A 245,036-nucleotide genomic window follows, 5' to 3' on the forward strand; every position below is an offset into this window, starting at 1 on the left:
CACCCCCACCCCAGCCCTAATCCCGCCCTTCCAACCCCACCCCCAATCTACCTTCCACCCCCACCCCAACCCCAATCCCCCCCTTCCAACCCCACCCCCAATCCCCCAATCTACCTTCCACCCCCTCCCCATCCCTAATCCCGCCCTTCCAACCCCACCCCAATCCCCCAATCTACCTTCCACCCCCACCCGAGCCCTAATCCCGCCCTTCCAACCCCACCCCAGTCCCCCCAATCTACCTTCCACCCCCACCCCATCCCTAATCCCGCCCTTCCAACCCCACCCCAATCCCCCCAACTGCCCAATCTACCTTCCACCCCCACCGAGACCTAATCACCCCCACCCAAAACCTAATCACTCCCACCAGACTTTCCACCCCCTCCCCAGCCCTAATCCCGCCCCAATCACCCCAATCTACTTTCCTCCCCCTCCCCAGCCCTAATCTCACCCTCACCGATCTTCCATGCCCGCCCCAGACCTAATCCTACCCGGCCCGGCCCAACTGACCTTCCAACCCCACTCCAGACCTAACCCAACCTTCCATCCTCCTCCCCATCACCCAGGCCCCAATCCCGTTCCCCATCCATCAAACCCCACCACCCCAATCCCCATAGCCAGCCCATAATCCCACTCACTAACACCCCCCCCCGGCTGTAGTCCCCCTCCCCAGGCCCTAATCTCATCTGCTACCTCCCACCCCAAATACCAACTTCCAACCCCCCAACTACCCAGTTCCCCTCTCCATATCCTACTCTTGCCCTCCAACCCCTCACTGCCTCATCCCACAGACCCTAATTCCCACCCCAGACAATAATCCCACACCACAGCCACCATACTGTGCCAAATCCCCGAGCCCCTCATGTCCTTCTCCAGCCCCCTGCAACCCCAACATTAGTCCCACCCTCAAAACCCCCACTGCTTCTAATCCCCTTTCCCAACCCTAATCTCACTAATCCATCCCCCTCACCAATCCTAATCCAGCCTTCCTACCCCCCCCCGAACACCCAGCATCCAATCCTGCTCCCCAGACCCCATATCCCACCCACTAAACTCCCCACCGTGACGGGTTGGATCACAGAAACTCCTTTGGGGCTGCCAACTGATAGAATCATAGAATCTCAGGGTTGGAAGGGACCTCAGGAGGTATCTAGTCCAACCCCCTGCTCAAAGCAGGACCAAACCCAACTAAATCATCCCAACCAGGACCTTAAAAACCTCTAAGGAAGGAGATTCCACCACCTCCCTAAGTAACCCATTCCAGTGCTTCACCACCCTACTAGTGAAAATATTTTTCCTAATATCCAACCTAAACCTCCCCCACTGCAACTTGAGACCATTACTCCTTGTTCTGTCATCTTCTACCACTGAGAACAGTCTAGATCCATCCTCTTTGGAACCCTCTTTCAGATAGCTGAAAGCAGCTATCAAATCCCCCCTCATTCTTCTCTTCTGCAGACTAAACAATCCCAGTTCCCTCAGCCTCTCCTCATAAGTCATGTGCTCCAGCCCCCTAATCATTTTTGTTGCCCTCCACTGGACTTTCCAATTTTTCCACATCCTTCTTGTAGTGTGGGGCCCAAAACAGGACACAGTACTCCAAATGAGGCCTCACCAGTGCCGAATAGAGGGGAATGATCACATCCCTCGATCTGCTGGCAATGCCCCTACTTATACAACCCAAAATGCCATTAGCCTTCTTGGCAACAAGGGCACACTGTTGACTCATATCCAGCTTCTCATCCACTGTAACCCCTAGGTCCTTTTCTGATGTGCTGAGACGACTTCTGTCCCTGCTTTCCCAGCCAGCTCAGGACTCCAGCACCCTGTCTTGTTGAGTCAGACACGCCCGTCTGCTCCAACACAGACCCAGGGTCTGAACCATGTGACCCAAAGCTGAAGACTTAACTGAAAGCAACTTAAGAAGTGTTCCTGTCCTTAACACTCAGATGCCCAACTCCCAATGGGGTCTAAACCCCAAATAAATCCATTTTACCCTGTATAAAGTTTATGCACCCATTTTTCATGTCCTCTGTGTATATATATCTTCCTACTGTATTTTCCAAATCCGGAGAGAGCCATCTTTCTTCACTATTGGAACGATAGGAGTGGCCCATGAGCTATGGGTAACTGGTATTAGGACTCCATTGGTGACCAGGCGCTCCAGGTCTGCTTCAACTTTTGGCCTGATGGCATATGGCACAGTTCGGGCTTTCAGATATTTTGGTGGACTGTCAGGTTTAATGTTCAATGTCACAGTGATTCCCTTCATACTTCCCAGATCCTCTCCAAAAACAGCAAGTCTGCAGGGCTATTAATCGCATCCTGCTCCAAAAGACCGTGACTCTGGGCAACGTGCGTGACGTTGTGGATGGCTTTGCACAAATGGGCGTCCCTAACTGCGGAGGGGCGATGGCACACACATTCCAATTCTGGCACCAGCCCACCTAGCCACCCAGTACATTAATTGCAAGGGGTATTTCTCAATGGTTCTCTAGGCGCTTGTGGATCATCGTGAGCATTTCACAGACATTAACGCAGGCTGGTCCAGAAAGGTGCATGACGCACACATCTGTCAGAACACTGGCCTGTTCAAGAAGCTGCAAGCAGGGACTTTTTTCCCAGATGAGAAGATCACTGTGTGGGAAATCGAAATGCCCATTGTGATCCTGGGAAGCCCTGCCTACCCCTTAATGCTGTGGCTCATGAACTCATACACAGGACAACTTGACAGCAGCAAGGAGAGGTTCAACAACAGGCTGAGCAAGTGCAGAATGACTGTGGAGTGTGCTTTTGGCTGTTTAAAAGCCTGCTGGCGATGCCTCTGTGGGAAGCTGGATATGGCCAATGACAATATTCCTATGCGGCCGCGTGCTGTACACTCCATAATATTTGTGAAGGGAAGGGTGAAAGCTTCACTCAGGGCTGGACCGCAGATGCTCAGCATCTGGAGGCTGAGTTTGAACAGCCGGAGACCAGGGCTATTAGAGGGGCACAGCACAGGGCCATAGGGATCAAGGATGCTTTGAGGCAGCAATTTGAAGCTGAAAGCCACTAATATTTGTTGCTATGCTCGGGATTGCAGTGCTTGTCATGCTAGGTGCATGCTAGGCGATTGGTGCATATGATGGAAGAAGGGGACTTAACATAAATGTATGTTGCTTTGCTGTGCTCTTTTTGCTTTCACTTAATAGAATTAAGATTGCTTTCAAACCAACACAATTCTGTTATTGAAAGACAACAACCAGAGGAGAGAGTCAAACACAAAAATTCGTCATCAGGGAGGGGGATGGGGGAAGGGAAGGTCTCAAGAGGAGGAGGGGTCCCAGGATGGCTACAGATTTGTGTATGTCCAGGGTCATACCCAACTTTCTCCTTTGGAGTACGATGCAGCAGGTGCTGTACTTCAGCAGGGCCAAACTGCAGATGGATGGGTGTTGAGTGCAGTGGGTAGTGGGAGTCCACACTGCTGGACCGTGAGGAGTGGAATGCTGTGGGTAGAGAGTGAAGCCAGGAAGTTGATAACAGTGTGTGTGTGTGTGTGTGTGTGTGTGTGTGTGTGTGTGTGTGTGTGTGTGTGTGTGTGTGTGTGTGTGTGTGTGTGTGTGTGTGTGTGTGTGTGTGCGTGCGTGAGAGAGAGAGAGAAGTGCATGGGAAAGAGTTTTGCGACAGCGGCTGCAGGGGAGGGCGGGTGTGGAGCTGCTCGGTTTGGAGAGCTAGTATCACCTGGAGCGTGTCCACTTGGTGCTCCATAACTCTTAAGAGCCGCTCTGTGGCTTCTTTCTGGTGTGCCGAATTCTCCTTTCGGTCCCTCTTCTCACTGTCCCGCCACTCCTTCAATTCCTGTTTCTCAGCGGCTGAGTGCATCATAACCTCATGGAGAAAAGCCTCCTTAGATCTTTGTGACCGCTTTCTAATTCATTTATCAATAATGATATTTCCATTTAAATCTTTCAGCGGAGCTGTTTTCTTCTTGCTTGAAGAGCATTCTGAAATACTTCTACCACTGGTTGAGAACAAAAGGACAGTGTGAACCATCTACAAAATATCTCCCAACACCATAACACTGAAAAATGAGAAAGGCTTGAAGAGTAATGCAAAAGGAGGCCAGGAGGTGTGCTCAAGATTTTTGGCTGAAACTCTGTGATGATATTCAGAAAGCAGCTGACACAGGTGATAGCTGTGGAATGTACAAAAGCATCAAACGAGCAATTGGTCCAAGCAAGAAAACAGCTCCGCTGAATGATTTAAATGGAAATATCATTATTGAGAAACGAAAACAACTTATAGAATTCTATACGCCAGTGAGACTGAAATCAAACATGAGGAGCTCGAAGGATTAGCACACTTCGAAGTTATGATCAATTTGGACAACAAGGCTCCATTAGAAGATTTGCAGAAAGCCATTAAATTGATCCCTGTTGAACATCGTTGGAAAAGTTATCACTCGCATTATGTGCCCTACGCTGCAATCTCTAGGTGAAAGAATCTATCTTGAGAGTCAATGTGGTTTTTACTCCGGATTCTCCACCACTGAGATGATATTTTCAGTCAAAGCAACTACAAGAGAAGTGTAGAGAAAAACGAATGCCACTGTACATAGCCTTCATCAGTCTGACGGAGGCCTTCAATGTGCTCAATGTGTTCTGAAGAAACTGGGTCCCCTCCAACCCAAAAATTGTTGAACATCATTCGTTCATTACATCAAGAAATTAGGGCAACTGTACCATATGGAAACACAGAATCAAATGCCTTTGACATCAATAACAGAGTGAAACGGGTGTGTCTTTGCCCCCATAATCTTTAACATCTACTTTTCAGTCTTGCTTTTTCATGCATTTAAGGACAGCAATGATGGTGTTTATCTTCGAACCAGACTAGATGGAGTCTTGCGCAACATCACAAGGTTTAGAGCAGAGAGCCAGGTGAAAGAGCCGGTTCTGAGAGATTTCCTGTTTGTGGATGACGCAGCCTTAGTTGCCCACAGTGAATCTTCCCTGTAAAATCTCTTGGGTAGATATTCTGTGTCATGCAAGAGCTTCGGGTTGACAATTAGTTTCATGAAGACTGTGATCATGTACCAAAAGGTGGAAGAGCCAATGCCTGACATCACCCTGGTTTCATCAACAGGTTTTGCTACTTGGGTTCTACAACGTTCAGACTGAACTGACTAACAGAATCGGAATTTCAGGCTATTACAGAAATGTGCATGGAATAACCGCAAACTGTCAATTAAGGTGAAGATGCAAATCTATGAGACTTGTGTGTTGTCATCCCTGCTTTACAGTTGAGAAACGTGACTACATATGCCAGGCAAGTCAGGAGGCTGAACAGCTTCCACATGAGATGCCTGGACAAGATCCTGAAAATCAAGTGGGAAGACAAAATACCAAACACGGAGGTGTTGTAGTGCGCAGGACTGACACACTTAGGAACCACTCTGAAGAGGAGGTTGCGATGGCTCAGTCATGTCAGGAGAATGGGAGGAGACTGTATCCCCAAGAATATTTTGTACAGCGAGATTCGAGACGGCCCTAGAAAGCAGGGTTGCCCTTTATGGCAGTACCACAATGAGTGCAAAAATGATATGAAGTCGTTCAACATCAATGTAGAAAGCTGGGAGGAGCACGCCGAGTCCTGTCCAATCTGGAAGGAGTACTGGGTTCAGCTCAGCATGATCCAGGGGATGGAAGCAAAGCAAGAAAGAAAAAAGCAGTGTGCTGTAATCTTGGATTTTAACTCAGATAACACATGGATCTGTGAAATTTGTAACAAGCTGTGTGGCTCCTGAATTGGGCTTGTCAGCCACAAGCGGATTCATCAGGCACCTGACTAGACCTTATACCTGATGATCCGTGGATCGACTGTTATCTCTGTATATTGTGGCAGAGCTCTGACCTTGCTCCCGTGGGTCCTGCACTTCTAGGCGGTTTACGCTAGCCTCGGTGGCTCACTGTGACCCTCCACGTAGCCCTTCTCTCTCTGTAGGGCCAGGGTTACAGTCTACTGAGCCCTTCTCATCACAGGCCAGCAAGGAGGTTGGTGAGAGAACTCCCACAGTCTCTGTTGCTCCTACAACCTGGTACCAAAACAGTTTAGCCTCCTGTCCTGACAGGAGCCTGACTTCCCCTCCCAGGAGATGTTCCTGTAGTGGTGGGTTGGGGGGAACCCGGGCCCGCCCTCTACTCCGGGTTCCGGCCCAGGGACCCTAATGGTAGCAGCTGTTGGCAGCCAACCTTCCACTGCCAGAGTTGCTACATTTCCCTGGGCCACTTCCCCACAGCTCTCCTGCTTCTCCCTTCTTCACCCTTACCTTAGGGCTCCTTTAACGATGGTCTGAGGGTGTCGTCATTAACCAGCCCTTCAGCTGCACTTCCTCTCCTCTGGCTCCCTGGCTCTTCCCTGCCTGACTGGAGTGAGCCCTTTTTATAGCATCAGTGGGGCCTTAATTAGAGTCAGGTGGTGACATTAGCTTAATGGCCTCACCTGACTCTTTGCAGGTTAATTGGAGTCAGGTGTTCTCATTAGCCTGGAGCAGCCCCTGCTCTGGTCAGTCAGGGAACAGAAAACTGTTAATCCAGTGGCCAGTATATCTGCCTTCTGCTATTCTGCTGTACCCAACTGGCCTGGGTGTGTCACAATATACAAACAGACATCAGACAAGACATTGTGGACAAAAGACTTTGCTGGTTGCTTCCCTCACACCTTGGAAGAGGGTATGTGCACAAGTCCTCTTCCCATTGTAGCTTGAATGCAGGAGGAAGGGAAGAAAATGCCTGTTAAGGAGAAATTGGGATCTTTCTGCTCTCTGAACTCTGAGGGGCAAAGATTTCTAAACATAAGCAAGAGATCCCAAGCTGCTTGGCATGGGTTAGCCCCAAAGGACATGAACGCTTGCTTGTTATGGCAACTTCTATTACCTTTTAAATGAAAGATTGTACCTCATCGTGTGAGCATGTTACCTGCTTTAACCTTGTCAATAACGAGTTCTTTTTCCTAGTTAAAAAACCTTGAGTTAGTTTGTTACAGGATTGGCTACAAGCGTTGTCTTTGGTCGGAGATCTGAGTACAAATGACCTCGGGTAAGTGACCGCTCCTTTGGGACTGGGAGCAACCTTAATATTGTGATTTTTGGTGCAGGGGACCATCACAGAGGCAGGCTTGCTGGGCGGCACAATAGATTGGCCTACCCACGGGGACTGTCTGTTCCCTGTTGAGGTTGTCATAATGCCTGAGGAGGTCACACTTGTTACTTGGTTGGTGAAATTGCAGCAGCAGTTTTGAGACAATATTTACCATTTGTAACTCTAGATACACTGTATTCACACTCTACACACCGCTGCAATAATATGTGTACAAAGTATGACTTGTGAGGTATCACAGGGAAACTAATAACATGCTGGTTATTAACAACATTGTAAAATGCATGTGTTAACCTTACACGTGAATTCCCCCACAAGACAATGAGAGCTTAGCTATATAAAGGTGATAAACAGGTTGTCGTAGACAAGGGACTGTGGGTTACCTCAATTTACATATTAGCCATAAAAAAGCACTCAAGCTAAACCAGTAGGGACCTCAAGAGACAGAGAATTAGCATGACTCCTGCACCCCAGAGACACAGGAGACTGGAACACCAGGAGGCCTTCCTGACTTGAAAGACAGAAACAATCCCTTTGGGAATATAAGGAATACAGAGAAACTCCTTCTGCATCCTTCACCTTATGGCAAAAAATAAACCAAGAGATTTGATCTCTTTGATGATCTTGGCCAGGGTGGGAAGGAGACTGGGTGAGAGAAAAGCCATCCTGAACAAAGACTGTCCTGCTAGATTAAGTTTTAGACTTTTAGATGTTTTCATGTTTATTTGTTTGTAACCAGATTTTATCCCTTATACTTGAACTCACTTCAAACCTCTCTTTTTGTTAATAAACGTGTTTTAGTTTTACTCTAAACCGACCCAGTGCTGTGATTGACATGGAATGATTGTTAACTCCAGCTAAAGTAACAAAACGCAGTGCTTTTGTCTCTAAAGGCACAACAGACCTTACTGCTCCTCTGAGCGCTCCAGGAGAGGGCTGGACGTTTCACGGAAGATGTTTTTTGGGAAATTCGGGCTGTGTTGGAGTCACTTGGCTAGTAGCAACCGAGGCTGCAGGAGATCAGAGTGTGGCTGTGGTGTAACAAACAAGCCCCTGGAGTCAGAATCCCAGAATCAGGGATGTCAGCCCCCAACCCGCGCAGGGAGGCTGCGGCTCCAGCTGTGACCCACCTACCCCCATATACATGTGGAGAGGCTGCTGCTCCAGCTGTCACCCTCCAAGTAGACAGGCTGATTTTCCTCCTGATGAAGACACAGATCCTACAGATAGGTAGTTTTCCTTTCGATCAGTGGTCTCTAACCTTTTTAACCACAAGATCATCTTTTGAATTTAGGTACAACCCAGGATTTACCTCAAAGAAAATGTAGAAAGAACAGTTTATTATGTTATGTAAAGCTGAGATCAACTGCTTAATATACATAATGATACATTTTCCCTGCTTACCGAGTCTCAGTGCAACACTTGTGACTGCACATTATCTACCATTGTCTTGAAATTCGGGTTGTAATTTGAAATAGCTAGTCGGATGCAGTCCTGCAAATAAGAACATAAGAACAGAAGAATGGCCGTACCGGGTCAGACCAAAGGTCCATCTAGCCCAGTATCTGTCTACCGACAGTGGCCAATGCCAGGTGCCCCAGAGGGAGTGAACCTAACAGGCAATGATCAAGTGATCTCTCTCCTGCCATCCATCTCCATCCTCTGCCGAACACAGGCTAGGGACACCATTCTTTACCCATCCTGGCTAATAGCCATTTATGGACTTAGCCACCATGAATTTATCCAGTCCCCTTTTAAACATTGTTATAGTCCTAGCCTTCACAACCTCCTCAGGGAAGGAGTTCCACAAGTTGACTGTGCGCTGCGTGAAGAAGAACTTCCTTTTATTTGTTTTAAACCTGCTGCCTATTAATTTCAATTGGTGACCCCTAGTTCTTGTATTATGGGAATAAGTAAATAACTTTTCCTTATCCACTTTCTCAACATCACTCATGATTTTATATACCTCTATCATATCCCCCCTTAGTCTCCTCTTTTCCAAGCTGAAGAGTCCTAGCCTCTTTAATCTCTCCTTATATGGGACCCTCTCCAAACCCCTAATCATTTTAGTTGCCCTTTTCTGAACCTTTGATAGTGCTAGAATATCTTTTTTGAGGTGAGGAGACCACATCTGTACACAGTATTCGAGATGTGGGCGTACCATGGATTTATATAAGGGCAATAATATACTCTCAGTCTTATTCTCTATCCCCTTTTTAATGATTCCTAACATCCTGTTTGCTTTTTTGACCGCCTCTGCACACTGCGTGGACATCTTCAGAGAACTATCCACGATGACTCCAAGATCTTTTTCCTGACTCGTTGTAGCTAAATTAGCCCCCATCATGTTGTATGTATAGTTGGGGTTATTTTTTCCAATGTGCATTACTTTACATTTATCCACATTAAATTTCATTTGCCATTTTGTTGCCCAGTCACTTAGTTTTGTGAGATCTTTTTGAAGTTCTTCACAATCTGCTTTGGTCTTAACTATCTTGAGTAGTTTAGTATCATCTGCAAACTTTGCCACCTCACTGTTTACCCCTTTCTCCAGATCATTTATGAATAAATTGAATAGGATTGGTCCTAGGACTGACCCTTGGGGAACACCACTAGTTACCCCTCTCCATTCTGAGAATTTACCATTAATTCCTACCCTTTGTTCCCTGTCCTTTAACCAGTTCTCAATCCATGAAAGGACCTTCCCTTTTATCCCATGACAGCTTAATTTACGTAAGAGCCTTTGGTGAGGGACCTTGTCAAAGGCTTTCTGAAAATCTAAGTACACTATGTCCACCGGATCCCCCTTGTCCACATGTTTGTTGACCCCTTCAAAGAACTCTAATAGATTAGTAAGACATGATTTCCCTTTACAGAAACCATATTGACTATTGCTCAACAGTTTATGTTTTTCTATGTGTCTGACAATTTTATTTAATTTTATTATCTGTGAGGCGGGTGCGATACTTGGACTTGATACTCTTCATTTGTGAGAACACCATCTCACACAGATAGCTTACTTTGGTTCCACCTTTCACTTTTAAAGCACAGGACAATAGAAGGGGCTACTTTTCTTGATTTACAAGTCCCCAAAAATCACTGTCCCTTGATCTGGCTTTCAGCTCAATGTCACTTTGCATGGTCTTTATTAATTCCACTACTTTGTAAATCAAATACCTGATTGAATGTTGCAGCCCACCCACCAAAGTCTGCTAGAAGGAACGGATTTGAGATAGACATGATGATTGGCTCCATCATGTCTAATTCCTGAAATTGCCCATTGAACTCCTCTGCTAATTTGGTCAGCTGTGCACAGAACTTTTCTGGGTGGAACCATTATTTTGTGTCTTCAATTTTTTCTAGTATTTTCTCCAGACTCAGGAAGTGCTTTAACTGGGAGGACCACAGACCCAGTTTCAATTTGAATGCATTCACCACAAGAATCATTGTTGTAAGTCTCTGGCCTTTCCCTGCAGTTCGCAATTTGGATATTCTGTCAGTAAGGAACCTGAAGTATAGCAGCCATGAACTTTCTGACAGCTCATTGCAGTTTGTTCCTTGATTTTAGAAAAGTGAGGATTTCGGGCATTAAATCCAAAAATCTGTGCAGGACTTTCCCCCTCACATCTGCACGGACGAGCAGCTCACCATAAGCAGCATCCACTTCGCCAAGTAAAGATTTAACCTGGTGGTGCTGGAGGGCTCTTGCTCAAATCGAGTCTTCCCGAACAAGACCACCAGGTAGTCAGGAGGGGAGGAGGCAACGGCCAGGGGTAGCAGCAGCAGCAGCAGGAGAATCGATGGCAGGGGCAGTAAAGAGTGGGAGGAAGTAACAGCAAAAGGTAAAAGGGCTGGGTGGGGTGGATAAAAGAGATGGGAAAACCGAACTGGGATTGAGGCTGCAGCAGGAAGGATGAAAAGTAGAGAGGTGGCGAGAAGGAGTAGCAAAAACTGGGGGATAAGTGGATGAGAAGCAGCAGGAGACAGAGGAGCCAACAGCAGGGGAAGGGGCAGCCGTAACCCCAAGGTAATGGGGCAGGAGGAGAAGCCACTTCCTAGCAGATGAAAGTTGCCTATATCAATGCATCTTGTAGTCCCCAAAGGAGCTCAGCTGAGACCTGGCTGTCGAGCCCCTCGCTCGCTCTGCCTGGTCATTGCAATTGGCCCTTCTCTCTGCTGGTGACGTGTAAAACCAAAAAAGTGTGAACAGCTACGACACCACGTCATGATCACTAGAGTCCCAGTGCAGTTCTCACCTGGGGCTCCGTGAAAGGAGAAAGGAGGGTGTCCTGGTTTGTCGTGCAGGGGGAGGTTCAGGGGACATTGTGTCCACATCCTATCCGCCCCATTGCAGGAAGAAAAAACTCCAGCTCACGCCACACTTTAAAGAAGCCCCAATCAACTCCACAGGGAAACCGGCTCTGCGGAAGCTTTGAACAGGGGGAGGTTAGACAGAGAGTAGGGTCAGAGACCGGAAGGTGGATTGTGGGGGGCGGGGGGGATGGGGAGCCAGGCTCCCCGGGAAGAGGAAGGGGATGATGAAGAGCAGGTGAGGTGACTTCTCCTCTGGGAATGGAAGGCGAGCGGTGATCCTGTGAAGCAGAGGGATAGGAGTGGGGCTGGGAGCGGAAGGGAGGGAAATGTGGGGTTTGCCAGTATAGCTTATTTGGCATGGAGGCGCTGGATAAGATACTGATCAGTGCACGACTTGGCTGGGATGAGCTAGTTTGGCTAAGGACGCTCTGCCGCACAGTAGAGCAGCGCTCTAGCTTCGAGCTAAGTGCTCCTCTTGTAGCCTGGCCGGGGCGGCGAGTTGTATGGGCCCATGGTGCCCGTGCTCCACCGATATGAGAGCACAGCGGCCTGGCTCCACCAAAGTTTGGGGCCGGGTCTCTGCCCCGGACAACACGTCCCTGCAGCCTGGGGATGTGTCTCCTCATGCTGCCCCTGCCCCGAGTGCCAATGGGAGCTGCAGGGGCAGTGCCTGTGGGCAGCGGTGCCAAGACTCCTCTGGCCCCCCGTCTAGGAGCTGCTGCCAGAGAGGGGGTGCGGGTCGCTTTTGGGAACCGCCCAGGGTAAGCGCTGCACCCCTCACCCTCTCCTGCACCCCAACCCCCTGCCCAGCCCAGTGCCTGCCCCCAAACTCCCTCCCACAGCCTGCCCCTGCCCCACTTTCTGCTCCCAACGCCCTGCCCAGCCCAGCGCCTGCCCCCAAACTCCCTCCCAGAGCCTGCCCCTGCCCCACTTTCTGCTCCCCAACCCCCTGCCCAGCCCAGCGCCTGCCCCCAAACTCCCTCCCACAGCCTGCCCCTGCCCCACTTTCTGCTCCCAACGCCCTGCCCAGTCCAGCGCCTGCCCCCAAACTCCCTCCCAGAGCCTGCCCCAGCCCCACTTTCTGCTCCCAACGCCCTGCCCAGTCCAGCGCCTGCCCCCAAACTCCCTCCCAGAGCCTGCCCCTGCCCCACTTTCTGCTCCCAACCCCCTGCTCCAGCCCAGCGCCTGCCCCCAAACTCCCTCCCAGAGCCTGCCCCTGCCCCACTTTCTGCACCCAACACCTGCCCAGTCCAGCGCCTGCCCCCAAACTCCCTCCCAGAGCCTGCCCCTGCCCCACTTTCTGCACCCAACGCCCTGCCCAGTCCAGCGCCTGCCCCCAAACTCCCTCCCACAGCCTACCCTTGCTCCACTTTCTGCTCCCAACGCCCTGCCCAGTCCAGCGCCTGCCCCCAAACTCCCTCCCAGAGCCTGCCCCTGCCCCACTTTCTGCACCCCAACCCCCTGCTCCAGCCCAGCGCCTGCCCCCAAACTCCCTCCCAGAGCCTGCCCCTGCCCCACTTTCTGCACCCCAACCCCCTGCTCCAGCCTCAAGCCTGCACCCAAACTCCCTCCCAGAGCCTGCCCCTGCCCCACTTTCTGCACCCCAACCCCCTGCTCCAGCCTCAAGCCTGCCCCCAAACTCCCTCCCAGAGCCTGCCCCTGCCCCACTTTCTGCACCCCAACCCCCTGCTCCAGCCTCAAGCCTGCCCCCAAACTCCCTCCCAGAGCCTTAGGCAGGTGGGGGGGGGTGGAGGGGGGAGGACTTGAACCTGTTCTGGGCACCACCAAAAATGATACAACCCTGCCCCCCCTGGGCCTGGCCTCTGTTCCTTACACACCCACCTCTCCTGGCCAGTCATGCGCCCTGCATATGTGCATGGTGTGCAAACCCTGTCCATTAGCACCAACAGGTATCCCAGGTACACTATTGCTGACACGCTGGTTGTGACGGTCCCACACGGACAGCTCACCATGGTACAAACACACGCACACAGCTGTCCACGTAATAACCATCCCGGCCACACCCGCTCCTTGCTGAGCACCCCAGGAAGTGACTGGATTTTCTGCGGGAAGGCAGAGGCACTATCCCTCCCCTGCCTGAGGTTAGTGTAGCCTCTTCCCTGCCAGTCCCTTCTCCTTATTCAGCATTAATGTCACCCCGAACGGCTCAGTCAACATCCCAAATTCACCCAATGAATTGTGTTATTCCAGGTATGAAAATGAATGACCCAACATCAAAACCAGTTGGAATTCGCAGTGAGAAGGCATCAGTGATTCCCTTCCCCTGCCTGGCTGGGAGCTCCAGGATTTGCCCTGGAAACAGGCTCTGCTCCATTAATGGTATTTCAAGGCCCAGTCAGGAGCCTGGAGTATTTCATTTCAAGGTGACTGTTGTTGTGAACCCCCTGCAGCCTCTGCTAGGCTAACTTGCTCTTTTGTGTGGGATGCGGCGGGATGCGTCCTGCATGGGTGCGGGGCGGCTCCTTTACTCAGAGCTGTTCTCAAGCTGGGGCTTCCTTTGACTGGCAACGTTGGTTCCCCCCCTCCCCCAGCGCCTGTTGAGCTGCTGTGGATTCCCTCCCTGCCGGACGCGGCTGGGGAACTGAGGGGGATTCCCACCCCGAACCGCAGCAGCTGGTGAGCCCGGGGGGTTTCGCCCCAGCTGTAGTGTGGCAAGGGAGCACCCATCGGCCCTGGCTGGAACTGTTCTGTGCAGAAGCAGCAGCGCCGCGTTCCTGCCCAGGTTAGGGAGTGGGTGATGGGCAGTTTTCTGCTGACTCCTTTTCAGGACCAGAGGACCGGCAGCAATTTAAGGCAGTGAGCCCAGCCCAGCCTAGGTCCTCAACACCTCCCTGTTCCTTTAAGCACGTTTCAAGTGTAAGGAGGCGGCGACAACACCCACTGAGAAGGGATCCATCAAATCAGCGCCATGTCTACCACAGCAGCATTGCAGCCTGTGGTTCGGACAGAGCCGCATCGCAGCTGTACTAAGCCCTGGTCTACACTACGAGTTTAGGTCGAATTTAGCAGCATTAGATCGATTTAACCCTGCACCTGTCCACACGACTAAGCCATTTTTGGCAACTTAAAGGGCTCTTAAAATCGATTTCTGTACTCCTCCCCGACGAGGGGATTAGCGCTGAAATCGACCCTGATGGGTTGAATTTGTGGTAGTGTGGACACAATTTGATGGTATTGGCCTCCGGGAGCTATCCCAGAGTGCTCCATTGTGACTGCTCTGGACAGTACTCTCAACTCAGATGCACTGGCCAGGTAGACAGGAAAAGCCCCACAAACTTTTGAATTTCATTTCCTGTTTGGCCGGCATAGTGAGCTGATCAGCACAGGCGACCATGGAGTCCCAGAATCACAAAAGAGCTCCAGCATGGACCCAACGGGAGGTACGGGCTCTGATCGCTGTATGGGGAGACGAATCCGTGCTATCCGAACTCCATTCCAGAAGATAAATTGCTGGAATATTTGAAAAAATCTCCAAGAACATGAAGGACAGAGGTTATAACAGGGACCCACAGCAGTGCCGCATGAAGCTTACTAAAGAACCAGAGAGGCAAACAGCCGCTCTGGGTCAGAGCCACAGACATGCCACTTCTATGATGAGCTGCATGCCATTCTAGGGGGTGCCCCTACAACTATGCCACCCCTGTGCTTCCCTCCTCCCTCACCCCTCCCGGGCTACCTTGGCAGTTATCTCCCCATTTGTGTGACAAATTAATAAAGAATGCATGAATTTGAAATGACTTTATTGCCTCTGCAAGCAGAGATCAAAGGCGGGAGGGGAGGGCGGTTGGCTTACAGGGAAGTAGAGTGAACCAAGGGGGCGGGTTTTCATCAAGGAGAAACAAACAGAACTGTCACACCACAGCCTGGCCAGTCATGAAACTGGTTTTCAAAGCTTCTCTGATGCACAGCACGCCCTGCTGTGCTCTTCTAACCGCCCTGGTGTCTGGCTGTGCATAATCAGCAGCAAGGCGATTTGCCTCAATCTCCCACCCCACCATAAACGTCTCCCCCCTTACTCTCACAGAGATTGTGGAGCGCACAGCGAGCTGTAATAACAATGGGAATATTGGTTTCGCTGAGGTCTATCTGAGTCAGTAAACAGCTCCAGCGCGCTTTTAAACGTCCAAATGCACATTCTACCACCATTCTGCACTTGCTCAGCCTATAGTTGAACAGCTCCTGACTATGGTCCAGGCTTCATGAGCCATGGGAGAAAGAGATAGGCTGGAGTAGATCTGACCGCGCGGTGCTGCCAATTGGGAGAGCAGCCTGAGGCAGAAGCCTCCAGCTGGCATGATATTCCAGGCAGGACTGAATCTCCATTAGATAAAAACTTAAAGAAGAGAATGATCTGGATTCATTCCCATTTTTGTCCAGATTCCCCCAACCGACCTCACTAAGCCCGTCCAGGAGCACCCAAGTCTGCCCAGGTGCCCCCAACCAACCTAACCGAGGTTGGCTAGGAGCACCCAAGGGACGACGATGGTTAGCAGTTGTATTGTACCGTCTGCCATCCGCAAGGCAAGGCAAGGGGATGGTGCTGTGTAGCACTGCAGTACCGTGTCTACCAGCAGCACCCAGGAGACATATGGTGATGGTGAGCTGAGCGGGCTCCATGCTTGCCGTAGTATGTCGTCTGCACGGGTAACCCAGGAAAAAAAGTGAGAAACTATTTTTTGCCCTTGCTTTCATGGGGGTTGGGGGGGAGGGGACTGACGACATGTACCCAGAACCACCCACAACACTGTTTTTGCCCCATCAGGCATTGGGAGCTCAACCCAGAATTCCAATGGGCAGCAGAGACTGCGGGAACTGTGGGATAGCTACCCACAGCACAACACTCTGGAAATCGACGCTCGCCTCGCTACTGTGGACGCACACCACCGACTTAATGCGCTTAGTGGGGACACACACAATCGACTGTATCAAAGCGATTTCTGCTGCTGGAAAATAACCACCTCTGGCTGAAAGTGCGGCAGGGTAGATAGGATGTACTCCCCTACCTGACTGCAATCCTGAAGGGGGTAGCAGGATGAGATGGGAGACTGAGACTAGGATCGACTAGTCAATCGCTGCTTTAGATATTAAGGACAGCCAAGTTAAAGCTATAATATCACAAGGTTTGTGTAAACCTTACAGACCATTCCCACATGACAAAAATCTAGGGGTATGTCTACACTACAAGAGTAGTTTGAATCAACTTAAGTCGAATTTGTAGAATCGACCTTACAAAGTCGAATGTGTGTGTCCACTGTAAGGACACTAATTCGACTTTGTGAGTCCACACTAACGGGGCAAGCGTCGACATTGGAAGCGGTGCACTGTGGGAAGCTATCCCACAGTTCCCGCACTCCCCGCTGCCCATTGGAATTCTGGGATTTCCCCCAATGCATGCTGGGGGGAATACTGTGTCGAGGGTGGTCTTGGGTAACTATCAGCATTCCACCGTCACTCCCGCCGGCGGGAAATCAGTTCGCGCACTTTTCCTGTTAGTGACAGCGCGGACGCCACAGCACTCCACTGCGATCATGGAGCCCGCTGCGATCATCGCTGCACTTATGGCCGTTGTCAACTCCTCGCACCTTATCGTACACCTCTTCAACAGTCAGATGCTGAGAAATCGGGCGAGGAGGCTCCGGCAGCACGGTGAGGACATGAAGTGTGAGAGTGGCACAGACCTCTCAGAAAGCACGGTACACTGCGCCGTGGAGATCATGGTGGCAATGGGTCATGTTCATGCTATGGGACGGCGATTCTGGGCCCGGGAAACAAGCACGGACTGGTGGGACCGCATAGTGCTGCAGGTCTGGGATGAATCACAGTGGCTGCGAAACTTCAGGATGCGTAAGGGCACTTTCCTTGAACTGTGTGACTTGCTGTCCCCTGCCCTGAAGTGCAAGGACACCCGCATGCGAGCAGCCCTGAGTGTGCAGAAGCGAGTGGCCATAGCCCTCTGGAAACTTGCAATGCCAGACAGCTACCGGTCAGTAGCGAACCACTTTGGCGTGGGCAAATCTACCGTGGGGGTTGCTGTGATGCAAGTAGCCAACACAATCGTTGAGCTACTGCTCTTGAAGGTAGTGACCCTGGGAAACGTCCAGGTCGTCATAGATGGCTTCGCCGCGATGGGATTCCCAAACTGCGGTGGGGCTATAGATGGGACTCACATCCCTATCCTGGGACCAGCCCCCCAGGCCAGCCAGTATATTAACCGAAAGGGCTACTTTTCAATGGTGCTGCAAGCACTGGTGGACCATAGGAGACGCTTTACCAACATCAACGCCGGGTGGCCAGGCAAGGTTCATGACGCGCGTGTTTTCAGGAATTCTGGTCTGTTTAGACGCCTGCAGGAACGTAGTTTCTTCCTGGACCACAAAATAACTGTTGGGGATGTGGAGATGCCTATAGTGATCCTCGGGGACCCAGCCTACCCGCTAATGCCCTGGCTCATGAAGCCCTATACAGGCGCCTTGAACAGCGACAAGGAACTCTTCAACTACCAGCTGAACAAGTGCAGAATGGTGGTGGAGTGTGCTTTCGGACATCTCAAGGGGAGATGGCGAAGCTTACTGACTCGCTCAGATCTCAGCGAAACCAATATCCCCATTGTTATTGCTGCTTGCTGTGTGCTCCACAATCTCTGTGAGAGCAAGGGGGAGACCTTTATGGCGGGATGGGAGGTTGAGGCAAATCGCCTGGCTGCTGATTACGCTCAGCCAGACACCCGTGCAATTAGAAGAGCCCAGCGGGAAGCGCTGTGCATCTGGGAGGCTTTGAAAGCTAGGTTCCTCAGCGAGCAGTGTAACCTGTGACTGTTCAGGTTCTTTACAGAGAAGCTGAACCTGCCCCTCTTTCAGTTACTGTTGACTTTCTTTTGCGGTTACATAGCCTGTTCACCACGTTTCCCCCCTTCCAACACACGTTTAAAAATAAAGTTAATGGAATATTGTTAATTAACAACATTTTCTTTACTAATGAATTTGCGTTAAAGGGTTGAAACAGGGACGCAGACTGTGGTGGGTAGGGTGTGCAGTGATGTTAACACCGCTTCTAAACTCGAGGAATGACAGGCTCCTGCCCCTAGAGCGGTCTGCACTGCCGGACTGGTTGTTTCAACGAAGCCTGCCATCCCTCCTTTTCGGGACTCTGTGTGCGGGGGCTATGTGGCCTTGTGGCGGGGGAGGACTGGGGGCAGGACGTTTACAGGTGGGTGTGAAGGAAGGGGTGAGGGGTGCATGCTCTGGGCTGGGGGTGGGGGCATAGGAAGGGGTGAGGGGTGTGTGGGAAGGGGGAGGAGGTGTAGGGGGATGAGGGCTCTGGCTGGGGCTGAGGGTTTGGGGCATTGGAGAGGCTCAGGGCTATGGTGGAAGGGCAGGGTAAGGGCAGCCTGCCTTGCCATTTGTGTATGGCAGACGCTAGGACCCTGGGGCACCAGACAGCATTTCTGTGGGGAGCCGCTCTACTGCCAGGCAGGTACGCAGCACGGCGGGGCGGGGGGAGACCCGTGGGGGCCAGGGCCCGATCCAGGCAGGGCCGGGGGAGAGACCCAGCTCCAAATATAGCTGGAGCAGGGCACCTGCCGCCTATGCACAGAACATGAAAAACACCTCCCAGACTGACCAGGGTGCCTAGTGACTGCACTGTGTGTGTGACCTGCTGTAGATCCTGCCCCCGTGTCTGTACCCAGGTAATGGTGACCGTCCTATGCAATTACCAAACCCCTCCCCCCGCTTCACATGAACATGACGGAAACAGTAATGAACAGCAAACTATTTTTAATAATCAACTACACAGTGAGGGGACAAAACTGGGATTTGGGCTTGGGTGATCCAGGAAGGGAAGGACTTCTCAAAATTTAGCGAATGAGACTTTTTGGTACTTGAGCACTCTGCTGGGGTGGAGTGACAGTTTTCACGGCCCCGGCACACCTCCTTCTTGTTATTTTGGGTGAGGGGGGTATGGGACTTTGTGGCGGGGGAGGGCGGTTGCAGATACAGTGCAGGGGGGCTCTGTCCTCCTGCCTGCGGTCCTGCAGAACATCCACAAGGCGCCTGAGCATGTCTGTTTGCTCCCTCATTAGTCCAAGCAGCGTTTGAGTCGCCTGCTGGTCCTCCAGACACCATCTGTCCTCCCGTTCGCTGTGTGAGCGCTGCTGCTGAGAGAGGTTCTCCCTCCACTGGCTCTGCTGGGCCGCCTCGGCTCGGGAGCAGCCCATAAGTTCTGTGAACATCTCGTCCCGTGTCTTTTTCTTGCGCCGCCTAATCTGCGCCAGCCTCTGTGAGAGGCATGCTGGAGCAGGTCGGGATCCAGTTGCAGCTGTGTGATGGGAAAAAGGGATTGACTTCCTTATAAAGATACAGTTTTGCAAAGAAGAAACATAGTCTAGTCAGTCTCTGTGAACAAGACCATGCACAGCACTCACTCAGGGAAAGTTCGAATTTTCAGAATTCGCTTTCATTGCCTGGGGGATTGCACTGCAGAGCAGACAAGCGGGGCAGGACAGCAGAATCCGTGGAGCAGCCAGGCATGGTAAGCCAAAAACTTTTGGCTGCTTAAAAGTCAATGTATACCACTGTCCTCTTGCTGCAGGCAATCCTGAAAGCATAAACTCTGCCCCTGTTGCACCCCCTCGCATCTGTTCCCTGGGAAAGATCCCTGTATGCTGCCACTCTGCAGCCTCCACCATATGGCTGTAAAGTGACGCTCATTGTTATGCAAAGGAACAGCGAAGCACTCCCAATACTAATAGTACACAAATTACTGTAATTAAATGCAGGAGTCTCCGAGCGAGATCCCCCAGAGGAAGGTCACTGAGGCAGATAGAGAGCGCATGCTGCGTGAAAGCCAGCACAAACCAGGGGCCTATGCTGCCAGGCTCACGGAGGCAATGTTCCCGGAGTACCTGATGATAGCCTGGCACGGAAAAGTGTGCTACTTTGGAGCACCCAATAAGGCAGCTCTCCCCAGGAACCTCATGTGGAGGCTTTTCGATTACCTCCAGGAGAGCTTCTCGGAGATCTCCCAAGAGGATTTCTGTTCCATCCCCATATATATTGACCTTCTTTTCAACTAGTAACTATTCCTGCTCCATTAAAAATAAATGTTAACATGTTTAAAGCACTTACAGACTGATCCTTCCCCTGATTCAGGGTCCGGGTTAACGGCTGTGGAGGGTTGGTAGGGGATCTCAGTGAGGGTGATGAATAGATCCTGGCTGTTGGGGAAATCAGCGTTGTAAGCGCTGTCGACTGCCTCGTCCTCCTCATCTTCCCCATCTGCGAACATCTCCGAGGAACAGTCCGTCGACAGTATCCCATCCTCAGAGTCCACGGACACTGGTGGGGCAGTGGTGGCAGACCCACCGAGAATGGCATGCAGTGCCTCGTAGAACTGGCATGTCTGGGGCTGGGTTCCGGAGCGTCCATTTGCCGTTCTGATTTTTTGGTAGCCTTGTCTCAGTTCCTTGACTTTCACGCGGTACTGCATTGTATCCCGGCTGTATCCTCTGAGTGCCATGGCTTTGGAGACCTTCTCGTAGGTCTTTGCATTCCGTTTGTTGAAGCGCAGCTCCGAAAGCACAGACTCATCGCCCCACACAGAAATGAGATCCAAGACTTCCTGGTCAGTCCATGCTGGGGCCCTCTTTCTAGTCTGAGATTCCCTGGACTCCTCTGCTGGAGAGCTCTGCATCGTTGCCAGTGCTGCTGAGCTCGCCACGACGTCCACACAGGAAATGAGATTCAAAGTGGCCAGACAGGAAAAGGAATTCAAATTTTCCCGGGGCATTTCCTGTGTGGCTGGTCAGAGCATCCAAGCTCGGACTGCTGTCCAGAGCGTCAACAGAGTGGTGCTCTGTGGGATAGCTCCCGGAGCTACTAAGGTCGATTTGCATCCACACCTAGCCTAATTCAACATAGCCATGTCGAATTTAGCGCTACTCCCCTCGTCGGGGAGGAGTACAGAAGTCGAACTAAAGAGCCCTCTATGTCGAATTAAATAGCTTCATGGTGTGGACGGGTGCACGGTTAATTCGAATTAACGCTGCTAAATTCGAATTAAAGTCCTAGTGTGGACCAGGCCTAGATGGGCACTGTTTTTCCACAACCTATTATGATATTACAATAAAGACAAGAGTTAAATTAATACATCCTCAACTTTATTATTCTCCTGAACCCAGATAGTGCATATTGTGAGGCATGGCAGTTGGTTTCTGATTATAGTGCAACCTGCATATAATGTATCATAGGTCAGAGGAGTTCAAGACTTGTGTCACCTAAGCACATCAGAATGGCCAGACTGGGTCAGACCAAAGGTCCATCTAGCCCAGTATCCTGTCTTCTGACAGTGACCAAGGCCATGTGCCCCTGGGGAATGACTAGAACAGGCAATCAAGTGATCCAGCCCATTGCCCATTCCCAGCTTCTGGCAAACAGAGGCCAGGGACACCATCCCTGCCCATCCTGGCTAGTAGCCATTGATGGACCTGTCCTCCATGAACTTATCTAGTTCTTTTTTGAACCCTGTTATAGTCTTGGCCTTCACAACATCCTCTGGCAAGGAGTTCCACGGGTTGACTGTGTTGTGTGAAGAAATACTTCCTATTGTTTGTTTTAAACCTGCTGCCTATTAACTTCATTTAGTGATCTCTAGTTCTTGTGTTATGGGTTTCTTGTACTATGTCCTCAGCACTAGTGATGGCGAACAGCGCCGAGGAAAGCACGGTGGTCGAGGGCACTCCCTATGAGGCTGAAGTGCTCGGTGCCCAATCGGAGTGGGATGGCTCCAAGGCTGGTCTAAGCGCCGCATCCATTAATAGAGCCTTTGAACAAATGTCCCTGTCCTTTCTGTGTGCGTGGCCTGAAGCCCCTGCAGATTTTACACCTCCCTTTAATGTGGGCTTCCCCGAGGCACTGTAAGCAGCTCCCATACAGGTCATTCACTGGCATGGGCGTATGGCAGGTGGCACATGTTTGAAACCTGGGGACTGGGGCATGCGCTGTCGCTGGGACAACATCCCATGCTGGGACCACTATCTATTGCAACTTAATGAATTCCTAATACAAGAATAACAGAATTAAAAAACTACTAGGAACACTTGCGAGCATAAGAGAGAAGTCATTCCAGAAACTGTCCCAGGCACTGGAAAGGAACTGAGGGCATAGGGCCGATGGCACCCCTTATACTGGCACATGAGCACAGGGCTCCAGGGGGCACTGGGGTGAGCTCAATGGATACCACTAAGGGAAAAATATCCAGCAGCCATACACGTGGGCACGCACACACCTAACATGGAATTGACCTGAGCAAGCACTCAATCTGTAGGCCTGCTTGGCAGACATGCTTTGATAACAGAATTCCCAACATTTGTAATTTTGAATTTGTCTTCCGTACATACACCACACAAGCATGACACCTTGTAGGTACAGGTTAGGACAGTGAGTTGGGATACACTGAACTGATCAGGCCAGCAGAGAGAGACTACCAGATACAAGTCCCTTGCCCTCCTGTTTTGGGATGCTGTTAGTTGCACCACCATCTACCAACAAATCCCACTCTCACCCCCATGCTAACCTGACCCAACTCCCAACAGCAAAGTTCTAGTACATTTGCTCTTTGAGCTTAGAAAAAGAGACGGCTAAGGGGAGATCTGATCGAGGTCTATAAAATCATGACTGGTGTAGAGAAAGCAGATAAGGAAATGTTGTTTACTCCTTCTCATAAACACAAGAACTGGGGGGGGGGGGTGTCACCAAATGAAATTAATAGGCAGCAGGTTTAAAATAAATAAAAGGAAGTATTTCTTCACACAACACCCAGTCAACCTGTAGAACTCCTTGCCAGAGGATGTTGTGAAGGCCAAGACTATAACAGGGTTCAAAAAAGAACTAGATACATTCATGGAGGACAGGTTCATCAATGGCTACTAGCCAGGATGGACAGGGATGGTGGCCCTAGCCTCTGATTGCCAGAAGCTGGGAATGGGCAACAGGGGATGGATCACTTGACAATGACCTGTTCTGTTCATTCCCTCTGGGGCACCTGGCATTGGCCACTGTCAGAAGGGCCTTTCTTATGTGCTTAAGAGCAAGTCTGCCAAGAAATCTGCCCCTAGCTAATGCTCTCACTTTCACAATAATATCAATAATAAAACAAACACACACTGCTTACCTTGAAACACCAGTGACCCCATCTACAGCAGAAGTGGCCTCATGGGAAGGTCCAAGGCTTGTTACAAAAGATGTTCTCGGAGAAGTAGGACGTACCACCCTCCACACCCCGTTGACACATTTTGGCTCACCCACATGCATGTAGGGTCTGGAATAATGGGTTCTACTTTGGCACTGTCTGATCAAGCCATAATTGCATTTTTCATCCAAGCTCCAGGAGACTGATATGAAGCTCACCAATTTTAGCCATTTTCCTTGGACAACTCCAACTTCACCTGGTGCTCCAGCAGAGTAGGCAGGATCAGTGCACCTTTGAAATAACTCTGTGGTTTTATCTCCCTGCAACCCCTCCCCCCACAAGAGTCCTGATTTTGTTGTTCGAGAGCTCTCTTCGCAATGCATAGGGCCCAACCCATTTCACAGTCATAGGATTTTTAAAATAGTAAATTTCATGATTTCAGCTATTTAAATCTGAATTTTCCCAGTGGTTCAACTGTAGGGTCCTGACCCAAAGAGGGGTTGTGGGAGGGTCACAAGGTTATTTTGTGTGTGTGCGCGGAGGGGGGGGGGGAAATGGGGTGGTAGTGCTACTAATTTCTGCGCTGCTCCTGGTGGCGGCTCTGCCTTCAGAGCTGGGCAGCTGGAGAGTGGCAGCTGCTGGCTGGGAGCCCAGCTCTGAAGGCAGAACCACCCTTACTTCTGCACTGCTCCCTGCAGAGCTGGGGTCCCAGCCAGCAGCTGTACAGATGGAAGGATGGCACGGCCTGGCATTACCAGCCTTACTTCTGCGCTGCTGGTGCAGCGCTGCCTTCACAGCTGGCCACACGGCCAACAGCTCTGAAGGCAGCACAGAAGCGTGACAACATCATACCATGGCACTGCCTTCCAGTAACTTTGTGAGCCCCCTGCAACTCCCTTTTGGGTCAGGACCCCAATTTGAGAAATGCTGGTCTCCCCTGTGAAATCTGTATAGCATAGGGTAAAAGCACACACAAGACCAGATTTCATGGTCTCCAACACATTTTTCATGGCCCTGAATATAGTAGGGCCCTAGCACTGTGTAAGGTAGGGATGGGTGGGGAGGGTGAATGAGGAAAAGTAATGGCTGACTGCTTTTTTTTGATCTGGGGCAGATTAAGCAGCATAATTGCGAAGTTTAGTGTGTAAACTGGAACAGAACAAGCCAGACAGGTGAATAGCAGATAGGATAGTGTCACTAATAGATGGGTGCAGATTATGTATTTACCAAACATCTATTAGTGACACTATCCCATCTGCTGGAATGTGAAAGGACAGAACATGCATTTTGAGGCAAAGGCTCTTTTGCTGGTTCTCTAACCTGCCTACGGCAAAGGGAGATTTGGAAGATCCATGGCACAGCTCAGATGACAATGCTAAGGCACCCATCCACCTCGCACTGGGGAAGGAAGGCCACAAGCACTAGGAGGATACCTCTGAATATCTGGCCATGGCAAGGGCACTGCCACACAATGAAAGCCCAAGCTACCACTGTTGAACTGTTAAAGAGAGATGAAGGTCCAGTGGTCGGCGCAGGGGATTGGGCACAAGGACCAATGAGCTCTGCTGCTGACTAGCTAGGTAACCCATGGACAAGCTGCTGTCTCAGAGCTTACAGTGAGGCTCAATTAATGTTTGCTGTGAGTGAGTCTCTAGGCTGGTGAAGTGATGACCGACCAGATTTCTTTCTACTTGGAAAGATTAGACCAGAGGTTGGCAACCTGTGGCACGCGTGCTGATTTTTCATGGCACACAGGGTGGGCCGAGCTGCTCAGCCTGCCGCCGCTCTGGGGTTCCCGCTGCTGGACCCTTACCAACCGGGGTCCCCCCGCTGCAGCCCCACTCAGCACCCGCTGCTGCTGCCCTGGCGGCAGGAACCCCAGGCTGGCGGCAGGTTGAGACCCCAGCTGGCAGGAGCCGGTGGTGGAAACCCCAGAACGGTGGTGGTCAGCCCACAGCTGCTCTGGGGTTCCGACTGCTGGCCCCTTGCCAGCCAGGGTCCCCGCCGCAGCCCCACTCACCTTGCTTCCAGCGCAGGCCCCTGCCAGACAGGGTCCAGGCCTCCGGCCCTGCTCAGCCCTACCAGCCGCCAGCTCCACTCACCTCAGCTGCCGATCTGGGGTTCCAGCCGCTGACCTCCTGCCAACCGGTTATCAACTGATCACTCAGAAGCCCGTGTGCAGCTTAAAGTATCTAAATAGGTGCCACCAGACATTGGAAAACTCAGCAAGGAAAAGCCAGGGCAAGGATCACACTAAACTGATAAGATCTGCATTTAAATTTAATTTTAAATAAAGCTTCTGAAAGATTCTGAAAACCTTGTTTACTTTACATATAACAGTAGTTTGGTTCTATATTATAGACTTGTAGAGCGACCTTCTAAAAAACATTCAAATGCATTACCGGCCCACGAAGCCTTAAATTAGTGTCTCTACATGAAGACTCGGCTCATTTCCCTTCAGCATATCAGATACCACAAGCAGATGAAGTACATATCTCTGAATCCTTTCAGGTCTCTAGAGCTGGATGGGCTTCTGCTACACCTTCCCTTGCATGCATAGGGGGTGTGAGGTGTCTGATGTACCTGTAGCAGGAGGTGAAGGACTGAGGCTTTGAGAAAATCTCTTAAATATCCTCTAGGGTCAAGAAAGGACATATCCATTTACAGTGATCTGAACCCAGGCTGTATTTATTGTTCCCTAAGAGGGATGGTAAATTCTCCCCCACAGCAAATGTCAGAAGGATCAGCCCAAGCTAGTCAGTGGTACACATGAAAACTGGAGACTCAGCTGGGAACACACCAAAACCACAGATCTAACTTGAGACTAAGGTGCACTTAATGGAAATCATTCTCATGAGAATTTGAGTGTCCTAAATCCAAAGAAGGCAGCAAGAATAGAGTGAAAAAAGCAGGCTGGGGAGAGGGGTCCTACCCATAAAGAACAGACAGACCATCTGAGCAGACTGCAAAAGCTGCTGGTTTTTTGGGGTTTTGTTTTTAAGTAAGAAGAAAAAAAATTAGATTGTTGAAATGCATTTTCTTCACCCAAATGCAAAAGCAAGGTGTTTGCAGCATTCACAATGGCCAGTATTTTCAGCTGTCAGGACAAATGTAGGTTGTTGTACTTGTTTTTGCACAGAGGTGTCAGAAGCATAATTCTTATATTCTGCATTCAGGGATATGATATTTCTGAAACTATCAAGTGAGGAATCAGTTCAGATGTGATGTTTGTGTTCGTTAAGGAGGGGTAATAGCTGTGAAGCAGAAATTAACAGCTTGTAAATAAACTCAAATTTTGACCAGCCTCAAACTCCATTAAGTTTAAGAATGAAAAAAAAGAGTCCAGCAAGAAAATAAAACAAGTCACCAATAATTTTTATTGATAAATAACATTTTACTTAATATGTATTTTCACCCTAACATTCTAACACTACACTAGTAAAAGTGCAAGTTCTCTGAAAGTCAATTCAAAGAAAACAAACTTCTGTTAAATCTTTTCACAGAACACAGGCATCAGATTTTTCAAACCTATCGCATTCATATATTCAAGGCCATGTAAGATCAGTTCAATCTCTTTAAAAGCCTGCTACATTTTTTATTGCTAAAGAATCTGAATTAGTTGCTATACTTTCAGAAGCAGTGATTAATTAACCTTTGAAAGCGCCACAAAATATCGAGACATGAAGTCATGAATCCATATATCAGTATCGGGTAGTGCAGTGTCCACTAAGTAGGTCACTATTTTTCGATCCCAAGAGCTTGTGCTTTCATTAACTGCTTGTATCAGTGCCACCAGAGGTTTCTTCTCTACATGGTTTCGAAACACTATTGATGCCTCTTCTGACCACTGCTCACATTTCACTCCTAGAAAAAATATAAAGCAAATAAGGTCATTTAAAGAAAAGACTGATTTAAGTGACACACACACACACACACACACTCACACTCCCAAACCCGAGATGCTTAGTAATTCTACATGGGAGGAAGTAGAAGACACTCCAAGTAGTGCTATGAAAGAAAATGAAGCTAACAGAGCTCTGTAAAAACATTTAAATCCTTACTCTTGTTTCAGTGGCTATTGTAGCCTCCCAAGTAAGGATTATCAATTGTGTTGCATTGTGAAAGAGAAACAGTTACTAACCTTTCTGTAACTGTTGTTCTTCGAGATGTGTTGCACACATCCATTCCAATGTAGGTGTGTGCATGCCCCGAGCACAGTTGCTGGAATTTTTTTTTTCCCCCTTAGTGGTATCTGTCAGGTTTACTCCAGTGCCAGTGGTGCTGGATGCTGATAGTGCCAGTATAAGGGTCACACCCAGCCCATACCCCTTCAGTTCTTCTTATCGACAACTCCAACAGAGGGGGTGGCGGGCAGGACTCAGAAGGGACATGTGCAACACATCTCAAAGAACAACAATTACAGAAAGTTTAGTAAGTGTTTTTGGTTCTTCGAGTGCTTGCACATGCCCATTCCAATGTAGGTGACTCAAGCAGTTGCACAGGAAGTGGGCGCAGAGTTCAAATACAAGCTGACTGCAACACTGCGCGGCTGACGTTGGCATCGTCTCTGGCCTGTTGGGTAATGGTATAGTGCACTGAGAACGTGTGCATCAAGAATCAGGTTGCTGCTCTGCAGGTATCTTGAATAGGGGCTTGAGCTAGGAAAGCAGCCGAAAAAGGGCTGAAATCTTGTGGAGTGAGCAGTCAGGTTAGGTGGAAGAGGGACTCCCGTGAGTTCGTAACATACCCAGATACATGAGGTAATGCGAGATGAAATCCTCTGGATGGAGATGGGGTGCCCCTTCATCCTCTCAGCTATCGTTACCAACAGCTGAGTCAATCTGCAGAATAGTTTGGACCTCTGAATATAAAACGCCAGGGCCCGTCTGACATCCAAGGAGTGTAGGCACTGTTCTTCTCTATATGCATGTGGCTTAGGGTAGAAAAATTGCTTGACTGCAGTGGAATTGTGAGACCACATTTGGGAGGAACTTTGGATGTGGGCACAGCTGTACCTTATCTCTGAAGAAGATTGTATACAGAGGTTTCAATGTGAGGGCTCGGCTCTCCGAAACCCTCCTGGCCTAAGTGATGGCCACTAAAAAGACCACTTTCCAGGGGAAGTGCAACAGTCAGCATGTTGCCAGTGGATATAATGGGAGCCACATTGGAGGCTCTACTGAAAGGCGTAAGAGGGTGGTGAACCAGTGCTGTCTAGGTCGTGTCGGGGCTACAAGGATGACACGTGCTCAGTCCTGCTTGATCTTTGACAGAAACTTGTGAATTAGTGGAATGGGGGTGGGGGGGGAGGCACAATACAGGTGAGTCATCCATGCCAACAGGAAGGCATGTGTAAGGGACACTGGGCTACGGCCCTGAACGGAGGAAAAGTGATGGCATTTCCTATTGTTATGAGTAGAGAACAGGTCTGTAAGGGGAGGGAAGGCACTACTCGTGGAGAATGGAAAAGGACCTGCTGAGGCGATCCACAAATTGGCTCTGTGTACCCAGCAGGTAAGATGCTACTAGGTAGATTGAGTGTGTAATGCAGAACTCCCACTGTCGGATTGCCTCCTGGTATGGGGGGGACGGGGGGGGGAGAGAATGATTGCCCTCTATAAATATATCAGAGGGATAAACATCAGGGAGGAAGAGGAATTATTTAAGCTCACTACCAGTGTGGACAAATGGATATAAACTGATCAGGAAGTTTAGACTTGAAATTAGATGAAGGTTTCTAATCAGAGGAGTGAAGTTCTGGAACAGCCTTCCAAGGGGAGTAATGGGGGCAAGAGATGTATCTGGCTTCAAGACTAAGCAGTAAAGATGCCCAATGGTCTGTGATGGGATGTTAGATGCGGGGGGATCTGAGTTACTACAGAGAATTCTTTCCTGGGTGCTGGCTGGTGAATCTTGCCCACATGCTCAGGGTTTAGCTGATCATCATATTTGGGGTCGGGAAGGAATTTTCCTCCAGGGCAGATTGGCAGAGGCCCTGGGGGTTTTTCCACCTTCCTCTGCAGCGTGGGGGCACAGTCACTTGCTGGAGGATTCTCTGCACCTTGAAGTCTTTAAACCACGATTTGAGGACTTCAATAGCTCAGACATAGGTTAGGGATTTGACACAGGAGTGGGTGGGTGAGATTCTGTGGCCTGCGTTGTGCAGGAGGTCAGACTAGATGATCATAATGGTCCCTTCTGACCGTAAAGTCTATGATTCTATAATGCATCTGCTCTGCCTGTTGATGTAGTACATTGTGGTTGTATTTTCCGTGAGAACTGAAACTGCCTTGTCTGCAGTGTGAGTTACGAATGCCTGATAGACCAAGGGGACTGCCTGGAGTGCTCTGTTATTGATACGGAAAGATCGCTCTTCTTGAGACCACAGGCCTTGAATCCTGAGATGCTCTAGGGGGGCTCCCCAACCCAGCACCAAGGTGTCGGAGACCAGATATATGGATGGTTGGGGTCTCAAAAAAGGTACTCCTACACAGGTTCAACCACCAAGTCAGTGAGTCAAGAACTTCAGGTGGAATGGTAAGTACCATGTCCAGATGATGTCATAAGGGTGAATATGCCGTGGCCAGCCAGGCCTGGAGAGATCTGAGATGTAGGTGCCGGGCGCAGGGTCGGCTCGATGCTCTGGTGCCGGGGCCAATGCGACTCCATGAGGAGAGCTCAGAGTCGGATCTCACGCTCCTCCTTTGTTCACAGCTTGAAGGAGCGGCAAATTTTACACTTCTCACTAATGTGAGCCTCGCCCAGACAGCGAAGACTCTGACTGTGTAGATCGCTTCTGGGCATAGAGTTGCGACAGGAGCTGCACGACTTGAAGCCTGGGCCATGGGGCATGCCCCGAGCCAGGCATTCGCGAGAGAAAGTTCAGCAAAGAACTTTTCAGGGAAACTGGATACCAGTAAGGCTATAATGCTGCAGCCAAGGCTGGAGCAAGTTCCGACTACCTTCACTGGCGGCAAGAAGGAACTGAGGGTAGGTGGAGCGCGCAGCCCCCTTTAAAGCGCGATATGTCGGTGCCAGTCCAGGGGTTGCAGAGGGGCTCCCCCACTGCAGATACTGCTAAGGGAAAAACTTCCGGCACTGGTGCACGTGGCGAGCACGCACACCTATAGTGGAATACACCTGAGCAATCACTCAGCGAAGAACTCCTTTTCTCCTGAGGAAGGCCATTACTACTGCCATACATTTGGTGAAGACCAATGAGGCGTCCAACAGCCTGAATGACAGAACTACATATTGTTAATGAGTCTGGTTCACAAATCTTAGGGACCTTCTGTGGCTTTGGAAAAATCAATATGTGGAAGTACGTGTCTTTTAGGTCAAGGGCAGCATGCCAATGCTCTAGACCCAGCGAAGGAATAATGGAAGCCCAGGAAACCAAGCATAACTTTAATCTCTTGAGATAGCATTTGAGCTGCCACATGTCTAGGATTGGTCTGAGCCCCCATCCTGCCTTTAAGCTTCTGAGATTAGGAAGTAATGGGAATAAAACCCCTTTCCTCATAGATGGTACAGAACCTCTTCCACGGCTCCCACACAAAGGAGAGATTGGACTTCTTGTTCCGATAGTTGCTCATGAGAAGGGTCCCTGAAGAGAGACAAGGGAGGATGGGTGGAAAGGTGCAGTGGACAAAAATTGGTAGGTGTAACCTAATTCTATTGTGTTTAGAACCCAACGGTCTGAGGTAATATGTTTCCAGGCGCTGAGGAAGAGGGAAAGTTGGCTGGAAAACAAAGGGAAACTGGATCCAGAATTGAGGGGATTGAAATGTCATCCTTGAGTGTCTTGTCAAAACGAGTGCTTCAAGGTGCCTGTATGTCTAGGGGAAGAATGCATAGGGCCCTGAGGAGGAGGATCTAAACCCAAACCCCTTGTTTTTCATCCTCCACTGGTCCTGTCTGGGAGGCCGTGCAAAATAGCATCCAGTCTGCTGAGGCCTGTAGGATCTTCTGGATGATGGTTTATACAGACCCAGAAATTTCAGGGTTGCCTCAAGAGTCCTTAAGTCTGTGCAATTTGGCATCTGTTTGCTCTGAAACGAACAAGGACCCTTTGAATGGGAGGTCCTGGAGGGTTTGCTGCACCTCTTGTGGCAACCCCAAGGAGTATACCCACGAGCTCCTGCACATGGTAACAGCAGTGGCCATTGATCTGGCCGCAGAATTGCCCGAGTCTAAGCCTGCCTGCAGGGAGACCCAGCCTACTGTCTTCCCTCCTTCAACAAGTGAAGACAACTCCTATTGGCATCTTGGGGAAGCATGTCCTTAAATTTTTGCATCACCTCCCACATATTAAAATCATAGCAACCTAGCAAAGCTAGGTTTGCTATACAAAGCTATAGCCCACCCACTGAATAGACTTTTCCTGCCAAACAAGTCCAGCTTTTGGGGTCATTTGCCTTGGGCATTTGACCCTGATGGTGGCTGCCACCACTAGGGATCCTGGAGGACAGTGAGAACACAGAAATTCATATCCTTTAGCTGGCACAAGTATTTTCACTCTGTGTTTAGCTGTAGGCAGAGAGAAGCAGGGGTCTGCCATAGCACCTTAACTGGATCCATGATTGCCTTGTTAAGGGGCAGAGTCACTCGAGGGACCCACCCTTGACAAGATGTCTAACAGGCTGTGTGTCACTTCTTTGAGCACCTTGGCTTGAATATCAAGTTCCAGGCCATCTGCTTTAATAAGTCCTGGTGAGCATTGTGGTCACCTTGGGGTGGTGATGCACCGATACACACCAGCGCCTCATCTGGGGAAGAGGAGGAGGCTAAATCTGGTTGAGGGGCCTCTGCCCCTTCCTCTGTCTCGAATGAGACCTGTGAACCTGTTCTGAGGTTTGGCACTGGAGTCTGGGTCTGGTGTCTCTTAGCGCAGTACCAGAGACACCCTCCTTTCCAAGGCCACAGAGTACGAGTGCCTCGAGACAGGTTCCAGAAAGCCCACTGAATGGGTGTTGGTCCCCACAGTTCCATAGGCCAGCGGTTCTCAACTAGGGGGTTGTGAGCCCTTTCAAGGGGTCTGCGGGGTCCCCAGGCTGAAGTCTCGTGCCCGAATGTCCCCTCTAGGCAACAGCCAGAGGGCTAAAGCCCCGAGCCCTGGCGGGGCAGCCGCCAGGAGCTGCGGGGCTGCAATCCTGAGCCCTGTACTATATCCCCGAGCCCCGGTGCCGCTGTGGGTCTGAAGCCTCAAGCCCCTGTGCTGCAGGGGAGAGGAGGGGGAGCATGCTGCCATGGGCTGAAGCTGGGATGTGTGTCAGAGCCCGCCTGCCCCTGCAGGGCTAAAGCTGGGAGCCAGGGCTGAATCTAGGCGTCCCAGTGACAGTGACAGGTGCTGCGGAGAAGTCCGAGGCGATCAGAGAGGGTTTTCCCCACAGATTGCTCATGGTGCCATGTGAAGTCTGGGGGAGGGCTCTCTGCTGCTCATTGGAACTGGCAGTGCCGAGTCCTGGACCTCTGGGGACCCTGGCACAGGCAATGTGAGCAAGTCTCTAGCAGCTGCAAATGCCTCCAGGATGAGGCCATGTACCATGAACTGCTCGGTACACTGCCTGCTGGAGATGGTACTTCCCATGCCAGAGTATGCAGAGCTGCCATGGGTGCCGGGGCTGACACAGGTAGCTGCTGTGGTGCTGGAGAGAGAGTGCGAGACCCGCATCGGGCCGCTCTATCCCGATCCTCTTGCCTGCTTTCTTTTGGCACCAGGGAATGACTCTTCTCCTCACCAGTGCCTAAGAGGCGGCACCGTAAGCACCAGGAGGACCTGTGCTGGGATTCTTGACTGGCAGAAATCCACCCTGAAGCTGAGGTGCTTGGTGGGGAGTCCGAGAGTGGCTCCAATGCTGGTCTCAGGGCTGCCTTCATGAGAAGGACCCTCAATCTCACTGCCTAGTCTTTTGGGGTGCGGGGTTTTAAGTCCCTGCAGATCTGGCAATGGTCCTTCCTGTGAGCTTCCCCAAAGCACTTAACACAGCTCAAGTGCGGGTTGCCCAATGGCATCGATCTGCTGCAGGAAGCACAGGGCTTGAAGCCTGGTGACCGAGGCATGCCCCAGCACAGGGGAGTGGACAAGCCTTGCCAGCTAAGTGTGGAGGCATCCAAAACAGAATAACTACTAGTGCTACTATCAAACTAACAAAAACTACAATAACTATATACACAAAAAAAAGGAGAAGAAAACCACTAGGTGAGATTGCCTGAACAATGAGGTAAGTTCCAGCAGCCATCATGGGCAGCAAAAACTGAAGGGAGGTGGGTAGGCTTGGTGGGGCCCCTTATACCATTGATCCTCCTCCAGCTCGTGCTATGTCCTACAGCAGCCTTGTATTTTAGTATTTGCAAAATTGTAAACATATTCTGAATGTAAGTTTATTTCCATCCCTAAAACCACACCATCTAATAAGATGTCTGCCACTTGTCTGAACCCCAAGGTGGCTCCACAGTGCAGAGGAGATGAGCAGTAGTATTCAGCAATGATGCATTCAGTGGCATTCAGCACAATGAACCTAGCTTTCAGGTGATGAGATGGGGAAGAAGCCACCCTAAAAGTATTAGTGTAGACTGGTTACCTGCTGACTGTCCCAACCCCTTTCACCGCCGTTGATGAGTTCAGCACATTAGCAGCTTATTTTTTATGAAATCTCTGCAGGTCACCAGAGCTACACTTTGTGGCCCATGAAGCCTAGTACGACATTCCTCATACTCAATAAGTTTGGAGACCTCCAACTACTTAAGCTCATCTCAGCTTGCATTTTGAAAGTTTGTAGCTTAACAGTGACTTCAAAATTTAAATGAGCTACTATTAGTAGAAGTTTGTCGTGACTGACCTGTAAGTCTCAAGTAATTCATATACTATGCCACAACCTGGACCTGCCACGGGCTGCAAAGATCAAGATCTGCCCACTTTTTGAGGCATGGATGTGGTCCCTCACCCCAAACTAGGCAGATGCCCAGCAAACAACAAGGCTACTGTGAGCTCCCTCCAGGCCAACAGTTGTCTCCCTGCAGCTGAGCTGGCTCCTGTGCTGAGCTGCCAGTACAATCTCTGGTTGTAAGGAAAGCCAGCTCAGCATATAATTGATCAAAAAGAGCCAGTAAGAAGAAGCGTGCTGCACTGCCCATATTAACAGACATAATCACCTCTCTCTGAGGGACAGGAGGAGCAATATAGAGGACAAAGGAAAGGGAACCCATCTCCCACTCTTATAGTGAATGCCTTGTTCCACTAACAGAAGATACATGAAAGGTTTGGGGTAGAAAACAGTAGAAGACGGGAACAGAGGAGAGTTATGGTGCATGGAAACAAGAGGGTAATGTGGGATGCAAAAGGGACAGAACAGAACACAGAGCAAAGAGACAGTATTGCATGAGAGAGCACAACAGAGAAAAGAGTAACTGTTGAAGAATGAGAGGAAAGGAAATATTGACCTAGATAGTCAGCTCCTGCTTTGGCCGCACAGAGCAGGCGTACTATCTACCGAGTAAATTCCTCAATGCCAGAAGAATTCTTGGATACCGTAGGGACATGTTCAACTGGATCATACACAATCCCAAAACTAGGGAATGGCCAGAGTGCTGCTGCATTCCAACAATAACCCTATGGGCACTTCAGCCCCTTAGCAGCATAGCCAGCTGGAGTAAAGTTTAGAGCAGGCCTGCACAACTCTTAAAAGCGGCGAAGGCCATATTACTCCAAAGAAAAACAGCTCAGGGCTGAACCCCCTCCCCCGGCCCCCCCCAGCGCTGCCAAGCCCCCCCCCGAAACACAACACTCCTCCAGTGCTGCCCAGCCCCCCTGAAATACTCCACCCAGCACCGCCTGCCCCGCAGAAACAAACTCTCCTTTCCCAGAGCTGCCCCACCAAAACAGTGGTATTGAACCATGGTAATATGTTATAGTGGGCCCCTAAGGTAAAAGAAAAACGTCTTTTTGCTAGAAGTAGAATAAGATCTTCCCCCAACTTTGTAATCAATTGCCCTGTTGAATGAAGGAGGTGTGACTGAGGAAGGTATGGAAGGCAGGCACCTCCAGACAGCTGCAGCCCTTGGAGAGGGGATGAGAGCCAGACCAGATCAGTAGAACAGGTCAGCCACCAACTTGCAGCTTGTCTCCTCAGACCCCCTTCCCCGCCGCCGGCTCACCTGCCCCCCGCCACTGCCCGCCCACTCGCCTACTCACCCCCTGTGGGCCACACAGTGAGCACCCGTGGGCCGCATGTTGTGCAGGCCTGGTTTAGAGCAGTCTCAAGGCCACCCTAGGCTACGTGAGAGAACAGACCAGTGGAGAACCAGCTCTATGACTGGGCACCCAAAAACTGCACCTTTGTGCCTGATTGCACCCAATCCATACTAGGCACAGCTGAAAGTCTGGGCCACTACGGTTCAAACACAGTGGAGGAGAAAGAAGCAACTGTAATGAAGCAAATAGTGAGAAAGTGGTGAGGGTTATCGGATGAGTTGGAAATGGAAAGGAAAAGGTGGAAAGGAAAAAGTAACACATTCCACTTTTAGGGAAGCAAATGTTATTTATTTCCACTCATGCATTAGTTGTGCTTCCCTGAAGAAGTTCTGTACTTCTAAATTGGTGGAGAAGAATGGGTTGGACAGTTACTGAGAAAATAGCAATATTACTGAATACTCTAGATGCCAGAGATCAACAACCAGAGGGGAAAAAAAGAAAATTAAAATTCACCTAAATAAACTACATTTAGGCAGGGCACAAAAATCATTGTTGGACCTCCACAAATCCAGAGTCTGCCCTTCTCCCCTGCTCAGATTTTAAAAAGATGTTTATGAGAGTATAATGGACAATGAGAGCACAAACTTTGCAGTATATAAACATGGCTCTCTCACTACATCAAATGACCTGAAAACAAACTTTATTTCCCTTCTCCCACTCGCCCTTCTAGAAGTCACTTACAGGACTACTATTTCATCCGCCTCACATTTCATATTGCTTGGAATGTGGCTGCTGAGAAAGTTAAATTAAGGTGCCTTTCAGTTTTGTAATATGTGGTTAATACAAATTCTCTCCCATTCGAGTTTTTTTTTTTTTAAACAGTGGTAATAAAATTGAATTACTAACCTCTCTTGTACAAAGATGAAGGGTGGAATAAAAACAATGAAAACAATTCTATTCACTATTTTGTAAATTTGCAAAATGCTTACTATAAAATGTTAAGTGTAGATTATGCCACTATCCTCATAGCTTTACATGCCAATATTCTTCCCTCCTTATGCCCTTCTATTGTTTAGAAAATTTTATCCAACAAAATTACAAATACTTGTGACCTACCTGCAAGCTGAGCTGTTATAGCTTGAAATGGTAGTTTTCTGAACATGTCCACTAGAGGCTGTACTTTTCTGATGCTGACAAGCTCATGTTTACCATAGTCCAACTCATATACTGATACCAACCCATTTGTCAGAATTCCTTTTATTAACACCCTGTGCCACCTACATGGTATTTAAAAAAAAAGTGAAAAAAGAAAACAAAGGGTGGATTGAGAGTATGAGTCACATAAACTGAATGCAAACAAAATAGCTGTGTGTGGTTCAAAAAGTCTTGTCTCTTTCACCAACAGAAGTTGATCCAGTAAAAGATATTACCTCACCCACCCTGCCTCTCTAATATTCTGGGACTAACAGCTACAAACAAAATGGCAAACATGAAATAAGAATTATTTTATAATTTCTGGAGTCCCCCTCCTCCCTCCCCTCACTGGAAAAAGAGGGAAGAGAGAATAGAAAAACATGGTAAAGCGAGTGTTTGGGGAGGAAAGAAATGAACACCATCTACCCCTTTCTTTTTTGGTTTGGAATTTAAAAGAAAAAATATGGAGGAGGAATAGAAAAGATCCAAATCCAAAAACTGAAAAATAAATTTGAAAAATAGTTTTACAATTTTCTATCGAAAAATGTAGTAGAAAACCCCATTTTTCCAGGCAGGAAAATCTGAAAAATGTTGATTGGTTCTAAGAAACAAGTACACACATTACCTAGCTAGTATCAAAATGTTATAGTGATATCACGGCAGAAGTGAATTTTAAGGAGTGATTTGAATGACAAAGCAGAGGCTTTGCAGACATTTACAAGGAGCTCCCTGGGCAGGAGTGTCAGGCTGTTTTGCTGGCCAGAGTGGAGCATGTTTTTGGTGACCCCCACTGAGTGGCAGAGCAAACCCCCCCCCCGTTAGCCAATCAGCACTCCCAGGGTGCCCAGGGTCACTGCCCTGCCCTCTCCCTGGGGCAGCACAGGAATGCAAAGGAGACAGCATGGAAGAACCCTCATGTACAACAACAGTTAAACTGTTCGAGCAGCATGGATGGGCACTGACTGCTTTATGTCATACAGGAAATGATGGGTAAAATTTTTAGAAGTACTTAAATGTTTAAGTCACATTTTTTCAAAAAGTGACTGGGTAAGTTTCAATGAACATCAATGGGACTTACGTAAAAAGCTTTAACGTGCCTAATAGCTAGGATACAGGCAAGTCACAAAGGGCCCTAAAAGGGAAAAACAAGTATGAGGTTGAAAAGGGGGAGCCAGTAGAAGGGGAATGACCTGGATGAAACAACAAGGCAGAAAGATTTCTGACTGATGAATGAAAATGAACCCATCACGAGAGCTCTAGGCACATGTACAAGATGGCTTTTGAAGGCTCTCCAACATGTATTTTGGAACAATAGTAGAATCTGTATGAATTGTTCTTCCACTCTTACCTGCCTTTTAAATGCTCAGATGGTAATTGTGTGCAACGCTACTACTTTAAACAGAGTTTTGTATGGTATAGCTAAATTAAAATAGCCATTTGATGGAAACAGTTATGATGAAAAAATCTTATACTCACAATGATAAATAACTAGCAACCAAAGGGCAAATAATTTGCATGTAAATTTACTGCTGGCAAAAAAGTGCTTGATTGACAGACCTGTGGCTAAACAGAGTGTCACATCAGGTACAGCAGGAAGAGAAGCAGGGTTTCAATCATTGTGTTCTAATTGTGACCTGGAGACAAGTAGAGTCTATAACCTCGTTCGCCTCCCTTGGTCTCAGATTACTGACAATCTGAAACGTGGACACTTTCCCTTGTCAACTGAAATGAGACCAATTACCTAGAAATGCATAATTTGCATTAATCTAACTCTGAGAACATTGAGCACCAATTAAGATTTCTCTGTGCATATCTCTAGTGCTAGTGGTGGGCATTTGGACCCTGCAAGAATCACCGCAGACAACAGCCTGCCTCAAGATAATACACATCTTTTATGAAAGCATCTGCTTACTTATTTTCCACTTTAGCAGCATACAGATTGTTCTTCTTAACGGCAATGGGTCTCTCCTCTGCCACGCTGTAGTACAGAATCATTTCTTCCATGAGGACTTCTAGGTTGTGGATCTCTTGCCAAGGCTGGACGACAAAGTGACCAGGGTGGCAGGCCACTGAAATGTAGACATCCATGTGCTCACCAGGTTTCGGTAAGGGTAGAGGAGGTGGCATGTCAAGAGTAGGCACCACACTGCTGGGTTCTGGAGCAGGCTTGATTGACCCCATGAGGCTTTTCTTGAGGCCTAAGCCAATTAATTCTGGAGCAAGGATAGTATCACTTTTCCCTTTTATAGGACTAGCGCCACTGGGTGCAACACTCAAGAAGACATCTTTCTGATGCTTCCACAAGTCTGCATTAGTGATCTGCCGATTGATGCTCCGATCAGGGTCTGGAAAGTTCTTGGGAGTAAACAAGTAAATATATGCAATTCCCTTTGAGTCATCCAGTTTAGCAACCTTTAAAGGGAAGAAATAAAGTAAACTATTATTAAACGCATCTGCATCTTTAATTTTGTATGACCCAAGATTAAAGCCTTTTACAGGAGGAAAAACTGGAATGGTTATATTAATCTATTTTGAAATAAAAATATTTTCAAAGACTTGGCACAAATAGTTTATTGCTAAGGTAAAGCTAACAAAATATGTGGACAAAGGTATTCACAATGGCTGAAAATGGCAAGTACAGCGAACTGCTCAATATGGAAGAGTAGTAGCAACACCATGGTTGAGGTTGGGCTAGGGTGACCAGCCAGCAAATGTGAAAAATCGGGACGGGGGTGGAGGGGGTAATAGGAGCCTATATAAGAAAAAGACCCAAAAATCAGGACTGTCCCTATAAAATCAGGACATCTGGTCACCCTAGGTTGGACTCCATTTTGCACTTACTGCAAGAGTTCAACCTCTGAGTTTTGTATGGAAAATGTTTGTCTGACCCAAATTTACAATACAATCTCAGAGTTAAGCATTTTCAAGTAAATCTGTTAGTTTGAGTTCTAAACAAATAAAAATTGATCTTAAAGGTCTCATTTTGAGTCTCAGTTTTTCAGACCCCCTGCCTAAAAGCCAGACTGCAGAAAGTTAGAAGTTTGTATTTAGTGCTAGCTCAACATGTTAATTAAAAAAAATTATATTTGTATTCATTATAAGTGAATCCTTACATGCAACAGCTAAACAGAGAACATGGTATGGGTTGGCTGCAATCATTCTCTGATAAGGTATGTGGGAGCCTTTCTGAACAGTTATGGGGAGGCACCGTACTGTATTTTGTCATGTGCCCCCACTTATGTCGCCAGTAATGTTCCCTATAGCCAAATGGGCGGTTGCCAGTGCATAGGGAACCACTTTTGCTACTCTTAAGGCATTTCTATTGAGATCTTCGACAAAGGAAATAGGGAGAGAAATACTGTGCTTGTGGTGGTGCTGGAATGCTGGCATCCCCCTTAGGGAAGAATTAAAGCTATGATGTTCCCTGACATATGGTGGTTGTGCATCTGTGTAGCAGAGTAGAAGGCCCACACTGTTGTCTGAACTTTTCAATTCCTTACTTTTTAGGTTGTGTGTTAGTTAGGATTTTGTGTATGCTTAACATACACTGTTTGGTGTGTTAGGTATGTTTGTGTTTTAACATAAATACTATTGACCATAACACTATACATACACCAATACATGGTGCAGCTTCATATCAAGACCTTCAGGGAAATTAGCAAATTTTTATGATCACTAGAAGTCTCAAGAATGCTGTAAAACTGAATTATTAAAAGCTACTTTTACCATTAACTCAGATTTAGTCAGTGCAGAAAAACAAATTATCATCGACAGATTTAGACTGTGAATCTATGCATCTTTCCAGCTTTTTAAAACAGGTGGAATAAACGATAAGGTCCACAGGAAGTGAGCATCTTAGGAGGTCTGCAGGAAGGGCTTGGACAGAAGTCAGGAGAACAGAGGGGAAATTTCCCCACGGTTAGACAGTGGAAGCCTATTAAATATAGGCCTAGATTTTCCAAAATGGATGCCTTCAGTCAGCTTCCAAGTTCATACTTTAGCCCCTAAATAAAACTGCCTAATTTTCAAATGCTCTGAGAAGATAGCAGCTCCCACCAACTTAGAATACCACCTTTGGGCACCCATTTTTAAAGCATTGGTCTAATGATTTTTGCTATGTTAAATTAGTAACAATAGTATTACGGGTACAAATGCTATGAAGAGTGAATTTGGCAGTGTAGATAACATTTCTTACATGTTAATTCGATTTTTCAGAGACCACATATTCCAGGCCAGAAGAGAGGATATTAACACTTGATACTAGCAGATGGGAGACAAGAAAATAGCAACCGATTATGGATTCAGTATTTATCTTCTGGCCTACTTGATGCATTTCTTCAGCCCTCATGGCATATTTGGAATCTCTAGATCCTAAGATTTCATTTACAAGGCCAAGTAGATTCTAGCCTTCATGATAACAATTTCAAAGGTATCTTTGCAAGCTGAGTAATCCAAAGTAATGTTACCTTCATGAATCTGCAGAGACTGAAGCAATAGATTTTGATTCTTCTCTGTCATATGCTGGTGTAAATCAGGAGACAGAACAATGGAAAACCACATACTCATGGACTGACAAACGTGAACAGCCCTGCCCCAATTACTCTCACTGGGATGTTAATGTTAATGCTTCAAGCATCAGCATTAAATATTTCATTGCTAGATCATCTTAGCAGATGAAATGGGGAAGGGAGTAGGAATTGAGAGTTGCTGCAGGGAGGAAAATGCAGATGGAAGAAAAGGGTGGGGGGGGCAGGGGGGAGACACAGAAAGGAGGATATGGAAAGAAAAGAAAGATAAAAAATGCACAGTCCTAAGGTTGAGCATATTTTGCCAGTGAGTGATGCTGAACGCGAATTTGTTCAGAGCAAAGAAATACTAACAGCTTAGACTGAGATTTTTAAAGAGTATAAAGGGGTTAGGTAAACAAATCCACTGATTTCTGTGGGAGTTAAGTATCTAATCTCCTTTGAAAATTCCAACCTTAGTCATTACATGAAGGCCATTGCTTCCCCTCATCTTTGTGAAAACCTCTTGATATCGCTGGGACCACATCTGGAGAAGCAGGTGTGGGGTAGGTGGTCCTACCCTGGCCAGTGGCCCTTAAATGAGAATTTGTCCCTCTGCAGAATGAGTAATACACAAATATTATGGTTCACTTCTATTGTGAGGGGAAAATGAGAAAGGCTTGCTGGTCCTGCTCAAATTCTCCACTGAGCAGTAAAAATTCTAATAAAATTACACTTAAAAGAAAAAAGTTAATACTAACTCCAAACTATAATAGTGTGAGTGTGTAAGTAAATAAATAATTGGCTTGGTGGTCTAGGTTTGGACAAGTCTAACAAATAAATAACATCTGTAGTAGAAAAAGAGCCTGAGACATAAGCCCTTGCATCAGAGGCCTGGTTTGAGACCCGACGCCTAAACTAAAGTAGTGGTCAAAGCTTTGCTAATATAAAGCAAAGTCAGCAAGAGACCGGCTGTAAGCAGGAGTCAGACTCTGCCTCCGTACATGCACACAGAGCCTGACAAGAACAAAGGCACACATTCCTAAGAAAGGCTAGGCGCAGGACACACATTCCAGAAGGATGGTACCAGAACGCATTCCAGAAGGATGGTACCACAACACCCTGATACCAAGTATGGTACAAACACACCCCAAAAAGATACTGAGAACACGCTGAACCCTCCTAAAGATAAGGTCGGGATGACAGTATAATGGATAGAGATGTTTTGATCGAATCAACATGTACAAGGTAATGGATGGTAACAACCCACGTCAGGGGGCAGTAACTAACTGTGGTCAGAGGGGTAACACATAACTTGTTTATATTGGTGTATAAAATAGAGTCTCAGAGGGAGTGTCTTTGGCCAGCCTAGAGGGGAACAGAAAGTCACGCCATTCACTGAGTTGTGTCCATTGTCACGGGCATGCATGTCTTAGTATCCCCACAGAGTCTGCTGGATGCTATTACTGTGCTTTGTTGACAATAAACCTGGCCGGGTGCCTTCAGACCTTAACAGATCTTGTGGTTATTGGGCAGTTTGATCGAGGTCTGCTGTGCCAGCTGTCTGCACAGAGCTGGGATAGCACACAGAGGGAACACGCTGCCACACATTTCATGACATTTTACAATATCTACATATGCCAGACTAGACCAGCAGTATTTTAAATGTGCAGTATTCAACACTAAAGCTGACCAGAAAAGGAAAAGCTACAAAGTGTGCCTCTCAAAAGGTGCACTCATGGTGGTACTCTAATGAAATTAGGGGCAAGATTTTTCAGACAATCCCCTGTAATGTACTAATTATATCAGACTCTCTGAAGAGTTGCTTCCCTTTGAAGGGTGCTCCTAGACTATTAGGTAAGTAGGTCACACTGCAAAAGGTTGACGTCTACTCAGCATATTAAAAAAAAGTGAGTTGAGTCTGCAAATGGACTGTACTAAATTAAACTACATGGTGTCAAAGATTATCTACTTGGCTAGTTACTACAGTGCAAGCCAAGGTGCGAATCTATAGCACACCAGTTTGCTGTGCAGTAACATCTGGTGTGGACACTGCTACAGCACAGTGAAAATTCCAGAGTACAGCTTAGTGGAACTTTCACTGCGCTGTAGCAGCGTCCACATTGGACATTACTGAGCAGCAAGCTGGTGCACAGTAGAGTCACAGCCTGGCTTGTGGATAATGACTTGTCACGTAGAAATAAAAGCAAAGAAGAACAGAAAACTAAAAAATTCCTCTCCCAGCCAGCTGGAAGAGTTACCTCTCCACCTGCTGGAGACATGAAAATAACTGAGCAGAGTCATCCACCCACTTCCTTTTTTATGAGGAGGCATGACAAGTGTTTTGCTTTTTTCTTGCCCTCTTTTGCTGGTAAAAAGGAATTATATCGAGCTAGCACAGGAGAATTTGGAAAGAGGAAAATTCTTTGTCTTCTTTAGATACAGATTCCAAGTACTGCATGAAACATATTTGCTGGGAAATGCAAGCAAATATACTTTGTATCAAACATGTCAAAAATGATGAATTCATACAGAATACAAATGTTACGGGAGGCTACAAAGCTGCAAATTGTCTAGTATAATAGCTTTTCAAACAAAAATAATTTAGGCAAACATTTTTAAGCCTGAAAGAATTTTATTTTTTGTATCAAAACCTGAATGTCTAATGGAGGGTGAAGGTGCCAAGTTCCTGTAACTTTCTGACGACATATTATTATAACAACTCTTCATTCACGTTTCAATCTGGTATTCCAGAGTTTACTGAATTTCAAGTGTTTGAGATATTTACATTTACCTTAATGCTGCAATCAGGACAATTTAATACTGTATCTCTCAGCCACAATACAGCATCTGGAGTCCACATGCCAATGTTACGGGGAAGATCTGCTAAACAGCACTTCATAGCCTAAAAGACATGGAATATGTTAATGGCACAACTTAATTACATGATGATGTTGTACTATTGAAGTTTACCTGCACAGAAACCAGGTAGTTTATTACAAGCTTTAACTCCGATAGATTAAAAGATTTATGGTATTAAAAGAGTGAAAGAAGGAGTCTATTATGCTGTAAGTTACTTCAACCACTACGAATGCGGTGGTCTGCAGAATGGAGTCCCTTTACCCATACAGTGGGGTATGTCTACACTACAGGATTATTCCGATTTTACATAAACTGGTTTTGTAAAACAGATTGTATAAAGTCGAGTGCATGCGGCCACACTAAGCACATTAATTCGGCGGTGTGCGTCCATGTACCGAGGCTAGCATCGATTTCCGGAGCGTTGCACTGTGGGTAGCTATCCCGTAGCTATCCCATAGTTCCCGCAGTCTCCCCCGCCAATTGGAATTCTGGGTTGAGATCCCAATGCAAAAACAGTGTCGCGGGTGATTCTGGGTAAATGTCGTCACTCAATCCTTCCTCCGTGAAAGCAACGGCAGACAATCATTTCACGCCCTTTTTCCCTGGATTGCCCTGGCAGACGCCATAGCATGGCAACCATGGAGCCCATTTTGTCTTGTCACTGTCACCGTATGTGTACTGCATGCTGCTGACAGACGCGGTACTGCAGTGCTACACAGCAGCATTCATTTGCCTTTGCAAGGTAGCAGAGACGGTTACCATCCCTATTTCACCGTCTGCCATGCCATTGTAAATTGGCAATGAGATGACGGTTATCAGTCGTTCTGTACCGTCTGCTGCTGTCATGGGTGCTCCTGGCTGGCCTCGCTGAGGTCGGCCGGGGGCGCATGGACAAAAATGGGAATGACTCCCCGGGTCATTCCCTTCTGTATGTTTTGTCTAAAAATAGAGTCACTCCTGCCTAGAATATGTGGCAAGTGTACTAGAGAACCAGAGAGCACAGCCGCTCCGTGTCAGAGCCCCAGAGATCCCACAGAAATGATGAGCTGCATGTCATTCTAGGGGGTGCCCCTGCAACAACCCCACCCATTGCTTCCCTCCTCCCCCAACCCTCCTGGGCTACCGTGGCAGTGTCCCCCCATTTGTGTGATGAAGTAATAAAGAATGCAGGAATAAGAAACACTGACTTTTTAGTGAGATAAAATGAGGGGGAGGAAGCCTCCAGCTGCTATGATAGTCCAGGCAGGACAGAATCTTTTCTTTAGACATGAGGGGGGGGGGGGGTCTGATGGAGCTCAGCGTCCAGTTGCTATGATGAAGACGGTTACCAGCTGCTCTGTACCATCTGCCAGGAATGACCGGGAGTCATTCCCATTTTTACCCAGGCGTCCCCGGCCGACCTCACCGAGGCCAGCCAGGAGCACTCACGGACTGATGACGACGATGGATAGCAGTCATATTGTGCCATCTGCCACCGGGAAGGGGATGCTGGTGTTCAGCGCTGCAGCACCCCGTCTACCAGCAGCATGCAGTAGACACAGGGTGACATTGAAAAAAGGCGAGAAACTTTTTTTCCCTTTTCTTTTGGGGGGGGGAGGGGGGGGAGAAGAGGGGCGTGTAAATTGACGACATATAACCTGAAACACCCAGTAAAATGTTTTTGACCCTTCAGGCATTGGGAGCTCAGCCAAGAATGCAAATGCTTTTCGGAGACTGCGGGGACTCTGGGATAGCTGGAGTCCTCAGTACCCCCTCCCTCCCTCCATGAGCATCCATTTGATTCTTTGGCTTTCCGTTACGCTTGTCACACAGCACTGTGCTGCGGCCTCTGTCTATCATAACCTGGAGATTTTTTCAAATGCTTTGGCATTTCGTCTTCTGTAACGGAGCTCTGATAGAACAGATTTGTCTCCCCATACAGCGATCAGATCCAGTATCTCCCGTACGGTCCATGATGGAGCTCTTTTTGGATTTGGGACTGCATCGCCACCCGTGCTGATCACAGCTCCACGCTGGGCAAACAGGAAATGAAATTCAAAAGTTTGCGGGGCTTTTCCTGTCAACCTGGCCAGTGCATCCGAGTTCAGATTGCTTTCCAGAGCGATCACAATGATGCACTGTGGGATACTGCCCGGAAGCCAATACCGTCGATTTGCGGCCACACTAACCTTAATCCGACATGGCAATACCGATTTCAGCGCTACTCCTCTCGTTGGGGAGGAGTACAGAAATCGGTTTAAAGAGCCCTTTATATCGATATAAAGGGCCTCGTTGTGTGGACGGGTGCAGGGTTAAATCGGTTTAACGCTGCTAAATTCGGTTTAAACGCATAGTGTAGAGCAGGCCTAAGACTACTACCATTAGCACACAAGAACAATCTGTATTCATTTAAAACTGTACACTATAAAACGTTAGAATTAATGTTACGTTGTGCATGCTAACGGTCCATGTACACTGCGCTGAAGTGTGGTCCAAAAGGTGTGTGAGAGAAGAGCTGCAAAGGGCACCCAAGTGTTTTGTGTTAACTGCCGTTTGCATGCTGCTGGCGCAAATTAAAAGGTACATACATTGGTGTTAATGTAGTCCTGTTTGAAAGAGGATTATGTTAACATGAACTTTGGTTCCTTTTAGATTGCACTAGCAATGTCCACAGGAGGCAGTTAGCAATTCACACCCCTGTAGTCCATAGTGCAGAACAGGCAATCTTAAAATGTTTTAAAACCACAAATCATTGCAGAGCACACAGCTAAAATTATCAAGACTAAGACGTGGCCAAGAGAGGTATAGAGGCAATCAGCTTTACTTAAAAATGATGTTTGTACCTGGGGTGGTACTGCAATTATTTCTCTCAGGAACTGTGATGGAATATCTCGAACCTCTGAAACTTTTACAGATGCAACTGTTCCAGTATCCATGAACTGCACATCTAGTGCACGACTACTGTGAACGCTTGTTATCTGAAATGAGAATGCGAGTTGTAAGGATACCTCGATACTAGCAAGAGATCAACGTAGTACCTTTAAAAAGCAAATTAATATTTTAAGTAAATGGAAGAAAATATATTGTCAGTGCATTTTATTTTCCATTTCATGATGCCATGCTTGGTGAAATGAAATATGTTAAATGACAACACAAAAACAGTAGGTTAGGCCTACAGGGATCTATTCCACATTCCATCACCTGAAGTAAAAGGTTACTTATGTGTGTTTACTATTTGAGTAAGTAGCCAGTGTAAAATGATACACATGCCATAATCAGTGTCAAAGAATTCAATGATCCAGATTTTAGACAAGCCCCAGACCTGCAAAAATAGCAGATGCTATGGGAAATGAAAGAACAGCAGCAATTTTCAGTTGACACATGAAAGTTAGTTTAGTGGTTTAAAAACAAAAACAAACCAAAAAACCAAACAAACCCAACAACCTGTTTCTTACCTCCACACGTGCCCATTTTCCTTTACAATGGGACAAGCAGATTTTGCCACAGAAAGGTAATGAGATTAAATATTCAGGTGCCTGCTGCGATAAAGAAACAAGGGTAAATAAGTCAGTTTTTGATTGTTTTGGTTGAAGAATGGCTACTCTTAAATCTGTTATTGAGTGTCCCTGAAACAGACTTCAAAGAGAAACCACTGAGCTACAATTCATTTACAAACTTAACACCATCAATTTGGGTTTGAATAGGGACTGGGAGTGGCTGGCTCACTACAAAAGCAATTTTCCCTCTCTTGGTATTGACATCTCATCAATTACTGGGAGTGGACCACATCCACCCTGACTAAATTGGCCTTCAACACTGGTTCTCCACTTGTAAGGTAATTCCCTTCTCTTCATGTGCCAATATATACTTATGCCTGTATCTGTAATTTTCACTCCGTGCATCTGAAGAAGTGGGTTGTAATCCATGAAAGCTTATGCCCAAATAAATCGGCTAGTCTTTAAGGTGCCACCGGACTCCTTGTTGTTTTTGTGGATACAAAACTAGCACGGCTACCCCTCTGATACTTAAACAGAAACTTCTTATCACTTTGGATCTAACCTAAGGGATTTAAAAAAAATTCAAGGTTTTATTTCCAGGGAGAGAATGAGCACCAAAGCTGCCCTAAACCTTGATCGGCAGAGCTGGAGAAAGTTTAAAAACTGGTCTCGTCCTTAACTGCACTGCTTGTCACATCAAAGTAAAATGTGGGTCTTGCAAGTGCTACGGTGGGCTTGCACCTCACCTCTACAAAAGCCTTGCCGATGAGAAAAGTCAGGCAAGAATGAGAGTCACAAGGGATTCTCTTGGGGGGTTTGGGGAGAGCATCTTGATTGCTTCTATGAGCAAAAAACCTATTGGGTTGGTTGTGAACAGTTCTTGTCCAGAGAAGCATAAAAGTGACAGACCAAGAGCAGAGACTACTACAAGAGATGGCTAGCAAAAGCTTCAGCAAGGAGACAAACTGAAACATTCATCAACCTTTGTATTAGAATGTCAAATATCTTCAATATCCTGGAGCCAAAAGGGATGACAATGAAAGCTCTCCTCATTTCCAACTCAGCCCATTACATATTTGGGAACAGATGTAACCCACACACTTTATAGTGTATTTGACTATTTGGCGTAAAGAAAGGAATCACAGATTTCTGTTTGAATACTCTGCCTGCACATCTGCAAAGACTAGAGCAGAGCACAGGGACTCACTAAGAGGGACAGAAACATCCAGAAATAGGGTGTGGCAGCTGCTACACATGCTCAGTAACTTTTTTAAGAAGCTGTATGAGATGTTTTCATTTAGGGCAAACATTTGAGAATACAGCCAGATTCTGAGAGGAAAGGTTATAAATATAGGAGGTAAAGATAGCCCTGTGGACTTAATGGCTGCTCCATACAGGACCAAGACATGTCTGGTTCAAGGGCTGTGTCCCTATCCCTGTACCATTTAGGACACAGGTGAGTGTTATTCCAGCTTTCCTTATTAAGGAAGCCGTCTATTAAATAATGTTTGACTCCACTGTAGTGTTTTACAGACCTAGAGGGAGGATCTGGGACGGGAGAATGCGTCACCCCTAGTGGCTACACAGTGGTCCCCAACCTTTTTCGTCCGGTGGAGGACCATGGCGGTGGACGAGCATCTGCCGAAATGCTGCTGACAAGCGACGTCAATAGGCGTCGCCGCCTAAATACCAACAAGCAGCGTCATCCAGAGGCATCGCTGCCGAAAAGCCGCAGAAAATTGCTGGCATTTCGGCGGCAACGCCTCTGGATGACACTGCTTGTCGGTGGCAATTTGGTGGATGCTTGTCCGCTGGCCAGTTCGCGGGCGCACTTAGATGCGCTGGTGGGTGCCATGGCACCTGCGGGCACTGCGTTGGGGACCCCTGGGCTACAGAGACTATGGAACCTACATTTAGCTATTAGCTAATTGAGTTGAACTGCAATCTTGCTCCAGTTAAAAAGAGAACAGGGCAGAGCTCAGTGAGGTGATGGTTTATATACTTTTACCTGACTTGGCTCGTGGGGAAAAGCTAGTGCTCTACAGAATGAGCATCTTAGAGATCCAGGGACTGGATATACTGATCCCAATATCTGTATCACTGTATCAATACAGACAACAGATTTCTGTCTCACCAACAAGGGAGCCAGTCAATTGTTAACTCAAGGGTTGGAATGCTGCTAGCTAGTAGGATCCCCAGACTTTTGTTTGCTGACAAGGCTCCAAAGCGTTTGGCTGCAACTCAGCTTTTTCCATTTTTAAGCTCAGAAGAGTGCAGATGACACACACATTATAAATAAATAAATAAAATGGTCACTCTATAAAGACCAAAAAAATCACCTGAGAGAATTAGAGTGTTTGTGTGCACTAATGTACAGAAGTGTAACCGTCATGTTGAAACCTTGCATTTAAAATATATAATAGCTACAAAGTGGGGAAGTCTGTATGAGAGATGAGGAAATTTACTACATCCAGTTTACTAGCTTTTGTTAAGAAGTTATTCATAAGTATATTCCAAAAAAACTGTTTACAATAGCTTTTCTGTTTATTAAATGTTTTACTAAGAAATTGTATGGGTACTCTGAAGCAGGCTGGGAACAGTTATTAACAGCTACAGTCAGGCTTTTAGATAGCAGCCCTGTTTAATACTAATGCTTTCTGAAAAGTCCTGAAAGACAGAATTCCTGCTCTGTGCCTCAGTAAAGAGTTAAGCTGAGATGCAGGGAGTGTAAGACAATCAAAAACATTACCTCAGCACCTTCCTGCTCATTACACACCTTGTAATGGAAGTAGTCTTCCAACATTTGCAATATCTCACAGAGTTTGGCTAGACCCTTCGATGGCACCTGGCAATATAGGGTTCCATCAGAGCAAACGTTGGTTACGCTAACATTTGTATATAAAGCATCTGCCTGCAACAAAATATTTGAAGGAAGAAATTTAACAAGTTTCTGGTATTGTACTCCTTCCCCATGATTTAACACTTCAGAATTTTAAATGAACAAGTATTATATCATACATAAAATAGTACCTGAAGGTGTAGTTCAAGCGATTTGTCACACAAGGCCTTCAGACAGGTGACGTTGATATTTATATCATCCTCTCCTGATGTGTCATACAGAACAACAAGCGGAATATCACTCTTTTCCAGTATTTCCACAGCAAATATCTTGCCACAGGTTTGTGATTCAACAACTTTCACTAAAACAGGATCATCAAAAAAGGCTTCCAGCCCTGTGAAATAAGCAGTTCAGAATTTCCACCCATCATTTTCCCACAGGGAAGTGTAGTATCTCTGCCTGCATTTGGGAGCTCAGCTCCAAGAATCAGAACACAACAGGAGATGTACTGTATTTGTAAAGAGACCTCCCCCTAGTTTTCTGTAACATTTCTTCTTTAGTGTAATTTCCCCCCCAAAATGCTTTTGTATCATACACTTTCAAGACTAATACAGGGGAGTTGTAAAGGAAAGCAATATGCCAAAGTAAAAATATTCTCCATGGTCACTCATGGCCATTTTCTTACACAAAAATCACAAATGCAAGTTACAGTAGGTTCTAAGTTTTAATTGCTGTATAAAAAAGGGAACACAGACCTGGAGCTCTCACTGTGGGAGACAAGTTTGGCTAAGACCAGGAACCAGTGCGGGCTGCTGTCTATCACAGCATCCCTGAGGAAGGGAAGAGTTTACATTCTGTGCATTTACTCGGGACTTTAGGTATCCTAGAAGGGGTGGAACTCTTACATGACCTAGCTGGAAGGCTAAGCCCCCTCAACCTGGAAGGCAAGGCGTTGGAGGCTGGGTGGAGCAGTGGTAGACCAGAAATGAAGCACAGGCAGAGCCACTGCCACACCACAGGTCACTGTTGTGAAAAGTTTACAATGTAATTTAAGATATGGTGAGAGGCATGATGATTTTGTGGTGAAGGCAACTGGACTGGGATTCATGCCTGGATGAAATTCCGAGGTCTGCCACAGGCATGCATGACCTGGGTCAAGTCACTTCAGGTCACATTTACAGACGTAAATAAGTGACTAAAGATGCAGACCGTCACCTAGTAGAGCTGATCAGGAATTTTTCCAACAAAAGATTTTTTTTCTTTTGGTTGAAACTGAAATTTTTCAGAGATACATATTGTTTCAACAAAACAGTCATTAGAAAGGTTTCTCAGGTCCAGGATGGAATTTCTGGAAAAAAGAAAGAGATCCCCTATCCCAAAACAGCAAATAGCCAGACAGTTGGGGCACTCATTTGGATGTGGAAAACCCAGGTTCCAGTCCCTAGTCTGCCTAAACCATGCTATCAGTCATTTTGGAGGATAGAGGCTACTCCAACTCTATCTTTGCCTCCCTATCCCCCATCCCTTAAATGTAAGGAGTCTTGTCCGCCCCACCCCATCCCCCACCCCACTGGAAGAAGAACAAGTGTCAAAACCTCCAAACTTTTCATGAAACTGAGAAAATGGTTACTTACCTTCTCAAATACTGTTCTAGATACACTGCAGGCATATGCGCCACCTGAGCACTGGTGCTGGAATTTTCTCCCCAGCGGTATGCATAAGGGTGACCATACCCCCCACACGAACGGCTCATGCTCTGGAGTGACGGTACACAGTGCAGAGCCACCTCTCCCCTAGTTCCTTTGCACGGGAAGTCAATGGTCGACTGATGTGTCAGAGAAGGGTAGGTCATGAATGGACATATCCAACACGTCTCAAAGAACAGTTACGAGAAGGTAAAGTAACTGTTCTTTCTTCGAGGACTTGCACGTGTCCATTACATTGTTGGGGGTCTCCCAAGCTGTTACACCAGGCAGTGGGGCCTGGAATCTCATCGAAAGACGGACTGAAGGACCGCTTTCCCTACATTTGTGTCCTCCTTTGATGCAGCAGACAGTGCATACTATCTGGTGAATGTATGAATGGAAAACCATGTTGCTGCCCTGCAGTTGCCCATAATCGAGACACAAACCACCAAGCTTCTGACGTCAAATGTGCTCTAGTTGAGTGTGCTACAAGCTTGTCAGGAGGCACTACCACTTTTGCAGCATTACCAGCAGCACCATAATGCATTATCCATTTCAAAAGTCTATGAGTTGTGATTGGTTGTCCCTCTCACAGTCTGTGAGAAACAAAGACCGAGAAAGAAGCTTGAAAGGGCTTTCTCCTATCCAGCTACAAAGCTAACGATCAAGGAATGTCAAAGATGTGGAGTCTTTGCTCGTCCTAGTTCATATGCAGCTTTGGGAAGGACAATGGCAGGTAGATAGATTTCCATCTGAATCAGTCTAAGACCACATTCAAAAGGAACTTACAGCGTGGCCTAAGCTGAATCCTGCATTGTAGAAAACCGTGAATGGGGAATCAGTGACCAGCGTATTCAGTTCTCTCACCCTACTAGCAGAGGTGATGGCCATTAAGGCGGCTACTTCTGCCAACAGATATAGAAACAAGCAAGATGCTAAGGCATGAAAGGTGGTCAATAAAAGCAGACAACAAATTTAGATCCAACAAAGGTGCTGGGTCTCACAGGCAGAAACTCTCTAAAGCAGAGGTTTTCCTACTTTTTTTTTCCTGGCGAACCAATTGAAGAAAATTGTTGATGCCCGTGACCCAACGGAGCTGGGGATGAGGAATTTGTGGTGTGGGAGGGGCTCAGGGATGTGGTGTGGGGGAGTGAGGGCTGCATGGTGGGGCCAGGAATGAGGGGTTCAGGGTGTGGGAGGGGACTCTGGGCTGGGGCAGGGAGCTGGGGTGTGAGAGGGGGATCAGGGCTCTGGGGTGGGGCCAGGGATGAGGGGCTCTGGGTTTGGGAGGGCTTAGGGCTGGGGCATGGGCTTACCGTGGGCGGCTCCCAGTCAGCGGTGCAGTGGGGGTGCTAAGGCAGGCTTCCTGCCTGACCTGGCACTGTGGACCACACTGCGCCCTGGAAGTGGCCAGCAGCAGGTCCAGCTTCTAGGCGGAGGTGCACAAGCGTCTCAGTGCAGCTCTCGCCTGCAGGCACCACCCTCCTGCAGCTCCCATTGGCCGGTTCCCAGCCAATAGGAGTGCAGACCTGGTTCTCGGGGGGGGGCAATGCATGGAGCCCTGTCCCCCCCGCTTACAAGCTGGACCTGCTGCTGGCTGCTTCTGGGGCGTAGCGCCGTGTCAGAAAAGGTAGGGACTAGCCTGCCTTAGCCAGGCAGCATCGCCGACAGGACTTTTAACGGCTATAATCATCATCATCATCGAATCATAGAATCTCAGGGTTGGAAGGGACCTCAGGAGGTATCTAGTCCAACGCCCTGCTCAAAGCAGGACGAAACCCAACTAAATAATCCCAGCCAAGGCTTCATAGAATCATAGAATTCAAGATCAGAAGGGACCATTATGATAATCTAGTCTGACCTCCTGCAAGATGCAGGCCACATAAGCCGATCCACCCACTCCTTTAGCAAGCGACCCCTGCCCCATGCTTCGGAGGAAGGCGAAAAACCTCCAGGGCCACTCCCAAACTACCCTGGAGGAAAATTCCTTCCCGACCCCAAATATGGTGGTCAGCTGAACCCCGAGCCTGACCTTAAAACGTCTAAGGAAGGAGATTCCACCACCTCCCTAGGTAACCCATTCCAGTTCTTCACCACCCTACTAGTGAAAAAGTTTTTCCTAATATCCAACCTAAACCTCCCCCTCTGCAACTTGAGACCATTACTCCTTGTTCTGTCATCTTCTACCACTGAGAACAGTCTAGATCCATCCTCTTTGGAAGCCCCTTCCAGGTAGTTGAAAGCAACTATCAAATCCCCCCTCATTCTTCTCTTCTGCAGACTAAACAATCCCAGTTCCCTCAGCTTCTCCTCGTAAGTCATGTGCTCCAGCCCCCTAATCATTTTTGTTGCCCTCCGCTGGACTCTCTCCAATTTATCCACATCCTTCTTGTAGTGTGGGGCCCAAAACTGGACACAGTACTCCAAATGAGGCCTCACCAGTGCTGAATAGAGGGGAATGATCACATCCCTCGATCTGCTGGAAATGCCCCTACTTATACAACCCAAAATGCCATTAGCCTTCTTGGCAACAAGGGCACACTGTTGACTCATATTCAGCTTTTCGTCCACCGTAACCCCTATGTCCTTTTCTGCAGAACTGCTGCCCAGCCATTCGGTCCCTAGTCTGTAGCAGTGCATGGGATTCTTCCGTCCTAAGTGCAGGACTCTGCACTTGTCCTTGTTGAACCTCATCATATTTCTTTTGGCCCAATCCTCTAATTTGTCTAGGTCCCTCTGTATCCTATCCCTACCCTCCAGCGTATCAACCACTCCTCCCAGTTTAGTGTCATCTGCAAACTTGCTACGGGTGCAGTCCACACCATCCTCCAGATCGTTAATGAAGATATTGAACAAAATCGGCCCCAGCACCGACCCTTGGGGCACTCCACTTGATACCGGCTGCCAACTAGACATGGAACCATTGATCACTACCCGTTGAGCCCGACCATCTAGCCAGTTTTCTATCCACCTTACCGTCCATTCATCCAGCCCAGACTTCTTTAACTTGCTGGCAAGAATACTGTGGGAAACTGTATCAAAAGCTTTGCTAAAGTCCAGAAATAGCACATCCACTGCTTTCCCCTCATCCACAGAGCCGGTTATCTCATCATAGAAGGCAATTAGGTTAGTCAGGCATGACTTGCCCTTGGTGAATCCATGCTGACTGTTCCTGATCATTTTCCCCTCCTTTAAGTGGTTCAGAATTGATTCCTTGAGGACCTGTTCCATGATTTTTCCAGGGACTGAGGTGAGACTGACTGGCCTGTAGTTCCCTGGATCTTCCTTCTTCCCTTTTTTAAAGATGGGCACTACATTAGCCTTTTTCCAGTCATCCGGGACCTCCCGCGATCGCCATGATTTTTCAAAGATAATGGCCAATGGCTCTGCAATCTCATCGGCCAACTCCTTTAGCACCCTCGGATGCAGCGCATCCGGCCCCATGGACTTGTGCTCGTCCAGCTTTTCTAAATAGTCCCGAACTAATTCTTTCCCCACAGAGAGCTGGTCACCTCCTCCCCATACCGTGCTGCAGAGTGCAGCTGTCTGGGAGCTGACCTTGTCTGTGAAGACAGAGGCAAAAAAAACATTGAGTACACTAGCTTTCTCCACATCCTCTGTCACTAGGTTCCCTCCCTCATTCAGCAAGGGGCCCACACTTTCCTTGACTTTCTTCTTGTTGCTAACATACCTGAAGAAACCCTTCTTGTTACTCCTAACATCTCTGGCTAGCTGCAACTCCAAGTGTGATTTGGCCTTCCTAATTTCACTCCTGCATGCCTGAGCAATACTTTTACACTCCTCCCTGGTTATTTGTCCAATCTTCCACTTCTTATAAGCTGTTTTTTTGTGTTTAAGACGAGCAAGGATTTCACTGTTGAGCCAAGCCTGCCATATTTACTTTTCTTCCTACACATCGGGATGGTTTGTTCCTGCAACCTCAATAAGGTTTCTTTAAAATACAGCCAGCTTTCCTCGACTCCTTTCCCCGTCATGTTATTCTCCCAGGGGACCTTGCCCATCCGTTCCCTGAGGGAATCGAAGCCTGCTTTTCTGAAGTCCAAGGTCTCTGTTCTACTGCTCATGGGTCGTGGGCATCAACAATTTTCTTCAACTGGGTCGCCAGGAAAAAAAAAAGTAGGAAAACTACTGCTTTAGGGCACTGAAAACCAGGTGGAGATCCCATTTGCGGCCAGTTATTGAACCAGAAGAAACCGATTTATTTAGGCCCTTAAGAAAGCTGGCTGCTATAGGGCGACCAAAGACTAAGAAGCCCTGGATGGGTGAGTGAAAGACTGTCTTAATGACCAGATGTACTCTGATACTGTGCATATCGTCAAAGAAACAAGTCTCTCTAACTGGCAAGCCAGGATCTTGGAAAGCATACCTTCTGGTGCTTGAGAAGATAGGAGGGAGCACCAGGACAGGAAGAGCATCCACTTTTGGAGGTAAATCTTGTGAGTACAGACTGGGCTTTCTACTGGATAAGAGAAATGAATGAACACTATTCTAATAGGTTAACTCCATGCTTGAGTGTCACTGAGGAGCCATGCTCTCATATTCAAGAAGGAAGGGTTGTAATGAACAAGGGTCCCTGAGGTATGTGTTAACAGATCCTTTGTGAGCAGATGTTTCAGGGGTGTTAACTCAGAGGTGGATGAGGTTTGAGTACGACTCAGCCAAGCGAGTGCTAGGATAACTCTTGCTCCTTTTTTGATGCAATTGGAGAAAGGTCTTGAGAATTAATGAAATAGGAAGCTAGGCATAAAGAAGAGACCTGTGCCATGGTGTTACTAGGGTATCCCCTACAGAGTCATGACCATGGCCTCCCTGGGAGAAGAACAGGTGACATTTTTGTACGGTTCAGGGTAGAAAAGAGGTTTACCCCAGTACTGTCAGATGCTGCATAAGATGGTCCTTGAGCTCCCATTCATGATCCTGCCAGAACTGTCTGTTCAGGGAGTCTGCAGTTGTATTCTGGAGGCCTCGTAGATAGACTGATGATATTTCTACCTGATGGGTGATGAGCCTGTTCCACAGCCTTAGTGACTTTGCATAAGGACTAGGACCTTGCTCCACGTTGTATGCTGATATAGCACACTGCTGTCCTGTTATCTAGCATTACCCTGACTGACAGACCTCATGACAAAAAGGAAGTGTTGGCAAGCCTACCATACTGCTTATAGCTCCAAGATATAGCTATGGAGCAGATTCCTATGCTGACCATGTGATCGTGCTGCCCCCCATTAGATGAGTTCTCCATCCGAACAGACACCAATCCATTGCAAGGGTTTTCCAAGGCACTAAATGCAAGAATGGGGTTCAAACACAGGCCGCCTCTGGATCTTTCCACTATGTAAGAGTCCAACACACCTTCTGAGGCACTGTGATGCTTTTGGAGAAGCTGTGTTTGTTTGGGGTATACACTGTTCTTATCTGTCTCTGGAGGCACCTGAGGTGCCTTCTCACATGAGGAGTCACGTGGCCCAAGACTTTTAGGCAGTTCCTCACCTGTTTGCAGGCTGCAATGTTATGCTGAGATTAGGTTGTACAGGGTGGAGTCTCTCTGTTTGGGTAGGTAGGCTCTTGCTGTTGTGGAGTCGAGTAGCTCCTATAAATAAAGTCTGTTCTCTGAACCTGAGACAGTATGGATTTTCATGGCTGATGTGAGTCCCAAATATTGAAATAACATTAATGCCCTTTTTGCTTCTTGCCTCTTGAGGTGACTGGCCCTGGAGAACCCAGTCATCCAGATATGGGAACACTAATACTTCCCACTGATGTGGACAAGGGGCTACCACTGCAAGAGTCTTTGCAAACACCCTCAGGGACATGGAGAGTCTGAAGGGGAGAAATCAATATTGACAGTGATCTGCCCCAATCACAAATCTTAGGAAATGCTTGTGTGAAGGGTCGAGGACAAGAGAAATAGGCATCCTGAAGGTTGAGCACAATGAACCAGACTTCTGGATCTAAGAATTGAAACATGGTGACTAGTGTCACCACTCTGAAGTGCTGTGCTAGGACATAGTTCAAAATCCTGAGGTCGAGGATTGGTCTCCACCCTGCACTTTTCTTGGGAACACAGGAAGTAATTGGAATAGAACCCTCCTTTGGTGAACGCTGATGGAGGGACTGGTTCTACAGCTTCCCGAAGAAGGAAAAGTGGATCTCTTGCTTTAAAAGAGTTACTTGTGAGAGGGATCCCTGAAGAGGGACAGGTGTAGGATGGGAAGGAGGAATAGAATGGAATTGTACAGAATAATCACTTTGACTACTTCCATTATCCACTTGTCTGAGGTAAGGTATCCCCAAGCACGTAGGCAACACGATAGTTTCCAGAGGGAGGATAGTTGCACAACCATTAATCCAGTGAAAAGGCATACTGAACTCTATGCCCATGACTAAGGTGTCAAAAGTGTCTCAGAGGAAGAAGCTGATTGGATAGAAGTAGGACTTGGAGGCCCATTGGTCCTTCTCCTGAAAGGGTCCGAGTCTTAGGCCTAGTCTACACTGGGGTGGGAGGAAGAAGGGGAGGAAAATTGATCTAAGTTACACAACTACAGCTATGTGAATGACGTAGCTGAAGTCGACATACTTAGATCTACTTACCGTGGTGTCTTCACTGTGGTAGGTCCAGCCCTGATGCTCCCCCATTGACTCTGCCTATGCTTTTCTCCCCAGTGGAGTATTGGAGTAGACGGGAGAGCGCTCGGCAGTCAATTTATTGCATCTTCACCAGACGTGATAAACTGACCCCCGCTGGATCGATTGGTCAGGAGATAAGTGTAGACATGCCCTTAGGAAAAGTATGCTGATGGTAAAGGAATAGTCTCAACCTCTGAGCGGTTTGAGATCTACTGAATCGTTTTTTTGTTCCAGGCACATCAATCCCCAGTAACTGCAATGTTGCCCTGGGCGTGAGGGTAAGTCCTTGAGTGTGTAGAGAAAGAATCCTGTTTTCTCACTGAAGAGCTTAGGCCCTTCGATGGGAAGTCTTCCATCATGTTTTGAACTTCTCCTGGAAGTCCAGAGGATTGGTACCAGGATGCTCTTCTCATGACCACTGCCACAGCCGTGCATCTGGAAGCATCTAAAGTGGCTTGCAGAGAAGATTTCACAATCAACTGTCCTTTAGTAATAAATTATGACAGACAGAAATTGATCTTTTTGGTTTTGTGGCAAATGCTCAATAAAATGTGTAAACGTGGAGTATGTATTGAAATCCTATTTCGCCATCAAGGCCTGGTAGCTGGCAATGCAAACTTGGAAAGTGGCTGATCAATAGTTCTTCCCTCCCATCAAGTCCCACCTTTTAAATTCCTTATCTGATGGCGAGGACCTATATTGAGTTCCAGTTACTCTCATAGGTAGCCTCCACCATAAGTTCCTTGAAGGTCTTGAAATCATTTGCACAGGAGGGAGCGGGTGGTGGCATTACTGCCTCATCCAGAGGTTAAGATGGACTTTCCAGATGGAGAGGAGATCTCCTCTGGCCGAGACTCCTGTTCTTCTTGTACATTTTCTGGTACCAGAGAGATGTGCAGAACCAAGGTGTGCTGTACTAGAGGATGTTCTGTAGAAGCAGGTGGGTATTGGTGCTTTCTCCTAGGCATCCAATGAAGTTGGTCACTGTAATGGCCCCACTGGGGAGGTGGATAAGGAAAGGGACCCCAATGATATTCATAATCTCTGGGCCTACAACGTCTGGTAGGTTCCTCATGCTTGTCTTCATGCCAGGGGCTGATAGGCGTAGGGTACTAGAGTACCAGGAAAGATCCTTGTACAGAGATCTGAGTCTGAGGAGTCCTCCCCTGAATTAAGTGAGGGTGAAAGCATGATGATATGCTAAATAGGTACCAAAAAGAGTGGAGGTGTAAACCAGTCCCAACATGTTACATTTGTGGCAGTACCATGGAGATGATGCTTTTAGATCCTTCTACAATTGACAATTCAGGCTCATCAGAGAAAAGCTCCTCTGAAGAATGGACCTGGAAAGAGGCGGAGGGCTCTGATATCCTTCACCTAAAGCTAGAGTTGGTACTGGGTAGTGAGATAGGGGGCTGCTGCAGTACCAGGATGGTTGTAGTGTCCTATCCCCTTTCAGAGGTACTGCAAGATACCAGTGTTGGGATGTGATGCGTGTCTCGCTATTTCCCAAGGGAGTGGATGGTGCTGCCTCAGTAGTTGCTCTTGTGGTAGACACATTCAAGAGGTGCTTCTTCCCTGGTGCTGGAAGCAGCAGGAGACTCTGCTGTACCCTTAGAGGGAGAAGAGGTCTCATGTGGTGATCTGCCCCTATTCTTAGTTTCCCTGCTGGGAGAAGTATGCCTCCTCTCTTTTGAGGTGTTATTGTTCAGGGCTGCAGACAAATCTGCAACAGTCTCTGATGTAGAGGCCGATGTATAGGGGAGGGAAGTGAACCCTTCAGGAGCCAAGGCATGCTCCATTAGTATGAGCTTCATTTTACTCTCCGTCTTCCTTGAATCTGACCTTAAAACCCAGTCAAATGTTGGCAGGATTGTGCGAGTCCCCCCAAACACCACAGGCAGCTAGAGTGTCCGTTGCTGTGGGGAAAGGACCAGTGGCATGTTTCATAGCTCTTAAACTCTGGGGTTTTGGATTTAATCTTGTGTTGGAGTAGAACTGTTAACACAACAAGAAGGAGAAGAGCCCCACTCTTCTTCTTGACCAACACAAAATAAGATGTAACAAAACAGAATTAAAAGAAAAGCTACAAAAACAGTCAACACAAAATACACAAGTTAAGGCAGGAAGCCAAACACAGCAATAAGTAAAACTCTGTCTTGAGTTGCAGGCTGTACAGAAGGAACTGAGTGGCAGCAGGCTCATGCCTCCCTATATGTCCTCATTCAGAGCAAGATGAACTGTTTTGCACAGGCGTGGGCCCACGAATACTACTTTGCAGTCTCTGGTTGAGAACTCACTTAGTGCAGTGACGCATGCATGGGGACATATGCTCAAAAGAAGAACCAGGCTGTTTATTCACAGGGAACACAAAAGGTTTCAACTAGCAACCACAGATGGTAAGAAGGAACTGAGGGAACCACTAGAGAAAACTTCCCAACACTGGGTGTATGGGATGCACACATCCCTACGGTGTAACAGGCATATATAAGCACTCTAAGACCTTGTTTTCTGGCCAGACCTAATGCCTAGTAAGATTTACAAGAGGTCTAAACTCCCATTTAAGTCAATGGGATTGTGACCCTAACAGCTGCTCAGTGCCCACTGGCAATGGGTTCACTGCCATGTAACAGCAATTCCTATGAAGCCTGAAACTCACTACACCTTACACGCTGCTGTCATAACTATCTCTAAATAATGTTCTGTGAGATATCAAATGAAAGCCCGTGACACACTGGTCATTAATATCACTGTAAAATGTATTATTAACACTGACCCAAACAAAGGGAAAAACAGGATTTCTTCCAGACAAGAGGCAGTATAGTTATCAATATGTCTCTAATATAAATTAAGTATGGTGATGCCAGAGACAACGGGCAGTTCATTTGCCTCGGAGGTAAACACCAATTACCAGAAGGATAAGGAAACAGCATGGTATCAGCACACCAGAGTCTCACCCCAGGGGGTCACCCTGACTCTTGAAATAAAGACAATGGAACTTTGGGGAATATATGCAGAAGCAAAATGGAATCTTGTTATCCATCACTTAGGGGATAAAGGGGCGAGTGCTCTTTGCATCTCTAAACAGTGGAAACCCTGCCACATAGGTGGGTGATGCTGAAAGGCTGCTTGAGGTAAGAAGCTTACTTTAGTCAAGGCTATAACCCGTCAAGTTTTAGAGAGAGAGGTTGGGTGAGGTAATATATTTTATTGTACCAATTTCTATTGATGAAATAAACAAGCTTTTGACCTTATACAGAGCTCTTCAAAGTAAGCTCAAAAGTTTGTCTTTCATCAAAAGAAGTTGGTACAATAAAAGATACTACCTCACCCATCCTGTCTAATATTCTGGGACCAAAATGGCTACCACAAAACTGCAAACAAGTTAAATTTAAACACTTAGAAGCATGTTAGCCTTTTGTTTTATTTGTAACCATTTCTGTCTACTATTCTTGCATGGTATCACTTAAATCAAGTTTTTGGTTAATAAATGTCTGTTATTATAAGCATACATCAGTGCTGTTACGTTAAACAGAGTGTGAATTCCCAGTTAAATCAAACAAGTGGTGTGTGTACATGCTGTGGCAGAGCTCTGACTGTGGTCCCGTGGGCCCTGCACTTCTAGGCGGTTTACGCTAGCCTCGGTGGCTCACTGTGACCCTCCACGTAGCTCTTCTCTCTCTAGGGCCAGGGTTACAGTCTACTGAGCCCTTTTCATCACAGGCCAGCAAGGAGGTTGGTGAGAGAACTCCCACCATTCTCTGTTGTCCCTGGGGGCTTATTTCAGATCAGTTTAGCCTCCTGTCCTGACAGGAGCCTGACCTCCCCTTCCAGGAGATGTTCCTGTAGTGGTGGGTTGGGGGGAACCCGGGCCCGCCCTCTACTCTGTGTTCCGGTCCAAGGACCCTAATCGTAGCAGCTGTTGGCAGCCAACCTTTCACTGCCAGAATTGCTATATTTCCCTGGGCCACTTCCTCACAGCTCTCCTGCTTCTCCCTTCTTCACCCTTACCTTAGGGCTCCCTTAATGATGGTTTGAGGGTGTCTTCATTAACCAGCCCTTCAGCCGCACTTCCTCTCCTCTGGCGCCCTGGCTCTCCCCTGCCTGACTGGAGTGAGCCCTTTTTATAGTACCAGCAGGGCCTTAATTAGAGTCAGGTGGTCACATTAGCTTAATGGCCTCACCTGACTTTTTGCAGGCTAATTAGAGTCAGGTGTTCTCATTAGCCTGGAGCAGCCCCTGCTCTGGTCAATCAGGGAACAGAAAACTGTTAATCCACTGGCCAGTATATCTGCCTTCTGCTATACCCAACTGGCCTGGGTCTATCACCACACACACAGACAGACACTCTCCTTCACCCTCCGCCCGCCCCCGCACACACTCTTGGTAATTTCTGTGAGTGTCCAGTAACGGGATGGATACTGTAGGGTGACACTTCTGGAGAGTTCAGGAACTGAACACCACAAAGGGTTAACCTACAAGGCAAAGTTAAAACAGAAATCTGTGGGTCTGGCTACCAAAACTGGAGTGGGAAGGAGTTGCCATAACTCAGTTCAGCACCAGCAGATTCCTTTTATGCTTAGGCAGAAGGGTAACGGTGATTTACAATGTTGGATACACCAAAAAAAGTGTTACAGGAATATAGGTATTTAACCTGCTTATTAGGGGTTTTTGTAAGTCCTATCAGGTGTCTATCTGCATCTTTAGGAGATTAAATACCTTTGTAGGTCTGACCCTTAGTCTCTCTGGGCCTCCGTTTCCCCCATATGTAAAAAGGAGCAATTATACCTTCCTTTCTCTCCTGTTTTTGTCTGTGTTGTCTACTTAGGCTGCAAGCTCTTTGGGACACGGACTTAACCATGTGTCTATACAGTGCCTTGTATAATGGGGCTCCAAACTTGGAGGATCTGGAAGACCTGCCCAGCAACATAAATAAGATGCAACAAGCAAGTGTAATAAAAAGAATGAAGCAGGGAGGGAGGATGAGTGTAGCTAGCTTTCTACATCAAAAAATAAAACAGACACTAAGAAAACCAGAGAAACTTCAGCTGATCTCTTTCTAGTCTTAAATCAAGCTTCGACCATGAAATATACAATCAAGATCCCTCTAGACTCAATAAAATAATTTATTTTCTTCTGGTAAAACAAAAGCCTTTTGAAAACAGACTCAGCTTTAATAATCTAGCCAAAATAAAAACATTAATTTGATTTAACTCCATTTCTCACCTTCATTTCCCAGGTTTCTCTGAAGTAGGCAGTAAGGTTTTTGGGGTAAGGGCTCTTTTCCTGCCCCAACCTCTTAAGTTGCATGCAAAATTATGGTACTAGATATTTAATAATTCTCTCAAAAGAGTTCCTCTTACCTGCTAGTTTACATTTTGCAGCTTGGAATGGAAGCAAATAGAAGCGTCTATCTAGTTTGTACACTTTGTTGTTTTCAATAAACTCACTGAAGCCATAATCAACATAGCATACCTAATAATTGAAAGAAAAAGAGAAACATTTATTTTTCATATTACAAGTATGTTAGTACTATTTTAATGATTTATCCAGAAAACACAAACTTGGTGGACTTATTATTTAGTAACACATCTTTATACAGCCAGCTGTTAACAAAAATCTGCTTCTCATTAACATGGTATATAATTTGCAATACCATTATATGAAAATTCTTCAAACTAACTTAATGTCAATTAAAAAAAGGTTTAGAAAAAGTGCTCCACACCCTTTTTCTCTTTCCTGAAATCACTGCAAGATCAGTGTTAGCTGTTCCTTGGAACATCAGCACTTCAAAGGGTACAAAATGATAGTGCTTTCTAGTACATATTGCCTCAGAACGGTACAGAAGATGGCAGTAAAGTGGTAATTCTGAATTTTTTGGCTTTTGTGGGTTTAGGCCAGACCCTTTAATAGTATTTCAATGCAGTTCTAGGTATTTCCCTTTTGTTTTTATAATGAGAATGGAACCTTTTTGAGTTAATTACATGGTTTGAGAATACAGCAGACTTCATATCATCTCGATAGGTATATTGCTCAGTCAGTGGGAGAAAATGGCTGATGGTGGTTGGAACAGAAGAAGCTATAGTGATGCTTTGTAGCAGCTTATACAGATGGTCTCTTGTTTTTCTGAACTACACACTGCACCATGCTAACTTCTTGAAGATCACCAGGCTCAGGGATAGCAATTTAGAAGCCTTTCTGAAAATCTGATGTGCAAACCAGACACTCCAGAAAGACAGACTTCAACAAGAAATCTGGAAGTGATACTTCAGAAAGCAGGCTGTTCTTGCAATGCACCATTGGCCCCCCTACTGTGCAAGCCATTGCAGTTAGCTATAATCTGGAGAGAAATCAGAGGTACATTAGCTACTATTGTCCTTGCAGTTTTTCTGCAGCTAATACTAAAGCCTTTGAATACTGGACAGATTCTCTCACCTCATGATTTCCCAGCTGAATGAGAACTCACACAGTTTTGGAACAGATACTTAAAACTGCATGTCTCCACTAGACTAATTTGCGAAGTGGACTAGTATTAGAAGTGTGTTTAGCAGATCTTAGTGGAAGTATGTCATGCTGACTAGGGAAGTAGAGACTGCAAAAAATAAAAACCTAACATTTAAGGTTAGTTAGTATAACTACATAGTGACACTAGACACAAAGGTTTGAAATTTTTCTTAAAAAAACTTTCAGTTCAGTCATGTTCTAATTCTCTAAAAGTAGAGCCACCAAAAATACAGTGACTCTAAAGAACAAGAAGAGAAACTGCAGCAGTGTAAAGAGTTCAATAATTTTGTTCAAGGTATTCCATTAACCAGCATACTGAGTACAATAGCAGGACTACCGAGTCAGCGTAAGTGAGCCTAAGCTCTAGTAGTGCAAAGCTGCAAAAAACACAGTAAGGATAGACTTGTGGTAACTGCACTAGGACTGGGCTCAGGAGATCAGCATTCTAGTTATCTATTGACATTTACATTCTATATCTGGAAGATGGAGATACTACTTCCAGGTTTCATAATGATGCACAGGATACATCAGTGTATTAGAGATACCAATGAACACAGAAAAGCCTAAAATAAAATAATAAAAGGAAAAATGCCACAGACCATTTACTGTAGCTGCAATGCTGTAATTATTTTTAAAACCATAGTTTTTTCATATAATGAAGAGCAAAAGCAATTTGTTGCTGAGTACTGCAGAGTGATTCTGCTGTGATAAATGCACAGCTATTACCTGTGTTATTATTTATACTAATTCTTTTTCACAAAGTGTCGGAATGGAAGAGTTGCTTGCCTTTATTCTATTGTCTTCCACTGAAATTATCTGAGCACGCAACCAGGCATCTTCCTCAGCATGTACAGCGACAAGTTGTCCAATGCTTACAGACTGCATTAGCAATACTGTGGGATTCTGACTATAATATTCTTTCATCTCATCTTCCATTAGTTCTTGAGCAGCAGAATAGTCTTTGCCCACGTACCTACAGTATGTCAGGGGAAACAAATCCACCAAAGAGGTAAGTACAGTAACAGAAAAGTTGAGCAGATGCAAAAGCTGAAACAGAAAAAGCATACATGTAGATATTTAGTCACATCGGTATCTGAACTTTCCTTCTCAAAAAATGAGGATACAGAAACAGAGTTATAGTTCTTAGAGAAGCAAAGAATTTAGTAGTACTATCTGAAGCTAGGTAAGGGTCTAATGACAGACCCAATATAACTGTTTGCGACACAAATTGGATTCAATTGTAAGTATCCAAAAAGAAAATTGCTAGTGGATCAGTCCAATACCGTAAGGGATCTTATAGTACTCTTTAGAACCTGAACTTTTCCAGTGAAAGTCCCTAGCACTTCTGGTAGTGAAGGTATATTTCATTTTATAAGCTGAGTGGTGTCTGAAGTCAGATATGATGTAACTAGGAAATTGGAACTTATCTTTGAAATTTTAAGGGATTGTGACCCTCCACATTCATGGAAACATTGGTTACATCAGTGATTTCACCAAGTTAAACTTTGTGCAAAAGGAAATTTCCCCACACGAACCTCAGGGAAACTAGAGCAGCTTTAGGCATCAAACTTGTCAGACCATCTGCTGCAGTCTCTCTCCTGAATCTCCAGACTTGATCCCTAATACTAGGCTGCTGTCCTCGTTCATCCCTAGACAATTTGTTTCCCAGAACAATCCATTCTTCAGCTGGGTCAGATTCTGATCTCCCTGATTGCCCCTCCATCCATTTCCCTTGGCTGTGACTTGGGAAAAAAGTGAAGTTATTTTCTTTAACTGTGGTTAACTCTAATCCTTTACTCATTACCATTCATGTGCTAGCCCAGCTGTTATCGTGCCATCAGCTGTCACACTGCTTCCTTTCACTTGTCAGTGGCAAAATGCAGAGCTGCAGTCTAGTAGATAGACAGACTACTGCAACAGCCCAGCTATAAAGGCAAAGGTTATATAAACCCAAACCAAGGGCAGAAGAGCACCAAATTTCATTTAAAAATGTAAAAAAATTATGCCATATGATCACTCAGGACATTCTTGCTTAACTAGTTTCTGGCAATATTCAAACATCCGATTAACAGGGTATTAAATGACTGTTTTCTCAAAGCCAATGAAGTATAAAATCAAGTTTATACAAGAAGAGAGATTTCCTTTTCCTGATTCTTTTAAAGTTATCTTTACATAACATTTACTTAGATTGTAAAATCACAACACTCCATCATATGCTAAGGTATCCAGCTACATGTTATATATTACTATATTTTGCGAACAGGAGCTGCTAACAGGGAGTTTCACAAGGGCGTTTAGAAGGGGAGTGGGAGTCCCTCACCAGCCGTAACCCCTTCCCTGTGGCCCCCCCCTAAAACCTGTAAACCGAACCACATTCCAAAACTCCTTTCTGTAAACCACCCTTCCACTAACTAGGAGACAATGCAGGCAGAAGCCCAGCAGCAGAGTGGGGGCTATCCAGTTTATTGCGCTGAGTGTTGCATGTATGATTACCTGCCCTGTGGGCGTGTGGCGTGTGTGTGCAGTCGGTGCAAGGAGCTCCTGGCCCTCAGAGACCATGTACGGACTTTGGAGGCCAGGGTGGCGGAACTGGAGGAGCTAAGAGAGGCAGAGAGGTATGTTGATGAGGCTTTCCGGGACACTGTAGAATTGTCCCACCTCCAGTCAGACAGCTCCTGCGCTGTTGAGGAGGAAGAAAGGCCCAGGGAAGTAGAGCAGTCAATGGGAGCAGAGGGAAACCTTCCCATAGTTGGGACCCTCCTTCCAGATGGTGCTGGAGTTGCCTCTCGCACTGAGGTTGCCTCTCCGGGGGAGGGAACTCCAGTTTCTAGGAAAAGGCAGGTGTTAGTAATGGGAGATTCGATTATTAGAAACGTAGATAGCTGGGTCTGTGATGACCGGGAGAACCGTATGGTGACTTGCCTGACTGGTGCGAAGGTTGCGGATCTCTCAAGGCATCTAGACAGACTTATGTGTAGTGCTGGGGAGGAGCCGGTGGTTGTGATACATGTAGGTACCAATGACAGAGGGAAGGGTAGGAGAGATGTCCTGGAAGCCAAATTTAGGCTGCTAGGGAAGAGACTGAAATCCAGGACCTCTATGGTGGCATTCTCAGAAATGCTCCCAGTTCCACGCGCAGGGCCAGGTAGGCAGGCAGAACTTCAGCGCCTCAATGCGTGGATGAGACGATGGTGTAGAGAGGAGGGGTTCACGTTCATTAGGAACTGGGGAAACTTCTGGGATGGGAGGAGCCTATACAGGAGAGATGGGCTCCACCTAAACCAAAGTGGAACCAGACTGCTGGCACTAAACATTAAAAAGGTTGTAGAGCAGTTTTTAAACTAGGAGATGGGGGAAAGCCGACTGCTGCAGAGGAGCGTGTGGATCGGACACAGACTTCTCTTAGGGGAGAGTCTGATGATAGAGAATCTCCAGGTTAGTCAGGAGCAGAGGACTGAAAAGTATAATGTAAGGGCCGGATCAGATGATAAACAGTCTCACAAAAAAGAATCTGGCACATCAGAAAAAGGCAGGCTAATAAACAAGGACAAGTTTTTAAAGTGCTTGTACACAAATGCCAGAAGTCTAAATAATAAGATGGGTGAACTAGAGTGCCTTGTGATAAAAGAGGATATAGATATAATAGGCATCACAGAAACCTGGTGGACTGAGAGCAATCAATGGGACACAATCATTCCGGGGTACAAAATATATCGGAAGGACAGAACAGGTCGTGCAGGGGGAGGAGTGGCACTATATGTGAAAGAAAGTGTAGATTCAAATGAAGTAAAAATCTTAAGCGAATCCACATGTTCCATAGAGTCTCTATGGATAGAAATTTCATGCTCTAGTAAAAATATAACATTAGGGATCTATTATCGACCACCTGACCAGGACAGTAATAGTGATGATGAAATGCTAAGGGAAATTAGAGAGGCTATCAAAATTAAGAACCCAATAATAGTGGGGGATTTCAATTATCCCCATATTGACTGGGAACATTTCACTTCAGGACGAAATGCAGAGATAAAATTTCTCGATACTTTAAATGACTGCTTCATGGAGCAGCTGGTACGGGAACCCACAAGGGAAGAAGCAACTCTAGATTTAATCCTGAGGGGAGCGCAGGAGCTGGTTCAAGAGGTAACTATAGCAGGACCACTTGGAAATAGTGACCATAATACAATAGCATTCAACATCCCTGTGGTGGGAAGAACACCTCAACTGCCCAACACTGTGGCATTTAATTTCAAAAGGGGGAACTATACAAAAATGAGGGGGTTAGACAGACAAAAGTTAAAAGGTACAGTGACTAAAGTGAAATCCCTGCAAGTTGCATGGGCCCTTTTTAAAGACACCATAATAGAGGCCCAACTTCAATGTATACCCCAAATTAAGAAAAACAGTAAAAGAACTAAAAAAGAGCCACCGTGGCTTAACAACCATGTAAAAGAAGCAGTGAAAGATAAAAAGACTTCCTTTAAAAAGTGGAAGTCAAATCCTAGTGAGGCAAATAGAAAGGAGCACAAACACTGCCAATTTAAATGCAAGAGTGTTATAAGAAAAGCCAAAGAGGAGTTTGAAGAACGGCTAGCCAAAAACTCCAAAGGTAATAACAAAATGTTTTTTAAGTACATCAGAAGCAGGAAGCCTGCTAAACAACCAGTGGGGCCCCTTGACGATCAAAATACAAAAGGAGCGCTTAAAGACGATAAAGTCATTGCGGAGAAACTAAATGGATTCTTTGCTTCAGTCCTAACATCCTCAGCCGTGAAGAAGAATCCCAAACCTGAGCTGGCTTTTGTAGGTGACAAATCTGAGGAACTGTCACAGATTGAAGTGTCACTAGAAGAGGTTTTGGAATTAATTGATAAATTCAACATTAACAAGTCACCAGGACCAGATGGCATTCACCCAAGAGTTCTGAAAGAACTCAAATGTGAAGTTGCGGAACTATTAACTAAGGTTTGTAACCTGGCCTTTAAATCGGCTTCGGTACCCAATGACTGGAAGTTAGCTAATGTAACGCCAATATTTAAAAAGGGCTCTAGGGGTGATCCCGGCAATTACAGACCGGTAAGTCTAACGTCGGTACCGGGCAAATTAGTCAAAACAATAGTAAAGAATAAAATTGTCAGACACATAGAAAAACAAACTCTTGAGCAATAGTCAACATGGTTTCTGTAAAGGGAAATCATGTCTTACTAATCAATTAGAGTTCTTTGAAGGGGTCAACAAACATGTGGACAAGGGGGATCCGGTGGACATAGTGTACTTAGATTTCCAGAAAGCCTTTGACAAGGTCCCTCACCAAAGGCTCTTACGTAAATTAAGCTGTCATGGGATAAAAGGGAAGGTCCTTTCATGGATTGAGAACTGGTTAAAGGACAAGGAACAAAGGGTAGGAATTAATGGTAAATTCTCAGAATGGAGAGGGGTAACTAGTGGTGTTCCCCAAGGGTCAGTCCTCGGACCAATCCTATTCAATTTATTCATAAATGATCTGGAGAAAGGGGTAAAACAGTGAGGTGGCAAAGTTTGCAGATGATACTAAACTACTCAAGATAGTTAAGAGCAAAGCAGATTGTGAAGAGCTTCAAAAAGATCTCACAAAACTAAGTAATTGGGCAACAAAATGGCAAATGAAATTTAATGTGGATAAATGTAAAGTAATGCACGTTGGAAAAAATAACCCCAACTATACATACAATATGATGGGGGCTAATTTAGCTACAACGAGTCAGGAAAAAGATCTTGGAGTCATCGTGGATAGTTCTCTGAAGATGTCCACGCAGTGTGCAGAGGCGGTCAAAAAAGCAAACAGGATGTTAGGAATCATTAAGAAGGGGATAGAGAATAAGACTGAGAATATATTATTGCCCTTATATAAATCCATGGTACGCCCACATCTCGAATACTGGATACAGATGTGGTCTCCTCACCTCAAAAAAGATATACTGGCACTAGAAAAGGTTCAGAAAAGGGCAACTAAAATTATTAGGGGTTTAGAGAGGGTCCCATACGAGGAAAGATTAAAGAGGCTAGGACTCTTCAGCTTGGAAAAGAGAAGACTAAGGGGGGACATGATAGAGGTATATAAAATCATGAGTGATGTTGAGAAAGTGGATAAGGAAAAGTTATTTACTTATTCCCATAATACAAGAACTAGGGGTCACCAAATGAAATTAATAGGCAGCAGGTTTAAAACAAATAAAAGGAAGTTCTTCTTCACGCAGCGCACAGTCAACTTGTGGAACTCCTTACCTGAGGAGGTTGTGAAGGCTAGGACTATAACAATATTTAGAAGGGGACTGGATAAATTCATGGTGGCTAAGTCCATAAATGGCTATTAGCCAGGATGGGTAAGAATGGTGTCCCTAGCCTGTGTTCGTCAGAGGATGGAGATGGATGGCAGGAGAGAGATCACTTGATCATTGCCTGTTAGGTTCACTCCCTCTGGGGCACCTGGCATTGGCCACTGTCGGTAGACAGATACTGGGCTAGATGGACCTTTGGTCTGACCCGGTACGGCCTTTATTATGTTAAGTATTTGCTTTGTATTCAATGTAATTCACCTTTGTAAAGAGAATCCATTACATATCAAGCCATGAATACAGGAATTATTGCATTTTTAGCTACAGTTCATTTCAAACATGAAATTCACTTCATTTTTAAACTGAAAATGCAACTCAATTTTTAAAATGTTCACTATGGCAGTGCACTCTACTGTGTTCCTTCCAAAATAGTAAACTAATAGAATCTCTATCTCTATCTATAAAGAGAATCAACTTGAATGATCAGGAGGCTTTAGCTTCAATGAGTGAGTTTATTCCTAAGGGAAAACAACAAAAATTACTATCGTGCTAGAAAGAGTTAAATCACATCCATGTATCTATATTGTAGGATCTAAACCTGTAAATATATGCATATACCAACCTACCTATGGCGGCAATATCCCTATTATGAAGTTTAGAGTGCAAGTGAGGTGGCTAAAGTGCTTGATAACCACAAAATCATGCTCACTAGGACTACTTCTAACAATGCAAATTGAATATCTTAAAATCCCCATCCAACTGCTTCAACTTCTATTCTACCCTGGTTAAATCTCAGACAGCAGGGTATCATCCAAGCACCAATCTAAACTAAACAAAGGAACAGCCGAGACAGTGTCATGGTCCAAACAAATAAGAGAGGAATCTGATCACACTGATAGCATTGCATCCAACACCGTCTCACTAGCTTCCCTAGTCATAGAATATCAGGGTTGGAAGGAACTTCAGGAGGTCATCTAGTCCAACCCCCTGCTCAGAGCAGGATCAACCCCAACTAAATCATCCCAGCCAGGACTTTGTCAAGCCTGACTTTAAAAACCTCAAAGGAAGGAGATTCCACCACCTCCCTAGGTAAGCCATTCCAGTGCTTCACCTAGTAAAAAAGTTTTGCCTAACAACCAACCTAAACCTCCCCAACTGCAACTTGAGGTCTTTACTTCTTGTTCTGTCATCTGCTACCACTGAGAATAGTCTAGATCCATCCTCTTTGGAATCCCCTTTCAGGTAGTTGAAAGCAGCTATCAAATCCCCCCTTATTCTTCTCTTCTGCAGACTAAACAATCTCAGTTCCCTCGGCCTTGCCTCATAAGTCTCGTGCTCCAGCTCCCTAATTATTTTTGTTGCTCTCTTTCTAATTTTTCCACATCCTTCTTGTAGTGTGAGGCCCAAAACTGGACACAGTACTCCAGATGAGGCCTCACAAATGCCGAATAGAGGGGAATGATCACATCTCTCGATCTGCTGGTAATGTCCCTACTTATACAGCCCAAAATGCCGTTAGCCTTCTTGGCAACAAGAGCACACTGTCAACTCATATCCAGCTTCTCGTTCACTGTAACCTCTAGGTCCTTTTCTGCAGAATTGCTGCCTAGCCATTTGGTCCCTAGTCTGTAACAGTGAATGGGATTCTTCCATCCTAAGTGCAGGACTCTGCACTTGTCCTTGTTGAACCTCATCAGATTTCTTTTGGTCCAATCCTCTAATTTGTCTAGGACTCTCTGTATCCTATTCCTACCCTCCAGCATATCTACCACTCCTCCCAGTTTAGTGTCATCTGCCATACTCCTTCAGTAGGACAGATGACATGGAATGGGGAGTATCCCATTGGGGCAGATGTACAATTGCATCATTTCTCCCTCTCAGAGAGTGAACTATCCAAAGCACTTCTTCCCACAGCAAAGACCTGAAATCAAGGAGCAAGTCTATCTAGCTTTGAAAAGTGAATTAATTTGACCACAAAGAGAAATATTTCACATCATTTCCAAGGACAGGCAGCTTGGACTCACCAGGATGTCTACCTCCTGAAACCACTGCATTCATTTACCTCCCATATATAGTAGAATGAAACCTCTCTCTCTCTCTCTCTCATGATCAGCAGTGTGCGATTCCATTAACCCTTCATGACAGGATGGATTAATTTAAGAGGGCAACTTCCACCACTGCATTCTAGCTTCTATGCTTCAACTTTTGAAGGGTAGAGAAATGGAGGAGATTAATAGTCTAGGACAAGACTGTTGCAATATTCATTAAAAGGCCTGGTGTTCTCCCTCAGAATTCAAAGCCAGCTTTTCACCTTACTTCATCCCAGTAAAACAGATCTCATGCATCGCCAGGAGTTCTGTTTGTCCTAAGCAACAGTCCTACCAGCACAAGGATGTAATCGCTCCCTACGCACACATCTCTAGTGGAAAATACAGTAGGAAGATTTTTTTTTTATACATTACACATATACACATACACACACACACAAATAGGTGTTGCCATACCAACTATAATGAGACTAATTAAGGAGGGCTATTATCAGCAGGAGAAAAACTTTTGTAGTGATGATCAGGATGACGAGATAACCGGCTCTGTGGATGAGGGGAAAGCAGTGGATGTACTATTTCTGGACTTTAGCAAAGCTTTTGATACAGTCTCCCACAGTATTCTTGCCAGCAAGTTAAAGAAGTATAGGCTGGATGAATGGACAGTAAGGTGGATAGAAAACTGGCTAGATGGTCGGGCTCAACGGGTAGTGATCAATGGTTCCATGTCTAGTTGGCAGCCGGTATCAAGTGGAGTGCCCCAAGGGTCGGTGCTGGGGCCGGTTTTATTCAATATCTTCATTAACGATCTGGAGGATGGTGTGGACTGCACCCTTAGCAAGTTTGCAGATGACACTAAACTGGGAGGAGTGGTTGATACGCTGGAGGGTAGGGATAGGATACAGAGGGACCTAGACAAATTAGAGGATTGGGCCAAAAGAAATCTGATGAGGTTCAACAAGGACAAGTGCAGAGTCCTGCACTTAGGACGGAAGAATCCCATGCACTGCTACAGACTAGGGACCGAATGGCTGGGCAGCAGTTCTGCAGAAAAGGACATAGGGGTTATGGTGGACGAAAAGCTGAATATGAGTCAACAGTGTGCCCTTGTTGCCAAGAAGGCTAATGGCATTTTGGGTTGTATAAGTAGGGGCATTTCCAGCAGATCGAGGGATGTGATCATTCCCCTCTACTCAGCACTGGTGAGGCCTCATTTGGAGTACTGTGTCCAGTTTTGGGCCCCACACTACAAGAAGGATGTGGATAAATTGGAGAGAGTCCAGCGGAGGGCAACAAAAATGATTAGGGGGCTGGAGCACATGACTTACGCGGAGAGGCTGAGGGAACTGGGATTGTTTAGTCTGCAGAAGAGAAGAATGAGGGGGGATTTGATAGCTGCTTTCAACTACCTGAAAGGGGGTTCCAAAGAGGATGGATCTAGACTGTTCTCAGTGGTAGAAGATGACAGAACAAGGAGTAATGGTCTCAAGTTGCAGAGGGGGAGGTTTAGGCTGGATATTAGGAAAAACTTTTTCACTAGTAGGGTGGTGAAGCACTGGAATGGGTTACCTAGGGAGGTAGTGGAATCTCCTTCCTTAGAGGTTTTTAAGGTCAGGCTTGACAAAGCCCTGGCTGGGATGATTTAGTTGGGTTTGGTCCTGCTTTGAGCAGGGGGTTGGACTAGATGACCTCCTGAGGTCCCTTCCAACCCTGAGATTCTATGATTCTATGACAAGAAGGTGTGAGTAACAGTTTGGGAAAAATGCTAAGCCATAAAAATGTTGGCATACTGTGGGGCCATGGGGGTACCCACAGCAGTGCCACTGATTTGAAGGTATACATTGTCCTCACCCACAAAAATTTCACATTTGAGGACAAAGTCACAAAGTTCAGCCACCAGGTTAGCCATGACGTTATCGGGGATACTGTTCCTGACGGCTTGTAGTCCAACTTTGTGTAGAATGACATCCATTGAACAGTATGTAATAAGTGTACAGTAAATTAATGTCAAAATTAAAGACTGAAAAATAAAATGTTGAGCATGGTTCCAGATCTGACAGAACACAAAGCTGTGGGGAGAAAGACAGGCTCTATGCACCTCCCTTATTGATGTGAAGCATGTAATCTGCATTGGTTGATTAATATTATAGCATACAAGACCAAGTCCTTGCTTACACTGGCCATTTTTCCCTCAAAAAATCATCCCACAGTTGCTGCCACCAGTTCAGATTTACCATTATCTTTGTTTTTTTTAAATTAATTTACCTGAATATAACTGAACTCTTCCAGGGGCTCCCTATATTTTCAATTCCCCCTTGTGTAGTAAGTGTATCACCATTTTTTAATAACCTAGGCTCAGTCACAAACTCAAGTGGCCTTTCCTTTATTTTGATCAGTGATTTTTCCATTCAGAGAGAGTCTGGTATACCATCTTGGTTAAAAGTTTTGGCACAGACTAGTTTACTGGTTTTAGACACAAGATCAAGATAAAATTACAACCAGCCCCCTGCAATTGTAGCACTTAAAAACAAAAGAGTAAGAACTTGTTTGAGGTAAAGGACAACTATGTGAACGTTGTTAAGGCTCAGACTGAGAAAGAAAAGTGTCTAGTCACATTTTGCCCATAAACCCAAAGTAGATGGCTGTTTCTGATACAATTATCAGCATAATGGTTTAATTATCAGTATGCTTCAGAGTTAACACTCCATTTAGAACAGTTTCCATCTTTCTACAGCCCAACACCACTGTTTTGAGGCTCTTAATTTTCTCTAACTAAAACAAGGGTGGGCAAACTTTTTGGCCTGAGGGTCACATCGGGTTTTGGAAATTGTATGAAGGACCAGCCTCCACCTCCTATCTGCCCTCCCCCTTCCCGGACTCCTGCCCCATCCAACCACCCCTGTTCTCTGATGCCCTCCCGCCCCCTCCCCCGGACCCCATCCAATCCCTCCTCTCATTCCTGATGGCCCCTCTCGGGACCCCTGCCCCATCCAGCCACCCCTTATCCCTGTCCCCTGACTGCCCCCTGCTGCCCCATCCAAACCCCCCTCCTTCCTGACTGCCCCCTTGGGACCTCTACCCCCATTCAACCCCCTATTCCCTCCCCCCCACTGCCCTGACCCCTATCCACACCCCTGCCCCCTGAACTCCCCAGGCCTCTATCCAACCCCCCCGCTCCATGCCCCCTTACTGTGCTGCCTGAAGCACCAGTGGCTGGCACCACAGCCACGCCACCTGGCTGGAGCCAGGCCACGCTGTCGCCACCACCACACAGCATAGAGCACTGGGTCAGGCCAGGCTCTGCAGCTGTGCTGCCCCACGGGTTGGGCAGGACAGTCCCACGGGCCGGATGTGGCCCGCGGCCCGTAGTTTGCCCACCCCTGATAAAAGGATTAGAAATTTAGTTTTGAAATTTAGTAGAAATTTGTATAATTGATCAGATTTATATATTTTTATTAAATGTATGCATAATTTGGTTCCAAATCCCTTATAACAGTAGTTCATAGACTCAAAGACTTTAAGGTCAGAAGGAACCATCATGATCATCTAGTCTGACCTCCTGTTATTTAAATGTATGTTCTTATTACCATTACCTTTGGTCTCCCCCACCCTTCTTTCCTCCTATTGCTCACCATACCTTGTATAATTAGGTTAGTAAGCTCTTGAGAGACAGTCCTTCCCCCACCCAAAGTATCCGTAGAGTGCTTAGCACAATAGGGCCCAGATCCTGACTGGGAAAATTTTTTATTAAATGTAAGCTTAAACTCTGCAGAAACTGACTTAGCCACGAGAGGAGTGTTGATACACCACTCTACCTAGTATCTGCTCAGTTCATCCTGAGGTGCTATGTAAAGTAATTTTCAAGGGTTTGTAACTAAACTTTTTTGGACGAAAAGTCAGCACAGTGGCTACTATATATGTACTTCATAGAGATTACATTTTCTACGTTCTATCACAACGTAAAGAAGACTAGTAAACCTAACATGGGATTTCCTGACACAAAGTAGCCACTTTGTATATGTAAACATAGCAACAACAATCCTTTCTAGAACAGTGGAGCTATTTTAATGTTGGTCCTCAGTGGACTAAGCCACAAATTAACATGCAATCAATTCAAAGCACTATTAAATTATTATTATATTTAAGTGCAAATTTTAGTGCATAGTCATTGTCCTTATGTTTATATTACATTGTAGTTTTCCTTTATAGCTGAACAAATACACCTAGGCTAAAGGGTAAATCATAGTTTTAAAAGGGGTCAGATATAATAGGAAGGTGACATCTGAACAATATGATGATGAAGAGGAGGACAATTTAAAAACCCCCACTATCCAATGGCAGCTGAACAGCCTCAGCCCTTCTCTGCTTCTTACTCCAAAACTTATGCTGAGATTAGTTTAATGAATCTTCACTGACTCACTCCTGTTCAATTTTGCAATAGCAAACTAAATATTTATATAGTATTTTAAATGTGTTAGTATTGTTAGTAACTATTACAGTTTGTTAGTGCAGTTTTCTATTGTTCTATTTTCTTTTGTAAAATAACTTTTTGTGAGCAAAGTAGTGAGGAAGTTGATTGTGCAGAATGATCTCTGGATTTTAGAAAAAAAATGAAGAAAGTATGAAATAAAGACTTGCCTAATAACAACTTCGTTAGTGTTGTTCAGTTCTACTACCAATGCAGATGGAGATGCTTCTGCTGGAATGATTAAAGGAGGGACCATTATATTTTCTGCACGCTGCTCTTTGGTCTTTTCCATTAACTGAGAGCACTCTTGCTCAATCATTATCTTCAGATCTTCATGGATATGGACATTATCAGTGGCATTCAGATTCTCATCAATGTACTTTTGTGGTTTAGCATAGAGGATTGCCTTTTTAGGGCTGTCACTTATCTGGTTGACAGTACATACATCAGATAATAAGTCAAGATTATTCAGAGCATCCTCAGGAAATTTTACTTTGTATGTGTCTTCATACACCTTGGGAAGTGCATTAGCCCATAGACCATTGGAATAGTTAAACAAAATTTCTGCAACTTTCTGTTTGAAGTCAGTAGTCAGAAAAGCTGATTTGGTCTCCACAACTGGCTTTAACAAAGGATTTGCTTTTGAAGATGTTCTTTCATGGTCTATGCCACTCTTCACTAATTGTTGCATTTTCTTAGCAGGATAAAGGAGTACATCTGTATGCCCACCAGTGCACACTTTTTCCACCTTGAAAGAAGGAAAGCACAGTGAGATATTGACCATTTGTAAGTAATCTAACCTAAATATTTTAAGAATGAACTATTCATTTTATATAGTCTTCAGAAAATATCGACAGGAATTTAAGCATGAGCTATTTTATTTTGTGCATGCAATGATTTCCCTTAACATCTCCTTTTCCCTTTACAGGGGACACTGACCAGGAAAGCAGGACACATAGCCTTCCCAAAGTGAACACTGGATCTACTTACTGCATTAGGAGGTGCTTAAAGGCAAGTTTCCTCTTCTGCCCCTGTGATGGGCAGAACACAATCCAATCTACTCCAAAACTGATTTTCCCAGCCTTGGACCCTAGAGCTCGTTATTTTGCATGACAACAAAATCAGCACTGATCTGACCTCCTCATTGGCAGTTTTAGCAGAGATAAGGACCAACTCAAGTATGAGAGATGCTCCTCTGCTCAAGAGTAGCTCTGTTCTTGGACTGACTTTTACTAAATCAACAAGGGCACTTTGGAGGCCTATCAAATCTACAGAGTAGGGGCCTCAAAACCTCCTCAAAGCACTTCCAGGCAGCTCCAGGGCCTCTGAAACTTGTCCATTAATGACCTCTCCACTTTGTATGAGGCCCCAGGCCCCTCCCCAGGGAAAGAATATTAAAATATACCAAGCCCCCATTGATGAGGGATTTGGCGGTGCATTTTTAGAGAGACTGGAGACTGACTGCTGCCACATGGAGGGGAGGCCCTACCCGTGGGACTGTGGAATGGCTCATTTTCAGAAGCCCAGAGATGTCCTATGCGTCTGACAAAGTGGGTATTCACCCACGGAAGCTTATGCTCCAATGTGTCTGTTAGTCGTGCCACAGAAAACTGTCGCTTTTATAGATCCAGACTAACACGGCTACCCCTCTGATACTTGGGGGGGAGGGGAGACTGTCTAGCCCAGAGAGCAACCCTATTAATATGCACACTGGCATTTAGGGAAAGGAAAACCAGGAATATAGGGAAAAGAAGCGCCAGAGAAGAGATGGAAATGTGAACTAGGATACAGAAGAAGCACAGAAAGAAAACAGACTAAGATCAAATGTAGATAGATTAACCTGAAGGATTTAATGAGCTATTAAAAACTCCCATTTGACTGAAGCAGAACCAAATTAGAAAAAAAAAAGATTAAAACAGAACTGGTAACCACTGCTATACTTGGGACTTTGTACAGCCCAGGAGAAAGCAGTGATTCCCTCGTGGAACATGCTAGGTCTCCAAAAGTGGCTTGGCCATTTTCTGTGAACACATTTTAAGGGTAACGGTCTTAGAGGCTGTTTTCTTTACACTTGAAGTGCCCGGAAGATTTGTACTTCTATTGGAAGAATGAGGAGAATTCACACTTTTTGGAGCTCCTCTCTCATTCTGGAAGGAAGGGAAGGTGGATGGAGTAAGTCACAATGGAATTTGGTGCTAACTTTCAAAATGAATGTGGTGCAGAGCTTTGGGACCTTATACATGCTTTTCTGAGGAAGTGGCTGTGGTGGCATCTTTAACTACCAGGAGCTGGAGAAAATTTAAGGGGCCACCTGTAATCTGAATAAGGTAGTGCAGATGCAACACTTCGGTGTTTACATGAAAAATTCAGCATTCTTTATTTGGCTTTGTTTGAATGACAGAGCCCAAAAATCTTGTTGGCTATGGGCAACTATAGCTCTTAGATTCATTAGTACAGCACTTTGACCTCATGGACTGCATTTTTGGGCTGTGTAGCCTGGGAATGAGAGACAGATACAGACATATACTTACATCAATGCTTCTCCAAAGGTGCTTACCTAGCAGTGCTACAGGTAGGGCAGAACCCTTAGTGTGGATGTGCCAAGGCAATATACTAGAAAACCCTTCAAAGATACTAGCAAATAGCTTCTCTCTAGCGTTCAAGAGCCCTGATTATACACATATAATTGAGACAGTGTGCAGGTGCGTAACTGTGGTTCTTTGAATACACTGCCTCTGTAGATCCATGCTGTAGTGGAAGGCTTTGCCAGCCTTCTAAAAAGACCTTATTTAATAATGGGCTCTTCGTTCTAGCAAAGAAAAGTATAACACAATCCAACGGCTGGAAGTTGGAAGCTAGACAAATTCAGAAGGGAACTAAGGTGTACATTTTTAACAGTTAGTAACCAGTGGAACAATTTACCAACAGTGTATCCTCTTCATTGACAATTTTTAAATCAAGATAGGAAGTTTTTCTAAAAGATCTACTCTAGGAATTATTGTAGGAAAGTTCTCTGGCCTGTGTTATACAGGAGGTCAGACTAGATGAACATAACAGCCCCTTTGGGCCTCAGAATCTATAAAAGCAATAGCAACTGTAGTCGCTTGAGCACCCCTTTGCAGAACACCGTTTTCAGGCCTGCAGGTATAAGACTCAACACATCCTAAGCGGTCACTGGTTTCTGCCAACTCATTCAAATATCTATTACAAAGTCCCAGCTGGGAAAGAAGGCATGGGGATCTGCACAAGTATGTATTTAAACTAATCTTGCTCATTTGAGAATGATTTCTCCAGATCCACATTCAACTTAACAGTACAAGGAAAAGAGGACAGAGAAGTACTAATTGAAGTGTTCACGAACTTCTCCCAAAGGAGATGCTAAATCAAGAACAACACGGCATGAAAGGAACTGCAAATTCCATTGTACATCACACAAAGGGCAACACTCCATTAAGTATGCCCTGGAATGGAGGCTTTAGGGCATCTCCAAGAGCAACTCCAGCTCTAGCGTAAAACAAGGTCCAAGCCACTTGAATCAGAGTTAATCTTCATCCAAAAAACATTATCTCCAAAAACTACAGAGAGCCTAGAAAAAGCTTTACAGGACACCTTTCCTCCATTAATGATCTAGAGGATGGCATGGATTGCATACTCAGCAAGTAGGGATAGGATACAGAGGGACCTAGACAAATTAGAGGATTGGGCCAAAAGAAATCTGATGAGGTTCAACAAAGTGACAGAGGATGTGGAGAAAGCTAGTGTACTCAATGCTTTTTTTGCCTCTGTCTTCACAGACAAGGTCAGCTCCCAGACAGCTGCACTCTGCAGCACAGTATGGGGAGGAGGTGACCAGCTCTCTGTGGGGAAAGAAGTAGTTCGGGAATATTTAGAAAAGCTGGACGAGCACAAGTTCATGGGGCTGGATGCGCTGCATCCGAGGGTGTTAAAGGAGTTGGCTGATGAGATTGCAGAGCCATTGGCCATTATCTTTGAAAAATCATGGCGATCGGGGGAAGTCCCGGATGACTGCAAAAAGGCTAATGTAGTGCCCATCTTTAAAAAAGGGAAGAAGGAAGATCCAGGGAACTACAGGCCAGTCAGTCTCATCTCAGTCCCTGGAAAAATCATGGAACAGGTCATCAAGGAATCAATCCTGAACCACTTAAAGGAGGGGAAAGTGATCAGGAACAGTCAGCATGGATTCACCAAGGGCAAGTCATGCCTGACTAACCTAATTGCCTTCTATGATGAAATAACCGGCTCTGTGGATGAGGGGAAAGCAGTGGATGTGCTATTTCTGGACTTTAGCAAAGCTTTTGATACAGTCTCCCACAGTATTCTTGCCAGCAAGTTAAAGAAGTATGGGCTGGATGAATGGACGGTAAGGTGGATAGAAAACTGGCTAGATGGTCGGGCTCAACGGGTAGTGATCAATGGTTCCATGTCTAGTTGGCAGCCGGTATCAAGTGGAGCGCCCCAAGGGTCGGTGCTGGGGCCGGTTTTGTTCAATATCTTCATTAACGATCTGGAGGATGGTGTGGACTGCACCCTTAGCAAGTTTGCAGATGACACTAAACTGGGAGGAGTGGTTGATACGCTGGAGGGTAGGGATAGGATACAGAGGGACCTAGACAAATTAGAGGATTGGGCCAAAAGAAATCTGATGAGGTTCAACAAGGACAAGTGCAGAGTCCTGCACTTAGGATGGAAGAATCCCATGCACTGCTACAGACTAGGGACCGAATGGCTGGGCAGCAGTTCTGCAGAAAAGGACCTAGGGGTTATGGTGGACGAAAAGCTGAATATGAGTCAACAGTGTGCCCTTGTTGCCAAGAAGGCTAATGGCATTTTGGGTTGTATAAGTAGGGGCATTTCCAGCAGATCGAGGGATGTGATCATTCCCCTCTACTCAGCACTGGTGAGGCCTCATTTGGAGTACTGTGTCCAGTTTTGGGCCCCACACTACAAGAAGGATGTGGATAAATTGGAGAGAGTCCAGCGGAGGGCAACAAAAATGATTAGGGGGCTGGAGCACATGACTTATGAGGAGAGGCTGAGGGAACTGGGATTGTTTAGTCTGCAGAAGAGAAGAATGAGGGGGGATTTGATAGCTGCTTTCAACTACCTAAAAGGGGGTTCCAAAGAGGATGGATCTAGACTGTTCTCAGGGGTGGCAGATGATAGAACAAGGATCAATGGTCTCAAGTTGCAGAGGGGGAGGTTTAGGTTGGACATTAGGAAAAACTCTCTCACTAGTAGGGTGAAGAACTGGAATGGGTTACACCTAGGGAGGTGGTGGAATCTCCTTCCTTAGAGGTTTTTAAGGTCAGGCTTGACAAAGCCCTGGCTGGGATGATTTAGTTGGGTTTGGTCCTGCTTTGAGCAGGGGGTTGGACTAGATGACCTCCTGAGGTCCCTTCCAACCCTGATATTCTATGATTCTATGGAAGTGTTTGGAGCAACACTCCTGATGAGCCACAGTTACTATGGTGAGGGGGGAGGGATAGCTCAGTGGTTTGAGCACTAGCCTGCTACATCCAGGGTTGTGAGTTCAATCCTTGAGGGGGCCACTTAGGGATCTGGGACAAAAATCAGTACTTGGTCCTGCTAGTGAAGGCAGGGGGCTGGACTCGATGACCTTTTGGTGTCCCTTCCAGTTCTATGAAATAGGTATCTCTCCATATATAGCCATTTACATCTCTTCTTTGAGATGGCATCAGCATAATCTCATTTCTGGGTTTCTAGTGAGTTATTCGACCATCAGACCAGGAAGGTGGGCTGGGAAGTACTTTAGAGTTTAAGAAATGCCTTACAGATGGGTAAGCATTTAAAATGCTCAGTCAAGAAACCAGTGATGTGTAAATGCATATACACGAATCCAGGCTGAGCAGCTTTGCAGATTTCTATAAACCAACAGGCTCTGGGACAATAAGCTTAAGAGCCTGAAGTACTGACACCCCAGTGAACTAATATTTTCAGTAAGCAACGCTTGCCTAGTGGAAAGAGTTCCTTTTATATCAATTCCCAAAGGCTACAAAAATTCCAATTGATATGCAAATGCCTTGCGTCATCTCTCCAACTCAGAGCCTTACTGACATGTAAGGTATTAAGCCTAGCTTCCCTGGGACATAAACTAGATTTTGGGAAGAGCATTAAAAGATTGTTAGTTTCATTACGGTACAGACTTGAGGCTCCAACCGACATCAGGTCTACACACTGTACTAGGTACTACATAAAATGAAAGACATTCCCTGTCTAAAATGTTTTCCACTGCCCTGCTTCCTCCGATGTTGCCAAGGCTGCCTCTGAAACTAAAACTAGAAATCAGAAGATGACGGGCAAGTACAAGACCATTTTCTAGGCTGTTTAGCACAGTCCCAGAGACACAGACATGATAGATGAAATGTTGGAGAAAATGAAGAACCTTGCGTTTTTATCTCAAGATTGATGAAACCCCTTCTCCTGTTTGAGGGGGTCTTTCACCTGCAACTCACGGTCATGTGGAAGGTTGAAGGTTTTCAGTCAGCAGTACTGTCAGAAACAGATGATGCCACCTTACAAGGTGAAGTGTCAAACTAGGTATAGGATATGCACTACACACTCCTCAGTCACCCGGTCCTTTTACTGAGCAGCAGCAAAACTATAGGCAGGCATAAGGAGCAGCTTTTCCTACAGATGAAGCTATACCTGGCCATGACAGCTTGACTTTGGGCCATATGACCATTTAGCTGGATAGAGCACATTATAAAAAGGGATAGAGCATGTTTCCCTCTCTCCTTGGACTCCAGGATATCAAACAAAGTAGTGTGTATTTTCCTGCACAGCTGAAGTTTCCAGTTCCAGACTGTTATACTTTATCAACACCTGGACTTGTCTGAAAACATCAGGTGGTGAGATAGAAGAAAACTATTTCCTCATGAGAGGCCAAAGAGGAAATAACCCTCCTCTTACCAGCAAAAAGGGAGGTGTCACACATTTGCTACCCCTTCTTCCTCCTCTGAAGAAGGGCATTAGGAATACTGGTCAGAGGGGGATGATGTCACAGATGATGGAGCCATCTTGGTCCACTCTGACACATCCACAGAGTGCATGGCAAAGACAATGTCTTAACTTTCTTGATAGAGAAAGATAGGTAAATAAGAAAGAATGAGGAATACTTGTGGCACCTTAGGGTATGTCTACACTACCGGATTATTCCGATTTTACAGAAACAGATATTTGGAAACAGATTGTATAAAGTTGAGTGCACGTGGCCACACTAAGCACATTAATTCGGTGGTGTGCGTCCATGTACCGAGGCTAGCGTCTACTTCCGGAGTGTTGCACTGTGGGTAGCTATCCCATAGTTCCTGCAGTCTCCCCTGCTTATTGGAATTCTGAGTTGAGATCCCAACGCCTGATGAGGCCAAAAATTTGTCGTGAGTGGTTATGGATAAATGTCGTCAGTCAATCCTCCCTCCGTGAAAGCAACGGCAGACAATCATTTCGCACCCCTTTTCCCTGGATTGTCCGGGCAGACGCCATAGCATGGCAACTATGGAGCCCATTCAGCCTTTTTCACTGTCACCATGTGTCTACTGGATGTTGTTAACAGACACGGTACTGCAATGCTACACAGCGCCATCCCCTTGCCTTTGCAAGTTAGCAGAGACGGTTACCAGCCCTACTGCACCGTCTGCTGCCTTGCAAGTTGATAATGACAGTTACCAGTCACACTGTACTGTCTGCTGCTGTCATGGGTGCTCCTGGCTGGCCTCGGTGAGGTTGGTCGGGGGCGCATGAACAAAAATTGGAATGACTCCCCAGGTCATTCCCTTCTTTAAGTTTTGTGTAATGGAGAGTCAGTCCTGCCTAGAATATCAGGCAAGCCTACTAAAGAACCAGAGAGACAAACAGCCGCTCTGGGTCAGAGCCCCAGACATCCTGCTGAAATGATGAGCTGCATGCCATTTTAGGGGGTGTCCCTGCAACAATGCCACCCATTGTTTCCTTCCTTCCCCCATTTGTGTAAAGTAATAAAGAATGCAGGAACAACAACACTGACTTTATTGCCTCTGCAAGCAGAGATCAAAGGGGGGAGAAGATGGCAGCCTCCAGTTGCTATGATATTCCAGGCAGGAGTGAATCTCCATTAGACAAAGCTTAAAGAAGAGAATGACCGGGAGTCATTCCCATTTTTGCCCAGGCGCCCCCGGCCGACCTCATCGAGGCCAGCCAGGAGCACTCACAGGATGAGGATGACGGATACCAGTCCTACTGTATCATCTGCCATCCGCAAGGCAAGGGAAGGGGATTCGCCGCGTCTGCCAGCAGCATCCAGTAGACATACGGTGACATTGAAAAAAGGCGAGAAAGGAATTTTTTCCCTTTGCTTTCATGGGGGTGGTGGGGGGAAGCGGAGGGGGAGAAGACACATACCCTGAACCACCCGCAACAATGTTTTTGACCCTTCAAGCTTTGGGAGCTCAACCAAGAATTCAAATGGTTTTCAGAGAGTGCGGGAACTGTGGGATAGCTACAGTCATCAATCTCCCCTCCCTCTGTGAGCGTCCATTTCATTCTTTGGCTTTCTGGTACACTTGGCTCAGCTCCTTAAGTTTCACGCAGCACTGTGTCGAGTCCCTGTTGTGGCCTCTGTCTCTCACAGCCTTGGAGATTTTTCAAATGTTTTGGCATTTTGTCTATTGGAACGGAGTTCTGATAGAATAGATTCATCTCCCCATACAGAGATCAGATTCAGTATCTCCCGTACGGTCCATGCTTGTGCTCTTTTTTTGATTCTGGGAGTGCATGGTCACCTGTGCTGATCAGTGCTCCACACTGGGCAAACAGGAAATGAAACTCAAAAGTTCGCGGGGCTTTTCCTGTCTACCTGGCCAATGCATCCGAGTTCAGATTGCTGTCCAGAGCGGTCACAATGGTACACTGTGGGATAGCTCCCGAGGGCCAATACCGTTGAATTGCAGCCACACGAACCCTAATTCGAAATGGCAATACCGATTCAGCTCTACTCCCCTCACCAGGGTGGAGTACAGATATTGATATTTAAGAGCCCTTTATATCAAAGTAAAGGGCTTTGATGTGTGGACAGGTGCAGGGTTAATTCGGTTTAACGCTGCTAAATTAGAAAAACTCTTAGTGTAGACCAGGCCTTAGAGACTAACAAATTTATTTGGCCATAAGCTTTCGTGGGCTAAAACCCACTTCATTGGATGCATCCAGTGCAAAATACAGTAGGAAGATATATACGCAGAGAACATGAAAAAAAAATAGGTGTTGCCATACCAACTATAACAAAACTAATCAATTAAGGTGGGCTATTATCAGCAGAAGGAAAAAAAAAAACTTTTGTAGTGATAATCAGGATGGCCCATTTCCAACAGTTGACAAGAAGGTGTGAGTAACAGTAGGGGAAAAATTAGCACGAGGAAAGAGTTTTACTTTGTGTAATGAACCATCCACTCCCAGGGTTTATTCAAGCTAATTTAATGGTGTCCAGTTTGCAAATTAATTCCAATTCTGCAGTTTCTCACTGGAGTCTGATTTTGAAGGTTTTTTTTGTTGGAGTATTGTGACTTTTAGGTCTGTAATTGAGTGACCAGGGAGGTTGTACTGTTCTCCAACTGGTTTTTGAATATTATAGTTTTTGAGGTCTGATTTGCGTTCATCTGTGTCCATTTATTATTTGGCCAATGTCCATGGCAGAAGGGCATTGCTGGCAAATGATGGCATATCACATTGGTAGATGTACAGGTGAATGAGCCTCTGATGTTGTGACTGATGTGATTCGGTCCTATGATGGTGTCCCTTGAATAGATATGTGGACAGAACTGGCAATGGGCTTTGTTGCAAGGATAGTTCCTGGGTTAGTGGTTTTGCTGTGCGGTTGCTGGTGAGTATTTGCCTCAGGTTGCGGGGCTGTTTGTAACTGAGGACTGGCCTGTCTCCCAAGATTTATGAGAGTGACGGACTGTCCTTCAGGATAGGTTGCAGATCCTTCATGATGTGCTGGATAGGTTTTAGTTGGGGGCTGTAGGTGATGGCTAGTGGCATTCTGTTACTTTCTTTGTTGGGCCTGTCCTGCAGTAGGTGACTTCTGGGTATTCTGGCTCTGTCAATCTGTTTCTTCGCTTCAGCAGGTGGGTATTGTAGTTTTAAGAATGGTTGAAAGAAATCTTGTAGGTGTTTGTCTCTGTCTGAGGGATTGGAGCAAATGCGGTTGTATCTTAGAGCTTGGCTGTAGACAATGGATCATGTGATGTGGTCTGGATGAAAGCTGGAGGCATGTAGGAAAGTATAGCAGTCAGTAGGTTTCCGGTATAGGCTACCGCTCTGAAACCTGTCACTATGCAAGGTAAAGGAGTGTCTCCTGTTTGTTTTAAAGCTGTTATTTCATGATGTCCTATACACCCCACATAGGAAAGAGGACCCCATCAGAAAGGCCAAAGCAAAGCGGCCCTAGAAGAGGTGCCCCAAATGCCACAGAAACAGAGCGCTCGGAGTCCACAGGATAACAAGAGCCCTGGAATGTCAAAGCACCTCTACTCTGAAAGCTGTCCTGACGAGTCTTACATCCTGTGCGAGAGCACAGAGACTGCACAGAACCTAGGCATAATATCCACAGGCTGCATTAGCATCTTCCCAGAAGGCTGGAAGTAATTTTTATATTATATATATATAAATATATATAAAAAACATTTACTTGAATTTTGCCAGCTGATATATCCCAGATCCTCATGATAAGGAAAATAAGAATATTTCCCCTTAATTTATATTCTCTTGCTTTTTCTATCATTTATTCTGTTCTCGTATCAGATAGAAGAGAAGGTAGGAGACCTAAATACCTCAAGGGGAGGAAGGAACAAGCCCAAGAAAAACATCTGACATCAAGGGTAAAACTAAAACTCTTGCTGTTCAACCAGTGAGGCAGATCATAATTGGAGAGTGTAAAGGAAGCCACCAGACAAGCTATGTTCATATTAACAAGTCTGTTATCCCTTTGATTACTCATTACTCTAGTTACAATGACTTTCACCATTTCAAGTATCATCATTTGCTAATTCACCCCCACCTACAATTTTCATCTCTTCACACTGCTTCACTGCCCTGATGCAAGTTGACTGTTTTTAACTTGGTTCATGAAATAAGATGTACATTTATCAGAACTATAATGTTCTAATATTATAAAGATAATCAGGAGGATTAGTTGTCATGTTTATGTCCAGTGGGACTTGTCACTTCAGACAAAGCAGAGGAAAATGCTCTCTCAAAAGTTGCACTTTTCCCAAACAGAGCTAAATATTCATTCACAAATCTCCTAGTGATCAATAGCCAGAAAAGTTTGAGTATAAGAAAACATTTCCTTGAAAAAAATCTGTATCACTGCCTTTATGTTAAAGGAAAAAGCTAAATGTAAGAACTATTAGAAAAGACATTTGTCACATAGATGCTATAAAAAAGATTGAATATTTCTATTAAAAATATTAGCAGCTTCTGTGGCAAGACCACCAAAAACTTACTGTGCAAATATGAGGCCAGTATTCAAACTGTTGGAGTAAGGCTGTATTAAGTTCCTCTTCATATATTTCTCTGTAAAACTGTGGCATCTTCGATAACCAGATACCATTGCTGTACTTATTCAAAACTTCTTTAACACGATTCTGAACTTCATTTATGTTAGAATTAGAAGGGCCAGTGGGGATGCTGTGTGTTTCTGACACTGGCTTGTTCAAATTATCTGTAAAGATGGAAAAATTACAATTTTCAAGTGGCAGTTTGTTCTACAATTTCCTTTTAAAGAACAGTAGCATTTAACTTCAGAAAGGGGAACTACATAAAAATGAGGAAACTAGTTAAAACAGAAATTAAAAGGTATAGTTCCAAAAGTGAAATGCCTGCAAGCTGCATGGAAACTTTTTAAAAACACTATAACAGAGGCTCAAGTTAAATGTTTACCCCAAATTAAAAAAAAATACAGTAAGAGGACCAAAGTGCCACAGTGGCTAAAAGTACAAAGTAAAAAGCCATTAGAGGCAAAATGGCTGACCCAGAGCGGCTGTTTGTCTCTCTGGTTCTTTAGTAGGCTTGCCTGATATTCTAGGCAGGACTGACTCTCCATTACACAAAACTTTAAAAATTGGAAGTTAAATCCTATCGAGGAAAATAGGAAGGGGCATATACTTGACAGAGTTTAATTAGGCAGGCCAAGAAGGAATTTGAAGAGCAACAGCAAAAAAAATTTAAATACATCAGAATCAGGGAGCCTGCTAACAATTGGTGGGGCCACAGGATGACTGAGGTGTTAAAGGAGCACTCAAGGAAGACAAGGCCATTACAGAGAACCAAAATGAATTCTTTGCATTAATCTTCACAGCAAGGGATGTGAGGGAGATTCCCACACCTGAGCCACTCTTTTTAGGTGACAAATCTGAGGAACTGTCCCAGACTGAGGTGTCTGAGGTGGTTTTGGAAAAAACTGATAAACTAAATGGTAATAAGTCACCAGGACCAGATGGTACTCACCCAAGAGTTCTGAAGGAACACAAATATGAAACTGCAGAACAACCAACCGTGGTATGTAACCTATCATTTAAATCATCTTCTGTACCAGGTGACTGGAGGATAGTTAATGTAATGCTAATTTTTAAAAAAGGCTCTAGAGGTGATCCCAGCAATTACAGGCCAATAAGCCTAACTTTAGCACCGGGCAAACTCGTTGAAACTACAATAAAGAATAGAAGTATCAGACAGATAAACAAGATTTGTTGGGGGAAGAGTCAACATGGCTTTAGTAAAGGGAAATCATGCCTCACCAATCTATTAGAATTCTTTGAGAGGGTTAACAAACATGTGGACAAGGGTGATCCAGTACATATAGTGCACATAGATTTTCAGAAAGCCTTTGACAAGGTCCCTCACCAAAGGCTCTTAAACAAAGTAAACAGTCTTGGTATAAGACAGAAGGTCCTCTCATGGATCAGTAACTGGTTAAAAGACAGAACACAAAGGGTAGCAATAAATGGTCAGTTTTCAGAATGGAGAGAGATAAATAGTGCTGTCCCCCCAAACAATCTATATTGAGACCAGTCTGTTCAACATATTCATAAATGTTCTGGGAAAAGGGATAGGCAGTGAGGAGGCAAAATTAAAGACAATAAAAAAATTACTCAAGATAGTTGAGTCCAAAGCAGACTGAAGAGTTACAAAGGGATCTCACAAAACTGGGTGACTGGGCAACAAAATAGCAGATGAAATTCAGTGTTGACAAATGCAAAGTAATGCATATTGGAAAACATAATCCCAACTATACATGAAAATGATGGGTTCTAAAGTAGCTGTTACCACTCAGGAATGATCTTGGAGTCATTGTGGATAGTTCTCTGAAAACATCCACTTAACATGCAGTGGCAGTCAAAAAGCTAACCGAATGTTAGGAAGCATTAGAAAAAGGGATAGATAAGATAGGAAATATCATAATGCCTCTATATAAACTCATGGTACAACCTCATCTTGAATACTGCATGCAGTTCTGGTCACCCCATCTCAAAAAAAGATGTATTAAAATTAGAGAAAGTACAAAGTCAACAAAAATGATCTGTTGTATAGAATAGCTTCCCTATGTGAAGGGAATAAAAAGAATGGGACTTTTCAGCTTGGAAAAGAGATGAATAAAGGATAGGATAGAGGTCCATAAAATCATGAATCGTGTGGAGAAAAAGTGTTATTTACTCCTTCATATAACACAAGAACTGGGGTCACCCAATTAAATCAATAGGCAGCAGGTTTAAAACAAACAAAAGGAAGAGGGGGTTACTTACCTGTAACCAGAGGTTCTTAGAGATGTGTGGTCCCTATCTATATTTCACAGGTGGCTGACTTGTGGGAAGTGATCAGTGGCTGTGGGATGGCAAAGGAACCAAGCAGCATCTGTCATTGCTGCGTGTAATGGTGTAGTGTGCTATGAATATGTGGACAGAATACCACATCGCTGCTTGACAGATGTCCTGCCAGAACAGATCTGCACGTGAGACTGAGGCGGCGGCTCGCACTGTTACCCTGCCGGGGAGGCGGTAGATTGGAGCATTTGTAGCATTCAAGGATGCACCCTGAGACCTATCTGGAGATTCAGTGGGGCAAGGGGGCTTATCCCTTTGCAATGGCTACAAAAAGATTAATCTATTTCCAAAATGGGCAAGTCCTGTGGATGTAGAAGGCTAGTGAGCATCAAACATTGAGGAAGTGCGGGACTCTTAGCAGAGAGGCGTGCGTCTTTGGATAGAATACTGCCAAGTGGATCAAGTGACTGAGGTGGAACTCAAGACACCACTTTAAGAAGGAATTTGGGGTGCAGCCATAAGAACACCTAGTTCTTGTGGAATATGGGTGGGGGAGCAAGATCTGCGATCATGACCACATGCTCACTGACCTACCTGGCCAAGATAATGGATACTAAGAATGCCACTTTCATTGAGAGGTGGGAGAGGGAGCCTGTTGGTTCAAAGGGAGGTCTTGTGAGGGCCGAGAGAATGAGATTAAGGTCCCATGGGGGTGTGCACCAGTGGAAAGGGTTTGAGTAAACCTTTTATGAAGGTTTGTAAAATATAGATGTGCTGTCCACGCGGCTAGAAAGGTGCTAAGTGCTGCTAAATGCACATGAAGAGAACAGAGACAGACCCAAGGTCTTGAGGACGCAGTTGAGAATGATGGGAATGGTCATCATGCTCAGTGAATGGTGGTGGCAGTGGGCCCACTCTACGAATCATCTCCATTTAGCTTGGTAGCTGGTCCTAGTGGAGTCCCTCCTACTTTGGGTGAGGATTTGCGAAACTGGGAAAGAGCATGTATTGTCTACGCTTAATGCCCATCCAAATACCAGGCTGTGAGGGGAAGAGTCTGGATTGGGATGACTGAATCTCCCTTGATCTTGTGAGGAGATTTAGGAGTGTGCAGAGTGCTGTCTGGATGGAGAGTCTGAGGAGATATGTGAACCAGAATTGCTGGAGCCAGAGCGATACTATGAGGACAGTGGCACTGTCCTGGTGAATCTTGTGTAGCACTTGCAGTAGGAGGGGAAGGAGGCGGGAGGGGGAAGACATAGCAAAGGTCGCCCATCCAGGGAAGGAGGAGAGTGTTGCCTTGAGAGATCTCTTCTAGAAGTCCTTTGGAGTAATAGAGGGGGAGCTTTTGACTTCCAGAGTGGCAAAAGGTCCATCAGGAGTTCCTCACTTTATGACACTTTGTGGCATTGCATAGCTCCCACTCGTGGTTGAGGTAGAGGTCGAGAGTTCTGCGGAGCGTGTCAGCCAGGGAATTCTGGGCACCCGGTAAGTATGCCGCCTGAAATGTCACCTCATTGCAGATGCACCAGTTCCATAGCCAGACCACCTTGGAGCACAGGGACCTGGCATTGTCCTACTTGTTGATATATAACACCGCCGTGATCTTGTCAGAGAGGAGCTGAATGTGTAGGGAGCATATGAGCAGGAGGAAGGCCTTGCACATGAAGAGGACTGACCCAAGTTCTAGAATGTTTTGTCACACAGTGTCGATGCCCCTTGAGCTGTGAGGTGGTTATGTGGGCTCCCCATCCGGCGAGGGAGGTGTCTGTCATGATGGTGGCTTGTGGTGGGATGGGGTGAAGGGAGTGGACCACCATGTGAGGGAGGACAGCATGGTCTCTGGGATGGTGACCCTGGAGTCAATATGGTCTCTGTTGGGTTTGCAAATGGAGAGAAGCCAAGCTCGTAGACAGCACACGTAGAGCCATGCATGCAGCATCATGTAAGTGAAGGCCGCCATATGGCCAAGGAGGGAAAGAGAGTGGCAGACCATGGTGTGCGGTCTGCGACACAGGCGCACAATGAGGACTGTCTGTGCTGCAAAGCAGTCAGGTGAGATGAAGGCCCGGACCACAATAAGAGCCTAGTTGCACCCCAATTAAATTTATTGTCTGTGTGGGTGTCAACACCGACTTGTCCTCATTGACACGGATACCTAGAGATGCTAGAAGACCTGAGACAGTGGATTGAGGAGAGTGCCTCCAATCAAGATGGCACCACTAGGAGCCAATCATTGAGGTAAGGGAATACTTAGTAGCCAAGGCATAGCATCTGGGCCATTAACACAAAGACTTTTTTGAACAATCTTGGCACTGTCGCTATGCCAAACAGGAGGACCCGAAATTGGTAATGGTGGTGCCCTACCCAGAAATGGAAGAACTTGCAGTGAGATGGGTGGATACCCACATGAAAGTAAGTGTCTTTCATATCGAGAGCTGCGAACCAAGCTCCCTGGTGCAGGGAGGACATAAACAATGCCAATGTCACCATGCAGAATTTGGACTTTCTGATAAACATATTCAGTAACTAATGATCTAGAATGGGGCGGCATCCTCTACCCTTTTTCGCAATGAGGAAGTATGGTAAGTAGAACCCTCTCTCTCTGTATTGAGGCAGGATGGGCTCCACTTCCCCCTTCCCCTAGAGCAGGGGTCCCCAACCTTTTTGGGTCCAGGGACCAGTTTCGTTTGCCGGACCCTCCGCAGGCGTGCCTGCGGGAGGTCCAGCTGAGCCGCGGGACGAGCGGTCCCTCCGCAGTCATGCCTGCGGGAGGTCCGCTGCTCCCGGGGCTCAGCTGGAGCTTCCGCAGGCACGCCTGCGGAAGCTCCACTGGAGCCGGTGGACCTCCCGCAGGCATGCCTGCGGAAGCTCCAGCTGAGCCCCGGGAGCAGCGGACCTCCCGCAGGCACGACTGCGGAGGGACCGCTCGTCCCGCGGCTCAGCTGGACCTCCCGCAGGCATGCCTGCGGAAGCTCCACTGGGTCGGTTCGCGGCCCGGTTTCTAAGAGGCCGCGGACCGGTACCGGGCCGCGGATTGGGGACCCCTGCCCTAGAGGAGCAGAGGGCCCGCTTCTTGTTGGAGGAGCAAATGATGGAAGGGGTACTGGGGGGAGGGTTAGGTGTGGGAGTGATGAAGTGGGAAGGAAAGGAACACTATGGAGTATCTGTGGTGGATGACCTCCAGTACCCAACTGTCTGAGGGCAAATAGGGAACGACAGCCTCCAAAGATTACATAGGGTGCTGTGGGTGGTATCGAGGGAGGCTTGCGGGTCTGTCTGTGCATCAAAATTGAACTTTGGCTGGCGGTTCGGAAAAGGTTGAGGAGGTGGTTGTGGGAGACCATAGCTGTCAGCATGGTGGCTCTTGGCGCAGATAGCAGGCATGATAGGGTGTGCACAGTGGTGGACAGATTGTATCTGCTGTCTGTGTCTAGGGGTCAGAGTATATCTGCCCAGGGACCAAAGTGTTGATCTGGAACCCTTGAGAGTGTAGGAATTTGCCAGTCTTGTCAGTGAAGAGTTTATGTTCATCCAAAGGGAGATCCTGTTTCGTATTTTGGTCCCTTTGCATAACTACTCTGGTGGCTAGAGACAGAGGATATTGGCCTGGAGGGCCACCTTGCTGACCAGTCTCCCTTAATCTACCAGCGCCTGGAATTGCTCCTGGTGTTCGAGCGGGAGCTTGTTCTTGAACTCTGCTAGCATATTGTAGTTAAAGTCATACTTAGCTAGCAGAGACTGATAATTAGCAATGCAGAATTGAAGTTCTACAGAGGAACAGACCTTCCTACCCAGCAGGTTTAGCCTCTTAGCAGTCTTGTCTGGAGTGGTGGATTTTTGTGGATGCTGTCTCACTCATTCTGCAGATGTTTGGACGCCCAGGGAGCTAAGGGGTGGATGGATGAACAAGAAAGCTGCCCCCTTAACTAGTAAGAAGTAGCATCTCTCCACCTGCTTAGATGTGGGTTCACATGAGGCTGGTGTGTGCCACACTGCATGCACCAGTACCAGGATAGCCTCATTGATAGGGAGGGCCACACTGGATGGGCCACACTGGATGGCCTTTTGGGTTGGAGGATGTCCAACAGCAGATGATGTTAGTCCTGAACTTCCTCCAACAGGATTTCCAGGACCGCAGCCACCCTCTGTAGCCAATCCTGATATTGACTGTGATCATCCGGCAGAGAGAGCTGGGAGAGGAATGACCATCTCATCCTGTGACAAGGATGTGCTGGTCGGGACCAGGGGAGCTGGCGGTACTGGTTCGATGTTCTCCTCTTCTTCATACACCGATGGAGCTGGCAGGTGTACAGAGGAACCTGAGATGGTGTGTGGTATCTGTGGTAGGGATCCCAGGGTCCCCAGTATGGCCAGAAGGTGGGGTCCATCAGTGGCAGCGGGCCCCACAGGAAGTGGTAACAGGTCTCCTCTGTTGGCTCATATTCCAAAGAGTAATGTGGTCTGGGTTGCACATCTGGACTCCAGTGTGGAACTGAAGACAATGATGGTTCCGCATCATAGAATTCTTAGGAGATGGAGGACTGGTCTAGCAATGGTGGAACTGTTGGTATGGGAGGACTGTGGTGTGGTGGCAGCAGGACAGGCTTCTCTGGCAGCAGCAGCAGAGGTTTATCCTCCCCTGTAGGGATGTCATGGGTAAGCGGAGAGCCCAAGAGAAGAGGCAACTGCAAGTAAGGGAAGATTAACTCCGCCACTATCAGGTATGTCTCTGTGCAGCCAGGGGTCTGTGGCGCACCAAGGGAAACACTCAAGGGGCCTGTCTGTATCTGTATACCCAGCCTGTCTGGCACATGTGGGGTACCAGCAGAGTAGGTGGTGTTGCATGTGCCAGCGAGTGTTCCAGAGGCTTGGATGTTGAGATAACCGTTGATACTGGCAGATCCTGAGCGTGTTTGGCCTTACCCTCCATCTGTGGGATCTTGAGTGCTCGTTTAGTCAGATACACGTGCAATGTCTCACCCAACCTGCTTGGCTCATGCAGGAAATGCTACACTTGTAAGCAGTCCTCGGCAGGGACCTGCTCTTGTGCCTAAGAGAATGTTTTCTGCTCTCACGCCAGGACTTGTCCTTGGGCACTGTCGGTTCCGAGCCATGCACAGTGCGGCGCTCTCTGCTGGTGGTGGCTGCTGTATGTGGCAGGTTGGAGCTGTGTCTTAGACCCTGGCCCAGCTGTGCCCGGGACCACATACCTTATGGTGGAGGCTATTTGTGGAGGCAGAGCTCACGGGCTTCCCTCATCCTGGCCAGGAAGGACTTACAGATGGAGCAGAGTGCCACGATTTGTTCCTGACCCAGACAGAGGCACTGCTGGTGCTCACTCGCAGAACGCAAGAATGGCAATACTGGGTCAGACTAAAGGTCCATCTAGCCCAGTATCCTGTCTTTCAACAGTGGCCAATGCCAGGTGCTCCAGAGAGAAGGAAAAGGAGCATGGGGCAGGAGACAGTTTTTGAAGCCCAGAATCCTGGGCATAGTCCCTGGGGGAGGAAACAGGGTGTCTGTCCCTGAACGGGGAAAAAGAACTACTACATTAAGTACATTGCACAAGCTTACCTGTAAATCTACCTACAAATCTATGTACAAAAAAGAATAACTGTCAGCAGACTAAGAATGCAAAGGAAAAAGGGGGTTCCAACTCAGGCCATGCAGCAGTAAAAGGGAACTGGAGGGGTGATGACCCATACTACCTTCTTATGCCCTTGGCTGGGAGCATGAGGAGATGTACTATGCACGTGCAGGTCAATGGACACTGCTAAGAAACACTTCCAGACTCAGGCGCATGGTGCACATGCGCATGCACACCTGCAGGTGAGAAGACACATAGGGACCATCACTTGAAAAAAATAGTACTTCTTCACACAATGCACAGACCACCAGTGGAACTTGTTGCCAGGGGATGTTGTGAAGGCCAAAACTATAACACAGTGTTAAAAAAAAGAATTAGATAAGTTAATGGAGAATAGATACATCAATGGCTATTAGCCAAGATAGCAATGTTCTGAGTGGCCCTAGCCTCTGTCCCCCAGAAGCAGGGAGTGGACAAAAGGGAATGGACCATTCAATAACTGCTTGTTCTGTTAACTCCCTCTGAATCACCTGGCACTGGCATCACCAGGATACTGGGTAGATGGACCCATTGGTCTGACCCAATAACACGTTTATGTTCTTAGATGGTAAAATTATCTTGAGAAGGGTAGAAAGAACACAAGCCAACTATTAATATTTGAGTATTATCAAGTATACAAATCTAAGCAGTGTGTCACTTAAGGTAACAATGATTAAAAACATTGCTATTACACACAGAAGAAAACAGTCTTGTTTGCTTCACACTGAATGGGATGTCGAAGTCTTTCCAAGAAATTATGCATCTTAAACAATTAAGATTGAGAAGTGGAGATTAGTTACTGTAACTGGAGGCTCTCTGAGATGTATGGTCCCTATCTGTATTCCACTACTCCCCCCCACCATCACATCTTCCTTGAATCCTGTTGGGTTTGCAGTAAGAGGTGGAATTGCAGAGGCATCGACAAGCACTGTCTCATATGCCCTCCGTCACTGCACAAGGAGAGCTACGACACATGTGCAGGCCAACAGACACTGCTTTGAAAAATTTCCAGGCTTGGGCACATGGAACACATGCATACCCATTTGTAGAATACAGATTGGGACCATACATCTCAGAGCCTCCAGTTACAGTAACTAACCTCCACTTCAAGTGATGGTCCCTATGTGTAATTCATACATGGGTGATTGGCAAGCAGTGTTCAGACTGAAGGCAGGTGCAAGGAAGACACAACCAAAGATGCTTGCAATATTGCTGAACCCATGGCTGCATCTGCAGCCAAGGCATGAGCTAGAACATAGCACATAATGAATGTGCTGACAGAACTCCAGGTAGTCACCCTGCAGACAGGGACGCTGTGGAGGCAACTTCTGCTTGCTTGGGGTGAGCTGTTACACCTGCAGGGGAATTTTTGCTATTTAGGAGCACTCTTAAGATGCATCCCAAAACCCCCTTAGAAATCCTCTAGGAGGATATGGCTTCTCCACATGATCTCTCTGCTATGATTATTTGCAGGCAGAACACAAGAGCATGCCAGACATCAAGGGAGTGAAGTCTCTTGTATTCATAGTAAGCATGGGGTTTGGGGAAAAAAATATAGTATCATTTGATTTATGTGACAAAATCTTGGGGAGAAATCTGGAGTGTAGTCAAAGAGAAACCTGTTCTTTGTGAAACACTGTACAATGACAGTCCACCATGATGGCTCCGAGCTCACTGATCCTACTGGCCAAAGCAACAGTCACTAAGAATGCCAAGTGCATGGACAAGTAGGTCATGACGTGTCACCCTGAGTTTGAAAGATGGACTTGTCAGTGTTGACAGGATGAAGTTAAGGTCCCATTGAGGTGTAGATTTAAGCAGTGATGGGAAGGTCCTGATCAGGCCTTCATTTGCAGTGTCTGATTTATGGAGTCTGGCAAATGGCATCATGTAGGTACAGGTGCCTATCAGTGAATGACACCTGTGCACTGTATTTCACAGTCTGTGGGTAATGCATGAAATTAGGTTGCTCATTGTATGAAATCTGTCCAATGGGAGGAATGCTCTGGCAAAAACTGAGTCCAGTGTCGCCCCTATAAAGTTCATTGTCCTTGTGGGTAACAAAACAGACTTATGTTTATGCAAATACGTAGTACTGCTAAAAGTCCTAAGAAATCCTGTCACTGAGCCCAAAGGGGAGTACTTGAAACTGGAAGTGAACCTGGCAAATCATAAAACCAGGAACTTCCTTTATGATGGGTGAACATCCACCTGGAAATAGGTCTAATGCCGGAAACCACATTCCTGCCTGAAGGCAGAGGATTATCAATGCTAGCGTAATCAACTGGAATTTCAGCTTTCAGATAAAGAAGTTGAGTTGTCAAAAGTCCAGGATGGGTCTCCATCCTTTTAGGGAGGGAATTAAGATAGACAGGGAGAACTCCCTCCTGTGGTAATGAGGTGAGACATATGAAAAGTGATTCTGCCTCCTGTGGAAGAATCACCTTGAGAGAATGTAAAAAGCAACAGAGTTCTGTGATGCCTTATAGACTAACAGACGTACTGGAGCATAAGCTTTCGTGGGTGAATACTCACTTCGTCAGATGCATGTAGTGGAAATTTCCAGAGGCAGATAAATATGAAGGCAAGAATCAGTCTAGAGATAATGAGGTTAGTTCAATCAGGGAGGATGAGGCCCTCTTCTAGCAGTTGAAGTGTGAAAACTAAGGGAGAAGAAACTGCTTTTGTAGTTGGCAAGCCATTCACAGTCTCTCTTTAATCCTGAGCTGATAGTGTCAAATTTGCAAATGGACTGAAGCTCAGCAGTTTCTCTGAAGTCTAGTCCTGAAGTTTTTTTGCTGCAGGATGGCTACCTTTAAATCTGCTATCGTGCGTCCAGGGAGATTGAAGTGTTCTCCTACAGGCAAGTCAAGCCCAAGAAAGAAACCAAAAGAACTCCACTGGCCATCACCTACAGTCCTCAGCTAAAACCTCTCCAACGCATCATCAGTGATCTACAACCCATCCTGGACAACGATCCCTCACTTTCACAGGCCTTGGGTTGTCTCTGGGCGAGGACTGGCCTGCCTCCCAAGGCCTGTGAAAATGAGGGATCATTGTCCAGGATGGGTTGTAGATCACTGATGATGCGTTGGAGAGGTTTTAGCTGAGGACTGTAGGTGATGGCTAGTGGAGTTCTTTTGGTTTCTTTCTTGGGCTTGTCTTGCCTGTAGGAGAACACTTCAATCTCCCTGGACGCACGATAGCAGATTTAAAGGTAGCCATCCTGCAGCCAAACCAAAAAAAAAAAAAAACTTTATAGGGGCAACACTGGACTCGGTTTTTGTCAGAGCAGGTTTGCGAGGCGGGAAGGAGAGAAACTCTGTGGAGTATCTCTGATGGACAATCTCCAGAACCCAATGGCCATAGTGATCTTGTTCCAGTTGTGAGCAAAGAGTGTGAGATGGCCCCCAAAAGTAACAGGGAATGTTGTGAAGGCCAAAACTATAACGATGTTTAAAAAAGAATTAGATAAGTTAATGAAGGATAGATACATCAATGGCTATTAACCAAGATGGCCACATTCTGAGTGTCCCTAGTCTCTGTTCCCCAGAAGCAGGGGGTGGACGAAAGGGGATGGACCATTCAAGGGAATCTGAACCAGTGGTGCTGGTGGAGAGGTCATACCCAAAGGAATGAAGAGTGTAACCCCCCTCAACGGTCTGTTGGGGCTTGACTGTCTCCATGGGGAAACTGGTGAAGTTATCTCCCTGACTTATCCGTGTCTGAGAACTGTTCCATTGGTAGTGCAAGTGTCATCAGTACTGGGGCACTCATACCAGATGGTTGGAAATGGAACAGCTCATGGGATGCTGATGTAGACTCCTCCAGACTAAGGACATCCCTCAGAGGGCATGGCTGGAAAGAAGTGAAGACAGTAGATAAGGAAGGAACACAACTTCCAGATGTTATGTAAATTTCTGTATGCCCTGGTGTCAGAGGGGTTCCAGCAGTCAAGTCTGAAGGGTCAAGTACATCTGCAGCTGTCATACGGTCTTTAGATGAATCAGGCAGTACCGACAACAGGTCCCAACTAGCACTCTTAGACGGAACCAGTGAATGTCTTTTCTTACACTTCGTTACTGAGGTGACCGATTAAATTGGCAGATCTTTCTTTAAGCCTTGCCCTCCAACTGGGGGTCTTCAGTGGAGACAGTTCTTTAAGTTGTGTACGTGACTTGGCACCCAACCAGGACAAGCCTGGAGAGGAACCCTGTTTCTTATGGACAGTCCTAGAATGCTGATATCAGAGGGGTCTCATAGCCTTCTCCATCAGATGCTTTCACAGGCAAAGCTCCCTGGCTCCTTGAGTTCTGGGTGGAAAGGAGCAGCAGATACTCCACTTCACAGAGATATGTACCTCGCCCAGATAGTACAGGCAATGTTGATGGTCATCACTGATGGAGTGAAAGCAGGAGATGCAATTCTTGAATCCTGGACTCCAGGCATAGTCCTGGAGCCAGGGAGAGGTTCCCAACAGTGGAAAAAGAAATCCTCTATACTACAAGGAGTACTTGTAGCACCTTAGAGACTAAAATTTATTTCAGCATAAGCTTTCGTGGGCTACAGCTCACTTCTTCGGATGCATGGAAGTTCCATTCTATGCATCCGAAGAAGTGAGCTGTAGTCCACGAAAGCTTGTGTTGAAATAAATTTGTTAGTCTCTAAGGTGCCACAAGTACTCCTGTTTTTCTTGCGGATACAGACTAACATAGCTGCTACTCTGAAACCTCTATACTATAAAAACTTTAACTAAGCTAAGCAATATAAAGTATAAAACCAAGAAAAGGACAATTCTAACTCAGGCCATATGGCAGGAAGAAGGAACTGGAGAGTCGTCGACCCACACTACCTCTTATATTCTCGGTCAGGACCATGAGGAGAGCTATTGTGCATCTCTGGGTCAATGGACGCTGCTCTGAAGAATTTTCAGACTCAGAAGCATGGCGTGCATGCGTACCAACGTGTGGACTATATAGAGGGATCATCACTCAAAGAAGAATTTTTTGTTTCCACCACTGTACTTCTTGGTCATGTACCAAGTACATCACATCTCTTAAAAAGGTGTATTACTAGCAAGATGTAGAGATGATTTGGAAATCTTCAGCCATGCTACCTTGAGCAATAATCTCAGGCACTGTTAAACAGGGCTGGGACAAGTCAGGAAGGGAAATCTCCAGGACAGGGAGGTGGGAATTGGTGATTTAGTAGGTGGCTCTCTTCACTCTTCTATTAGCACTGAAGCAGTGCCCCCAGGAGGAGATATGGGGTACTGCTCTGTAACAGGGAAGTCTTTTGTATTAGGTATGAAAGTGAGACTTTGGCAACAGGTAAACATTAAAGGTACAATGTACTTGTCAACACAAAGATGTGAATAACTGTATTTGAATTTTGACATTTCTCTTTGCATTGAGCAAGATTTGTACACAAGCCCACAAGTGCTACTGTTACCATATCCACTCCCTCCACTTTCCTCATTTCCTCCTTTTGTTCTGAAGGAATTTTATAACCATGCACCTAATAACAAAACCTACAACCATAGGGTGGCAGTCCTCAGAGCAAAGAGACAGATGGTTTAGAAGTTTCTGCCAGTTATGTAGCAGTTATACAATTGGTAGGCACATGCTACCTGCTGAAGGGATAACTTAGTGACTCTGGATCCATACTACTGAATACTCATTTAACTGTGGTTCTAAAACTAAGTCCTAACATTGATTATAATTGTACTAAAAAAACAAAAACAAAAAACAAAAAAAACAACTTTGCTTACAAACCAAAGTGTCTTGCTAAAGTTTTTAAATCACACCATCCTCAGTACTGGTCAAAGTAAATTACAGTAAGAGACAACTACACATCCAAAATGATGGGGTCTAAATTAGCTGTTACCACTCAAGAGAGATCTTGGAGTCATTGTGGATAGTTCCCTGAAAATAAATCTGTTCAACATGCAGGAAAAAACCCCTAAATGTCAGGAACCATCAAGAAAGGGATAGAATAAATCCCTGATATGCCCACACCTTGCATACTGTGCACAGTTCTGGTCACCTCATCTCAAAAATGATATCAGAATTGGAAAAGGAGCAGAGAAGGGCAACAAAAGTGATTAGAAGTATGAAAACTTCCATAGGAGGAGAAATTAAAAGACTGGGACTGGTTTTTTTTTGTTTTTTTTTAAACTGAAGGGGGGACATGATAGAGGTCTATAAAATCATGAATGGTATAAAGAAAAAGTGTTATTTACTTCTTCCCATAACACAAGAACTAAGGAGGCACCCAGTGAAATTAATAGACAAGAAGTTTAAAACCAACAAAAGGAAGTACTTCACATAGTGCATAGTCAACCTGTGGAACTTGTTCCTATGGGAACGTTGAAGGTCAAAACTGTAACAGGATTCAAACAAGTTCATGGAGGATAAGTCCATAGATGGCTAGTAGCCAAGATGGTCAGGCATGCAACCCCATGTTCTGGGTTCCTTAAACATCCAATTGCCATAAGCTGGGAATGGGCAACGGAGGATGGATCTCTCAAAATTGTACCCTTCTGTTAATTCCCTCTGCATCTGGCACTGGCCACCGTCAGAGATAGGAAATTGGGCTAGACAGACCATTGGTTTGATTCAGAATATCTGTTTTTATGTTTAATCAGTTTATAATTACATTACCAATTAAGCAAGCTCCCCCAGAAAATAGACTGGGGTTGGTATATTGGCTTTACCAGTCTTTCACTGTTAAAAGTATTGTCCTATGAACAAAATAAAAGGCTATAAACATGGTTCATGTTATGAATACATGCCTAACCCAAAGTGGAAAACCCACATACCTTTTGAATCCACTGAAGAGCTTCTGGACAGATGCACTTGAATTTCTTTCTGAAACCGAGGTGGAAGAGTTATTCTTTTTTCAGGCCTAAAAAAAAATCAAAGGAAACTTCTTTAATTCATTTCCAGTCTAATCAATACTACATCTGCTCATGAAAACAATATCAAAATAGTCATTTATAGTTATCTTTTTGTTCAAAATTAAGATTAAAGCAGTAGCCTCATTTAGAAGATGGATTAGGAGTTCTGTTTGGAGGTAGAACCACTTGTGGTTGTCAAGTTCATAGAGCAGGAGATAAGGGAATTCACTATTTTTAGAAATAAAATGTATGTGTTGGAAGGAAAAAAAATGAAGAGGCGTGGGAGTTACTCAGAAAATTGTGGTTCTTTGAAGAACCACGTTGCGAAAGCTCACTAAACTCAGTTGACTGAGACCAATGTAGGAGCTCCGCAAGATTCATCTGTTAATTATAGCAGGGAGTTTCATGTCACTCTGAAGCTGACTGGGCCAAGACAAAACTGCAGTCTTCACCTCTCCTAAAGCATTCCCTTACGTTCTCAAGCTTCTGCTAAATCACACCTCCCTAGGGAGGATCAACAGACTGCCAATATCAAGGCCAGGGGTTGATACTCTCAGACCTGGTCTACACTATGATTTTAGGTTGAATTTAGCAGCGTTACCTCGATTTAACCCTGCACCTGTCCACACGACAAAGCCCTTGTTCCCCCCGACTTGAAGGGCTCTTTAAAATAGATTTCTTTACTCCACCCTCGACAAGGGGATTAGTGCTGAAATCGGCCCGGCCGGGTCGAATTTGGGGTAGTGTGGACGCAATTCGACAGTACTGGCCTCCAGGAGTTATCCCAGAGTGTTCCATTGTGACTGCTCTGGACTGTGCTCTCAACTCAGCTGCACTGGCCAGGTAGACAGAAAAAGTCCTGCGAACTTTTGAATTTCGTTTCCTGTTTGGCCAGCGTGGCGAGCTCATCAGCAGAGATGACCATGGAGTCCCAGAATCGCAAAAGAGCTCCAGCATGGACCAAATGGGAGGTACGGGATCTGATTGCTGTGTGGGGAGACAAATCCGTGCTAGCTGAACTCTGTTCCAGTAAACGAAATGCCAAAAACATTTTTAAAAAAGTCTCCAAGGGCATGAAAGACAGAGGCTATAACAGGGACTCGCAGTAGTGCTACGTGAAAATTAAAGAGCTCAGGTAAGCCTACCAAAAAAACCCAGAGGCAAATGGCCGCTCCGGGTCACAGCCCCAAATATGCCGCTTCAATGATGAGCTGCATGCCATTCTAGGGGGTGCAGCCACCAGTACCCCAACCCTCTGCTTTGACTCAGTCAATGGAGTAGAACGTAATACGGAAGCGGGTTTTGGGGACGAGGAAGATGATGATGAGGAGGTTGAAGATAGCTCATAGCAAGGAAGGGGAGAAACCAGTTTCCCCAACAGCCAGGATCTGTTTCTCACCCTGGACCGAACCCATCCAAGGCAGGCTCCCGGACACTGAAGGCGGAGAAGGAACCTCTGGTGAGTGTACCTTTGTAAATATTAGACATGGTTTAAAAGCAAGTGTGTTTAATGATTAATTTGCCCTGGCATTCACAGCCAGTACAGCTACTGGAAAAGTCTGTTAACATGTCTGGGAAATCCTCCAGGGACATCTCCATAAAGCTCTCCTGGATGTACTCCCAAAGACTTTGCAAAAGGTTTCTGGGGAGGGCAGCTTATTCCGTTCTCCATTGTAGGACACTTTACCATGCCAGGCCAGTAGCATGTAGTCGGGAATCATTGCAGAACAAAGCATTGCAGCGTATGGTCCCAGTATTTGCTGGCATTCAAACAACATCTGTTCTTTATGTGTTATCCTCAGGAGAGGGATATCATTCATGGTCACCTGGTTGAAATAGGGTGGTTTTATTAAGTGGACATTCAGAGGTGCCTGTTCCTGCTTGGCTGTTTGCCTGTGGCTGAACAGAAATGTTCCCCGCTGATAGCCACGTGGTGGTGGGGAGGGGTGAAGCCCCTCCTTTTAAACTGCCAACCCATGTTTAACAACCAACCCAACAGCTGCTTGGTATGGGAAATGAGGGCGCTGCTCTTTGAAACCATTCCCACATGTTATGAAGGCTAAAGAAGCCAAAAGACTGTGGCTTACCATGGCTGCCTGCAAGCCGAATTCTGTTGCCTGGCCCTGCGTGAGTGATCTCTCGCATCAAACAGGCATACCCCTCAATAAGAGGCAAAATGCGATCTTGTAACGAAAGCACACGTGCTATGTAATGTTAACAGCAAGGTTTACCGTGACAGAGTGTACCCATTGTTCTATAAAATGTATCTTTTTAACTACCACTCTCCCTTTTTTCCCCCTCCACCAGCTGCATATATTTCTCCTTCACAGAGGATAGCAAAAATTAGAAAGTGAAAAAAACCCACACTTGGGATTAAATGTTCTCTGAGCTCAAGCTGTCCTCCCACACTGACAGAGCACAGCAGAATGCATGGAGGCAGACAATGTCAGAGTGCAGGAAAGCACAATATGAATGCGAGGAGAAGTGGCGGGCTGAAGAGAGTAAGTGGCAGGCTGAAGATGATCGGTGGTGTCAGCTTGCTGACAGAAGGCAGGAGTCAATGCTCAGGCTGCAGCAGGATCAAACTTTCATGCTCCAGCGTATGGTTGAGCTGCAGGAAAGGCAGCAGGAGCACAGACTGCCGCTGCAGCCCTTGTGTAACCAACCACCCTCCTCCCCAAGTTCCATAGCCTCCTCACCCAGATGCCCAAGAACGTGGTGCCTCCAGCCACTCCACCCCAGAGGATTGCCCAAACAACAGAAGGCTGGCATTCAATAAGTTTTAAAGTTTTTAAGTTTTAAAGTGCAGTGTGGACTTGTCCCTACCTCCTCCCCCGCCCCTCCTGGCCTCCTTGGCAGTTATCGCCCTATTTGTGTGATGAATTAATAAAGAATGCATGAATGTGAAGCAACAATGAGTTTATTGCCTCTTCAAGCAGTGATTGAAGAGGGAGGGGAGGGTGGTTAGCTTACAGGGAAATAGAGTGAACCAAGGGGTGGGGAGGGGGTTCATCAAGGAGAAACAAACAGAACTTTCACACCGTAGCCTGGCCAGTTATGAAACTGGTTTTCAAAGCTTCTCTAATGCACAGCATGCACTCCTGTACTCTAACAGCCCTGGTGTCTGGCTGCACACAATCAGCAGCCAGGCAATTTGCCTCAACCTCCCACCCCACCATAAACGTCTCCCCCTTACTCTCTCAGATATTGTGGAGCGCACAGCAAGCAGTAACAACAATAGGAATATTGGTTTCGCTGAGGTCTATCTGTGTCAGTAAACTGCGCCAGCACGCTTTTAAATGTCCAAATGCACATTCTACCACCATTCTGCACTTGCTCAGCCTATAGTTGAACAGCTCCTGACTACTGTCCAGGCTGCCTGTGTATGGCTTCATGAGGCATAGCATTAAGGGATAGGCTGGGTCCCCAAGGATAACTATAGGCAATTTAACATCCCCAAAGGTTATTTTCTGGTCTGGGAAGAAAGTCCCTTCATGCAGCTTTTGAAACAGACCAGAGTTCCTCAAGATGCGAGCGTCATGTATCTTTCCTGGCCATCCCACGCTGATGTTGGTGAAACGTCCCTTGTGATCCACCAGTGCCTGCAGCACTACTGAAAAGTACTCTTTTTAGTTTATGTACTCGCTGGCTTGGTGCTCCGGTGCCAAGATAGGGATATGGGTTCCGTCTATCACCCCACCACAGTAAGGGAATCCCATTGCAGCAAAGCTATCCACTATGACCTGCGCATTTCCCAGAGTCATTACCCTTGATATCAGCAGCTCTTTGATTGCGCTGGCTACTTGGATCACAGCAGCCCCCCACAGTAGATTTGCCCACTCCAAATTGATGCCCGACTGACCGGTAGCTGTCTGGCGTTGCAAGCTTCCACAGGGCTACTGCCACTCACTTCTCAACTGTGAGGGCTGCTCTCATCTTGGTATCCTGGCGCTTCAAGGCAGGGGAAAGCAAGTCAAAGTTCCATGGAAGTGCCCTTACGCATGCAAAAGTTTCGCAGCCACTGGGAATCGTCCCAGACCTGAAACACTATGTGGTCCCACCAGTCTGTGCTTGTTTCCTGGGCCCAGAATCAGCGTTGCATGCCATGAACCTGCCCAATTAACACCATGATGTGCACATTGCCGGGGCCTATACTTTGTGAGAAGTCTATGTCCATGTCCACATCACTCTCGTCACTGCGCTGCCGTCGCCTCCATTCCTGGTTTCGCTTTTGCAGGTTCTGGTTCTGCATATCCTACTGGATAATGCACGTGGTGTTCACAGTACTTATAATTGCTGAGGTGACCTGAGCGGCCTCCATGTTCCAAATGGTGTCTGCGCTGAAAAAAGGCGTGAAACAATTGTCTGTCGTTGCTCTGACGGAGGGAGGGGCGACTGATGACATGGTTTACAGGGTTGGCTTACAGGGAATTAAAAAAAAAAAAAACCAACAAAAGGGGTGGCTTTGCATTAAGGAGAAACACAAACAACTGTCACACAGAATGGCCCCCTCAAGGATTGAACTCAAAACCCTGGGTTTGGCAGGCCATTGATTTCACGGAGGGAGGAAGCAAAGGAATACAAAACAAATCGGGTCTATTTCTTGTTTTGATCCACTCTATCTTTTAGATCTTTAGGGTGGCAGCAGACAGTGCAGTTCAACTGCTAGCCATTGCCAGCTCCTGGGTGCTCAGCAGAAGATGATGCATTACGACTGCTAGACATCGTCAGCTCCTGGATGTTTGGCAGAAGATGGGAATGACCTGGCTGACTCACTCTCATGTCTGCCCAGGCGCCTCTGACCGACCTCACCGAGGTCGGCTAAAAGCACACCCAGGAGTACAACGATGATGGCTACCAATCGTAATGCACCGTCTACTGCCAAAAGGCAATGAGCTGCTGCTGTGTAGCAATGCAGTACCACATTTGCCAGCACCCAGGAGACATATGGTGATGGTGAGCTGAGCGGGCTCCATGCTTGCCATGGTATGGCATCTGCACAGGTAACCCAGGAAAAAGGTGTGAAACAATTGTCTGCCATAGCTTTCATGGAGGGAGGGCGGGCCTGACTACATGTACCCAGAACCACCCACGACACGGTTTTTGCCCCATCAGGCATTGGGATCTCAACCCAGAATTCCAATGGGCGGAGAGTGCAGGAACTATGGGATAGCTACCCGCAGTGCAACGCTCTGGAAGTCGATGCTAGTCTCGGTACTGTGGACACAGTTCACCAACTTAATGCACTTAGAGCATTTTATGTGGGGGGACACAATCGACTGTATAAAAAGTATTTCTAAAAAACCGACTTCTATACATTCGACCTAATCTCGTAGTGTAGACATGCCCTCACTGTGACATCTCCATATACAAGTAAAGAATGCACACCAACTGCATGACAAAAATATGGCTGGTTTATCCAAAGTATTAGAAACTAGTTGCCTAACTTTTTTAAAGTTTTGATATTCCTTCCAAACTTAAAAACAATAAGGTTGCACACTTGTGTAATTTGAGTACCTAAGTGACTTTAGTCTTTAGCTCTTCATTTTAACTGTCCTATATACCATATGGATTGTAATCTCATTATCACATACTATAATACATTAGGGCTGTCAATCTCAATTAACGCCTGCGATTAACTGAAAGCAAAGTTAACATGTTATTTTTTTAATGTGTTAATCAGATACCTGTGGGCAGGGCATGAGGTATCAGTTGCAAGGGGGCTGAAGCCCCAGCCCGCAGCTTCCCATGCCTGTGCCCAGAGCCCCCAGTCTTAACCCTATATTTGAAAATACAGAAAATCCAAACAATATTTAAATAAATGATATTCTAATATTGTTTAACACTGTGATTAAAACTGACTAATTGCAATTTGTGTTAATCTCAATTTTTCTAAAACAGTTGACAGCCCTAATATACATAGGCATATCATGTTATATTTTTCAGATGTCTTACTGATTTAGGGGCAAATCCCGACTTCCAAGCAAGCTCCAGGTGCTCAACACATCTGAGGATTTGTCCCTTCATCTGGTACTCTGCATTCTCACAAACATGTAATGTTCTTACAAAGATGTACATTTTACTATTTTTCTTCCACTACTTGTAATGTATCTCTAGTCCCCGTGTTGGGCTAAGTGTTTCACAGTTCTTGAATTCCCATCAAAAATAATGTCACATCAGAACCTAAGATTGAGATGCAGAGCCTGTTGGAGAGGGTGTGGGGAAGCAGGTCTTTCGCACCCTCTACCTCTTGCATGGGGTTTCCTGGGGCCTCTATAGAAAAACTGAGCCAAGTCTAGGTCTAAAACAATGGGTGGTGAAACTTCCTGTTACGGGCAGGGGTGCATCTCCCTTTTAGCTGAATTGCAAATTCTTGTTCAAAGGAATCACAGAGCAATATCCAAATTAGACTATAAACAGTAAAAGCAATACAATGCAATTAATAAACACCAATCGAGCTAATATTTAAATTGATTCTTAATGCTTCAGCCCCCCCTTACCACTTATACTTTAATTAAGGTTTATAAATGCAGAGAATAGGCCCTGGCATGTTCAGAGCATCTTCTTTCCATATTTCAAAGGAGAGTTCCTGCTCTATATTTGGAGCAGTTCACCACTAGGTGTCACTAGTGCTCCATACTGACAGCCTATTACCCCATTTTATCTTTAACTTTATCCTGCTATTGTTGTGGGGAGGGGGGGCGGGGGAGTTTGGCTGACAAATTATGTTATAATGCTGACAGCATTATAATGCTCAGAGTGAAATCTGCTGGAAAGCAAGCAGGAAGTTTTAAATTGGCGTGTATTGGGCTTTGCTATAGTATAAAAGGTAATATTGATTGAATTGAAGTAGGCCTGAGGGTTTGATCCAACATCATATAACTGTGCACTCATGTTGTGACACATACAAGTTAACCACAGAAAAACAGGTACATGAATAATTAAGTTTTAAAATAGTGAAGTTTTAGGTGTTTTTGCAACTAATTAAAGAGAACTGCATTGATTTATATGATGTATTACAAATTTAATTGGTGCAAAGAATTTGTATTAGTATGGGTAACCCGGAATACCACACATGGATTAAGGGCAAGGCCCAAGCTGTTTTACATTCACGGAAATGGTCAAGTATGGCTATGAATTTGAATGAATTATAAATTGGGTGTGTCCCCAGCATGGCATCAACTGGGTCTGTACTCTCTCTCTCCTGAGGGGCTTCACTAACTAAAGTCTTCCATCTTTGTTTCCATGACTCTTAAGAGTGAGTAAATATGATCAGAATTTTAAAAGCTATTTCTCTGCTTGTGGCTTTATGCTGTTTGGTTATATTAATGAGTGGACTTATTTGGATGTTAATTAAAGCATTTATCTACTGCTCTGGGTCTCAATCGCCTACTCAATCACAATCTCCTGCATAGCTGCATGGGAAGAACCTGTGTTCACACAAAACACAGTGTACTTTTCCATTTTTATGAAGATATGCTACAGTATGAGGCGATATTCTTGTTATTTGCTAACACTTAATATTCTTTGGTGAGACAATTCCTAATTCAGTGTTCTCACAATTCCAATAAAGTTAACAATCCATCATATCTGCTTACACCATTCATCAACGATTTTGGGTTCCCATTTTATATATTTATGACTTTTTTTTTAAAAAAGGTAATCAAACTACATGAATTGCTCTGTAATACTCATAGGAAACTCAGACTGCCTTTGACATCGTATAAATCAGCAGCGTGCCCTCGTTGACAAGAAGGCCAACAGCATATTGGGCTGTATTAGTAGGAGCATTGCCAGCAGATCGAGGGAAGTGATTATTCCCCTCTATTTGGCGCTGGTGAGGCTACACCTGGAGTATTGTATCCAGTTTTGGTTCCTTCACTACAGAAGGGATGTGGACAAACTGAAGAGAGTTCAGCAGAGGGCAATAAAAATTATTAGGGGGCTGCGGCACATGACTTACAAGGAGAGGCTGAGGGAACTGGGGTTATTTAGTCTGCAGAAGAGAAGAGTGAGGGGGGATTTGATAGCAGCCTTCAATTACCTGAAGGGGGGTTCCAAAGAGGATGGAGCTCAGCTATTCTCAGTGGAGGCAGATGGTCTCAAGTTGCAGTGGGGGAGGTTTAGGTTGGATATTAGGAAACACTATTTCACTAGGAGGGTGGTGAAGCACTGGAATGGGTTATCTAAGGACGTGTGGAATCTCCATCCTTAGAGGTTTTTAAGGCCTAGCTCGACAAAGCCCTGGCTGGGATGATTTAGTTGGCGCTGGTCCTGCTTTGAGCAGGGGATTGGACTGGATGACTTGTGGAGGTCTCTTCCAACCCTAATATTCTATGATTCTATGAATCAGATTTTATCTACTAACCTCTAAGAAGTCTGAGCCTGCACAGACAGATTTTTTTTTCAATGGCTTATAACTTGGGCAGATTTTTATAGGAACAACAAATGGCACATCCTAGACACAAAAAGAAGCCTCTGCCAAATTTCAAGTTCCTCCTCTAGAACATGAAGGTGTAGAACTTCTAAAGAAATAGTCTTTACTTATTTAAAACACTGACAAGACAATTTATTTTTCCCTAACATTCTTGGAAACAACTCGACTGTTTGGGTTGAAATTAAAAAACAAAAAAAATCAACACCAAAAAAACTCAAACGAACCCCTGCCTCAGCAAGACACCCAGCATAGGAAATTTAAATTTTAATGGTTCAAGTTTGACAAAAATTATAAGCTGCTGAAAACAGGGTCTTATGTGATCTACCAGGCAACTTTAACAGATGGTGCTAGTAGACTTGCCTACAAAAGTGCTACAGCTGACATGGAAATCTCTGGGTGTGCTTTACAACAGCAGAGCCTACATATGTTCACCAGGCTATCTGCATTGCCCTTAAAGCAAGAGTCAAGACTAGATAGGACCCCATTCTCTGGGGAGTGAAATTAACTGCTGTCAGTTTCTCTGCTCCTCCACATCCCCTGATACACACGACTTGCATACGAAATCTGAATGGATAACATTCTTGTGGGTTTTAGGTCTTTTGCAAAAATATTTGTAGTGAATACATTTAAACTGTCACATTGATATGCATTGTTAATGTTTATGTCTTTGCGGAAAGTAGCATATAACTCATTTTGCTTCAAGTCAATGCTTAATTATAAATAATCCTCCATGTATTATTATGGTTATCAAAGTAATCAAAGCTATTTTGAGACTTAGCCCAAACACAATGATAGTATGAGGACATTCTCTGTATCATCATTTGATGACCTAGTTCAGCAATAAACATTACATAAAGAGAAATGATGGTGCAGCAGTTGTTTTAGCCAAGCTGGATTTTAGATAGTCAAAGAATAGCTGAAAACCAATGGGTAATGCTAATCCAGCAAAAACAGCAAAGAACCCTCCTGTGCATTCATCCAGATCTGGCCATGCAGTTGCTGGATTCAAGTGCACAAAAAACCAACCTCACCCCCACCCTCCAAAAAAGACACTGTACTGTATTAAAAATATACCAGCTTTTAATAGTTAACTTTTCCTTTTAAAAGGGTTCATTTGAATTCTCAGCTTTCAGAGCCAGTTTAAGCCAAAATGCAAGCAGAAACACCACTAGCCTCTAGTGTTCTGACAGTTACCCCAAAAGATGAGTTGTAAGTCAATCTTCATGCTAGTTTAGTGAAAGACTCTCAAAATTGTAGTGGATACATGTAAATTACATGTGGTGGTTTTGTAACAGCAGAATGAAAACTCAAAAGGTTGACTTTTTCAGTTATATACTCAATTTAAAATTATTTAAAAATCCATATTTCTATGCTGACACTGCAATGCCAAGGGAAACACTTCCATAGAGTATCAGTATAGACTGACAGTATCATGGAGCATATAGCAGTGTAATACTGTAATTTCTGCTTGACACACACACTCCCGTATTTATTTGCAATCCTCCCAGATGCACTTCTAGGTACTGAAGAGAAATTGATATGTTTATTGTGCAACTTTTGTTCATTCATGCATTCTGCAAATACAGCTATCAGTTATACAATTACAATTCAATCTCTGTATGGGATGATCTCTCTAAACACTAATTTATGGTCTGATTTCCAGAGGTGCCAACTTCAACAGGAGATGTGGGTCCTCAATACTTCTGAAAATCTGTCAAATTTTCACTAATTAAAAATATGTACATGTCCATAAATAAAGTTACCAACATTACCTGTCTTCATCTTCGTACTATATTTCTATGTTTGTCCTTAAGATGTCAAAATACAAGCAATCTGCTCTTTATTCTTGTGTGTATTAAAAAAGCCACCTTCAGTAAGCATAACATTTGAAGTCTAAATGTTTTCACAGCAGCATGCACAGATTAAAGCATAGCTACAGTTCAGGTCAGAAAAGACACCTGGCAAGGGGAAGAGGAGCACAGGACCACTCACTAAGTAACCTTGGACAAGTCAGACATTGTGCGTCAGGTTCCCCACTATAAAATGGGGATAAACAATACCCCCTCTTCCCTTTTTTGCAGTGCATTGTGAGATCTACATGTGAAATCACTAAATATTATTCTTAAACAAATCTGTACCCTGTATTCAATCCTGGCAGTATCGACTTACTTTTTGACAATTAAACTTTATTCTTCATAGTACTTCAAGGCCAAAGTGAGCAGGAGTCCTTTCTGGCTCACACATCAACAAAATTGTTAACTATGTTCCTACTGCAGAATCTTTTACATCCAATTATGCTTAATCAGAACACCTGTCAAGCCAGGTTCTCATTCCAGACTCTCTTTGCAAGGCTGGAAGATAGCAAGATGGAATCCTCTCTTGTAAAGAGATGAAAGTTTTAACTGCAAGTCATTGAGATCTTAAACAAAGAACTGCATGTCATTTTCTTTTTACAGTCACTTTCAGTCTCTCACCGGCACTGAAGAGATTTCTGCTCTATGCAATGCCCCTTTATGAGACTGAAAGCAGTCACCACATTCAATTCAAGCATATGTGCTACCTGTAAAAGATATTTAAATTATATCCATGGATTTCCCTGCAATACCATTACAAATGCCATCGCTGAAACAGGCTTTTTCTGATATTTACTTTTGCGCTTTTTTGGTAAGTGATTAAAAAAAAAGTAAGACTTTCAAACTAACATTTTTTTAATAATCTTTTCAGGAATTGAGTTGTACCCAAGATTTTGCTGTATCCTGTCATAAATTTAGAAGTGTCTGGGGGCTATTTGGCAATTTCAAGCAACACTGCCTCAAGCGATAATTCATCTCTGTAACACAATACATGGTATATTAAGATAGTGGCATAGTGAAAGAGAGGAGGCGAAAAGCAAAGTGCTCTCATCACCCCACATGCCAGAAGAGTATTCTGGTATAATCCCACTTCTTGATAAAAAATGTAAATGCAACAATTCTTATTTTTCTTTAAAAAAAAAAAAAAAGTTTTGGAAATGTGGACAGTTCAGACAATTCTGCTGTTCCCTGAATGTCCACAATTGAGGACTTTCAGCTTATCAAAATTGTTTTTTTGTCCAGCACATTTTATAACTATTATACTATACACACTGACCTGTTAACCATTGTGACATGTCTCTGCAGTAGAGTCTCTTTGGATAGGCCACTTCCAGGTGCCGGGGGCAAAGCATATTGAGCAGTTTCTATGCTGGGTTTCACAATTCCATAAGAACTTCCTTTGCTTTTTGGCCAGGGGGTTGTAGGCCTTCTGCTGCCTTCTGGTGTAGCCCTTAATCCTGGCTGTCTCAAAGTTGCTTTTGGCTTTCCTATAAAATGGACAGATATATAAAAACCAGGAAAGACTAGTATAATCTCAATCTGAAAGATTCCATCACCCAAGCATATACTTTAATAGTAAAAATATATCCCTAGAGAAATTAAGCTTTCAATGCTTATTTTTTAATAAAACTTAAGTCTCATACCTAAAATGTTCATTCCTAGGCACAGTCTTTGAGCAATCAAAATCCAGCCAAAACACCATAACTGATATTCCTCATCCAAAAGCAGAGCAAGATTAGTTAGGTAGGTTTATAGTCAAGCCAATTCCAGGCTAAATTTTTTGTGAAAAAGGTTCTCAAATGTGGGCTACTGTATATCATTACAACCAGCACGGCTGTGGATTTAATAATACCAGGTTTTAGCAAACCATTCTCTCAGATGATATGTAACTGCTGGCTTCAAGAAAATGGTCTTGAACCTGTGTGTCCTTGTTAAAAAGGGTTCTCTCCTCTAAAAGACATTTAGCAACATTACATGCTACCCAGATAGGATGCAATTTTTGCTGAATGAAAGTTCTCATTTAACTATTTTGAGACCATGTCAGCTTTTGGGGGGTAATATTCCCAAGACCTTTCAAAGTGTCATTTTACTTCAAAACAGTCTAACTGTTTGAACAAGTATGGGAGAAAGGTAACATTAATTCCAGCATCAGTTAATATATATAGTAACTTACATACAAGTTAGAATCTCAAGAAAGTATACACCTTAAACTGATATGCTTAAAGCCATTTGTACATTGTACAGGAGCAAAAAAGCTCAACCTATATAGACTACAACATTGATTTTACTATAATGTATAAACAAGACCTTTATACAGTTAAGGCTTTGTGCACCAATTTAAATAACTGAGAGCAAACTTTTAATGCTGAAATGCATTTAGATTTTATGTTGCTAGATACAATCCTACGAAGTCAATTATACTGATAAGCTACTATTTTGCTAGCAGGAAAGCCAAAGAATGTTTGAGCTGGCTTGCTGCACTATATTTTAAAGTCATACCTTCATATTTATTTTTATTAAATTGCTGCTGTCACACGTACAGCTAAGGGCAGCACAAAATCCCTCCTTTACCTGTAAGGGGTTAAGAAGCTCAAATGACCTGGTTGGCACCTGACCAAAAGGACCAATAAGAAAAGAAGATACTTTCAAATGTTGTTTCGGCTCTCTGTGCTCTCTCTCTGGACAGAGAGAGCAAACAGGCAGGAATAAAACCTCTCATAAAACCCTACCTGAAATAAGCATCTAAGATTATAAAAACTGTAAGTAAAGCAAGGAAATGCATTAGGTTCTCTTATTTTAGCTTGTGAATTTTCCCTATATTAAGAGGTAATTTTATTCCTGTTTTTGGAACTTTGAAGTTGAGCCTAGAGGGGAAAGAGGGACTCCAAGTGGCCCTTTTCCCTGGATGTTTGTCTAAATCACTTGGTGGTGGCAGCAATACCATCCAAGGACAAAGAAAGGATTTGTGCCTTGGGGAAGTCTTAATCTAAGCTGGTAGAAAGTTCAGAGTGTGGAGGGAACCCTGACAGCTGTTAACAAAATTTTGGTACAAATAACTATTCAAAATCCAATTACTGCATTATCTCTCAGATCTCTCATCTTGATGAGAGATTATACATACACTAGGTGCCACCAGTCTACAGACCATGAAAGCTCTGCAGACTGAATACCTGTACAGCATGAACCTATCGGATTTATGCAGCTAGAGAAAAGCAAATACTAGATTCACAAGCCTTGCTTTTATCAAATGAATCATTAGCAGATGTCTCCCCCATACCTACCATCTTTATCTCACTCTCAAAGACTTTTGGGAAAGGTGAATACTAGTAACCTCAGAGACAGTAAAAGGTTAATTTGGTTCAGCTGACAGATACCAGTACACAAAAATTTATTTAAGCTAGTGGATTTTCCCCGAAAGATCATTTAATATCACAACAACAACTTCCTTCCTGTAAAATGGCTTCTGTGTATTTCCATGTTACGAATCAAGAACTAAAGCATTTTCCCTGCTGGCAAAAGAACGACAAAAAGTTTTTTCCATATGGAGCACCTCTAATCACTGGCACTCCTGCATCAATTTAAACATTTCTCCTTCCTTCTACAAGTCCCAGGGACAAAGTAAATCAACTACTAATTTAGGTTGTCTCCTACACTGGTAAAAAGTATCAAAGCAACATATTACAGGTACGAAACAATCCTTTAATACTCCCCTTAGAAAGGCTGGAATTCACAAGTGTAAGGCTACCCAGAAAAGATGAGACTGAAGCTACTAAATAATTATATGCAAAGCCCCACAATGTAAGTAAATACAGTAACTCCTCACTTAACGTTGTAGTTATGTTCTTGAAAAATGCAACTTTACAACGTTAAACTAATCCAATTTTCCCATACGATTTAATGTAAATGCAGGGGGTTAGATTCCAAGGAAATTTTTTTGGGGGGGACAAAAGGCATTATTACTGTACAGTACTGTTCTGTGGTGGGGAGGTGACCCTAGCTTACCCCTGGGGCTCAGGGTGCAGGGTCTGGGAGGGTGCTCAGGGTGGAGTGCGGGATCTGGGAGGGGGCTCAGGGGCTGGGGCAGGCAGGAGGTGCAGAGCACTTACCTGAGGCAGCTCCTGTTTGGTGCAGGGGGTGTGCAGGTGGCCCTGTGCAGCACGGCACTGCACCCATGGCTGCAATTCTGGGAGCTCCCCACCCCCGGCAGGCAGGGCCACCCAGAATGCAGGGACCCCTAGGGCCCTGGCCTAAGGGGGCCCCAGGGCCCTGGCCTGCAGCTCTAAAGCCCCTATCGGAATGAGGCCCTGCGAGCACGGGCCAGAGGACTCCGGAGGAGCAGGGGTAACTGCGCAGCCAATGGCTGAAAAGAAGCGGTGCTTTCCCCTTCAAAGCCCCACTTCTCTCTGGCCAGCTTTGAAGGGGAAAGTCGGCCAAACAATGTTATAAGTAAGCATTGCACAACTTTAAATGAGCATGTTCCCTAATGGAGCAGTGACATAACTTCGAAACGACATTAAGCGGGAGGATGTTAAGTGAGGAATTACTGTACTAGTAAACAGTAAGACAGTCTCAGTAATAATCAGACATCCAGCTTGAAGCAGCACGTGTGTACAGTCACCAGAGCCTTGAAAACTCTCTCATCCTACAGTTCCCTATTTAAAAGGTTTACAGAGAGAGTGCGTGCGCGCGGCCAAGCAGTAGACTCTGCCAATCAAACCAAGGACCTTAAGTCCACATATGCAGGGAACAGTCACTTTTGCAAGGAGATCTCCTCATGTCTGAAGATCCTTCCAACCCCCATTAATAAGTCTGATGTATACTCTCCTGATCTTTGCAGATCTAGATGATGCTCACAAAAGCATCAGCACAAAAATATCTTGTCCCTTTTCATTTAAAAAAACTGACCAGTAACAACAAAGATACCCCAGAAGGAGGAAGAGGAAAAAAACAAGGGAATCGCTGAGGACACTGGGCGGTGCTTCAAACTCACTGCATGGTCCGGTCAGTGGTGGAAAGAAACCGCAGCGTTGGGGCCTCTCCCGCCTTTGTACCTTCAGAACCCTGCATGGCTGGGGGGAGCGAAGAAGAACATGTGGCCCAACGGACGCGGCTCTAGAATGTTCTGATCTCGCCAGGCCACAGAGCACCTATCCCAGAAGCAGGTGTGCGCTGAAGCCACCTCAAAGAACATCATTTATCTGGCAATTCTACTTCCCTAGACCTATCATCTTGCAGGAGTGACAGCTCCTTGGCATAAGACTGGCAGAATTCCCCCAACTCTTAAGGTGTTTTGCCCACACAATGCCTCTAACAGCGGCTGCATGACACCATCTAAACATCCCAATGAGTTTCTTCAATTGACTAGAAGGAAAGCTCCCAAAAAACAAACAACTCAAGTTCATCAATGCTAGACCAAAAGTTGTGCTTCAGATACAAGAAAAACCTCAAAAAAGGTAGCCCCAAACGGTTGGAATATGTACAGGCAAGAGAGCATCCTGCAAGGTGGTAGCTTCAGAGAAGCAGAGTTACAAGGCAAACAATTTTCCTGTCTCTAAAGATACCTCTATAAAGGATTCGCATCCTTGGAGAATACAAAGCTTGAGAGATGTACCGAGAGGAAAAGTGAAAAAAGCTGCTATCCTTTTCTTGGCACCTAAACTCAGACTTCAAGGTCAGAGGGGACTACCTTGATCATCTAGCCTGACTTCCTGCACATTACAGGCCACTGTACCTCACCCACCCATTCCTGTAACAGACCCCTGACCTCTGGTCAAGTTACTGAAGTCCTCCAGTCATGATTTAAAGACTTCAAGTTCCCGGGAATCCACCATTTACTCTTTCAAATCAGCAAGTGACCTGCACCCCATGCTGCAGAGTAGAGCAAAAAAACAAAACCCAGGGTCTCTGTACATCTGACCTGGGGGGAAATTCCATCCTGTCCCCATATCAGTTAGATCACTTAGAGCTTGCACATATCAGTGAGACCCACTAGCCAGACATCTGGGAAAGAATTCACTGTAGTATAACTCAGACCCCTTTGACACACCCTGGCATGCCCTTATCCTAATTATCTGACAGTGGTAGATATGTTTTGCACAAAGTACGCCTCGTGAGGTATCATTCTAAAAGTCTTGACCTGCTAGATATTAGTATCTCATTGGATTGTATGTGCTATCATCATATGTGAAGTTTGGCTACATGTGTTACTGAAATGTTGTGAGGCTGAAAACACCCACAAGCAGCCTTTCAGGTGCCACAGTAAAAAGGCCAAGCCATGTCAATGGCTTATTGAGGAAATGCACACAAGCGCAAGGATTACCCCAGGAACTGTGTACAACAAACTGCTCAGAGAGAGCACTATACAATGGGAGCTGTTTGATTCAGGTCACTGCAAAAGAGCTTTCCAGCAAGTGGGAAGAAGATATAAAAGGGGGATAATGGGGGACCCTCACTCTTCCTACAACACCACACCTGGAAACACCTAAGGAACAAAGACTGGACTGGGGGAAGTGATGGTCCCAGGCTAAAGAGATTTCTAGCCTGTGTATGAAAACCTGGGAAACCCACGCTGCAAAACAAAGGCAGCTTGTGCCTTAAGAATCTGCCAACCCATTTATCACTCAGGGTGAGAATTTGCTAATTCTTATCTAATCTATCTAGTATATTAAGCTTAGTTTGCATTTTGTTTATTTACTAGGTCATCTGCTTTGAACAGTTTACTATCACTTAAAATCTATGATTTTGTAGTTAAACTTATTTCATGTTTTAATCCAAGCCAGTGTGCGTTTGATTAAGGTGTCTGGGGAAAATCTCAGCTTGGTTACCACAAGTGTGCATGGTCCTCTTTACACTGAGGGAGAGGCAGACCAGGTATTAAACCCATATACTGGTCAGATCTGACCAGGGAAGGACGGTACTGCTCTGGGGGCCTAGGCTGGGAGGCTGGTGGTTAGAGAGCCTGCATATGACTGTGTCCCTACCTGTGTGAATGCTGGTGAAAGTGCAAGCTGGAGGGCTTTGCAGCTTATCACAGCAGCACAGTGCGAGAGGAAAACCAGGCTGGTGGGTCAGAGTGCTCAGTGGTACCCCAGTTCCAGGTGGCACCCCTGCAGGGAACCCATCACACCCTCCCCATATAGTGTCCCATCTCCAGCCTTTGGAGATATTTGCTACTAGCAGTAGCAAATGAGCCACATGCCATTGTAGGCAATCATACCATCCCCTCCATAAACTTTTCAAGCTGAGTCTTGAAACTAGTCAGGTTTTTTGTTCTCACTGCTCCCACTGGGCAACTGTTCCAGAACATCACTCCTCTGATGGTTAGAAATCTGTGTCTAATTTTAAGCCTAAATGTCTTGATGGTCAGTTTATATCCATACGTTCTTGTGCCAACACTGGCACTTAACTCCTCTCCCTCCTTCCCACCGCCTTGTCCACTTGTGTAGAGACTCTGCCTCATTTGAGGAGTTGGAGCTTGGTATCACCAGCTTTGAGCACAGAGACAGTGACTACATTAAGAAACCAATGCTTGGTGGAATCCAAAGCTTTACTAGTACAGGCCACTCTGGCGGTGAAACCTGCCTGGGATTGGGGGTAGGGGGATGAAGAGGGGGCGCTGCACCAAGAAAGAAAATATTGGCACCAAGTTCTAGCACTCAGCTGTCCTGGCCAACTCAAACTTGAGATTTAAGCCAATCTCATGCTGAATTTACAGGTTTCTGTGGAATGCTTCAAATAAAGTTCTTGTTTCTTCACTGCTCAGTGTGGCATCTGCAAGCTCACCTGGTACCTCTAGATGTTGTGGTCTCCTCTGACTCAGACAATGCACCTAATGTGGTTTTCAAGTCTTCAGTGCTGTTCTACTTCATGGACAAGATTTGAATCTGCTGAGCAGACTTCCTTTCTCCTAAAATGTCATACCCAAATTAAAAAGAAAATGGGTACCATGTGTGCTGTAGGAGTCACCAGACCAATATACAGAGAACTAGTGCTGAGCTTAGCAACACTGAAGTGCCTACCAAACTCTGGCCCTGATGGAGGTTGTTTTTTAAAAAGAGAGAAGATGATGGCGAAGACAGGCCTGAGAACTGAAGCAGTGTCAAACAGCTAGAGGAAAAAGCCTCAAATTTCAACAGCCATAATGGAACTCACTGCAAGGTAGGATATAGCAATAAGGAGGTAAAGAGCTGAAGCAAAGGAAGACCAAAGAGCAGTCTCCAGCTAGTTGCTTGTCATGACTGTGGTCAAGAAACAGCCAACAGTAACAATGACACAATATTTCTACTTGGTCAAGTGAAGGCTAGTAGGAAGCCTGATTCATAGTCTAACTTTTTACTGCCATTGTGAAGGACCAAAAACCTTCAGAAGTAGCACAGTTTTGACAGTAAGAAGCAAGAATCCTGCAGAGATGTCTCTTCAGAGACTCTCATGTTACAAACTAACATGACACTGGATCACTCATGTAGCTTCTCATTTTTTGTCAGTGTCTTGCAGCTTCCCTTCCTTCCTTCCTGTTTGCTTCTTTGTCTTCCTGTTTTTGTTTAGTAGAATCAAACTAGCAACAATCATGCTAATTACACTGTCTGTGATGCTGCTGAGGTAGGAGTATTCGGGAAGAATAATAGGCAGGGTAAAAGTTTCTACATTAATGCTACACTGAGGTTGGACAATACACTTGAGTTACCACTTTAGTCTACTCCCATAAAAATGCACAACAGTCCCCTGAAAGAGATGAGTATTCTTATGATAATTCTCAACTGAAGTGCAGATTATTCCAAGCAATTCTATGATGTTCACTGTAGTCTTAGTACCTCGTGCATTCATTAAATTAAGCCTCAAAACTTTTGAGCTAAAAATATAGTACCCCCCTTTTTACAGATGGGAAATGGAGGCAGACTTTGCAAAGGTCATATACAAAGTCTACGGTAGATGGAACGCAATCTTCTCCCAGTTCTCTACCTTAACCACAAGAGGATTCCTTGCTCCCTATTGTTTTACTCTGCAAAGTGTGTTCTCCGTGGCTAAAACTTTCAAAAGTGGGTGCCTAAAGAAGGATTTAAGAGTCTAAATGTTTAAAAATTCTGATTTTCAGAAATGCCAAGTACCCAGGCAGCTTCCACTGAAGTGGTCATGGGAGCTGTTGGGTCTTCAGCAGCTCAAAAAAAAAAAATATCAAGCTCCTTGTTTAGGAGCCTAATTTTTGGATTTTTTTTTTTTTTTTTTAAGTCTCAGCCCACATGCATTCTGTCATATCTGCCATTTTACTTTTTAAAAAATTCCTGTTAGACCTGCTGCTAAAAGACAGACAAATTCTATACCCTTTTGTGCAAGGCTTGTTTCTAAATTCTAATGTTATATCTGTAAACCCACAAGGCAATGAGGTTGCCCAGATGCCTAATTTGGCCTACCCAGGGGATATCTGAGAAAAGAATCCAGAATGACTTCTGATCCAGGGTTAGTCTGTGGGGCTGGCATTTGGGATGGGTTGGAAGAAAAGAAATGTTTTTACTTGTAAATGACCAGTTTTAATATGAAAATCATTGAGACAAACATGAAACACCACTGCACTTAAAAGGGATAATGCAATTACCGGGTCTGTCAGAAGCAAACCTGAATTTTTTTTAGTGAAATTCTCTTTAAGGATTACTATTAAAAACAAAAAAAAACCCCAGGCGCTATAGATTCTTCTAATTTGAAAGTTTTCTGAAGCAGCCTGGTCTCAATCAACGCACCAGGTGTGAACTTAGTGAAATAGGGCTCCTCCTTGTGCCATTACCTCGCTGAAAATGTAATTTGTGCAAAAGAGCTTGAATGAGGCAGGAGTCCCAAGGGGGACAAAAAACCTAAATGTGATTATATAATTAAGGACTATCATAATGTATTCGTCCAAGGGAAGAGTTAACTTTCATAGGCCATGCTCGCTCTGGCATTTTGACTACTTCACTTTGGATAGTGTTCTTCTAATAGATTTTTTTTTTTAAAATTAGAAACATGACAGCCACAGCACACAGAAAATGACCCTTTCCTCCAATGGGTTATATTGGAATTCTGATGTGAATTTATAGTTATGTAATTATTTATGGACTTGCTTTATTGTGTCACTTCAGATGGTTTTATCATTAATTTTTGGAGGGCGGTTTAAATCAAATATCGTTAATTTTATTAGCTTAATGCACCTAGAGCATTAGATCACTTATACATTAGACAAAATAAGATATACATGGTGGTCTCAGGAGACAGCGCTGAACATCAACAACCAGGGAAAATTTAGACGCATGCAACAGCACTTCATTCCTTATGAGATTAGGTTCTGGTAAATGCACTCCAACATCCATATCATTACCCTCTTCTACCAAGCAGGCTGGTGTGCCACAAAAATTGTGGGCCTCTGAAGAAAATCACCACATTCCAGGAATTTGAGTGTGGCAGTTAAGTAGGAGGGTTTTTTGTTTTTAATAAAAACCAGGATAAGAGCTTTTTATATCAAGTTGCATTCCAGAGTATTTTTAAAGCATCCTAATAAACCTTGTAAAAACTCTGTGCTACTTGTAGATGGATCAACTACAATGGATCTCTGGTTTGAATCCTACTACATAAGCAATAGTGCTCCATTTTGACACTTTGGGAAAACATGATCAGAGGGCTACTACATTACTGTACTAATTGGTTTTACAGTTTAAGTTTAGTATGACCCTTTCATCACTTGCTCTTGCAGGCAGTGCCACCACCAGTTTCTTGTCTGCCTGCTGGGTAGCCCTTTGATCTGCCACTAGAAGGAGAAAGGAAGTGAGAGCTCTGTCCAGTTTACCCTTCACCTATCTTACAGTGAAGGACCAGCTCAAAGGACCGAGGAAGATGAGAGGAGCCTGTTTCCTCTCCCTTCCCAACTGGAAATCAAAGACTCACTCTTACAGAGGGCACACCCCAGTGGCAGCTCTGCAGTACAGAGATCAGAGACAATCTATGTCCAGAAGCAATGAATAGCTGCTGCTCTCCTCAAGGGTGGGGCTTACTCCTGTGTCCAGGAATAATTAAATAATTCTTCTCACCCCTGACTCCAATATCTTTTAATAACTAGTGGACCCACACAGGCTAAAAAACTGACCTGATTCTAAAGTCAAACACAAAAAATATGTCTACACTGCAATTAAAAACCTGTGGCCAGCTTACTAAGGCACATGGGGTTCAAGCTGTGGGGCAGTTTCATTGCGGTGTAGACTTATGGGCTGCAGCCCCGGTTCTGGCACACTCCTATCTCACAGGGTCCTAGAGCCCAGGCTCCAGCCTGAGTCCAGAAATCTACACTGTAATTAAACAGCCCCACAGCCAGAGTCAGCTGGCATAGGCCAGCTGCAGGTTTTTAATTGCCTTTTAGACATACCCAAAGACAGCTACCCTTCAAGACTGCTCCAGTAACATCACTGCACATTTGTCAGCAAGAGCATTGTTTTCCTATTAACTTCCTCATGTATGTTTATTCAAAGTACTGCCAAGCACAAATCTATATTTCAGCACTGTTTTCTTCTAGTGTGAATTGATTAACATCATGCACAATTCATTGTAATCAGAAGGTTTATAAGGGAAAGGCTCTGCCACAAGAGACTACAGTTTTAATTAACAGTATTTATCATGAAGCTGTTTTCCAGCTTATGAATTCTTACCAACTAATGTGAATGGAGCAGTGTTCTTTAATCTCATCTGGCAGTTCACCTGTCGTCCCATTTTCCTTTTTGAACTTCTCTGGCAAGCTACCAGTTGAGCAATTCGCATAGTCTCAGCGCAAGCAACACCATGGCAAGTGATCTGCTCAAGGGGGGAGAAAATGGGCATAGGGAAATAATCAGGTCCAAACTTCTCTGTACTCCATGAAAGAAGTTACACAATATTTCTTATATTTACTTAAATTCTATTATCTTTAAATCATAGAAGATCAACATTTATAGAAAGACAACAGTGAGCTGTTCGTACTTTTGATGCCTAAGATATTTACTAGATCTCACACCCTCCCAGGAACTGCCTCTCCTTCCATGACCTGGATTAGGAACTCTGACAAACCAGCAAACCACTGCTGGGAGACCCCAGGGTCAGGTTGCTGCAGACAGGACATAGAGCCTTTCCAGTACAGGGTCCTACACTATAGAATATCCTACCAAAGGAGACTAGGATAAGTCCAACTAAATGTTGCCAAGTTTATGAAATGCAGCAAAGTTCTCTGTTTGCAAACAGAAACTAATGACTAGAACATGGAAAAGTTCTGAAATGGTATGTTTCTCCATGCAGACACATTATCCTACTAGTCTGTAAAACATCTACCCCAATTCAGGTATGTGAAAAAAGTAAGTAAGTAGAACCAAAAACTACCATGAAGACAGAAATTGCTGTACATGTTTTTTTAGAAGTCAGTCTGTGTCTGTCTCTCTCACACACACAGAGTTTGAGAAATAATGAGAGACAGACTCAGTCAATAAGGCTGCTGTCTTCCAACTGAGGCTGTCATTTCAGGAATACTTAACTTTAAAAGGCCCAGTTTTGCACCTTTATTTCCGCTTCTGGGGTTCACCAAAAGCACCTACTCTTGGCTTCTGGATCCTCAGCTGTCACTTCTCTTGGGCAGAGACCCATCTCTCTCCCCATCTTGACGGGGGCTTTTCCAGGCTTCACAGTTCCCTCCCTACACTGTGATATCCCAGCAAGCCAGACTGCCTAAACAGGCGAGTAGCTGCACTTTGCCTCCTCTCCAAAGGCTTATGAATGGTGTAACTGCCAGCAGTTACCACATAGCTCTTTCTAAGTGAGCACATTGATTCTTAAGGTGAAAACATTCCAAAGAAAACATTAAAAACAATCAGTGTTTCTATATGGATGCTAAAAGCTTACTCAAGTCTTATGGAGCCCCAGTAGGTCAAAGTCCTTCCAGAAAGGATCGACTCCCCTGTCCCCCTGGACAGAAGGTCCTGTCCATTTGCTGCATCAGAAAGAAGGCCCTAAATCAGTTTAAACTCAGGCTATTTACCCAAAAGTTCTCTTTGTCTGCTAGTCTCTGGAAAATCCAGTCAGAACCAGTATGTGAACTTCTCCAGGTTGTGGCACGCCACTGAAAGTGTTAGAACCTAAGTGAATTTGCCCAATCACATCACATCACACTGTTCTTAGTTTCTGGACAGCTGTGGTCTTCCTACCCCATACAGTCCCTGACCCACAATACCTAAGCTTAATAAAGTAAGATATTCTAAAGATATTGCAGGAAATTGCCATATTTGTCACAACCACCATATTATCTAAACACACTCAGTACAAGACTAAGCCATAAAGGTAAAAGATTACAACACTGGTGCTCCCACTATTGTTAGCACTTGTGGGAAACATTGTTGCTAGACCAAAAGCATGAGATCTCCCTAAAATCTTCAGCACAAAGCTAGAGACCCGCAAGCCTAACAATGAATTTCAAAGCCAGTTTAACAAGCAACTTAAGAAAAGCCACCAACTGTATAATTTGAACCTTTTCTTACCTCACCCATTTTATTAATTTCTATTCTGACAACTCCTGGAACAGTCTTCAAGTATTCTTCCAGTGTAGAGTGTCCTAGCTGTTTGAAAGGGATCCAATCCCCAGTCAAGGATTTGTACTCCCCCTGCAGTCGTGGCAAGGGTATTCCATTTTTATTGGATTGGAGAACAGCTCGAAGCATCTTTGCAACTAGGTCAGATTCCGGCATCTTTATCTGTAACCAAAAATAAGCATTTATATAATGAATATTTCACGGATTCTTGCTCTCCTTGCCCACTGATTCACATATGTCGTATGCTAACATGAGTGAAGAAAAAAAGACCACCAAATAATGGAAACCTTGACTTTGGAGACCAAAACATTTGTTAAACGACTAAACAGAAGCAAAACCAAATACTAGCATGTTCTGGCTTCCACATAACAGACTGGTGAAAGAACAGCAATGCAAAATAACCAAAGAAACAAAATGGATATGTTTAGACTATAGAACAAGAACGTATGAACACCATTGGTGGATCAGCTCAGGGGTTATACCAAAAGCGAGTTATGCAGGTCATTCCAAACAAATACCAATAAAACCTTACATCATCATGGCTTTTATTTATGCCATACACTTTAGAAAAATAATATTTTTGGAGGACAAAATGTTTTAAAAGCATATTGTAATATTTTGTATGATTCCCAGACAAAATTACATTAAAATTGAGTTATGTTTGAAAGTAGATATCAGTAATTTAAGGTAAAATACATTACGGGGTGAAATAATCCAAATCCAAGCATTTATTAACACAGGAAATTCAGAATTAAGGGTAAATGTAAAAAATTCAAACATGTTAGGAGACGGAAATGCACAGTTAGGGCACCCAGGGCAGCCTTATCTTTGTATTGACCCCATAATCATAATCCTATGGTTATTGTAAGGCATTATAATGTTTGTGATCCCAATTTGGATTAATCTAATGTTTCTTTAAAAATAAATCTATTTCTCCCCCCCCAATCCCCATAGTGTCACTACAGTGCAGTGTTAGGTGCGGAAAGGCACAGTTAAGGCTGTTCCAATGCCCTATCAACATAAGTCTGCCCCATTCATGTGATTTGAAGCTGCATTCGAGATGTGGGCATACCATTGATTTAATATAAGGGCAATAATATATTCTCCGTCTTATTCTCTATCCCCTTTTTAATGATTCCTAACATCCTGTTTGCTTTTTTGACCGCCTCTGCACACTGCATGGACATCTTCAGAGAACTATCCACGATGACTCCAAGATCTTTTTCCTGATTTGTTGTAGCTAAATTAGCCCCCATCATATTGTATGTATAGTTGAGGTTATTTTTTCCAATGTGCATTACTTTACATGTATCCACATTAAATTTCATTTGCCATTTTGTTGCCCAATAACTTAGTTTTGTGAGATCTTTTTGAAGTTCTTCACAATCTGCTTTGGTCTTAACTATCTTGAGCAGTTTAGTATCATCTGCAAACTTTGCCACCTCACTTTTTACCCCTTTCTCCAGGTCATTTATGAATAAGTTGACTAGGATTGGTCCTAGAACAGACCCTTGGGGAACACCACTAGTTACCTCTCTCCATTCTGAGAATTTACCATTAATTCTTACCCTTTGCTCCCTGTCTTTTAACCAGTTCTCAATCAATGAAAGGACCTTCCCTTTTATCCCATGACAACTTAATTTACGTAAGAACCTTTGGTGAAGGACCTTGTCAAAGGCCTTCTGGAAATCTAAGTACACTATGTCCACTGGATCCCCCTTGTCCACATGCTTGTTGACCCCTTCAAAGAACTCTAATAGATTAGTAAGACAAGATTTCCCTTTATAGAAACCATGTTGACTTCTGCCCAACAATTTATGTTCTTCTAGGTGTCTGACGATTTTATTCTTTACTATTGTTTCAACTAATGTGCCTGGTACTGACGTTAGATTTTGTAGTTGACCTGTCTGCAATTCTACTAAGAGTAGTTAGTGGTGTCATTGAAGCCAAGAACACACTAGAATTGAAAAAAAAAAATTAGACATATATGGATAAGACCTCTTCTAATCGCTGCTTGGGAAGCATAAGATGCTGCAACAGGTAAAAGATGCAAAGGATCTTTTTAGGGAGGCCTCAGTGTTGCCATCAAGAGAGTTCTTCAAGGTTTAATCTTCATAAATGTATCTTCTGGTTATCCTGGAGACGTATACTCTTGAATTCTCTATGATCACCTCAGAGTCTGATGATCAGCAGAGATGGAGCATCCATATGGACCTACTTGGGGCTGTATTTTGGCCAATCACTGTCAATCATTTCTTGCACACGAGGATGTCCAGGCCTCACGTGAGATGTGCTATGAGACGTACTAGAAGGAGTCCTAGGTAATAGTGGGCTCTCTTCTTGCACTTTCAGCATCTGTGCTGTTCTGGAGTTGAACATTATTGGGGCTTCCCTTCAGAATAAGAGGCAGGGGTAAAAAGAAGGGAAGAGTGAAAGTGGCTGTTAGAAAGTAGGAACATTTCTAAAATTTTCACAGAGAGGGGGCTCAAGGCAAAGGATTGGGGTGCGTGGTGCAGGAGGGTCTGGCCCCACACTGCTCCCAGAAGTGGCTCCTGGGGGTGGGTGGGGCAAGCGGCTCTGCCCTGCACTGCCCTCGCCTGTGGGTACCAGCTCTGAAGCTCCCATTGGCCACGGTTCCCCATTCCTGGCCAATGGGATCTGCAGGGGGCAGCGCACAGAACCCCCCAAGGGGCAGCAGGGACATGGTGCTGGCCACTTCCAGGAGCAGCGCAGGGCCAGGGCAGGAAGGGAGCCTGCCTTAGCCCTGCTGCACCATGGGGCTGGCAATCCCACAGGCCGGACTGAAAGCCCTGACAGGCTGGATCTGTCTCAAGGGCCATAGTTTGTCCTCCCTGGAGTTAGAGGCTAATATGAAAGCTGAAGTACCATCCCAGGCCCCATCCAACAACCTAAGAAAAATAATCTTAAGGATCCCTGCATCCTCCTCTCCTGCAGTTATTTGAGAGGTTTTACTGGGGGAAGAGAGAATAGAGTTCTTGCCAGGGTGTTACCCCTGGGCAGTATCCTTAACATCTTTTTAGTAGCCATCAACTAGTAAATACCTGTAAAAGCAGCAAAGAGTCTTGTGGCACCTTATAGACTAACAGATGTTTGGGAGCATGAGCTTTCGTGGGTGAATACCCACTTCGTCAGATGCATGTAGTGGAAATTTCCAGGGGCAGGTATATATAAGCAAGCAAGAAGCAAGCTAGAGATAACGAGGTTAGATCAATCAGGGAGGATGAGGCCCTCTTCTAGCAGTTGAGGTGTGAAAACCAAGAGAGGAGAAACTGGTTTTGTAGTTGGCAAGCCATTCACAGTCTTTGTTTAATCCTGAGCTGATGGTGTCAAATTTGCAGATGAACTGAAGCTCAGCAGTTTCTCTCTTAAGTCTGGTCCTGAAGTAAATACCTGGTAAATTAAGTTAGGCTCTTCTGAATTATAGGCTTCGAGATCTTTTATATAGCTTACTGAGCTCCATTAGATACCAAGCAGGGGCATATATTAGTCTTTGTTTTAGTGTGGAGGGGTGGGGGAGAGGAAAGGAGGAAACAGAATTTCAGCTTGTCTATTAAAGTTCACCTACACTTCTTTTTTTAAAATACAAGCCATCTATGTAGTTATTACTTAACCAATGTCACAAGGATTCCACCGCATTAAGTTCTTCACGTTAAAGAAATAATGAGTTTAAACTATTATATATGAAATAACCGGCTCTGTGGATGAGGGGAAAGCAGTGGATGTGCTATTTCTGGACTTTAGCAAAGTATTCTTGCCAGCAAGTTAAAGAAGTATGGGCTGGATGAATGGACGGTAAGGTGGATAGAAAACTGGCTAGATGGTCGGGCTCAACGGGTAGTGATCAATGGTTCCATGTCTAGTCGACAGCCGGTATCAAGTGGAGTGCCCCAAGGGTCGGTGCTGGGGCCGGTTTTGTTCAATATCTTCATTAACGATCTGGAGGATGGTGTGGACTGCACCCTTAGCAAGTTTGCAGATGACACTAAACTGGGAGGAGTGGTTGATACGCTGGAGGGTAGGGATAGGATACAGAGGGACCTAAACAAATTAGAGGATTGGGCCAAAAGAAATATGATGAGGTTCAACAAGGACAAGTGCAGAGTCCTGCACTTAGGATGGAAGAATCCCATACACTGCTACAGACTAGGGACCGAATGGCTGGGCAGCAGTTCTGCAGAAAAGGACATAGGGGTTACGGTGGACGAAAAGCTGAATATGAGTCAACAGTGTGCCTTTGTTGCCAAGAAGGCTAATGGCATTTTGGGTTGTATTAATAGGGGCATTTCCAGCAGATCGAGGGATGTGATCATTCCCCTCTACTCAGCACTGGTGAGGCCTCATTTGGAGTACTGTGTCCAGTTTTGGGCCCCACACTACAAGAAGGATGTGGATAAATTGGAGCGTCCAGCGGAGGGCAACAAAAATGATTAGGGGGCTGGAGCACATGACTTATGAGGAGAGGCTGAGGGAACTGGGATTGTTTAGTCTGCAGAAGAGAAGAATGAGGGGGGATTTGATAGCTGCTTTCAACTACCTGAAAGGGGGTTCCAAAGAGGATGGATCTAGACTGTTCTCAGTGGTAGAAGATGACAGAACAAGGAGTAATGGTCTCAAGTTGCAGAAGGGGAGGTTTAGGTTGGACATTAGGAAAAAATTTTCACTAGTAGGGTGGTGAAGCACTGGAATGGGTTACCTAGGGAGGTGGTGGAATCTCCTTCCTTAGAGGTTTTTAAGGTCAGGCTTGACAAAGCCCTGGCTGGGATGATTTAGTTGGGGATTGGTCCTGCTTTGAGCAGGGGGTTGGACTAGATGACCTCCTGAGGTCCCTTCCAACCCTGAGATTCTAGGATTCTATGATATGCCTTTGCCAGAAAAGGATCTTAGATTTTACTATTCAGACCACATGATTCCTTTTCTAAATGATACAAAAGGGAAATATAATCTTAGGAAGAGATTTAATGTTTACAGTTGCTATGAAGATCTAGATTCTTCTTGTCCCGAGAGCCATTTAATATTTTGTGTAATTAACATCACTGACAGTCTTTCAGTGTTATAGTCGTTAAAGAGAAAAAACACACAGGAGGATTAGCTGACTATTGTCTGGACTACCTGACTTCACTGGGGATTTTCCATGTCACACACTTATGTGGTGTGATAGGACAGACACACACACACTCACCAGGAGGGGATGGACAGGTTAGAGCTGTAACAGGGGATAAAGGGAAGATGCAACAATTATGTGGTGTGCATACCACACACACACAGGTACCAGGAGGGGATGGGCAGGTCAGAACTAGAACAGGGGAGCAGAGGAAGATGTAACACAGTTATGCGGTGTTCATACCACACCCCCCACCACAGGGCAGGGCGGGGCAGGTCAGGGCTGTAACAGGGAGGATGTCACACAGTTATGCGGCATGCATAGGGGACACACACACACACCCCAGAAGGGGCAGGTCACGGCTGTAACAAAGAAGATGTAACACAAGTATGAGATGTGCATAGGGGACGGACACACACACACACGAGGGGCGGGGCAGGTCAGAGCTGTAAGAGGGAAGATGTCACACAGGTGTGAGGTGTGCACGGGGGACGGGGACACACACCCCCCGGGAGGGGCGGGGCAGTAGGAGGGAAGCTGTCACACAGGTGTGAGCTGTGCACGGGGGCCGGACACACACACACACCCCGGGAGGGGCGGGGCTATAGGAGGGAAGCTGTCACACAGGTGTGAGGTGTGCACGGGACATACACACACACACACACACAGGGAGGGGCGGGGCAGGGCTGTAGGAGGGAAGGTGTCACACAGGTGGGAGCTGTGCACGGGACACACACACACACACACACACACCGTGAGGGGCGGGACTGTAGGAGGGAAGGTGTCACACGGGTGTGAGCTGTGCACGGGACACACACACACACACACACTTGGCGGGGCTGTAGGAGGGAAGGTGTCACAGGTGTGAGGTGTGCACGGGACACACACACACACCCCGGGCGGGGTGGGGCTGTAGGAGGGAAGGTGTCACACGGGTGTGAGCTGTGCACGGGACACACACACACACACACACCCCGGGCGGGGCAGGGCTGTAGGAGGGAAGGTGTCACACAGGTGTGAGGTGCGCACGGGACACACACCCACACCCCGGGAGGGGCGGGGCAGGGCTGTAAGAGGTAAAATGTCTCACAGGTGTGAGCTGTGCACGGGGGACACACACACACACACACCCCGGGAGGGGCGAAGCTGTAGGAGGGAAGGTGTCACACGGGTGTGAGCTGTGCACGGGGGCCGGACACACACCCCGGGCGGGGTGGGGCTTTAGGAGGGAAGGTGTCACACAGGTGTGAGCTGTGCACGGGATACACACACACACACACCGGGCGGGACGGGGCTGTAGGAGGGAAGGTGTCACACGGGTGTGAGCTGTGCACGGAACACACACACACACACACACCGGGCGGGGCTGTAGGAAGGAAGGTGTCACAGCTGTGAGGTGTGCATGGGACACACACACACACACCCCGGGCGGGGTGGGGCTGTAGGAGGGAAGGTGTCACACGGGTGTGAGCTGTGCATGGGACACACACACACACACACACACACCAGGCGGGGCTGTAGGAGGGAAGGTGTCACACGGGTGTGAGCTGTGCACGGGACACACACACACACACCCCGGGCGGGGCAGGGCTGTAGGAGGGAAGGTGTCACACAGGTGTGAGGTGCGCACGGGACACACACCCACACCCCGGGAGGGGCGGGGCTGTAGGAGGGAAGGTGTCCCACAGGTGTGAGGTGTGCACGGGACACACACACACACACCCCCCGGGCGGGGCGGGGTTGTAAGAGGGAAGGTGTCACACGGGTGTGAGGTGCGCACGGGACACACACACACACCCCGGGCGGGGCGGAGCTGTAACAGGGAAGGTGTCCCACAGGTGTGAGGTGCGCACGGGACACACACACACACACCCCCCGGGAGGGGCGGGTCAGGGCTGTAACAGGGAAGGTGTCACACGGGTGAGGTGCGCACGGGACACACACACACACCCCGGGCGGGGCGGAGCTGTAAGAGGGAAGGTGTCACACGGGTGAGGTGCGCACGGGACACACACACACACACCCCGGGAGGGGCGGGGCAGGGCTGTAAGAGGGAACGTGTCACACGGGTGTGAGGTGCGCACGGGGGCCGGACACACATCCCGGGAGGGGCGGGTCGGGGCTGTAAGAGGGAAGGTGTCACACGGGTGTGAGGTGCGCACGGGACACACACACACACCCCGGGAGGGGCAGGGCGGTAGGAGGGAAGGTGTCACACGGGTGTGGTGCGCACGGGACACACACACACACACACACACAGGGAGGGGCGGGGCTGTAAGAGGGAAGGTGTCACACGGGTGTGAGCTGTGCACGGGGGCCGGACACACACCGGGCGGGGCGGGGCTGTAAGAGGGAAGGTGTCACACAGGTGTGAGGTGCGCACGACACACACACACACACCCCGGGAGGGGCGGGGCTGTAACAGGGAAGGTGTCACACGGGTGAGGTGCGCACGGGACACACACACCCACCCCGGGAGGGGCGGGGCGGGGCTGTAACAGGGAAGGTGTCACACGGGTGTGGTGCGCACGGGACACACACACACACACACACCCCGGGAGGGGCGGGTCAGGGCTGTAACAGGGAAGGTGTCACACGGGTGAGGTGCGCACGGGACACACACACACACACCCCGGGAGGGGCGGGTCAGGGCTGTAACAGGGAAGGTGTCACACGGGTGTGAGGTGCGCACGGGACACACACACACACCCCGGGAGGGGCGGGTCAGGGCTGTAAGAGGGAAGGTGTCACACTGATGTGAGGTGCGCACGGGACACACACACACACACCCCCCGGGAGGGGCGGGGTGGGGCTGTAACAGGGAAGGTGTCACACAGGTGTGAGGTGTGCATGGGACACACACACACCCCGGGAGGGGCAGGGCTGTAAGAGGGAAGGTGTCACACAGGTGTGAGGTGCGCACGGGACACACACACACACACACACCCCGGGAGGGGCGGGGCTGTAAGAGGGAAGGTGTCACACAGGTGTGAGGTGGGAACGGAACACACACACACACACAAAGGGAGGGGCAGGGCTGTAAGAGGGAAGGTGTCTCACAGGTGTGAGGTGCGCACGGGACACACACACACACACACACACACAGGGAGGGGCAGGGCTCTAGGAGGGAAGGTGTCACACAGGTGTGAGGTGCGCACGGGACACACACACACACACACACCCCGGGAGGGGCGGGGCGGTAGGAGGGAAGGTGTCTCACAGGTGTGAGGTGCGCACGGGACACACACACACACACCCCGGGAGGGGCGGGGCTGTAAGAGGGAAGGTGTCACACAGGTGTGAGGTGCGCACGGGACACACACACACACACACACCCCGGGCGGGGCGGGGTGGTAGGAGGGAAGGTGTCACACGGGTGAGGTGCGCACGGGGGCCGGACACACACCGGGAGGGGCGGGTCGGGGCTGTAAGAGGGAAGGTGTCACACGGGTGTGAGGTGCGCACGGGACACACACACACACCCCGGGAGGGGCAGGGCGGTAGGAGGGAAGGTGTCACACGGGTGTGGTGCGCACGGGACACACACACACACACACAGGGAGGGGCGGGGCTGTAAGAGGGAAGGTGTCACACGGGTGTGAGCTGTGCACGGGGGCCGGACACACACCGGGCGGGGCGGGGCTGTAAGAGGGAAGGTGTCACACAGGTGTGAGGTGCGCACGACACACACACACACACCCCGGGAGGGGCGGGGCTGTAACAGGGAAGGTGTCACACGGGTGAGGTGCGCACGGGACACACACACACACACACACACACACCCCGGGAGGGGCGGGTCAGGGCTGTAACAGGGAAGGTGTCACACGGGACACACACACACACCCCGGGAGGGGAGGGGCGGGGCTGTAACAGGGAAGGTGTCACACGGGTGAGGTGCGCACGGGACACACACACACACACACCCCGGGAGGGGCGGGTCAGGGCTGTAACAGGGAAGGTGTCACACGGGTGTGAGGTGCGCACGGGACACACACACACACCCCGGGAGGGGCGGGTCAGGGCTGTAAGAGGGAAGGTGTCACACTGGTGTGAGGTGCGCACGGGACACACACACACACACACACACCCCGGGAGGGGCGGGGTGGGGCTGTAACAGGGAAGGTGTCACACAGGTGTGAGGTGTGCATGGGACACACACACACACAAACACCCCGGGAGGGGCGGGGCTGTAAGAGGGAAGGTGTCACACAGGTGTGAGGTGGGAACGGGACACACACACACACACACACACAGGGAGGGGCAGGGCTGTAAGAGGGAAGGTGTCTCACAGGTGTGAGGTGCGCACGGGACACACACACACACACACACACAGGGAGGGGCAGGGCTGTAAGAGGGAAGGTGTCTCACAGGTGTGAGGTGCGCACGGGACACACACACACACACACCCCGGGAGGGGCGGGGCGGTAGGAGGGAAGGTGTCTCACAGGTGTGAGGTGCGCACGGGACACACACACACACACCCCGGGAGGGGCGGGGCGGTAGGAGGGAAGGTGTCTCACAGGTGTGAGGTGCGCACGGGACACACACACACACACACACCCCGGGAGGGGCGGGGCGGTAGGAGGGAAGGTGTCACACAGGTGTGAGGTGCGCACGGAACACACACACACACACACACACCCCGGGAGGGGCGGGGCGGTAGGAGGGAAGGTGTCTCACAGGTGTGAGGTGCGCACGGGACACACACACACACACACCCCGGGAGGGGCGGGGCGGTAGGAGGGAAGGTGTCTCACAGGTGTGAGGTGCGCACGGGACACACACACACACACCCCGCGAGGGGCGGGGCGGTAGGAGGGAAGGTGTCTCACAGGTGTGAGGTGCGCACGGGACACACACACACACACACACACCCCGGGAGGGGCGGGGCGGTAGGAGGGAAGGTGTCACACGGGTGTGAGGTGCGCACGGGACACACACACACACACACACCCCGGGAGGGGCGGGGCTGTAAGAGGGAAGGTGTCACACGGGTGTGAGGTGCGCACGGGACACACACACACACCCCGGGCGGGGCGGGGCGGTAGGAGGGAAGGTGTCACACGGGTGAGGTGCGCACGGGGGCCAGACACACACCGGGAGGGGCGGGTCGGGGCTGTAAGAGGGAAGGTGTCACACGGGTGTGAGGTGCGCACGGGACACACACACACAGACACACCCCGGGAGGGGCGGGTCAGGGCTGTAACAGGGAAGGTGTCACACGGGACACACACACACACCCCGGGAGGGGAGGGGCGGGGCTGTAACAGGGAAGGTGTCACACGGGTGTGAGGTGCGCACGGGACACACACACACACCCCGGGAGGGGCAGGGCGGTAGGAGGGAAGGTGTCACACGGGTGTGGTGCGCACGGGACACACACACACACACACACAGGGAGGGGCGGGACTGTAAGAGGGAAGGTGTGACACGGGTGTGAGCTGTGCACGGGGGCCGGACACACACCGGGCGGGGCGGGGCTGTAAGAGGGAAGGTGTCACACAGGTGTGAGGTGCGCACGACACACACACACACACACACCCCGGGAGGGGCGGGGCTGTAACAGGGAAGGTGTCACACGGGTGAGGTGCGCACGGGACACACACACACACCCCGGGAGGGGCGGGGCGGGGCTGTAACAGGGAAGGTGTCACACGGGTGTGGTGCGCACAGGACACACACACACACACACACACCCCCCGGGAGGGGCGGGTCAGGGCTGTAACAGGGAAGGTGTCACACGGGACACACACACACACCCCGGGAGGGGAGGGGCGGGGCTGTAACAGGGAAGGTGTCACACGGGTGAGGTGCGCACGGGACACACACACACACCCCCCCCGGGAGGGGCGGGTCAGGGCTGTAACAGGGAAGGTGTCACACGGGTGTGAGGTGCGCACGGGACACACACACACACACACCCCGGGAGGGGCGGGGTGGGGCTGTAACAGGGAAGGTGTCACACAGGTGTGAGGTGGGAACGGGACACACACACACACACCCCGGGAGGGGCAGGGCTGTAAGAGGGAAGGTGTCTCACAGGTGTGAGGTGCGCACGGGACACACACACACACACACAGGGAGGGGCAGGGCTCTAGGAGGGAAGGTGTCACACAGGTGTGAGGTGCGCACGGGACACACACACACACCCCCCGGGAGGGGCGGGGCGGTAGGAGGGAAGGTGTCTCACAGGTGTGAGGTGCGCACGGGACACACACACACACACCCCGGGAGGGGCGGGGCGGTGGGAGGGAAGGTGTCCCACGCGTGTGAGGTGCGCACGGGACACACACACACACACACCCCGGGAGGGGCGGGGCGGTAGGAGGGAAGGTGTCTCACAGGTGTGAGGTGCGCACGGGACACACACACACACACCCCGGGAGGGGCGGGGCGGTAGGAGGGAAGGTGTCTCACAGGTGTGAGGTGCGCACGGGACACACACACACACACCCCGGGAGGGGCGGGGCGGTAGGAGGGAAGGTGTCTCACAGGTGTGAGGTGCGCACAGGACACACACACACACACACACCCCGGGCGGGGCGGGGCGGTAGGAGGGAAGGTGTCACACGGGTGTGAGGTGCGCACGGGACACACACACACACACCCCGGGCGGGGCGGGGCGGTAGGAGGGAAGGTGTCACACGGGTGAGGTGCGCACGGGGGCCGGACACACACCGGGAGGGGCGGGTCGGGGCTGTAAGAGGGAAGGTGTCACACGGGTGTGAGGTGCGCACGCGACACACACACACCCCGGGAGGGGCAGGGCGGTAGGAGGGAAGGTGTCACACGGGTGTGGTGCGCACGGGACACACACACACACACACACAGGGAGGGGCGGGGCTGTAAGAGGGAAGGTGTCACACGGGTGTGAGCTGTGCACGGGGGCCGGACACACACCGGGCGGGGCGGGGCTGTAAGAGGGAAGGTGTCACACAGGTGTGAGGTGCGCACGACACACACACACACACACCCCGGGAGGGGCGGGGCTGTAACAGGGAAGGTGTCACACGGGTGAGGTGCGCACGGGACACACACACCCACCCCGGGAGGGGCGGGGCGGGGCTGTAACAGGGAAGGTGTCACACGGGTGTGGTGCGCACGGGACACACACACACACACACACACCCCGGGAGGGGCGGGTCAGGGCTGTAACAGGGAAGGTGTCACACGGGTGAGGTGCGCACGGGACACACACACACACACACCCCCCGGGAGGGGCGGGTCAGGGCTGTAACAGGGAAGATGTCACACGGGTGTGAGGTGCGCACGGGACACACACACACACACACACACCCCGGGAGGGGCGGGGTGGGGCTGTAACAGGGAAGGTGTCACACAGGTGTGAGGTGGGAACGGGACACACACACACACACCCCGGGAGGGGCGGGGCGGTAGGAGGGAAGGTGTCTCACAGGTGTGAGGTGCGCACGGGACACACACACACACACACAGGGAGGGGCAGGGCTCTAGGAGGGAAGGTGTCACACAGGTGTGAGGTGCGCACAGGACACACACACACACACACACACAGGGAGGGGCAGGGCTCTAGGAGGGAAGGTGTCACACGGGTGTGAGGTGCGCACGGGACACACACACACACACACACACACCGGGAGGGGCGGGGCGGTAGGAGGGAAGGTGTCACACGGGTGTGAGGTGCGCACGGGACACACACACACACACACACACACCCCGGGCGGGGCGGTAGGAGGGAAGGTGTCACACAGGTGTGAGGTGCGCACGGGACACACACACACACCCCGGGCGGGGCGGGGCGGTAGGAGGGAAGGTGTCACACGGGTGTGAGGTGCGCACGGGACACACACACACACACACACACCCCGGGAGGGGCGGGGCGGTAGGAGGGAAGGTGTCACACGGGTGTGAGGTGCGCACGGGACACACACACACACCCCGGGCGGGGCGGTAGGAGGGAAGGTGTCACACGGGTGTGAGGTGCGCACGGGACACACACACACACCCCGGGCGGGGCGGGGCGGTAGGAGGGAAGGTGTCACACGGGTGTGAGGTGCGCACAGGGGCCGGACACACACACACACCCCGGGCGGGGCGGGGCGGTAGGAGGGAAGGTGTCACACGGGTGTGAGGTGCGCACGGGACACACACACACACCCCGGGCGGGGCGGGGCGGTAGGAGGGAAGGTGTCACACGGGTGTGAGGTGCGCACGGGGGCCGGACACACACACACACCCCGGGCGGGGCGGGGCGGTAGGAGGGAAGGTGTCACACGGGTGCGAGGTGCGCACGCGACACACACACACACCCCGGGCGGGGCGGGGCGGTAGGAGGGAAGGTGTCACACGGGTGTGAGGTGCGCACGGGACACACACACACACACACACACCGGGCGGGGCGGTAGGAGGGAAGGTGTCACACGGGTGTGAGGTGCGCACGGGGGCCGGACACACCCCGGGCGGGGCGGGGCTGTAAGAGGGAAGGTGTCACACAGGTGTGAGGTGCGCACGGGACACACACACACACACACACCCCGGGCGGGGCGGTAGGAGGGAAGGTGTCACACAGGTGTGAGGTGCGCACGGGACACACACACACACACACCCACACCCCGGGCGGGGCGGGGCGGTAGGAGGGAAGGTGTCACACGGGTGTGAGGTGCGCACGGGACACACACACACACACACCCCGGGCGGGGCGGGGCGGTAGGAGGGAAGGTGTCACACGGGTGTGAGGTGCGCACGGGACACACACACACACACCCCGGGCGGGGCGGGGCGGTAGGAGGGAAGGTGTCACACAGGTGTGAGGTGCGCACGGGACACACACACACACACACCCCGGGAGGGGCGGGGCGGTAGGAGGGAAGGTGTCACACGGGTGTGAGGTGCGCACGGGACACACACACACACACCCCCCGGGCGGGGCGGTAGGAGGGAAGGTGTCACACAGGTGTGAGGTGCGCACGGGACACACACACACACACACACCCCGGGAGGGGCGGGGCGGTAGGAGGGAAGGTGTCACACGGGTGTGAGGTGCGCACGGGACACACACACACACACACCCCGGGCGGGGCGGGGCGGTAGGAGGGAAGGTGTCACACGGGTGTGAGGTGCGCACGGGACACACACACACACACACCCCGGGCGGGGCGGGGCGGTAGGAGGGAACGTGTCACACGGGTGTGAGGTGCGCACGGGACACACACACACACCGGGAGGGGTGGGGCTGTAACAGGGAAGGTGTCACACGGGTGTGAGGTGCGCACGGGACACACACACACACACACACACCCCGGGCGGGGCGGGAGGAGGGAACGTGTCACACAGGTGTGAGGTGCGCACGGGACACACACACACACACACCCCGGGCGGGGCGGGGCGGTAGGAGGGAAGGTGTCACACGGGTGTGAGGTGCGCACGGGACACACACACACACACACACCGGGAGGGGCGGGGCGGTAGGAGGGAAGGTGTCACACGGGTGTGAGGTGCGCACGGGACACACACACACACACACCCCGGGCGGGGCAGGGCTGTAAGAGGGAAGGTGTCACACGGGTGTGAGGTGCGCACGGGACACACACACACACACACCCCGGGCGGGGCGGGGCTGTAAGAGGGAAGGTGTCACACGGGTGTGAGGTGCGCACGGGACACACACACACACACACACACACCCCGGGCGGGGCGGGGCGGTAGGAGGGAAGGTGTCACACGGGTGTGAGGTGCGCACGGGACACACACACACACACCCCGGGCGGGGCAGGGCTGTAAGAGGGAAGGTGTCACACGGGTGTGAGGTGCACACGGGACACACACACACACACACACCCCGGGCGGGGCGGGGCGGTAGGAGGGAACGTGTCACACGGGTGTGAGGTGCGCACGGGACACACACACACACACCCCGGGCGGGGCGGGGCGGGAGGAGGGAAGGTGTCACACGGGTGTGAGGTGCGCACGGGACACACACACACACACACACACCCCGGGCGGGGCGGGGCGGGAGGAGGGAAGGTGTCACACGGGTGTGAGGTGCGCACGGGGGCCGGACACACCCCGGGCGGGGCGGGGCGGGGCTGTAACGCTCGTTTAGAGAACGGAGACGCCCCTCCCCCCCGGCACGAGCTGAGCTGAGCTCGCGGCCCCGCCCCCCTGACAGACCCGCGGTCCCCGCCCGCCGGGGGGCCCCGGACACTGCGCTGCGCCGCGCCCCGCCCCTGCCAGGGGCCCCGAGTCCGCCCCAGAGCCGGCTCCCGCCGCCCGAGACTCACCCCGGGCCCGCCGCGGGGCTCCTCGCGCCTCAGGCGCGGCGCTGCGCTCCCGGCCTTTTAACACCGCCCCCGCCCAGCGCTGCGCCGCGCGCATGCGTGGCCTGGCCTCGCCCCACAGCCTCCTCCCCGGGCCCCGCCCCCACGTGACTGGCACGAGCCCGTGCTGCGGCCCTCGCGCCAGTCAGGAGTGTCAGCGCGTGCGCGCGGGAGAGCCCGCCGGCCCCGCCCTTCGCAGGAACGGAAAGCGAAAGGGCTCCGTGCGCGTAGCCCAGCGGGCGGGTTCAGGGCCCGCTCGAGCGCCGAGCAGTTCGGAGCGAGTCCGGCCCGTGCGGCTGCGGGTGCAAGAGCTGAGCGGACCCCTCCCCCCGACACCGAGCAGGAGAAGCGTCCTGCGCCGAACACCCAGCGCCGCGGGAGCCGAACGGCTCAGGACGCGGCTGTCGGGGGATCCCGCCTGCACCGCACCGGAGTCACACCTGATTTGCAGGAGACACGTCCTGCGCCGAGCACCCAGCGCCACGGGAGCCGAACGGCTCAGGACGCGGCTGTCGGGGGACCCCGCCTGCACCGCGCTGGAGTCACACCTGAGTTACAGGAGAAACGTCCTGCGCCGAGCACCCAGCGCCACGGGAGCCGAACGGCTCAGGACGCGGCTGTCGGGGGATCCCGCCTGCACCGCACCGGAGTCACACCTGATTTGCAGGAGACACGTCCTGCGCCGAGCGCCGATAACCCCGCGCTCGGCCCCGGGAGCTGCACTTGGAGTCCGCTAACCTCACCCCGCTCCGGACGCGTCTGTCGGGGGATCCGGCCTGCACCGCGCTGGAGTCACACCTGCTTTGCAGGCGAACGGCTCATTAGCAACACCCGAGGCTGCTCTCGGTGTAAATGTGTTAACTCTAGTTCTGACCTTTGCGGCGATCACACAAACCGGTTCTTCCACTCTGAAAACAGGCAAAATCTCCTGCCCCTTCCTTCTCCGGGTTTTCTTCAGACAAGCCCTGTAAGTGTCGCACCCTGTTCTTAAAGGCACAGCTCCCACTAACTAACCAAAGTGCAAACACTAGAAGTGCAAACACTAGAAGTAAAACCTTCTCACTTTTCAACATCGTTTTTTGAAGTGTAAACACTCAGACTGGACATAGCTCTGCTCTTACCAATGCTGTGCGCCTTCCCAATCCTATTCAGCAATCTCCTGCCTCTACAGAAGGCTGCTCAACCACTGCAAAACATAAGGAACTCATGTTCAATTGGTTAACCTTAATGCCCCTAACCTCCTTTGCAGAGTCACTGCTTTCTAGGAGCCAGCCAGTCCCCCTCGTCTGTTGCATCCTATGCTCTTTGTTCTTTGCATTTCACAAGGGACAAACTTTCAATGTTTTGATGTGGTGAACGTTGTGTCATCGGGATTATTGTTGCAATGCAACGTCATGACACGAGTTATTGTATAACTTCAGCAGGTTGCAAGCAGGAAGTATAAAAGATGTTTATTTTAAAGGGACTTCTCGCTTCCTGCAACACCTTGCTGTAGAATGCAGAACCGGTTAGACTATTATGAGATGAGACTAGACTATTATGGATTTTCAGGGTGGGTAGTGTACACATAGGGTTTTTAAGTATTGTGCATTTTCATTGTTAAAAATAACAACTTTAAGAAATATGGTAAATAGAAAAACAAAACAGGAAGTTCCCCTTGTTAAACATACCTGATTGATACGGGCAGGGGGCTAAGGGTGGAAGCAAAGAAAGTTTGATAAAGGATAACGTCGGTACCGGGCAAATTAGTCAAAACAATAGTTAAGAATAAAATTGTCAGACACATAGAAAAACATAAACTGTTGAGCAGTAATCAACATGGTTTCTGTAAAGGGAAATCATGTCTTACTAATGAATTAGAGTTCTTTGAAGGGGTCAACAAACATGGGGACAAGGGGGATCCGGTGGACATAGTGTACTTAGATTTCCAGAAAGCCTTTGACAAGGTCCCTCAACAAAGGCTCTTAGGTAAATTAATCTGTCATGGGATAAAAGGAAAGGTCCTTTCATGGATTGAGAAATGGTTAAAAGACAGGGAACAAAGGTAGGAATTAATGGTAAATTCTCAGAATGGAGAGGGGTAACTAGTGGTGTTCCCAAGGGTCAGTCCTAGGACCAATCCTATTCAATTTATTCATAAATGATCTGGAGAAAGGGGGGTAAACAGTGAGGTGGCAAAGTTTGCAGATGATACTACACTACTCAAGATAGTTAAGACCAAAGCAGATTGTGAAGAACTTCAAAAAGATCTCTCAAAACTAAGTGATTGGGCAACAAAATGGCAAATGAAATTTAATGTGGATAAATGTAAAGTAATGCACATTGGAAAGAATAACCCCAACCATACATACAATATGATGGGGGCTAATTTAGCTACGAGTCAGGAAAAAGATCTTGGAGTCATCGTGGATAGTTCTCTGAAGATGTCCACGCAGTGTGCAGAGGCGGTCAAAAAAGCAAACAGGATGTTAGGAATCATTAAAAAGGGGATAGAGAATAAGACTGAGAATATATTATTGCCCTTATATAAATCCATGGTACGCCCACATCTCGAATACTGAGTACAGATGTGGTCTCCTCACCTCAAAAAAGATATTCTAGCACTGGAAAAGGTTCAGAGAAGGGCAACTAAAATGATTAGGGGTTTGGAGAGGGTCCCATATGAGGAAAGATTAAAGAGGCTAGGACTCTTCAGCTTGGAAAAGAGGAGACTAAGGGGGGATATGATAGAGGTCTATAAAATCATGAGTGATGTGGAGGAAGTGGATAAGGAAAAGTTATTTACTTATTCCCATAATACAAGAACTGGGGGTCACCAAATGAAATTAATAGGCAGCAGATTTAAAACAAATAAAAAGAAGTTCTTCTTCACGCAGCGCACAGTCAACTGGTGGAACTCCTTACCTGAGGAGGTTGTGAAGGCTCGGACTATAACAGCATTTAAAAGAGAACTGGATAAATTCATGGTGGTTAAGTCCATAAATGGCTATTAGCCAGGATGGGTAAGGAATGGTGTCCCTAGCCTCAGTTTGTCAGAGGGTGGAGATGGATGGCAGGAGAGAGATCACTTGATCATTGCCTGTTAGGTTCACTCCCTCTGGGGCACCTGGCATTGGCCACTGTCGGTGGACAGATACTGGGCTAGATGGACCTTTGGTCTGACCCGGTACGGCCATTCTTATGTTCTTATGATAGCAAACTGATATACCATGTTAATATTTAAACTTATAATTGTATGCTTTTGCATTTATTTTCTAGCAATCTAAACTGAATATTTCTAACATGCCTCTCACCAAAGGATCATTTGGAGTCCTGTTCTCTAATCTTTGGTCTAAGTGTCAAATGTGAGAAATAACTATTAGAAAAGACTAAAACATTGAAGAGTTTTTTTTAAAGGAAAGTAACTCACCTCTACTATGTCCTGGATTTGGCTAATTGAAGCATGGCTTCTCACCTCAGAGTCTTACAGAAGTTCCACTTCCAAACCATCAGTGTGTGATGATTTGTTGTAACAAACTGAATACATGTCATATAACACTGTCCTCTAGTGGCAAAATGAATTCATGACACTCTCTCTTTTAAAACCTTTAAACTTTTTTCTATCCTATATTTACCATCACCATCCGGTCACTATTTTGTTTTGTATGCATCTAGCTACAAACATCACTGTCCCTACTTCATAGTACATTTGTTAGCAGTTTTACTTTTTCTCATAGCAATACAGTACAACATTGTTTTTATATAACATTTTTATACAAAGCATTATATTTAAGTGAGAGGATTAATAAAAAGAGAACAATTTACAGAGTTGGGTACAATGCTTTCAGAGAGGAAGAAAGAGAAAATGACAGATTGGAACTGATAACTTGACGATGTTTGTTGCAGGTTTTAAGGCAAGTTTTTACTTTATAAATTACTTTTTGTTAAGTAAGTGCAGTACTAATGCCACTAGAGTGACCACATGTCCCAATTTTATAGGGACAGTCCCAATATTCAGGACTTTTTCTTATATACGTGCCTATTACATCCCTATCCCGATTTTTCACACTTGCTATCTGGTCACTCTAAATGCTACTGTAATCTAGCCTGGGCTGTATTTCTCTCTCTGTATCTGCCACTGGTTTCTGTCTCTCGGTCTTGTCTATGCTCCAACTTCAGTTAGTCTTTGTCTGGGAAGAGACAGGTTTGTTTTATAATTGCGTGGAATGCTGCAGACTGATCATACTTTAGATACTGCCTTTTTTCTGCAACACTGACCTGCCCACCTTGAATAAATGTTTTGGCACCAACAGTTCAAAGAGAATTAAAAGCATTGATACATCATGCGTTATTTAAGAGTGTTGATGGTGATCTCTTCTTCAGCGCCTAAAGAATCTGTTTGTGGACTGCAGGGGTGAGGTCCCCTTGTGGCTTATAAAATATTGTTTTATACTTTTCCATCCCCATATACGCCCTCTAACTTATCTATCTATCTGTGTATTCCCATCCACGCACTCTATGTATCTGTCCCCATACATCCCCTCTATATATCCCCTTACCTCCCACCCACTTATCTATCCCCAACACCCGCTCTGTCTTTCTATTTGTCCCCTTATGCCCCTTCTACCTATCTATCGCCATCTGCCCCTTCTACCTATCTATCGCCATCCACCCGTTCTATTTATCTATCCCCAAACACCCCCTCTATCCATCTAGCTGCCTATCCTAATCCACCCACTTTATCTATCTATTCCCATCCAACAACTATCTGACTATCTATCTCTCTATCCCCATCCACCCACTCTATCTGTCTAGCTATCCCCATACACCCCTTCTGTCTGTCTAGCTATCCATCTATCTATATACATCCCCTTGGTCTATCTATCCCCATACACCCTCTAATGATGTTGCCAGTGGGAGCCAGCTGAGGTCACTCAATTAGGGTAAACTGCAAACAAAACAGGGCAGACAAACCCCAAACGCTGATGAATAGTTCAATATTTAGATTTACCAACCAGCACAAAACCGCCTTTGTATTACCTCACTGGTTACTCAGAAGTCCAAACACTGTTCCCTTAAAGTACCCAGCCTCAGGCCTCCATCCAGACACACATCATAGACTCATAGACTTTAAGGTCAGAAGGGACCATTATGATCATCTAGTCTGACCTCCTGCACAATGCAGGCCACAGAATCCCACCCATCCACTTCTATAACAAATCCCTAGCCTATGTCTGAGTTATCGAAGTCCCCAAATTGCGGTTTGAAGACCTCAAGCTGCAGAGAATCCTCCAGCAAGTGACCCGTGCCCCATGCTGCAGAGGAAGGCGAAAAACCTCCAGGGCCTCTGCCAATCTGCCCTGGAGGAAAATTCCTTCCTGACCCCAAATATGGCTATCTGTTAAACCCTGAGCATGTGGGCAAGACTCACCAGCCAGCACCCAGGAAAGAATTCTCTGTAGTAACTCAGATCCCAACCCATCTAACATCCCATCACAGACCACTGGGCATACTTACCTGCTGATAATCAAAGATCAATTGCCAAATTAATTGCCAAAATTAGGCTATCCCATCATACCATCCCCTCCATACATTTATCAAGCTTAGTCTTAAAGCCAGATATGTCTTTTGCCCCCACTACTCCCCTTGGAAGGCTGTTCCAGAACTTCACTCCTCTAATGGTTAGAAACCTTCGTCTAATTTCAAGTCTAAACTTCCTAGTGTCCAGTTTATATCCATTTGTTCTTGTGTCCACATTGGTACTAAGCTTAAATAATTCCTCTCCCTCCCTAATATTAATCCCTCTGATATATTTATAAAGAGCAATCATATCCCCCCTCAACTTTCTTTTGGTTAGGCTAAACAAGCCAAGCTCTTTCAGTCTCCTTTCATAAGACAGGTTTTCCATTCCTCGGATCATCCTAGTAGCCCATCTCTGAACCTGTTCCATTTTGAATTCATCCTTCTTAAACATGGGAGACCAGAACTGCACACAGTATTCCAGATGAGGTCTCACCAGTGCTTTATATAACGGTACTAACACCTCCTTATCTTTGCTGGAAATATCTCGCCTGATGCATCCTAAAACCGCATTAGCTTTTTTTACGGCCATATCACATTGGCAGCTCATAGTCATCCTGTGATCAACCAATACTCCAAGGTCCTTCTCCTCTGTTACTTCCAACTGATGCGTCCCCAATTTATAACTAAAATTCTTGTTATTAATCCCTAAATGCATGACCTTGCACTTTTCGCTATTAAATTTCATTCTATTACTATTACTCCAGTTTACAAGGACATCCAGATCTTCCTGTATGATATCCCGGTCCTTCTCTGTGTTAGCAATACCTCCCAGCTTTGTGTCATCCACAAACTTTATTAGCACATTCCTGCTTTTTGTGCCAAGGTCAGTAATAAAAAGGTTAAATAAAATTGGCCCCAAAACTGATCCCTGAGGAACTCCACTAGTAACCTCCTTCCAGCCTGACAGTTCACCTTTCAGTACGACCCATTGTAGTCTCCCCTTTAACCAGTTCCTTATCCACCTTTCAATTTTCATATTTATCCCCATCTTTTCCAATTTAACTAATAATTCCCCATGTGGAACCGTGTCAAATGCCTTACTGAAATCGAGGTAAATTAGATCCACTGCATTTCCTTTGTCTAAAAAATCTGTTACTTTCTCAAAGAAGGAGATCAGGTTGGTTTGGCACGATCTACCTTTTGTGAAACCATGTTGTATTTTGTCCCAATTATCATTGACCTCAATGTCCTTAACTACCCTCTCCTTCAGAATTTTTTCCAAGACCTTACATACTACAGATGTCAAACTAACAGGCCTATAGTTACTCGGATCACTTTTTTTTTCCTTTCTTAAAAATAGGAACTATGTTAGCAATTCTCCAGTCGTACGGTACAACCCCTGAGTTTACCGATTCATTAAAAATTCTTGCTAATGGGCTTGCAATTTCATGTGCCAGTTCCTTTAATATTCTTGGATGAAGATTATCTGGGCCCTCCGATTTAGTCCCATTAAGCTGTTCGAGTTTGGCTTCTACGTCGGATGTGGTAATATCTACCTTCATATCCTCATTCCCAATTGTCATCCTTCCATTATCCCTAAGATCCTCATTAGCATTATTAAAGACCAAGGCAAAGAATTTATTTAGATATTGGGCCATGCCTAGATTATCTTTAACCTCCACTCCATCCTCAGCGTTTAGCGGTCCCACTTCTTCTTTCTTTGTTTTCTTCTTATTTATATGGCTATAGAACCTTTTACTATTGGTTTTAATTCCCTTTGCAAGGACCAACTCTACATGGCTTTTAGCCTTTCTCACTTCATCCCTACATGTTCTGACCTCAATAAGGTAGCTTTCCTTGCTAATCCCACCCATCTTCCACTCCCTGTAGGCTTTCTGCATTTTCTTAATCACCTCTCTGAGATGCTTGCTCATCCAGCTTGGTCTACAACTCCTGCCTATGATTTTTTTCCTCTTTCTTGGGATGCAGGCTTCTGATAGTTTCTGCAACTTTGACTTGAAGTAATTCCAGGCCTCCTCTGCCTTTAGATCCACAAGTTCTTCAGTCCAATTCACTTGCCTAACTAATTTCCTTAATTCTTTAAAGTTAGCCCTTTTGAAATAAAAAACCCTAGTCCCGGATGTATTTTTGTTTATCCTTCCATCTAGTTTGAACTGAATTAACTCATGATCACTCGAACCAAGGTTGTCCCCTACAATCATTTCTTCTATGAGGTCCTCACTACTCACCAAAACCAAATCTAAAATGGCATCCCCCCTTGTTGGCTCTTCAACTACTTGATGAAGAAATGCATCAGCTATCACATCCATAAAAATCTGAGCCCTATTACTACTACTAGCACTTGTCCTCCAGTCTATATCTGGGAAGTTAAAGTCTCCCATGATCACACAATTCCCATTAGTGTTTACTTCATTAAAAACATTAAAGAGGTCTCTATCCGTATCCAAATCAGATCCCGGCGGTCTGTAGCACACCCCAAGCACTATCTCAGGGGAGGCTCTAGTAGCTTTCTTTCCCAATGTGATTTTTGCCCAGACAGACTCTGTCTTATCCATTCCATCCCTTCTTATTTCTTTACAGTTAACCTCATCATTGACATACAATGCTACTCCACCACCTTTGCCTTTATTTCTGTCTTTCCTAAACAGCACATAGCCTTCAATACCTGTACTCCAGTCATGACTACTATTCCACCATGTTTCTGCTATCCCTATAATATCCGGTTTCACTTCCTGCACCAGTAGCTCTAGTTCCTCCATTTTGTTACCTAGGCTCCTCACATTAGTGTACAGACAGCTTAATTTTTGCCGTTTGGCTTCACTGACATTCTTTACCCGGTTAGGCCCAGACATTCTACCACCAGTATCACCTATTAGACTGGTATCTACACTACCCTTCCTCCTTATGTCCATTCTTCTGCTCATGGCTGTATCCTCTTACTTTGTTTTCTTCCCTCTCGGTGTTAAACAGAACCAGTTTCTCCTCCCTTGGTTTTCACACCTCAACTGCTAGAACAGGGCCTCATCCTCCCTGATTGATCTAACCTCGTTATCTCAAGCTTGCTTCTTGCTTGCTTATATATACCTGCCCCTGGAAATTTCCACTATTTGCATCTGAAGAAGTGGGTATTCACCCACGAAAGCTCATGCTGCAAAACGTCTGTTAGTCTATAAGGTATAACTAAACTAAAATTTATTAAAAAAGAAAAAAGAGACATACATACAGACTTGAGTTTAATTTCTTGAGGTCCAGTTACAAAGCAGAGATGGTGAGTTTGTACTTGCCAAAAGTTCTTTTAGAAATAGTCCATTTGTTATAGTCCAATGTCCATATTCAGGGTGACTCCAGTCAGTGACTGGGGATCTCCATTCTTATGGCTTAGGGTTTCCCCTTCTTGAAAGCCAAAGCAGATCTGAGATGAAGAAGGATCGTGTCCCAGGGTTTTTATACATTTCCAGCAGCGCCTTGGCCTGAGAAAACAATAGGCTTAACTTTCCATCTCCCAAACGTCATGGCAATTAGCATAGGGTAATTTATCCATTAAACAGCTCAGATCCAGGGTACCACAACTTTCAAAGAGACATATAGACAATAATACTATTTCACTCAAGTGTCATCCTAAATGTTAATACTTCTTTTTTATCTTTGAATCAAAGCCATACTAATAGACAAGAATTGTTTGTTACATTGCACAGCTCTTCTGCCGAGACTACACCCGGGGCACCAGATGGCAGAGGGATGCGGTGATAGGGCAGTGGAGCGGGAGGTCTTCGAGCTAGAGAGGCATCTGGCCTCTGGCCCTGAGGATCCACCCCCTGCGCAGCGTACCGGGAGAAGCGTGAGGAGCTCCGGGCCCTGGAGGACCATCGGGCCTGGGGTGCCTTCGTTCCATCCCACATCCGTCTCCTGCGGGAGATGGATCGCAGCTCCTGCTTCTTCTATGCCCTGGAGAAAAAGAAGGGGGCAAAAAAGCATGTCACTTGCCTCCTGGCAGAGGACAGCACCCCCCTCACAGATCCGGAGGAGATGTGCGGAAGGGCCAGGGCCTTCTACGCCAGCCTTTTCTCCCCAGATCTGACCAACACCAAAGCCTGAAGGGTGCTCTGGACTGAACTCCCCATAGGTCAGCATGGGTGACCGAGACCAGCTGGAGTCGCCTCTCTCTCTGGCCAAGCTCTCGGAAGCCCTCTGCCTCACGGCCACCAACAAATCCCCGGGCATGGACAGGCTGACCGTGGAGTTCTATTGCGTGTTCTGGGACATCCTCGGCCCGGACCTCATCACTGTTTAGGCCGAGTCCTTGAAAAGCGGGGTCCTCCCTCTCTTGTGCAGGCAAGCCGTGCTCGCCTTATTGCCAAAGAAGGGGGACCTCTGCGACCTATGGAACCGGCATCCCATCTCACTCCTCAGCATGGACTATTAGGTTATAGATAAGGCCATCTCGCTGTGGCTGGGGTCCGTGCAGGCGGAAGTGGTCCATCCTGACTAGACCTACACCATCCCAGGCTGGACCATCTTCGATAACCTGTACATAGTCCGGGACCTTTTGGAGCTGGGACGTAGGGGTGGTCTGTCATTCACCCTCCTGTCCCTGGGGTTCGACAGGATGGACCATGGGTATCTCCTGGGCACTCTGTGAGCCTTCAGCTTCAGGCTCCAGTTCGTGGGTTTCCTCCAGGTGCTGTACACTGACACAGAGCGCCTGGTCAGGCTCAACTGGACCCTGACCGAGCTGGTCAGCTTCAGGCGGGGAGTACGGCAGGGGTGCCCCCTCTCGGGCCAGCTGTATGCTCTGGCGATTGAGCCCTTCCTTTGTCTCCTCCTCTGGAGGTTGATGGGTTTGGTGCTTTGGGAGCCAGAGCTGCGGCTGGCCCTGTTGGCGTATGCTGACGATGTGCTCCTCGTGGTCCAGGACCCAGGCAACTTGGCGCGGGTGGAGACTTGCCAGACCATTTACTCCACAGCCTCCTCCACCCGGGTCAATGGGGTCAAGAGCTCTGGCCTGGTGGTCGGGGACGGGTGGCAGGCGAGCTCCCTCCCACCTGCACTTCAAGCCATCCAGTGGAGTGCGAGTCCGCTGCTCTATCTCAGCATTTACCTTTCCACCACACATCCTTCTCTGCCGGAGAACTGGCAGGATTTGGAGGCCAGGGTGGGCGAGCGGCCGCAGAGATGGACAGGAGGTTGTGAAGGCTAGGACTATAACAGCGTTTAAAAGAGAACTGGATAAATTCATAGAGGTTAAGTCCATTAATGGCTATTAGCCAGGATGGGTAAGAATGGTGTCCCTAGCCTCTGTTCGTCAGAGGATGGAGATAGATGGCAGGAGAGAGATCACTTGATCATTGCCTGTTGGGTTCGCTCCCTCTGGGAGCGCCTGGCATTGGCCACTGTCGGTAGACAGATACTGGGCTGGATGGACCTTTGGTCTGACCCGGTACGGCCGTTCTTGTGTTCTTATGACTGCTCCGGTATCTCTCCCTGCAAGGGAGGGTGCTGGTGCTGAACCAGCTCGTCCTATCCATGCTCTGGCACCAGCTCAACACCCTGATCCCGGCCTGGGGGATCCTGGCCAGGCTCCAGAGGACAGCCCTGGAGTGTTTCTGGCCAGGACTGCACGGGGTCTCTGCAGGGGTCCTGAGTCTTCTGCTGGAGGAGGGAGGACAGGGCCTGGCCTGCGTTCATAGCCAGGTCCATGTCGGGCACCTCCAGGCCCTGAAGAAACTCCTTTATGGTGCAGGTTGGATCCGAGGCTCTGATACGACCGGCAGCTCCTTTATCTCGATCCGAGGGGTCTTCCGCGAGACCTCTCCGGGCTGCCGGTCTTCTACCAGGACCTCCTCCGGACCAGGTCCGTTGTGGCCACCGAGGGGGCGGACCTCCTCGCGTAGCCCCTGCTACACAAGCCCGACTTACGTGTGCAGGTGGCGGAGTCTCTCTTGGTGCACCGGAGTTTGGTCTTGGCAGAAGCCACCAGGGTCAGAGACCTTCTGGACTACGAGAGGGGGGACCAGGTGGATCCCCGTGTGCTCGGTCGGCGCATGGGGCTCTCCACCCTTCCGACCCCCCTGCGCGTACTCCAGGAGGTGGGGGCGGCCTAATCGCCCATTTCTCTTGTCTTCTTGTGGTGGGCCCTGCGGGAAGGAGCTCCCCGACCACCCCTCACCCCGGGCCCTCCGGACCTTTCTATCAGGCCCCTGTTCCGTGAGCCTCCCTTGGACTTACCCTCCCCCGCCAGCTGCGTTTGGCTGGTGGGGCCCCGGGGCCGTCTTTAGGCATATGCAGCATACCTGGCTGCATAGGGCACCCAAAAATTTGGGGCACCCCCGGGTCTCAGGGCATGGCTACACTTACAAATTTGCAGCGCTGCAGCAGGGTGTGCAACCCTCTCCAGCGCTGCAAATTGCGGCGCTGCAAAGCGCCAGTGTGGTCAAAGCCCCAGCGCTGGGAGCACGGTGCCCAGAGCTGTACGTTATTCCCCACAGGGAGGTGGAGTACGGACAGCGCTGGGAGAGCTTTCTCCCAGCGCTGCGCTTTGACTACATTTAGCGCTTCAAAGCGCTGCCGCGGCAGCGCTTTGAAGTGCAAGTGTAGCCAAAGCCTAAGATAGAAGATTTTGGAGGGTAACATTCTGCTGCCAACATGGAAGGACATCGGTACATGCCCAACAGAGACCCAGCTCGTCCTTGTGCCCGGTTTTCCTGGCCAGTTAGCCGCCACAAGCTACGAACCCAAGCTGCAAAATCAAGCCATGAACTCAAGCTATCTTCAGAACTGGTAACTATCCAGCAGCTGCAGCACATCTAATGGATGTGTGTGTGTGTGTGTGTGTGTGTGTATAGGTATAATGTGTGTGTATAAGGATTAAGATATTAGTTATTGGTCATGAATCAGATTATCATCATAATAAATGTGGCATCTTTGTCTTGCCCCCTGGAAAGATCCTGTGTAGTTTTGTCTGTACAACATTATTAGTGGAGAATGCAAAGGGGGAGCAAGCATAGAATCCACAGTTCTTATAAAAACTGGTGTGCACACCGCCAGCTTTAGTGAGCCTGGCACTATAGGGAAAAGATTGTAAACTTTCAGTTAATTAACCAGAAACTCTGAAGGAAAAAGGAGTTTGGGTTTAAATCTTATTCAAATAGTAAAATACTATGCATTGAGAAGAGGTATACACACCCTCAGTCATAGCAGGGCTGAGAAAAAGGGGAGAGGTTTAGCATTCCACTCTCCACCCTGGACTGCTGGGGGGAAATAATTGGAGGCGGGTATATCCCTGGTCATAGTAAGGTTGGGCAACCGGAGGAGGACTTAGAGATCCTTGCTCCACACTGAAAAATCCTAGGTGCAGACACCCTCAGCCGTAGCAAGACTGAGCTAAAGAGGAGAACTTTGTGTTTCTCGCTCTGAGCCTGGAAAGGATTTTTATAGTTGGTATATGAACCCTCGGTGGTAGTAGGCTGAGTGATACAGAGGCCATGGCTACACTTGCAAATTTGCAGCGCTGCAGCAGGGTGTGAAAACACACCCTCTCCAGCACTGCAAATTGCGGCACTGCAAAGCGCCAGTGTGGTCAAAGCTCCCAGCGCTGTACGTTATTCCCCACAGGGAGGTGGAGTACGGACAGCGCTGGGAGAGCTCTCTCCCAGTGCTGGCGCTTTGACTACACTTAGCGCTTCAAAGTGCGAGTATAGCCATAGCCAAAAGGAGGCTTAGTGTCTCTCCCTCTGGCCCAGAGAGGGTTAAGTTGCTCTTTCAGGAGTTAAAAAGGTAAAATTGCTCTTTCAGGAGTTGTAAGTTGTGTTAGTTAATGGGCCATCAACTTGAATGGTCCATTCACAATGTGCTGGCTAGGCTGGATGTAAACTTCCTGGTGGGTGTTACCCAGGAGAAACCACATTTCTCAACTCCTTGTTGTTTTTATTTGAGATACTGGCACATAGTCAATATTCATAACTTCAGAGATAAAGAGGATACATGCATACAAACAGAATAATCATGTTTGATAGGTTGTACTTTTCCATTGATACTTTACATGGCATACTTTGTATAAGATTTCTTGCAATGACATAACAATGTTAGCAACAATGATATACATGGTCATATTTTAATCATACAGCAGCACAACTTCTTACAATAATACCGCTGGTTTATCTGCAGCTGCTGGCGTTGCGGCCTGGAGGGGACCTCACCTCTTCGCCAGTGGAATGCCTGACCCAGACAACAAGGAGGAAGACAAGGACTCGGAATGACACGTTCAGTGAGATCCTGAAAGCCAGTGCTGCAGCAGCTTGTGAACAGTGAGCATGGAGAGTGAATATGGCCAACAAGCTGGTGAGGGAAAAGGCGCAGACAGGAAAAAGATCTATGTGACATAGCGTGACCCAAATAGCAGCCTGAAACTCCCACGATCAATGACTTTTCAAATCTTCCCCTGCCGCTGGAAAAAGGAGCAGGAACTGCACTAGGACATGAGGGGGCTTCTCCAGCAACAAACACAGATGCTGCCGACTCTTGTTGCTCCACAGGTTCAATAATCACAGGCCCACCGCCTTTTGCATTCAGTGGAGAACTCCATTGTAGCACCTCCTTCTGCCCCATCCCTCAACGTTCCAGGTGGTATCAGGGGCCAGCCTACTCCAGCCTCAATCCTGGGGGACGATAAGGACAACCACAGCTTGACATACTCTGACTGACCTGTGAGAGCCACGTTTGCCGTATGTGTAGTCAAAATGGACTGGAACGTTCTTTCGCCTTGCTTAGTTTGTTCCTTTAGTTTATTTCAGAAGTTGTTATTGCATTTGTTTTTTAATTTCACATAGTTTCCATGTGCTGGTTTTAGTAGGCAATAAAAATCTATCTTTGGGAACATAATGTATTTTTATTATTTCACAACATCTGATTAGAATGCCTCATGCTACTGAAAGCACCCACTACTAGTTCTTGCACAGGGCAACAAACCTTATGGGATCTGTGCAACCACCTTATGGAATCTGTGCAACCATGGTGTAATAATTAAAGAGGTACAGCAAACGCCGCAAAATTCATAGGTACAGTATCAAACAGTGTTATTGTCATAAATATACACCAAGCACCACACAATTCCTAGCAGCCCCCAAAACCTTAGGGCCAGGTGGAGCACAGCCCATCTAAGAGACGCTCCTCTCCAGGTGCTCCCCTTACAGGCTTCCCATCTTGGCAGGGTCCTCAGGAAAGCTCATCTTCTAGGCTCCCAGCTTAGCCTTCTCATGGGAGAGCCCCATCACTGGAGATTCCTGTCTCTTAGGAGTTCCTGCTAACTGAGCTTGGGTAGCCTTTGTTAGGTCCAAGTGCTCTTTTACTAATCAGCCACCTGGGGCAGCTCTATTCCTCTATAGCTGGACCAAACCTATATAAAAAGACTTTCCTCTAGACAAGCCCTAAGCCTTTTGGTGCACGGTGTGGTGTGATGCCAGTCTGCTGAACTGCCCAGAGCAATAGAGCAGGACTGTGAACACTGGTACAGATGTGGGGTTCTGGGCACTGGGAATATGCAAGTGTGTATTAGAAAGAGACAAAGCTCTTTCATATTCTCTTATCATCTTGCTCTAACTCAGGGGTTGGCAACCTGTGGCACACATGCCAAAGGCGGCATGCAAGCTGCTTTTTAGTGGCACTCTGCTGCCAGCTGGGGTCCTGGCCGCTGGCCCCGCTCAGCCTGCTGCCAGCCTGGATGGACAGAACCCCAGACCAGCAGTGGACTGAGCGGGGCTTGCGGCCGGGACCCTGGCTGGCAGGAGCTGCCAGTCTGGGGTGCCATCTGCCCCCCGCACTGCCAGTCTGGGGTTCTGTCCACTGGCCCCTGTAAATGTAAAATATATTACTGGCACGTGAAACCTTATATTAATGAAGCTGTGGCACACCACTTCTCAAAGGTTGCTGACCCCTGCTCTAACTAGTGCAATGTCAGCTTCTGAAAGGGGCAGCAGCAGCCATCCTATGGCCCTAGAACACTGCAGATGTTTTTAAAACTCTTTCTTGCACTATTAGATTGTAAAACTAAAAGGAGGCATTGTGACCCTCCTCCTGGATGTTTGGCATAGCGCAGCCCAGAAAAAAAGCATCCCTGATTTCGCTAGCTGCAGATGCCCTGCATCTCACATGGCAGATACAGAAAATATCTTGCCAATGCTAATGGGACGGGGGTAGGTTTAGAAGAGAAAATAAAAAAAGAACAAGTTAAAAATCACTTAGAAAAGTTAGATGCCTGCAAGTCACCAGGGCCTGATGAAATGCATCCTAGAATACTCAAGGAGCTAATAGAGGAGGTATCTGAGCCTCTAGCTATTATCTTTGGAAAATCATGGGAGGCGGGAGAGATTCCAGAAGACTGGAAAAGGGCAAATCTAGTGCCCATCTATAAAAAGGGAAATAAAAACAACCCAGGAAACTACAGACCAGTTAGTTTAACTTCTGTGCCAGGGAGGATAATGGAGCAAGTAATCAAGGAAATCATCTGCAAACACTTGGAAGCTGGTAAGGTGATAGGGAATAGCCAGCATGGATTTGTAAAGAACAAATCATGTCAAACCAATCTGATAACTTTCTTTGATAGGATAACGAGTCTTGTGGATAAGGGAGAAGCGGTGGATGTGGTATACCTAGACTTTAGTAAGGCATTTGATATGGTCTCGCATGATATTCTTATTAATAATCTAGGCAAATACAACTTAGATGGGGCTACTATAAGGTGGGTGCATAACTGGCTGGATAACCGTACTCAGAGAGTAGTTATTAATGGTTCCCAATCCTGCCGGAAAGGTATAACAAGTGGGGTTCCGCAGGGGTCTGTTCTGGGACCAGCTCTGTTCAATAATTCCTCAATGACTTAGATATTGGCATAGAAAGTACGCTTATTAAGTTTGCAGATAATACCAAACTGGGAGGGATAGCAACTGCTTTGGAGGATAGGGTCATAATTCATAATGATCTGGACAAATTGTCTGAGGTAAACAGGATGAAGTTTAACAAAGACAAATTTGAAGTGCTCCAGTTAGGAAGGAATAATCAGTTTCATATGTACAGAATGGGAAGAGACTGTCTAGGAAGGAGTATGGCAGTAAAAGGATCTAGGGGTTATAGTATCAACAGTGTGATCATAGAATATCAGGGTTGGAAGGGACCATAGGAGGTCATCTAGTCCAACCCCCAGGCAGATTTTTGCCTAAATGGCCCCCTCAAGGATTGAGCCCACAACCCTGAAGTTTAGCAGACCAATGCTCAAACCACTGAGCTATCCCTCCCTCACCTTGATACTGTTGCAAAAAAAGCAAATGTGATTCTGGGATGCATTAACAGGTGTGTTGTGAGTAAGACACAAGAAGTCATTCTTCCACTATACTCTGTGCTGCTTAGGCCTCAACTGTATTGTGTCCAGTTCTGGGCACCATACTTCAAGAAAGATGTGGAGAAATTGGAGAGGGTCCAGAGAAGAGCAACAAGAATGATTAAAGATCTAGAGAACATGACCTACGAAGGAAGGCTGAAAGAATTGGGTTTGTTTAGTTTGGAAAAGAGATGACTGACAGGAGACATGATAGCAGTTTTCAGGTACACCTCTACCTTGATATAACGCTGTCCTCGGGAGCCAAAAAAAAAAAAAAAATCTTACCGCGTTATAGGTGAAACGGCGTTATATTGAACTTGCTTTGATCCGCCGGAGAGCGCAGCCCCACCCGGAGCGCTGCTTTAGCGCATTATATCCAAATTCATGTTATATCGGGTTGCATTATATCGGAGTAGAGGTGTATCTAAAAGGGTGTCATAAGGAGGAGGGAGAAAACTTGTTCATCTTAGCCCCTAAGAATAGAACAAGAAGCAATGGGCTTAAACTGCAGCCAGGGGGGTTTAGGCTGAACATTAGGAAAAAAGTTCCTGTCAGGCTGGTTAAACACTGGAATAAATTGCCTAGGGAGGTTGTGGAATCTCCATCTCTGGAGATATTTAAGAGTAGATTAGATAAATGTCTATCAGGGATGGTCTAGACTCTAAACAGTATTTGGACCTGCCATGAGGGCAGGAGACTGGACTTGATGACCTCTCGAGGTCCCTTCCAGTCCTAGAGTCTATGAATCTATGAATATAAATCCATGGTTCGCCCACACCTTGAATACTGTGTGCAGATGTGGTCGCCCCATCTCAAAAAAGATATATTGGCAGGGCTGTCCCTATCATTTCTGGTGCCCTACACAGCCTGTGTGGGTGGCAGGGCTGCGCTCAAGGGCTGAGAGGCCACAGGGGCAGGAGCAAGGCAGGGAGGGTGGGAGGCTCACTTGAGAAAGGGGGGGCAAGTGGGATGCTGCAAGCAGTGTGGTTCGGGGCAACCGCCACCACCCCAGGGCTTTGTCAAGCTGGGCCCTACAAACCTCTAAGGATGGAGATTCCACCATCTCCCTAGGTAACCCATTCCAGTGCTTCACCACGTCCCTAGTGAACAGCAGGATTGTCTGGCTATGTGGACTCTCTCCTCAGGCCCTACACTCCCAGCTATCTTCGACACACCACTGACTTCCTGAGGAAGCTACAATCCATCGGTGATCTTCCAGAAAACACCGTCCTAGCCACTATGGATGTGGAAGCCCTCTACAGCAACATTCCACACAAAGATGGACTAAAGCCATCAGGAACACTACCCCCGATAATGTCACGGCAAGCCTGGTGGCTGAACTTTGTGACTTTGTCCTCACCCACAACTAGTTCACATTTGGGGACAATGTGTACCTTCAGGTCAGCAGCACTGCTATGGGTACCCGCATGGCCCCACAATATGCCAAAATCTTTATGGCTGACTTAGAACAACACTTCCTTAGCTCTCGTCCCCTAACGCCCCTACTCTACTTGTGCTACATTGATGACATCTTCATCATCTGGACCCATGGAAAAGAAGCCCTTGAGGAATTCCACCGTGATTTTAACAATTTCCATCCAACCATCAACCTCAGCCTAGACCAATCCACACAAGAGATCCATTTCCTAGACACTACTGTGCTAATAAGCGATGGTCACAAACACCACCCTATCCCAGAAACCCACTGACTGCTATACTTACCTACATCCTCCAGCTTCCATCCAGGACACACCACACGATCCATTGTCTATAGCCAAGCTCTAAAGATACAACCGCATTTGCTCCAATCCCTCAGACAGAGATAAACAACTACAAGATCTCTATTAAGCATCTTAAAACTACAATACCCACCTGCTGAAGTGAAAAAAAACAGATTGACAGAGCAAGAAGAGTACCCAGAAGCCACCTACTACAGGACAGGCCCAACAAAGAAAGTAACAGAACCCCACTAGCCATCACCTACAGCCCCCAACTAAAACCCCTCCAGCGCATCAAAGATCTACAACCTATCCTGAAAGATGATCCCTCACTCTCACAGATCTTGGGAGACAGGCCAGTCCTCGGTTACAGACAGCCTCCCAACCTGAAGCAAATACTCACCAGCAACCGCACAACAAAAAACACTAGCTAAGGAACCTATCCTTGCAGCAAAGCTCGATGCCAGCTCTGACCGCTTATCTATTCAAGTGACACCATCATAGGACCTAATCACATCAGCCACGCCATCAAGGGCTCGTTCACCTGCACATCTACCAACGTGAAATATGCCATCATGTGTCAGCAATGCCCCTCTGCCATGTACATTGCCTAAACCGGACAGTCTCTACGCAAAAGAATAAATGGACACAAATCTGACATCAGGAATCATAACATTCAAAAACCAGTGGGAGAACACTTCAACCTCTCTAACCACTCAGTGACAGACCTGAACGTGGCAATTTTGCCAAAAAAAAAAACCAGACTCCAAAGAGAGACTGCTGAACTCAAATTAATATGCAAATTAGATACAATTAACTTAGGTTTAAACAGAGACTGGGAATGGTTGGGTCATTACACTAATAGAATCTATTTCCCTATGTTAAGTTCTCCTCACACCTTCTATGGGTCATCTCGATTATCACTTCAAAGGTTTTCTTTTGTTTGTTTTTTTCCTGCTGATGATAGCTCATCTCAATTGACTCGACTCTTACAGTTGGTATGCGTACTTCCACCTTTGCAGGTCTCTGCTCTTTTGGCTGAGGTCTGGCTCCTTTGCCTGGCTCAGCTGTGGGACTCCTCCTGCTGCTGGAGAAACTCAGCTCAGGGGTACTGGAACAGGGGGCGAGGGAGGGCAGGTCACTTTTAAAAGAGTGGGGGCTTTCTGAAAGCTTGCCTTCCCTCCCCCCCGCCCACAGAAGTTGGTCCAATAAAAGATATGTTAGCTCACGCACCTTCATGAGTGGTGGGTATAACAGGCCAGGAGGGACCACGTTAGCTTTCTGAAAGGACAAATAGAACGCTCACATTCCTGTCTGAAACAAGGAATGATTGAATCCTTGGAATTCAATGATGAAATCACAATTGTTGGATTCCTCTGTATGAAATGTACTGTGCGAATACTGATGGCTGTTCGGAGGTGGCCACTTGAAAAGAGGCGATGGGTCTCTTGTCACTTACCCTGAGCTACAGCGTAGCCGTCTCCCTTCCTCCCTGCAGAGAAAAGGTAAATTTCAGTGAATGCAGCTCCCAAGGCAGGAACCGACTGCAATCAGTGTCCATAGCTCAGAAACAGGGCCCCAGGCCCAGCACGGCCCCCTGACGCTCAGTAATGGACTCAAGGTCCCAGGCACTCATAATTGGCAGGAGAGAAAGACACAATGAGACTGTTTCCAAAGACCTTGGTGCACTGGATGCTGAGCTCTTTGGAAAAATCTAGCCCCATATTAACGGTAACCCCACCCCCAGTTTCTGGATCTGGCCCTCCAGCAGCTCCCATTGGGTGTCACTAGCTCAGTCCCGCAGTGGGGCAGTTACACCGCACTGACACTGATTCCTGTATTGCTGTTGTCCTTAGGTGGGTGTGCAGGGCCCAGCAAGTCCAGGGAATCCCCCCATCCCAGTCTCTTTACCTGAGTGTTTCTTTTTCCAGACGACTACTCCAATTATAACACCAACCAGGACAACTGCAGTGATAACTCCAGCCACAGTGGGAATCAGACTGTTATTTGGTTCTGAAATGGAAGGGAGAGAATGATCAATGGGGAAAAATACTCCCACCACTAAACCCCTCCGTTTCATCCCACTGCAGGGATCAGTCAGTCAGCTCCCCAGATAAGGGCTGAGTCCTGCAACCCTCCACCCCTTCCAGGGAGCTCCACGCAGCCACCATGCATTGCACTCCACCGTAGAAAGTCCTGGACACAGCCTCTACTACTTCAATGTCTATCAGGGATGGTCTAGACAGTATTTGGTCCTGCCATGAGGGCAGGGGACTGGACTTGATGACCTCTCAAGGTCCCTTCCAGCCCTAGAATCTATGAATCTATAAATTCATAATAATATGTAGCACTTAAAATAAGACTTTTATAACAATCAATTGTCATAAACCTCTGTGTGGGGGAGGATGGATGTCAGTATCATCCCTGAATTGGAGGAGGAAGTGAGTCAGAGCAAGAGCCAAGAATTGAACCCAGGAGTCCTGGCTCCCAACCCCTAACCCCCCTTGACCATGATGACTTTCATGACTAATGGAACACAATCCCATTGTGTGATTCTGGTGACAAACTGGAAACTGACTTCAAAGCTCTGCCATGAATGGAGTTACAGACATAATGCGTGTTTTTTGAGGAGGCAGGAATTGAACAGGAGAGGAGAGAGATATTTTAACACTGTCCTTGGTTTATATAAACCTGTTAAACCTTGAGTTCCTCTATACACATTCAGTTTCATTAATCATCTTATCCTGTTGTCTGAAAGAGGCACATAATATAAATATTTTTCATTTTTACTGTAAGAGAAAAAGGAAATGTGGTTTCATAGAATATCAAGGTTGGAAGAGACCTCAGGAGGTATCTAATCCAACCCCCTGCTCAAAGCAGGACCAATCCCCACATGGACCTTTACCCCAGTTCCCTAAACAGTCCCCTCCGGAATTGAGCTCACCGCCCTGAGGTTTAGCAGACAATGCTCAAACCACTGAGCTATCCTTCCCACCAGGGAGATGTGGTAGCAGGATTATGATGTGAAACCATCTGATGACTAGATTTCCAGTGCAGGCTGCCCTTTTAGAAATGGTTTGCACTTCCAAATGCTGCATTTTTCCACATCCCGATTAACCAAGCAAAAAAGATGTCTGGAAGGCAGCTCCATGTGTAATAAATTCTTCCTCAACTTTCTTATGCTAGGGGCATAGGAGACTCTCTCCCGTGATGCAGGGCTCTAATCTGCCTCCTCGCTCCATTCCAAGGCCACACCCTCTCTTCCAGCATCACTGCACACAGAAACAGGCTGCTCCCAAAATTAAACATCTCTCTGGCCACATGGACAAGAATGAAGGGCCCGTAGAGCCATGTTTCTGAGAACCTGCTGGATCATAGGACTGGGAGGGACCTCGAGAGGTCATCTAGTCCTGTCCTCTGCACTCATGGCAGGACCACGAGTGCATGAAGTTGAGACGGGGGGCTGCAAACTGAAGCCAGACCAATTCTGTCTGGAAATAAGAGGCAGATTTGAGCTTCCCCTGGGATATGGTAAATTCTCCATCCCTTGGAGACTTTACATCTGGAATGGGCATCTCCTTCTGAAGGATCAGATCTAGTTCGCCCCCACATGACCAGACTGGATGCTGGGGTCCCTGGTGAGATTCACCTCTGCCCTTGGCTATGCAGGAGCTCAGATCAGATGATTAGAATGGTCCCTTCAGGCCTTAATGTCTCATTGTTAATCTTCTCCCTTCAGAGACACTGTATTGCTGGGATGTATCCAACAGCCCCAGAGGCAGCAAACTGGAGAGCAAGGCATGAGCCCCAGGCACTGTGGGTCCCAAGTCTAGCACTAGAACTTGACTGCAGAGGGACAGGGCCAAAGGGGACAGGGCCTCACAGGCCCTGAGGAAATTCCAGCTTCAGCCTATACATCGAAATGAGAATTTTTCAGGGGTTGAGAGTAATGGATTCCCCCTCTCCCACTAGGAAAACAGACACACACACAAACTCCTTACCCCAGGGGACAGAGAGTGGCTCTAACAGGCTTTCATGCTCCACGTGACATGAATAATGGGCTTTGATCGTGGGATCAATCTCCATTGCCACCCAGGTCTGGTAGGTCCCGTCCCCACTGGGTAGGATGCCTTCAGAGTAGGTCACCTGCTGTCTGCTCTCCCCATCTCTCAGCCAGGTCACGGTGATGTCCCGGGGGTAGAACCCACTGACCTTACAGGAGAGGGTGGTGAGGCCGTCATGAGATGACCTGTCACTCACTCTAACTGTTGGGCGCACTGGGAAAAAGACGAAACTGAAGTTAGCTGTTTTCAAGCTCTAATCCAGGCAGTCTTTGCTGGAGCTTTGCAGCATGAAATTCTGAGACCCCAGCAGTGGGAGAGGATGAGAGTCCATGAGACGGAAACCCTCCTATGAGAGAAAACCACCATGTTAGAGAATTTCTGTGCCGAATTCACAGCATCAGCAATGGTGAACCCCAAATCCAGGTCCCTGACCAAATTCTATTAATGTGGTAACCAGAAGCCTCTGCTCCCAGCCACAGTGACACAAGTACCTTGAAAGGCTTCATTAAGCTCCAGATACAGGTGTCAATCATATGCTAGGTTTGTGCCCATCTCCTCACAGTCCCTGGATATGAAAGAGGAAATAATCTTGCCCTAGCCATGGAGCAAAAAATGAACTAGATAAACTGACCAATTAAAGATGGAAAGGACCCGTTTAACAAAAAGTGACACACAGTGCTAAATTGCCCCTCAAACTAGGTAATATTAATTGGCTAATTTCTTGTAGGTTCTTAACAAAACTATTTACCCCAGTATTATGGATTTCAAAATGATTTACACAAGTTGAAAAATCAGTTTCCCAGCCCCTTGGTAGTGAACTATACATCACATTGCTGTGTATGGCTTTTTCTTCTTGGCATTTGTAAAGAGGGCCAAGGAGAAGATAATGTTCTGCTGAGGTTTGTGAGAGAATAAGCTACTAGTAAAATTGTTGCAAAAAACTGGGTACAAATTTCAAGTAACCTTGAACAGCAAGCGCAAACTGTTTGGGAAGGGAAAGATTAGGGTGTGTAATGATGCTAACTAATCTGGGAAATTGGTAACAGACAAGGTGTTGTGGCAGAGCTCTGACCTTGCTCCCATGGGTCCTGCGCTTTTAGGCGGTTTATGCCAGCCTCAGTGGCTCACTGTGACCCTCCACGTAGCCCTTCTCTCTCTAGGGCCAGGGTTACAGTCTACTGAGCCCTTTTCATCATAGGCCTGCAAGGAGGTTGGTGAGAGAACTCCCACAGTCTCTGTTGTCCCTGGGGGCTTATTTCAGAACAGTTTAGCCTCCTGTCCTGACAGGAGCCTGACCTCCCCTTCCAGGAGATGTTCCTGTAGTGGTGGGTTGGGGGGAACCCGGGCCCGTCCTCTACTCCGGGTTCCAGCCCAGGGACCCTAATGGTACCAGCTGTTGGCAGCCAGCCTTTCACTGCCAGAGTTGCTACATTTCCCTGGGCCACTTCCCCACAGTTCCTGCTTCTCCCTTCTTCACCCTTACCTTAGGGCTCCCTTAACGATGGTTTGAGGGTGTCTTCATTAACCAGCCCTTCAGCCGCACTTCCTCTCCTCTGGCTCCCTGGCTCCCCTGCCTGACTGGAGTGAGCCCTTTTTATAGTATCAGTGGGGCCTTAATTAGAGTCAGGTGGTCACATTAACTGAATAGCCTCACCTGACCCTTTGCAGGCTAATTAGAGTCAGGTGTTCTCATTAGCCTGGAGCAGCCCCTGGTCTGGTCAGCCAGGGAACAGAAAACTGTTAATCCAGTGGCCAGTATATCTGCCTTCTGCTATACCCAACTGGCCTGGGTCTATCACAGTACATACATGGGAAATAGCGAGTTAACATTTTGAAGCAGATTATGCTGAAACTGTCCTTCTGAATCAGTGTCATAAAGCATTTAATCTCTTCCCTTCTACATGTGAGTTGATTAATCTTTAACTAAAAAGTTTTGGTAATAAATTTGACTGTGTGTGATTATCTGATGTCTTATACATAAAAGAATCAAGTAATAAGGATGAAAGTGTTGCAGCAAAGGTAGGTCTTGAGGGGGGAAAACTTGAAGGAAGACAAGGGTAAGATTCTTCCAGGTTAGTTTGGGGAGGGCAATTCCACATGTAGGGGATGGCATGGAAGGAAGCACATAGATGACTGTGGGAGAAGTTTGGACAAAGAGGCGACAATAACAAAGCTACCGTCATTGGTGGAACACAGGGGATGGGAGCAAGACAATAAATATGATGGTACAGACAATGAATGAGGAAGAATTACATGGTGTTTGAAGCTGGTGTCCACAGAAGTGGTGGCACTTCCATAATTAAGCAAAGTGCTCTAAAAGGCACGTGCACAGGCAGATTGCCTTGATAATGCTGTGTCACAACAGGGGAAGAGAGAGAATTTGTGCGGTAAATTTGGGCTCATTTGGTGAATTAGCTTCTCTACAGTGAGCTGCTTTTAACATTTTCAATTTCTTATCTTTTTTCCCCAGCAGAGCTGGGGGGGGGGGAAGGGTTGTTTCCCCACCCATCCCTGGTGCAAGGTTAGCTGAACGGCCCCATGCCCCATTTTGGAACTGGGGCTGGGGAATGGAGATGTAACTTGTAATGACCTCCTGGGTGGGGCTTGTCCCCCTGCCTTACCTTTCCTCTGCAGAGTCTCCTTCCCGTACTCTAGAGAACTCCTTAGCCAGGAAATACATCTCTCCTCCAGGAAGTGTTTCCACCACTGGTCATCAAATACTTCAGCATCCCATCTCCTCTTGCTGATCTGAGCCCCAATATCTGCTGCTACCCAAGTCATGGTCTCCTTATCGAAGGTAAGAAAGTCTCGTCCATCGTATGAATCCTGGTAAAACCCCTGAATGATGCCATCTTCCCGGAGATCACAGCCGCTTATCATCTGGATAATGTGAAATCCTGAAAAACACAGCGGAGGGTCAGCAGCAGCCTCTCTCTGAAAATCTCACCAAGACCCCACTGCAGGTACCCAGTGCTTCTCCTTGCTACTGGCCCCTCCCTCCCCTGAGAAAGGAGGTTCTCACTTATGCTGTTGGGTCCTGCACCCTCCCAGCTCCTTTCAGGAGGGAACCCAGACCTGCAGGTGGTGCTCTCTCCATCTGTGGGGTCTTGTACACTAAAGACCCCTAAATGCAGAGTACCTCACTGCTGCTTGTTCTTGTATGCTCCCTGCAGGGGGTGCAGGGCGGCACGACCCCAAAGGGAGTACTCTGGATACTGCTGGGGTCTGTCCCCTCCAGCTCTCTTCTGCTCTCTGAGGATCCCCTCAGTTCTGGTAGTCAGGGTCATTCTGGAGAAAAGAGGGAGTGCAGGGGGTCTGTACCTCCTCTCTCCTGCTCTGGTTGTATTAGTTTTGCAGGTCCACAGGGTCACTTGGTCCCCCACCTCCTCCATTCACAGTACCCCCATGTCCCTGTAGGGAGGGGGTACAGGTCTGTCCCCCGCACTAACCTCTGCTCTGGTTTAATGACCTCACAGAATCCCCAGGGTCACTCTGTTTCCCTGCCCCATCTTCCCCATGCCCTCAACTCAATCTAGGAACGGCAAAGAACCAACTTCGGATGCTTGGCCTCTTTTTCACATGGCCACTGTCTCAAAGTGATTCCCTGTAAGGATCAGACCATTGATGGCCCTTAGTTCAGCTGGCCGCCATTTTCCTACAGCCAGGCTAATCGTCACAACAACGGCCCCCATCTCGCACACAACCAAGAGCAGACTCAGTTAATACAGCCACCCCTGGGCTGACAGAAGGCAGGAAGGGAGACCGAGGGAAACAGGGGGATGGGGACAGGAAGGAGAATTTAGGGGACAAGGAGGGAACGGATCAGACCCCTAGCCTGGCAAACAGGGCAGAATGTGGGGGAACAAAAAAACCCACACAGGGTCCCAAATATTTTCACCGCTCCCCCTGCCTGCATTAGATACACAGAAGTAAATGCCTAGATTTTCAGCAATGACCAGTGATTTTGGGTGCCCAACTGAGAGCTTTTCAAGGGGCCTGATCAGAAAGTGGGAGCACCCGGCCTCTGCATATCAGACACCCAAATATCACTAATCACTTCTGGAAAAATGTAGGCCAAGGGATTAAAATACAGTTTGGTATCACAGCCATAGGACAGAGCCAAGCCCACTAAGCTGTGTCCTTAAAACTATGCCCCAGATCTGGACAAAAAACAGTGACTAACCTTCCTGTAACAGTTGTTCTTAGAGATGTGTGTTGCACACGTCCATTCCACGTTAGGTGTGCGTACCCCGCACACAGTCGCCAGAAAGTTTTCCCTCAGTGATACCCCCCAGGCCAGCTCTAGCGCCCCCTAATGCAGTGCTCTCGTGTCGTAGTGGAGGGGACCAGATGACCCCGCACCTTCTCACTTCCTTCTCGCCAGCAACTCCAACAGAGGGCTAGGACGGTGGCTCACAGAATCGACATGTGCAACATGTCTCAAAGAACAACGGTTACAGAAAGTTTAGTGTAGAAGAGCAGACTCACCCCTGCGGCACCCCCGGGAATTAGCTCGATTTCAGCCTCCAGAGCACCCTCTGCAGGCCATTGATCCGTCTGTCTCTTGGCCCCCACGTCCCTTCCAGGACCCAGTGGCCCTTTAACTGGATGCTGCCCCCCGCAGCAGTACCCCCACAATTCTGGGTCTCCCCCTCCCAAGGGAACCTCCACCCACTATCTCTACTTCACCTTGGAATATGGCTACTGCCAGTCACCATGTAGCACCACGACGTGTGGCAGACTGCAGTGTACACGCCATTCATCACTGGCAAAGGTGGGTTTGGACCTGCTGCCTTTGCCTACCCCTGGGCTGCCCTCTGCAACCCCCAGTATCCATTGGCCTTATGCTAGGCCGCAGCCTGAGGCTTTCCAGACTAGAGCTCCCCAGCTCCTCTGCCTTTCCCCAGCCCTGCTCCACTCAGGTACCCTGTCTACAGGCAGAGGGAGACTGCTGAGCTCCTGGCTCCCAGCCTCTTTATCCAGGCCAGCTGTGGCCTGATTGGGGCGTGGCCCAGCTGCAGCCACTTCCCAATCAGCCCTTTTTAGCAGCTCCCAGCCACAACCTTCCCCCAGGGCTGTTTTAAGCCCTTCAGGGCAGGAGCGGTGTAACCACCGTGCTACATTTAGTAATCATTTTCACTTCTTCAAATACTTGCACATGTCCATTCCATGTTCGGTGACTCCCAAGCAGTTCCATAAGAGGTGGACTCTGAATTCATGGACATGTGGATTATAACACTGCCCAGACAAACCCAGTGTCATCTCTAACTTACTGGGTGATGGCGTAGTTGGAAGAAAAAGTATGTATTGGTGCCCAGGTGCTCTGCAAATGTCCTGGATCAGGCCTGGGCCACGAACACCCCCGAGGAAGCTTGTGCTCTCATAAAATGGACCGTCAGGAAGGCAGGTGGTGGGTTACCTGCCAGCTCGTACCACATGTGAATGCACAACGTGATCCAGGATGAAATTCTCTGAGCCTTTCATCCTACCAGCTACTGTCACAAAGAGCTGCGTGGATTTACGGATCGACTTAGTCCTTTCTATATAGAATATTAGGGCGCGCCTAACATCCAGAGTGTGGAGACACCATTCCTACCTATTCTTAAATGGAGTCAGGAAGAAAACGGGCAGGAAAATAGCCTGACTACTACGAACTGCAAGATTACCTTTGGGAGGAACCCCGGGTGGGGGCGATGTTGTACCTTTTCCTTAAAGAACACTGTACAGGGGAGTCACATCATACACGGATTCAACTTACACAATTTTAACTATATGCACTCGGCAAAAAAAAAAGGGAGAAAAATAATAATTTAAATATTGTATCTGTGGTGCAGGCAATTCCGCCTGCCATGGCATTCAATGAGCGTTTGACTATACGCGATTTTCACCTTACGCACTGACTTTAGAACCTAACCCCCACGTAAGATGCAATTCCACTGTATACAGAGGTTTTGATATAAGAGCTCTAATCTCAGAGACCCTCCTGACTAAGGTAATTGCTACCAGAAAGGCGACCTTCCAGGAATGGTACAACAGAGGGTGCAATGCCAGTGGCTTAAAGGGAGGCCCTGTGAGCTCTGACAGGACCAGGTTTAAGTCCCTCAGGGGGCTGGGCTCTTGGATTTGTAGGTATAGCCTGTGACGGGTTGGGTCACAGAGATCCCAGTGGGACTGTCACCTGATGTGCTGAAATTATCTCTGAGCCAGTTTTCCCTGCCAGTCTGGGACCCCCAGATCCCTGTTCTGCTTGAGCCAGACACACGAGCCTGCTACAACACAGACCCAGGGCCTGGGCCACATCCCCAAAGCTGCAGACTTAACTGAAACCGCTTAGCAAATCATCTGTCTCTAGCACCCAGACACCCAGCTCTCAATGGGATCCAAACCCCAAATAAATCTGTTTTACTTTGTATAAAGCTTATACAGGGTAAATTCATAAAGTGTCCACCCTCTATAGCACAGATAGAGAGATATGCACAGCTGTTTGCCCCCCCCCCCCGGCAAGGTATTAATCACTTACTCTGGGTTTATTAATATACAAAAGTGATTTTATTAAGTATAAAGAGTAGGATTTAAGTGGTTTCAAGTAATAACAGATAGATCAAGATAAGTTACTACGTAATTTAAAAAAAAACAAAAAAATGCAAGGCTAGCTTAATACACTGAGGATCTAGTTATAGGTAATATTTCACCCTCAAAGATGTTCCAATAAGCATGTTTCACAGACTGGATTCGTTCCTGGCCTGGGCCCAATCCTTTCCCTTGGTACAGTCCTTATTAATTCCAGCTTACATCTCACGTGCTAGACAGGGTTGTTCTCCTGACTGGCAGACTCTTGAGCCAGCTCAAAACCAAAACGGAGGGGCTTCCAGGGCCTTTTATATGCTCTCTCGTGGACGGAAACCCCTTTGTTCTTCTGTGCAAAATCACCACAGCTACATGGGTAAGTCATATGTCCATGAATGATTCAGCTTCTTGCAGGCTGAAGCCATTGTTTACCTGTTAGCTCAGCGGATGTGGACTGGCATCTCCCAAAAGTTCATTGTTAGTTAAATGTTTGCTGATGGGCCCCTCCTCAGCACACACAGAGAAATACAAGTTTATATCTTATTTCCCTAAATTCAGACATAAAAATGATACATGCCAAGAAATGGAAAAAACAGATTCAGCAAGTTACAACCTTTGTAAAGATAGATGCATGGCATATTTAGCATAAAGCATATTCTAGTTATGTCATTCACATTCATAAGCATAGTTTCATAAAGCATATGGAGTGCAACGTCACATGGTCTTTCCAAGCCCTTGAGGAAGTGAATGGACATTTTGTGTGATCGACCATCCAGGAGGGGGTAGAATGCTAAGATCGCTGCTAAGTGTACCTTAACAGATGGAATCGCTAGACCTGGCTGTTTCAGAGACTCCAGAACAGTCTGGAGAGATGGCTCAGCAGGTGAGAAGTGGGGCACTGGAACAGGGGGGCCAAGGGGCCCTGGCCCTGCCACTTTAGCAGCGGGCAAGAGCGAGGAGGGAAGCCTCAGGGGAAGAGGTGGAAGGGGGGATGCCTTGGGGGAAGAGCAGAGCCACAGTTTAAGTGCTGACACGCTCCTCACACTTGTAGGGAGGTTCCAGTGCCCCTAGTTGTGACGACCAAACGGAGAATCACTTCCACCTGGCGAGGTAAGTAGCTCTGCTAGAAGGTTCCTACTGCCTAGCAAGACCTAGCAGACCTGCTCCAAACAGGCCAGTTCCACAGGATTTAACCATGGAGCTTCCACGCAGTCAGGCAGATGGCGCATCTGGCCATGATCTTGTGAGATCGGGTACAGAAAGAGAGGGAACAGGTAGTGTGGCCCCACTCCAGCAGGGAAAGGGTTAAACGCAGATTTGAAGTGTCCTGGGGAGGCAAACACCCCCTCCTGCCTCTTCTGGAGAGGAGAAAGGGGCAGCCTGCACTTCCTCCTCTCCTTCTGCACCAACTGGATCCTGTCACTTCAGGTTCTGAGAGTCGGTACCTGGCTCGGTATCGTAGTCGGGATCAGCTGCTGTTTGGTGTTACAGAGGAATCCTCCTCTCAGACACCACTGAGTAGGAGCACCTAGACGGGGGGGCCAGAGAACCCCAGGGGTTCCAAAAAGGCCATTGTGTCTGCATGGGTCATTGGCCACTGGCACAGGTGCTCGGAGGAACTCCTGCAGCAGGATCCACCATTGCATAGGGCTAATTACACAGGGTATTAGTACCAGTCCCTCGGCTGGGTGCAAGATTAAAACTCCAACTTGGATGATTAATCTTCTTGTGGGGACAAGGGGTGTGTAGTACCTGTCAGCTCCAAAGGACGGTGCTGAGGATCCAGGAATCGGTGTTGAGATGGGGGAAGCCTGCTTCGACATAAGAAGAGACAGTTTCCCTCTAGACAGTACCAAGAGGCTTGGTACCAAATGGAAGCTCAGGGCAACATACTCCCTTCTATTTGCCCGCTCTGCTGGCACCGACTAGTGGCAGCAAGTCCCCGGTTGCAGAGCTGACAGCGATCTGCAATAGGAGTCTCACCCAAGCACTCTAGACAGCTAGAGTGCAGGTCGCTCAAAGGCATGGGCTTGCCGCAGGAGGCTCCGGGTTTGAAGCCCGGAGACCAAGACATGCCCAGTTCCAGGAGCAGAGGAAACTCTGCTACGAGAGTCCAACTAACAATTTACACCAATCAACTAAAGTCAAAAAGTGAGAAAACAACTTTGGGGAAAAGGGATGGAGTAACGAGAGAACCACTGAGACTCTGGAGAGGTGCTGGGTGGCTGGTCACAGAACTCACAGATATCCCAAGCCAGGCACCCGAGAGGAGTGAGGTGGGTCAGGCCTCCCCACCCACCCCTCTTCTCCTTCGTGCTGCACTCCACAGGGATGAGCGAGGTGGGGCACCAATGGGGTCCCAGAGGGACCAGACACCGAATTCCCCCATGTGCGTGTTGGGGGCAGACGCAGCTAGCGAGGGGAACACTGTTGGTGGCCAAAGTGCAGGACTCGGGACAGTCTCCGGCGAGCTGGCAGCCCCAGGACTGTGAGGAGGGGGTGAATGGGGGGAGGAGGGCAGGAGGGGGCAGCAGGGACAGAACAGCAGCTCCCCAGCGCAGGCTTAGGGGCCGGGGAGCAGAGCCCCTCTCTCAGCACTGGGCAGGCCGGTGTCCGTATGAGCAGGTCAGGCTGGACAGGCTCAGCAGCAGGGGACCAATGGGTGAGACTAGTCAGGAGAGGGTTAAACTAGCTACAGAGAGGTTGCGCTAGGGGGGCAGACACTTGGCATCGCTCTGCCCTGTCACTTAGTCCTGGGGCAGGGCCGCCAGGAACCCAGGTGTCCAGGGCAGGATGGGAATTAGTTCTCACTGCTGCTGTCACAGTGCTGGGAGCCAGCAGGGATTGGGGGAGGGGTACCAGGAGGGGCTGGGGACACCCCTGGGTGAGGACCAATGCGACAGGCCAGTACCACTGACACGGGGGAATCAGGGATTGTCAGTCGCCAGTCCCCTGTCAGGAAGGGCAGAGCAATTACACCTGCCAAGGACAGTTCAGCAGTGCCAGGCACTGAACACTTACAGATCATCACCGAGCTAAGTGAGACAGCACAACCGGGGGCCTGGCCAGGTGGCTACAGCCCTGTACACTGGGGACCGAGCAGGAAGAACAGCTCTTTACACATCTATTGATAGTGTGCAGGGGAACCTGCCTGACCCCGGGGGCTCCAACCAGGGGACACGTGCAGGAGTTTGTGCTGCCAGGAGTAAGGAAGCCTGGGAGTCTCTGCACGTTAGAGGGGCTGATTCTCTCACTAACTCTCCAGCCCAAGTCGATGTCAAACCTTCACTCTGCAAAGCAAACAGGAGTCTGACCTTAGATAAACTCATTCTGGAAATAAGACAACGTGAACAATGAAGGAGGCTCACTGATGAGCAGCTTCTCTCCAGGGCTGGGGTGAATGCAGCACTGCCTGCTCCTGTGACTTTACTGTGCGTCTCATGATAGCGGGTGTTTTTATTAAATCCCCAATTCCTGGATTTATGGGATTAGAGGAGAGTCTCCGCTCTCTTTTCTTACAGCAGTAACTTCTAGTCCTTCTAGGAGCAGGGAAAACCCTGGAAATGTGTCCTCTAAAGGCTCAAACCAGAGGGCAAATAAAAATAAACTCCAATATTATTCCCAAAATACTCACAACATTTAAGCCAAACTCAGGATTTTGGGGCCTGACTCGTGATGTCTGAACACTTGGGGCTGTCGATATTGGGATTCCCCATCACTCGGTGTCTGGGAATTGAGACAAGACGTCTCAGAGCCCTGTTCTAGCTATAGGGTCTGACAGCGTCACTGTCGTAGCCAGAAGGAACAAACCCCTCCGTGCAGGAATCACTGGGTGCGATTCTCTGGCCTGGGTCAGACGAGCTGGGTCTGATTGGAACTTCTGGCTTTCGCACCTCTGCCACTCTGCCTGGGAAACAACCACACACAAGGGGTGGGGGGCGGTCCCCTGAAGGGCAGCAGAGGTAGTTGCAAGTGGGACTGGTAACAGAAATCTGGGGTGTTTGGGGAGGGAACAGTATGAGAGTCCCACTTTGGAAGGTGTCAAAAAATGTCTTTCGCATGGACCCTCCATCCTGCAGCCCCTCCCCCCACCCCATATCCCTTTGTCCCCCACATTCACACGGACTCCAGCGAGAAAATGCCCCTGAGGGCTGTCTCCTCCCCCCATCCCCAACATGCATCCCTGTGTCCCTTCACCCTGTTTACATCAACCGCACTCCCCGCCCATCCCTGTGCCATGTCCCAGTGTCCCTAGGTCGTGTTGTGTCCCGCACTCACCCTCGCTCTGGTTGTACAGCTCACGCAGGGTGTTCAGACTCGCGTTGAACCAGGCCTGCCAGCACCGTGCCCAAAAGTTCTGAAAGTCCCAGAACTCCGGACCCTCGTTCTGCGCCATCCACACTGTGCGGGGCTCCACCCTCTGCGTCTCGCTGGTGTAGTCGAAGATGACCTGATCATCCACGTATGCAACTCGGCTGTACCAGGGCAGCCCCGGGCCGGGCTCCGACACCACCGTATGGAACATGCGCCTGGAGTGCAGGCCTGGGGGGGGAGATAGGGGGAGGAGGGAGTCAGACCCAACCAGACCCTGCCAGGGAGCCCCTGGCAATACACGAGAGGCAGTGCCGGCCCTCAGGAGCACTCCTGTGGGAGGGAGACCTGGGAAAGGGCCCACAGAACGGCCTGACTGGGGAGAAAGAGGCTTGGGTAGGAGGAGAAGTGGGGGCAGGGCCGGAGGGGGAGTGAGGAGGGGAAGGGGTGAGGAGGTATAGGGGGGCGGGAGCATGTGTGTGGAATAGGGGAGCAGACGGGGAGAGTGTTTGGGGGTATGGTGGGGCTGAAAGGGAGTGTGAAGAAGGAAAAGGGGCCCGGAAGGAAGGTCAGGACTGGAGGGGGTGTGAGGAGCAGGAGGGGGATTTTATGGGAGAGGGTAGGAGAGGAACAAGGGCTGGGGGTAGGAGATGCAGGAGCTGAAGCTGAAGCTGGAGGAGAGCAAGGAGCCATGTCCAAGCTGCAGGTGGGAGCCAGGGTCCTGGCTGTTCACACAATTTACTATAATTTATTAAGAACATAAGAACGGCCAGACTGGGTCAGACCAAAGGTCCATCTAGCCCAGTATCCTGCCTACCGACAGCGGCCAGTGCCAGGTGCCCCAGAGGGAAGGAACAGAACAGGGAATCATCAATTTATCCATCCCGTAGCCCATTCCCAGCTTCTGGCAAATAGAGGCTAGGGACACCATACCTGCCCATCCTGGCTAATAGCCATTGATGGACCTCTCCACTGTCCATTTCACTCCCCTTCAGCCACAATCAGACGGCCTGATCCAGTGAGCAGGGCTGCAGATGCTGCTCCTCCCTGGCTAACTAAAGAGTCGGTGGAGCAGAGGGCCTGGACCCGGAGTCTCCACCTCCCGGGTGAAGGCTCCAACCACCCGGCTACAGAGCCGTTCTCACGCCCCTGCTCTCTGGCCCAGTTCTAGTTCTCCCCAGAGGAACAGCTCCCACAGGAGTGATGCAGGGGGCCCCATAGCAGAGTGCTCCACAGCTCAGGGACTAGGACACCCTGGGAGGTGGCAGAACCCTGCTCAAATCCAGTCTCCTCACCCCAGGTGATGCCCAAACCACTCGGCTCCTCCCACACTGTTGTGTGAGCTCGTGTTCAGATCCGATCCAGCAAGCACCCACTACATTTGGCCCACAGACGAGTGCACAAGACACCTGTCATCCCTCGGTACATGCATTGTTCTGGGGCAGGATGGCTAAAAATCAGTGATTTAAAAAAAAATGTAAATCGAATGTTATTTATTTAAATCAGATTTTTTTCATAAAATGCTTTTTGAGGAAAAAATCTATCTAAAGATAGTTTTAATTAAGGTACATTATAACTCAGAGATATCATTGAATAGGGTTTATAAATGCTAATTCTATAGTATGAGGCAATATAGTCATGTAATGTTTAAGAAAAGTTTTGTAAATGAGTTCCAATAATTCATGGATTAGGGACCCAACTTTATGGGGTTCCAGGGGCTTCTGTATAGATTATTTAGCTTAATCTTTTTATCTACCCAATGGGACTCAGTGCTCAGTTTGGAAGATACCATCAGAGATGCTTAGTTTTGCAGTTCTCAAACTGTTGATTTGTGTCTCCAGATAACAGGCTTGTTAACAGCAAAAACATTTTAAAATAAATAATATATAGAGGTGAGAAATAACAGACCTCAATTCTATTTTCCCTCTGCAAATTTGTGTACACAGAGTCAATCCCTTACCTCTCTCTAAAGGTTCAAAGTTTCAAAAAGTTCAATGAATAGAAGATTGTTGGGGGTGGAATAGATCTGGACTAGGAGAAGAAGTCTGGAGATAAATGTGAGAAGGGAGAGACAGGCAGTAGAAACAAAAGTGAAACTGTTTGAGCAGCATATTCCAGAAGTCTTGAGGTATTTCTGAGTGTAGCCTTCATTGATTTGAGATCTACCATACCATTCTCTCACTAGAAGGGAAAACCTATAATGGCAGCAGGCCATAAGAGAGACCCAGTTTGGGAATATTTTAATGACGTTCCTCTTCGTGTGGATAAGACAGGTATGCATACAAAATGCAAACAGTGCAACAAAGAAATGCAAGGCCTGGTTGCCTCAACGAAACAACATCATGAGAAGTGTTCCTTCTCAGAAGGAAGCTGCGCTGAAGATGATGAAAGGAACATGTCTGAACATGCAGGACATCCCTGTTCTGTTGGTAAACTTTTTTATTTCATATTTCTTTCTTAAGGACTCCCTGTCTTCCTTCTGGACTATTCTTGAATTCTCATGTTTGAGCAAAAAATACAGTATTTACTCTATGGTACTATCATGTGTGATGCAGTTGTGATAAAAAATAAATAGCTGAAATAGGCAGATCTTCCTTTTACAATTTCACCTTTAAAGTAGTACTGAGTGTCAGTGAATGCAATGAGTAGTACTAAATGAGCAGTATGGTAATAATAATTAAATAACTACATTGACTTATTCTGTTTAGGAGAACTCACCATAGAATATCAGGGTTGGAAGGGACCTCAGGAGGTCATCTAGTCCAACCCCCTGCTCAAAGCAGGATCAACCCCAAACTAAAGCCTCCCAGCCAGGGATTTGTGAATCCAGGTCTTAAAAACCTCTAAAGAAGGAGATTCCACCACCTCCCTAGGTAACCCATTCCAGTGCTTCATCCTCCTCCTAGTGAAATAAACTTTCCTAATATCCAACCTAAACCTCCCCCACTGCAACTTGAGACCATTGCTCCTTGTTCTGTCATCTGCCACCACTGAGAACAGTCTAGATCCATCCTCTTTGGAACCCCCTTTCAGGTAGTTGAAAGCAGCTATCAAATCCCCCCTCATTCTTCTCTTCTGCAGACTAAACAATCGCAGTTCCCTCAGCCTCTCCTCATAAGTCATGTGCTCCAGCCCCCTAATCATTTTTGTTGCCCTCAGCTAGACTATCTCCAGTTTGTCCACATCCTTCTTGTAGCAGGGGGACCAAAACTGGACACAATACTCCGGGTCTGGCCTTACCAGTGCCGAATAGAGGGGAATAATCACTTCCCTCGAACTGCTGGCAATGCTCCTACTAATACAGCCCAATATGCCGTTGGCCTTCTTGGCAACAAAGGCAAACTGCTGACTCATATCCAGCTTCTCGTTCACTGTAACCCCTAGGTCCTTTTCTGCAGAACTGCTGCTTAGCCATTCGGTCCCCAGCCTGTAGCAGTGATCTGCACTTGTCCTTGCTGAACTTCATCATATTTCTTCTGACCCAATCCTCCAATTTGTCTAGGTCACTCTGGACCCTATCCCTACCCTTCAGCATATCTACCTCTCCCACCAGCTTAGCGTCATCTGCGAACTTGCTGAGGATGCAATCCATCCCATCATCCAAGATGCTGAACAAAACTGGTCCCAGGACCAACCCCTGGGGCACTCCGCTTGATACCAGCGGCTAACTAGACATGAAGCCATTGATCACTACCCGTTGAGCCCGACAATCTAGCCAGCTTTCTATCCAGCATATAGTCCATTTATCCAATTCATACTACTTTAACTTGCTGGCAAGAATATTGTGGAAGACCGTATCAAAAGCTTTACTGAAGTTAGGATATATCACGTGCACCGCTTTCCTCACATGACTGGAATGTTGGTGTGGATGAGTACAGCTTGCTCAGGAAGGATAGATGGGGTGGGGGGGAAAGGGAGGAGGTGTTGCCTTATATATTAATAATGTGCATGCTTGGACTGAGTTGGAGACGTACATAGGAGACAGAAGTGTTGAGAGTCTCTGGGTTAGGCTAAAAGGGGTAAAAAACAAGGGTGATGTCATGCTAGGAGTCTACTACAGGCCACCTAACCAGGTGGAAGAGCTGGATGAGGCTTTTTTTAAACAACAAAATCATCCAAAGCCAACATTTGGTGGTGATAGGGGACTTCAACTATCCAGATATATGTTGGAAAATAACACAGCGGGGCACAGACCATCCAATAAGTTCTTGGACTGCACTGCAGACAACTTTTTATTTCAGAAGGTTGAAAAAGCTATTAGGGGGAAGCTGTTTTAGACTTGATTTTAACAAATAGGGAGGAACTAGTTGAGAATTTCAAACTAGAAGGCAGCTTGGGTGAAAGTAATCATGAAATCATAGAGTTCACAGTTCTAAGAAAGGTAGAAGGGAGTACAGCAAAATAGAGACAATGGATTTCAGGAAGGCGGATTTTGGTAAGCTCAGAGAGCTGATAGGTAAGGTCCCATGGGAATCAAGACTGAGGGAAAAACAACTGAGGAGAGTTGGCAGTTTTTCAAAGGGACACTATTAAGGGCCCAAAAGCAAGCTATTCCGCTAGGTAGGAAAGATAGAAAATGTGGCAAAAGACCACCTTGGCTTAACCACGAGATCTTGCATGATCTAAAAAATAAAAAGGAGAAATATAAAAATGGAAAGAGATTACAAAGGATGAATATAGGCAAACAACACAGGAATGCAGGGGCAAGATTAGAAAGGCAAAGGCACAAAATGAGCTCAAACTAGCTACAGGAATAAAGGGAAACAAGAAGACTTTTTAATCAGTACATTAGAAGCAAGAGGAAGACCAAGGACAGGGTAGGCCTACTGCTCAGTGAGGTGGGTGAAACAATAACAGGAAACTTGGAAATGGCAGAGATGCTTAATGACTTCTTTGTTTCGGTCTTCACCGAGAAGTCTGAAGGAATGCCTAACAGAGTGAATGCTAATGGGAAGGGGGTAGGTTTAGAAGATAAAATGAAAAAAGAACAAGTTAAAAATCACTTAGAAAAGTTAGATGCCTGCAAGTCACCAGAGCCTGATGAAATGCATCCTAGAATACTCAAGGAACTAATAGAGGAGGTATCTGAGCCTCTAGCTATTATCTTTGGAAAATCATGGGAGATGGGAGAGATTCCAGAAGACTGGAAAAGGGCAAATCTAGTGCCCACCAGAAAAAGGGAAATAAAAACAACCCAGGAAGCTACAGACCAGTTAGTTTAACTTCTGTGCCAGGGAAGATAATGGAGCAAGTAATCAAGGAAATCATCTGCAAACACTTTGAAGGTGGTAAGGTGATAGGGAATAGCCAGCATGGATTTGTAAAGAACAAATCATGTCAAACCAATCTGATAGCTTTCTTTCATACGATAACGAGTCTTGTGGATAAGGGAGAAGCGGTGGATGTGGTATACCTAGACATTAGTAAGGCATTTGATATGGTCTCGCATGATATTCTTATCAATAATCTAGGCAAATACAACTGGAGGTCTTTTGGCCAGGACTGCACTGGGTCCCTGCAGGGGTGCTCCACCTGTCCCTGGAGGAGGGAGGGCAGGGCCTGAAGTGCCTACGCACTCAGGTCCACGTCTTCCGCCTCCAGGCACTGCAGAGGCTCCTTTATGGTGCGGGTAGTCCGGCGTGGAGAGCCCTGGCGCACGCCTTCCTGCGCCGCTTCCGAGGGCTCCGGTACGACCGGCAGCTCCTTTATCTCGATCCGAGGGGTCTTCCGCGAGACCTCTCCGGGCTGCCGGTCTTCTACCAGGACCTCCTCCAGACCTGGAAGCTGTTCTCTGCGACCAGGTCCGTGGCGGCCACCGAGGGGGCAGATCTCCTCGCGAAGCCCCTGCTACACAACCCCCAGCTCCGTGTGCAGGTGGTGGAGTCCCCTGCGGTGCACCAGAGGTTGGTCCTGGCGGAAGCTACCAGGGTTGGAGACCTCCTGGATTACGATCGGGGAGACTGGCTGGATCCCTTGACGCTCACTCAGCATATGGGGCTCTCCAGGCCTTGTACTCCCCAGCGCGTACTACAGGAGGTGAAGGCCGCTTTGCCGCCTGCTGCTCGGGCTTACCTCGACCGGGTCCTGTGTGAGGGCACGCCCCGCCCACCCCCCACCCCGAGCCCTCCGGACCTCTTCATCGGGCCCCTGCCCCGTGGACCCGACCGGCCCCCCCGCCCCTTCTCCGCACGATCTGCAGCCGGTCTGTTTCCAAACCACGCCAAGGAAGCATCTCTACACGCTCGTGCCCCAGCCATGGAGGAGCCAGCGTGCTACAGGGAGACAGCAGCGCTGCAAAGGCAGCAGCAGCAACGCTAGCGGGGAGCAGCTGAGCCCCCCCCCGCCCCTCCTGCTCAGGCTGTGGCCCGGTGCCCCCACAGGGGCTCCTGCAGGCTACAGTGAATGTATGTGGGCATCAGGCCCCCTGGCTCCCCCCTCACCTAGTGTTACCATATTTCAACAATCAAAAAAAGAGGGGAGAGCCCTGCCCTAGCCCCCATCCACTTCCTCCCACTTCCAACCCCAATTGCCCCGGTCAGAAGCCCCAACCCACCCCCCGCTCCTTGTTCCCTGACTGCCCCCTCCTGAGACCCTCCCACCCTAACTGCCCCCCTAGAACCTTACCTGTCCCCTGACTGACTGCCCCAACCCTTATGAACACCCCTGCCCTCAGACAGCCCCTTGGGGGACTCCCACACCCCATCCAACCACTCCCTGCCCCCTGACAGCACCCCTAGAACTCCCGACCCATCCAACCCTCCCCCTGCTCCCTGACTGCCCCCCGACACTCCCCTTACCATACCCATGCTGGTCAGATGCTGGCTCCACGTGCAGCGCTGAGGCAGCAGGATGGGGGGGGGGAGCTGTGGGAGGGACAGCGGTGGCTCACACTTCCAGGAGCCGCAGAACCCGAGTACGGTGAGAGGGGAGCCGGAGGGCACGCCAGCCTGGGCTGCAGCCTGGTGCTCCCCCAGGGGGCTCCTGCAGCGGACGCATTCTGGTGGTGGGCCCCATGCGCCCTCCGGCTCCTCTCTCGCCGCACTCAGCTCACACTCCTGGGAGCTGCAGAGACTGCTGCCGCCACCCCTCCCGCAGCAGGCTCAGAGCCCCATGCACCGGCGGCTCACACTCCCGGGAGCCGCAGAACAAGCGTGGTGAGGAGGGAGTCGGGTGGGGGCGTGCCTGCCGCTGGTCTGGGGTCTTGGCCACCGCCCCGCTTCACTCAGCCGGCCGTGACCCTGGCTGGCAGCTGTGTGCCAGGCAAAATCAGCTCACGTGCCAAAGGCGGCACGTGTGCCGTAGGTTGCCAACCCCTGCTTTAGTTTTACAATCTATTATAAATAAAGTGCATTTCACTGGCTTTTAAAATTAAATTAGGAACTGGAAAAAATGGCCAGTTTTTTAAACCATGACAACTAGAACACAGTAGTTTATATCATTTACTTTCTAGAATCTAAAGTGCAATCTAAAGTTCTCCTGTGAAATGCTGGCTGTGCAGACCCTTCTGGGGCTGGATCAGTCTTGTTTTTATTTTAAGTACAAATAAATATGTAATTAGTAACTTGATATGTCGGGTGGCACCTTTTTTATGTGTTCGCTCCTCCTGATGTTAGAACCTGGCTATACCACTGGACACAGCTCAGCTCAGCCCTACGTAGCCAAGGAGAAGCCACACTCAGGAGTTCCAGGCACTGGGGTTAAAACTGAAGCATCTTCTGGGAGCCTTTAAAGGTCAGCGAGAGCCTTCAGTTAACCCTGGTCTATCTGGGGGGGGGTGGTGATTTACTCCCTCTCACTAGCCAGCAGCCAGAGCTCCGCACCCAGGAATCCCCGCCCCGCCCTGAGGCGCTGGGAATGGAACAGCCTGGGCAGCGCCCGGAAGCGGGGATTTCCCCGCAGCCTGGGAGCCTCACGGGGCTGCGAGGGGCTTGTCAGCGTGTGCAGCACCCACAGGTGCTGGGCCCAACGGTGCCGCACCCCCTGGCTGGGGGCGGTTGGCATTAGATGAAGGGGTCACAGTTCAGGTCAGTGGCGCTCAGCACCCCCCCCCCACTACACACATTGTCCCAGCAGCGCCCCTGACAGCACCTGGCACAAGGGGGCCGGGACCCCCCCAGTCACTATAGCAACGTCACTGCTCCCTGTCAGTGACCGCTCAGTGCTGGGGGGGGGGGAGCGCGGGGTGGTTATCCCGACACCTCTGAACGCAGAGACCAGAACTGCCCCCCCCCTGACACCCAGCTCCCCCCTCCCCGCACCCCCCGGCCCGGCTGCCCCCCCCGACACCCAGCTCCCCCCTCCCCGCACCCCCCGGCCCGGCTGCCCCCCCCCGACACCCAGCTCCCCCCTCCCCGCACCCCCCGGCCCGGCTGCCCCCCCCGACACCCAGCTCCCCCCTCCCCGCACCCCCCGGCCCGGCTGCCCCCCCGTCACCCAGCTCCCCCCTCCCCGCACCCCCGGCCCGGCTGCCCCCCGGCACCCAGCTCCCCCCTCCCCGCACCCCCCGGCCCGGGTGCCCCCCCGGCACCCAGCTCCCCCCTCCCCGCACCCCCCGGCCCGGCTGCCCCCCCGGCACCCAGCTCCCCCCTCCCCGCACCCCCGGCCCGGCTGCCCCCCCGACCCCCCGCTCCCCCCTCCCCGCACCCCCCGGCCCGGCACCCAGCTCCCCCCCCCCGTCCTGCCCCCTCCGGCCCGGGGTCTCCCCCCGATACTCACGGGAGTGGCCCCCCCGCAGGGCTACAGCCCCCAGCAGCAGCAGCAGGCGCAGCGCCAGGCCCAGCGCCGCCCCGCAGCGCGGCAGGACTCGGCCCATGGACCCGCTCTCGGCCGGGCCCGGCCCCGGGAACCTCGCTGCGCTGCCGGCGCCCGAGTCCCCGCTACCGGCCGCGGCACCTCTGCGCCGCGGGGATTGGCTGAGAGGGGAAAAGACGGTTACTCACCTGTAGTAACTGGTGTTCTTCGAGATGTGTTGCTCCAATCCATTCCAGTTAGGTGTGCGCGCCGCGCGTGCACAGCATCTCGGAACTTTTTTCCCTAGCAACCCCGGCGGGCCGGCTGGGCGCCCCCTAGAGTGGCGCCGCCATGGCGCTAAATATATACCCCAGCCGGCCCGTCCGCTCCTCAGTTCCTTCTTGCCGGCTACTCCGACAGTGGGGAAGGAGGGCGGGTCTGGAATGGATTGGAGCAACACATCTCGAAGAACAACAGTTACTACAGGTGAGTAACCGTCTTTTCTTCTTCAAGTGATTGCTCCAATGCATTCCAGTTAGGTGATTCCCAAGCCTTACCTAGGCGGTGGGGTCGGAGTGAGACGTGGCGGAGTGTAATACCGCAGAGCCGAAGGCTGCGTCGTCTCAAGACTGCTGCACCAACGCGTAGTGGGAGGCGAAGGTGTGCACCGAAGACCAGGTGGCCGCTCGACAGATGTCCTGGATTGGGACGTTGGCCAGGAAGGCCAGAGATGAGGCGTGTGCCCTCGTCGAGTGTGCAGTGACATGGCCTGGTGGTACACGAGCCAGCTCGTAGCAGGTCCGGATACACGCAGTGACCCAAGAGGAAATCCGCTGGGAGGATATCGCATCTCCCTTCATGCGGTCAGCCACTGCGACGAACAGCTGGGGCGAACGCCGGAAGGACTTAGTCCGCTCAATGTAGAAGGCGAGCGCCCTACGGACGTCGAGCGTATGTAGCTGCTGTTCCCGAGGCGAGGCATGCGGCTTCGGGAAGAACACCGGGAGGAAGATCTCCTGATTGAGATGGAATGCTGACACCACCTTCGGGAGAAAGGCCAGATGAGGGCGCAGCTGTACCTTGTCCCCATGGAAGATCGTGTAAGGCGGAGCAACCGTTAGAGCGCGAAGCTCAGAAACTCGCCTCGCTGAAGTAATGGCAACAAGGAAGGCCGTCTTCCACGAGAGGTAGAGCAGGGAGCACGTGGCCAGAGGCTCGAACGGAGGACCCATTAGTTTGGCCAACACGAGGTTCAAGTCCCAGGTCGGGGCAGGGCGCCGCACTGGCGGGTACAAGCGGTCCAGGCCCTTGAGGAAACGGGAAACCATCTGGTTCGAGAAGATGGACCGACCTTCCACGGAGGGACGAAAAGCGGATACCGCTGCTAGATGAACCCTCAAGGAGGAGACCGCCAGACCTTGCTCTTTAAGGTGCCAGAGGTAGTCCAGGATGGTAGGGACCGGTACCAGGAATGGATTAAGACCTCGGTGATCACACCAGAGTGCAAACCTCTTCCACTTCGCCAGGTAAGTGGAGCGAGTGGAAGGTTTTTTGCTCTCGAGCAGGACCTGTTGACCGCTGCAGAACAGCCCCTCTCCGCGTGGGTCAGCCACTCAGGTACCAAGCTGTAAGATGGAGGGATTGCAGGTTCGGATGGCGGAGTCTGCCGAAGTCCTGGGTGATGAGGTCCGGCCACAACGGCAGGGGGATGGGCTCCCGAACGGAGAGCTCGAGCAGCAGGGTGTACCAGTGCTGCCTCGGCCAAGCTGGCGCCACTAGAATGATGTGGGCTCTGTCCCTCCGAAGCTTCAGGAGCACTCGGTGCACGAGCGGGAACGAAGGGAAGGCGTAGAGGAGGCGATCCGTCCAGTGATAAAGGAAGGCGTCCGTCAGGGAGCCTGGCGAGCGACCTTGGAATGAGCAAAACCGGTGGCACTTCCTGTTCTCTTTGGAGGCGAAGAGGTCTACTTGGGGAAACCCCCACCTCCGGAAGATAGTGTGGACGACATCTGGACGGAGAGACCACTCGTGGGAGAGGAACGACCTGCTGAGACGGTCGGCCAGCGTGTTCTGCACTCCCGGAAGAAAGGATGCTTCCAGGTGAATTGAGTGGGTCACGCAGAAATCCCACAGGAGCATCGCTTCCTTGCAGAGGGGGGAGGAGCGGGCTCCGCCTTGCTTGTTCACGTAGAACATCGCGGTGATGTTGTCCGTGAATACTGTCGCACAACGACCTTGGAGGCGGGCGCAGAAGGTGCGACAGGCCAGGCGGATGGCGCGTAGCTCGCGAACGTTGATGTGCAGTGTGAGCTCCTGGACCGACCACAGGCCCTGCGTGTGGAGATTGCCCAGGTGGGCCCCCCAACCGAGCGCTGAGGCGTCCGTGGTCAAAGTAGCGGACGGCCGAGGAGGATGAAATGGGACTCCCGCACACACGACGTCCGGGTCGAGCCACCAGCGGAGGGACTCAAGGGTCGTCCTGGTGACCGTGACCACCATGTCGATGGGGTCTCGATGAGGGCGGTACACCGACGCGAGCCAAGACTGGAACGGGCGGAGGTGGAGCCGCGCGTATGCTGTGACATACATGCACGAAGCCATGTGGCCCAGGAGGCGGAGGCAGGAGCGGACCGTCGTGGTTGGGAAGGCGACGAGGTCCCGGATGATGGAGACCATCGTCTGGTGCCGAGCGCGAGGGAGGCAGGCTCTGGACGTCGTGGAGTCGAGGACCGCTCCGATGAACTCCACCCGCTGCGTCGGAATCAAAGTGGACTTCTCTGTGTTGATGAGAAGACCGAGCCGCTGAAAGAGAGACAGGATCTCTGCCATGTTGCCCATCACAAGTTGCCGGGACTGGCCTCGAACCAGCCAGTCGTCGAGATACGGATAAACGTGTATCTGACGACGTCGGAGGGCTGCGGCGACCACCGCCATGCATTTGGTAAACACCCTCGGGGCGGTGGACAGTCCGAACGGTAACACCGTGAACTGGTAGTGGGTGTCGTTGAGCACAAACCGAAGGTAACGACGATGTGGAGGATAGATCGCGACATGGAAGTAGGCGTCCTTCATGTCGAGGGCGGCAAACCAGTCTCCCGGATCCAGAGAGGGAATGATGGTCCCCAGAGTGACCATGCGAAACTTGGGCTTGAGCAGGTACTTGTTTAGCTCGCGAAGGTCCAGAATAGGACGTAGCCCGCCTTTCGCCTTGGGGATGAGAAAATAACGGGAGTAGAATCCCCTGCCCCGTCTGTCCTGAGGCACTGCTTCTATGGCACCCACGCTCAACAGAGTCTGGACCTCCCGTAAGAGGACTTGCTCGTGAGAGGGGTCCCTGAAGAGGGACAGGGAGGGTGGGTGGGAAGGCGGGGGCGAAGCAAATTGCAGGCGGTATCCCGACTGGACTGTTTGAAGCACCCAGTTGTCTGATGTTAAGCGGGACCACGCCGAAAAGAAATGGGAAAGGCGGTTGCAAAACAGAGGGGAAGGATCCAGTAGGGAGAGTGATGGGCCGTCCTCGAGCGTCCCATCAAAAGGCCTGTTTGGCCCCCTGAGGGGTCTTCGAAGCGGCCTGGCCCTGGTTGCGGCGGTTGCCGGATGGACGACGGCGATTTTGGGCCGGACGTCGGCTGTTGTAAGGGCGATACCGGGACTGGAAGGCCGGTCTGGAGGGCTGCGGACGGAATGGCCTACGCTGCGTCGCTGGCGTATGCATGCCTAATGTGCGTATCGCGATACGACCGTCCTTTAAAGACTGGATCCTAGAATCCGTCTTCTCAGAGAACAGCCCTTTAGTGTCAAAGGGAAGGTCCTGCAACGTATATTGGACCTCCGGCGGCAGGGTGGAAGACTGCAGCCAGGCGATACGCCGCATCGTGACTCCTGAGGCCAAGGTCCTCGCCCCCGAGTCCGCAGCGTCGAGGGCGGCTGAGATGGAGGATCTAGATGACCTCCTTCCCTCCTCCAGCATGGCCGTGAACTCCTGTCGGGAGGCTGACGGCAGGAGCTCGGTAAACTTCGCCAGGGACGTCAGGATGTCGAAGACGTACCTGGCAAGGAGTACCATCTGGTTGGCAATCCTCATTTGCAGGCCTCCTGCAGAATAGACCTTCCGGCCTAGCAGGTCCATACGTTTCGCGTCCTTCGATTTGGGCGCCGAAGCCGGTTGACCGTGCCGCTCCCTGTCATTAACCGATTGGACTACCAAGGAGTCCGGGGTCGGATGCATATACAGGTATTCATAGCCCGTGGGAGGGACAGAGTACTTTCGCTCAACCCCACGGGCTGTAGGGGGCACGGACGCTGGCGTCTGCCAGATAGTGGTGGCGTTCTTCTGCACCGTCCGGACAAACGGAAGTGCAACTCGCACCGGCGTGTCAGCCTCGACCACGTTCGTGATAGGGTCCTCGTCCTCGCGTACCTCCTCTATGGGCAAGGCCATTGCTGTCGCCACACGACGAAGGAGGTCCTGGTGAGCTCTCACGTCAATGGGTGGAGGTTCCTTAGCTGCTGCACCGGCCACCGCCTCATCAGGCGAGGACGAGGAGGACAACCCTTGGACGACCGTCTCCGAAGAGGGGCCTGCCACCTGTCCGTCGGAGGGTGCGGGCTGCACATGGCCTTGGGATTCGGACGCTACAGCATCCGCCGCCGGTGGCGAAGGGGCCGGTCTGGATACCGTCGCCTCTGGGACTCTGCGCTCTGACGCGGGGGGCCTTGGTGGAAAAGGCACCCCCTGGGCCTCGTACTGGGCCCATGGAACCCAAAAGCCCCACGGTTGTGCCCCTTGAGGATGGTGCCGTGGGGTGGGCGGCAAGAGTCCGTATCTGTCCGCGCCAGAAGCGACCGACTCGGGTCGAGAAGGCCATGGCGGTGCCGAAGCGCTCGCAGAGTGTGGTGCCGAATGGGGCCGACCTTCCCCGGGAGGCAAAGAAGTGCGAGGTTGCTCCGGCCGGTACCGGGACGGCGACCGGGAGTGACGTCCGCCGCGAGCTCGACCGGTGCCGGGAGCTCGACCGGTGCCGGGAGCTTGACCTTGTTTGAGAACGACGGTGCCACGAACGTCCGCGCGAGTCGCGGTGCCGGGAACGGTGCCGGGACGGCGATCTCTGATGGCGCCGACGCGATGGCGACCTGGATCTCGTGCGGTGTCGGGAGTACGACCGGTACCGTGATGACGAGCGGTACCGGGACTGCGACCGGCGTTGTGATGGCGACCGGTACCGCGAAGTCGAGCGATGCCGAGATCGCGAGCGTCTGGATGGAGATCTGCCGCGGGACCGGGACCGGGACCGGGAGCGTCGTCCATGCGGCCTGTCCAGGGACGGTGGCCGGGTCATTCTCGCCGGCTTCCCCGCCGACACGACAGCCCGCACCGGCGGTGCCGGGGGCCGGAGGCCTGGTGCCTCTATGAGCTTGATGAGCTCTCGCGCGGAGGCGAATGTCTCCGGCGTTGATGGCAGCCGGGGCTCGACCTCGGACGGTACCGGGGAGCGTGGCGGCGCCGGACTCGACGGCCCTTGCGGCGCCGGAGTCAAGGGTCCTGTGCGCGGCTTGTGTACGGGCACCGCAGGAGCTGCCAGGCGCGCAGCTGCTTGCGCCGAGGCCTCAGCGCTAGCCTGCGCTATTGCCTTCGCCAGTCTCTGCTTTCCTGTAGGCGAAAGCGAGCGGTGCCGCGACTTCTTAGCTGCTTTCTGCGTCGGCGGCGCCGCGGAGGTGGAGCGGCTCGGTGCCGCCGGTGCGCTTTGCACCGAGTCAGTTCGCGGTGCCGGCGCGGACGGTGCCGGTGGTCGAAGCGAGGCTTCCATTAGGATCTGCTTCAGGCGGATGTCCCGCTCCTTCCGGGTCCGCGGTTTAAAAGTTAAGCAGATCGAACACTTGTCCGTTCTATGCCCTTCGCCCAAGCAACGGAGACAGGCGTCGTGCGGGTCTCCGATGGGCATCGGCTTCTGGCACGCCGCGCAGGGCTTAAAGCCCGGTGCCTTGGGCATGAGCCCGCACCGGGTCAGGTAAAAGGGGAAACCCCCCCCTTTCACCTTATCTACACTAACTAACTATCTAAAACTGTAACTACTAAACTAACTATATACAAGAGAGATGTAAACGCTAGGGATTGTGGAGAACGAAGAGCCCTCCACAGTTCCAACTGGCCGTCACGGGCGGTAAGAAGGAACTGAGGAGCGGACGGGCCGGCTGGGGTATATATTTAGCGCCATAGCGGCGCCACTCTAGGGGGCGCCCAGCCGGCCCGCTGGGGTTGCTAGGGAAAAAAGTTCCGAGATGCTGTGCACGCGCGGCGCGCACACCTAACTGGAATGCATTGGAGCAATCACTCGAAGAAGAACAGCCCACCAATAGCGACGCACGGACCCGCCTGCGTCACCGGTCGCTGGGCAGAACCGGCCGGGCGGGAGGGGGCGAAGGGGAAGTGGAATTGGGGCGGGGAGCTTGTCCCCGGGGCTGTAATGACCAGAGCGGCAGTTCAGGCCCAGCCCCGTGCGGCGCTGCGCGAGGCTGGGCCCTGGCTGCAGGTTTCTCTGTGACAGGGGTCCCAGGCCAGCCGGCCCTGCTCCCAGGGTTCCCATCGCACGCGGGGGGGGTCACAGCTCGGGTCAGGGGCGCTCAGCCCCCCCCCCATTGCTCCCTGTGCACCCCGGCACCCTCAGCTCATCTAGTCTGACCCCCCCCACCCCAGGCCTGAGACCTTCCCGGCCCTGCTGCTGACTTGGCTGTCACAGGAGCAGGGCCGGTGCAAGGATGTTTTGTGCCCCAGGTGAAACTTCCACCTTGCACCCCCCCCCCACCACACACACACATCGGTTCATTGAGGGCAGGGGCGGCTCCAGGCCCCAGCACGCCAAGTGCGTGCTGGGGGCGGCAAGCCGCGGGGGGCGCTCTGCTGGCGCTGTAATTTTCCACAGTAAGAACAAATTGGTTCTTACACCTGGAAAAAACTATAAAAGGCTGATGTCTCATCTCCATCTTGTCTTCAATCCTGCTTCTTACCTCTGGAGGGACTTTGCTACAAACTGAAGCTCTACACAAAGGACTAATGACCCATCCCAGCGGGGGATGTTCCAGAGACTTGATTTGAACCTGCAGTTTATTCCATCACCGCTACAAGCCTGAACCAAGAACTTTGCCATTATTGTGTGTAATTGATTCCATTTAATCAATTCTAGCTCTCATCTATATCTTTTTGCTTTTATGAATAAACCTTTAGATTTTAGATTCTAAAGGATTGGCAACAGCGTGATTTGTGGGTAAGATCTGATTTGTATATTGACCTTGGTCTGGGGCTTGATTCTTTGGGATCGAGAGAACACTTTTCTTTTATTGGGGTGTTGGTTTTCATAACCATTCATCCCCAGGACAAGTGGCACTGGTGGGGATACTGGGAAACTGGAGTGTCTAAGGGAATTGCTTGTGTAACTTGTGGTTAGCCAGTGGGGTGAGACCAAAGTCCTCTTTGTCTGGCTGGTTTGGTTTGCCTTAGAGGTGGAAAAATCCCAGCCTTGGGCTGTAACTGCAGAAGGTCATGGCCTAACCTCTGGGTCTGTGCTGGAGCTGAGTGGAGTGTCTGGCTCAACATGACAGGAGTGGAAGGGCGCCTGTTCTGGCCAGAGGGTTGTTCTCAGTGGTACCCCAGCACATCAACTGACAGTCTCCAAGGGGGTCCTGTGACCGAACCCGTCACAAATACATGTACATGTTTAGAATATTCACTGTGTGATAAAGGCTCCTTCACTGGAAAAAGGTCCTGTTAACCTGTAGAGCAGGGGTCAGCAACCTTTCAGAAGCGGTGTGCCGAATCTTCATTTATTCACTCTAATTTAAGGTTTCGCGTGCCAGTAATACATTTTAACGTTTTTAGACGGTCTCTTTCTGTAAGTCTATAATATATAACTAAACTGTTGTTGGATGTAAAGTAAATAAGGATTTTAAAATGTTTAAGAAGCTTCATTTAAAATTAAATTAAAATGCAGAGCCCCCCCGCACCGGTGGCCAGGACCCGGGCAGTGTGAGTGCCACAGAAAATGAGCTTACGTGCCATGCCACAGGTTGCCTGCTGTAGAGGGTCATTGCACCCGGAGGGGGGGAGGAGATTGGGAGGGCAAAAGAGGAGGTCAAAAGTGGGATTCCACAGGGATTTGTTCTGGGTCTAGTGTTTAACATCTTTATTAATGACCTGGATGTAGGTATAGAGACCATACTGATCAATGCTGCAGATGACACAAAGCTGCGGGGCCGGGGAGTGGGGGAAAAGGTCAGTCCTGGGTCCAGTTTTGTTCAATATCTTCATTAACGATCTGGAGGATGGTGTGGACTGCACCCTTAGCAAGTTTGCAGATGACACTAAACTGGGAGGAGTGGTAGATACACTGGAGGGCAGGGATAGGATACAGAGGGACCTGGACAAATTAGAGGATTGGGCCAAAAGAAACCTGATGAGGTTCAACAAGGACAAGTGCAGAGTCCTGCACTTAGGACGGAAGAATCCCAGGCACTGCTACAGACTAGGGACTGAATGGCTGGGCAGCAGTTCTGCAGAAAAGGACCTAGGGGTTACGGTGGACGAAAAGCTGAATATGAGTCAACAGTGTGCCTTCGTTGCCAAGAAGGCTAACAGCATTTTGGGCTGTATAAGTAGGAGCATTGCCAGCAGATCGAGGGACGTGATCATATTTGGCATTGGTGAGGCCTCATCTGGAGTACTGTGTCCAGTTTTGGGCCCCACACTACAAGGAGGATGTGGATAAATTGGAGAGAGTCCAGCGGAGGGCAACAAAAATGATTAGGGGGCTGGAGCACATGACTTATGAGGAGAGGCTGAGGGAACTGGGATTATTTAGTCTGCAGAAGAGAAGAATGAGGAGGGATTTGATAGCTGCTTTCAACTACCTGAAAGGAGGTTCCAAAGAGGATGGATCTAGACTGTTTTCAGTGGTACCAGATGACAGAACAAGGAGTAATGGTCTCTAGTTGCAGTGGGAAAGGTTTAGGTTGGATATTAGGAAAAACTTTTTCACTAGGAGGGTGGTGAAGCACTGGAATGGGTTCCCTAGGGAGGTGGTGGAATCTCCTTCCTTAGAGGTTTTTAAGGTCAGGCTTGACAAAGCCCTGGCTGGGATGATTTAGTTGGGGATTGGTCCTGCTTTGAGCAGGGGGTTGGACTAGATGACCTCCTGAGGTCCCTTCCAACCCTGATATTCTATGAGTCTATGAAAGGAGGTAGCCAACACTTCAGCGGATAGAGCTAAAATTCAGAGGGATCTTGATAAACTGGAGAACTGGGCAATAGACAACAAAATGAAATTCAATAAAGACAAATGTGAGGTGTGCCACATAGGGAAGAAAAACCAAATGCACCAATACAGAATGAGGAAAACTGGCTTGGCAGCAGCACTGCTGAGAAGGATCTGGGAATTGTGGTGGGTGTGTATTTGTTATTGGAAAGGCTTGAATCATAAAAGATAAAGAGTTCAGGTGTACTAAAAGCTTTTCTTTCAAATACTTATGTTAAATAAACCACAAAAGACTGCAAGAGTTTTGATTATCTATCTCTATTCAGATATGCCTACAATAACTGTATTTGACAAAAACTCATACAAAACTTAAAACTGTTGCCTGAAAGTATTTTAATGCTAATATTTGCATGTATTTGACATTTTTCTAAATACTTTCTCAAAGTTTCAGATAAATTACATCTTTCTTGGAGGTTATTTTACGCTATACAAGGGTTTGATTTTATTTTTCATTTAATGCACTAAGAATATGACAATATAGGCCCTGGGTATATTTCACAGCATTGTGTGTGTTCTTTGAACGGGACACTTGTGGTGTGAAAAATGTTCCTCTTGAGTCTGGACCGTGACTATATCTTGATCAAGAAATTTGGACCTTGACAAAAAATAATTAACTACCCCTACATTAAGGGCTGCTATGGATAGGAAGGTGATAATTGTTCTCCAGGTGCACTGATGGTAGGAGAAGGGGGAATTTAGGTTAGTGTAGCAGGGTGGACCCCTGCTCCTGCCCTGAGGGGTTTAAAAGCGGCCTGGCAGGGCTTGAGAGCTGCGGCTCTAAAAGCTGGGTTGATTGGGGGAAGCAGCTGCAGCTGGGCTATGCCCCAATTAGAGCCCAGCTGGCCACTATAAGAGGCAGTGACCCAGGAGCCCAGTCAGTCTTCCTCTGCCTGAAGAGGGAGATGGGCCTGGCTGCAGGGAGCTGGACACAGGGTACCTGAGTGAAGCAGGGCTGGGGAAAGGCAGAGGAGCTGGGGAGCTCCAGTCTGGAAAGCCCCAGGCTGCGGCCTAGCGAAGGGCTAACAACAGGTACTGGGGGTTGCAGAGGGCAGCCCAGGGGTAGGCCAAGGCAGCAGGTCCAAACCCTCCTTGCCTGTGATGAGTAGGCTGATACTGCAGTCTGCCCCAGGGTGTGGGGCTAGACAATGACTGGCAGTAGCCTTATACTGAGGTGAGGATAGTGGGTGGGGGGTTCCCTGGGGAGGGGAGACCCTGAGAGAAAGGGGTTACTGCCAGGGGGCAGCACCCCATGTGAAAGGGCACCGGGGTCCTGGGAGGGACATGGGGCCAGAGGACAGGTGGATCCCCAGCCTGCAGAGGGCGCTCCGAACCGAGCTAATTCCCAGAAGCACCAGCAAGCGGCGCCGCAGGGGTGAGTCGGCCCATCTACAGTTAGACATTAGGAAAAACTTTCTGGACATAAGGACAGTTCACTGTGGAACAGGTTGTCACAGACTCACAGGCCAGTGCTCTCTTGGCTCCGTATGGCCCCTGGGAGGAAATGCCTTTCAGAGTACTGACCCTACATCAGGTCACACGCTTTGCTCGGGGTTTAAGCTGTAGGCTTCTCCTCTGCCTCCCAGTACTGCATGTCCAAGCCTTCAGCAGGCCTGCCTCTCTCTAGCCTGCAGTGATTCTCAGCCAGCGCAACAGAGAAATGTTTATTGTACATCTGGAGCACAGGACAAGACGTTCTCAGGGGCGTCCATCTGGGTCTGTCCCCGTCCAGGTGGGCTCAGGCCGCTCTTTGTTCCCAGCCCAGGAGTGACTCCTCCTTTCTGTGGCCCATCCTGTGTCACCTCCAAGGCCCCACCTCCATCCTTTGTCTTCTTTCCCTGGCAAACCGATCTCCAGGTGACTTTCTCTTCAGCTCTTTGTTCTCTCTGCTGCCCATAACTGGCTGGCTCCAAGTTGGGATGGGCCTTTGGGTCATCAGTCGCTAAGTTACAAAGTGTCCAGGCCATGGTCTGGGGTCTAGGCTGCTAGACTGGGTCACACCTGGTCCTCTGCAACAATAGACGCCCCTTTCCACCTTGGTTAGATATGTAGCACATAAAGGAAATTAAGGCACAGTCTACAAACACAACATTAGGAAAATGCCCCATTTCAGGTTGCCTAGAGAGGCTGTGGAATCCCCGTCAGTGGAGGTTTTTAAGAACAGGTTGGACAAACACCTGTCAGGGATGGTCTAGGTTTACTTGGTGATGCCTGAGATCGGGGCTGGACTTGATGACCTCTTGAGGTCCCTTCTAGCCCAGCATTTCTATGACTCTATGAATGGTGAAAAGGACATTAGAGGCACTTATAAACTAAACACAGACACTTCTTCCTGTCCAACAGACGTCCTCAGCTGAGGATGGCAACAGCGCTACCAGCTGCGAGTAGAACAGGCAGTTTACCCTGTTATAATCATGAAATTCTACAGAAAAAAAAATACATCCCCCACCATATACACACAAGCAGTTACTGCTCACATATCTAGCGTATGGTACAGGGTGTGCAAACAGCACTGCACAGCACAGAGCGCTGAGTGCACACACTAAATGTAGCAAATACTAAAATCTTACTAAAAGAGTTTTTATCCATTAAAATTTTGGAAATTATTCTGTGCAAAATAAAATATTACAAAAAACTATTACATCTGAAAAGTAAAAAGTGGTCCAGTGAACAGATAGATGAGGCCAGAAATCCCCCACAGGCTGCTCCAAGTGCCAGAGAAAAGCTATGAAGGGGTTGGTTGGTTCTTGTAGGGTGATAGAGCAGAGCTCATCAGTCTTCCCCTCTGGGATCCCCTCAGGTTGTGGCACAGACTCCAACAGGTTCTGTTAAGCTGCAGAAATTAAACACAGGCAACTTCTATTAAAGGGAACCTGCCATAATATTTTGCAATAACAGTCACACTGCTGTGGGGGCGGTCGCCCTAGTGGCTGCAGTGTTCAGTGGACAAAATCTCTAACCCTGCTGACAAAGCTTTTAGCTCAAGTATCAGAGACTCAGACTTTAAGGTCAGAAGGGACCATTATGATTGTCTAGTCCAGGGGTAGGCAACCTATGGCACGCGTGCTGAAGGAGGCACACAAGATGATTTTCAGTGGAACTCACACTGCCAGGTCTTGGTCACTGGTCCAGGGGGCTCTGCATTTTAATTTAAAGTGAAGTTTCTTAAACATTTAAAAAACATTATTTACTTTACATACAATAGTATGTAATATATTATAGATTTATAGAAAGAGACCTACAAATGTTAACAAATGTTAAAATGTATTACAGGCACACAAAACCTTAAATTAGAATGAATAAATGAAGACTCGGCACAGCACTTTGGAAAGGTTGCCGACCCCTGGTCTAGTCTGACCCCCTCCACAATGTAGGCCATAGAATCTCATGCACCCACTACTGCAATAATCTTCTCACCTATGTCTCAGCTATTGAAGTCCTCAAATCATGGTTTAAAGACTTCAAGATGCAGAGACTCCTCCAGCAAGTGACCCGTGCCCCATGCTGCAGAGGAAGGCGAAAAAACCCCAGGGCCTCTGCCAATCTGTCCTGGAGGAAAATTCCTTCCCGACCCCAAATATGGCGATCAGTTAAACCCTGAGCATGTGGGCAAGACTCACCAGCCAGCACCCAGGAAAGAATTCTCTGTAGTAACTTCTAACATCCCATCACCGGCCATTAGGCCTATTTACCACTGATAGTCAAAGATCAATTAATTGCCAAAATCCTGTTATACCATCAGATCATCCCCTCCATAAACTTATCTAGCTTAATCTTGAAGCCAGATAGGTCTTTTGACCCTGTGTTCCTGGAGCCTGAGGTGCTGGGCTCTGTCCCTCCTGCTCCCTCCTTGCAGTTTCACTGGAGACTGTTCTCTGAAGCAGCTGGATTTATCATAATGAAAGCTGATCTCTGCCCACAGAAAAATCCCTCTCACTAGAGTCTTTTACACCTAAATTAACCTCAGAGAAAACAAGGGGGATTTGGTGGCAAACCTGTTCCTGCCCCCCCGTGTGAATAAAAGGGAAATAAGAGATCCAGATCTCCCCTGTTCTGCTCCTTGGGGCTGATTTGCTAGAGGGGACGGGCCAGTGAGACTAGGGATCCAATGTCTTGGACTAGGTGTCTCTCTCCAGAGGCCTCAGTGAGAGCAGTGAGCCCCCCCTCACTTACCCTTGGCAGCCACATCAGAGCCACTAGATCCTTGGTCATTTGCTGTGCAGAGGAGGAGAAGAGAGAGTATATTAGCATCTCTCATAAGGCAGGTTTCAGCATAGTTAGTAGATACGGGGACTCTCATCCCAAGGGAAGAGTCAGCACCTCACTTTTCCCTAGCAGTGAGATGGTTCGTGCACAGATCAGTCTACAGTGCAGCTGCCCTGGATTTCCATTATTCACGTGCAAAAAACGTTACCATTGTAGGGGGTCAGCACTGCTTTGTGCTCTTCATGCCTCTTTAGAACAGGAGCACTGAATACTCAACATTCAAAGGCTAGCAAAGTAGGAGATGCTGGGTTAAGGATACTCAGGCCAAACAACCTCAAGTCTGCCCCCTTCAGTCTGTGCCCAGAGGGGTCCCTCAAGCAGACCACAGACTTCACCCTCACCCCCTGCCTACCAACAGCAATTCCCGCCTTAATCAACTGTGCTGCACAGAGCAGTGTGGACGGTATGAAGAGGAATGCTGATCTGGGGTGGTGCTAGGCGCACAGACAAGGGAAAGTTTGGTTTGGCCTGGTGCTGTTCTATTTCCTGTTCCTACTCCTGGGCCCACTAGGGCAGAGTTCGAATTGTGTGGAAAGCATCATTCTACCTCTGCATATCTGGGTTTGCCAACCTTTGACTTCTGGGAATTACACACTCTGTAGCAAAGGGGTGTGGCCTCCCTCAGAGACAGAGAGTGCGGGAGGGCCAGACCTCAGCTGCCACGCCGGAAGCGGAAGGGCGGGACAGGAACTGGGCATATAAAAGGCGACCCCTGCAGCTCAGCTGAGCAGGAGTTGCTGAGGAGGTCACACGCTTCCAGCCCACCGCTGGAGCCCTTGGAAGACTTCTGGTATCTTGAGTGCGTCCTTGGGACAGCAGAACTGCCAGACATGTCCGACGCTGAGGAGCTGCTGGGATTGCCACTGGCAGTGTGCACCGCGGGGAGACGGAGGACGACCCCGGGGTTCAGCTACACCCGGAGGGAGGGGAGGGGAGGAAGTAGCCCAGGGGCAGCCGACTACCGTCCAGCTACGTTACTGGCTGGCACTAGGTCAGTGTGTTGCGGCTGGATCCCCACTGACCCAGTGGCAGACTGTTCTGCCGTTCTTAGAGCCCTGGGCTGGGACACGGTAGAGTCAGGTGGGCACGTGTCACCCGGCCACCCTAACCCCGGGATTCGCAGCCTCCCCACCTTAGGCCAAGAGGCCTCAGCAAGTTGATAGCTCTTGCCTGAGTCCTAGACTGTTTAAGGCTCCAATCCTCAGGCAGGGTAGAGCAGCAGGCTGCCAACTTCCCCCTGGCTTAGACAGTTATTCCAGGAGCATGTCAGCAAAGGGGTGTGGCCTCCCTCAGAGACTGAGGCAGAGGAAGGGCCACACCCACCTACATGCTTACACACTCCCATTCTGAAAGGACACAGGGAGCCCAGGGCAGGGCTCAGCATCCACAACCTTAACTCCACATTAACAAAGTTTTTGCATGTGAATTCCCGTTGTTCTGGAGTAGCGGGGAGGAGTGAGGGAGGCACGACTGAGGGCCAACTATAGGAGGAAGGGTGATGCTCTGAGGAGGTTTTGTTGGCATTTCTCAAATCCCCTCTGTTACCAGCTGGAGGCACCCCTGAGAGGGTAAAGAGAGAGCTGGACTGCTACACCCTAGCAGGGTCCGGCAGATCTGCGCACATTATACCAGCTCTTGGTGCCAGGCATTAGATGGTCTCAGACACAGTCCATCATTTATGTAAATATTTCCCATAGTTGTTACTCTTGGTCTTGTTCCTAAGGGAGACAACTGAGGAGGGGATTTGAAGTCGTGGTCATCGAGGCTCCCATTGGCTTCAACAGGCTTTGGATCAGGCCCAGACTTCACAAGCATCAAAAAACAACTTTCAGATGAGTCGAAAGAAGTGTAACATTAAAAGCAGGTCAGACACCTTCAGGATCACACTCGGCCACACACAGCACAGCTCTAGGGGGATAATAATTCAGCCCCAAACCATCGCCTTGTCTGCACTAGCAAAATTGGAACCCATACCTGCACGCAATGTAATTCCACCAGAGAGAGCAAAGGTGGAACAATTGAGGAAATGGGGTTCAGGTGGCTTTAATCACTGTATCATCTAGAGTTGCTCTGAGCAACGTTACACAACATGTCAACAGCCACTCTACAATATTAAAGAAGACATCTGTTGGGAAAATAACACAACATGGCACAGATTAACCAACAAATTCTGGGAATCTATTAGGGACAATTTTTATTCCAGAAGGTGGAGAAAGATACTAGGGGAGGGGCTGTTCCAGATTTGATTTTGACAAAGGGAGGAACTGGTTGAGAATTTGAAAGTGGAAGGCAGCTTGGGTGAAAGTGATCATGAAATGATAGAGTTCATGATTCCAAGGAATAGGAGGAGGAAGAACAGCACAATAGAGACAATGGATTTCAAGAAGGCAGACTTCAGCAAGCTCAGGAAGTTGGTAGTTAAGATCCCATGGCAACAGGGCTGTCCCTAGGGGGGTGCGGGGCCCGGGACAACACCCCCTTCCACTCCAGGTCCCACCCTAACCCCCCACCCCCTTCTCTCCCAAGCGATGCTGGGACTGGCAAGGCAGAGCAATCAGGGCCAGTGGCGCTGCTGGCCCCCGCGTCCCCTAAAGCGTGGGCCCCCCCAAAGCATGGGACTCGGGGCGCCCACCCCCAATCTGTCCAATGGACGGGATGGCTCTGCATGGGAAGCAAGTCTAAAGGGGAAGACAGTTTGAGAGAGTTGGAAAGTATTCAAGGAGACATTATCAAGGACACAATGTAACCTACCCCACTACATAGGAAAGACAGGAAGGATGGCAAGACACTATGCTGGCTTAACCAGGAGACCTTCAAGGATCTGAAACTCAAGACTCCTACAAAAAGTGGAAAGTAGGTCAACATACAAAGGATAACGATAAGCAAATAACACAAGCAGGTAGGGACAAAATCAGAAAGGCCAAGGCAGAAAATGAGATTAAATTAGCTAGAGACATAAAGGGCAACAAAAAGTTATTCTATAAATACATTAAAAGGACAGGGTAGGCCCGTTACTCAAGGAGGGAAAGACAGCAACAGAAAATGTGGAAATGGCAGAAGTGCTAAATGACTTTTCTGTTTTGGTTTTCACCAAAAAGTTTCATAGTGATTGGATATCTAGCATAGTGAATGCCTATGAAAATGAGGTAGACTCCGGGGCTAAAATGGGGAGAGAACAAGTTAAACATGATTTAGACAAGTTAGATATCTTCAAGGTGCTAGGACCTGAAGAAATGCATCCTAGAACACTCAAAGAGCTGACTGTGGACATATCTGAGCCATCAGCGATTATCTCTGAAAAGTCATGGAAGACAGGGGAGATTCCAGAGGACTGTAAGAGGGCAAATATTGTGCCAGTCTATGGAAAAGGGGATAAGGACAACCTGGGGAATTACAGATCTGTCAGCCGCACTCCCAATGCTGTTAGCTATGCCCCTCGTGGGGGTGGCTTTTTTAGAGCGCTGGGAGAGCTCTCTCCTAGCGCTGCTACTGCGATTACTTGCTGGTGCCGCGGCAGCTCTTTAATGTTGCTAATGTAGACAAAGCCTAAGACTTTTGATACTGTCTCACATCACAGTCTCAATTAATTAGCGAAATACAGCCTAAATGGAGCTACTACAAGGTGGTTGCAGAACTGGTTGGAAAACCGCTCCCAGAGAGAGTAGTTATCAGCGGTTTACAGTCAGGCTGGAAGGGCATAACGAGTGGGATCCCACAGAGATCAGTTCTGCATCCAGTTCTATTCAGTATCTTCATCGGTGATTTAGATGATGGCATAGAGAGTACACTTATAAAGTTTGTGGAGATACTAAGCAGGAAGTGGTTTGCAAGTGCTTTGGAGGACAGGATTCTAATTCAAAATTATTTGAATAAACTGGAGAAAAGGTCTGAAATAAATAGGATGAAATTCAACAAGGACAAATGCAAATTACTCCACTTAGGAAGGAACAATTAGATGCATACATACAAAATGGGAAATGACTGCCTAGGAAGGAGTAATGTGGAAAGGGATCTAGGAGTCATAGTGGACTACAAGCTAAATATGAGTTAACAGTGTAACACTGTTGCAAAAAAAGCAAACATCCTTCTGGGATGTATCAGCAGGATTGTTGAAAGCAAGACATGAGAAGTAATTCTTTCACTCTACTCTGCGCTGATAAGGCCTTAGCTGGAGTATTGTGTCCAGTTCTGGGCATCACATTTCAAGAAGGATAGTGGACAAATTGGAGAAAGTCCAGAGAAGAGCAACAAAAATGATTAACAGTCTACCAAACATGACCTATGAGGGAAGATTGAAAGAATTGGGTTTCTTTAGTCTGCAGAAGAGAAGACAGAGGGGACGTGATAACAGTTTTCAAGTGCATAAAAGGTTGTTACAAGGAGGAGGAAGAAAAATTGTTTTTCTTAACCTCTGAGGATTGGACAAGAAGCAATGGGCTTAAAATTGCAGCAAGGGAAGTTTAGGTTGCACATTAGGAAAAACTTCCTGTCAGGGTGTTTAAGCACTGGAATAAATTGCCTAGGGAGGTTGTGGAATCTCCATCACTGGAGGTTTTTAAGAGCAGGTTAGACAAACACCTGTCAGGGATGGTCGAGAAATGAAACTTAGTCCTGCCCTAAGTGCAGGGGACTGGAGTATATGACCTCTCAAGGTCCCTTCCAGTCCTACAATTCTATGGTACCAGAACAATAGTTGAAGATTTCCTTAAAATCTTCATTATAGACAAGGCCTATGAGTGGAAGCAAACAGGGGGGAGGGATAGCTCAGTGGTTTGAGCATTGGCCTGTTAAACCCAGGGTTGCGAGTTCAATCCTTGAGGGGGCCATTGGGGAACTGGGGTAAAAATCTGGGGATTGGTCCTGCTTTGAGCAGGGAGTTGGACTAGATGACCTCCTGAGGTCCCTTCCAACCCTAATATTCTATGAAGCGAGGATCTCCTGTCAGTGGCTCCAGGCTAAAATCCACAAGCAAACACTGATGGCTGTTCAGAGATGGCCACTTGAAAAGAGGCGATGAGTCTCTTGTCACTTACCCTGAGCTACAGCGTAGCCATCTCCCTTTTTTCCTGCAGAAAAAAAAAGGCAAATTTCAGTGAATGCAGGTCCCAAAGCAGGAACCGACTCCGATCTGTGTACACAGCTCAGAAACAGGGCTCCTGGCACAGCACAGACCCCTGGCGCTCAGTAATGGACTCAAGGTCTGAGGCGCTCATGAATGGCAGGACAGAAAGACACAAAGAGACAGAGTTTCCAAAGATCTCAGCCCACTGGCTGCTGAGCTCTTTGGAAAACCTAACCTCATATAAACTGTAACCCGCACCCAGTTTCTGGGTCTGGGTCTGGCCCTCCAGCAGTTCCCATTGGGTGTCATTAACTCAGTCCTGCAGTGGGGCAGTTACACACCGTACTGACACTAGCTCCTGTACTACTGTTGTCTTTAGAGGTATGTCAAGGGCCCAGCAAGTCTAGGGAATCCCCCCATCCCAGGCTCTTTACCTGGATGTTTCTTTTTCCAAATGACTACTCCAATTATAACACCAATTGGGAGAACTGCAGTGATAACTCCAGCCACAACGGGAATCAGGCTGTTGTTTGGTTCTAAAATGGAATGGAGAGAATGATCAATGGGGAAAAATCCCCACTAAAACCCTCTTTCATCTCATTGCAGGGATCAGTCAGTCAGCTCCCCAGGTTAGGGCTGAGTCTCGCAACCCTCCACCCGGGAGCTCCACGTAGCCACCATGAACTACACCCCACCATAGACAGTCCTGGACACAGCCTCTACCACTTCAATTTATAATAAATATGTAGTACTTAAAATAGAAGACTTTTAGAACATTAATCAATCCTCATAAACCTCTGTGTGGGGGAGGATGGATGTCAGTATCATCCCTAAATTGGAGGGGGAAAAGACTTGCTGAAGGTCACACAGAGAGTCAGTGCAAGAGCCAAGAATTGAACCCAGGAGTCCTGGCTCCCAACCCCTAACCCCCCTTGACAATGATGACTTTCATGACTAATGGAACTCCACTGTGTGATTCTGGTGACAAACTGGAAACTGACCCTCAAAGCTCTGGATTTCCCTGCCATGAATGGAGTTACAGACACAATACGTATTTTTTGAGGGGGCAGGAATTGAACAGGAGAGGATAGAGATATTTTAAGAAAGACCCACATAATACAGCAAAAAGAAAAATAGTTATAAGAGAATAAGAAAATGTGGTTTATGACACAAAAATTGGCAGGGGACATGGTAGCAGGATTATGATGTGAAACCATCTGATGACTAGATTTCCAGTGCAGGCTGCCCTTTTAGAAACTGTTTGCACTTCCAAATGCTGCATTTTTCTACATCCCAATTAACGAAGCAAAAAAATGGCTGAGAACAGGCTGGAAGCTGAAGCAAGACAAATTCTGACTGCAAATAAGGGGCAGATTTGAGCTTCCCCTGGGATGTGGTAAATTCTCCATCCCTTGGAGACTTTACATCTGGAATGGGCATCTCTTTCTGAAGGATCAGATCTAGTTCGTCCCCACATGACCAGACTGGATGCTGGGGTCCCTGGTGAGATTCCCCCCTGCCCTGGGCTATGCAGGAGCTCAGATCAGATGATTAGAATGATCCCTTCAGGCCTTAATGTCTCATTGTTAATCTTCTCCCTTCAGAGACACTGTATTGCTGAGATGTATCCAACAGCCCCAGAGGCAGCAAACTGGAGAGCAAGGCATGAGCCCCAGGCACTGTGTGTCCCAACTCTAGCACTAGAACTTGACTGCAGAGGGACAGGGCCAAAGGGGACAGGGCCTCACAGGCCCTGAGGAAATTCCAGCTTCAGCCTAAAAATCCGAATGAGAATTTTTCAGAGGTTGAGTTTAATGGATTCTCTCTCCCACTAGGAAAACAGACAAACACACAAACTCCTTACCCCAGGGGACAGAGAGTGGCTCTAACAGGCTTTCATGCTTCACGTGACATGAATAATGGGCTTTGATCTTGGGGTCAATCTCCATTGTCACCCAGGTCTGGTAGGTCCCGTCCCCACTGGGTAGGATGCCTTCAGAGTAGGTCACCTGCTGTCTGCTCTCCCCATTTCTCAGCCAGGTCACGGTGATGTCCCGGGGGTAGAACCCACTGACCTTACAGGAGAGGGTGGTGAGGCCGTCATGAGATGACCTGTCACTCACTCTAGCTTTTGGGCGCACTGGAAAAAAGAAGAAACTGAAGTTAGCTGTTTTCAAGCTCTAATCCAGGCAGTCTTTGCTGGAGGTTTGCAACATGAAATTCTGAGACCCCAGCAGTGGGAGAGGATGAGAGTCCATGAGACGGAATCCCTCTGATGAGAGAAAACCACCATGTTAGAGAATTTCTGTGCCGAATTCACAGCATCAGCAACGGTGAACCCCAAATCCAGGTCCCTGACCGGGCCTCTGCTCCCAACCACAGTGACACAAGTACCTTGAAAGGCTTCACTAAGTTCCAGATACAGGTGTCACAGATGTCAGTCCTTAATTACATGCTATGTTTGTGCTCATCTCCTATCAGTCCATGGATTTGAAAGAGAGAAGAGTCTTGCCCTGGCCATGGGTCAAAAAAATGAACTAGATAAACCAGGGGTGGGGAAACTTTTTGGCCCGAGGGCCACATCGGGGTTCCGAAACTGTATGGAGGGCCAGGTAGGGAAGTCTGTGCCTCCCCAGACAGCCTGGCCCCCACCCCTAACCCTATCCACATCCTCCCACTTCCCGCCCCATTCAGAACCTCCAACCCATCCAACCCTCCCTGGTCCCTGTCCCCTGACTGCCCCGACCCCTCATCCACACCCCTTGACAGGCTCCCCCCAGGACTCCCACACCTATCCAACCCCCCCAGTTCCCCATCTCCTGACTGCCCCCTCCCAGGACCCCCCATACCTAACCCTCCTCCCCTAGAACCCCTTCCCCTATCTAACTCCCCCTCTGAAGCCCCTTTTGGAACGCGGCCCTGCAAACATGGGCGGAGGACTCAGGAGGAGCAGGGGCAACCCCAGAGCTGGAGAGAAGCGGTGGTTTCCCCTTCAAAGCGCCTCTTCTCTTCGGCCAGCTGCACAACCACCCGGTGCTCCTCCTGAGTCCTCCACCTGTGCCCACGGCGCTCCCACCACCCGCACCTCCCTCCCTGCTCCTGCAGTGCACTTTTAAATCTGCCTCTGAACCGCACTGCCTGTGCCATCCACGCCGCTACGCTGCCCAGAGAGCTGGCGGCGCAGCGAGCTGAGGCTGCGGGGGAGGGGGGGACAGCAGAGGAGGGGCTGGGGCAGCCTCCCGGGCCAAGACCTCAAGGGCCGGGCAGGAGGGTCCTGCAGGCCAGATGTGGCACATGGGCCATAGTTTGCCCACCCCTGAGACAAACTGACCAATTAGAGATGGAAAGGACCATTAAACAAAAAAATGGCACATGGTTGTAAACTGCCCCTCACACTAGCTAATACTAATTGGCTAATTTCTTGTAGGTTGTTACCAAAACTATTTACCCAATATTATGGATTACAAAAGGATTTACACATGTTGAAATATCAGTTTCCCAGCCCCTTGGCACTGAAATACACATTACACTGCTGTGTACAGCTTTTTCTTGTTGGCATTTGTAAAGATGGCCAAGGACAAGATCATGTTCAGCTGAGGTTTGCAAGAGAAATAACCAGCTAGTACAATTGTTGCAAAAACCTGGGTACAAATGCCAAGTAACCTTGAACAACAAGCGCAAACTGTTTGGGAAGGGAAAGATTAGGGTGTGTAATGATGCTAACTAATCTGGGAAATTTGTGTCCATAGTAACAGACAAGGTACATACATGGGAAATAGCGAGTTAACATTTTGAAGCAGATTACGCTGCAACTGTTCTTCTGAATCAGTGTCGTAAAGCATTTAACCTCTTCCCCTTCTCTGTTTGTGCTGATTAACCTTTAACTAAAAAGCTTTTGTAATAAATTTGACTGTGTGTGATTATCTGAGGTCTTATTGATAAAAGAATCAAGTAATAAGGATGAAAGTGTTGCAGCAAAGGTAGGTCTTGAGGGGGGAAAACTTGAAGGACAAAAGGATCCTTCTTCCAGATTAGAGGAGGGGGCAATTCCACGTGTAGGGGATGGCGTGGAAGAAAGCACATCGATGACTGTGGGAGAAGTTTGGACAAAGAGGCAAGGAGAACAAAGCTACCGTCATTGGTGGGACACAGGGGCTGGGGGTAATAACAAATATGATGGTGCAGACAGTGAATGAGGAAGAATTACATGGTGAATGAAGCTGGCGTCCATAGAACTGGTGGCACTTCCATAATTAAGGTGGTGTGGAGCTTTCTCTACAGAGTATTTTTCAGAGTGCTCCAACATGCACACGTACAGGCAGATTGCCTTGATAACGCTGCGTCACACCAGGGGAAAGAGGTAGAATTTGTGGTGTGAATTTAGGCTCATTTGGTCAAGTGGCTCTGGGGATGCAGCTTCTCTACAGTGAGCTGCTTTTAACTCAATTTCTTACCTTTTTTCCCCAGCAGAGCTGGGAGGGTGGGGTGGGGGGGGGGAAGAGGTTGTTTCCCCACCCATCCCTGGTGCAAGGTTAGCTGAACCGCCCCCCCCTCCCCCCGATCCATTTTGGAATTGGGGCTGGGAAATGGAGATGTAACCAGTAGTGACCTCCTGGGTGGGGCTTGTCCCCCGTCTTACCTTTCCTCTGTAGCGTCTCCTTCCCGTATTCTATTTCCCGGCTAAGACGTTCTCTACAGTACTCTTCCAGGTAGTGTTTCCATCCCTGGCTGTCCCATAGTTCAGCATCCCATCTCCTCTTAGTGATCTGAGCCCCAATATCTGCTGCTACCCAAGTCATGGTCTCCTTATCGAAGGTAAGAAAGTCTCGTCCATCATATGAATCCTGGTAAAACACCTGAATGACACCGTCTTCCTGGAGATCACAGCCGTATATCGTCTGGATAATGTGAAACCCTGAAACACAGCGGAGGGTCAGCAGCAGCCTCTCCCTGAAAATCTCACCAAGACCCCACTGCAGGTAGACCAGTGGGTCCTCCCCTTGCTACTGGGCCCTCCCTTCCCTGAGAAATGGGGTTCCCATTTACGCTGTTTGGTCCTATCCCCTCCCAGCTCCTTTCAGGAGGGAACCCAAACCCGCAGGGATCTCCCCCTCCAAACTGTTGGGTCTTTGTACACTAAATACCCCCCCACTGCAGAGAGCTCACAAGCCTTCAAGGAGTGCCTCATTGCTGCTTGTTCTTGTATGCTCCCTGCAGGGGGTGCAGGGCGGCACGACCCCAAAGGGAGTACTCCGGATACTGCAGGGGTCTGTCCCCTCCAGCTCTCTTCTGCTCTTTGAGGATTCAGGTTTGTGAACAGGGGCTGCTAACAGGGAGTTTTGCAAGGGAGTTTGGAAGGGAGCAGGGGGTCTCATGCCGGTTCTATCTGTTTCCCTTTATTCCCCTTAAACCTATAAACCAAACTACATTCAAAACTCCTTGCTGTAAACACCCCTTCATTAACTAGTAGACAATGCAGGCAGAAGCCCAGCAGCAGAGTGGGGGCTATCCAGTTTATTGCGCTGAGTGTAGCATGTATGATTACCTGCCCTGTGGGCGGGTGGCGTATGTGTGCAGCCAGTGCAAGGAGCTCCTGGCCCTCAGAGACCATGTACGGACTTTGGAGGCCTGGGTGGCGGAACTGGAGGAGCTAAGAGAGGCAGAGAGGTATGTGGATGAGGCTTTCCGGGACACTGTAGAATTGTCCCACCTCCGCTCAGACAGCCCCTGTGCTGTTGAGGAGGATGAAAGGCCCAGGGAAGTAGAGCAGTCAATGGGAGCAGAGGGAAACCTTCCCGTAGTTGGGACCCTCCTTCCAGATGGTGCTGGGGGTGCCTCTCGCACTGAGGTTACCTCTCCGGGGGAGGGAACTCCAGTCACTAGTAAAAGGCAGATGTTAGTAATGGGAGATTTGATCATTAGAAATGTAGATAGCTGGGTCTGTGATGACCGGGAGAACCGTATGGTGACTTGCCTGCCTGGTGCAAAGGTTGCGGATCTCTCGAGGCATCTAGACAGACTTATGTGTAGTGCTGGGGAGGAGCCGGTGGCCGTGGTACATGTAGGTACCAATGACATAGGGAAGGTGTAGCAGGGTGGACCCCCTGCTCCTGCCCTGAAGAGGTAAAAACAGTCCTGGGGGAAGATTGTGGCTGGGAGCTACTAAGCTGGGCTGATTGGGAAGTGGTTGCAGCTGGGCCATGCCCCAATCAGGCCACAGCTGGCCTGTATAAAGAGGCCAGAGAAGCCAGGAGCAAACAGTCTTCCTCTGCCTGTAGAGAGAGATGGGCCTGACTGCAGGGAGCTGGACACAGGGTACCCGAGTGAAGCAGGGCTGGGAAAAGGCAGAGGAGCTGGGGAGCTGGAACACCTGGAAAGCCCCAGGCTGCAGTCTAGCATTGGGCCAACAGGTATTGGGGGTTGCAGGGGGCAGCCCAGGGGTAGGCCAAGGCAGCAGGTCCAAACCTTCCTTGCCAGTGATGAATAGGCTGATACTGCAGTCTGCCCCTAGACAATGACTGGCAGTAGCCATATACTGATGCAAGGTGGGGATAGAGGGTGGGGGTTCCCTGAGGAGGGGAAACCCTAAGAGAAAAGGGGTTACTGCCAGGGGGCAGCACCCCAGATAAAAGGGCACCGGGTCCTGGGAGGGACATGGGGGCCAGAGGACAGGCAGATCCTCTGCCTGCAGAGGGCGCTTCAGAACTGGAAGAGCTAATTCCTGAGAACAACCAGCAGGAGGTGCCAAAGGGGTGAGTCCACTCGTCTACAGAAGGGTAGGAGGGATGTCCTGGAGGCCAAATTTAGGCTGCTAGGGAAGACACTGAAATCCAGGACCTCTATAGTGGCATTCTCAGAAATGCTCCCAGTTCCACACGCAGAGCCAGGTAGGCAGGCAGAGCTTCAGAGTCTCAATGCGTGGATGAGACGATGGTGTAGAGAGGAGGGGTTTTCATTCATTAGGAACTGGGGAAACTTTTGGGATGGGAGGAGCCTATACAGGAGAGATGGGCTCCACCTAAACCAAAGTGGAACCAGACTGCTGGCACTAAACATTAAAAAGGTTGTAGAGCAGTTTTTAAACTATAAGATGGGGGAAAGCCGACCGCTGCAGAGGAGCATATGGATCGGATACAGACAAACATTCACATAAAGAATTTGACACATCAGAAAAGGGCAGACAAATAAATAGTGACAAGTTTTTAAAGTGCTTGTACACAAATGCTAGAAGTCTAAATAATAAGATGGGTGAACTAGAATGCCTTGTGACAAAAGGAGGATATTGATATAATAGGTATCACAGAAACCTGGTGGACTGAGAGCAATCAATAGGACACAATCATTCCGGGGTACAAAATATATCGGAAGGACAGAACAGGTCGTGCAGGAATGAGGAGTGGCACTATATGTGAAAGAAAGTGTAGATTCAAATGAAGTAAAAATCTTAAGCGAATCCACATGTTCCATAGAATCTCTATGGATAGAAATTTCATGCTCTAATCAGAATATAACATTAGGGATCTATTATAGACCACCTGATCAGGACAATGATAGTAATGATGAAATGCTAAGGGAAATTAGAGAGGCTATCAAAATTAACAACTCAGTAACAGTAGGGGATTTCAATTATCCCCATATTGACTGGGAACATTTCACTTCAGGACAAAATGCAGAGATAAAATTACTTAATACTTTAAATGACTGCTTCATGGAGCAGCTGGTATGGGAACCCACAAGGGGAGAGGCAACTCTAGATTTAATCCTAAATGGAGCACAGGAGCTGGTCCAAGAGGTAACAGGACCGCTTGGAAATAGTGACCATAATACAATATCATTCAACATCTCTGTGGTGTGAAGAACATCTCAACAGCCCAATACTGTGGCATTTAATTTCAAAAGGGGGAACTATGCAAAAATGAGGGGGTTAGTTAAACAGAAATTAAAAGGTACAGTGACTAAAGCGAAATCCCTGCAAGCCGTATAGGCACTTTTTAAAGACACCATAATAGAGGCACAACTTCAACGTATACCCCAAAGTCCATGCATCCGAAGTAGGCTGTAGCCCACGAAAGCTTATGCTCAAGTAATTTTGTTAGTCTCTAAGGTGCCACAAGTACTCCTGTTCTTTTTAAAAAGTGGAAGTCAAATTCTAGTGAGGCAAATAGAAAGGAGCATAAACACTGCCAAATTAAGTGCAAGAGTGTAATAAGAAAAGCCAAAGAGGAGTTTGAAGAACGGCTAGCCAAAAACTCCAAAGGTAATAAAATGTTTAAGTACATCAAAAGCAGGAATCCTGCTAAACAACCAGTGGGGCCCCTTGATGATCAAGATACAAAAGGAGCACTTAAAGACGATAAAGTCGTTGCAGAGAAACTAAATGTATTCTCTGCTTCAGTTTTCACGGCTGAGGATGTTAGGGAGATTCCCAAACCTGACCTGGCTTTTGTAGGTGACAAATCTGAGGAACTGTCAGACTGAAGTGTCACTAGAGGTGGTTTTGGAATTAATTGATAAACTCAACATTAACAAGTCACCGGGACCAGATGGCATTCACCCAAGAGTTCTGAAAGAACTCAAATGTGAAGTTGTGGAACTATTAACTAAGGTTTGTAACCTGTCCTTTAAATCGGCTTCTGTACCCAATGACTGGAAGTTAGCTAATGTAAACACCAATATTTAAAAAAGGGCTCTAGAGGTGATCCCGGCAATTACAGACTGGTAAGTCTAACGTCAGTACTGGACAAATTAGTCGAAACAATAAAATTGTCAAACACATAGAAAAACAAACTGTTGAGCAATAGTCAACATGGTTTCTGTAAAGGGAAATCGTGTCTTACTAATCTATTAGAATTCTTTGACAGGGACAACAAACATGTGGACAAGGGGGATCCAGTGGACATAGTGTACTTAGATTTCCAGAAAGCCTTTGACAAGGTCCCTCACCAAAGGCTCTTACTTAAATTAAGCTGTCATGGGATAAAAGGGAAGGTTCTTTCATGGACTGAGAACTGGTTAAAAGACAGGGAACAAAGGGTAGGAATAAATGGTAAATTCTCAGAATGGAGAGGGGTAACTAGTGGTGTTCCCCAAGGGTCAGTCCTAGGACCAATCCTATTCAATTTATTCATAAATGATCTGGAGAAAGAGGTAAACAGTGAGGTGGCAAAGTTTGCAGATGATACTAAACTGCTCAAGACAGTTAAGACCAAAGCAGACTGTGAAGAACTTCAAAAAGATCTCACACAACTAAGTGATTGGGCAACAAAATGGCAAATGAAATTTAATGTGGATAAATGTAAAGTAATGCACATTGGAAAAAATAACCCCAACTATACATACAATATGATGGGGGCTAATTTAGCTACAATGAGTCAGGAAAAAGATCTTGGAGTCATCGTGGATAGTTCTCTGAAGATGTCCACGCAGTGTGCAGAGGCGGTCAAAAAAGCAAACAGGATGTTAGGAATCATTAAAAAGGGGATAGAGAATAAGACTGAGAATATATTATTGCCCTTATATAAATCCATGGTACGCCCACATCTCGAATACTGTGTATTTCAAAAAGATTTTCTAGCACTAGAAAAGGTTCAGAAAAGGGCAACTAAAATGATTAGGGGTTTGGAGAGGGTCCCATACGAGGAAAGATTAAAGAGGCTAGGACTCTTCAGCTTGGAAAAAAGGAGAATAAGGGGCAATATGATAGAGGTATATAAAATCATGAGTGATGTGGAAAAAGTGGATAAAGGAAAAGTTAGTTACTTATTCCCATAATACAAGAACTAGGGGTCACCAAATGAAATTAATAGGCAGCAGGTTTAAAACAAATAAAAAGAAGTTCTTCTTCACGCAGCGCACAGTCAACTTGTGGAACTCCTTACCTGAGGAGGTTGTGAAGGCTAGGACTATAACTGCGTTTAGAAGAGAACTGGATAAAGTCCATAAATGGCTATTAGCCAGGATGGGTAAGGAATGGTGTTCCTAGCCCCTGTTTGTCAGAGGATGGAGATGGATGGCAGGAGAGAGATCACTTGATCATTACCTGTTAGGTTCACTCCCTCTGGGGCACCTGGCATTGGCCACTGTCGGTAGACAAGATACTAGGCTAGATGGACCTTTGGTCTGACCCGGTATGGCCATTCTTATATTCTTGTGATTCCCCCAATTCTGGTAGTCAGGGTACAGGTCTGTCCCCCACGCTAACCTCTGTTCTGGTTTTAATGACCTCACAGAATCCCCAGGCTCACTCTGTTTCCCTGCCCCATCTTCCCCGTGCCCCCAACTCAATCTAGAAACGGCAAAGAACCATTTCGGATGCTTGGCCTCTTTCACATGGCCACTGTCTCAAGGTGATTCCCTGTAAGGATCAGGCCATTGACAGCCCTTAGTTCAGCTGGCCGCCATTTTCCTACAGCCAGACTCAGCTAGTACAGCCACCCCTGGGCTGAGAGGAGGCACGGAGAGATACGAGTGAGGGGGAAAGCAGGGGGATGTTGGAATGGGGACAGGAAGAAGAATTTAGGGGAGATGGAGGCTGTGGTGAACAGAAAACACTGTGAGGATCACAAGGAAGACTGAAACGTGTGGGGAACAGATCAGACCCTTAGCTTGGCAAACAGGGCAGAACGTGGGAGCACAAAAATAGCCCACACAGGGTTCCGAATATTTTCACCCCTCCCTCACCCTGCATTAGATACATCAAAGGTAAATGCCTAGATTTTCAGCAATCACTAGTGATTTTGGGTGCCCAAATGAGACCTTTGAAAGGCGTGTGATCAGAAAGTGGGAGCACCCGGCCTCTGAATATGAGACACCCAAAAATCACTAATCACTTTTGAAAAAATGTAGGCCAAGGGATTAAAATACAATTTGGTGTCACAGCCATAGGTGAGAGCCAAGCCCACAAGCTGTGTCCCTGAACTACGCCCCAGATCTGGACAAAAAACAGTTACTAAACTTCCTGCAACGATTGTTCTTATGGATGTGTTGCACACGTCCATTCCACGTTAGCTGTGCGTGTCCCGCACGCAATCACCTCTGTGGTGCTCATCAGTTCGGCTCTAGCGCCCTCTACTGCAGCACTCTCATATCACAGTGTGAGGGGACTGGTTGACCCCGTACTTTCTCAGCTCCTTCTTTCCAGCAACTCCAACAGATGAATAGGACGGTGGCTCGTGGAATGGACGTGTGCAAGACGTCTGAAAGAACAACAATTACAGAAAGGTTAGTGACCATTTTTTCTTCTTCAACTGCTTGCACGTATCCATTCCACATTCGGTGACTCCCAAGCAGTACCGTAAGTGGTGGGCTCGGAGTTCATGGACACGTGGATTACAACACTGCCCAACTAAACCCAGTGTCATCTCTAGCTTGCTGGGTGAAGGGACAGTTGGAAGAAAAAGTATGTACTGGTGCCCAAGTCACGGCTCTGCAAATGTCCTAGATCGGGCCTGGGCCATGAACACCACTGAGGAAGCTTGTGCTCTCACAGAATGGGCCGTCAGGAGGCAGGTGGTGGGACACTTGCCTGCTCGTAGCACATGTGAATGCACAATGTGATCCAGGATGAAATTCTCTGAGCTGAAATGGGAAGGGCTTTCATCCTATCAGCTACTGTCACAAAGAGCTGTGTGAATTTACAGATCGACTTTCTCTATAGTCCTTTCTATAAAGAACACTAGGGTGTGCCTAACATCCAGAGTATGGAGATGTGATTCCTCCCTATTCTTGTGTGGCTTCAGGAAGAAAATGGGCAGGAAAATATCCTGATTACTATGAAACTCCAAGACTACCTTTGGGAGGAACACAGGGTGGGGGGCGATGTTGTACCTTGTTGTTAAAGAACACTGTATACAGAGGTTTTGACATAAGAGCTCTAATCTCCAAGACCCACCTGACTGAAGTAATTGCTATCAGAAAGGCGACTTTCCAGGAAAGGTACAACAGAGGGCACAATGCCAGTGGCACAAGGGTGGCCCCATGAGCTCTGACAGGACCAGGTTTAAGTCTCCCAGGGGGGTGGATTCCCAGATTTGGGGGTAGAGCCTTTCAAAGCCTTTGAGGAAGTGAATGGACATTTCATGTGAAAAAACTGATCAACCACCCAGCAGGGGGTAGAATGCGGAGACCGCGGCTGTGTGTGCCTTAGCAGATGAAATCGCTAGACCTGGCTGTTTCCAGACTGTTCTGGAGTATCTGCTTTATCTGAGAGATGACTCAGTGGGTGAGAGGCAGGGGTGCTGGAACAGGGGGAACGAGGAGCCATGGCCCTGCCACTTTAGCAGCAGGTGAGAGCAGGGAGGGAGGGGGCGGAGCCTCAGGAGAAGAGGTGGAGCGGGGGGGGGCATCGGGGAAGAGGCAGAGTCACAGTTTCAGCACCGGTGGCCCCCCCCACTCACAGGGAGGTTCTGGCACCCTGGTGAGAGGCCCTGCTGGGGAGACCAAATGGAGAAACGCTTCCACTTGGCCAGGTAAGTAGCTCTGGTAGATGGTTTCCTACTGCCTAGCAAGACCTAGCAGACCTGCTCCGAAGAGGCCAGTTCTGCAGGTTTAACCGTGGAGCTGTCAGGCAGATGGAACATTCGGCCGTGATCTTGCGTGATCAGGTCTGGAAGGGGAGGGAGCGGCATTGGAGTTGCTACTGACAGGTCTAGAAATAAGCCAAACTAGTGCTGACGTGGCCAGGCTGAGGCTATGAGAATAACCTTCACCCTTGACCTTCAGCAAGACCTTGTGCACTAAAGGAATGGGGGGGGGGGAGGCGCAGAACAGGTGCTTTCTCCAAGGGAGTAAGAAGGCATCCGGGAGCGAGCCTGGGTTGCAGTCACACAGACAGCAGAACTGCTGACAATTCCTGTTCTGTCTGGTTGTGAACAGGTCTACGAGAGGGGTACCCCACCACTGGAAAATGGTCCTTGCTATGTCATAGGGACCATTCGCAGTGAGAATAGCTGATCTGCCAGCTCCTTCTGGGCTCCCGAAAGGCGAGAAGCTTCGAGGTGGATCGAGTGCTTTATGCAGAGCTCCCACAAGCAAATGGCCTCCTGACACGGGGGGAGAAGAGCGGGACGCTCCCTGCCTGTTGATGTAAAACATGGCTGCCATGTTGTCTGTAAGAACTCGCACCATCTTGCTTGCAATGTGGGGTAACACCACATGACATGCTAGGCGGACCGCCCTGAGCTCTCTGATGTTTACCTGTAGCAAGAGTTCCAGCTGGGACCACTGACCTTGTGTCCTGAGGTGCCTCAGATGGGCAGGCCCTGTGAGCACCGAGTCCAAATGACGGCAGTTTAGCCGGTACGCTGAGGCCAGCTGAGCCTGAAGGGGTCTGAGGTGCAACCTCACATACCACACCACGTATATGCACGCGGCCATGTGACCCGACAGCCTGAGTGGGCCTTGACCTGTGATGACACTGACTGGAATTGGGCTTCTGGGAGGTAGAATCGAGCATCACTCCGATAAACTCTGTCCTCTGAACCAGGAGGAGTGTTGACTTCTGCTCATTAATCAGCAGGCCCAGTGGGTCAGAGACGCCCTTTGGCCTTTGGAATTAGGAAATAATGGGAGTGAAACCCTTTCCCTCTTAAGTTCTGAGGCACCTCCCCCACAGCCCCTACCCAGAGAAGGGCTTGCACCTCCTGGGCTAAACGTTGCTCATGAGAAGGGTCCCTGAAGAGGGACAGGGATGGCGTGTAGGAGGGAGGCATGGAAATGAACTGAAGCATGTAACCCTCCTCCACCGCACTCAGCAGCCAATGGTCTGTGGTGATAAGGGACCTGGGGAGCTGAAGCCAGAGAGATGGTCCAAAAACAAAAGGGGAGCAGGATCTGGTATGGGGACTGGTATAATGCCCTCAGGCACCCTGTCAAAAGCTCTGCTTGGAGCCCTCCGAGTATCTGGGAGGGCCAGGCAGTGAGGCGGAGGCAGATGGGGGCAGCTGTCAGCACCTAGAACTTCTGTTCTGCTTTTTGAACCGGTCCTGACAAGGCGGTGGGCCTGGGAAGCGGGCAGGCTGTTGGGGCTTGAAATGTTTCCTCAACCAAGGTATGGAGATTCAAGGACTTGAGGGTGGCTCTGGAGTTCCTCCAGGCTCCACAGTTTGATGTCCATTAGCTCTGAGAAGAGCGAAGTCCTTTCAAACGGAAGGTCTTGAAGAGACTGATGGACCTTTGTCTGGGGGCCAGAGGACTGAAGCCAGGAGCCCCTTTGCATGGGCACTGCTGACACCATAGCCCTGGCTGCCGCATCTGCTGTGTCAAGGGTGACTTGTTGGGAAGCCCTGGCCACCGCATTCCCATCCACCAGAGCAACAATCTCCTGCCTGGACTCTTGGGGAAGTGAGTCTTTAAATTTCAACATGGAGTGAAAGTCATATCTGCCCAGCAGTGCCTGTTGGCTGGAGAAGTGGAGCTATAGACCACTGGTAGAATTCATTTTCCTACCAAAATGGTCACAAGGGGCTGGGGACACTCTTGGGTGAGGACCAATGTGACAGGCCAATACCACTGACATGGGGGAATCAGAGATGTTCACTCGCCAATCCCCTAAGGAAGGGCAGAGCAATTACATCAGAGAGACACTCACCTGCCAGGGACAGTTCAGCAGTGCCAGGCACTGAACGCTTATGGATCATCACCGAGCTAAGTGAGACAGCACAATCGAAGGCCTGGCCACGTGGCTACAGCTCCACACACTGGTGACCGAGCAGGAAGAACGGCTCTTTACACATCTATCAATAGTGTGCAGGGGAACCTGCCTGACCCCAGGGGCTCCAACCGGGGGACACGTGCTGGGGTTGTGCTGCCAGGAATAAGGAAGCCTGGGAATCTCTGCACGTTAGAGGGGCTGATTCTCTCACTAACTCTCTAGCCCAAGTCAATGTTAGACCCACGCTCTGCAGAGTGAAGAGGAATCAGACTTTAGATAAACTCACTCTGGAAAAAAGACAAAGCAAACAATGAAGGAGGCTCACTGGTGAGCAGCTTCTCCTCGGGGCTGGGGTGAATGCAGCACTGCCTGCTCCTGTGACTTTACTGTGTGTCTCATGAAAGCGAGTGGTTTTATTAAATCCCCCGTTCCTGGACTCATGGGATTAGGGGAGAGTCTCAGCTCTCTTTTCTTACAGCAGTAACTTCTAGTCCTTCTAGGAGCATGGAAAACCCTGGAAATTGTCCCCTAAAGGCTCAAACCAGAGGGCAAATAAAAATAAGCTCCAATATTATTCTCAAAATACTCATGACACTTAAGCCAAACTCAGGATTTTGAGGCCTGACTTGTGATGTCTGATCACTTGGGGCTGTCGATATTGGGATTCCCCATCACTCGATGCCTGCGAATTGAGACAAGATGTCTCAGAGCCCTGTTCCAGCTATAGGGTCTGACAACATCACTGTCGTAGCCGGGAGGAACAAACCCCTCCGTGCAGGAATCTTCAGCTGCAATTCTCTGGCCTTGGTGACCAGGATGTCAGACTAGCCAAGTTCAGTGGGACCTTCTGGCATTTGCACCTCTGCTGCTCTGCCTGGGAAATGACCACACATGAGGGGCAGAGGTTCCCCTGAACGGCAGCAGAGGCAGCTGCAAGTGGGACTGGTAGCAGAAGTCTGGGGTATTTGGGGAGGAAACAATATGAGAGTCCCATTTTGGAGGGTGTCAAAAATGTCTTTCGCATGGGGGTGGAGGCTGCAGGATGGAGGTTCCATGTGTCCCTCTGTCCCCCACATTCACATTGACTCCTGTGAGAAAATGCCCATCGGCCACTCCGTCCCCTCCCACCCTGCTCACACTGATACCACCATCCCTCGCTGTGTCGTGTCCCACACTTACCCTCTGTCCTGTTGTAGAGCTCACGCAGGGTGTTCAGACTCGCGTTGAACCAGGCCTCCCAGCGCTGTGACCAAAAGAGCCGAAGATCCCACAACTCCGGGCCCTCGTTCTGCGCCATCCACACTGTGCCAGGCTCCACCCTCTGCGTCTCGCTGGTGTAGACGTAGATGACTTGATCGTCCACGTACCCAACACGGCTGTGCCAGGGCAGCCCCGGGCCAGGCTCCGACACCACCGTGTGAAATATGCGCCTGGAGTGCAGGCCTGAGGGGGGGGAGATTGGGGGAAGGGAGGTCAGACCTGCCCCAACCCTGCCAGGGACCCCCTGGCAATACACGAGAGGCAGCGATGACCCTCAGGAGTGCTCCTGTAGGCAGGAGACCTGCAGAATAGCCCTCAGAACAGCCTGACCAGGGAGAAAGAAGGGTTGGGGTAGGAAGAGAAGGGGGGGAAAGGATGGAGGGGGGACATGAGGGGGAGATGAGAGAAGGGCTGGAGCGTGTGAGAAGTAGGGGAGCAGACGGGGGAGTGTATTGGGTGCACGGGGGCTGAAGGGGAGTGTGCAGAAGGAAAGGGGGCTCAGGAGGAAGGGCAGAGCTGGAGGGGGATGTTATGTGGGAGGGTGGAGCAGGAGAAGGGCTGGGGCTGTAGGAGATGCAGGAGCTGAAGCTTGGGGTACAAGCGGGGGCAGAGGAATGTGTCCAAGCTGCAGGTGGGAGCCAGGGCCCCAGCTGTGCACACAATTTACTATAATTTATTAAGAACATAAAAACGGCCAGACTGGGTCAGACCAAAGGTCCATCTAGCCCAGTATCCTGCCTTCCGACATTGGCCTATGCCCGGTGCCCCACAGGGAATGACCAGAACAGGGAATCAGCAAGTGATCCGCCCCCTGTCGCCCACTCCCAACTTCTGGCAAACGGAGGCTAGAGACACCATCCCTGCCCATCCTGGCTAATACTCATTGATGGACCTATCCTCCATGGCCTTATCTAGTTCTTTTTTTAACTCTGTTATAGTCTTGGCCTTCACAACATCCTCCGGCAAGGAGTTCCACAGGTTGACTGTGTGTTGTGTGAAGAAATACTTCCTTTTGATTCTTTTAAACCTGCTGCCTCTTAATTTCATCTGGTGATCCCTAGTTCTTCTGCCATGTGAAGGGGGTAAATAGCACTTCCTTATTCACTTTCTCCTCACCTGTCATGAATTTACAGACCTCAGTCATAGCCCCCTTACTCTTCTCTTTTCCAAGCTGAAAAGTTCCAGTCTTATTAATCTCTCTGCCTAGGGAAGCTGTTCTATACCCCATATCACATTTGTTACCTTTTTCTGACAGAGCAACTACATCTGCACACAAGATGTGGGCATATGGGTGTATATAGAGGCAATGATATTTTCTTATTATCTATCCCTTTCCTAATGATTCCCAACATTCTGTTCGCTTTTTGACTGCCACTGCATATTGAGTGCATGTTTTCAAAGAATCATCTACAACGACTCCAAGATCTCTTTCTTGAGTGGTAGCAGCTAATTTAAACCCCATCATTTGATATGTATAGTTGGGATTATGTTTTCCATTTGTGCATTGCTTTGCATTTATCCACACTGAATTTCACCTGCCATTTTGTTGCTCAGTCACCCAGTTTTGTGAGATCCCTTTGTAACGCTCCACAGTCTGCTTCGGACTTAACTTATTCATGTTGTGGCTGCACCTAGGACCCCTGTAGGGACCAGGCCCCCTCTTGTGCCAGTCACTGCACAGGTCCTGCCCCATGGAGCTCACAGGCTGATCACCCGTCCCTACAGTCAGGTTCACACCACACATCCACAGGCAGGATCAGGGCCAAAGCGGGAGGTGGGGAAGGGTGACAGCTCCCAGACAGAGGGCCTGGTGCTGCAGAGACTGAACCCCTGATCCCTTCACTCCAGTGAGTGTCCTACTGACACCAGACACGGCTCAGGGGAGTTACACCCACCCTGTCTGATCCCCACAACCGGCTCTCCCTTCCAGCCTCCCACACTCATCCTTGGGAACTTCAGCTTCCAAGTCGATGGCCCATCTGACCCTCTGCTTCCCATCTCCTCACCCTCCCTTCTGCATTCACCTGGCCGCCCTGGGTCAGCTCCCCCACTCTCCAAAAGGGCCATGCACTGGACTTGGGTTCACCAAGCCTTGTTCTCTGAGCTCTCCAGTGCTGATTCCCCTTCTCCAACCTTCTCTCAGCATCACCCATCAGCCACCTCTCCCCGTGTGTTATAATGAATATTGTGTGCGCCTCAGTTTCCTCCATGAGTTGCATGGTTAACAAAGTGGGGGGAAGATTAATTGCTCTGCAGAGATCCAAGTGTGACTGATGCCTCACTATCTGGGGTCTGGGACCCATGCTGATGGGGAGTCCCAGAAGACAACTGCCCAGACATTTGGCACCTAGCAACTAATGACCATGCATGACCCATCCTCTGCAGGAAGCCAGCCAGCTGTGACCAGCTGGAAAACAAAGAGCTGAGGACGAGGCGAGGGGACAATGTTTGACAGGAACAAGAACAAAAGACTAAAGAGGGGCTCCTTGGGGCTAAGTGTGGGCTGTTGGAGGGAAAAGCTTCTGGACTGGGACAAAAGAGAAAGTTCTGGGCTCTGGACAGACCCAGATGGACTTGGCTGTAACTTTCCATTCTCTAATGAAAAGCCTGTTAAGAGTCTTTAGGTTAAGTTTAGAGGAGAGAGCAACAAGGGTGATGTCGTGGTGGGAGTCTGCTATAGACCACCAGACCAGGAGGATGAGGTAGACGAGGCTTTCTTCAGACAACTAACAAGTTTCCAGATCACAGGCCCTGGTTCTTATGGGGGACTTCAATCACCCTGACATGTGCTGGGACAGCAATACAGCAGGGCACAGATAATCCAGGAAGTTTTTGGAAAGTGTTGAGGACAATTTCCTGGCATAAGTGCTGGAGGAACCAACTAGGGGCCATGCTCCTCTTGACCTGCTCACCAACAAGGAAGAGTGGGTAGGGGAAGTAGAAGTGGGTGGCAACCTGGGCAGCAGTGACCATGAAATGGTCGAGATCAGGATCCTGACAAAAGGAAGAAAGGAGAGTAGCAGAATACAGACCCTGGACTTCAGAAAAGCAGACTTTGACTGATGGGCAGGATCCCCTGAGAGGCTAATATGAGGGGGAAAGGGGTCCAGGAGAGCTGGCTCTATTTTGAAGAAGACTTATTGAGGGCACAGGAACAAACCATCCTGATGTGCAGAAAGAACAGCAAAGATGGCAGGTGACCAGCTTGGCTTAAGAATGAAATCTTCAGTGAGCTTAAACTCAAAAAGGAAATTTACAAGAAGTGGAAACTTGGACAGATGACTAGGAAGAAGCATAAAAACATTGCTAGAGCATGCAGGGGTGTAATCAGGAAGGCCAAAGCACAGTTGGAGTTGCAGCTAGCAAGGGATGTGAAGGGTAACAAGAAGGGTTTCTGCAGGTATGTTAGCAACAAGGTGGTCAGGGAAAGTGTGGGCCCCTTACTGAATGGGGAAGGCACCTAGTGACAGATGATGAGGAAAAAGCTGCAGTACTCAATGCTTTTTTTGCCTTGGTCCTCACAGACAAGGTCAGTTTCCAGACTGCTGCACTGGGCAGCACAGTATGGGGAGGAGGTGAGTAGCCCTCAATGGCGAAAAGAACAGGTTAAGGCAGGGTTCTCAAACTGGGGTTCAGAACCCATCAGGGGGTCGCAAGGTTATTAGAGGGGGGAGGTTCCGGATGACTGGAAAAATGGCAAATATAGTGTCCATCTTAAAAAAAAAAAAAAAAGAAGAAGGAGAATAAGGGGAACAATAAACTGGTCAGCCTCACCTCAGTCCCTGGAAAAATCATGGAGCAGAGCCTCAAGGAATCCATTTTGAAGCACTTGGAGGAGAGGAAAGTGATCAGGAAATTAACATGGATTCACCAAGGGCAAGTCTCATAGACTTTAAAGTCAGAAGGGACCATTATGACCATCTAGTCTGACCTCCTGCACTATGCAGGCCACAGAATCTCACCCACCCACTCCTAACAAACCCCTGACCTATGTCTGAGTTACTGAAGTCCTCAAATCGTGGTTTAAAGACCTCAAGCTGCAAAGAATCCTCCAGCAAGTGCCCCAGGCCCCATGCTGCAGAGGAAGGCGAAAGGCACACCGCCAGAGAAGGGGGTTAACATCTCCTCCTTAGGATAACACCTCCAAAGACTTGCGTCCACTACAGATATGACCCATTGCTGACTGTGGGTGCAACTAGACTGGTGATGACACAACTTAGCCCTCCATAGCCAAGGACAAGCCACACTCGGGAGTTCCAGGCACTGGGGTGAAACCCACCGTGAAAAACCTTCTGGGAGCCATTAAAGGTCAGAGATCCAAGAAGCCTTTTCCCTTCAGTTAACCCTGGTCTATCGGGGGGGTGATTTACTCCCTCTCACGAGCCAGCAGCCAGAGCTCCGCACCCAGGAATCCCCGCCCCGCCCTGAGGCGCTGGGAATGGAACAGCCTGGGCAGCGCCCGGAACCGGGGATTTCCCCGCAGCCTGGGAGCCTCACGGGGCTGCGAGGGGCTTGTCAGCGTGTGCAGCACCCACAGGTGCTGGGCCCAACGGTGCCGCACCCCCTGGGTGGGGGCGGTGGCATTAGATGAAGGGGTCACAGTTCGGGTCAGCGGCGCTCAGCCCCGCCCCCCCCCCACTACACACATTGTCCCCGCAGCGCCTGGCACAGGGGGGCCGGGACCCCCCCAGTCACTATAGCAACGTCGCTGTTCCCTGTCAGTGACCGCTCAGTGCTGGGGGGGGGGAGCGCGGGGTGGTTATCCCGACACCTCTGAACGCAGAGCCCAGAACTGCCCCCCCCAGCACCCAGCTCCCCCCTCCCCGCACCCCCCGGCCCGGCTCCCCCCCCCCCGGCACCCCCCGGCCCGGCACCCAGCGCCCCCCCCGACACCCAGCTCCCCCCTCCCCGCACCCCCCGGCCCGGGTGCCCCCCCGACACCCAGCTCCCCCCTCCCCGCACCCCCCGGCCCGGCTGCCCCCCCGGCACCCAGCTCCCCCCTCCCCGCCCCCCCTGGCCCGGCTGCCCCCCCGGCACCCAGCTCCCCCCTCCCCGCCCCCCCCCGCCCGGCTGCCCCCCCCGCCACCCAGCTCCCCCCTCCCCGCCCCCCCCGGCCCGGCACCCAGCTCCCCCCTCCCCGCCCCCCCCGGCCCGGCCCCCAGCTCCCCCCGCCCCGCCCCCCCCGGCCCGGCTGCCCCCCGGCACCCAGCTCCCCCCTCCCCGCCCCCCCCGGCCCGGCTGCCCCCCCCGGCCCGGCACCCAGCTCCCCCCCCGTCCTGCCCCCCCCGGCCCGGGGTCTCCCCCCGATACTCACGGGAGTGGCCCCCCCGCAGGGCTACAGCCCCCAGCAGCAGCAGGCGCAGCGCCAGGCCCAGCGCCGCCCCGCAGCGCGGCAGGACTCGGCCCATGGACCCGCTCTCGGCCGGGCCCGGCCCCGGGAACCTCGCTGCGCTGCCGGCACCCGAGTCCCCGCTACCGGCCGCGGAACCTCTGCGCTGCGGGGATTGGCTGAGAGGGGAACAGCCCACCAATAGCGACGCACGGACCCGCTTGCGTCACCGGTCGCTGGGCAGAACCGGCCGGGCGGGTTGGCGAAGGGGAAGCGAAGGTCTCAGCGGGGGCGGGGCGGGGCGGGGCGGGATGAGAACTTGGCCCCGGGGCTGTGATGAGCAGCGCAGCGACTGGCTCCGCCCGGCTCTGGCCGCTTCGCAGCCCCCGGGCTGGAGACCGTCCCGCGCCGCCTCCCTGGGGCTCAGGAACCGGGCTCTGCCGGGCTGGGGGCGTTAAACCCTTTATGGACTTACCCCTCCCCCCACCGCCCCTTGGGGTGCGACTCCCACCCTCACCGCCGGCCTGTGGGGGGGAGAGCGGCACAGAGCCAGGCCCGGGGTCAGGGCCCGGAGCGGGCCGGCAGGGATGACTATAAAAAAGCCTTTCATTTCTTAGCAACCGGTTCCCTGTAAAAAGTCCTGATTGAAGGGATGTGCCACAGCGTGGAGGTTTTGTACCCATAGGGTTCCCATGCGGCCGTATTTTTAAAAATTCCTCCCGGATGGTGATTTAAAAACCAAAAAGCCTGACATGTCTGGGAAAATACGGCTCTATGTTAGCCCTGCCCAAAGTTCTTTTTTACAAAGCTGGGCCTGATCTAGAACTGAGCTCCATTTCCCGTGTGTGGGTCCCCACCACTCCCTGGGGGTGTGCTAGGGTGACCACATGTCCCGATTTTATAGGGACAGTCTCAATTTTTGGGTCTTTTTCTTATATAGGCTCCTATTACCCCCTGTCCCGATTTTTCACACTCGCTGTCTGGTCACCCTTGGGTGTGCACATGTGTGGTCCCAGCTGCTCCCTGCCCCCCTCACTGAAGCAGGTGTGCAGGGTCACTGCCCTGGGAACTGCAGGGCACCAGTGGCCATGGGGCTGGCTGGAGGCAGGGCAGGGGCTGGCTGGAGGTAGGGTCTGGCTGCAGGTAGGACAAGGGGTGCGGGGCTGGCTGGCTTCAGGCAGGGCCGCAAGGGGGTGCAGCATAGGTTTCAGGGCTGGAGACAGAGGAGTGCAGGACTGGCTGGCTTCAGGCAGGGGGGTGCGGCAGGGGTTGGCTGGAGACAGGGGAGGGGGTGTGGGCAGGGCAGGGGGGGCAGCAGGGGCTGCTGTGGGAGCGAGTGCAGGTATAGGGGGTACAGCCTACCCTGTAGGGTAAGTGCCCTCTCCTCCTCCCTTCCCCACCGGAGTAGCAGCAGCCAGGGGCGGCAGCTTATATGGGCTCGAGGTGCTTAAGCACCAGGAATATTCAAGGCTGAGGGCTCTGCTCCACCAATATTTGGAGCTGAGTTTCTCCCCTGCTCCTGCCTCGGAGCTTCCCTGCCTGAAAGAAAACAGCCAGTGCCTCTCTCCTTTGTTTGTGCTGCTTCTGCCTAAGGCTATAGAGATCAGCAGCCGGCAGCCTCTTGGAGCACCAGGGGAGGGGAAGAGGGAGAGAGGAGGAGGAAGGAGGCACACAGGTGCTTGGGAGCTCTCTCCCCCGCCGCCCCCCCCCCCCCGGGGCAGCAGCAGGGGTGGGGAGGCCACACATGATGGCAACCCCCCACCCCGGTGTGACGAACTGGGAATGTTCTTAATGTTTTCTCTGAATACTGTGTTGGTGCCTCAGTGTCCCCTCTGCAGTTCTTAAGTATCTAGGTGGTGGATCAGGGTGTATGATTGCTGCAGAGGAAGGGGCCAGTGCACCTAAATGCCTGACACTGTCTCCTAGCAACTGATGGCCTGGGCCCTTCCTCTGCAAAGGTGCCAGCTGAAGGTGTTGGAGACAAAGGGGTCAGGTGACCTCCTGGCCTGGGGAAAGGAACTGAGCAGAGGAGGGGCTGGAGGGGGTTTGGGAGTCTGGAGCTGGCTGGGGATGAGGAGTGAGTGCAGACGTGGGGGTCTGGCTCACTGCCCCCAGAATGGACCCGGCCGAGGGGTCCGGTTCCCTATACCTACAAGCTCCGTGTTAGACCCTGTTCCTGTCATCGAATAAACCTCTGTGTTACTGGCTGGCTGAGAGTCACATCTGACTGCAAAGTTGGGGGGCAGGACCCTGTGGCTTCTCCAGGACCCCGCTGGGGCGGGCTCACTGTGGGAAGCGCATGGAGGGGCAGGGGATGCTGAATGTGCCAAGGAGAGACCCAGGAGGTGAAGCCGTGGGAGCTTCTTGCCCTGAAGAAGCCTGCTCCAAGGGAGAGGAGGCTCCCCAAAGTCCTGACTGGCTTGGTGGGGAGCAGTTCCAGAGCATCGCCCAGGGACTCCGTGACACCCGGTACCCACCATAGGGGAGGCGAGTGGGCTTTCTGGACCTGAGACAGTCCCTAGGAGCATGTGCAGTGACTGTGGTGCAGAGTGAGTGTGCTGGGGGGGGAGAGGAGGGGTCCCTCCCCTGGAGCTTGCTGCTGCCGGTAATGGGGTGGGGGGGGAGTCCTCTCTGGCCATAGCCCTGGGGCAGCCTGTCTGCATCCCAAGTTCCTTATCCCCAGCCCTGCCCCACCCCAGAGCCTGCGCCCCCAGCACCCCAACCCTGAGCACCTTCCTGCACTGTGAACCCCTCATCCAGCCCCACCCCAGAGCCCTCACCTGAGGGGAAAAACGTGCAACTTAAATTTGGTGGTCAGTTTGGTGGTCAGTTTGGAGTATCATTGTGTTTAGCACAATACTTGATTATTTTACACCCCTTTAAAGTATATAACTAGTCGTATACAGGTGTTACCAAGTGGGAATGTTCTTAATGTTTTCTCTGAATACTGTGTGGGTGCCTCAGTTTCCCCTATGCATTTCTCAAGGATCTAGATGGTGGGATAAGGGGGTGTGATTGTTGTAGAGCCCTAGAGGTCCAGTGTGATGCCGTCTGCACAGAGAATGGCTGAAACCCTGTCTCCTGGTAACTGATGGCCTGGGCCGCTCTCCTGCAAGCTGCCAACTGAAGGTGTTGGAGAACAGAGAGATCAGGTGGCCTCCTAATGCCTGGAAAAGAGACAAAGGCCAGAGGAGGGAGTGTCAGTGCCTGTGTGGACTTCCGGGAAGTGCAAGGTGTGGAAGGGGATGCTGGGATGCTTTGGAACTACTCCATACAAAGCCAGTCAGGACTCTGGGGGAGCCTCCTCTCTCTGAGCAGACTGTCTCCAGGGCAAGAAGCTTACACCTTCCTGGGTCTGACCTCGGAGCATTCAGCCCTTCCACACTGCGCTTTCTGCAGCGAGTCTGCCCAGGCAGGTCCTGGGGCAACCAGAGGTCCCTGCACCCCAACTCTGCAGTCAGACATGACTCTCAGCCAGCTGGTAAAACAGAAGGTTTATTAGACGACAGGATCACAGTCTAAAAAAGGGCTTGTAGGTACAGAAAACAGAACCCCTCAGTCAGGTCCTTCTTGGAGGGTGGGGAGCCCAGACCCAAGTTCTGGGCCTCTCCCGATTTCCCCAGCCAGCTCCAAACTGACACTCCCTCATCTGGCCTCTGTGTCTCTTCCGGACAAGGAGGCCACCTGATCTCTTTGTCCCCAACACCGTCAGTTGGCACCTTGCAGGGGAAACTGAGGCACCCACACAGTATTCAGAGAAAACATTAAGAACATTCCCACTTTGTCACAACAGGTGCAACAAAATTTAATACCGTATATTGAAGCAGGCAAGTGCTGCTTCTGACTTTACACTTTTAATTGACCCTTGTAATCTTGTGGTGCTGACGCATTGTAGCTTCATTTTATATCGGCTTACAGGGCGAGTGCGGGGGCGGGGGGGACCACCATTTTGGGCCCCACCAAAAATTAGACAAACCTGCCGCCTATGGCAGGGGACTAGGGGGAAGGGATCCCCCCCTGCACTCACCGGCAGCGGCAGAAGCGGAGCAGCCCGCTCCAGCCCGCACCTCTCCGCCAGCTCCCAGCCGCGGCACTCCGCTTCCCACTGCAGGTGAGTGCGGGGAGGGGGACCTTTCCCCAGCCCTCCCAAGCAACACGGCTCGGGTAGGGGCAGGGGAAGTGGAACGGGCTGGGGCCACGTCGCTCCGCTTCTCGCTGGTGAGTGCAGGGGAGGTTGGGGAAAGGATGCCCCCATGCACTCACTGGCGGCGGGAAGTGGAGCGACGTGGCTGGGAGCTGGTGGAGTGGAGTGGGCTGGAGCCAGGCTGCTCTGCTTCCCGCTGCTGCTGGTGAGTGTGTGTGTGTGGGGGAGGAGGGACCTTTCCCCAATCCCCCCGCTCTACCCCCCCCCAGCGACATGGCTGGGGCCCGGGCAAGGGAAGCGGAGCAGGCTGGGTTCGCGTTGCTCCGCTTCCCGCCGCAGGTGAGTGCGGGGGGTGTCCTTTCCCCAATGTCCCTGCACACCGCACTCACCGGCGTCAGGAAGCGGAGCGCCGCGGCTGGGAGCTGGTGGAGTGGAGTGGGCTGGGGCCACATTGCTCCACTTCCCGCGCTGCTGCCGGTGAGTGCTCCGGCCCCGGCCGCCTTCCTGGGCTCCGCCGCGCCCGGCGGCTTCACCCCCTTCCCAGCCACTGCACTTGTGATTCTGCCCCTGCCCGCAGCTCCCAAATCCGGCCCTGCGCTGACCTCGCCCTGCTCTCGCCGCCAGCCACTAGGATTTAAAATCCAAGCTGCCGGCCGCTAGCCACCATGGGAACACCCCCTCTCACCCAGTTTACAGGGACAGGCATGCCCGCTGCGCTGTGAGCTGACAGCCGTGAGCAGGGAGGCGCTTCCAGAACACAAGGTCTCAGCCCACAATGTCGTCCCCGCGTGAGTGTAAAAATTAAAATGGCGTCACTTTTGGGGAATGAGCTCAGTGGGGGAGCAGCCGCTCCCCCCAGCTACACTACTGCAAACAGGCCAAAACAATAAGGAGCTCGCATTGCTGTGGTAAAAGAAGAAGATAATGTCGCCTGCTATAACTGTGGGCATCTTGGGCATACCCAAAAGAACTGCAGCCCAGTCTTGGAGCATATCAGGTGCCTCTGTCTTTTCAGAGAAACTCGGGTCACTGCTGGGACAGAGCTGGGCAGTGCCTGGGCAAGGGGAGCAGCCCAGGGTATGGGACTAAGGGCATGTCTACACCAGAGCAGCTACAGGTTTACAGGGGTTTTTCTTTCATCGACCTCGGTGCTTGCAGTGGGGGCTAGGTCAGCCTCTCTGGCACACAGGCCATGAACGCTCTCAGAAGATTAGGCTGAGCTAAATTTTAGGTGTAGACGAGGCCTCAGAGCAAGTGACTTCCCCCAGCTCTGCAGAGAAGCAAAGTGAAAAGGCTGCACCTGGAGCTAAAGGAAGGACAGGCGTGAAGAGACAAGTCTTAATGCGGCTGCTGCAGACACACAGCGTGAAGATGGAGCTGAGAACTGCTTGGTATCCTGGGGCCTTTGCTCCTACCCATGTGGACTCTGCCTTAAGCGTCCCTTTGCCACACTTACCTACAAACCTCCTCCTGCTGAATTCCAGTGGGTTAATAAATGCTCCTTGTTCTGAAAGGCTGCTTTGCAAAATACTGACTGAGTTCCTAAGAAAGTGGGTCCAGAACTTCAAAGGGATTTAGGTGCCTCATTCCCACTGAAATGAACAGGAGCTGGGAGCTGAAACATCACTGAGGATCTGGGTGGTAAAGTTGGCGCAGGAAGGTAAACAAAGGTGGATTCGCTGTAGGTGTAAAAGGGGGGAAACAGGAGGTGCTGGAGGCCAGAGGCCCAGTCCCCGAGTCATTCAGGCTGCACGTCCTGCCCTTGTGGGTCGGTGTGAACCCTTGGGGCCTGGCACACTGACGGGTCACTCCCAGGAGCCTGGTTAAAGGCAGAGCAGAGCACAGAGCCTGTCAATCTGTGACAGACGAGCATGTCAGCTCCCCCCTCATCCATCCATGCCCCCGTTCATGTTCCCCTTCACCCTGCCTGTCATTAGAGCCTCAAGTCCCCAAGTGCCCCGCGCTGGGGGAGCCCCTGGAGAGCTGGAGCTAGTTCCCTGTCGGGGGGAGGGGGGGAAGGGAGGGCACAGAGCTGTTCACTGCTGCACCCACACAGCGTCAGCTGCATCACTTCCCCTCCCCCCATGTGTGGGGGAGGAGGGGTCAATGGAGACCTACATGAGGAGAGTAACTGCCGGCTGAGATGTTCCCTCAGCTTCCCTGCCAGTGAACCATCCAGGTCACTGGTTCCTCTCACTGGCCTCGGACAGCTCTTCCTTCCCCCCACGCTGCACCCCATGGACCCCTGCGTCCCAGTGCCCCCCTGCCATGGTGCTGAGCCTGCCTCCCCAGGGCCTTGTCTTTACCAGGAGAAGAGAGGTTTTCTTGCCATGTCTTACACAAAACACGGTGACCAACAGGAGCTAACATCTGAGTGAAGATGAGGTCTGTGTCAGTTTAACATGAGTTAGCAGGTCAAGTTAAAGACAAGGCTCCCCACTAGGCTGTCCCTTGCCCTGTTAACATGGGTGGAGATGACACATGGCCTTGTCTTTGCTAGGATTTTAGCACATGTTCCCTGTCATACTGTGAGAAACACCTGTTGTCTAGTGTGGACACACCCTACACCAGCAGACTGGCTGTGCTGAGTCAGGCTGAGAGCACCAGAAAATGGAAGTCACCAGCCGTGCGATAACTATTGGCTTCCCTTTGTGTAGAATAATGAATTCCAGTCATGGATCAATTTCCCACTAAATCATCCTAATCTTCCCCAAGGCACATCCTTCAGGGCCTTAGCCTCCTTGCAGACTGAGCTCCAGCCGTATCCATCTCCAGCTCAGTCCCACAGATGGTTTCATAGAATCATAGAATCATAGAATCTCAGGGTTGGAAGGGACCTCAGGAGGTCATCTAGTCCAAGCCCCTGCTCAAAGCAGGATCAAACCCAACTAAATCATCCCAGCCAGGGCTTTGTCAAGCCTGACCTTAAAAACCTCTAAGGAAAGAGATTCCACCACCTCCCTAGGTAACCCATTCCAGTGCTTCACCACCCTACTAGTGAAAAAGTTTTTCCTAATGTCCAACCTAAACCTCCCCCACTGCAACTTGAGACCGTTACTCCTTGTTCTGTCATCTTCTACCACTGAGAACAGTCTAGATCCATCCTCTTTGGAACCCCCTTTCAGGTAGTTGAAAGTAGCTATCAATCCCCCCTCATTCTTCTCTTCTGCAGGCTAAACAATCTCAGTTCCCTCAGCCTCTCCTCGTAAGTCATGTGCTCCAGCTCCCTAATCATTTTTGTTGCCCTCCGCTGGACTCTCTCCAATTTATCCACATCCTTCTTGTAGTGTGGGGCCCAAAACTGGACACAGTACTCCAAATGAGGCCTCACCAGTGCTGAATAGAGGGGAATGATCACATCCCTCGATCTGCTGGAAATGCCCCTACTTATACAACCCAAAATGCCATTAGCCTTCTTGGCAACAAGGGCACACTGTTGACTCATATTCAGCTTTTCGTCCACTGTAACCCCTAGGTCCCTTTCTGCAGAACTGCTGCCCAGCCATTCGGTCCCTAGTCTGTAGCAGTGCATGGGAGTCTTCCGTCCTAAGTGCAGGACTCTGCACTTGTCCTTGTTGAACCTCATCATATTTCTTTTGGCCCAATCCTCTAATTTGTCTAGGTCCCTCTGTATCCTAGCCCTACCCTCCAGCGTATCAACCACTCCTCCCAGTTTAGTGTCATCTGCAAACTTGCTAAGGGTGCAGTCCACACCATCCTCCAGATCGTTAATGAAGATATTGAACAAAACCGGCCCCAGCACCGACCCTTGGGGCACTCCACTTGATACCGGCTGCCAACTAGACATGGAACCATTGATCACTACCCGTTGAGCCCGACCATCTAGCCAGTTTTCTATCCACCTTACTGTCCATTCATCGAGCCCAGACTTCTCTAACTTGCTGGCAAGAATACTGTGGGAGACTGTATCAAAAGCTTTGCTAAAGTCCAGAAATAGTACATCCACTGCTTTCCCCTCATCCACAGAGCCGGTTATCTCATCATAGAAGGCAATTAGGTTAGTCAGGCATGACTTGCCCTTGGTGAATCCATGCTGACTGTTCCTGATCACTTTCCCCTCCTTTAAGTGGTTCAGAATTGATTCCTTGAGGACCTGTTCCATGATTTTTCCAGGGACTGAGGTGAGACTGACTGGCCTGTAGTTGAGGACCTGTTCCATGATTTTTCCAGGGACTGAGGTGAGACTGACTGGCCTGTAGTTCCCTGGATCTTCCTTCTTCCCTTTTTTAAAGATGGGCACTACATGAGCTTTTTTCCAGTCATCCGGGACCTCCCCCGATCGCCATGATTTTTCAAAGATAATGGCCAATGGCTCTGCAATCTCATCGGCCAGCTCCTTTAGCACCCTCAGATGCAGCGCATCCGGCCCCATGGACTTGTGCTCGTCCAGCTTTTCTAAATAGTCCTGAACTACTTCTTTCTCCACAGAGAGCTGGTCACCTCCTCCCCACACCGTGCTGCAGAGTGCAGCTGTCTGGGAGCTGACCTTGTCTGTGAAGACAGAGGCAAAAAAAGCATTGAGTACACTAGCTTTCTCCACATCCTCTGTCACTAGGTTCCCTCCCTCATTCAGCAAGAGGCCCACACTTTCCTTGACTTTCTTCTTGTTGCTAACATACCTGAAGAAACCCTTCTTGTTACTCCTAACATCTCCGGCTAGCTGCAACTCCAAGTGTGATTTGGCCTTCCTGATTTCACTCCTGCATGCCTGAGCAATACTTTTATACTCCTCCCTGGTTATTTGTCCAATCTTCCACTTCTTGTAAGCTGCTTTTTTTTGTGTTTAAGACGAGCAAGGATTTCACTGTTAAGCCAGGCTGGTTGCCTGCCATATTTACTTTTCTTCCTACACATCGGGATGGTTTGTTCCTGCAACCTCAATAAGGATTCTTTAAAATACAGCCAGGTTTCCTCGACTTCTTTCCCTGTCATGTTATTCTCCCAGGGGATCTTGCCCATCAGTTCCCTGAGGGAGTCGAAGTCTGCTTTTCTGAAGTCCAGGGTCTCTGTTCTACTGCTCTCCTTTCTTCCTTGTATCAGGATCCTGATCTCGACCATCTCATGGTCACTGCCTCCCAGGTTCCCATCCACTATTGCTTCCTCTACTATTTCTTCCCTGTTTATGAGCAGCAGGTCAAGAAGAGCTTTTCCCCTAGTTGGTTCCTCCAGCACTTGCACCAGGAAATTGTCCCCTACACTTTCCAGAAACTTCCTGGATTGTCTGTGCACCGCTGTATTGCTCTCCCAGCAGATATCAGGGTGATTAAAGGATTGCTTGTTTGACCAGTGTGACCAGGGTTTCACCAGAAGATCAGTCTATGTTCCTCACTGGTGATCTTATCAGATCACTGACGCCTTTGGCCACTCTGTGCAGTGCCATTCCTTTGTAAACACGCTTTGGGAGTCATTGGTCCTCTATCCTCATAGAACAGTACTAGAAATCTGCCGAAACCAAACCAGTGCTGACCAAGCGATTGATGGGGTCAGCTCCAAATATTCTTACTGCTGACCTTGATGGCCACTTAGTACAAAGCAGGTGATGAAGGCAGGTTTTCCCCCTTCACACTATTTAGCATCATATTACAATAAATAAATAAATACAAATCAATGTGGCCAAATTAGGGTTCGAATGAACAAGTGGTTACTAACATTTCAACCTTGCACCTTTCCCCAAATTCAAAGACGTTAAGGACAGAAGGCTCCATTCCGATCATCTCACTTGGTCTCTGGGAAAGGCTGGGTTAGGAACGTGAGACATGAGGGGACATTTTAAGAAATGATTGGGGTTTTAACCCCATATTTAGCTAATTTTTCCCCGGGAAATTCAGCTGTCCTGTGATGTGGTGTTGTGCCAGAGCTGGTGTCTCTGTATTATGTGATAGACCCAGGCCAGTTGGGTACAGCAGAATAGCAGAAGGCAGATATACTGGCCACTGGATTAACAGTTTTCTGTTCCCTGACTGACCAGAGCAGGGACTGCTCCAGGCTAATGAGAACACCTGACACCAATTAACCTGCAAAGAGTCAGGTGAGGCCATTAAGCTAATGTGACCACCTGACTCTAATTAAGGACCGGCTGATACTATAAAAGGGCTCACTCCAGTCAGGCAGGGGAGAGCCAGGGAGCCAGGGGAGAGGAAGTGTGGCTGAAGGGCTGGTTACTGAAGACACCCTCAAACCATCGTTAAGGGAGCCCTAAGGTAAGGATGAAGAAGGGAGAAGCAGGAGAGCTGTGGGGAAGTGGCTCAGGGAAATGTAGCAACTCTGGCAGTGAAAGGTTGGCTGCCAACAGCTGCTACCATTAGGGTCCCTGGGCTGGAACCCGGAGTAGAGGGCGGGCCTGGGTTCCCCCCAACCCACCCCTACAGGAACACCTCCTGGGAGGGGAAGTCAGGCTCCTGTCAGGACAGGAGGCTAAACTGTTTCTGAAATAAGCCCCCAGGGACAACAGAGGCTGTGGGAGTTCTCTCACCAACCTCCTTGCTGGCCTATGATGAAAAGGGCTCGGTAGACTGTAACCCTGGCCCTAGAGAGAGAAGGGCTACGTGGAGGGTGACAGTGAGCCACTGAGGCTAGCGTAAACCACCTGGAAGTGCAGGACCCATGGGAGCAAGGTCAGAGCTCTGCCACAGTAAGGATCACCCTGTGGTAGAGAGGCAGGTCAGTCCTGCTTTTTGTGCATTTTCCAATACAGGCTAAGTATAGTATCACGACTAATGACCCCAGAGACACTAGCTGGAGCACCATTCACTCAGGAGGGTGTTGCTGCCCTCTGCTGACTCCAGGACTCTTCACACCCCACTCCCAGCATTCAAGATCCCTCTGCCAACAGAATTTTCATTATCATGTTTTACCATAGTGCCCGTGCGCATGAACGAGGGTCCCATTGTGCTAGGTGCTGTACGAATACAGAACAGACTATATCCCTGGTTTCTTCCTCAGGCTTGATTAAATTGTCTTAGTTGCATTATGGTTTGACCAGCATTGACTATGATAATGAAGGTGAAAGTTGTGTTATAATGGGGCCTGGGAGGCAGGAATTATGGGGAAAGCTGGTCAAAACCTGGAATTTCTATTTTATGGGGAATTTTAACATATTGAAACTTGTTTTTGATCCAATTCAGAATGAAAACAAATATTTTTTTGAAACTGCCAATGAGAGAATTTAAAAAAAAGAAAAAATCATTTTAGAAACTATAACAATTTTGAAATTTCATTTAGATTTGTAGTATGTTATTTTTACGTGATTTCTTGTATTTCACTGCTACTACTGACCTATCAGAATAGACTATGTAAAATATTTTCTTTTATAAAATCATTAAGGGCAGCTGCTATTTAGTACTGGTCGAAACATTTTAACTTTCTAGATCAGCAGTTCTGAAACTCTGGGTTAGGACCCCAAAGTGGGTCACGAACCCATTTTAATGGGGTCACCAGGCTGGCTTAGACTTTCAAGAGGGCTTCAGTGTTAGCCAATGGGGCTCAGGTTACAGACCCCCCTGCCTGGGCTTCAACCCTCCCACCCAGAGCAGTGGGGCTCAGGCGGGCTTGGACATTGGTCTCCCCTCCTGGGGACAGGAAGTAATTTTTGTTGTCAGAAGGGATCATGGTGCAATGAAGTTGGAGAACCCCTGTTCTAGATCAAAACATCCCGTCAGCCGCTCGCTCACACAGAACCACTGGGCTGCCTGAAACTGGCACAACAGAGTCACACTACACCAGATCACAGCAGCTGCAACAGCCCTCCACCAAGAAGGGAACTCATCACACAGAGAGGAGGCAGCCCCAGCTCCTGGGAGACCGCAGGGGGGTATGGATGAGCCTGGAGTGGGCTCCGGGATGGGCGATATGCACAAGGAACTCCCCAACACCGAGCCTCCCCATCCCCACACCAACTAGTGCAAATCACTGTCCACGCAGCTCAGATGCTATTCATCTCTTAATGTAAAGGAAGAGTTGAGGGGGATTTTGACCTTTGAACTCTGGAGAAATAGGGGTAGGTAAGGGTACAAGGCCTTGCCCAGAGGGAGCTGTTTGATCCCAGCTCACGTCCTGCGATGCATCAGGGAATCAGCTCCCCTTTGGGTGAAGGTGCCTGGTTCAGAGGCATCTTTAAACTTGCACTGGCTGCTCCTGTGCTCTCTGCCACTGGGAGATGAACCCTGGGCACCAAGCACCCAAATTCCCAAGGCAGGAGCCACCAGCACCATAGGCCCCACCATGTCCCCGTTACACTGTGGTGTGATACAGAGTCATGCAGGAGGTTGGAACCCAGCCAGCAAGTGCTGCAGGCTCCATGGGACAGGCAGAGGGGATTGGCCCAGTCTGTGGAAGCTGGTTGGGAAGGTGGAGGTCTCCAGGCCATCTCTGTCTCTCACCTGGAGCCCTCACCAGCCTGTGGTGGGTCCATGCAGCCTCACTATGGGGGAAGGACCAAGGCAGCTCCCCTGCAGTGCTCCTGAGCCCACTGGACAACTAGTGAAGTTACCATAGACAATAAAGAGGAACGGATGCAGATCAGGATAAGTAAAGAACATGTCAGATCTTCTGACCAATTTGAATTAACTCAAATCCGCAGGGCCAGATGCTGTTCACCCAAAGGTACTGAATGAATTAGCTGAAGAAATCTGAAAGCCAATAGCAATAATGTTTGCAAACTCATGGATGACAGGAGAGGTCCTGGAAGACTGGAGAAGGGCTAACGTAGACCAGTCAGCCTGACCTCGATACCTGGGAAGCAACTAGAGCCATGTATAAAACATTCAATTTGTGAATACCTGGAGGATGAAGTGGTGATCCCTAGCAGCCACTATGGATTTACCAAGAACAAATCATGCCAAACCAGCTTGATATCCTTCTTTGGCCTTGTCTACACTACAAGACTATTTCGAATCAACTTAGTTCGAATTTGTGGATTCGACCTTATGAAGTCGAATTTGTGTATCCATACTAAATACACTAATTCGAATTTCTGAGTCCACATTCACGGGGCCAGCGTCGACTTTGGAAGCGGTGCACTGTGGGAAGCTATCCCACAGTTCCCGCAGTCCCCGCTGCCCATTGGAATGCTGGGTAGAGCTCACAATGCCTGCTGGGGGAAAAAATGTGTCGAGGGTGGTTTTGGGTAACTGTCATCATTCAACCGTCACTCACAAACGCCCTCCCTCCCTCCCTGAAAGCGCCGGCGGGAAATCTGTTCGCGCACTTTTCTGGTCAGTGACAGCGCGGACGCCACAGCACTGCGAGCATGGAGCCCGCTGCGATCATCGCTGCACTTATGGCCGTTGTCAACTCCTCGCACCTTATCGTCCACCTCTGCAACAGTCAGCTGCTGAGAAATCGGGCGAGGAGGCTCCGGCAGCGCGGTGAGGAGAGTGGCGCAGACCTCTCAGAAAGCAGGGTACGCCGGGCAGTGGAGATCATGGTGGCAATGGGTCACGTTCATGGTGTGGAACGGAGATTCTGGGCCCGGGAAACAAGCACGGACTGGTGGGACCGCATAGTGCTGCATGTCTGGGATGACACAGAGTGGCTGCGAAACTTCAGGATGCGTAAGGGCACTTTCCTTGAACTGTGTGACTTGCTGTCCCCTGCCCTGAAGCGCCAGGACACCCGGATGCGAGCAGCCCTGAGTGTGCAGAAGCGAGTGGCCATAGCCCTCTGGAAACTTGCCACGCCAGACAGCTACCGGTCAGTAGCGAACCACTTTGGCGTGGGCAAATCTACCGTGGGGGTTGCTGTGATGCAAGTAGCCCACGCAATCGTTGAGCAACTGCTCTCAAAGGTGGTGACCCTGGGAAACGTCCAGGTTGTCATAGACGGCTTCGCCGCGATGGGATTCCCAAACTGCGGTGGGGCTATAGATGGGACTCACATCCCTATCCTGGCACCGGCCCACCAGGCCAGCGATTACATTAACCGAAAGGGCTACTTTTCCATGGTGCTGCAAGGACTGGTGGACCATAGGGGACGTTTTACCAACATCAACGTCGGGTGGGCGGGCAAGGTTCATGACGCGCGTGTGTTCAGGAGCTCTGGTCTCTTTAGACTCCTCCAGGCAGGTACTTTCTTCCCGGACCACAAAATAACGGTTGGGGATGTGCAGATGCCTACAGTGATCCTCGGGGACCCAGTCTACCCGCTAATGCCCTGGCTAATGAAGCCCTATACAGGCGCCCTGGACAGTGAGAAGGAACTCTTCAACTACCGGCTGAGCAAGTGCAGAATGGTGGTGGAGTGTGCTTTCGGACGTCTCAAGGGGAGATGGCGGAGCTTACTCACTCGCTCGGACATCAGCGAAAAGAATATCCCCGTAGTTATTGCTGCATGCTGTGTGCTGCACAATCTGTGTGAGAGCAAGGGCGAGGCCTTTTTGTCCGGATGGGAGGTTGAGGCAAATCGCCTGGCTGCAGTTTATGCTCAGCCAGACACCCGTGCCGAGAGAATATCCCAGCGGGAAGCGCTCTGTATCCGGGAGGCTTTGAAAGCAAGTTTCCTCGGAGATCAGGGTAACCTATGACTCTCCACTTGCTTTCAAGAGAAACTGACCCTGGGCCTGTGTCAGTTTGTGTCGATTTGGATCTGCGGCTACATGCCGCGTTCTCCAAGTTTCCCCCACTTCCAAAGCACGTTTTTAAGCAAATTAATTGTTACACTCATTATTAATAAATCTTTCTTTTACTTTGCATTTCTGTTCTGGTGTTGAGACATGGACGCATACTGTGCTGGGCACGGTGTGCACTGACGTACAGACCGCTTCCTCCATAGAGGACTGACATCCTCCTGCTCCTACATAGGTCCCTGGGGTGGGGGACGGATGACAGTGGTTCTGCATGAAGGGGAGGGTTTGCAGGAAGGGGCGAGTGGTGCCTTCTTTGCATAGGGGTTTGGATGACGGCAGTGGGCTGTGGGTTTCTGCGTGGGAAGGGGTGATGGGTGTGGGAGAAGGGTGACTATCTGTCCGTGGATGAGGGCTCTTGTTGGGGCTCAGGGCAGCGGATAGGCTCGTGGATCCGTTGCAAGTGCATCGTAAGGGCAGCCTGCCTTCACAGTAATGGCGTGGCAGGCGCTAGGACCCTGGACAAGCATACACATTACGAAATGATCAGGGGCAGCATACACAACACAGAATGACCCTGGTGCCTACTGACTGCAGTGTGTGTGTGCCCCGCAGTTGATCCTTTCCCCAAGTCTGTACCCTGGTACTGTAGGCTATACCGTGCAAGTATGAAACCCCTGTCCACCCCATACACCGAAAAATCCTCTGACAGGAAAGACATGACGGAAACAGTGATTAACAGCAAACATCTTTTATTAATCTAATAAACAGTGGGGGGATGAACCTTGGATTTGGGACTGGCTGAGCCTATAAGGGAAGCACTTCTACAAATTTCTAACGTGAGAAGTGCGGGGTACACGGCCGCTCTGCTCTGGTTCAGTGACAGTTCTCACGGCCTCTACCACCCCTCCGTCTTGTACTTTTGGGTGAGGGGGGGCCAGGACTTCTTGGCTGGGGAGGGCGATTGCAGAGACACTGCAGGGGGGCCCTGTCCTCCAGCCTGCGGTCCTGCAGGACATCAACAAGGCGACGAAGCGTGTCCATTTGTTCCTTCATGAGACCAAGCAGCGTTTGGGTGGTCTGCTGGTCTTCCTGCCGCCACCTATCCTCACGTTCCATGAGTGTGCGATGCTGCTCACATAGGGTCTCCCTCCAGTGTTTCTGCTCTGCAGCCTCTGCTCGGGAGCAGGCCATCAGTTCAGCGAACATGTCGTCCCTAGTCTTCTTCTTTCGCCGTCTAATCATTGCCAGTCTCTGCGAGGGGGATGCCGGGGCAGTCCGGGAAGGAGCCGAAGCTGTGTGATGGGGAAAGTTAGTGATTTCCTTGTACAGATACATTTTGGCGAACAGTGAACACCGTCTAGTCAATTTCTATGAAGAAGACCGTACCGGACAACAAGTGTCACGTGGTCTCCAGAGAAGCACAACATTTTGGCCTACGCTCTGATTGGCTGCGCCATTGAACAGGAGAGCGGAGAAGTCGGGAGAGATAGCAGAATCCCTCTAGCAGAGAGTCCTGGTAAGCCTTACAGTACATTATGCTTATCAGTTAACGGATAGCTGTGCCGTCGTGCTAAAGGCAATCTGGAAATCAGATACTATGACCCTTTTGCAGCCACTCCCGACACTGCAGGGGAAAGATCAATGTATGCTTTTCCTGTGTGGCCTACAGCACGTGGCTGCTAAGCGCGGGGCTTTGTTATGCAAAGTATAAGTAAACCATTAAGAACAGTAACTATTCGCTAATTGCCCTAATTAGATGCAGCCCTTCAGTAACGAGATTACCCTGAGGCGTGTCTCTCGAGTGCAGAAAGAAAGGATGTTAAGGGAAGCACTTCACCAACCGGGACCCTACGCGGCCATGCTGGTAGAGGCGATGGTTCCCCTGTATCTGAGGATGTCGTGGCGTGGAAGAGTGAGCTTCACCGGAGGACCAAATAAGGCACCTCTTCCTTGAAACCTCCTGCGGAGGGTATTTGAGGAACTGTTTGAAGCATTTGTGGAATTGTCCATGGAGGACTATTGTTCCATCCCAATCTGTGTAGACCTACTGTTCGTTTAGTTTCCCTTTAAAAACTTTTAGATATAGTATTTATAGATAGAATTTATATTTTTGGTATACATGTTTTCGAGCAAATAAATATTTTCTTGTTTATACGACTTACCGCCTGATCCTTCCCCTGACTCTGAGTCCGGGTTCACGGCCGGTGAGGGTTGGTAGGGGATCTCTGTGGGGGTGATGAAGAGATCCTGGCTGTCAGGGAAAGCGGCATTGTGTTCGCTGTCGCCTGCGCCTTCCTCCACGGACCCTTCGTCGTCTTGCCCATCGGCGAACATTGAGTAGGAACTGTCCTGGCTCACTATGCCATCCACTGAGTCCACAGTCACTGGTGGGACAGTGGTGGCAGACCCACCGAGAATGGCATGCAGTGCCTCGTAGAAGCGGCATGTCTGGGGCTGTGCTCCGGAGCGTCCGTTTGCCGCTCTGACTTTTTGATAGCCTTGCCTCAGGTCCTTGACTTTCACGCGGCACTGCATCGCATCCCGGCTGTATCCTTTCTGTGTCATGGCTTGGGAGACCTTCTCGAAGGTCTTTGCATTACGCTTGTTGGAGCGCAGCTCCGACAGCACAGACTCCTCGCCCCACACAGCGATCAGATCCTGGACTTCCCGGTCTGTCCATGCTGGGGATCTCTTTCTATTCTTGCATTGGGCTGACTCCTCTGCTGGAGAGCTCTGCATCGTTGCAGGTGCCGCGGAGCTCGCCCCGATGTCAAAGCAAGAAATGAGATTCTAACTGTCCAGACAGGAAAAGGATTTCAAATTTTCCCGGGTCATTTCCTGTGTGGCTGCTCAGAACATCCAAGCTCGGACTGCTGTCCAGAGCGTCAACAGAGTGGTGCAGTTGACCTACTAAGAGGAGCTACTAAGTTCGATTTGCATCCACACCTAGCCTAATTCGAGCTAGCAAGTGCGAATTTAGCGTTACTCCACCTGTCGGGGTGGAGTACCAAATTCGAACTAAGGAGCCCCCTAGTTCGAATTAAATGGCTTCCTGGTGTGGACGGTTGAGCGATTAGTTCGAATTAACGCTGCTAAATTCGATTTAAGATCCTAGTGTAGACCAGGCCTTTGAGAGGGTAACTGGTTTGGTGGACAACGGGAATAAGGTGGATAGAATACACCTGTAATTCAGCAAGGCTTTTGAAACAGTTCCACATGACATTCTGATAAGCAAGCTGGAGAAATGCAGGCTTGGTAGAAGAACCATTACATGGACACATAATTAGTTAAACAAGCACAACCAAAGAGTAACTATTAATGGAATGATGTCGGATTGGAGGTGTAAGGAAAGGCCTGGACTTGACATGACTCACCGCCATTTTCTGTATGGCTTTAGCATACCCTGAAGACACCTTGTATGCTCAACCACCATAAGTTGGAAACAAAACTATAGTCAAGAGAATTTGGCCTTGGCTTAGACAGATAGAGAAGTATTAGCTGCAGCATTACTAACAGGGATAGATACAGTAAAATCACAGATTCACTGGAATGGAAAGGTTTATGGACAAGCTAACCTTGAGTTTCTGCCAGCAAAGTTGCTTTTGCTGATGAGTAGAAATTATAAGGTTTTGCTAAAAACAGGAGTACTTGTGGCACCTTAAAGACTAACAAATTTATTTGAGCATAAGCTTTTGTGGGCTACAGCCCACTTCTTCGGATGTTGCTAGAGAAATTGTTTTAGCCCATTAGGGATTATGATTGGTTAGATGTAGGATAGAGTCATGCTTTAAGTAAAACAATTGGTAAAGGTATTATAAGAACTCTCATTTTAACTATATAATGAGGGTGAGAAAACAAGCTCAGGGATAGAGCTCAAGACCAGAACTGCTAGGAGTTTTAATCCTTGCACAACCAGACTGGAGAATCCAGAGCCCCAGATGACACAACCCTGACTGGCCTTTAGGAGATGTCTGTCTGCTTTATTGGGAGTGCTGAGAATTAGATGCTTAGTGTGTGTATTTTGCTAATCAATAGTTGATTGCTAATAAATACATTGCACTCCATATGCTTATGAATGTGAATATAACATAACTGGAATATGCTTTATGCAAAAGGTCTCTTGTAACATATCATTGAAA

At 48.7% G+C, this 245,036-nt stretch overlaps 3 protein-coding genes across 6 annotated transcripts; all 3 read right to left on the reverse strand.

Moving 5' to 3' along the window:
• Positions 1–27,014: 27,014 nt before the first annotated feature.
• TDRD7 (tudor domain containing 7) lies at positions 27,015–144,943 on the reverse strand. 4 transcript variants are annotated; one of them, XM_045021099.1, is made up of 17 exons: positions 144,896–144,943; positions 128,554–128,766; positions 126,706–126,847; positions 116,322–116,532; positions 104,678–104,763; positions 89,913–90,130; positions 78,564–79,141; positions 66,353–66,539; positions 64,426–64,537; positions 50,921–51,123; positions 50,640–50,801; positions 47,849–47,932; positions 47,237–47,371; positions 44,347–44,457; positions 38,960–39,459; positions 36,970–37,130; positions 27,015–27,524 (listed from the first exon to the last, which is right to left on the reverse strand). In XM_045021099.1, exons 2-17 carry the CDS (start codon positions 128,758–128,760, stop codon positions 27,304–27,306), a joined length of 3,318 nt encoding a protein of 1,105 aa, XP_044877034.1. In that variant the 5' UTR covers positions 128,761–128,766; positions 144,896–144,943; the 3' UTR covers positions 27,015–27,303. The 4 variants fall into 4 exon arrangements, with proteins under 4 accessions (XP_044877034.1, XP_044877035.1, XP_044877031.1 ...); XM_045021100.1 differs by lacking the exon at positions 144,896–144,943 and adding an exon at positions 144,678–144,696 and having other exon boundaries at positions 50,667–50,801; XM_045021096.1 differs by lacking the exon at positions 144,896–144,943 and adding an exon at positions 144,678–144,696.
• Positions 144,944–157,453: 12,510 nt separating this feature from the next.
• On the reverse strand, positions 157,454–186,461 carry LOC123372401 (class I histocompatibility antigen, F10 alpha chain-like). The gene is made up of 7 exons (XM_045020464.1): positions 186,288–186,461; positions 177,540–177,803; positions 169,316–169,591; positions 166,632–166,907; positions 164,542–164,643; positions 164,090–164,122; positions 157,454–158,198 (listed from the first exon to the last, which is right to left on the reverse strand). The coding sequence occupies exons 1-7, from the start codon at positions 186,382–186,384 to the stop codon at positions 158,182–158,184; spliced, it is 1,065 nt and encodes a 354-aa protein (XP_044876399.1). The 5' UTR covers positions 186,385–186,461; the 3' UTR covers positions 157,454–158,181.
• A 10,436-nt stretch (positions 186,462–196,897) lies between these two features.
• On the reverse strand, positions 196,898–226,310 carry LOC123372399 (class I histocompatibility antigen, F10 alpha chain-like). Its single transcript, XM_045020461.1, has 8 exons — positions 226,157–226,310; positions 220,762–221,025; positions 209,572–209,847; positions 206,797–207,072; positions 205,367–205,468; positions 204,904–204,936; positions 199,778–199,819; positions 196,898–198,437 (listed from the first exon to the last, which is right to left on the reverse strand). Exons 1-8 carry the CDS (start codon positions 226,248–226,250, stop codon positions 198,433–198,435), a joined length of 1,092 nt encoding a protein of 363 aa, XP_044876396.1. The 5' UTR covers positions 226,251–226,310; the 3' UTR covers positions 196,898–198,432.
• Positions 226,311–245,036: the final 18,726 nt, after the last annotated feature.

This window comes from Mauremys mutica, chromosome 6 (genome assembly GCF_020497125.1).
Source record: "Mauremys mutica isolate MM-2020 ecotype Southern chromosome 6, ASM2049712v1, whole genome shotgun sequence".
NCBI classification, from domain to species: Eukaryota; Metazoa; Chordata; order Testudines; family Geoemydidae; genus Mauremys; species Mauremys mutica.

What these genes read in the sequence shown, in the direction of transcription:
- TDRD7 (XM_045021099.1), bottom strand. Translation starts at nt 128,760, where the DNA reads ATGCCGGAATCTGACCTAGTTGCAAAGATGCTTCGAGCTGTTCTCCAA. An exon ending in TAATTGCAGTACCACCCCAG is followed by an intron (nt 44,458 to 47,236) that starts GTACAAACATCA and finishes CATGTCTTTTAG; the next exon opens with GCTATGAAGTGCTGTTTAGC. An exon ending in GTCCTGATTGCAGCATTAAG is followed by an intron (nt 39,460 to 44,346) that starts GTAAATGTAAAT and finishes TTCCCTTTAAAG; the next exon opens with GTTGCTAAACTGGATGACTC.
- LOC123372399 (XM_045020461.1), bottom strand. Translation starts at nt 226,250, where the DNA reads ATGGGCCGAGTCCTGCCGCGCTGCGGGGCGGCGCTGGGCCTGGCGCTG. An exon ending in GCCACTCTCTGTCCCCTGGG is followed by an intron (nt 205,469 to 206,796) that starts GTAAGGAGTTTG and finishes ATTCCATTTTAG; the next exon opens with AACCAAACAACAGCCTGATT. An exon ending in TTGGAAAAAGAAACATCCAG is followed by an intron (nt 204,937 to 205,366) that starts GTAAAGAGCCTG and finishes TTTTTTCTGCAG; the next exon opens with GAAAAAAGGGAGATGGCTAC.
- LOC123372401 (XM_045020464.1), bottom strand. Translation starts at nt 186,384, where the DNA reads ATGGGCCGAGTCCTGCCGCGCTGCGGGGCGGCGCTGGGCCTGGCGCTG. An exon ending in CCTGCGGGGGGGCCACTCCC is followed by an intron (nt 177,804 to 186,287) that starts GTGAGTATCGGG and finishes CTCCCCCCCCAG; the next exon opens with GCCTGCACTCCAGGCGCATG. An exon ending in GCTGTACAACCAGAGCGAGG is followed by an intron (nt 169,592 to 177,539) that starts GTGAGTGCGGGA and finishes TGTGTTTTTCAG; the next exon opens with GATTTCACATTATCCAGATG.